Genomic DNA, 219,783 nt, shown 5'->3' on the forward strand with positions numbered 1-219,783 from the left:
GCATTATTTTCATTTTCTTCTGTCGTTTCGCTTTTTCTCTTGATCGTACTGCAGAAGTCTTCACTGTTTTCGTTGTGCTTTTCATCATCAGCAGCGAGTGTAACGTTTTGCTTGTGAGCAGCGACCATTACTGGTGATTGTTGTTTGCCATGGCTCTAACTCTCACTGCGTGACAAAACGATCTGTCAGCGATAGTCGGTTGATGCGAAGACGAGTGTCACGTGAGTGTCATGATATTTTGCATCACTGCGCACAGGTCGTTGCTATCACGATTGTATTTACGTGTTCGACTTTCGCACCAATAGTTGCTAAACTTATCGTCGAACTTCGAACTGAAATTGATCGCAGAATTTCGTGATTGTTTTTTCGGCAATATTGATATACTCGAGTATTTCCGCGAACCACGAAGACTGAACATTGAAGGTTAAGATCCAACTACAGACCCAGTTACTCAAGAAATGGTCCTCCGGAAGATCCCAATCGCCCAGCGATTTTCACTTGTTGTGATGCTACATGAATGAATTTGAATCTGGGACCAGCATGCGCACACTGTGTGGTCACGAAACTGTCCTCTGGGAGATCCGGAACATCTTATAAAAGTTGCGCACCAAAATGCATAAAGGCATTTTCGGATGCCCATCTGGATTACTAGATTACATCAAGCTCGGTTGGTCGAATTTAAAACGGTAGATCTATTTATATCAGAAAAAATTTGAAACCTTTAAGAAGTTCTGATTGATAGAAATGTGGGGAAGTTAAAAGATCTTTAAGGGTTAGTTTCGACAGCTCCAGGGCAATGTAATAGATTTCAGGAAAATTTACTTCAGCGAAGATCAAAAGCTTCAGAGCAGTTCCATCGAATTCAGGAGAGTGTGAGAACTTGAGGGACGTTCCTAAAACTTTAGGTTCGTTTTGAGAACTTTATTGCAGATCTATTTATTTAAGCAAAATAGAGTAAACCATCAAGAAGTTCCGATAGGATAGGATAGTAAAAAAAAACTTCAGGGAATGAACTAAAAAACATTAAAAGCTTACATGTAGCTTACACAGAAGATCCATGTTTAAAGGGAAATTTAAAGATCTTCTGGGCAGTTCCATTAATTTATGAACAATTCCAGGAACATCATCAGGAAAACATAAGGGAAGTTCCGTAAGCTTCAGGAAACAGTGGAGATCTTCATGAGAGTCTGAGGAATGAAATGAAGTACTGAGAATTTCAGGAAGTTTCATGGGCACACTGCGGGAACAAAAGAGAAATTTCCACAAAATTTCTGGAAATTATTGTGAACTTAAGGCAAACTTCAGGATTTTTAAAGTGGTTCCAAAAGCTTCAGGAAATTGCAGGAACTTTTAAGAAAATTTGAGAAATTCAGGGATATCCAGAGAACCTTAGGGAAGTCAAAATAATTTCAGAGATGTGGAGATAACTTGAGCAAAATTGTAATTTTAAAGAACTTCCAAGCTCCTCAAAGAAGTTAAACTAGAGAGCTTTGGGGAATTTCAGAGATATTAACGGCACTTCCAATAACTTCATAACTTTGAGAAATTCAAGAAACTCCAGACTTTCAGGGAAGTTCGAGATTTGTGTGCGTAAGCTCACAATTCAGCTGGTCAATTAAATTAAATTCAGAAAAACTTCGACAGTTAGCATGCATAAGGGCGTAAACTCGATGATCGATTCTCTTCGTCGATTTTTTCTTTTGTTAATAACCTGGAGGGGGGGATGGCTGTCAAATACGAACAATCGTTGCCTACCTCGCAAAACTAAAGCCCTACAGTAAAAGTATGGACGTCTGTCAAAAGTTGTTCCAATCGAACCGTCAAAATGCACCGCTTTGCTCGACTGGAACAGCTTTTTTCAGTTTTGTGGTGACAGTCGTCCATACTTTGACTAGAGGGCTTTACGCATAACTGGTTCCAAACGACAACAAAGCCATAGAGCTTTTTGACGTTTAATCGGCGCACACTAATGCACCATTTGAACTGAATGAGTGTGAGCAAGAGAGAAACAGATTAGTAGGAAAACAAACCATCCATGCGTCCCTGTGTGCTGGATAAAGACAGACGATTAAACGCCAAAAAGGTCTATAAGCAACGATGGTTTCTTGACGTTTGGAACCAAATTCACTTAAAGCTGGGTTTAGACAGGGCAAGTCAATTGATCAAGTCAGTTGAATTCAACTGACTTGAACGCGAATTCAACGTGTAAACCATGTCATTCAACTGACTTGATCAACTCACTTGAATTGAAAAAAGTTGAACCGTGGCTCAACTTTTCAAGCCAATTGAATTCAACTGAGTTGATCATTTGACGTGCCTAGTCTAAACCCAGCTTTAGGGAAAATCAATGAGCGTAAACAGGTGAGGCCGTTGTCGTCTCTTTCGTTCTCCGGCTGATAAAATGGATGACGAAGTTAAACGTCACACTCCTTCAACCGTTTAAACAGCGGGAGAACGAAAGAGATGACAAACTCATTTACATCTCATTGATGGATTTTCAGTAGGCAGATTTGACTGCACATCCCGCCTCTATTAATAACTCGCTCGAATTAACGTTTACTGTTGCTTTTGGTAGCGAATACAACCTGTTACAACTCTGCACTGAACAAATTTTAGAAAATTGTTTCGCTTAGCTGTAGTAATGCAAAGAGAAAGTCGATGAATCTCGTGTACGCCCTTATGCATGCTCACTGTCGATGTGAAGACGGAGTAAGCCGATGAGTAAACAGACTGTAAATCGATCAAAGTCGATTTAATTTTGAGGTACATTGAGTTACTCGCAGCAAAAACGGAACTCTGAGTAAAGCTGTCTCACCCCTTGGCCGCAAGTGTGCCGCAGGTATGCCGATTGTGCCGGACATAGAGCAAGTTGCGATTGTTAGGGCATCTTTAGCGGTGGTCTGATGTAGATTCAAATGTATGTCACATTTGAAACAGCTAAAATGAAATAGACCAAGCTAAAATAGATCAAACTGCGTGCGTACGCACCGGTTGGTCTAGTTTTGGCCGTTCTATTTCAAACGTCAAAACCCGAGCAAAAACTAACTCACTCCCTGATTTCGTGGTCAACCATTTTTTACCGCGAAATTAACCTCTGATGGCCGTTTCCGGGTGAGATATGTGCCTTGAACTGTTCGTCATTTTTAAAATTGCTTCCCAGTAACATAATAATAAAAACCTGTATTTATCCACCTATGTTCGTATGTAATTTTTCTAGCATGATGTCGTATGTTGCGTTTTGGCCCATGTCAGAAACTGGCCACTTCCCTGGGGGTTCCTGAAAAATGCCCGAAAGTGGGTGAAGTAGTCCCGGGCACTATATTTGACTTCCATTGATCTTGTTTTTGAAATCAAGTGTGATTTACTATGTCGCATGATGGGTTTTGGGTCAATTCAGAAACTGGCCATTCCCCTGGAGGAACCCGGAAGATACCCGGAAGGGGCCAACATAGTCCTGGGCACTATTTTTAGCTATCATTGATTTTGTTTTTGAATTCATATGTGATTTGATGTGTCGCGTGATGGGTTGTGGACTATGTCAGAAACTGGCCACTTCCCTGGAGGTTCCCGGAATATTCCCTGAAGTAGCCAAGGTGGTCCTGGGTACTTTATTTGATAACCATTGATCTTGTTTTTGAATTCTCATGTGATTTGATGTGTCGCGCGAAGGGTTTTAGACTAATTCAAAAACTGGCCACTTCCCTGGGGGCTCCCAGAACATGCCCTGAAGTAAACAAGGTGATCCGGGGTACTTTGTTTCATTACCATTGATCTTATTTTTTTGAATTCTCATGTGATTTGATGTGTCGCATGATAGGTTTGCAATCCCCAGAACCGGTGGACCGAATCCAAAAGAATTAAATAGCGTCAAATGGGGCCACAAGAAGAAGGGTAAAACAACAAAACAAATCCTGCAGAACAGAAGTGTCCGTTGAAATTTCCATCAGAAAATCCGGATGTTCCCTACCTGATCCTTCACTCATAAAATTCGACACATTTTTATTGGCGATTTTCCATATATAATTCCACATGATTTTCATGTGGCCACACATAAACAGAATCCACTCAGAAGTACACATGAAATTTATGAGTCAAATGAATAGTATGTGTGGTTACATATGAATTTTATGTGTACACATAAGAACTATGTGTCCGACACATACATATCATTTGTTTATCATATTGCAAAAATTCAAGTGTGGGACACATACAAATAATCATTGAATTTTTCTTAGTGTTCCCTTGCCATGCTGTTGCATTTGCGACGATGACGGTGCCGATAGCAACAGCAGCATCGGTAGTGCGATAGAGATGGAACTCCGCCAGTGTCAACAGCAGTCAATTGTTTATCGCTAGATATGACCACTTTGATGGAACCGCCTTCGTTTCGGAGAAAATCTTTGAAAACATCGGTTTGTTTTGCAGAAAAAATCCCAGTACCGAAAGAAAACAAAACATATTCTCGAGTAGAACAGCTGTCAAACTGGTTTGGCACAGTGCTTGCCTTGATCCAAATTCAGTTCAAAATAGATCAAGAATTATACTGGTTTAAAAAATTTACATTTCAAGACCAACAATTGAAATGGCCTTAACTCCATTTTGTAAACAAACCTTGTAAGGCCATTTTCTCGCGAGCCGAAACCTTCATTCGCAAGCCACAATCGGGTAAAGGAGAATTTATCCTACCTGTTCATTATGTTGGTTTGCCTTTGCGGACTTCGGTTCAAGGGCTCGGTCTGGATCTGTTCCAAAATTTTAGACCAAATCAGCCAATTGGACCACCGCTAAAGAAGCCCTAAAATACCCATCCCGGAAACCCGGTATTTCTGACACCTTGAATGTTTTGGTTTGAAATCACAAGGATTAATCGGATTGAGGATGACGCGGGAAGTGGCGGGCGTGCGAAATTTTGGTGTTTTGTGTTCATGGGATAATGAAAGTCCTGTGTTTTAGGGTTTTATAATTCCCGCAAAGGTATAGACCAGAAATCTAGCCTTTCGTGATGTGACAGCAACGGTCTATCAGCGGCCGAAAAGAGTTGGAACCGGTGGGGAACTGATTATAGCGGATGATGAATAGACTTTTGTAGTTTAGTTTTGTGTGAGTTACAGCATTATTTGAAATATAATTTGATCTGATTAACTGCCTCTTTCTCTTGAATCCACTGGTTTTATTTAGATCTATAAGTGAATTGCTGGTTCTTTTGTTAAGTTCCTCTGGTATATTCAATAAGAGGATATTCCTGAATATACAGTCAAACAGCACATAATGTTGTAAACAACTTCAATGGCAGTTGTCCAGCAGGGCTTCCATTTTCTTTACAACAATCCAATGTCTACGAGATTGTGCCGAAGGTATTCCGATGGATGTGCCCAAGTTGTGCCGAATCTAATTTAGGCAAAATGTGCCGCGTTCTCTAAAAATTTACCCAACACACCATCCTTAAAAAGTTAGTAACAGCACCGCCCCAGGGGCAGAATTTCGAATCAGTTACCAAATGAAGGCCAAGATGCTAAGGATCAACTTAAATTGAAATCTCACCAATGTCCAAGATCACGCTTGATTTTCGTAGACAAAAATTAACAAGCAAACAACTGCGGTTGATTTTACAAGCTGTGATATCAAATCTCAACAAACTGTGGTGAGATTGGCGAATCAAAGCAAAGCTAAAACTGGTCATGTGACACCAAGTTTTAAGATCTGCAATTACAAAAATGATGATATACTTTTAAAAAAATCATGTGATTTGACAGATATCAAAACGTCATTAGCTTTTTCACCTACTCGCCATCGGTGAGTCGATCGTCACTTTGATTCTTCAATTGAGCTTCATGATTTTTGCTTTACACCCGAACGCAACCGAAACTTCCATAACGGCTGGCAGCAGTCACTTTGTGTGTGCCATCGGTGAAGAGTAAAAAGAGATAGCAAACTATACTTTCTCTTTCTAAGAAACCGATGTGCAACGGAATCATTTTTGTGTCGAGTCAACTCTCAGCTTGATTTTTGCACGTTGTGAATAGTCTCGCAATATCAAAGGAGCCTGTAAACGAGGGGGGCGACTCTATCTACGATGCAGGAAAAATTGTGTTTTGCTGTGGTTAGCTGCGCGCACGCTGAGTAGATGTGAAGAAGATTGATGACGATTTTGAAGATTTCCTGCAAAAAGATGATGCGCTATGCAAGTAGATACGAGAAATCAAAGAAGATTTTTCGAAGTTTGATTCGCTAGTGTGAGATTTGTTGAGCATCTAGAATTGAGATTTAGATGTGTCACCCCCCTCGCCTGTAAAATCAATATCAAGCATGATATTTTGTTCCAATATAACCCGTGATATTGACAGCGTATGAGAGTGGAAAAATATCATTTGATTGATGATTTTGCCAACACTGTTTGCTGAAGACACAAAGCACCACGTTGGATTCCTACACGGTGAAAAAAAACATCATGTTCATGTAAAGTGATTAGCTGTTGAATTTGCACTACTTGCCAAGCATTGTGCAAATCCCTTGGAATAGTTCATATCGAAACACGATGAAATCAACAGCAAATCACTTCATTTTAGATTGTATTGCACATCGTTGTTGATGTGCCGTGCTTTGAACTCGAAATGTCAAGCATACTGATATTAAAAATCTATGACTATAAATTTAACTAATTTATCCTTGGATTTCATTGTTGCTGAATATGAATTTAAATAAATATAGGGGGAGGAGGGGCATAGTGAGCATCGCGCAGTTTGGCTCTGGATCTCCAGCTGCAAGAAACAAATCAACTGGTAGTAGCACAAACGAAGTGACAGACGGAGCGGCTCGAAATTTGATTTGACGCACTTACATTTAAAATTTTCGAGTGTACCTCACGGCAACACTATCTACTCATATGTACTAGATTAAAGTAGGGGGTACCACCTGTTATCTCTTTTTCTCTAACGAAAATTGAAAGGGAGAGCCTGTTGTCAAACAGCATGTCATTATGTCGTCTGCACTTCTTTTGTATAATGAAAGACCATAGGCCAAAATGATTAAGGGTGAACACATAGTGTTAACATTTGCTTACAAGTACACGATGTTGAGCAGTCAATGACTCGCACTTGTTGCACCCAAGCTGCCTGTTGCGATATCAGTTTTGTCTGCTTCAGTTTCTTCTTTTCTTCTGCAGAACCAGACATTGCGAGTACTGGTTGTGTTTTATCATGCCAAACCCTCGGCCAAACCAACCGGTGAAATACTATTCCGAGAGACGATTTCTTAGGCACGTTGCATTTGTCGCAGTAGACCGTCACTTGCCGGTGCATTTTCATGGTTACAATCACCGTGGCAGTAGTGTCGTACAGATCGACCACTGGATCGATATCAACCCGATAGGTAAGGCCGGCATGCTTCGCGTAGTGGTGCTCTCTCATGTCGCGGGACTCCGTTCCAAACAGGCGGCGCATTGAAACGAATTGCGAATCGATCGGCTTCCAATTACTGCTGTGTGCGGCGTTTTCGTTTGGCAACTCGAACCGGTTCTGGAGAGGTAAAACATTTTCCGGTACGGGTGCGGGTAGTGGAGTTACATTCGTATCGGAGTGGATGTCCCTGTCAAATTGGTTAATTGGACGAGATCATTCAAACTATCCAGTGATCACGCAGATGAAGTTTTCGATGGAGTAATCTTTTCCACCTACACACTTAGAAATTATCGCCGACTTCGGTAATTTTTACCGAAATCTGAACAGCTGAATTATTCGGTAAAATTTAGGCAATTCAATTCAATTGCTTTTCAGCTGCTTTGAAACTAAATCTCCACTAAAATGACAAGATTTGATCATTTAAACAAGGTTGAACATGTTTTGAAATTATTTTCAAGTTCAATAGCCTGTAAAATGAAGTTCAAAGTTTTACCGAACGTTCAGCTGTTCTTATTTCGGTAAAATTTACCGAACACGAAAACAAAATCTTAGTGTGTATGCAGTACAAGCTCGGTTAACAAGCTAAGGTTCAACTCGTGCCGTATGACTCAAAATTTCTAATTTGAAGAGTTTTCCTAGACTCGGATCTTAATTATTTTGTAAGCATGAAATCTTAACAGCTATTCGAAGTCTCAGAATTTTGAAAGCTATTTCTTCTTCTTCTTCTTCGTCGCATTTCAAGCTTATTGCTTATGGCATATTAGCTTATTGCGTGCTCTCAACTTATAGCGAATTCGTTTATTATTCAGTTCCAACCTGGATCGGGTATCAAGATTGGGTCTGCTTGTTTTCTGACAAACATCAGTTTGCTCGTTTATTTTTAAAACCTAGCTCAGGTTGAAGTTCGCACTGACAAAAAGTTCGGTTTCGCACTGGGTTGGAACTGGTTCCAACCCCGATAATAAACGAATTCGCTATTAGTGTTCTGGATGCACTTCCACAGTTATTAATTGAGAGCTTTCGATGCCTGCTACCATTTTTGCATTTGTATAATTGTGTGGCAAGTACAATCTTACTATATGCCCAGGGAGTCGAAAAATTTTCCAACCCGAAAAATTGCTAGACCGGACTGGGAATCGAACCCAGTCACCTCGTTCCAGAATAATGATAATTTTTCTTGGACTACGATCTAGAACAGTTATCTAGGTTCCAGAGATATGAACATTTGTCTATGTTCGAAGTTTTACAGAAGTTTCTATATTCGAGATCTTTAAAATTGCTTGTCTTAAAATTGACAAATTTGTCCTAGACTTTGAGCTTTTCTCTCTGCACCTCAATTTTTCTCAATTTCAAGATTTCCTAATTAATGACTATGTTCAATCGTTCACATCCCGAGATTCATTCATAACCAATTCACGTTCGGAAATTAAAAAATGGGATTTGAATGGACACCCTGGTGAGCGACGGGTGACGCTGATAATCACTGGACCACGAAGCCCACAAATGTTATCGAAAGAAGGAATATTTACGGAAGAATAGGACAACTCAAACATTCCAGAAATTCTATATGTAACTGCAAAACTGGTTTAAACACCAAAAGTATTGCAGAGCTTAATCATTCCGAGCAATCGGGACACACCAGGGTCGCTGGAAGGATAACAGTAACATGTTTGCTTACCAACAAAGAATGCCGGGCAGCATGATGCCAATAAATGGCCCGCACAGCAATGTCCAAAAGCATGGCCGGAATACGTATCAACGTTCCCTTTCGGATCGTCACAGCAGCGAAATATTCTGCAACCGCTACACTCAACCAAATATACGCCTTAACCATATGTGTTAAACATCATAGATTGTTTCAATCGACGTTCACAATTAAGATTTATGAAGCTTCACACATAGGAAAGTTCAGTTCAATTCCATATTGGTTCTATGCGTGATCATTATAGATTCTTTATGCTGTTGGACTAAAATGTATTAGATGTAACTTACGTATCCTAGTGTTTATTACAATAGAATTTAATCTATGAGACACATGATGATCATATTTTATGTTTATTACATTATATAAGAAGTATTTTATTATTTAAAGATGAATTGCAGGTACACATTTTCATTTTTTTTCTCTTCAACAAAGCGAGGATTATCCTTCTTGGTCCATATTGATAATGTCGTTGACTATCTTGCTATATCGGTTAAAACTCCCACAAACACTTAACATTCTGCATCATATTCGTAAGTTCATAAATTGAATCACCATCGGAAATGCGTTTCTCGATTGCTGCTCGATTATCATGCATACGCCTTATGGCAATATTTTCCAACAGGGACACACTTAATGATCCATCGAGCATGGCTGTATATGATTGCTTCGAATCTTCTACACAGTTGACGATCATCCAAACTTTCGGTAGGACCTCCTTCGCCAGATAACTGCAGTTGAGTGACGTCAAAATCGTAAAAAAATGACATCTTTCCTAGTCTACAGTAAACTTTTTTGGTCCTTGTCTGGATTACAGTTCCGTGTTTCTAAAAATGAACATGAAATCAAATTCCTAAATTAACAAACTAATGCAACATTTACCTGCTTCACTGCAAATGCTCGAAAAATTGTTCTAATGGGCCGGTTATCTGTTTTCCCAGTTCAAGTATGAGAACGTTCCACTCGTCCGCAGAAAAAAAAACAGCATGTTATGAATATAAATAGGTATAAGCCGTTTCTGTTCGTACATTTGTTTTTATTTTCGAAAATCTTCCTCGAAATCTCCAATTTATCGTGCAATTGCCAACGCGCAACCGTAATTCAACAAACCACACAGAGTTTTTCCGAGTGCATCTGGTTCCGGTGGTTTCTACAGGTAGGCAAATCTTCGAGAAAAAAAACCTATCATGATCACCACAAATAACATGAGAAAAGCAAATCTTACCACAATCAAGTGCAATTGTTCTGCTAAGTATCTCCCAACTTCCAGACCAGTTTCACATGAGCCAGAAATCGGCAGTCGAAATTCCTCCTCTTTCTTTGGGTGCCTGACGTAGCTCGGCCAAATGTTTGTGCATCCGTATGTACGTTCAACGGGTCGTAGTCAACGTTTATTTTTTATTTCACAAAGTTGTGATTTAAACTGAATTATAGTTTAATTTCAACTAAAGCATACACTATTTCACAATATTGCAACCTGAATGAACAGAACAAAATGCAAGAACAATGTGATTGGTGAGGCAGAAGGAAACAAGTCAGCTCTTTTATTATCACGACGTTCTTATGCATAATCTAGTGTGACGTTGGATCATGCGTAAGAACACCGTGAGAACGAAAGAGTTGTCTACATCCCTTCTGCCACACCTATAGTAACGCGCACGGTTCCCACGCTGACTGTTCCTTACTTTCTCACTCTAATCAAAATGTCCTTCGATGAGTGAGAAAACAGCACCTCATCAACGCGAGCGAGAACGCGGGTTGCCAGATCATTGCATACAAAACCAACTTGAATTAATTCAAAGCAAAAATACTAGCGAACCTGGCGGTGAGGGGCGAAAGGTGGACTAAAATTCTATTACAGAGAACCACATTATTTTAATTAATTTCTTCGGAGAAAGTCGTCTGTCACTTCGTTTGTGGTAGTAGGTTCAATATCATTATCATTATCAGTGTTTGGATGAAAACAGTGGTGCCAATTCAAATGATAATCATTTTGGTTTGAAGGTGTTATACAGTACATATTTTTCAACGACAAATCACTTTGTCTCAAAACGCAAATCATTTGAAAATCAATGATAAATCACTTCGATTCGTAGTGCCGCATGGCAGACTGAGTAAAGTGCAAGAGTATTTGGATTAGATGTGACAACTTTTTACCGTGTAAGGAGCTATAGAGCTTTTTGACGTTTAATCGGCGCACACTATTGATGAATCTACGTTACCGTCGACCAGCAGATGGAAATGATGAGAAAATGAAAATGACGTTTTGCTACTTGTCAAATCGTATGGAATATATTTTAGTACATCATCACTTTTGTGGTTTTGGATTTCAAACCTAGGTGTCGCATGCACTGCTGCAGTTTCGCGTAGATTCATCAATACTGCAACATTTAAATCGAACGAGTTCGAGCAAGAGGAAAACAGATTAGTGGGAAAACAAACCGTCCATTCATCCAGGTGAGCTAGATAGAGAAAGACGATTAAACGTCAAAAAGGTCTATGAATTGATGCCACGATTTGCTACTTCTCTGACCACTGTGCGGCGAAGACGACTGGTGGTAATGTGGGTGGTTGACGTATGTGAAGGGAAGTTTAGGCATGTCGTCAGCAAGCAGCAAACATCACCGCAGGACGATGACGATGGTGTTTAGCAGCTGTTGTTTGCATCTTTTGGTTATTTGTCACGTTCAAATTACGACTGACGATGTCGCTCGTCGTGTACAGTAATGGCAAGTCACGGTGGAATCCCGTCACTTGTCGGGTGTCATTGATCCTTTTGCAACACGTGGAAAGGGAATCAAACGTGATTCGTGGATGTGTGAAGAATGATTTCTGTTGGGGAATATGCTGACAGTTTAAAGATGTTCGTTTAAATTTGGCTCACACTTGATTAGCCTATCGGTTCCAAGTAAATCGATTAACGTACCTCATTCTAGTCGAAGTTCTAGTACTACACTATGTTTGTTTTGATTCGTTATGAAAGTTTGACAGACAAAATTAGGGGTTCGTGGATTTTCCTATGTTACGAGGGGTGCATCGATTAGCTTGGGACCGAAGAGAGTACCAGAGCTGAGCCAAAAAGTTGAGCACGTTTCTTCAGGACCTTCTGGTCTTAGAGTTACCTCTATGGTTAAATATAACATGTTATTACGGTTGTCAAATAATTGCAACACAGAAACCACCATCAATATAGCACTAGGGTACGTTAATCGATTTGCTTGGGACCAATAGGCTAGTCAAGTAGTGAAGCAATTTTAAATCGTTAGTTTTCACCGGTTGGTCGTACTTCGCGCGAAAAGCGCTTAACAAGTTGTTTATCAAAGTTCATATGCCCTTTTCTAAAGTTACGTGAGCATTACGTCATGTGTTCATTTTTAGAAAAGACGGCGCCGCTCAAACGTCAATTGTTTCCGGGAGTTCATTCCGTGCAGTGGTCAATCGTTAGATCGCCAATAGTCCATTCTATATGCGCGAGTATTGATGGTCCGAAAGTGAGGATAACAATAAAAAAGCATCATTTTTGGCTGGAGCGAAAGTGAGGATAACAATCATCGCACTTGAAAGGTCAATTGAGAGATTTGCAACTGACAAGAGAGTGAGAAAGCTTTTGCACTCCCTTTCTCTGTTACTCTGTTTCACCTAAGGGGTTGGTCACTCCGCACAGTGTGCCAAAAACACAGTTGGGTACACTCATTGGCACTGTTTGGCACCCATGGTTATAATTTTTCAGGATCTCTAAAGTTACTGGCAACACTGCACTGCCTCTGTGCATAAGTGTCAGTCAACCCATTGTTTACATCTTTCGCATCATCAAATTTCCTGAAAGTTAGCTCAACTGCAGCAGACCTCAAAGCTTTGCATATTATTTCTGCTTGCTGGTTCAAGAAAATGCCGAAGGACAAGTACCGAATGCTAACGGATACAATATGTAAACGGATGCATGTCGGAGCAGACCTGCGAACCGTGTAGTAGCGAGATGAGTAACCAGACCTTCGCAGTGAAATATTTCACGCACACCCAAAATAAGTAATCTTTGGCAGGTGCAAGCATATTAGACCAGCATATCCGGGAGATAAGCGAGCATCTGGAAGCAGGCTGTATAATTCAGAGCAGGCTTGGGAATTGTCAACCTAATGACGATAAATTATGTAACAACGACAACAAAAAAAAGTCAACGCTCATCTGACAAGCACGATGCAACAAAATTCTGCTTGAAAGACTGATCTACCGATCTACTGGGTTGTCTCTCGACGAAACATTTTCTATTCTTGTCTTTCTCTCATTTGGTCACGAAACATCTGTTGCGTGACGTTTTCCAGAATGACTTATGTCGTTTTCGTTTTTGCGGTGTAGCTACACCGGTGCTACACTGCCGTACACCGAAATATTTTAGGGTGTAGATATAGAATGCACCTTTGTTTACAAACAAATGATGTTGAGCTGTCAAAGACTCGCGCTTATTCCTGCTTACACTACACCAGTGCTACACCGCAAAAACGAAAACGACATTAGTTGTTTCACGTACGTCGGACGACAAGATTGACGGAAACTGTCGACATGGTTATTGACGAAAAAAGTCTGTCATGTCATTCTTCCATTCTGTCGCGACAAAACTGCCGCTGGTCGTTTTCTAATAAATGGATGTCGCTTTGGATGCGAGACATAACAAGATAGAAAAATAACTGGAATTGTGTTGTTTTGACGTGATTTCACCTCTGACTCGAAGTAGGTAGCTTGAATCTTGGCGCTGAGCTTCGTGTTTGCAGTGATGGGTATTTTTGGAACGGACAGAACTGAAAGCTGCCGAAAATCGATGTTTGGAATCCAAGATGGCGGCGTCCGGTTTTAAAAAAAAGTGGGAAATACTGCCAAATACCCTTCAATATGTGTATTTTTGGAATCGGGATGACCTCTAGAGACCAAATATCGATATCCAGCGCCATTTTGAAATCCAAGATGGCGGCTTCCAATTTCAGAAAAAGTGGGAAATGCTGCCAATAAATATGTATATTTTTGGAATTGGGATCACGTCTCGAGACCGAAAATCGATATCCAGCGCCATCTTGAAATCCAAGATGGCAGCTTCCAATTTCAGAAAAAGTGGGAAATGCTGCCAAATACACTTCAATATGTATATTTTTGGAATCGGGATGACGTCTCGAGACCAAAAATCGATATCCAGCGCCATCTTGAAATCCAATATGGCGGCTTCCAATTTAAGAAAAAGTGGGAAATACTGCCAAATACACTTCAATATGTATATTTTTGGAATCGGGATGATCAAATATCGATATCCAGCGCCATCTTGAAATCCAAGATGGCGGCTTTTAATTTCAGAAAAAGTGGAAATACTGCCAAATACCCATCAATATGTATATTTTTGGAATCGGGATGACCTCTTGAGACCGAAAATCGATATCAAGCGCCATCTTAAAATCCAAGATGGTGGCTTCCAATTTCAGAAAAAGTGGGAAATACTGCCAAATACACTTCAATATGTATATTTTTGGAATCGGGATGACCTCTAGAGACCAAATATCGATATCCAGCGCCATCTTGAAATCCAAGATGGCGGCTTCCAATTTCAGAAAAAGTGGGAAATATTTCGGAATCGGGATGACGTCTAGAGACCGAAAATCGATGTGACATCGATTTTCGGCCATCTTGAAATAAAAGATGGCGGCTTCCGATATCAGAAAAAGTGGAGAAAAAAACTTCCAAATACCCTTCGGCATTCAATAGGAGTATTTTTGTAATAGGTCTAAAACCTGTTAATCGATTTGCGACGCCATTTTGAAATCCAAGATGGCGGCTTCCAATTTCAGAAAAAGTGGGAAATACTGCTAAATACCCTTCAATATATATATTTTCGGAATCGTGATGACGTCCTGGGACCGAAAATCAATTTCCAACGCCATCTTGAAATCAAAGATGGTGGCTGCCTATTTCAGAAAAAGTGGGAAAAACTGTAAAATACTTTACAATATGGATATTTTCGGCTCAAAGACGACGTGCAGATGCCGAAAATTGGAATGCCAAAATGGCGTCAGCCATCAATTTTCCGTCTAGTGAAGGGTATTTGACAGTCGGACATCGATTTTGAGCCTCTACATATCGTCCCCATTCAAAATATACCCATGTTGTGGGGGTATTTCACATTACTATCCAGTTTATCTGCAACCAGAAGCTGCCATCTTGAAATTCAATATGACATCGGACAGTAATTGCTAATCCGTAGTTACCACCGCGAATCCCAAAATACCCACATTCACGTGTATTTAACAGTATTTCCAACTTTTCCTGCATCCTGTAGCTGCCATTTTGGATTTCAGGTCACTCATCTTCTATTTCTAGATGTAATTATCTAGACGTCATTCCTTTTCCAAAAATACTCATATTGTAGGTTATTTGACTGTATTTATATTTTTTTCTGAAACCGGAAGCCGTCATCCTGGATTTCAAAATGGTATCGGACATTGATATTCGGCATCTACATGTCATTTCAAAAATCTACATTATTGGGTATTTCACAGTTTTTCTAAAGTCAATGGCAGCCATCTTGCATTACAAAATGGTGTTGGACATAAATTGTAGTTTTGTTCCAAAAATACCCATGATGTAGGGTATTTGGCAGTTTTTCCGAATCTGAGAGCCACCATCTTGGATTTCAAAAATGGTATTGGACATCGATTTTCGGCATCATACACGCGTCCTGTACCGAAAATATCCATATCGTAGAATTTGACAGCTTTTCAGAAAACAACGGCCGCCATCTTGGATTCCAAAATGGCGTCAGACATCAATTTTAGGGATGTACACGTCGACCCAGTTCCGAAAATATCCATATTATAGGGTATTTGACAGTTTTTTTTCTGAAGTCACTTGCCACCATCTTGGATTTAAAACTGGCGTCAGACCTCGATTTTCGGGATGTACGCGTAGTACTTGTTCCGAAAATACCCAAATTTGATAGTTTTTCTTAATCTGAGAGCCGCCATATTGGATTACAAAATAGTGTCAGACATATATTTTCGTCGAACCCGTTCCGTAAATACCCATACATATTGTAGAGTATATGATAGTTTTTCAGAATCTGAGAGCCACCATGTTGGATTAAACAATGGCGTCGGACATCGATTTTCGGTCTCAAGACGTCATCCCGATTCCGGAAATACCCATATTGAAGGGTATTTAGCAGTATTTCCAACTTTTTCTGAAATTGGAAGCCGCCATCTTGGATTTCAACATGGCGCTGGATATCGATTTTCGGTCTCGAGACGTCATCTCGATTCCAAAAATATACATATTGAAGTGTATTTGGCAGTATTTCCCACTTTTTCTGATATTGGATGCCGCCATCTTGGATTTCAAGATGGCACTGGATATCGATATTTGGTCTCGAGACGTCATCCCGATTCCGAAAATATACATATTGAAGTGTATTTGGCAGTATTTCCCACTTTTTCTGAAATTGGAAGCCGCCATATTGGATTTCAAGATGGCGCTGGATATCGATTTTCGGTTTCGAGACGTCATCCCGATTTCGAAAATATACATTTGGCAGTATTTTCCACTTTTTCTGATATTGGAAGCCGCCATCTTGGATTTCAAGATGGCGCTGGATATCGATTGTTGATCTCGAGACGTCATCCCGATTCCGAAAATATACATATTGAAGTGTATTTGGCAGTATTTACCACTTTTTCTGATATTGGAAGCCGCCATCTTCGATTTCAAGATGGCACTGGATATCGATATTTGGTCTCGAGACGTCATCCCGATTTCGAAAATATACATATTGAAGGGTATTTGGCAGTATTTCCCACTTTTTTTCTGAAATAGGAAATACCAACATTGAAGGAAATTAACATTATGTCCGGCCTTGTTTTAAATCTAACCTCCGTTTTAGAATGGATGGTTTCTTGTCGTGATCCTCCTTTTTAAACAACCTATATAGACTTTGTCTCAGAGAACAGAATGAGTGACATATGATAAGAATAGATAGTCGTGACTGGATGGATTCTTGATTTTGTCGTGGTGATCTTGTCGTGCGACAAGAAATTGTTGTTTGACGTGAATTTTCCAGGATGACCATTTTTTAATGTATCTTGTCGTGCGTCAATGTCAATGACAAACGCGACAATTCCCATATCTGATTCAGAGTGTCTTGAATCATCAGAAGGAGGGTCTGCGGATGAAGACACAAAATGGGTTCCAGGAAGCGTTGGATATATCGACTGTGGATTTGAGATATACTACCAGACTGTCAGGGTGTTTTGAATGGAATGTTTCGAGATAATTGGATTGCATAACTCGAGCTTTGGTTTAGGGTTTTCTTTTATTTAAGAGATCAAGTAGGGCTCGATCTTATATGATTCTTAATTTATTAGGGAGTGCAGATTGGACAATTCGAATACTGTTCACCACAACTGCGGCTTTCATGTTCGATTCCTGCCGTCACACAGCTTCGCTGCCAGGATGAAAACACCAAACTGATCGACAAATCAGGGAACGCATTATTGTCCCTGGAAACACCGCCGCTGTTGAGAACTTACAGTAAGCGCGCAAGCAAAGACCACCAGTCTGCGTTGGGTAGTAAAGCGTCACATTCCTAGGTTATTCTCGCTTTCCGACTAATTCAACTGATTAAAAAAGGAAAACGGCTCAAACGTAGTCGTTAAGTCATTCGGCCCCCACAGTTGCTGCCGGAATGGAAAGAGAGCGATGGAACCGTCGAAATTAAACGTTTCACGCTACAATTTGCTACCATATGAGGAGGAATACTTGAAAACCTTTTACGGTTCATGCAAAACCATCACGATGTCATGGCACTGTTCGCACAGCTGCGGCACAGTTGAGGCACACTGAGATGAAGTTGGTCTTGATAAGAGAAGAACTGAGAAGAACTTGGCTGAGAAGAAGGCAGCCAAGATAGCTAGCTGCTTGCGGGGAGCCTTTCGTTGTGAACTGGAGAACACCACCACTCACCATGGAATTCAACTTTGAAATCTGTGTTAGGGAAATCGCTTTTCGCAGGCGATCGGTGATAATTTAAATTATCATAGCAACAGTTGCACATTCGTGCAATTTTCAATTGTGACGTTTTGAAAAATTATAAGGTCTTAATTTTAGCATTTGTGTAGAAATATTTCTGATCGATTGGTGATAAAATTATTGAAATTGGTCCAGGGGCAGATGCGTTATTGACGCTCAAAATCTTTCAAAATTTCGTTACATGTTCTATTTTCGGTTTTCACAAAGTTAATAAAACACTTTTTAAACTTGGGTCGAATATTTTAACACATACAAGTAGCATATTAAAAAAGAGTCGAAAATTAGCACAATCAGATCAGATATAGCATCGAAACGTGAATATGAGAAAGAAGACAGGCATTATACGCTTGTTTCCTTTTAAAAATAAGTTAAATAAACATCTGCGTGTAATATCTAGGCATTTCGTTTAAACACTATTGCTGTTTTGGTGATATCTAAGCGTTTTGTTAGTCATGATCTGATTTGCTAGGTAAAAACAATAGTGCCTTTACCCTATATTCCATTAAGTAACATGTAGCTCTGCCAAAAACAAATACGCATGGATAGCACGGTTATTGGATAACTTTCCATCTATCACTTGTAAACTAAGCCGGCACAGCTTCAGTGTAGTGCATACCGAGGGGAAGGCCAATCAGGACTGTCTGATACTCGCAATTTCATTCTACTCTACAGTCAGATAAATATATGGAAGCGAGCGCACCAACAATGCTTTTCCGCAGCGAAATGCAAATATTCCACAGACACATATTAGATCCACAGCATTCTACCATCCACGTGTCCCCGTCCCCATCACCACTACGCGTTGATACAATGTGAAACCGTGACAGGAAATAAAGTCAATTTGCACAACAAATGAGAGAATCCAACAAATCGCATCTCTATAAACTAAACTATAAGCATCGATGCCGCACGACACCCATCTCGAATCAAATCTAATCCGACCGTAAATCCAATGGCAGCCGGTGTTTGCATCAGGATTCGATCTTCCCGGTCGTCACACATTGGTGTAGAAGCGGGTGTCCCATCCCATTTCTTGTTTCCATCTTCATTACGTTCGCCGTGCCACCATGGTAGTGGAATTGGTAGCCGACCGACGGGATCGAACCGGAAGCGAAAACCGCAAACGCTAAGCTCCACCACCGCAGCCGCCACAAAACGCTTCGTTAAATCCCGCTTCATGTGCACATATAGCAGGACGAAATTTAAATTAATAGACAGTCATTTCTCATTAGGCACCATTGGCACACTGACTGACTGGGAGTCCGACCGAACTGTCGGGGCTGCCAGTTTCAGTTTATTTAAAATTTGTTGGAGGTTTTGGGCTTGGGTTCCCGATTGTACCGATTTCCGCTTCGATCCGAGCATAACCTAGCAACAACCGGATGTGGGTCACGCTTTGTCAACTTCATTATCGCAGAGTGCCTCGACTCCACATGTGGACAGGACAGCAGCAGTAGGCTGCGACTGAATGGATTTAGTTTAATGAGGTTAGGTTCTCTCTTGCTCCCTAGTGAGGGGTGTTATGGTTTCCTATGGTATTGTTTGCATTCCTTTTAGCGTAAGTACTTTTCCTTTTTCCAGGAGAAAAATCTATTTTCCACACAATAAAGAGCAGCCAGCGCACCCGGGATCAACGATACAATTTACTGTCATGTTATTTCCTTCGAGGAAGTCCATGTTTTCGCTCCCTCAGTGCCTAAGCAAATTCCTTGCTGGGATGGGACCTTTGGTATATCATTTTCCTATCGTTGGACACACATCTCGCATCTTTATGACGGTATCTTTCTCCCCACTGGTCGTGCCATTTACATGACACGCACATGCCAAATTCCAAGGAACTGTGTTTAACACGCACTGTTTTTCAAATTGAAATATGGCAGTTGTTAATCCTAGACGCGAAAGTAATACCAGAGGCAGAAGAAGCACGAAGAAGACGGCCGGATGTGGCGTCATTTCTCTACTCGCTCAGTAAAAGTCCTTCGGAAAAGTCGCTATTTTATTGCCCCTGAAAAGGCCTCGCTCTTCTGGGCACGGACGATCGTCAGATCAGAATGAGCCACCCGAGTGGAAGTAATAACTGTAATAAAAACAACCGCATGCAATTTATTGTCATCCTTTGGCAACTTTTCGCCATTAACTCAAGGAAGCAGTGCTGCGGGCCGGGAGATTGCTACTTTGGTACGCGGAGCGCTGAACATCGATAAAATATCCCTGGCTAGGGTTACCAGCGGGTGGGTCGGCGGGTGTTTAAACTCATTAGAGCGGGGCCAGCTGGTGTTTGGCTGCCACTTCCGGGTTGCCTTGGGTGGTTCCGCATTGCTGGGTTCATTAGTGTGCTTGTTGCAGCCAGTGCTGACACACCAGTTGGTGCAGTTTATAGCTTGGTGCAACCAAATGGCTACCCTAAATTTATTATGATAATCTACCGAACTTGTGCTGTTGCTTTCGAATTGAATTACCTACTGTACAGATTTTTGGTTGTTACGGTTTTCATTGTGTTCCTATCAATCCTCAATATGCGGTAATGAAGTATTGCCGTCTTGTTAAGTAGGGTAAGGTGGGGTAAGGCGGGTTAGGTAGGACTAGAAACACTGGAATAAGAAACCAGCGGAGACACTGTTATGATTCCAATCGAACTGTGAAAAGCAGTTCCAATCTGCAATGTTTAAAAATGGTTTGCTTCAATTAGGGAGGAGCATTAAAATCGTTTAACAATCACTCATGAACTCGCTCGTCGGTGCATTGGCGAAGTCACTCGTAAGCAGCTACAAATGCAAGTTATGCCTGGATTGTTTTGATGTTTATCTTGTTGCCAAATTTATGTTTTTTTTTCTCCGCTGGTCTCTTATTCCAGTGTTTCAAGATAGGACATTTATTAATATGTTTGCCTGGCAACATCAACTGGCTTGAACTCGAAATAATCCGGACACATTAAAAACGCTGCCATTAAGACAATTTTTGAGTATTTGTTTTTCAAAATTTCACTGAATCAAGCTAAGAGTGTATAGAATCACAGTACACGGAGTTGAAAAACTACCCAAAATTAAGCACTTTTCCCTCAATTCCGGGGTTCAGCCCAATAACCCAAATTTGAGTAAATCGCATATAGCAGTTTTCATTAAACACCAGCAAAAAAATAACCTACTCCTAAGTATATTCTACCCAAAATTAAGTTTAATTCACGTAAATTTGAGAATATGCAATTTACTCAAAAGTAACTTATTGAGCTGAACTATATCGTTGGGTTGAATCTCTCGTTCATTTTTTGAAAACAATAAAGAGTGCAAGTGAGAGGCTGAACTCAATATTAAGTTAATAGAATTCAAATTTTGAGTAGTATTTTTTCTCCGTGTAGGCATTGGTTGTCAGCAGCGTTGCCAGTATTCCAGATTTATCTGGATTTTCCAGATTTTCAGTCGTCTCGCCAGATACACAGACAGGTCACGTTTATTTCCAGATTGTTTAAATATGTTCCAGATTTCCCAGATTTTTAAAATGGGTTGCTTTAAAAATATCACTGCAATTGATGGACCCTCTAATAAATAAATAAAAAGCCAAATTACTTTAATTATTAAAGGCCATAAACGTTGGACATTATTGCAACATCAAACATGGAATTCTTACAACATGTTTGCAATGGGTTGCAGAATCATGAAAATTGAGACATTTTCTAAAGATTATTGGGTGAAAAAAATCTTGTAATTTCAAAAATATCGAGCTAGGATTTTTTTTTATTTGGAGTTTTTGTTTAGATTTCGGCTATAATATTTTTTTTTGGAATCCTAGATTTATAAAAAAAAAAAACAAAATTTCAATATGGAGGAATTTTCCTAATTTTGGAATTTAGAAAAATCGAAAACTGTTCAGGATTGAAAACAATAAATTGAGCTTTGGAAAATTAGCAAGGCTTTTGAATCTAGATAATCACCAGGACTTTGAAGTATGTTCGTGAGGTTTTTGAGGATAATTAAGTAGATTTTTAAGGGGAATTTCAAAGGAATCTGATAATTTTTAGCATTTTATATTAAAGTACCTGTGAATATTGAGTTATCTTAGCAGTCTGAAATACTTTAGAATTCTGAATTGGCCTAGATTTCAGAAGTGTAAGGTAATTCTGAAAATAGTTTACAGTGAAGTGTGAGTATGCACCTCTGGTTGAAGACGGTGCCAATTGTCTTTTACAAACTCAGATGACAATTGCATGGAGATTTTGTGAAGAAAGGAAATAGTTAGAATTCGGAAGAGAAATCATAGAAAATTCTTAAGATGCAACTTAAGGAGAATGCTGATACGAATTAGGAGAATAATTTCAATGGAGTTCTGTCCAATGTTTATATAGAGATTCATTTTTATCAAATTTTAAGAAATTTGGCAATTTCTGGGAGACTTTCTAGGCCATTTTGGCAAAGTACTTGAGTACTTAGGTAATACTGAAGAGGATTTCAAAACAATTCTGATCTTACCTACAAAGCCCTAGTAGCACGCTTGTCACAAATCAATTGTAGAAACATATATACGACTTATTTCAGTCGTAAACAAGTTGCTGTAACTTATTGTGATGAAACTGTGCTACTCGGGAGCAGTTCAAAGAATAAGTCTGAGAAGAATGTTTCGGTCATTCTGAAGAGCGTACCAAGGAAATTATTAAGAATATTCCAAGGGAATTTCATAGAGAAAAATTGAGACAAAATTATGCCGATTCTTGGAAATTATTACCAGTTTGAGGGAATTGTGGGATGAGAGAGCGATTTATAAGAGATTACAAGAGATAATGCACTCTTAGAATGTTACTGAAAAAGTTTGGATATTATCAAGATTAGTTTAGGGGAATCTAGAAATGAAGCATGATGAAATTCTAAGATGATTCAAACTGAACTCTGAAAAAAGAACGAAGATATTCTGTGAAGAGTTCCAAGTAAATTCAGACTAACAAAAAATTTAATGACCTGGGACCCACGAAAAATATAAATTCCACAATTTAGAATCATTTCAAGATCCTGAGACTTCAAAAATGACGCTTTCAGAATTTCATTTTAGTTATATGGTAAAATTATTCTTTGGCATAAAATTATTTGTAATGATAATGTGGAGTTACCAGTAGTTTAGGTAAACTGTGTGTGAGTACCACGATGTTGGACTTTGATTCTCACTTCAGCCAGGAAAATTTTAGTTTAAAATAAAATTGCCTACTGGTCTACCTGGTGTTTTGAGTTGTATGATGTCAAGAATTAGATTGTAAGTCTGATCAACCTCAGCATAATATTAGAATTATTTAGAACGATTTCGTGAGCTGTTTCAGCAAAACAATTTGAAGCTTCGAAAGATTTTCAAGATGTTTTCTTGCTCACTTCAAAAATTAAATCGACAGAGTTCGCAATACCCAGGTTTTTACTGGTATTCGACCATTTTGACTAACGCCTAATTTGTAATAAGGGCGTATCCCATATTTTTCAATAAATCATACCGGGGGATTTTTTAATGTAGGACTACGTCTTTGTGGACTTTACTGGGGGTGCAAACCAAAAAAATGGGTGACGAAATAGTGTCAGGTTTAAAACGCTTATAACTTGGCTATTTGTTGATGGATTTCAATTATTTTTACACCAGTTGATTCAGATTGGATGAATGATTTATCATTAGTAAACTATTGAAAATTGATCAAACTTTTTGTTCGCAATCAACCAATCACGTGCTTGCATACTAAGACTATCGAAAGAACAGATAGACCACACGCTATGTCTGAAGGCACTTTTTTTGCAACTTTCATGTACCTCAGTTTTTTCTTCACAGGATGTTAAAATTGATCCTACAAGAGTTAGTGCTCTGGTCCCAACCGCTAGAAGAAAATGGTAGCGAGCAAGGGCGCTATAACCTAGGCGAATACAGCATTCCCTCCGTATAGGTTACGTCCGCACACCGCTCTCTGTTGTCCTTCGACTGAGGTCGGCTGGATCGATTGAGGGATGGCAGTGGGTTGGCGGTGCCGTCCACGCTTGTACGGAGGGAGGACTGTTCGCTCGAACACAAGGGGTAAATACCTGTATTCCATCCCAGGAGATCGGAAAACCAAGGAGTGTACATTAACTTTCTTAGCTCTGTCACTCCCAACGATTTATATAGCCTATTTTCAAATCCTGCATACGGAGCGGTTGGTACGGTATGTCCCCGCTCTTTGATTACCTGTGGATTAAATGTTAACCACTGTCTATACTTATTAAGTAGACATGGTAAACATTCACTTCCACAAAAATTAACTAAACGCTACACAGTAGGCCTGGCCGCTTTATTGTTTGTTTCACATCCTTGATGTGCAGCAGGCATTAATAATGACAAGAAAAATGATAGATGTATCATTTTCCAGGATTCTTTCAAGTACTGGCTGTGTATGTGTAGACTAGACTAGACTAGACAGGATGTTAAAATTGATCCTAAGAATCATATCTGTGATAGTTTTAAAATATTTCACCTTGGGTTTTTTGAGAAAAAGTGTTTTGAAGTTTACAAAGCCGATTATGAAGGAGTATATGGCCCTATTGACTATACAAAACTATTACAAATTGAACTTAGGAGTTTAATAAGGTTTAAAAGATGATTGAATTAATCCAAATGGCTCTCTAAGATTCGTATTGATCCTAAGATTCGTATTGATCCGTTTACGCAAAATCAATTAATATTTGTAGCTAGAACAACATCTTGTTTAATTTCTCTTCCCTCATAAGAGTAAAATATAAAGGACGAGCAGGACAGTGTAGGACAGCCACGTAATGATAGTAGGCATTGATTTTCGTCCTGTTCCGAGTGTTTTTCATAGATGTATCGTGTAGCAAATCTGGAAAATTAAAAAAAATCACGAAGCAAATAGAGCGTTTGCTTGTTGTGCTTCGAAAAAGCCACTATGTCAAGAAAAAAATTCACTCCACTTTAGTAGCATTTTTATCGGAGTTCAATAAAGGAGATAGTAGGTATCCGACATTTTTGTGTCCCGTACTCAGCAGGTGGCGAAGGTGGCATTTGCAATCCTGTGCGGCAAAACATTTGCTAGTATTTTTTAAAAACAAATAGACATGTTTGACTCAACGGTTAAATTGAAAATGAACTCTAGAAACTACGACGAATTTGTTTGAAAATCGTTTAACCGATAACTCCGACAATACAGGAAATAAACTCACATGAGGTTAGCTACTTTTTCCCAGTGAGTTTAGGTAGCCCTCACCTTGAATTACTACAGAACTGCTGGAGCTTCATTGCAGTTCACATATTTTGTCTAAGGGAACTTTCAGAAAGGCTCAGCGACTTTCTAAAAAATTCTGCGAATTATATGGAACTGTAGTGAACTTTAGTAACTTTCAGAGAAGTTTATTGAACTTCAGGGAAGCTCTACAAACTTCAGGAAAATTCTTTAAACTTTAAAGATATGCTTCGATCTTCAGAGAAGTTCTATGAGCTTTTGGAAAATTCTGCCAACTTCAGGGACGTTTTGTGAGCTTCAGTGGAGTGCAATGTCCTCCTGGTAAATTCTACGCAATTCAAGAGAGTTCTGTGAATTATAGCAACATTATATGAATTTCAATGATGCTCCGCAAAAAGTTCTTTAAACGTCAGGAAATGTTTGTAAACTTTAGGGTGGCCTGTGAACCACAGGGAAAATTTAATAACATTAGGGAAATACTGTGAACTTCAAGAAATATCTGAGAATTCCAGGAAATGCTAAACTCAGAGACGTTCTGTGAAGTTCAAAGAAGTTCTAAGAACATCAGGAAAGTTTGAAGAATTTCACCGAAGTTCAAGGAAATCACATGAACATGGAGTTGAATTTGAATGTTACTTCCATAAGCTGTCTCATTGGATCGCTGGTGGAACAACTTACCCTCCATTTCTTAGAAAACAGGTATGATAGAGAGAATTTGTTGTGTTATCGCTTTCTCTTTTACGCTTCTCTTATGAAATGTGATCGACGATAACGCTTCAAATTGGGTGGTTGCTGAATATGCGACTTAGCATGAGCAATTTGGATTCGCTGGTCGCCATTGTAGGTGCTTGATAAACGTGTAGTTTTGGAAGGATGCTATTTTGATCATCAGCTAAAGGTTTTGAACAGTATGGATGCTACAATCCGACTGACGTTTTTTCTTACAACATTTGTGGATTCAGCACACGATTTTACATGGGAAATGACCATCAGCGACAAAGTTCAAATATGCTGTAAACTAGTGGAATAATAGTAAATTTAGAGACTAAACCATTGTTATTAACTTATTTTATTTATTTAAACATGACAAAGTTACGATATCTTACAGTACCAAAGAGTGAATCATACTGTTCCAGTGAAACTTAGTATTTTGACAACTTTAAACTCTTTTTAAATCATTTTCAGCTGAATTTGTTTCGATCCTTAACAGTTTTATATCGTCAATAGTCCATATACGCCCTCATAAACGCCTAAGTATACTTCAAAACACTTTTTCTCAAAAAACCCAAGATGAAATATTTTAAAATCTTCACAGATTTGATTGTTAGGATCAATATTAACTTCATGTAATGAAAAAACTGAGGTACATGAAAGTTTGCAAAAAAGTACCTTCAGACATAGCGTGGACCAGCCGATTGCGAGGTGATAAAAGAGCTTACCGTTTTGTATCAGTGAATTTACTCGTTGAGTTCCTGCACTTTTTGCGATCTATGGGTTAACTAAACAATTTTATTTATTTTATTTATTTTATTTATTTTATTTATTTTATTTATTTTATTTATTTTATTTATTTTATTTATTTTATTTATTTTATTTATTTTATTTATTTTATTTATTTTATTTATTTTATTTATTTTATTTATTTTATTTATTTTATTTATTTTATTTATTTTATTTATTTTATTTATTTTATTTATTTTATTTATTTTATATATTTTATTTATTTTATTTATTTTATTTATTTTATTTATTTTATTTATTTTATTTATTTTATTTATTTTATTTATTTTATTTATTTTATTTATTTTATTTATTTTATTTATTTTATTTATTTTATTTATTTTATTTATTTTATTTATTTTATTTATTTTATTTATTTTATTTATTTTATTTATCTTTTTTATTTTATTTATTTTATTTATTTTATTTATTTTATTTATTTTATTTATTTTATTTATTTTATTTATTTTATTTATTTTATTTATTTTATTTATTTTATTTATTTTATTTATTTTATTTATTTTATTTATTTTATTTATTTTATTTATTTTAGTTATTTTATTTATTTTATTTATTTTATTTATTTTATTTATTTTATTTATTTTATTTACTTAATTTATTTTATTTATTTTATTTATTTTATTTATTTTATTTATTTTATTTATTTTATTTATTTTATTTATTTTATTTATTTTATTTATTTTATTTATTTTATTTATTTTATTTATTTTATTTATCTTTTTTATTTTATTTATTTTATTTATTTTATTTATTTTATTTATTTTATTTATTTTATTTATTTTATTTATTTTATTTATTTTATTTATTTTATTTATTTTATTTATTTTATTTATTTTATTTATTTTATTTATTTTATTTATTTTATTTATTTTATTTATTTTATTTATTTTATTTATTTTATTTATTTTATTTATTTTATTTATTTTATTTATTTTATTTATTTTATTTATTTTATTTATTTTATTTATTTTATTTATTTTATTTATTTTATTTATTTTATTTATTTTATTTATTTTATTTATTGTTTTTATTTTATTTATTTTATTTATTTTATTTATTTTATTTATTTTATTTATTTTATTTATTTTATTTATTTTATTTATTTTATTTATTTTATTTATTTTATTTATTTTATTTATTTTATTTATTTTATTTATTTTATTTATTTTATTTATTTTATTTATTTTATTTATTTTATTTATTTTATTTATTTTATTTATTTTATTTATTTTATTTATTTTATTTATTTTATTTATTTTATTTATTTTATTTATCAGTGAGTAACCCTACTTTCTACTATTTGAGAGAAATCCTTCTTTATTTTGATTCAGTCTTATCGGCCATGTACGACGTCTAACGATGTGATTCCGGTAGCCATGCTATTCAAAACTTTGGGCACTAGAGTGGTTCAAAATAACAATTTTGCTCCACCAGGATCAATTGATGTTAAATCAGGTCCTGATCATTCTCCCAAAATTTGAGTTTATTTGGATGCGAACTCATACCGCACTGGCCCTTTGAAGTTTATATGGGAATTACTATGGGTAATGGTAAACTTTATGTTCTTAACGTCCTTGTACCTCTATGCAAGTACCACCGACGAACCGACGGCTCATAGAAGCTGCGTTCAAATTCTTGCCAAAGACGCCATATTTAAAATATGTTATACATTACCGCCATCTAAGCGGCGCCGGTGGTGTAGTGGTAAGCGTGATTGCCTCTCACCCCAAAAGGCCTGGGTTCAATCCCAGTCGGCATCGCCGGGATGTTCTGAGGCAAAACACGCCTTCCTTTGGAAGGAAAGTAAATCCGTTGGTCCCCGGTTCATGAGCTGATGGGTCGATAGGTAGGGTCCAGGTGTGGGAGCTGCCTCCCTGGCGTCGGTAGCATTGGTGCTCAGCACGGAAAACAAGATCGACGGGAAACAAATCAAATAAAAAAAAAAAATTACCGCCATCTACTCATCCGGTTGCGTCATATCGTAAGCAAGGACACGAACACACGTGAAATTTATATTGGTTTGCGTCTCATCTCGTTTGACAGATCTGATCGCCCGTTTGACAGATCGAATTACGACACAAACGAAATGCTCCAGTGGCATGTGGATTGGTGCTAGTATTGCGCCATAATGATTAAAGCTTTTTATCTTCTCTTGTGTGAAATTTTATCAGCTACAACTTTGATCCAGACCACTTTTTGATTGGCCTTCAAGGTAATTAGTTATTAATTAATTTCGAAGCCGATAACTTTCTGTTATGATTTATCGACTGCTTTCAAGGCAACACTGCATCTTGCAATTACATATGATATTTTACCCTATTCACCGCACCAACCACACCATTGTTACCTACTGAGCTGTTTATCTCGCCTGCTTAATTAATTAATAACTTGTTATCCTGACGTTCAAATGACATCCGGTCTTCAGCAAAGTTGCAGCTGGGAAAATTGCACATTAGTACAGATAGCCAACTTTTCCGTAGATTACTACCCGGTGGAAACTAACGATTTTAAATTGGCTCACTACTTGACTAGCCTATTGGTCCCAAGCAAATCGATTAACTTATCCCATTCTAGTCGAAATTCTAGTACTACACAATGTTTGTTTTGATTCGCTATGAAAGTTTGACAGATAAAATGAGGGGTTAGTGGATTTTCCTATGTTTCGAGGGGTGAATCGATTAGCTTGGGACCGAAGATAGTACCAGAGCTGAGCTAAAAGTTGAACACGTTTCTTCGGGACCTACTAGTCTTAGAGTTACCTCTATGTTACTACTGTGAAGGGCTAGAACGATGAGAACAAAAAGTTCACTTTTCCCATAGTAATTCCTATATAAACTTCAAAGTGCCAGTGCAGTATGAGTTCGCATCCAAATAAGCTCAAATTTTGGGAGAATTACCAGTACCTGATTTGAAATCGATTGAGTGTAAAATTGATATTTTGCACCACTCTAATGGGTACTGATTCGAATAAGGAGATTAGGCAAGCGCTAAGCATCGATACGGATATGCTGAAATGGTATGCTGCTTCGATGCTGGCAGCGGTCAAGCAAGGTCTATACGCAACAGCGATCTCTGGAGTACATGGGATTGAAGCTACTTGTGATGTGGTTTTCGACGGCACCAAAGACAACAGCTGAGAGAAGGCTTTGGAGATCTCTGATCACCTGATGATCCTGGGTTCATGAGAGAATATCTAAGAGACGTGATTTGAATTGTTGGGCAGTTGAAAATCTTTAGAATAATACTTGATCGTCCTGATCACCTGAAGGTGTTTGGTATGTGGGACGTAATTGTAATTGTTGGATACCATCAGAATGGTACCTATTTAACCTGAAGGCTTGAAGAAATAACTTGATGATTTAATGAAGATCTCTGATCACCGGATGGCCTTTGGAATAATTTCTGAGCAACTTGGTATCATAAGAGAATATCAGAGACGTACTTTGAATTAAATGGATAGTAGAAGATCTTCAGAAAAATTTATCAAAGTATTGAAAACATATCCAGAGAAGTTCAGCTGAAGATCTTTGGAAAACTTAGGAGAATATCTGACAGACATTATTTGAATTGTTGATCAGCTTGGGATCTTCAGAATAGTACCTGATCATCCAGATGTCTTCAAAATAGTACCTGAGCAACCGAAAGATTTGAAACAATATCCTAAGTACTATCTCCGAAGAAGGGTTATGCAATAATTTCTGAGTCGCTTGGTATCGTATGAGAAAATATCTTAGGGCTGCGATTTGGATTGTTGATTATTTATGGAGATTATTTTATAGAGATCGCTTGTCACCTGTTGGTCTTTGGAGCAATTTATGAGTGACCTGGTATCGGGGGTGAATATCTGAGAGACGTGTTTTAAATTGTAGGACAGTTGAAGGATCTTTAGAATGATACTTGCTCACCATGAGTTACGTGGTACCATGAGATAATATCTGAAAAATGTGATTTTGAATTGTGGGACAGTTTGAGATCTTCAGAATAAAGGGTGTATTCGATAAAAATGGCACACCGAAAATCTTCTGTAACTTTTCTAGGTAATTATGAAGACGGAACTTCGCAAACATCCCAAAACTATTAAAACAGAGCTGGAGTTGAAGAAAATTTGGGTAAAAACAAAAAAAAAAAACTGAGAAAATCAGTGCTACGAAATTTGATGGGTGGAGTGAAAAGGGAGGTGCGGGCATTCGGAATGGGAGACGAGATTGAATAAAACTAATTTTGTACATCATAGCTCATTAGTAGTTTTTCATCCCCTGAAAATTTCAAGAAAATCCTATAATCGGTTTAATTTTGGTGAGTAAATATGTGTGTCCCATTTTTATCGAATACACCCTTTAATACCTGATCATCCTGTAGTCTTGAAAAAATATCCAGAGGACTCTATGGAAATCTTAAAACACATGAAGGTCTTTGGAATAATTTCTGAGCTGTCTGGTATCATGTAAGAGAATATCTGAAACATGTGATTTGGATAGTTGGATAGGTGGATATTTTCCCAAGCGGCACACTTCGATCGAAATAAGTTGCTGATACTTGATTGTGACCGGAATCAGTTGTACACAAGTGTCCACAATTGTTCAGTGACAAGTGTGCTGCTAGGGTTCAGAATGATACCTGATCAACCTCAAGTCTAGAAAAAGCCTGAGGTTATGATGGGGATCTCTGATCAGCTGATGGTCTTCGGATGCAGAAGAGTAGCCTAGTCTCATGAGAGAATATCTAATAAACGTGATTTCAATTGTTGGATAGTTGAAGATATTTAGAATAATACCTGATCAACCTGAAGTATTGAAAAAAAAAACATCAAGAGGACTTCATGGACATCTTAGAACACCTAAAGATCATTGGAATAATTTCTGAGCAGCTTGGTATCATATGACAGAATATCTGTTTGACGTAAAAGACGCAACCGCTTTCATGATATTATGTGAAGATTTACATGAAGTTCTATAATCTACTATGAATTTCCCAGAACTTCTATGATGTTCCCCGATCTTTTATGAAATACTCCTAACTTATATGAAATTGCCTGAACTTTAATGGAATTCTCTGGCACTATTCTAAGATACAAGTTTCACTAGTGTAAATATTCCTATTCAACTTAAGCCCCACCAACACCGATTTCCCCACTTAAAAATCCTCTTTGGCAACATAATGGCGCTGGCGTTGCACAACTCACACTAGACTTAGTTCCGGTAGTGCCGAGTGGTAATTTTCAACGGAAAATGTATCGATACTACCGTCAAATTGGTCGAAAGTGGAAAATTTATAGAGGAAATCAGGAAATGCTAGTGCCACATAACGGCGACGTTCCCACTTATCTTTATACAAGTTTCTGGAGGAAATTGGACGTCTGTTCTCTGTGGTAAAAGTGACTCACTGTCTGAGTTAGATTCGTTTCCAGTGTAGCTTGCCATCTTGGCTAGAAAAAAAAAGTGATTCAGATTAAATTTTAATTTTAGGATTTTACTGAAGACATCAAATCAAGAAAACTGGCAACAAACCTATCTTCTGAGGTTGTAATCTTTGCTACCAAATTCGTTCGAAGCATTTACCTTTGCGCGGGAGATGACGCGCTTGTGTCGGTCTCATAGCAGTCGTATGAGAAAATCGAAGAGTTGCCAGTCTTCTTGATATGTTGTCTTCGATTTTACTCAACAACCGCCCATTTTCGAAAATTTGAATTATAACTTGATCATTTTGGAGTTAATCCATTCATATGAATATCATTTATGGTGGTAAGCTCCAACCGGTATTGATGAATTTACGCAAAGGTAAAACTGGCCATGCGACACCTAGTTTTCAGATTTGCAATTACAAAACTGATGATGTACTAAAAAATATTCCATACGATTTGACGGGTAGCAAAACGTCATTATCATTTTCCATCTGCTGGTCGACCGTAACGTAAATTCATCAATTATCCTCGGATTAAATCCCGATTAAGAATGTCCGGCTACTTTGTCGACATAAGAGTTTATCAACACGACTCTTAACCACCATTTAGCAGATCATCCAAACAGGGTCGGTATTGAAAGTTAATCCCTAAGAGAAGAGGTGACAATACGGGGGCGAAAATGAACCACTTTTCTGTCAAACGTGAACCAGCTCCTGATCGGCCGATTTCATGTGCGTAAGATAGAGATAGAGATAGATAAAGATAGAGATAGAGATAGAAATAAAAGAGGAAGAAGCCAATTGTCACCTCTTCCTCTTAGGTTAATCCGAGTTGGAGCTTACGGCCATTATTAAATCTGATCTGGGAATACTATTCATAAATGGCGAATCAAAGTAATGCCAAAACTGGTCATGCTACACCTAGTTTTAATATCCACCATTACAAAAATGATGATGTACTAAAAAAAATGTCATGCAATTTGACAGATATCAAAACGTCATTGCCATTTTAACCCACTCGCCTCCTGTGAGTCAATCGTCACTTTGATTCTTCAAATGAGCCCTTCAAATTGATGTGTTTTTAAACAAGGAAAGATGCATTTCTCAAAATCTGGGGAACTACCAACCAAGAAATCAGTTCAGATCATGATTTAACCGCAACTAGTTTACAGCAATTGATTGAAAATGTGACTGAATCAACCGAGAAGAAAGTGTGAAAAAGTGAGAAGAACAAAACCATCTGCAAAAGTGCAAGTGCAGTGGAAATGTCCGATGGACTGAAACCCCTTCCAGCACCCGGTTACTTCAAGCTGGAACCATCATGAACGCGTTACTGCGCCAACAGTAGTAATCCAGCGGGGGGTGAAAACGGCGGCCACGGCCCTCAGCCAGTGTTGCCAGTTGATTGACCACCCATCGGAAGCACCGCCGCCGCTGCCGCCGCCACAGCTAGCAATCTGTGTCTGTATAAACTGTCCGTGTTTTGGTTGCTGAAAACCATCAACATAGGTTGCCCACAGTCGGTGTTGTGGTGCCCACGTGGGGAACCGGCGACCCCGCGACCGCCGAAGCCACCGATATGGCCACCGGAACCGGAACTGCCACTCGAATCGCAGTGGGCCGACGCCGGCGAAGGCTACTGGGCTGACCAGCAGGGGAACAACCCGTGGGTGAGTACCGAATTTGAGTTCCATGTGTGTGTGTGTGTGTGTGTCTGCTATTTGATCTTAATGTTATGGTCCCAGGCACCAAATTGCTTTCCTCTCTCCGGCTGAATGTGATCATTATCTCCTATGGCAGATGGAGAGCGGGGAGGACATTTGTTCGATGGGCTCGTTCCTTTTTCCACCAAATAGTAATCTATTTTACGACCGAAACCGATGTCATCATATTCTGGTCACGTGCACCCATCTTTCCTGGTCCTGGCGGACCTGGTCACGCCTCAAATGATGATAGCCCAACGGACTTTGGTATGGTTGGTTGTAGGTAATGGTCAGTTGGAGCTGGCCGTTCTTTAGCTTCCAGCCGGCTGTTTCTTGTCTTTTCAATGGCCGTCCAGTAAATTATGCGATGGGAAATACTGCTACTCTGGCTGATGATGTTGGCAGAATGGGGAGGCCATTTCAAAGCGAAGGTGATTTACGGGAATGATGTTCAGTGAATAGGATGAAGAAAATTAATAACCGCTTTGATCCTGGGATTAGAGGAGCTAAAAATTAATTCGATGCTATAAATTTGCGTCGAAATAGTGGCTAATAGATTGAAGATTACTCTGCGACGGTGGGCCAAAAAAAAATCAATGTAGACAGAGCTCGTCCTACACTAACAATTGAAGAACTGAATTAGTTCAACAAATCTTCTCCGTATCGTTCTTAATTTCTTTAATGTTCCGTTCCGATTCCCATTGGTGAAGAGCTCATTCTACTAAAGGCGCAATCTAATTGATTGATGGTTTTCATTTTCCACGGACCTGTGCACCGCAAACACCGGAGAAGTAGAAGCCCCGCAGAACAAATAACTCCGGCTACGACTGCGGTGGGTGGTTAGTCGGTATGTGGCACAGTTTTCAGGGTTTCCCAACAAACCCACCCGTCAAAGGCACTCCGGTCCCTCCTTTTCTGTTGCATGGAAGAGTAAACGAACCTAGATAAGCAGATGGAAAATGCCATTGAAGAGATACAGCGGCGACATCTGCTGGCAATTTTGAAGTAAACGCCTAAAGTTATGCAAAAGCTAACCATTTTCTAGCTCACTTCGATTCGTTTTTGGAAAGCAATTGGGTTGTTTAGGGGTATTGAGGTAAATACATATTCGTTATCTACATTAAAAATGGAACTGAAATCCAAAATTTCATCAATTTTGGTACACTGGAACTATTTTAAATAAGTACGATTACATTAGCAAAAATCACCATTTTAGCGCCCCTTGGTGGGACTTTGTATGGGAGTGAGCTGTCAACGAATAGATTTATTGTCAACGATCAAAAATTTAAATCTTGATTTAAAAATCGAAATGAATGTCTACAGGATCGATAAAAATATGCTTGTGCTCAGAAAGCGAAGCTCTATCATATGATGTATAAAAATTGGTATATTTTTCGAAGTTAAACAACCCAATTGGGTTGTTTAACTTCGAAAAATATACCAATTTTTATACATCATATGATAGAGCTTCGCTTTCTGAGCACAAGCATATTTTTATCGATCCTGTAGACATTCATTTCGATTTTTAAATCAAGATTTAAATTTTTGATCGTTGACAATAAATCTATTCGTTGACAGCTCACTCCCATACAAAGTCCCACCAAGGGGCGCTAAAATGGTGATTTTTGCTAATGTAATCGTACTTATTTAAAATAGTTCCAGTGTACCAAAATTGATGAAATTTTGGATTTCAGTTCCATTTTTAATGTAGATAACGAATATGTATTTACCTCAATACCCCTAAACAACCCAATTCCGTTTCATTTTCTGTTTCAATATTAAAAGAAAGTCAGCTCTGTTTGTCTGTGCGTGGTAAACCGAATGCAGTGGAAAGTGCACAACTGTGTTATCGTGCAAATATTTTTTCCCTCCCATTTCTTCTTCCGGGGTTTTTCAACCCTTCTTCCTATAAAATTCTCTTGACAACACGCTTAATAGTTATGTTAAATAAAATCATAAAACTGTGTGCTTTCCAGTTCCACTTTCGATGGGACGCGACATCAACTCAGTACATGGGAACGGGGGTGGGGGGTCGGTTAGATGACAACGCCCGATTCCTCTCCTACGACTTCTTGGAAACAGTTTGTGAAGTTTTTCCTTCTTGTGTTCTACTCCTCCATTTAAACAGTGTTGTTTCTTCCGGGCGGAGTCCCCGATTCGATCTCATGCTCGGCACGGACGATGAGATCGACTCAAAAGTGAGTTGGATCGGACTAAATTTTTCAAAAGGTGGATTTTCCTCGATTTTCCCGAAACAACTTCTCGAGCGTGAAGAAAATGAATCCAAACTCAAATTTGAGTCGGTCTCATTGTCCGTGTGCTTTTGGCATCCTTTTGCGAGACTTGGAAACTCAAAACAACATCATCAACAGCAAGGAAAAACGAGAAATGCACCCTTCTCGTGCATGCAGGACCACTCTACTAGGTACTACTGTAGTGTTTTGGTTTTTGCCGGCGTGGCGTGGCGATAAGAATGCTAGAAGCTGGCTAAGCTTGGTTTGGTTTGCGAGTCAACAATTTATTTTCTAGTGCGTTTTCCAAGCCATTGCCGACTTCGTCATCGTCATCACTGGCAGCAGAAGCTACCCACCGACATCATCATCGTATTGCTTCTTTTGCCTTTGATTGTAGGTGGATACACAAGAGAACAGTGTTGGAACAAGAAAATTGTCGGAGTTCTCCGTTTCCAGCGAGTGAGAAATCAGATCGTCTAATGGACTAGACATGATACTACCGCCGACCGCGACGACAACAAATGGAGGCATGGCTGGAAAACACAGCAGGTACAGGTTCCATTAACCTATTTTCCACTACATTGACAATGCAGTGTAGCGGTTTAAGATGCCCGTGCTTTGCCTGGATTTTAAAGAGTGTATTGAGCAGATCTACGCCAAATGATTAATCGGAAAAACTAGACCTTCTCCGAATTGCATGAAACTTGGCACAATTGTTTGTTAAAATATGGCCATTTCTAATCTTGTAATATTTTCAAAATGGCGTCTTTGGAATTTTTCATAAAATTGTACTACGGAAACGGCACTTCTGATCGAAATTGTTGTAAGCAAAGCTGCAAAATTGTTATCAAACTGCTAGATAGCATTTCCAACCAACTCTGGGGAAACATGTCAGAAGGGTATAACTCGAAACGTAAACAATGACTTTGAACGTTTTTTTTTTTTTTTTTTTTTAACTATTTGTTCCAAATTCAAAATAAATTACATTTCATTTTTAACCTAGGTGCTCCAGTTACTACAGTAACTTACCAGCCTTAATTGTTATGATATATATCTAAGTATTTTTACATTGTTCCTGTCTTGGCAATTCAGTATTTTAAACAGGTTTTTTAAACCTGCATGTCAGTATAACAATTGATAGCTTAAAACTAAATAACTAAAACTAAATCTTATCTAAGTATAAAGGGAATTAATCGTTGCAATTGAGGATTGTAACGATTTTTGCCGGAAATTATTAATTATTTTGTTGGACATTTGTGCTAAAGTCTCAACATTCGAAATTCTATGTACTTCGGTTGTACTGTACCAGGGAGGCAACTTCAAAATCATTTTCAGAATTTTGTTCTGAATCCTTTGAAGTGCTTTTTTCCTGGTAGTGCAACAACTAGACCATATTGGCACAGCGTAAAGCATGGCCGGTCTAAAAACTTGTTTAAATATTAGAAGTTTATTCGTCAGGCAAAGTTTGGATTTCCTGTTTATAAGAGGATACAAACATTTTATATATTTGTTACATTTGGCTTGAATGCCCTCAATGTGATCTTTAAAAGTTAATTTATGGTCAAGTATTAATCCAAGATATTTCACTTGGGTTGACCAGGAAATTGGAACTCCGTTCATAGTGACTATGTGACTACTACTAGGTTTCAAAAAGGAAGCCCTGGGCTTATGTGGAAATATTATAAGTTGAGTTTTGGAAGCGTTGGGAGAAATCTTCCATTTTTGTAAATAAGAAGAGAAAATATCTAAACTTTTCTGAAGTCTGCTGCAAATAACACGGAGACTTCTTCCTTTAGCGGAAATGCCTGTGTCATCAGCGAACAAAGATTTGTGGCAACCCTGAGGCAAATCAGGGAGGTCCGAAGTGAAAATGTTATACAATATAGGCCCAAGAATGCTACCCTGAGGAACTCCTGCTTTAACAGGTAGTCGATTAGATTTGGAATTTTGATAATTTACCTGCAGAGTTCTGTCAGTTAAATAATTTTGAACTAATTTCATAATGTAAAGTGGAAAATTAAACTTTTTCAATTTAGCAATCAAACCTTCATGCCAAACACTGTCGAATGCTTTTTCTATGTCTAGAAGAGCAACTCCAGTTGAGTGGCCTTCAGATTTGTTTGAACGAATTAAATTGGTAACTCTTAAGAGTTGATGAGTAGTTGAATGCCCATGGCGAAATCCAAACTGCTCATCTGCAAAAATTGAGTTCGTATTGATGTGAAGCATCATTCTATTCAAAATTATTTTTTCAAAAAGTTTACTTATTGAAGAAAGCAAACTTATTGGACGGTAGCTAGAAGCTTCAGCTGGATTTTTATCCGGCTTCAAAATTGGAACAACTTTTGCATTTTTCCATTTATCAGGAAAGTATGCCAAATGGAAACATCTGTTAAATAATTTTACCAAGAAAGACAAGGTACTCTCTGGGAGTTTTTTGATGAGGATATAGAAAATTCCATCATCACCTGGAGCTTTCATATTTTGAAACTTTTTAGTTATAGACCTTACTTCGTCCAAATCAGTCCCCCAGGAATCATCAAAAATATTTTCCCGAGAGAAAATATTCAGAAAATCCCGAGCAACCTGATTCTCAATAGGACTAGTAAGACCCAAACTGAAATTATGGGAACTCTCGAATTGCTTAGCAAGTTTCTGAGCTTTTTCCAAATTTGTGATCAAAATTTTACCACCTACTTTAAGCGCTGGAATTGGCTTTTGAGGTTTTTTCAAAATTTTTGTGAGTTTCCAAAAGGGTTTGGAACTCGGGTCTAATTTAGAAACATTATTTTCAAAAGTTTTGTTCCTCAGGGCAGAGAATCGCTTTTTAATTTGTTTTTGCAAATCCCGCCAGATAACTTTCATGGCAGGATCGCGTGTTCTTTGAAATTGTCTCCTACGGACATTTTTAAGACGGATCAAGAGCTGAAGATCATCGTCTATTATAATTGAATCGAATTTAACCTCGCATTTTGGTACTGAGGCAGCTCTTGCTTCAACTATAGAAGTAGTCAGAGATTCAAGAGCATAATTAATTTCATCTTTGGTTTGCAAAGGAATGTTTGGATCGAAGTTATATTCCATAAATGTTCGATATTGCTCCCAATCAGCCCTATGGTAATTGAAAGTAAAGCTGTTGGGATTGGAAATTATTTCTTGGGATATTTCAAAAGTTACTGGAAGGTGATCAGAACCGAAGTCAGCATGGGTAACCAATTGGCTACAAAGATGACATGAATCAGTTAAGACCAAATCAATAGTTGAGGGATTTCTTGCAGAAGAAAAGCATGTTGGGCTGTTTGGATATTGAATAGTGTAATAACCTGCAGAACAATCATCAAACAGAATATTACCATTGGAATTGCTTTGAGCATTATTCCATGAGCGGTGTTTTGCATTAAAATCACCAATAATGAAGAATTTAGACCTATGCCGGGTAAGTTTCTGAAGGTCACCCTTGAGAAAATTCTTTTGCTGGCCTACGCATTGGAATGGCAAATAGGCAGCTATAAACGTAAGTTGTCCAAATTTTGTTTCAACAGAAACTCCCAAAGTTTCAAAAACTTTGGTTTCAAATGAAGAAAGAATTTTATGCTTGATTCGTCTATGAATAATGATGGCAACGCCACCACAGGGTCCATCAAGACGATCATTTCTATAAATCAAGTAATTTGCGTCCTTCTTAACCTTATGGTCAGGTTTAAGGAACGTTTCAGTTATAACGGCAATATGCACGTTATGAACTCTCAAAAAATTAAATAGCTCGTCTTCATTATCTTTAAGAGATCGAGCGTTCCAATTTAAAATGTTTAAAGCTTTAAAATCCATTACTGAATTTTAAAGTCATGACAATATTATTAGCAAATTTTACTCCAGTTTGAATAGCATCAAACATGGAGTTAGATTTAAGCATATCAGAAATCATGTCAATTAATGAATTCTGTAAAAATTCCATTTTAGGGGCAGTAATGCTTCCTAAGTCAAAATTGTCAAAATTTCCGTTAGAACGTTGGTTAGTATTTTGATTTCTACCCGCTGCAATAGCAGCATAGGTAGCTCCATTAACTCGCTGAACATTGTTAGCAGCGAGGGAAGTAGGTTCAGATGAAACATTTGAAGCAGGGGAGATATTTGTACCTACGGGTACGAATGTAGAATTTGTTCCTCGCTGACCGTTGTTAACAGCAGAGGAATTTATACCTGGTCGGAAACGTGGAGCGTTTCCTACCTGACGGTTAGAACGAGATTGTAGGATCGCTTTGCGAGTCTTACATTCCCAAAAATTGGATTTGTGGTTTTCACCACAATTTGAACATTTAAATTTCTTAGGATCTTCCTTCACAGGACAGTCGTCCTTTGCGTGAGAGGAATCACCACAATTCATGCATTTAGGTGGCATGTAGCAATTTTTAGTTCCGTGACCCCATCCCTGGCACTTACGGCACTGGGTGAGGTTTTGGAAATTTCCTCCAGTCTTCCTGAAGTGTTCCCACTTCACTCGGACATGGAGCATAAGGCTAGCTTTTTCTAAGGCCTTAAGGTTGTTTAGTTCACTAGACTTGAAGTGAACTAAATAAAAATCATTAGAAATCCCGTTGCGCGAATCGCCAGGACGGGATTTCATTTTCATTTTGATTACTTGGAGTGGCACAACTCCAAGTAATTTTGCCAGTTCATCTTTGATCTGATCCAGGGATTCACCACTGGGCAGTCCTTTCATGACAACCTTGAACACACGTTCAGTTTTGGTGTCGTAAGTAAAAAATTTGTGCTTCTTCTCAGTAAGATACTTGAGAAGACATTTAAATCCGTCCAAGGTTTCAGCCAATACACGGCATTCACCCCGACGTCCAATTTGTAGTGAAAACTTAACTTTCACGAAATTCAAAAGTTCCATGCGAAGAGCATGGAAATCGGTAGTGGTTATCACAATAGGGGGAATCTTTTCTTTCTTGGCATTAAGCCGGGAAAGTTTACTAGAAATTTTCTTGGATGATGGATCATTCTCATCATCCGTGAGCAAATCAAATTGATTACTCAAATTAATTTCATCAGAAGGGGGGTCAAGAGTTTGCCCCTTTCTTTTGCGTTTAGGCGCCATGGCGGCAGTAAATTTTTATCCAAATCGACTTCCAAGCAGATTACTATAAGAATCTGAAGGATCGAAGAGGAATTTTCCAAATCGATATCCAAGAAGGATTACCTCGGGTAGGGTCCAAACAAGGATCGAAGAGGAATAAGAGGAGTTGAACAAGGTAGAAAATTTTTACAGGTTGAGCACTGAAAAGTGCTGTTTAAATTTGTTGTAGCTTTAGGTAGTAGTAACACTTCCTTAAGCAAAAAGCAAATAGATCCGCACGGCAAGAGAGCACGATGCGGACTGATGACTTTGAACGTTGATTTCTCTTGAATAACCACGTACCTACGGAATCTGACTACACCAGCTCATAGAACAAACATTGCTCTGTCAGATGATTTACTTATAGCGAATTTGTTTATTATTCAGTTCCAACCTGGATCGGATATCAAGATCGGCTCTGCTTGTTTTCTGACAAACGTCAGTTTGATCGTTTGTTTTTAAAACCTACCTCAGGTTCAGGTTCGCACTGACAAAAAGTTCGGTTTCACACTGCTATATTTGTGTAAAATGAAAATAATCATTTTGCATTTGATCCTCAAAATCATCCCCACCAAGATGAAGACGAATATTAACAACGGAGGCAATAATGAACATCCAACCAGCGTTGCCAGGTCATTTTCAGGAAAATCTGGACCAGTTAAAATATAAAATCTGGAAAAATCTGGAATGCTCTAAAAAGTCCTGTTTTTAACATAATGCTATTGAAATGAAACGGATGTGCATTTATCCCGTAAAAATCGGTCAGATTAAACATCTGGAATTTATTTAAAGTACCAGAATGTTTATGAATTACATGTCTAAATAAATTATATAAAGCAAATAACTTGTTAGCATCAAAAAGTTAGGAAAAGTATTGGCACTATGTTTAAAAAAGTTTAAATATCCTTTACACATAATTTCAAATTTGAGTTAAATTTTGGGTAAAATACTGCAGAAAATTTGTTCAAACTGTAACTTTTTTTTAAAGTATGAGAAGCAAAGAATCAAGCAACTTTTATGAAATGGATTTTTTTAATAATAGTCGATGCAGTCCTTACTATTTGATGCAGTACCAGAATATGTAAAATAATCTTGATTATCTTCAAAAATTTTCAACAACATTCAAGGAGTTCTCAGAAAAACTCTCTTGGTACGCATTATCTCTTGTTATCTTTTAGATATCATTCTAATATTCCATAATTTCCTCAAACTGGTTATAATTCCCAAAAATTCGAATTATTTTGTCTCCATTTTCTCCCTTAGAATATTGTTAAAATTTCACTCTTCAGAATGACCGCCACACTCTTTCTTAAAATTTAATTAAAATGAATCTCCCTAGAAACCTTGGAAAGAATTCCATTAGAATTATTCTCACGATTCACATCAGCATACTCATTGTATTCCTCCCAGATTTCCTTACATATGCTCCCAGCAATTCTTTGAATTTGCCATCAACGTTCCTTAAGTATCATCTTAAGAATTTTCTATGATTTCTCTTCCGGGTTATATTTAATTTCTTCACAAAATCGCCAAGCAATTGTCATCAGAGCTATGGAACTCGACTCAGAATAAACTTGAAATCCTCCTATGATTTCACAAGGAATTCACTTCACACTATACTTAAAGTTATGAAATTCTAGGACAATTCAGAATTCGAAAATAATTCATACTGCTAACTCAATATTCACAAGTACTTCAAAAATGCCTTTAATTTTAAATTTAATTCTTAAATTAATTCCTCCAAAATCTCAAAAACATACTTAAAGTCCTGGTAGTTGTCTAGATGCAAAAGCCTTGCTTATTTTTCAAAAGCTCAATTTATTGTAATCCTGGACAGTTTTCGATTTCTCTAAAATAATGAAAATTCCTCCATATTGAAATTTTGATTTTCTTCAACCCATTAACATGCAAACATGTTGTAACAATTCCATGTACGATGTTGCAATAATTTCCAACGTTGATGACCTTTAATAATTAAAGTAGCAATTTTGACTTATTATTTTTGACGTAGGACTACGTCTTTCGGGAAGATGGGGATACAATTTATGAAAAGCGAAAAATGAAATTATGAAAGATTTTGAACGTTAATAACTTAGCTGCCCCTGGACCAATTTCAATTATTTTATCACCAATCGATCAGAAACATTTCTACGCATCGATAACAATGCTCTTGCCTGTTGATTTTCAAATTGAAACGGTTGAAAAAGTGGTAAATGTCAAGCATTGTCCAAAAGCTTCTAAACAACTAACAAATCCACCAATTACGTACATGCATGTGCTGCTTCCCCAACACAGTCATTAGGGAATGGTTCCTAGATGAAACAAGTCGAAGTGACATTCGCCTCCGATCTTCGGGCGTGTACGAATATGGAGGATACAATTTCGGAACATTTGGTTGCCAATTCAGCACCACACGTCTGCTGTTTTTCCTTGGATTTTTTTTTTCATGCACCAATGCTACCCATGCTTGGCATACACAGTTTTGGTCACGAACTGCTCATTTGCTAATAACTTTGCACACAGTTAACGGAACATAGTTCTTTTTGAAGCAGTAGATAGAATAGAGTGTAAGCTTGTTATAGATATGTAAAACTTTAACTGTTTTTGCGTTGTAAAAATGAGGTGAGAAATGCTCACTACACATCTCGGAATTCATATCTATAGCTATAGCCTAATCTATCAATTACTTAAAAGAAAAATAAATTTCAATATCTGAGTGAAGTTATTACCAAATGAGCAGTTGGTGTGTACAACTGTGCATGCCCACTCCTGGACCCTACCTATCGACCCATCAACTCATGAACCGGGAGCCCCGAAGGAAGGTGTGATCAGAGATCTTATGCCTCAGAACTTCCCGGCAGCGTTGACTGGGATTGAACCCAGGTCTGCTGGGACGCTTACCACTACACCACGGGCGCCGCTGCTCTCTGGAGTTGTAATCTTGTAACCAAACTTGGAAGCAGGGGATACTCTATATAAATTTTATTCTAACTCTTTTCTGAAATGAACTTGGTGGCCCTGAAAAGGGCCGTTTTGTTACATTGGTGATAAGTTTTAACCTCCGAAACCGTCCAGAATGCGTCCCTGTCGCTTCAGAGCGTAGACGACATACATGGCCGTGACGGTTTTGCGCTTGGCGTGGAGACAACCAGCTCTGCCGGTACCATATTTTCTCGCTTCCCATTGGCTATATTATATAGCCAATGGGAAGCGAGAAAATATGGTACCGGCAGAGCTGGTTGTCTATATAAGAGGTTGCTATCTACGCTTTAGGCTTAGTTTCGATTCACCCGTTCAACGACAAACAAGCATCAAGTAAGCAAAGGGAAGCAAAGGCTTGGAAAAGGAGGCGCCAAGCGTCATCGGAAGGTTCTGCGTGAAAACATCCAGGGTGTTCCCAAGCCTGCCATCCGTCGTCTGGCTCGACGTGGTTGTGTCAAGCGTCTCCAGTCTGATCTTCGAGGAAACCCGAGATGTGCAGAAGGTATGCGTGATGCCGTCACCTACACTGAACACGCTAAGCGCAAAACCATCACGGCCATGGATGTCGTCTACGCTCTGAAGCGACAAGGACGCACTCTGTACAGTTTCGGAGGTTACAACTTATCACCAACGTAACAAAACTGCCCTTTTCAGGGCTACCAAGTTCATTTCAGTGAAGAGTTAGAATAGAATTTATATAGAGTAACCCATGATTCACCTATTCAATTTGTCACTAAATACATCAAAATGATTAAAAAATCAAATAATTTGTTAGGGAAATAAATTATGTTCTATCTTATCGGTGGGTTAAATTTTTTCCGTTTCACTTTCATTAACTGAGAAACCCTCATCGTATGCATTCTCCTGCTGCGCGACAACTTCGAAAACGTCCGAACCGTAAAAAAATTCGTAGTTCTACGTCAACAATGCGGTTGTGTCTTGTACACCACCCTCCAACTTTTTTTTTTATTAGAGAGTAAATCAATTGCAGTGATGTTTTTAAAGCAATTTGTTTAAAAAATCTGGGAAAATCTGGAAAATATTTAAAAAATCTGGAAATATACGTGGTCTGTCTGTGTATCCAGCAAGACGACTGAAAATCTGGAAAATCCAGATAAATCTGGAATACTGGCAACGCTGAATCCAACCATGAATGAAAAAAAAATGTTGAACTTGATTATACGATACTCAGAGGTTGCCTTGATCAAGAGAATGTTGTGTGTGTGTGTGTGTACAATTTAACCCTCACTGTCCGACAGTGTTATTATGGAAGAAAACTGCTTTTTATTACCCTTAAATTAAAGCAGGTTTAGTCCGGGAGTTAGAAGGTGTTAGCACTATTGCAGCTCCAGTGACCCATTTCAGAATGCCTGGTAATTCACGACCACTTCGAGGTCACTTTTACTTACAATAAGCCCCGCATGTTCACTCTACCTTTATCAAATGGATAATGGTATCATAAAGACACTTCCAGATTCAAAAAATATTATTTCCAAATCTGGCACGTATATAGTTTTGAAATTTGTTCAACTGTATTAAATCGATTTGAATGGACATTTCTTATCAATTTTGTTTCGAATACGTCTTGATTCATCCTGTCGCAAAAAAGCCATACAGGAGACGGATTCTTCATCGCCTTTAACTGGTTTAGCGCATTGGTCACAGGCGGAAGTCATGCTGACTCAGTTTCCAAAAGTGTTTTAGAAACAGCGGTGGAGATGCTCTAATACGCAAGGAGGAATTGGATTCTCAAGATCGCCCAATGCTAGATAGTATATACACTACAATATGTCTGATTGGATAACTTTTTCACTGTTTTCACAACACAAAATATGCTCTAATTAGACGATTATCGCAACGAACTGCACTTTCCACTAACAACCAGTACAATATTACAGGTATACCGAACGGAAAAAAAAAACGAATAACGATAGCCCGTGTGATAAAAAATCGACAAATTTAGTAGCGCACAATCACGACGATGTGAATAACAACAACTCTGATACCGAACTCTTGATCAACACTGTAACTGGAAAGTACCCATTAATGGGTGAAAAAGTGCCCATTTCGCGGTAAAGTAGGTAAACTCATAAAATGGGTAAAACGTATTTACCCACTAATGGGTAAAGAGCTTATACGTCAAATCATGGGGTACTTTTTACCCATTTCCAGAATGCATTGTTTTCCGTAACTGGGTAAAAAGTACCCAATTTTTTATATATATTGATGGGACTTAATCTGAAATTTGAGAATTAGCAATAATTTTAAAATCAATCAATAAAATGGAAACTACAGATTACTGAACTTGGTTTTTATTGAACATCATTGCAATAATTTATGAAAACAACGATGAAACCAAACGATTGACTATCTGACGGGTGCTGGTCGTTGTGATTCCATAACATATGGGGGCTTATTACGGATGTCACTTCACGGTGAAAACTTGTCACTTGTCGTCACGGTGAAGTGATTACCATTTGATTTGTACGGCAATCACGGCTCTTATTATGAGTATCACTTCCTTATCACCGTGTAGTGACACCCGTAATAAGGCCCATGATCTCGATGAAATCAATAATTTTCTGCACTTCTGCTGGCGGACGATGTTGAAAACAGTGAACACTTTAAATAGAGTGTCCAGCGCGCGGATGGAGTCAATTCCACCGTGGATGAGTTGAGCGTCAACGTAAATGAAGTAATTGTTGCCGTTGAAAATCAGATGGGGCGCCACATCAACGTTAGCATCGGCAACATACTTCATTAATTCCAGGCAACATACTTCATTAATTGTTCTTGTAAAGGTGTTTCAGCATCCTGCAAAAAAAAAATGAACGTCTTTGTTAACAAAAGCAAAATCTAGTGTAATGGATTTATTACCGTGATACATCGAATTATCGGAGCCGCTAGTTTTGCTTCGAAGTCTGTAGACTCCTCCAAGGAAGATTTCCACATATTTATCACTTTTTGTACTAAAACGGAACAAAGGCACTCGACAAGGCACACCAAGTATGCCAGCAACGTTACGGAGCAACAAAGATATTTTTCACCCAATATAGGGTAAAAATGTACTTATTTTTGATGCCTGACAGGTTTCGGAAATGGGTGAAAAAGTACCCATTATTTGAAATTTTCATTTACGCATTTTTTGACAGCTCCATACACTACCACAAATTGGGTACTTTTTCACCCATTTATGGGTACTCACCAGTTACAGTGAAGAGAATGTTGTTATGTCAAAATTCAGATTCATGGAAGTAGTTGGTCTATCTGTTAAGGTTGTCTTTATTTTCAGCTATGTTGGGTGTAGAATAAATGATTTTTATCAGCACTGCCCGCATAAACGCGAACCATAAATTGACCTTACGTAAAATGGTTAAAAATTGTTTATAATCCCTGCTAAACTTTAACTGAAATGGTTATGGAACTTTACATGAACGTTTAATGATAAAGTTTCAACCTTATGTATTATGGTTTTTTGGAACTGGACCTTACAAATAATGGGTTGTTAAGAACCATTATCATTCCAAATTCTTGTTTTCTCCATACATTTTCAGAAAGAGAACTATATAAGAACGTTTTTACTTATGATTTGAGAACATTAATGGTAAAGGTTATGGTAGTCAGTAAGGTCCATTAATGGTTTTGTATTATCGCTCATCTTTACGTGGAATATATCGTGAATTGGTAATCAGTAATTTACAGGCAACCAATTCGCGATATATTCCACATAAAGTTGATCGATGTTACAAAACCATTCGTGGACCTTATTGACTACCATAACCATTACCGTTAAAGTTCTCAAACCATAAGTGAAAACGTTCTAATATAGTTCTCTTTCCGAAAATGTATGGAGAAAACAAGAATTTGGAACGGTAATGGTTCTTAACAACCCATTATTTGTAAGGTCCAGTTCCAAAAAACCATAATACATAAGGTTGAAACTTTATCATTAAACGTTCATGTAAAGTTCCATAACTATTTCAGTTAAAGTTTAGCAGGGATTATAAACAATTTTTAACCATTTTAGGTAAGGTCAATTTATGGTTCGCGTTCATGCGGGTGGGTTTACATCCATCGAAGGCAGACTTGCATCAAATGCATAAAGAATCAGGATCCACCGACGGCTGTATGGCACGGTTGTTTTTCGGTTGTTCGTAGCTGCATTTCTGTCGAGTAGAACATGGCATTCATTTGTCACCGTAGCTCGATTGCTTCGGCGACTGTTCCTGCTTCCGAAAAGAAGTCATCGACATAAAAATCCTCACCTAATTTCACGCGGAATCGCTCCGAAGGATATTCTCGAGAACGACTCATGGTGGCATGGGCCCACCTGGCTAGAGGATCCTCCTGAAGAATGGCCGAAAGGAGCTGGAAACCAACCAAGGAAGATTTAGAACGACGACGAAATATGTTGGTTTGCGTTTCGTTGATGGAAAGAGCATTCGTTTCGGATTACTTAGTGAAGTTCTCATCGTTTACTAGGCTAATTCGCACAACAGCTTACAGGTTTTCTATCCGCTACCGAGCTTAACCTAGCCGAATGTGCGATCATCCGGAAGGTGCAAGCGGAATCATTCTTGGAGGAGATCAAGCATCTATCATCAGGCTCTCCCGTTCGTCGTAATTCTCCCTTGCGATGGTTTAACCCTCGAATCGATGAAAACGGTATCAGTCAGTCAGTCAGTCAGTCAGTCAGTCAGTCAGTCAGTCAGTCAGTCAGTCAGTCAGTCAGTCAGTCAGTCAGTCAGTCAGTCAGTCAGTCAGTCAGTCAGTCAGTCAGTCAGTCAGTCAGTCAGTCAGTCAGTCAGTCAGTCAGTCAGTCAGTCAGTCAGTCAGTCAGTCAGTCAGTCAGTCAGTCAGTCAGTCAGTCAGTCAGTCAGTCAGTCAGTCAGTCAGTCAGTCAGTCAGTCAGTCAGTCAGTCAGTCAGTCAGTCAGTCAGTCAGTCAGTCAGTCAGTCAGTCAGTCAGTCAGTCAGTCAGTCAGTCAGTCAGTCAGTCAGTCAGTCAGTCAGTCAGTCAGTCAGTCAGTCAGTCAGTCAGTCAGTCAGTCAGTCAGTCAGTCAGTCAGTCAGTCAGTCAGTCAGTCAGTCAGTCAGTCAGTCAGTCAGTCAGTCAGTCAGTCAGTCAGTCAGTCAGTCAGTCAGTCAGTCAGTCAGTCAGTCAGTCAGTCAGTCAGTCAGTCAGTCAGTCAGTCAGTCAGTCAGTCAGTCAGTCAGTCAGTCAGTCAGTCAGTCAGTCAGTCAGTCAGTCAGTCAGTCAGTCAGTCAGTCAGTCAGTCAGTCAGTCAGTCAGTCAGTCAGTCAGTCAGTCAGTCAGTCAGTCAGTCAGTCAGTCAGTCAGTCAGTCAGTCAGTCAGTCAGTCAGTCAGTCAGTCAGTCAGTCAGTCAGTCAGTCAGTCAGTCAGTCAGTCAGTCAGTCAGTCAGTCAGTCAGTCAGTCAGTCAGTCAGTCAGTCAGTCAGTCAGTCAGTCAGTCAGTCAGTCAGTCAGTCAGTCAGTCAGTCAGTCAGTCAGTCAGTCAGTCAGTCAGTCAGTCAGTCAGTCAGTCAGTCAGTCAGTCAGTCAGTCAGTCAGTCAGTCAGTCAGTCAGTCAGTCAGTCAGTCAGTCAGTCAGTCAGTCAGTCAGTCAGTCAGTCAGTCAGTCAGTCAGTCAGTCAGTCAGTCAGTCAGTCAGTCAGTCAGTCAGTCAGTCAGTCAGTCAGTCAGTCAGTCAGTCAGTCAGTCAGTCAGTCAGTCAGTCAGTCAGTCAGTCAGTCAGTCAGTCAGTCAGTCAGTCAGTCAGTCAGTCAGTCAGTCAGTCAGTCAGTCAGTCAGTCAGTCAGTCAGTCAGTCAGTCAGTCAGTCAGTCAGTCAGTCAGTCAGTCAGTCAGTCAGTCAGTCAGTCAGTCAGTCAGTCAGTCAGTCAGTCAGTCAGTCAGTCAGTCAGTCAGTCAGTCAGTCAGTCAGTCAGTCAGTCAGTCAGTCAGTCAGTCAGTCAGTCAGTCAGTCAGTCAGTCAGTCAGTCAGTCAGTCAGTCAGTCAGTCAGTCAGTCAGTCAGTCAGTCAGTCAGTCAGTCAGTCAGTCAGTCAGTCAGTCAGTCAGTCAGTCAGTCAGTCAGTCAGTCAGTCAGTCAGTCAGTCAGTCAGTCAGTCAGTCAGTCAGTCAGTCAGTCAGTCAGTCAGTCAGTCAGTCAGTCAGTCAGTCAGTCAGTCAGTCAGTCAGTCAGTCAGTCAGTCAGTCAGTCAGTCAGTCAGTCAGTCAGTCAGTCAGTCAGTCAGTCAGTCAGTCAGTCAGTCAGTCAGTCAGTCAGTCAGTCAGTCAGTCAGTCAGTCAGTCAGTCAGTCAGTCAGTCAGTCAGTCAGTCAGTCAGTCAGTCAGTCAGTCAGTCAGTCAGTCAGTCAGTCAGTCAGTCAGTCAGTCAGTCAGTCAGTCAGTCAGTCAGTCAGTCAGTCAGTCAGTCAGTCAGTCAGTCAGTCAGTCAGTCAGTCAGTCAGTCAGTCAGTCAGTCAGTCAGTCAGTCAGTCAGTCAGTCAGTCAGTCAGTCAGTCAGTCAGTCAGTCAGTCAGTCAGTCAGTCAGTCAGTCAGTCAGTCAGTCAGTCAGTCAGTCAGTCAGTCAGTCAGTCAGTCAGTCAGTCAGTCAGTCAGTCAGTCAGTCAGTCAGTCAGTCAGTCAGTCAGTCAGTCAGTCAGTCAGTCAGTCAGTCAGTCAGTCAGTCAGTCAGTCAGTCAGTCAGTCAGTCAGTCAGTCAGTCAGTCAGTCAGTCAGTCAGTCAGTCAGTCAGTCAGTCAGTCAGTCAGTCAGTCAGTCAGTCAGTCAGTCAGTCAGTCAGTCAGTCAGTCAGTCAGTCAGTCAGTCAGTCAGTCAGTCAGTCAGTCAGTCAGTCAGTCAGTCAGTCAGTCAGCAAGGCGAGCGAACGTTCAATGAAAATTAACTCTTAAGGTTCAATTTACTTTGATGCATTTTCGAAATATTCAAAAGCAGTTTTTTTCGACGCATTCTTTCAGATTGCTAAAAGCTCGCGTCATTTTGTGTAGAATAGCAAAAGGAATCGAATAGTGCGAGCATTTTGCAATCTGCACTAATGCGTCGAAAAAAACTGCTCTTGAAGTTTTCGAAAAAGCATCAAAGTAAATTGAACCTTTTAAACAACAATAATTTTTGGTGATCCTGAAAAGAACCGTTTTGTCGTGATGGTTGAGCTAGTAGGGTGTTCAACACTGATGAACGAGCTACTGAATCCGATCAGTAGCCGTGCGGCTTCTTCCTCCTTCTTCGGTGAATGGACGCTCATGTAGGCTGCAGCTCGCTGCTGCTGATGACGACCGACCGGACATCACCACACACGGTCATTGAATAAGCACCATTCGGCGAGACCGAATGGAATTCGATTTTGAAATCTGTGTTAGGGAAAGCCCCTTTTGCAGGCAATCGGCGATAATTTTGGTCACCTCTGCAACAGTTCGACATTTGTGTAATTTTCAATAGTGACCTATTGAAAATTGATAGAGTGTTCATTTTAGCAGATTCGTTGAAAAATTTCCAATCGATTGGCTTGTTTAGAACTAAAATCCATCCGCTATTGACAGAGTTATAAGTGGTCAAAACCTGACCACTTTTCGTAGCGCGGTTGATGTTGGATTTTTTAAATTGCACCCCGAATTTATTGAATGTTGCCCAAAGACGTAGTCCTTGTAAAAAATAAATGTGTAAAATATTACGTTACACTCAATCACTCAAGTAATATTCGCACCGATTCGAGAAAAACATGGTTCCGTTTCGATTAAATCGATTTAAATTAAGCACATATAATTTCACAGTGATAGGAATTATAAGGTGATTTGAGGTATGTCCACAGGCAAAAGAGTGCGCGTTTGACTAAGTATAGGTATAGCTGGAATTAGGGCGTAACAGCTTTTGTAAACAATGACTTCTCTCGATGATTTCTAGGAATTCAAGGCATGCTGACGCAAACCAACATTACCGTCGGGTAGGGGAAGTCTTGATTTGCGTGGGCGAGCCTTGACTTTCAAGACATCATCGAGAGAAGTCATTGTTTACAAAAGCTGTTACGCCCTAATTCCAGCTCTATCTTGAAGTCTCATTTGACATTACTGCATACATTTTCAAAGTAAGCATTGAAATTCTTGATACACCTCCTATACTGCGTCTGCCAGAAAATAAATGCAATTTAAACGGTCGAAAAACGGCAAGTGAAATAAATGCCAACCCCGTCTCGGACCAGCCAAAGCGAGTTATAAAGCCATTCTCAAAGTTGAAAATTTTTCCTGACATTGCGTGCGAGCAAAGAGCAACGTGATGGCAAACTGCCTTTTTCCGCCTAAGAAGCAAAGAAAAACGGAAAACTTTCCCCAACATCGGCCGGGACAGAAGCACACACGAATTCAATGAAAATCAATACCCCAGATTCCGATTGTTTCCAAATACGCAAAGTTGCCTGAACATCCCTCGGAGCTATGCGATTTTTTTTAGTCACTGAGAACTTTCCTCCCATCCAGCGATTACTGTTGGAAAACCCCCGCAAGGCCTGTATCTCCGAATCCAACGTGAAAACTTCCTTCACATGATAATACATAAACTTCTCCTACTGTGGTACTGACTATATTTACATGCGAATGCGACGTACGTCAACAAAACATGGGAAAGAGTCGTATATGCTCTGAGCAAGGGAAGATTAGTGAGTTTAGAAAGTTTTGTTAATTTAGATCTCCATCATCGGGCCGGGACAGCGGATGCTGGGAATTTGCGGAAAGCAGCGTTTACTTCCCGGGAAAGGAAATTGGATCGTTGTCATTCCGCTGCTGTTGTGGGGCCAGTATAAATTATTTTCCGTCTGACAGGTACAAAGCGTGGAAGCTCCTCCTCCTCCAATTACAATTGAATAACTGAATTAGTTCAACAAATCTTCTCCCCTCCGCATCGTTCCTCATTTCTATGATTTTTCTGGCCCACTGCGCCCGGATGGTGGAAAAGTAGCGTGTAGCGTTCGCTCAACTCAAGACTTAATCTAATTGATTGATGGTTTTCATTCCGCTAGGAGAAGTAGAAGCTCCGCAGAACAAATTACTCCGGCTACGACTGCGGTGGGTGGTTAGTCGGCATGTAGCACAGTTTGCAGTTTTTTTCCCAATCAAACCCGTAACTATTTAGTTGAGTTTAGTTGATATACTTACAGAGCGTCATCTGTTGGCGATTTAGGAAGAATCACCTGAAGGTATGCAATTAATTTAGAATTATGAATTTGACATTAGAGTTATTATTTTATATAGAAATTGCCCGAAGATTACAACCTTCTATCCAATTGGGATCTCAAGTTAAAGTCAAGAATAATTGGCACACTAGAGAGGTATATGGTGAGAAAATCCCGAGCTGAAAGGGCCATTTTTTCAGAAGCGTCCTAATACCGGTAAAATATTTTAAGGTTTTCCCCCCCAATTACGACGAACTCGACCGGATCGCTCAGTCATTGAAAAAAAAAACGTATTCCCTTCTCTATGATGGAGCATATTCCATTCAAAGCTATAAATCCTCTCTGTGCCTTTCCCATCATCTTCCATCTGGGAAAATATCACCTACTCGGGGATAAAATCCAAACGAGCTCATATTCCAGCTCACCTTAATAACCCCAAAAAGCCAACAGATAAGACTGCTAGCCTTGCTCCTTTTGAAAGCACGGGCCACCCAATTGGTCCTTCTCCTGTGCCCAAGGAAAATAACCATACATCACACTGTACCATTACTTATTATGGTACGCATCCTTTGCCTCTTCCTTCTCCTTCTCCGCCGAAAGGGGGACCGTTTTTCATATTCCACATGCATACTGCGAAACTGGGCAGATTTTCATATATTTATCATCCTGTGCAATGCCATCATCGGTCCTTCCTGAGTCAACCAACGCCAACGTGGTAGCAGGTCACGTCAAAGCCGGATCCCTCCCACCACCCTGCTTCTTCCCGGAGTCCTCTCGTCAGGCTCATATCCGGAAGCATCGAGAAGTGGCAATTCCACAGAAGGTTTTTCGACTTTTCTTCAACGAACACACACGATTGCGGTGGAACCGGAGCTTAGATGCCGGAAGTGAGTCGATAGTCTGTTTTGCTTGCAGTAGGGCAGTAGTGAGTTCTAAGCTCCCGGAGACCGCCTCCGTTGGAATGCTAGTTGGTTTGAAACTCCTAATGAGGTTATACAAAGTTCAGAAGTCACTTACGAGTCGGCAGGAGGCCCGACGAGCGAAGAAAGTATCTTCATTTCAGGAAGTGTCTCTCTCGGTCGCCGTTGGCCCGTTGCTAAACATAGAGTAGGTACAAGGTTGTATGGAAATTCTTGCATCTCTTACCACGGCAGCACAGGGCAATGAGGCACGTAGGTCACATTGCTCTTCTGTTTCCCTTCTTTTTTTTCCCCGGAAGCAGGGTTAGAACTTTCGTTCTACCGGAAAGTGGAAAGCTCTTAAGGCGACACCAATGTGATGACGACAACGACGACGACGACGTGCAGGATTAACTACATCAAAGGGGCCCGTAATGGGTAGTTTAAAGTTTTACCGTACTGCAACAGGCTCGGACATAATTATGGCACAACAATTTACATCATTATATGTAACATTCAATTCCTATATTAACATCAACATGTTAACATTGCCTCAGATAGCCTAGTCGGTAAAGGTACGGTATTACCAACAATCAATACGAAACTAACGATTTTAAATTGGCTCACCACTTTAGTAGCCTATTGGTCCCAAGCAAACGATTAACGTACCCTATTCTAATTGAAATTCTATTACTACACTATGTTTGTTTTGATTCGCTATGAAAGTTTGACAGATAACATCAGGGGTGTGTGGATTCATGCAGAACATGCAGGGGTGAGTGAAATAGCTTGGGACTGCTTGGGACCGTTGTTCTGGTACTGAGTGAGCCAAAAATAATAATGATTTTCTTCGGGACCCAGTGGTCTTAGAGTTACCTCTATGGTATTACCAAAGAGGTAACTCTAAGACCAGAAGGTCCCGAAGAAACGAGCTCAACTTTTTGGCTTAGCTCTGGTACTATCTTCGGTCCCAAGCTAGTCGATTCACCCCTCGAAACATAGGAAAATCCACCAACCCTTCATTTTATCTGTCAAACTTTCATAGCGAATCAAAACAAACATAGTGTAGTACTAGAATTTCGACGGCTACTGTTCTCTTCAGCGCTGCAGAGTTATCTCCAGCCTTGAACCTGCTCTTTATCCGACTCTCGATTTTTGGTGGAGGCATGCGCCAACTTTTGTCTCCGTACCAGTGGACCTTGGCCACTGGGGGAGCTCCGAATTGGCAGTCATGCGGAGGAGTCTGTTCTCCTCATCGAGGAGAAAGATCCTGTCATTTCCGGAGGTCATTGCTGTAAAGACAGCGGCTTTCGTTGCAATTGCTGCGGTTGTACAACGGAGGAAGGGCGGGCGTTGACGGGAGAAGACCGGAGACAATCCGAACGTAGGTGTTGAAAGTTGGTGCTTGTATCTGCACGAGCTTTTCGGTGGCGATGCACGTCATCTCAAGACCGTACAGTAGGCGACTATCGAGTGTCGCGATTGTTAGACCGGTGGGGGCGAGAGATGGTGCGGATCAAGTTGATCCTACTGCGGCAGTCGTTCTTGATCGCCTTAAAGTGCTGCTCGAAGGGACCGGTCAACAAGTACCTCCAGAATACGGAACGTTCTCTTCAGTGGTGTGGGCTGACTTTGAACTTTAATAACCAGTCTACGAACTATTCACTCAACGAAGCCCTACTCACTGGACCTACGATTCAGGATGAACTTTTGAATTTGATACTCCGGTTCCGGAAACATGGCATTGCATTGGTCGCAGATGTCGCAAAAATGTACCGCCAGATACGGGTCCACGAAGACGACACACCGCTTCAACGAATTCTCTAGCGATTCGATCCGTCGAAACCAATCCAGGTGTACGAACTACAGACTGTCACCTACGGTTTGTCTCCATCGTCATTTCTCGCCACTCGGGTGGTGTTGAAGCAACTGGTTTTGGATTTGGGACATAAATAAAGACTTGCAGACAGCGCCGTGCAAGACGACTTCTACATGGACGACTTACTATCGGGAGCGGACTCGATGGAAGCAGCCGTACTGCTTCAAAGGGAGGCTTCGAACTTCGGAAATGGTGCTCAAATAGTTCGGAAATCCTGCAAAACTTACCCACTGAAGCACTTGGACACAACGCTGCACTTCGAAACATACCAGAGAATCAAAACACTAGGTGTGGGCTGGGAAATAGGACCAGACCAGTTGTGCATCGAGGTTCAACCATCTACGAGCGATGACAGCTGGACAAAACGCAAGATCTTCTCAGCAATTGCGAAGCTCTACGACCCACTCGGATTGGTCTCTCCAGTCGTAGCATGGGCCAAAATCCAAATGCAACACCTTTGGTTAGTCACTGTCGACTGGGACGATCCAGTACCGGAAGAGGTAGCTAGCAAATTGGATGGTTTTGCGGCACAATTGCCACTCCTGGAAGACTACAAGGTTTCTCGACTCATCTTTCTACCAAATTCGGTCTCCATACAGTTCCACGTCTTTACTGATGCATTCGAAGTTGGGTATGGTGCTTGCATCTACGCACGTTCGACCGACAAGGAGGGAGAAATCAAAATCGAGCTCATTGCAGCAAAATCACGGGTTGCGCCACTCAAACGACTTAGTTTGCCGCGGCTTGAGCTCTGTGCTGCACTTCTGGGGGCGAAACTCTAGGTCAAGGTTTCAGTAGCACTACGGATGGAAGGCACTCCTTGCTGGTTCTGGTCAGACTCAACAGTCACACTCCACTGGATCAAGGCACCACCCAATACTTGGCAGACTTTCATCGGAAATAGAACGCCTGAAATTCAACAACTAACACACGGCCATCACTGGAATCATGTGAAAGGAATCGACAAACCAGCGGACCTCGTTTCACGCGGGATGCTACCTCAAGAATTTGTCGTTAACCCTATCTGGCGCTATGGCCCACCATGGCTTTCGAAAGAGGATGAAAATTGGCCTAAACATCTGACAGGTACTCCACCAGAAGATCTACTGGAACGGCGAAAAACAGCACTTGTGGTACAGCAGTCACCGGAGCATCACTTCCTGTTTCATCGGTACTCATCCTTCTGGCGTTTAGTTCGGATCACCGCTTTGGTACTTCGTTTTGTGAATCGTTGTCGTCGCAAACCTAACCCCTATCCTCACCTATTCGCCGCAGTAGGGGAACTAGAGCACGCCAAGGAAATGCTTACGAAGATTGCACAGCAGGAGACGTTCGTCGAAGAGCTGAAGGAACTGGCAAAAACTCGATCCGTTTCAAACAAATCATCACTGAGACTACTTGGTCCCTTCCTCGACAAAAAGGGTATCATTCAACTCAACGGCCGGCTCAAACACTCATCTGAGAACTACCAAACCAAGCACCCTATGATCCTTCCTAAAATTCACCCTCATCACAAAGCATTATCACGAGCTTTGCATGCACTCGGGTCCTCGCATGACTTTAGCCACGATGCATCAAGAATTCTGGCCGGTGATCGGAAAAACCATCGCTAATCTTGTGTGTCGCAAGTGTCCGCAATGCTTTCGCCAAAACCCTGTCGGTCAACTACCAAAGCCTCGCACCGTAACCAGCAGAGCTTTCACCGTAGTTGGAGTGGACTACTGCGGACCGGTCTACATGAAACCCGCACACCGACGAGCAGCACCACGTAAAGCATACATCGCCGTATTCGTTTGTTTTGCATCCAAGGCTGTTCACCTAGAATTGGTTTGCGACGTCATTATCAAGCGATCCTACTGAGCTAGATGTCCTCACTCCCGGGCATTTCCTCATCGGAACGTCGCTTCTCAGCCTTCCGGAGCCGAACTATACAAATATTCCCACCAATCGGCTGAATCACTATCAGCAGCTGCAGAAACTGATCCAGCAACACTGGGACCGGTGGAGGAAGGAATACCTTGCGGAACTGAATCATCAGCGTGAAAAATCCTCATGTCCGATGGAAATCCAGATCGGGCAAATTGAAAGCCATCTGTCTCTTGGCCTCTCGCACGCATCGAACAAATTCATCCCGGAGCAGACGGAGTAGTAAGGGTCGTGACATTACGAACTGCCAGTGGAGTATACAAACGTCCTGTGTCCCGAATTTTTCCTCTTCCTTTCGACCAGCATTCAACCATCGAACTGAACGACACTCCAGGAACCTGAGCAGCTGAAAAAGTAGAAGATTTAATATTAAATAATTGAAAATTCTGTTCCTTTTTTGCGACTGTTGTTTTGTGCACAATGTTTATGTAAATTTGAGCTGTCAAATTCAGGTGGCCGGCTATGTTGATTCACGGTATAAACACACTATAGCCAGCGTAGCATTAGGTTTTGCACCGTCGGGGTTAACCTCAATCTGATGACAGTTCAGTGGTACTGTTTACGTGGACTTAGTCGATTTTTTCTTGGGTGGATTTTCTCGATAATTTTTCAGACTGCAGTGAGATGTACACAGCATTTCTGCAATGTTCACGAGCAACATCCTTGCAACGCGCTGTTCCTCGACAATTTTCAAGTTAAAATTCAGAAACCTTAGAAATTTTTTTTCGAAAAAACGGCTAAGTGCTTGTAAACAGTACCACTGAACTGTCAAAAAGGTTCAGCCGTTTAACACTGAGTTCATTTGTGACGTCACGCTGCAGAACCTAATAAAAGCTGTAGTGTAACTTGCGCTGAACAACTGCAGTATTAGGTACTGCAGCGTGACGTCACAAATGAACTCAGTGTTAATCGGCTGAACCTTTTTGACAGTTCAGTGGTACTGTTTACAAGCACTTAGTCGTTTTTTCGAAAAAAAAATTTCTAAAATTTCTGAATTTTAACTTGAGGAATTTCGAGGAACAGCGCGTTGCAAGGATGTTGCTCGTGAACATTGCAGAAATGCTGTTTACATCTCACTGCAGTCTGAAAAATTATCGAGAAAATCCACCCAAGAAAAAATCGACTAAGTCCACGTAAACAGTACCACTGAACTGTCATCAGATTGAGGTTAACCCCGACGGTGCAAAACCTAATTGTACGAAAGTTCACGAAACCTACCGACTGTACCGAACTTATACGAAGTGGCCGTTTCAACTCGATATTGTCGACTGTTATAATATAAGATATCTCACCCATGATTTAGGATTAGTTATCAAATAGTACTTTGGCCCGGCTGGTCACCGAATAAATAATTAGAAGTAGTTAGTGTAATAAATGTAGTATTAATCGTTCAATAAAGTGTTTGTCCAAACGTAATAAGTGTGTTAAGCGAATAAAGTGGCTGTAAAATTGTACGCAAGACTATGTGTAATTGTGTGCAATAAGAAGAAATTTCCCTTGAAAGAGCTTTTATATCGAAGAACACAACCTGCTCATCTGATAAAGGAAGAGCTCAATTCTATCACCTGAAAAGTGTACTGCGCGTCGGATTTTGTGTAAGAACGTTATTTCCGGAGGCCACAACACGTGGCACGCTTTTGGTGGCCGAAAGTTGGAAACCTACCGAGCTGGCCCACCTACCTACAGCGGAGACTGCTGCCTGGGCCTTGATCCTGTTACGTGCTGCTGTTGGGCCGGTAGTTACGATAAGTACATCGTCAGCATTTTTCGGCAGTCATCCGAAAACTCCGTTCATGGCCACAAGGAAGAGGGTAACGACGATAACTCAGCCTTGTGGGACGCCCGTCTCTTCTCTGAAAAGCTGGGACCTCGTGTTGCCAACTGCGGCTCTGAAAGAACGATCGGTCAGGAAATTTTTGATGAAGTGGACCATGGGTTCACACAGCCCCCAGTTGACAAGCTGCTCTAAGGCGAGGTGCGTCCACGTCCTGTTGAAGGCCTTTGATACATCCAGCGAGACGATCTCGGTGTGGAGATCGCTATCGTTGGCACTCTTGAGGACCTCCCCTAATGTTGCGAAATAAGTTGACGTTCCGTACCCTTGACGGAAGGCATGCTGTCGATGGTCTAGCAGGTTTTCGGCTTCAAGGAAATGCTTTAGCCTCCTGTTGACCATTCGCTCCCGGACCTTGGCCATACAGCATGTCAAGGCTATTGGCTGAAACTTGCTAACTTCACAGGTTGTTTCATTGACTTTTGGGATGGGAATGACTGAGCTCTCCTTCCACGACGCTGGATACGAGTTGGTGAGTCAGAGCTTTCTTGAAAAGCTCCAGCATCCGTAGCTGGCCTGGCGTTGGTACCCTCTTGAGTAAAGGGTACCCGGTTTCGTCGGGACCCGCCGATTTTTCGTTGCTGCAGCGGAGGGCATGCTGCAATTCCTGCCAGGAGAATGCCTGGTTGATGTCCGAGTTCCCAGCGTCAGAAGAAACAGAGAAACTTGCAATGGATGACGTCGAAGGCTTAGCTTTCCGCTTGAATTCGTCTTCGTACTTCTCGATGGCTGCAAGATCGGCAAAGTACGAGCCGGGTTCGTCCGTTACAATTGCAGAGTCAGAAACCGCTTCACCGTTGAGGGCGTTGACTTGCCTCCATAAGTCGGCCGAAGACTGTGACGAATTCATTCCTTCCGGAAAGTCCATCCAGCTGGTTCGTTTGGTGACACGGATTTCTTGCCGGCATTGATTGTGCGACTCATTGTAGTGACGGAGAGCGTCCTCGCGGTCGGGATGTCCGATAGGAAGGCGTTTTACACGGCGAAGTGCTTTACGCCGGGCTTTAACGGCTTTCCTCGTATCTTCATTCCACCAGCGTAGCGCTTTTCGCCCCGGAACGCTGGATGGTTGCTGTTGCCGCTTCGTATACCACTTCTGAAAAGTCTTCAATGCTGTTCGGATTACGCTGTAGTAACAAGGACTGGCAGGCTTCACCATAGCTATCCCTGTCCGCTAGTTCATAGCGCCATCGGGGCCTCCGTTGAACTTTGATGGGGTAGTGGTCACTACCATAGAGATCCGTGTTCGCGCTCCACTGAGTTTTTCCGGCAAAGCAGCGGCTGACAGCAGAGACGTCGATGGCAGAAGTGTGCCGCCCGTTAAAGTACGTGGGCACACCGTCATTCAGAATCACCATGTCTTCCTTCTCGAAAATGTCGACCAGGGTAACACCCCGAAGGTCGGAGCGGCGGCGACCCTAGCTTGGGTGGTGCCCGTTCAGATCCCCAACCAGGATGCGCGGTTCCGGTAGTTTAGCTATGGCTTCGCTGAGTTGATCGTCAGGGTTTGGCAGCCGTCCGCATGGCAGGTATGCACATGCAACGGAGATGTTCGCCGGTGCCGCCAGCTGGACGCCAAGTATGGGAAGCTCGGAGTCCATATCGACAACCTGGAAAGGTATCGTCTTCAAAACCCCGATGGCCACGGAGTGCCGGAAGTTGTTTCCCCGTTTTGCTGTCCACGTATACTTACCGCCTAGAGAGCGGTTCATTTGGTCTGTTGTCGTTTTGTTAGTTTCCTGGAGTGCGATGACCCAGGGGGAATCGTCGTGGCAAAGGAGCTCTAGATCACCAATGTGGTTCAGGAACCCGTTAATGTTCCACTGCAGGATAAAGTTTACTAGCTTGGGCAGTGCAGGAGTGGGGTATGAGCGTGCCGTGATTGTGGAGCTAGTGTCATCGCGACGGTGACTGCCACGACGGGCAGATCTACATCGTAGGTGTCCGATCCATCGTGACGAATTTTGGATACTGGATATTAAGAGAAATTCCTCAAGTCCATGAAATTATCCCTAAGTTCTCGTAAGTCCTCTAGAGAATCCGTATTTTTTTAGATGCTTTTCAATAGCAGCTTGCCGTCATAAAGATCATGCAACTTTCATAAAGAACTCCAAACTTTCGTAAATTTCTCTAGACTATGGAAGTTCTTGACGTTGTTTGGACTTGCAATACTCAAATTCAAAAGTTTCAAGATTCTTCCTTTAAACTCTTCCAACTGCTCTTAACATCCTTGATGTTTCCTCTTTTTTTCTAATGTTCATAGATCTTTCCTGATGCTCCAGCTATTTTCTGAAATTCCAGGAACTTCGTGAAGTATTCAGAACTTCCCTGAAGTTCTCGACACTACTGTAAACTATCTGAACTTTCCATGAAATTAATAGAATTGCTCTGAGGTTCATTGATCTTCCCCGATGTTCTCGGAACTTCTCTCTAGTGCTTGTCATTCTCCTAAAGTTTCTGATATTGTACTTCCTTGGAGTTCTCTGAACTTTTGTGAAATTCTTTAAATTTTCCTTGAAAAACTAGGAACATTTCAAAATTTATTTCTATTGATGATGATGATGATGATGGTGATAATGATTTTTTTTCCATGATTTGTTTTCCGTGCTGAGCACCAATGCTACCGGCGCCAGGGAGGCAGCTCCCACACCTGGACCCTACCTATCGACCCATCAACTCATGAACCGGGAACCAACGGCAAGATCAGAGATGTTATGCCTCAGAAAATCCCGGTGGCGCCGACTGGGATTGAACCCAGGCCTGCTGGGGTGAGAGGTAATCACACTTACTACTACACCATCGGCGCCGCTAGCGCGGGTTAGCTAAAATGTGATTATTCGGAATTATGAAACTATGAGATATTAGGGGAAATGGATGTAATGTCGGCCTAAATGCTCCTAAATACAGCAATCGACTAAATTTTCTGTAGCGACCAAAAATATCCATTCGTACCGTTCCAATGATGCGTTCATCTAGATAAAATTGATAAATAGCAGATTTTTAGCGATGGGCCCAATCTTAGATCCATAGGCCAACATTAAAGCCGTTTCCCCTATAACGATAGTTTTTATTTGTAAGACGCAGGAAGAGAAGGTAGAGTTTGTGTATGACCCATAAAATCTGTTGATTTCGCTTCCAGAGAGTCACAATTAGCGATTAGCTATAACGATGAGCACTCACTTAGCTCGATTGCTCATTACAGCTAAAATCGCTCATTGTCACCATCTGAAAGCATAATGGACAGGTGTTATGTGTCATACAAAAACTTTACCTCCTATTCTTGCATCTTACACATACAAATTATTATTATAATATCTCACAGCTTCATAATGTCAAATAATAGCATTTTAGCTGTAATGAGCATTTGCAAGCTTGCTTCAAAACAAAAGAATAATTATACTTTTTACGCCAAACAGAAACAGTTTTTTCTTGCGCAACATTAAAGATTCATAATCCGTTAATAAATTGAACATGGAATGGTAGAAAATAAATAAAAATTAGTTTAAAAGTTAGTAACCATATTGGATTTTGTTCTGCCATCTTGGATTCCAAAATGGCGGCGGATGTCAATTTTGCACTTTCACTTATCGAGCCTATTTCGCAGATACCCATATTGCATGGGTTTAGATGGAATATTCCCTGTCCGGGGGCCGCCATATTGGATTTTTATCCGCCATATTTGATTCCAAAATGGCGGCGGATGTCAATTTTCCACTTCCCCTAATCGAGCTCATTCCGTAGATACCCATATTGCATAGGTTTAAATGCATATTCCTAGACCGGGGATAAGATCGCTAATTGTGACGCTCTGAAAGCAAAATTGACAGGTTTCATGAGTCAAACACATTCTTTAAACCCTCTTCTCGTTACTTACAAGTACAACATATCATTTTATCATCTAATGTTTGCATCATTCCGAAAAATATGTTTTTATAGCAAGTGAGTGGAAGCAACCCTGGAAGCAAGCCTGATTTTGAGAATCGAAAATACCAGCTGATATTGGTCGAAAATCACGTGTGATTTTCGTGGTGATGATGGCTTATGATATTGGTGCTTGTGATTTTAGGTGATCTTGATCTTTAGAGATTGCTGATTTTGATTTTCTGATCTTGATTTTAGCCAACACTGAAAGTTACAGCTGTTTCTGTGCGTGCTTTTTTGATCGAATACACTCTTTAAAGATAGCTATTTTGATTCATCCGAAGAAAGTTAAATTACACTCACATAAAGAGAAACGAAGCGACAGCTTTCAAGGTAGTTGCTGCTAAAATTGTGCCATATACTGTATTCCCTCTCACCTCACACACTATGAGCTTTGCGGTGCACTGCATGTTTAGGCTACAACAGTACAGCAGCCAATGGAAGAACTTCTAATGGCCCCTTGGGTGAGAAAAGTACAACCACTTCCGGAATGGAGCGTTAGTTAGGTCCGTTCGGGTGTAAGCTCCGTTGGGCTTAAACTCAAACAAAAGTCAACGCTCTGCTAAGAGAAGGTTTCCGGGCGTCTCCCTCTGGGGGAAAATTTCCAACTGCCAACTACTGCCAATTAATCATTTCACCGGAATCCAAAAATAGGAGGGGGTAGGGGAGGGGCTTTCCATGTCGGTTGGTAGTCGGTTACTGCTAATAGGCGGAACACCAGGTGAACAAATAAATCATAAGCAGGCAGGTACCATCGTACACCTTCGTCATCATCAGGCTAATTCGAACATGGCACACTGCGTGTTTAGCAGAGCTATTTCGAGTACTTGACAACGACAAAGACATCGCCATGGGAACATACAATTCTTTGTGAGATCCTGATCTAGCTAGGGAAGCTAGAATCACTGCAAAAAGAAATTCGAATCTGCTGAAAAACTAGCTCTCGTCTGTAGTGGATGGACGGCGGCGGCGGCGGCCTGGTGGAAACCTATCGACCGAGTCTGGTGCCAAGTCGGTGCGGGATATGAGAAAAAGTGTTCCACGACTTTTCGGGATACATAAACACGCTCTTCGCTCCCTCCCCCTCCTGTGAGTGCGATACGCCATTTATTATAGTCAAGCCGTTTTATTGTGGTTCCACACTGCCGCTAAGGCTGTCAAGTCGTACAGATAAGGCGTTCGCACAATAATAAGTTTTTTTTTTGTGTTTGAATACATGGCGTTGTACACGAGTTGTTTTTTTTCTTTTCGAGAACAAGATACGAGTTTTCGTGTTTGCCTGCTGCTGCAAGTGATGACATTGGAAAATTTCTTTGAGGATTCTTTGATGATTGTTGAATTTGCAAGATTCTTTAAACGGACGGAAGCAGAACTGACGATTAACTGAACGTACGAAGCTGAAAATGCTACTCAGTGTTTGCTGCAGTAAAGCACCCAAGTATTTAACCAAATTAAACTCATTTACAAGTGTCATAAAGTTCAAATAAAGTTCCGACAGAACTTTCAAGCCACATGAAGCAATCCGCACAAGTAACAAAATTTAATGTACGGTAAATATGAAATGATCAGTGGCCCGAATAAATCATAATTCTTATATTTATGAAGTGCATCAACATTCTATCCAAACATAAAAAAAATAAAGAGTAATTTCCTGGATTCGGCGTGCGATTCTACTACTAATGCTGATAAATCAATACACATTAATACCTGCCGTTAGGAAAAAAAAAAAGTTTCTTAAATACCTGACTTTAGAATTAACTTTCATAAAAGTGCGAAGTAAATATGGATTTGTTGTACAGGGCAAAAACCTTTTTGACGTAGAGCTACATCTTTGTCGACTATGCTGTGGTGCCAATCAAAAAATATGTGTGACGCAATAGTGTTAGATTTTGAACGGTTATAACTTTGTCATTTATAGATGAAATAAAAATCCAAATACGCCAATCGATAGGATAATACTTCACGCATCTTTTGAAATAAATACTGATTCAATTTTCAATAAAAAAAAACGTTTGAAAAATGTGAACCCAGTCGTCATAATCGAGTACCACTTGGTTGCACATCGTTCTGCTTGAACCTGGAAAGATATAAAACAGCGCTGCTGTCGTGCCTCTGCTCGTTCGCTGCCAGACTGTTGAGCAGTACAGTCGACGTTTTTTTTCTCTCGCTATCTTCGTTCGTTCGATTGCGTTGTTCCGTTTTTTCTCGCGTTGAATAGAGACGCTCTCGGTGACCCAGCCATGGGTAAAAAATCGCGCGGTGGCGCGAGTGCCGGCAATCCCGGGAAACGGTTTAGGCCGGAAGACAACAGTGCGACAGCTGCGAAGAAGCTGCTGGACAACAATCGGTTCTCCGTTCTGAAGGACGGTGCAGAACCGGTGACGGAAACAACAGGACCGCCGAAGAAGGACAGAATGCCGCCCTTCTATGTGAAGGGCTTCCCTCCCGGACTGCGTAAAAAAATAAACTTCTTCATCACGCAGGGTGTCCGGTGCACCATCCAGTTGTGCACGGGAGGATACAAACTGATGGTTCCGGCGTTGAAATATTACAAGGCGGTACAGACCATACTGGACCAAGCACAGGTGGAGTACTTCTCCCACGACATCGAGGCTGTTAAGCCGTTCAAGGTGGTCCTGCGAGGACTATACGTTATGGACACGGGCGTCCTCTTGGAAGAGCTGGTGGCTAATGGACTGAAGCCGGTCCAAATTCACAAGATGGCCCGCCACAACAAGGCCGTCAAGTACCGCGACCAGCTATACCTGGTTCACCTTTTGAAGAACTCAACATTGAGAACTTAACTTTGATGGACCTTCAGGGCATCCGCGTCCTGTTCAACATAGTGGTGAAGTGGGAGCGGTATAAGCCGGTCAGTCGTGGAGTCACCCAAAGCTCGAACTGCCTGCTGTTCGGGCATGGAACGAAGAATTGCCATATGGTCAGCCGCTGCATCAAGTGTGGCAAACAACACAAAACCGACGCCTGCGACAGACTAGATGAAGCCGATCCCATTTGTGCCAACTGCGGTGCTTCTCAGCAAGGCCTGTCCGAAGCGCACCGAGTACATCGAGATCCGGAAGAAAGCATCGACGAGAAACCAGCCCGGCCGCAGAGAGAAACCAGCCCGGCCGGAAATGAGTAATCAGAACTTCCCACCAGTTCCACGACGACCGATTCCAGTGTTACCACCGCTGCCACTCAATCAACGATTGGCTGCTGCTCGTGCGACTACTACTGCTACTCAAGTTCAAACTGTCGGAGCCTCTGCAATCTCAGCTCAACAGACGCCCCTGGGCTAAACTGGCGTCCGGATGGACCATCCCTATCGCAGCCCGAAATCAACGATGGTTCTTGGTTCACCGCAGCGGAACTAATGATCATCTTCTTCAAGAAGCACGACATTGCCAACACCATCAAGAACAAATCCAGCAAGCTGTGGCTACCTTCATGCTCAGTTATGGACCGTGAGCTCATCAAAATCGCAAACTGGAACGCTTGCTCGCTCAAGAGCAAAATTATCGAGTTCGTTGACTTCCTCAACGAACATAGCATCGACATCGAAACTTACCTGAAACCGGAGATGAACGTATTTATTCCTGGATTCCGGCTCGTGAGGCTGGATCGGACAAGCTCTGGGGGTGGTGAAGTTGCCATCGCTACCAGGAACAACATCTGCTGCCGGCTACTAAAGAGTTTCCAGCTGAAAATGGTTGAAGTATTGGGAGTGGAAGTCTTCACACCCGTCGGCCCCGTCACCATCATTGCGGCCTACTACTCGAAACAAGCAAACGCCAGGGATGGATCCGCGGCAGACCTGCGGAGGGATATTGTCAAGATAACACGACGCAGTAGTTAATTCAAGCTTGAGGCAACCAAAGGCGGAATCAAAACGGCTTTCGGCGCGTGGCGTTGAACATCGTTCAGTACACAACGAAAGGCTGCCCGCAGACAGCGATCTGCAGCCCACATGAGCGTCCATTCACCAAAGAAGGAGGAAGAAGCTAGTGATTGGATTCAGCAGCTCTTCGTGAGTCGCTGTGGGTCATCTATGTCAAGCGCTTCACCCTCGTTTGAAACAACATACAGCTCGCCAGTTTCATCTGTGTTGAACACCCTAAAGCGAACCCCACACCTATCAATATATTGACGCGAAGAGGAACTATTGGCAATTATATTGATGATGTGAGTGCAGAAATAGTGTCAATATCGATGTATTGACGTCAATATTGAATGTATTGATAATACGATTATTGTCAATAAAAGCAATCGTGTAGGGTCCACTTATTAGCTCAGCATTACTCAACCATCACGACAAAACGGGACATTTGTCAAGGTCATCAATCGGATGTCAGTTCGCATACACGGTAAGAAAAAAGTACCCAACGGCCAGTTCACTTTTACCTACTTTTGACTAGCCTGTCTCATTTTCTCCTTCTAATGTTGCCAAAAAAGAAGGAGCAAAACCACCCAACAGGGTTAGTAAAAAGTGGGAACCCAACGTTGGGTATAATAATATTTACCTACTGTTGGGTACAAATAACTTACTTTTGGTTAAAAAGCTAGTGGAAAATTCCATACGAACTGCACACAAGTAAATGAAAATTACTTTGACCCGCTTTACCTACTTTTGGGTTCCTGCACTCTAGTGCCGAGATGAGTGAAAAGAACTTTTTTTTCTAACCGTGTAAGTTTAAATCTAACATACCATCACAGACAAACAGACATAGCTCTTAGATAAAAATTCTTCAAAAAATATCGTCAAGCGTATTTTGCATGCACACTAGCATCCTCTATCATGCTCATTCTGAAGCATTGTTTTGCAACCGGAGCATCCCCCGTTCATGCAATTGTTACACTAGTTGCTTTTCCCTCGTTCTGTCAACGCGTCAGCTGTGTTGAATAAAAACAAAACAGATGGAAGTCAGTGATGTCGGTTATACTAAATTCTCCGATTGAATTTTGCAAAAAAAGGGATCCGTAGAAAACATTCAAAGAAGCTCAGTCTTTTTTAGGGATTTGTTTTTATTGTTAAGGGTGATTTTTTTTTGTGGTACAGTAATGACCCGATTTTGTCAACCCCACCGCTCATTAGACTTTTATCATTAAATAATTTCATAAAATCGTAATTCCAAATCAGTAGCCCAGCGGATTAAGATCGGGGCTGGATGACGGCCACATATCCTTCGCCCAGAACGGAAGATGTTCCTGCAACCACTTCTGAGTGCGGTTCGAGGTGTGGCACGGAGCCCCATCTTGTTGAAATACAACATTTGGCCCGTACTGTTCTTTGATCCACGGAAGAACATACTTACTTAAAATCCCGATATAGACCTCCGTGTTGACCTTGTCGCCATCTGGAATGAACATCGGGTCCATTTTTTTGCCATCGGAAGCCACCAATCCAAACACCATAACGCTAGCAGGATGCTTGGTCAGATACACGTTCTTGTGCTCGTCGGCCACGTCTTTTACCGGAAGAGAACTAATATACCGGTCGGTTCTGGAATTTGATACGGGATCGATGGTAAACATGCTCTCGTCGGTGAACAGGATTACCGGATTTTTTCGCATAAGGAAATTCAAGATTCTCTTGCATCGTTCGACTCGTAGCTCCCGGATGCGGTTGGTAATCATGTGAGTTTTTTTCCGTGCCCTCGACTTCGCCCCGCAATCTTCCTTTACGATTTTCCGTGCCGTAAAGTCACTGATCCCGTGTTCCTTTGCCATTTTCCTTATTGAACGCACTGGATTCACTCGAATATTCCTCTTGATAGCAGCGATAACCATTAGAACCCGAGCTGACCTGGGACGACCTGTGGCCACCTTCGCGGATAGTTGTCCTTTCTTTTCTCGGTCTAAAACCCTTTTGACGGGCGATTAAAATGTCATTTTGCGACATTTGCGCGTCGGACAAATCACGAATACGCTGCCACTTCGCCATGGTGCAACTGTCCAACTAGGTAAATCATTTTCTTTTATACACAGCCTACTACGGTATGTGTTTAGTACTTAACTTTTTACAGAACGAGCGACCTCGAAAGCGAACAACCCAACAAATAGAAAATGACCGATCGAAAATGGAAGACCTTCTTTCAACTACGTCGATGCACACTGGTGTAGAGTTGTAATACTAAAAAGCATTTTATTGTACCCCTTTGGGCTATTTATACGAATTGCAATACTGATAAAAAGAGGATATAACATGCGATATAATTCTAGGGCTTCAAGCCAGTATCGATTTCAGTTTAATGAATAAATTTTATAGCAAATCTTCATGTTTGAAACTAATTCACGTTTAAATAAACTTACTCACTACAATACAACACACAGGGCCCCGTTGAAACCCCTGGTTTCAACTAATTTGATTCTAGAGTTCATTTTCTTCCTTATTCGAGGAGCAGTCAAATTTATTCCTGGTGTTACCTTTTAACTCATTATTTTGTTCCTTGCTTGATCCTCGTTTGTTCCTAGCATCTGCGGGACATCTATTGGAAGCGTGCACACCTCGGTAATGGCCCGTTTGAACGTTCCTCTTGCGGTTCGAACTAGAACCACTCTTACGCGACCGTCGCTCCCTGGGAACGTTTGCACGACGCGTCCCAAATTCCATTGCAGGGGTGGAAGGTTCTCCTGACGCAGCAAAACCAATGCGCCTACGACCGGATGGAACGAGTGTCGGTTTGCCATTTCGGCCGTTGATGAAGCTGACTCACGTAATCGCGGGACCACCGGCGCCAAAAATCTTGAACGGATCGTGTCAACTCCGGGAATCGATTTAATCGATTTAGATTCAAATTGGTAACGTCTGGTTCGGGAAGAGAGAACATTGGTTCTGCAATAATAAAATGACCAGGCGTTAAGGCATTCAGATCTTCAGCGTTGTCAGATAACTGAGTTGATGGTCTAGAATTAAGTATACTCTCAATTTGAGTGACTGCGGTTATCATTTCGTCGAGCCGAAGAGACTTATTACCCAAAATTCGCCGAAAGTGGTATTTAAATGATTTTATACCAGCTTCCCATAACCCACCAAAGTGTGGGGAACGAGCTGGGATGAAATTAAACCGTATTCCTTGTTCCAAGCAGAAACTGTTCCACGATTCAGCTTTAAATTGCTCGAGGAATTGCATTCGAAGCTCTTTCAGTTGACGGTTTGCTCCTACAAATGCTGTTGCGTTATCGCAATACAAGTAGTTAGTTATCATATACGTGTCAGGCAAATCAGGTATTTTAAATGAAAATTGATCACTATGAGGATTCCAGAGTAATCCTAATGTTTTTACCGATGATGACCGATCTATTTCAATTTCATTTGGCATCTCAATTAGTTCTTGTGGAATTTCCCGTAAAATTCTTGAATCATTAGCACACCACTTGCGAAGGTTAAATCCGCCTGAAGCTAAGAGTGATCTTAATTGCACTGTAGCTTTAACAACTTCGTTCAAATCATCTTCACCAGCCAAAGTATCATCCACGTAAGTATTTTTTCTAATAATCTTTGCACCCAACGGAAACCGTGATTCTTCATCGTCAGCTAACTGAATCAACACTCGTGCAGCTTGAAAAGGAGCACACGTAGTCCCGTAAGTAACAGTTGTCAATTGAAATATGGATATTGGATCAGTCGGATTTTTCCTCCATAAAATTTGAAGCCAACGCCGATCCTCGGGGTGGACCCAAATTTGTCGCAACATTTTTTTCACTGTCAGCTACAAACACATACTTTGGTATTCGAAAGTTCAAAACAATAGATACTAAAGTTGGTTGAACCGTAGGTCCAGCGTATAATGCTTCATTTAATGATAATTGATTAGTTTCACCACATGAACCATCAAAAACTACACGAATTTTAGTGGTGGTACTATCAGGGCGAAAAATAGGATGGTGGGGTAAAAATGATAGCGGTTTACCTGTATGCATGGTCGGTTCCATGTGCCCTAATCTTGCGTATTCGTCCATGAATTGATGATAACTCTCACGCAGGGTCGAATCGTTCCTCAAACGCCGCTCAGTCGACAGAAATCGACGCTGTGCCAGCTGATACGCGTCTCCTACGTAAGGCAGCCGGTCCTCACGTAATGGCAGTCGAACTACGTAGCGTCCATCATGTTCTCGCGACACCGTTCTTCTAAAATGTTCTTCACACCGTTGCTCGTCCAAAGTCATCGCCCTACCGCTGTCGAAATTTTCGAGTTCCCAAAATCGTTGAAGCATTGCGTCGAGACTACTGGCGGTACTTATTATGCAAATCGGCGGTTGATTTGCTGCGGACGAGTACATTCCCGACATCACGTATCCGAATACGGTGCTCTGTAATAGAGGGTAGCCTTGAGCGAACGAAAATCTTCTAGGCTCTAATAACGAGAAAAATAATTCCGCGCCAATCAAAACATCGACTCCCGCACTGATGTTAAGCCGAGGATCAGCAAGAACAATATTTGCCGGAATCTTCCAATCAGAAATGTTAATGTTCTTGCTGGGCAATATGGCAGGAATTTTTGGTATAACTAGACACGACACGGAAGATGCAAATTTACTCACACGAGAAAAGATATTAATTACGACCGTTTCTGTTATGTGCACTTTTCCCGTACCGACACCGATTACATCTACATTCGTCTTACATCTTTTGAGTCCGAGTTTCATAGCCAGTGACTCAGAAATAAAATTACATTGCGAACAGCTATCGAGAACAATACGCGTGAAGTGACTGCGATCGTATGAGTCCTTTACCTTGATCAAGGCTGTGGCAAGAAACACTTCACAACCGACGTTGCGTGAAGGATAAATCTCTGTAGATGTTGACTCGCTCATAGTCTTGTTCGATTGTATTGAAGATGACTCCGTTGTGATAGATGGAGTAGACGAGAGAGCCGCGAGGGTGAGAACGACCGGGGTATGGGTAGTGTTAACAGCCGACGGTAAAGCTTGATACGATTGTGTATTGTATCTATTTGCATGAGATTGTTCATCGTTTGGAATCGATTGTTCATTAGCAATAAACGAATGTGATACTAATGTGTTAGTTTGCGTGATTTCCGAATTATCAATGTTAGGTAGATGTAAAAGTGTATGATGCCGATTGCCACACACTCCACAATTTGACGAATTGCAGCTCTTCGCCATGTGATATCCACTAAGACAATTGATACACAATTTGTAACGTTTGGCGAGGTTGAAGCGTTGCTTTGGTGGTAGCTTTTTAAATTGTACACAATGGTACAAATAATGACCCTGCTTACACTGGGGGCATTTAATAGAAGGTTCAGTAATCACCAAAGTCGAGGTAGTTTTCGATGGACGCTTGGCGTCGTTGTTCAATACACATGCATTTTGGGATAACCTTACTGATTGTAACATGCGAGCTTGTTTCCTGACAAAGTTCACCAACTGCTCGTAAGTTGGACGTTCGTTTTCTTTACATTGTTTCTCCCATTCTTTTAGAGTTACCGAATCTAATCGCCGGCTTAAACTATCTACAAGTACCGAATTCCAGTGTCTATCTGGACCTTCTAATTGGTTCAGCACACTAACGTGGCGATCAAACTGATCGAGCAACTCAGATAAACCTGAGGCAGATTCACGTTTTAATGTGGGAATGGAGAACAATGCAGATATATGACGCTTGATTAATAGATTGGGATTATCATATCTTTCTTCGATAGCCTTCAAGGCTATTAGGTAATTTTCAGTGGATACAGAAATTGAAGAAATGACATGGTGTGCTTCACCCTTCAATGCTGCCTTCAATTAATGCAGTTTTTGAACGGAGGTGACCTGCCCGTTGGCATGCACAAGTGACTTGAAGAGATCTCGAAATTCAATCCATTCTTCCGGATTCCCATCAAACTCTGGGATTCTAATCTCCGGAAGACGGACTGCTTGTGTAATCTGAGGCTGTACCTGACTTACAGACACTCGAGAAGTTGCTGGAATGTTCTCACGTGGCATTTTAGTGACAAGAGAAGATTTTAAATCAATGTACATGTTCTGAAATGAAACAAGCTCTTCTGAGAGCTCTGCGGAATCGTCAGATTCTTCATAAGTTTCGATCTCGTCTTGGACCTCAGCAAACTTTTTCCACAAATCATCAAGTAGATCGATTCTGATCTGTACTTGATGAACCATGCTTTCATTGTATCCATCATTGAAAGATTTAATAAGCCCTGCAGAGCCGAGAATATTCGATCTGCGTATGTATAAAATTTTCAACCGACTTGCTACACTAGTGCGGGTTTTTTTCTTAGGAGATATTGGCATGATCGCGGACAAGCAACACGAAACCAGTGACGTACCTATTAGTAAGGATAACCTGTGTTCTGCTTTCGGTGGCTCTGCGACGCGCGATGGCCGCTGAGTTGATCTCACGCTTTCTGAGGTGACAATAGGTGGCCACACGTGCTTAAGCTGCCAAATTCTTCGACCAATGCGATTGTGTCGACCAAAGGGTGTATCCCTGACACAACAAATCACTGCTGCAGCACACACTTTTTGACCCGATAGTTATCCGGCGAGACGAAATCCCGGGTTTCGGCACCACTGTTTAGTACTTAACTTTTTACAGAACGAGCGACCTCGAAAGCGAACAACCCAACAAATAGAAAATGACCGATCGAAAATGGAAGACCTTCTTTCAACTACGTCGATGCACACTGGTGTAGAGTTGTAATACTAAAAAGCATTTTATTGTACCCCTTTGGGCTATTTATACGAATTGCAATACTGATAAAAAGAGGATATAACATGCGATATAATTCTAGGGCTTCAAGCCAGTATCGATTTCAGTTCAATGAATAAATTTTATAGCAAATCTTCATGTTTGAAACTAATTCACGTTTAAATAAACTTACTCACTACAATACAACACAGTATGAGCTATAGATTACGTACATGCAAAGAAAATCAAGGCATTGTATGCACAGGTAAAACGGGAACCTTTTTTTTACGCAATGGAACGATCTTGATATCGTTAATAATCCACCATCAACTAAACCTCTCAGCAGCCGGTAGAATTATCTTCTCGGACTGGTCACAGTATCAAAACGCATCGCTTGTTTTGAAACACATACTCACAATCACTTACATTCGACTTGTACATGAATCTTCTGCGGTTACCGCGAAGATATGAAAATGACCGGTAGTCTGTTCGATGACCTGTTCGTGACTATCTTCCCCTTTCGATGGAGAGCAACGCAACAGATCCAAAGAAGCTGATCTGTTGCGAGAGAAGTGACGTCATGGATACCGATGGTCTGGCAAGCCAGGTTGCTACTTTAATCGGTCGTGAACGTCATCTCTTTGATTCTCTCTAATATTGAATGCTATCTAAGAATGCTACAAGAAGAAACAAATAAACATAAACTGGCCTTCCGAACGATATCCCTTATTCTATTCGATGGATGCTATTCAGTGGATGGTATATAACAATAGCCCAGACGTAAACAACTCTGTCTAGTAGTTGCGCCGGCAGACTATTGAATTTGTCAGCTGTTAACGATGGCAGGGTTGTAGCTAACCGGGAATCTCGCTTTCAAACTTGTTTTATCCGGCAGCGCAACATGTAGCGTATCGTTTAGTGAAATACCTGTAGACGTCTTACAGGATGCGTCGAAGACAACGCGAACCTTGGTGGTGGTGCTAGCCTCCTTGACCATAGGATGATGCGGTAAGTAACAACGTTTTACCGTCTCTTGTGATTCGTCTACCTTCCGCATATGACCTAATGCGAGGTATTCATCCATGAACGCTGTATACTGTTGCCGTAGACTGGCATCCCTAGTTAGCCTTCGTTCCGTGCCTTTGAAGACGTCAAAAGGCGATGTCCCTTGACTCGCCCAGCCGTTGAAATTCGTCTCCATCCTTCAATATTGGAACAGTATATCGTCCTTCTGCGGCACGTTGTACTGTTCGGGTGAACCGTGTTTCACAGCGAGTTTGTTCTGGTGAATAGGCCCGTGATGACTCGACCTCCTCACAGGACCAAAACCGAGCCACCATCTCTTCTAAATCCTTTGAAGCCCACACGTTACAAGTGATCGGCTGTCCCTCCGCAGACTACCCAGCCGAATACCGATTCTGTTAGCATTGGCAACTGTTTGCCCAGTGATAACTGACGACCCGTTTCGAAAAATTCAAAGAACGCCTCAATGCCAAGCACTAAGTCCACATTCCTCGATATCAAGATCGTTCCATTGCATCAGCAATTCGGTGTTGGAGCTCTGTTCAAACCAATCCACTACGTCATCGAAGGTGAGTCGGGCACAACATTTGGTATATTAACGATTATTTTCGTTAGTAAATAGTGCGTAACTTTGACACAGTTATCTGGGAGTCCCATACTGGGACCTTAACCTAGTGGTTATGATTGTGTGTAGCTCCTCCTTTGCCTTTTCGATCAACAAGGATCAACCTTACCACGTTTTTTTGAAGAAATTTTCAATTGACGGCAATTGAGAAACATAGGGAGTGTTGAAATCTTGGATATTGCAGGTATTAATAAGTGCTCGATATCATTTTTGTCCTGCTTGCAAAATTCTTACGAATGGAACGATGCAAAGCCAGCTCAAAACACTGCATATTCTTCAAATGGGACTTCTGACTCTTGTTCCAAATTTTGCTGCTTCTCTCTGGACTTCAAAATGTAAGCACTTAATGTCAAATTTACGTGGTCGTGTTTTTCCCTCTATGCACACTAATCCAGGCCTGCGTAGTTCGGTAGGTAAATTTTGAACTCCAGAACTGTTCGGTAAAAGTTTAAAAATCAGTGAAAAACCCAATTATTAGAAAATTTATTCTGAACTTGTACAGAATTTGTTAAGTTCACCCCATTTATTGATGAAAAATAAAATTTAGAAATTTCCTTCATTTGAAAATTTTACCGACTTGTTCTGCTGTTCAAAAACCCGGTAATATCCTACCGACTTCGGTGATCTGAATTAAGTGTGCGAAACCTAAGGAAATCAAAGTTTAATGGAATTGGTTCCAAAAAATTGGAAAATGTCCAAGGAAGGAAATGTTACATACATGTGTCTTCTAAGCTTACCACAGTTTTGCTGTGTGAATCAAGGTGATGAATTTGTTAAAGTTAGCTATATAATTATAAATAAAGCACATAAATGGTTAAGAAAATAGTAAAGGGTGTCCACGATGAAATTGCCACACTATGAAATTGCTCTAACTTTTTAACCGTTGGGTAGAATTTAATGAAAATTTGGGTGGATTTAGTTCATAGTGCATTATTTACATCCTGCAAGTTTTAAAGTCCTGTGATCAAAACTCGCGGAAATGGAGTCGAAAGAACAGCGCGTGCGTGATAAAATCTTGCGCATTCATCACGAGAACAAGGATCTCTCGCATCGTTCCATCGCTAAAACGTTGGGAATCGCGAATTCCACGGTGTCGCGAGTGATTAAGCGGTTCGAGGAACGGTTGACCACCGATCGGAAGCCCAGAAGTGAAGGAAAAAGTATTCCGTACAACACCAAAAATCACAACCGCGTAGTTGGGGCCTTCAACCGAAATCCGAACGCCTCCGTTAGGGATGTGGCTAAGAAGCTGCACCTAAGCCGAAGTTTTGTCCAGAAGGCCAAAGCTAAGGCTGGGCTTCGAACGTTCAAGGTACAAAAGGCCCCTAATCGCGACGAGAAGCAGAACAAGTCCGCCAAAACCCGTGCCAGGAAGTTGTACCTCAACATGCTGACGAAAGTTGAATGCTGAATCATGGACGACGAAACATATGTGAAGGCCGACTTCAAACAGATCCCCGGCAACCTGTTTTTCACGGCCAAGGATAAGTTCAGCGTTCCGGAGCATGTCCGCACTCAGAAGATGTCCAAATTTGCGAAGAAATTCCTGGTTTGGCAAGCCATCTGCACGTGCGGGAAGCGGAGTGCACCTTTCGTGACCCAGGACACGATGAACGGACAGGTGTACATAAAAGAGTGCCTCCAGAAGCGGCTGCTTCCTCTCCTGAAGGCCCACAATGTCCCAACAATCTTCTGGCCGGATTTGGCCTCAAGCCACTACTCCAAGGACGTGCTGAAGTGGTATGCGGACAATAAGGTCAATTTCGTGCCGAAAATGTTCAAACCTCCCAACACTCCGGAGCTCCGCCCCATCGAGAAGTACTGGGCGATTATGAAGCAGCACCTTCTTAAACGACCTAAGGTAGTGAAGACAGTCGAGGAACTGAAGAAAGTATGGGTTTACATGCAAAAAACGGTTGATTCACAGGTTGAGCAGAATCTTATGGCCGGGGTTAAGGCCAAGGTGCGGGCATTTGCGTATGGACTGTAAATAAAATACGAGTAAAATGGTAAAATGAAGTTTAATAGTTATTTCTCAATCCCTGAAAATTTGATGGCAATCGGATGAAAACTCGAATTTTGCGAATCAATTTTGTGTGTGGCAATTTCATCGTGGACACCCTTTAACACATGATTTCAGGAGTGCTAGGAACACATAGAATTATAAACCACGGTAGAATTATTTTAAAAAAATGACAAGCCCCTTGATCCCCTTTCTCATGGTATAATCAATTTAAAATATCGATGTCCTTCTATACCACTTGAAATCACTGAAATGCGGTCGTTGATGATCGAGTTCCACATATGTTATGTGACTAAATTGACCTGAAAAAGAACTAGAATCACTCATAAGCTCGATATGTAGTGGCTTGCTTAACGCTTCAGTGGCGCCATCATGACAAATGCAAGCACATTCCCAACTAAAACCTTATTTGCGAAGAATATGATGGTGAGTGTTGTCTGTGAAACCATGTATTTTTAAGGCAACAAAGTCGGTCGCGGCATGAAAGTGGTCTGATTTTGATCCAGAGTTAACAGAGAGAATCTGTTAAAATTAAGACTTCATTCAATCAGTATTGAAAATTGCACGATTGGACAACTGTTGCTATGATAAACAAAATTATCACCGATTGCCTGTGAAAATCGCTTTCCCTAACACAGATTTCAAAATCCAATTCCATCCGGTCTCACCGAACGGTGTTTTTTTCAATGACCACGTGTGATGAGTGGTGGTGTCCGGTGGACGTCAGCTATCAATTCACTCAAATAAATACCCTCATATTTGATTTGCTTGTAACCCAATCTTTCAAGTTAATAATGCCAACGAGTTACTCGAAATAGTCGATGAAAGAGCCGTACAACGAGCAACCCAAACCCCAAGACTCAACCGAAGTGAAACAGCTTTTGGCGTCAAATGATGTTTTAAAATTTTCACCATCAGAGCAGAGAACAGCGAAAAACGAACATCAAAATAGTTTCCACTGAGAGTAACATTATTCACTCCTTTTCTCCGGTCCATGTACATATAGTTTTCAACGCTTCAAGCGTTATAAACATTTGCATATTTCACTCGCTTCCCGTTCCAGAGTTCCCCGTTCAGATCTTGCGTGTCCTATGTGTGTGTGTGTGTGTACGTGAATGAAAGTATGTATGTGCATAACCACACCGACAAACATCCATCACAGATGGTTCGGGATGGGAAGTGGAACTGCTACTAACGAGGGAACATTTACTTTCCACAGCTGAAAAATAAAAAGCGTCAGAAGTTCTGCGTTTCTGCACAACAAACTTTCAAGCCAAACGGGAAAAGGCGGATGCGACTCGGAATTTCAAACATGTTTGCTACATTTCCGACGATGCGAGAAATATCCCAGCATATTGTACGCGTACAATACAACAAATGTGCACACGGCGTGGGAAAACGAAAAGCTGAAGCTGAAAGCTTTCCCATATTTAAAACCCATCTCATTAATTGCATTAATTCGCTGCAATGGGAGGAAAACATTGAAATCGGTGAAATTAGCGAGAACCCTCTCCTGCCACATGTGAGCATCTCCTTTCCCAACCGAGAATGCATACTAATGAGCCCACTTCTCTTCTAGAGTGTGCCCAAAATTCATGAGATATTCAAATTCAGAAAGCCCTCCTCTCTCTCTCGCTAGAGAGTCCTTCTAGAGCTCGCTTCCTACTTTGCAATGAATATGTTTAAAAGAAGAAACAGAAAAAAAAGAAAGTGCAGCCATGCATGCATTTCACATAACCTACATGTCACCATCAGCCCCCGGCGACGAACCGGCGAAAAACTTACATCAAAGTCCTTTCAAAATTAAAAAAGTTTACTCCGGATGTGTCGGAGGAACGCGAATGGCAAAAAAAAAATGGCTCTCCAACGCAGCGAAAAGAATGTGAGATAACTCGAGGATCGCTCTCTGCGGGCGGAAATGAACTTCTTCGGGGCTCAGTTCCCTTTTTGATCAATGCGCCATGGGCGGAATGCTGTTTCGATGCACAAAGTTCACGAACCATGGGAAACTTATTTACTGGACGGAAAATGGTACATCCGCAAGTGGTGATGATGTTGATGATGATGATGGTCCCACCTCTTACCCCTTCAACGTATGACATCTCAACCAGATTAGCAAACAAAGACGAACTGGTAACAGAGTTACAGATATGTATTCCCGAAAACAATTTTCAGTTGCTTCACAACGATATAAATTTGAAAAAGCTTAGGCATAGCTTCTCCCTTTTTTCCACCTCACATATTCACAAGTATTTCCAGCGATCAAGAGACCATTCTACACACTTATTTTGAGCCTGCTTTTTTCTCAGTGTGCCGGTAGTGCGGACAGCAGCGCTGTCACTGACTTTGGCTTTGTTTGTTTGTGAATAATGGCATGTTTGGCAACACGGTTAATTGGACAGTTTGAATGTTTTGTGTGTGGTATATATACACGGTAAGAAAAAATACTCAAAATTAAGTTAAAAAAAAACTCAACGTTGGGTTCTATCATTTGAGGTCCGCCGTTGAGTGAAGCAGAAAAGCGGCGTTGGTTAAAATTTACTCAACTATTGAGTAATAATAAATGAACTCAAATATAAGTTTATTTTCATTGAGGTTGCTTTTATGCGCCTTTAACCATTATATTTTCACAAGCGTTGGTAGACGAGTGGTCAACATACGGGCCCCGTAATCTCAACGTCCATGGTTCGGTTCCAGTCTGCTCCGTTTTATTATTTTTTTGTCAACTTGGTCAACGCCAGGATTACTCAAAATTGAGTTTTCTTCTTTAACTTAATTTTACCTAGCCCCACGGAAGCCACGTGATGAGTGAAAGGAACTCAATTTTGGGTACTTTTTTCTTACCGTGTAGGTATATATTAGGTTTTGCACCGACGGGGTTAACCTCAATCTGATGACAGTTCAGTGGTACTGTTTACGTGGACTTAGTCGATTTTTTCTTGGGTAGATTTTCTCGATAATTTTTCAGACTGCAGTGAGATGTAAACCACACTTCTGCATTGTCCACGAGCAACATCCTTTCACCACGCTGTTCCTCGACAATTTTCAAGTTAAAATTCGGAAATTTTAGAATTTGTTTTTTCGAAAAAACGACTAAGTGCTTGTAAACAGTACCACTGAACTGTCAAAAAGGTTCAGCCTGAGCCACACTGAGTTCATTTGTGACGTCACGCTGCAGAACCTAATTAGCGCTAGTGTAAGCAGGCCTTAACTTGACGCTTAACAAGTCAGCAATCCGTGTGTGCGGTCCCTCGCTGTAAGCGCAACAGTTCAATTAGGTTCTGCAGCGTGACGTCACGAATGAACTCAGTGTTAATCGGCTGAACCTTTTTGACAGTTCAGTGGTACTGTTTACAAGCACTTAGTCGTTTTTTCGAAAAAAAAATTCTAAAATTTCCGAATTTTAACTTGAAAATTGTCGAGGAACAGCGCGATGAAAGGATGTTGCTCATGGACATTGCAGAAGTGTGGTTTGCATCTCACTGCAGTCTGAAAAATTATCGAGAAAATCCACCCAAGAAAAAATCGACTAAGTCCACGTAAACAGTACCACTGAACTGTCATCAGATTGAGGTTAACCCCGACGGTGCAAAACCTAATTCTTTGATGCAAGCAATGGAAATATTTACCTTATTTGACAAAACCCAGGTAATCATGACATTTCAATATTAAAAACAATATGACCTACTGCTGTCATAATTACCTGAGATTTGTCAAATAATGTAAATATTTACACCGATTGCATCGAAGAATAAGTTGATCCAAGAGACGTTTCTCAGTGGAACTGACAGCTAGAAATCTAGAGTGTGTGAGTGATCTGGTGTTAATGGTGCTGAATGTAAAGATAAACAAAGCAGAAATCCATATGAGAATAAACTGCCAGTTCTACTCTGATCTGTCAAAAGTTCTTGGTAAACAAAAAAGTCAGCTAATTGCAACTATCTCGTGGACAGCCTTATGCCGCTAAACGGAGCAATGCTGCATAAACACATACCGGCGACTCTGCATCCACTTTCGGACCAGCTCTTCACAAGGTAAGTCGCGCATTTTGTTTTGAAGGAACAGTACAACAAGCAATCGAATCCGAACCAATGTGACGATCCAGAGGCTGGACAATAGACTGATGCAAAATTTGACTTTTTTGCTCCACAGTGCTTAAATGCTTTCAAATCGGGTCGTGATTAGCCTCCAAAAGTTACAACTCATTTGGTTAGAAACAGACTTCGCACAAACCATTTGAAGTTTACATGTAAATTCAGTGCTAACATTTGAAAACGGCGCAAAAGCCATTTGTAAACAAATGGTTTGTGGGCCCTTTACTCGCTACCCGAAGAACGCCCACGCAAACCAACAGCATCGTCAGGAAGGGGAAAATTTCCCCTACCCGATGTTGCTGTTGTGTCGCGTGGGTGTACTTCAAGTAGTGAGTAAAGGGCCCACAAACCATTTGTTTACAAATGGCTTTTGTGCCGTTTTCAAATGTTAGCACTGAATTACTATGGGAAATCTCAACTTTTTGTTCATTGCCTTCTAGTCTTTTTCCATATTGAGCTGCAAAACAGTTCGATAGCCATTCTTATAGAAAATTTCCTCAGCTACAACTTTGCTGAAGATCATTTCTATGTAAAACGAGACAAGAAAAAGTTATTAATTATTTAAGAGATTGGTAAACTTATGACATGATCAAGCAGCTGCTCTGTAGGCAACACTGTATTTTGCAGTGTGACATAGTAGCCATAATTTTTGTGGTCTATTCAACGCCCCAGAAACACCAATGTTGCCTGCTGAGCAGTTGATTGAGAATGATCATAAGACATCAGTGCATTGAACCATTAATAACTTTCGATCCTTGCATTTAATCAAAAAGTGGTCTTGAGCAAAGTTGTAGCTGGGAAAATTTCCTACAAGTAAAGTTGAAAGCTTTTGAAGCAGACCGATATGGTGAATTATAAGATAGACAGGAACAAAAATCTTGGTTTTACCATAGTAATTCCCATACAAACTTCAAATGGTTTGTGCCATCTCAGTTTCTCACCAAATGGGTTCAAATTTTGAGAGATTAGTCAGGATCCGATTTGGAATCGTTTAAGTATTGTGGAGCGAAAATTTCAAATTTTGCATCACTCTACTGGACAAGTTGATATCGGATATCGAAACGCATCTGAAGTCTACAGCCGCTATGACAAACTGCTGCTTTGAAATCCCTGGAGCTTTACCGGGGATCGAAATCGGCTGCGAGGATCAACGATGGCTACCTGCAGAGAATCGCAACAACATGAGTGCACGGTTTATGGGGTGTTTACATCTGTGTGGATTTACTCGCGCTAATGTACTCGCCAACTAGCACGAATTTCAGTTGCTCCTGAAATTTCATGCTGGTAGACGCTGATGCCTTGTTTACATTATGCTAGTGAGCTTTTTTGCTAGCAGCTAGCTCATTAGCGCTAGTAAAATAGTATAAGTGTAAATACCCCATTATGGTGCCCAACTGGATGTGAAGAAACGGAAGGAAGCGACTATAGTTCTCTCCATGCGGGTTCGTATTGGTGCGATTTACGTGTGCTAGTGAGATGAAATTTTTTGTTAGCTGTGAGAATTTTTTGTTTGCTGTAAGAACTGTCATTCTAAAGTAAAAATAAACAACAGAACGAAAATAAACCCTATGCTTGCACGGTAACAGTCAAATACCCTTTTATGAGTAAAAGTCAACCCATTTTTAATAAAAGTGGCTTTACTCATTAATGAGTAAATTATTTTAACAACAACGAGTTTCTGCTATCAGTAGCTAACAGTTACTACTTAATTGGTATAATAAGTTACTCATTAATTAGTAGTGCCACTTTTATTGACAATGGGTTCACTTTTACTCACAAATGGATGTTTGATTCTTACCGTGCACATGACAGTATACGCTAGTGTGTGTAAATAATATTATTAGTGTAGTGTTCGTGAGATCCTGCTTGGAGAACTCAATATTGCTCGGCGAATTTGAAGACGGTTGCATTGCACTGAAGAATGCCACGTAAGCGTTCCGCTACTAAAGACTGGCTTCTTCAGTGGTTTCACTGAGGAGCAGGTGGATGCACTCATAAAGTGCTCTGCAAAAAATGATTCCTGCTCGCAATTGATTTCGCCGATGTTGCCTTTTACCACCACCTAGTCTGCATCCAGAATCTAGAGATGGGCGAACACTCACGAATCGCTTATTTCTAGACCAACAATAAGGCTGTCCACGAGACAGTTGCGATCAGCTGACTTTTTTGTTTACCAAGAACTTTTGACAGATCACAGTAGAACTGACACTTCACTCTCATATGAATTTATTCTTTGTTTATGTTTACATTCAGCACCATTAACACCAGATCACTCACACACTCTTGATTTGTAGCTCCACTGCGAAACGTCTCTTGGATCACCTTATTGAATTAGGCGGAACAACCAAACGTAAACAATGGCTTTAAACGCAAATTTCTCAACATTCAAAATACACCCACGCAAATATTAACAAAGCCATTCGATAAAAGAAGTGTCCGCTTTCAGAAGCTGGTGTTAGATTGCGTGGATGTGTTTTGACTATCGATAATTTGCATTTAAATCTATTGTTTACGTTTGCTTGTTCCGCCTATTTCAATTGTTGGTCTAGATTTAATCCGGTTCGAACAAAAGAGCGAACGAACCACGGTTCTACAAAATTGAACCGCGGCTCTCAAACGAACCACAGCTCAAAATTGAACGGCGGCTCACTTTGAGTATGACGCACGAACCACGATTCAAGAACCAAGTCGTTTGATCGGCGCACACTTCTGCACCATCCATCAATTCCAAAGTTGCAGTTCTCGTAACTGATAATGCGTCAAATATGAAATCAACCGCCACACTTCTCGATGTACCTCATTTGGGGTGTTTTGCACATTCGCTCAACCTTGTCGTCCAAACTGCCATTTTCACATCTATGAAAGCTGTTGTTGACAAAAGCAAAGCAATCGTGCAATACTTCAAACAAAGTAGCCATGCTCTTAGGCTGTGTTCCATTTGGTGTATTTTCACTTAAATTTGACACTTCGAAAATAAATTAAGATGTTCGAAAATCCCTCTGTTGTTGATCTTCTTATTTTCGAGAAGGTGTTTGTCAAAATTGATTCCTGGTCTGCCAGAAATAAGTCTGGTACAATAGCAGGTTCATTTGAAAATTTTCTATCTGTCAAATTTAAGTGAAAATTCACCAAATGGACCACAGCTTTAGCAAGCTCCATGAAAGGCAGCAGAAACTAAACAACGTTTCAACGGTTTCAACTCGTTGGAATACCACTTACGATATGTTGGATCGAATACTACTAAATAGGGAGGCTTTCGTGTCTGCTTTGGCACTTTTGGAGTCTAATTTGTCCTTGGAATTCCACGATTGAATAGCGATCGAACATTCAGTTAACATTCTCAAAGCATTCTACGATGTAGCGGTTGAAATATCCGGGGAGAAAACTGTATCGTTGTCTAAAACTGATGTGCTTTCGCGATTAATGACCCGACATGTTCGACAGTATCTGGAGATCATTGAAAAGCTCTGTAATCAACTGACTGCGGGACTGGAGAAGCGTTTTCCGGTCTAGAGTCAAACGAGCTGGTAGCGCAATCGATACTACTAGCATAGAGGTAACTCTAAGACTAGAAGGTCCCGATGAAACGTGCTCAACTTTTTGGCTCAGCTCTGGTACGCTCTTCGGTCCTAGGCTAATCGATTCACCCCTCGAAACATAGGAAAATCCACTAACCCCTCATTTTATCTGTCAAACTTTCATAGCGAATCAAAACAAACATTGTGTAGTACTAGAATTTCGACTAGAATGGGGTACGTTAATCGTTTGCTTGGGACCAATAGGCTAGTCAAGTAGTGAGCCAATTTAAAATCGTTAGTTTCGTATTGATTGTTGCTACTAGATCCTCGCTTTAAAAAGCAGTGATAGACGCAGCAGACTTACATCGGGAACCATGGAGAAAATTATGTTCATAAATCAAAACTTGCATTGAAAAACTATGTAATAGACATGTATTAGAGAAATCACATCAATAAATACACATGTGTATTATTCTTTTCATTAAATACTGACTAAAACTGTATCTTAAATCTCTTCCTTTATTACGCGATCCCAATTTACCATTTATTTAAAAAGAGCCGGTGAGCCATTCAAATGAGCGGGTGCCATACAGTGCCAATGAGTGTGCCATAGTGTGATCTACTGTATTTTTGGCACACTGTGCCAACCCCTTGATTGCCAGCTTCAAAAATCGGAATGAATCTGAAGATTTTTAACAAAAAAATCTGTAATCTGTAATACAGATTTCTGTATCGAAAATTGTCTAAAAATCTGCACCATGCCAGAAAAATCTGTAGATGTGGCATCACTGGAAATGACTCGCTGCTAAACACCAGATTGTTCCAGAACACTAAACATTGAATTTCCAACACAAAATCAAACCAATTTCAGGATCCTAGACATTCTAGGGATTACTTATTTACTGAATCCATACACATTGAAATGTTAGTTGCCAATACAAAACTACGAAGCTTGACTAATTATCCTTCTCTTCCTTCTCTTTCTCCCTCTCCGCAGTGCTATCCCACCAAGACGAACCCACAACAACAACAACAACAACAGCAGCAGCACCCCCACCACCACCAGATCACAACACCAACCTCGTACCGGACCGAGTACGAACTGTCCGGATCGTACGTATCGCTCGAGTGTCCATCGCCACCCGGTCCGCCGGCATGTCTGACCGACAACAACCGGCGGGACCCGCAGGCCCGCCTGGCCCGATGCCTCCGGAATCTCTACACCGAGCTAGCCCTCAAGGAGCCGGTCCTGCCGACGTGGGTCCAACCGGTCGCGCCGGGGCTCCTCTGTCCAGCCCGGCTGGAGCCAGAACTAAGACTGCACATCCATTCGCACGGTCTGAACGAGTGCATCTCGGTCGATCAGATCCTGGCCGCCGTTCAGACCAAGGATGGACCCTTCCTGGAAGCGCCCCGGCGGGTACTGATCGAGTGCCCTCCGTGGGTTACGCGTAGCGCACTGGCCCTCCGGATACTGCACGGCTGGAGCCGGGAACCGCCATGGCCTCCGCGAGGTCAACCCGTAGCGTTAGCACTTTTTATACCGTTAAACGAAATCAAGGGATCGTTAGCCAGTTATGTAGCGAAAGAACTATTACCTCGGGGTACGCAAAATCCGTTTGCATCCGGATTTGGGGGTTTCAATGCCGCGTGGAACTCGCTGGAGTCGTTGAAGAGCAAATTGCTGGTCGTACTGGACGGCTACGATGTGCAGAGTAAATCCAGGAAGAACAAATCCGTCCAGAAGGACGTGACGGATTTGCTAGAGGGAAGACTGTTCCCCGAGGCTAGGGTCATACTGATCAGCGTGACGTCGTCCTGCGCAGAGCTGTTGCCATTGATGCAGCGTCACGTCACCTTCGAAGGAATCACCTGGGGTCGATCGGTTTCCTTGCTAGGCGGCGGTCAATGGGGTGCTCCTACGAGACTAATCGATTGTGTTCAAGACTGTAGACATCTACGGAACATAGCGAGGACTTCGTTGGGCTGTCTAGCCATCTCGGCGATCTACGCGGCCAATGCAGGCGATCTACCTACGGACGAAATTGACGTTATCGCTTCCGTATTCAACTGCGTAGCTACCAACTCTTCGCACACGCAAGTCACCGAGCTCGGCAGGTTGGCTCTTTTCTGCCTCAAGACCAAGCGATCGACGGTCAGTTCAGCGGAGCTTAAAATGTACTGTTCGTCTCCGGAAACCAACATCATCGGATGCTTGGACAAGGCACCGGTCTTCGGTCGAACAGCGCGGAGAAAATCCGAATTCAATTATACCACCATTTGTCCAGGGATTGCTGAATTCCTTGCGGCCAACTACATCGTATCGCTAGCTAGTCGACCGGGCCTGCTCGCCGCTGAAGTTGCCGGTCTAGCCATCGGCGACGAAGTCGAACCGGAAATCCTCAAAGTGCTAACCTATGCCATGTCTCTCCTCGGCTCGCGAGCTCACCTATTGCTCTCCAAACTTACTCCGCTCTGGTTAAGCCCACAAACCATATTCTCCCTAGCCGTGGCCGGCGGTGAAACCGAGTCCAACCTCACTGCCCTTTGCGAAATCCTTGGAATATCCAAGTCCCCTCCGATACCTCCACTAGAGGCGAAACCCATCTGGGTGCAAATCAAATCCACAGCCTCTGAACTGCAAGGTTGGGGTCTGGCACTCAAGAGTCCAACCTGCACGCTCAAAAACCTGGAACTAGTCTACCAGATCGAGAAGAACATGCTCCTCGAGTCACGGAACGTCATGGACATCTTCCTCGATGCGCTGTCCAAGAACGAAAGTGTCACAACACTTCGAATAACTTCGCTGATCGAAAACGAAGTTCGAGACTCGGACATCAACTACCTAGCGACATGCATATCCAAAACCGTACTGAAACCAAGACTGGAGAGCTTCGAAGTAATTCTGACACTGCTGGAAGAAGATCCTCCCATACTGAAGCTGCAGTCCGTAGTGACGGGTCTTTGCAGAGCGATCCCTCGACAACCAAAACTCAGTAACTTGATCCTCGATCTAGGTCTTTGCACTTCGCAACTGGTTCAAATCTGCTCAATGCTCGAGAAATGCCCTCACGTCACAAGACTGTCCTTCCCGCATCTCCGTTGCGAACGTGGAGCCGTAGGCGCTCTGGCCAGTCTCCTGAATGCACGGCCTCTGTCCTATCTAGCACTAGCCTCCAGTTGGGGAGCTCGCGACGATCCACCGTCCTCTAGTGGCGTCAGCATGGGTTCCGGTTCCGGTAGCAGCTCCGGAAACTCCGGCCTTATCAAACAATCTTCTCTAACCGGAGCGCCATCGCCTCGATCCTATCCAACCGGAATCTTCTCATCACTGCCCCGAGGAGTACTGAACTCCACCTCAAACATGGGCCGCTCAGCCACACTACCACGTCAACCCATGGAAGGACCACCGGATAAACGAAGCACGGACTCGGTCATCTCCCGAACTTGGTATCCTACTCCAGCTTGCGACGGCGGTCCTCACAACTCCGGTACACTTCACGAACTGCTCCTGGCGGCACGGGACTCCTACTCCCGACTCCATGGGCTGGACCTCAGCAAAGCTCAACTTTCGCTCGAGGACTCCATGTGCCTGGGGGAAACGGTTCGTGTCTCCACTAACCTCCATTCGATCAAACTGGAAGGCGCCTCTCGCCTCAGCGAAATCCTTCCCACGGTGCTGGGTGCCAGCGAGTCACCCAGTCTGCAGATGCTCAGCCTTGGATCGCCCCGAATCGCCCTGGAGGATGCCGCCGTCGGAATGTCAGCACGTGCCTTGGGTAGTTGCATCACGCTACGACTGCTTAGCTTAGATGGCTGGAGTTTCAGGATAGAGAACGTCAGTACGCTTGCATCGGTACGGGGCTTCCTGTCGCTGACCTCGATCCGCGAACTCGGCCTCAACAACTGTCGGCTCAATATATCGATGTTTAAGAGCGACGTCCAGATGCCGAGCAGTGCGTACGAGTGCCGCTCGGTCGTGAACCTCAAGATGGCGGGGGCTCAGGTAATTGCTATGGCATAGTCTGATTGTGAGGAGTTTGCAATGGTTTTGTTTTTCGCAGATTATCTTCTCCGATCACGTCTCGCTGAAGGGACCCCACATGTTACCCTATCTGACCGGTTTCGTGAATCTACGGGAGCTGGATCTGTCGGGGCCTGCGCGCACCGGTCTCGGCAGCAACACGTCCAACCCGTCGATTCTGTCCGATAAGGATATTATCGGTTTCTTCTCCACGCTCAACGCTCACTTTAGGTCTGTAAAAATACCTTTTCTTCAATCGCTAAGATCCCATTTGAACATGATTTACCCACAGTTCGCTCAACACCCTGAAAATCTGCAACTGGATCGTGCACCTGGACGATGTCAATCGGACGCTGAAGGCCGTTTCCAAACTGTTCAAATCGAGCCCGATGAGCCACGTCAAGGTCGACGGGATCATCGTGCTGGACCGGCCGAAGAAGCAACGGATCGAGTCGCAGTTTATGCATGCCCTGCTCGCTTCGCTACCGCAGCTGCGGTGGCTGGGCCTTACCATGGCCGGCATGAACGAGGAACAGATTGCGGCGCTCGGGACGTACTGCGCCGACATCCGGGGAATGGAGATCGACATCAGGTGAGTGGGCGGTGATATTGGGCGTTTATGAGGGATCCGTTGAACAGCACTCAAGGCCCGAACGGAATGATAGCGGAAGCGGAACGGCAGCGGTAGCGGAAAAGCGCGATAGGAAACTAGTTTAAACTAAATTGACTTCGGTTAGACATCTTGGCGACATTTGTGACAACAGTCAAACCTTGCCGCTGCGGTTACGCTTCCGTCTACATTGCGTGTGGGGCTTCTCTGCAAATATCCGTCCACGAAGCTACCATTGCTTGAGCAGTTCAATCGATCATTCACATTTGAGCTAAAACTCGACCATTTTGAATCACGAAAAAAATCATAACTCGAAAACGACACTTCCAATCGAAATGACGTCTGAGGCAAAGTTGTAGTTTCAGGGAAAATTTCATGTAATTTTGAGAAAAATTCAAACATAAATTTAAAGCAATACCCGCTGCAATATGATATGAATATTCAAAAGTTTAATAAATGGTTCTCTGTGCAAAATATTACAAAACATTATTTGAACAAAAAGTTCAAAGATAGTCCAAAAGTTGTTGTTCTACGATTTTTGTTCATTTTCATGTGTTCAACTAGCAATTCACTTCTCTGTTCACATTTAAATTCAAAATGTAGGCTTCCGAGGGCTGTCGATTGCTATCGATGCCGGTCACAAGTCTTTCAGCTACTACGCAAATGAAGTATACTACGAACCGGAGTGCAAGAACAATTTGGATGGATTGGATCATGCAGTGGCGGCGGTTGGATACGGAAAACTTAAAGGAGAAGATTACTGGCTAATCAAGAACTTCTGGTTCAACTACTGGGGCAACGATGGACATGCTTTGATGGCGGTGAAGGGTAACAACTGTGGCCTTACCCCCGATGCGACGTATGTAAATTTGAAGTGAGGTTTCGGTTTAAGTTTGAATTAAGTAAAAGAGTATTTTTTGAAAAATCGCGGCTTGCTCTATGCCCAGCACTGCCGGCACAATCAGCACACCAGCGGTGCACTTGCGGCACACTGAGAAAAATGTTGTCCCAAGATTGATGTGCGGAGTGAACTACCCCTTGCGGCAACCAGATTTTTTGCGTTAGCATCGGATGACTTTCATTCAGAATTGAAAAATTTCATGTCGATAACGGAGCTTCTGGTTGACAAAAACAATATAGAAGCTGAAAAATGTTCAAACAAGTGCTTGGTATAACTTATAAATAACACAATGTACTAAATAAGGCGAAGAAATGTTGTCAGTAATTGCATTACTTGTAGTTCACTGGCTGTGGGAACAATAATGTTTATTTACTTTGCTCTTTTGGTACCCAGCATGACAGTTCGATCGGTACTTCTGGCTTCACTCTTGGTGGGACTCTTATTATAACATTGACTCTGAGATTTATAAAAAAATCGAATACGCCATGATTTTTTTTGCAAATTTGAGCTAAAATGTGAACGAGCTCGATTTTTTTTTCTATCTGGCCTGGAAATACACACAAGACAGTCGATAAGCTCCCTCCGTTACTCGCGCTGTTGTAGTTTTTTTTTTTAGTACAACACACGGTCAATGTGATCGGCCCAAATTTGAGTTCAGTTTAGTCATAAATCGCAAGAAGTGCAGGAACTCAGCAATGAGTAAATTTGAATCACGTGTTTCCAGGTTTTTCCAGGAGAACATTCCCGAATATGAGAAAAGTAAAGATTGGATTCTCTCAGTCTATTGGTACCACTTCTAGACTGAGTAAAATGTTCTTCAAACACCATGCAAATTTACTCATCGCTGAGTTCCTGTACTTTTTGCGATTATGAATAAACTAAACTCAATTTTGGATTGATCTCATTACCCGTGCACATATGAGTTTTCCATTGCCATTTTGTTGCTGAGCTACCCATCGATCTGAACAAACGGGTATTCTTCAAAAAGCTTGTTTTGAACTACACAAGCTAAACTTTGATTACCGTAAACCCCAAAAAATGCGGATAATAGCGAAAATGCAAATGGAAACCGCGTAAACGGTGTGGGATTTGACTAAATTGGTTACACCATGGAATATCTCGAGATCTTGACTAGATAGAAAGTTACTGACTTGAGCAACGTTGTTCAGAAAATCATAACCTTTTCGGTGGATAGTAGTTCAGAATTTCTCACTGCGTAGCGCTAGTATACATGTGAAATTCTCGCTTGTGGTATATCTCGAAATCCTGGCCAGATAGAAAATTACTGTCATCGGCAAAGTTGTTCAGTAGGTCAAGGCCTTCTGGCTGGTGAGACTACGGAGGTATTGCAATCGATGAGGAGTGTGCCAATGTACATTTATATATGAAAGTGTGCTCATTGTCACTTCACACTCCTTCTCAATGAGATACAACTTCATTCACTGTTCATCAGTCCGAGCATTTGACAAAAACGCTCGTGCTACTGCGGACCATATGGTTTAATAAGTTGCACCTGTTTCTCTCCGAAATTGCTGAGCAACTGCCTCAGCCAGATGACCTCTTGGCAGGTTTCGCTAAGAGCGACGAACTCAACCTCCATAGACGACAACGTTACACAGGACTGACGGCGACTCGCCCATGAGATGGCTCGTCCTCCTGGGTCTCCCGCCTAATCGACATCCGAATACCCAATCAGCGGTTGATCTGCTTCACCTCCCAATGGCAAACGCAAGTCTTTCGTCGATTTTAGGTATCGGAGCATACGTTTCGTAGCAGTTCAATCGCCTTGCCTTGGAACATTGAACTGTCATCCCAGTATTGCCGTACATGCTTCGATAATTGGTAGGATCATCGAAGACTTCTTCCGTACCAACAGTTTTAAAGTACTTTGGATCCATTGGAGACTTCGACGTTTTCGCCTGATCCATTGCCTGATCCAGGAGCTTGTTGATGCAATTGCGTAGACGAATCTTGAAAGATCGCAATTCACCCAACGACGTCCATTCTGTAATCCTTCACTGATCTTCATCTCTGCCCTCCGTTGCCGCGATGAGGAAATCAGCGACATATAACAGTAGGAATTATTAGTATTCCCCACATCCTCTAACAAACATACATGGATCTGCAGCCGATGCTGTAAATCCTAGCTTCGTTAACATCTGCTTCAGCTTTCGATTCTAGTCGCGTGCTGACTTACGTAGTCCGTAAATACTACGCTTTAGTCTGTAGGCTCCTCCTTTCCGGGTACTTCGAAAGCGGGTGTAGTACGTCAAGTATGTCGTATATAGGCTGTAGGCTGTCTTGACGTCGAAGTGGTATACTGGCATATTCCGGTTAGCAACCACTACGAGAAACGTTCGTAGCATTGCACCACTCGTGCCTTGTATTTGACCACCTCGTCCTTTTCGTTTTGCTTGATCTTCAGTACCCATTTCGATCCGACAACTTTCCGTTCACGGGGTAACTCCATGAATTCCCACGTCCCGTTGCTCCCATGAAACTCAAGCTCATCATCCATGGCTTTGTGCCATTTTGGTACCTTCATGGCTTCAATGTAGTTGTTTGGTTCCTCGTAAGCACCGGCAGCAAATCCGACGACTTTTGGGATCTCCGATTTTTAAGCGGCAACATCATTAGTGCCAAAATTTTAAAGGTTGTCCAAAGAATTTCAATGAAGTTTAGTAAACTAAAGAAAAACATCGAAAACTTCATAGAAGATCGTGGAAATTCACGGAAATGCAGAGAACTTCAAGGAAGCTTAGATATCTTTTGGGCAGTTTTATTAATTTCAGGTAAAATTCCAAGAACATGCTCAGGAGAGTTATGAGAACTTCAGGGAAGATCCATTAATATCCCGAATGATTAGAGATCTTTAGGGAAATACCATTAGCTTCTCAAAAATTGTAGGAACTTTAGTGAAGTCCTGAGGACTGAAAGGAAATGCCAAGAATTTTAGCAAAGTTTCATAAACAAATTTTTGGAACATTCTGGGCAAATTCAGAGAAGCTTCATGAACTTCAAGGCGGTTCTATAACCTTCAGAAAAACTGCAGGAGCTTTGAAGAAGTTTTCATTCGCTTCAGGGATATCCAGATAATTTTCGGGGAGTCATGAGAACTTCAGAGAAGACGAGAGAACTTGAGGAAAATTGTTGAATCTTAAAATAATTTCCAAGTAGTTCAGAGAACCTAAGTCTAGATATCATATGGGATTTTCAGAGATTTTAAGCTGATTCCCTGTAGCGTCCTTTCTCGTGTTACACTTCGCAATTTCACATGTAAAAATAATAAGGTTTCTGTGAATGCACGTAGCTGAAACTACTACTTGTTGTTTGCTGCGGAGAAGCAAGCAATGTCTGAAATTTGCAGATGTATAAACGTCGTAGATTCTGAGTTGTGTGCTCTTGAAATTGCGAGGTGTAAAGGAAAAATGGACTCTACAAGGAAACACCTTAAGGGTGGTTCCAATGATTTCAGGGACTTCATGAAATACCACATCAGCAAGGGTAAGCTGTAATAACTTCAAGAGAATTCCATTAATTTCTGGAAAATTCCGACTACTTTTAACAAGTTTCGGGAATTTTAGAGAGAACTCCAGAGAACTTATGAAAACATCAGTAATATTTTGGAAACATTCTCAGAAGTTCAAAGAACTTCAGGGAAGTTTAAAGGTTTTCAGGACAGTTCCATTCTTTTCAGGACCGTCTGAAGAAGAATTGAGATAACTTCAGTAAGCTCTGAGGACAGATCAGAGAACCTAAGTGCAGTTCAATTAATTTCAAGGATATTGCTGGAACTTTGAAGTTGTGTTCCAGAATTTTAAAAACTTCCATAAAGTTCCGAGGGCTTCTGGAAAATTTCGGTAAATGAACTTCAGGATGATTTGAGAACATTTTAAGGGAAGCTTTATGATTTCCATGGCACTTTCGAGAAGTTTCAATAAATTGCAGGAACTTTTAAGATGTTCCTAAATCTTCACGAAAGTTTAAAGAACTTCAAAATATATTATAGATTTTATATTATTTTCATTATATTCAGGGAACGGAAGAACTTCAGAGCAGTCCCATTAACTTCAGAAAAAAATGCAGCAACTTTCAAGGAGTTCTGAGGAAATATGAGATATGAGGAATGTTCCAAAAACTTCAGGACCATTGTAGGGTCTTCATGGGAGGTCTATGAATTTCAGAAAAATTGCCAGAACATTAGAAAAAATAGGCAACATCAAAGAAGTACAAAACACTTCAGGGAAGTTCAGAAAAGTTAAGGTAAAATAATAGATTTCAGAGCAAGCTCCGAGAGTTTCAAAACTTTAGAAAAGAAAAATTAAGAGAAATTCAGGGAAGTCTGGAAACTTAGCGAAGGTCGAGGATCTTTTGTTCAGATCTAATAACATCAGGACAGTCTAGAATTTTGGGGTAGATTTAAGTTGTTGAAGATAATTTAAGGGCAGTTCCATTAACTTAAAAAAAAATCGATGACTTGATTGAAAAACTAAGAAATAATAATGATGGTGACGACTGGCACTTGAGGGTTGCTTGGTTTAACGACTTTCTCAGTCATAAACACTCTAACGGCTACGATAAAATCTGGCCTTTCTCTAGGAAAATTATTATCGGTCGTCATCGTCAATAATTTAGTCGTTGTAGTGTTCGATTTTACATATTGCGCATTTTGCACCTTACTGGACTACGCACTTTGAAAGTGCGGTGATGAAATAAGTGCGGGCCATGCGTATTAAAGCCCTACAGTAAAAGTATGGACGACTGTCACCACAAAACTGAAAAAAGCTGATCCAATCGAGCACCACTTTGCATTTTGACGGTTCGATTGGAACAACTTTTGACATACGTCCATACTTTTACTGTAGGGCTTTAATGCGTATGACAGATAGAGTTGTCAAAGTGACTGATTTTTGTTCGGAATCAAAACAACAACAAAGTGTCTGTTTTGGTTTTTGTTGTTGTTTTGATTTCAAGATCTTACACTCTCATTGCATTCTACTCGAAACACGTGTAAAAATAATTTTGCAAAATATTCGCAATTTTGCAAACAATTCTAAATTACTTATTTGTGAATAATTATATGGTTTTACAAGTATGAATTAGATTGAAAATGATTATGAGACGTGTTTGAATTCAAATGGTACACCTTTTTTGTTTCCAAATGTATTAAACTCAATAGCGTTCTAGGCGTGAAATAACCAAAAAGTTCGTTGTTTTTCGTCAGCGTACCATCAAAGTGCGACTCAAAATATTCCCAAAAATCCAGTCACCACTGCAACAGACAATATTTTGGTTTCAGTTTTATTAAGGGAAGGAACTACTTGGTCACAATTTTGATTACCAAATTAGTAGCACCTCCTTCGCAAAATATGTTAAATCGACCACAGCAACGACTAAATTATTGACGATAACGACAGACAGTATTTTCCTTTGAAAAAGGCCACAACCCATGGCCGAAACGTCGATGCCGAGTGAGAAAGCCGTTAAACCAAGCGAATCTACATTTAATATTCCGTTCTTATTTCAGGAAAATAGTGGGAACCTTCTGAAAGTTCCAGAAATATTAGGGTAGTCCAAATGAGGGAAAGTTATGAAATTTCAGCAAAACTAGAGAACTTACCAAAAGTTCAGAAACTTTAAGAAAATTCCGGAAACTTCAAGGAAGTCCGGAAAACGTTAGGGAATCTCCGAGAACTTCTGGAAAGTATCACAAACATTAGAAAAATGCTGGAGCATTTTATGTGAAGTGCCGCAAGCTTCAGGGTAGTTTCAAAATTTGGGGCAACCTCATCATTGCTATTCCACGGTTTCAGGAAAACTACGGATAATTTTGAGAGGTTCTGAAAATTTCAAGAAGTCTAGAGAACTTAAAAGATGTTTAGAAAAGTTTAGGGATTCTCTGGATAGTTCTATTGAATTTAGGGCAGTACCAAGAGCTTCAGGAGAATCGGAAGAATTTTAGAGAAGTTCCAAGTACTTCAGAGAAGATAAAAAAACCCCAGGGTAGTTCCAGGAGCTTCAGGGAAATTACAAAAAAATTGAAGAAGTTTCGAGAAATGTTTAAAGCTTCGGGAACTTCTTAGAATTCCAGAAAAATTTCGGGGACTATAGAGAAGATCCATGATTATTAGGAAAATTGAGGAAACTTTAAGGAAGTTCAGAGAAGTTCAGGGAGCTTTTAAAGAAAGTTCTGTGAGCATTAGGGAAATTTATGAAAACTTCGAAAAAACTTTAAGGCAGTTCTATTAACTTCAAGAAAATTGGGGGAACTTTGAGAAGAATTTCAGGAAAATCCAGAGAAAAGCTCGAAAGTTTATTGATTTTTTATATAATCAACGCGAATTTCCGAGTAGTTCCGAGAACTTCAGGGCTGTTCTATGAACAGCTGGAAAATTGCAGGAACTCTATGGCCTTTCAAAACTTCAATTTAAAAATTAAAATTAAAAGAACAGTGGTGAGTATGTTACATGAGTGTTTGACCAAAACAAAACATATCATGGCAGACAAGACACACGCTCATGGCAAACACTTTAAAAGGATGGTTAACAGTTGTCACCCTTGACGAAGGTTACACCAATAATTTCATGAAGTTGGCGCTTCTGATTGATACTCACAATGATCACGATTTGTACACCTACCCACACCACGACTTGAAAGAGAATGAAGAATACCAATTAACCAACCGCAACGAATAACGACATGCCTACAAGACTCTACAAAACGACAACAATTTGGACTAAAACTCTGACAGCAGTTTCGACAGAAACTGCGACCGCAATAAAATTATGAAACACTGCATTTTGGAGCCTCCCCTAACTCAGCGACAAACATGAACCAACCATGAGCTGAAAGTCTGCTTAATAAAGAAAATTTAACTAACCTTACACACCAAATTTAAATTTTGAGTTTCAGCAAAACAGTTTGCTGAAATAGGTTCAGCATATTAATATTTTACTGGAATTCAGAATTAGCATTTTTGGCATTGCCGACATCCAGCAAACACGAATGTCAGAGTATTTGCTGATAATCAGTAAACCGAACTTCCTATCTACTTAAATGACAGTCGGGAAAAGCTTGCCTACACTATCTACTTCAAATTTAATTTTTCATTGACGTTTTTTCGTTGACGTGCTTCCAGGCACGGTACGTATTTGTTTTTTTAACTGTAAGATATTATAAAGTTTCGTGTATACATGGAGCCAGTAATGAAAATTTAAGCGATAAACAACTGGGATGCCGAGAATTGTTTTGTAAGTTGATTTATAGGTAAAAAATTATGTTTTTGCAGGCGCTCCAGTGTTTTTTTTTGCAAGCATATAATTGGAGGATAGCAGGAAAGTTGATTTTCTTGCATATGTAAAATTGCCCCCACGGGTCCCGCGGATAAAAAAAAGTACTCTGAAATTTACTAATTGCCAATGAATAAAATTATGATTTGCTGCATCGTACTTTAAAACGTGTTTTTTGTGTGATTGTGAGTAAAAAAAATACAATAATTTGACAGCTGGTTCCGAACTATGAAGCTGAAACTTGCTGAAGAATCAGTAGAAACGGATATAAATAAATTTACTGTTGTTTCAGTAATATTTCGTTGAAATTTGCTGGAAAATCACCTAAACGCTGTCATTTACATTTGTGCTGCAGCTTCAGCAATACATAACAGATTTACTGAAAATTCAGTAAAACGTTGTCATTTTGACAGAAGTTCGGATTGCTGGAAGTTTCAGCAACATTATTTTGCTGGAAGGTTTGCTGATCTTTCGTCAAGTCCAAAATCAGTAAAATTTTGCTGATTTCCAGTGATTTAAATTTGGTGTGTAAGTTTGCCGGATTATGCAGCATCGATTCTTCTGGCTTGAACTTTGTGAAAAGTGCTTTCTCCTCTGCAATCCGGTAAGTTGTTTCCATCTTATTTGGGATTGGCATCCAGTGTTCTCACGAAATTGGCAATTCCGCTCATGGTGGGTTTCGCACTTCTATTGGCGAAGCTGAATTTGATAGTATGCTTTCCAGTTGTTTGCTTTCAATCGCAACGACAAACTGTCTGAGCTGCAGGCAATGAACAAAGTGCACCGAAACAATAGCTGCTATCGAATATACAGACGATTGGGAGGTTCACACCGAGTGGGAGTTCCAGATTTAGCTGCAATAATACAGAATTGTTGAAAAATTTAGATGCAGAAATCTGTAAATACAGAAACAATATTTCGAAAAAGTATACAGATTTACACAGATCTTTGTAAAAAAAAATATATACAGGGGAAATGGCTCTAATGTTGGCCTATGGATCAAAGATTGGGTCCATCGTTAAAAATCTCCTATTTATCAATTTTATCTAGATGAACGCGTCATTGGGGTGGTACTAATGAATATTTTTGGTCGCTATTGAAAATTTTGTCGATTGCTGAATTTATGTATGGGCCCAAATTAGGGGCATTTAGGCCGACATTACATCCATTTCCCTCGCCATTTCCCATATAAAGATTTTACAGAATTTTTAGCATTTACAGATGAAAAAGATTCATGGAACTCAAAGTACAGCTGAATACTCGGAAACATGTGACATTACAGTGTAACAACTGTTGCTGTCGGTGTTCACTATAGTGCAGGAGCCCAAAAGTATGTATAGCGGGTCAAAGTAGTTGCAAAGTGGTAGCTAGCTTTCATGCTCAAAATTACTGGTTTTTGAGTCAAAAGTTATTGTACGTCGTTTGGTGGCCCCATGATGTTACTTAAGTCAAAGTGTATTTACCAGGATTAAAGAGGCTGAATTTATAAAGAGACGACATATCAAAATTGGAACGACTATCGGTCAAAGTCATGGGAAAAGTTATTCCAATCGACCAGAAGACCTGTTGAATAAATAAGATGTCTCTTTGCCCAATTCAGTCTCTTTAACCAGGATACTCGGGAGAATTGGCGTTGACGGCGACTCTGTAGCTATTTACTCCTATGGTAAAATCCATAAGCAAACGTCAGAATGTGCGTGAAACATGGCGGACTTCGTACTATCCTTTCACTCCACCGAGAAATCCCATAAGAAACTGTCAATCTTTTCTAGAAGAGACGATTTGTCGACGGTGCCGTCAACGCCAATTATCAATCACCTCACCTTACGTGCAGCCCATTCAGGGGAAACATGTAAGAAGGGTCTAACTCGAAACGTAAACAATGACTTGGATCGTCGGTTTCTTAAGAATGACAACACTCTCACTCAAACTAATTGAATCATCTGACAGAGAAATGTTTGTTCTATGAGCTGGTGTAGCCAGATTCCGTAGGTGTGTGGTCATTGAAGAGAAATCGACGTTCAAAATCATTGTTTACGTTTCGAGTTATACCCTTCTGATATGTTTCCCCTGCATTCATTCTTTTAGGACCACCGAAATCATCTTAGCAACAAACAGTTTGATTTACTCACTTTAATAATGAGAAAGCGAAACGACGGGTTTATCTCCTTTGTTCCTTAAGACAAACGGCATCTCCATTGAACATCGAAAAAATATTTTGATCGAAAGGTAATTACGTCAAAAAGCAATTTGGCTGGAAAATAAATTTAAAAATGGGATGTGATCCTATATTCGGACCTAAGAGAAGAATAGACAATACGGGGGTGAAAACGAACCACTTTTCTGTCGAACGAGAACCAGCTCGTGATTGGCCGATTTGAAGTGCGCAAGATAGAGATAGATATAGATAGAGATAGATATGGGTCATTCCGCGCCAAGTGTACACAGCACATGAAATTGACCTCTTCCGATTTGGACCAAATTTGTAGGGAATGTTCATCTAAGTTTAAATTTTCAAAATCCAAAGTTTTATGCTAATCGGAGCACCCTTCGGTCAAGGGGCGCATTTTCCATTTTTCGTGATTCTTTGGAAAGCACTACTTTCTTTCGTTCATATCTCCTGAACAAATAAAGCTACAAATTGCATTAGGTTTTGTTATAATAAGGAAATTAGCCAAGAAATCTAAATTTGTAACTTTTGTTTCTGTACAGTGTTGCCAAATATTTTTTATTTTTGTTTGAAAACTTTAAATGCAGTTTTCTCATAATACATGTCGTTTAATTTTCATTTTAAGGACACCATCGTGTTTTTCATCCTTTTTTACATAAGAAACACTCAACGACAAAAAGTAATTTGCGTAGTTCCTGAGATATTGCATTTTGAATGAATGAAAGTCATAAATTATGAGGGTAAAACTTTTTTTTTAAATTTTTTTTTTCATTTCCTCTTCATAAGTGGATTCATTCTCATGACTTATTGTGTAAAATAATATTTAAAGAAAAAAATCTATTACATTACTAAAAACAGTGTTGCCAAATTTAAATATTATTTAGCGACTAAAAACTTTAAACGTGATTTTTTTAAGTTGATGCATCTAAATATTTGGTTTGAATGCACCATCGTGTCCCACAGCATTTTTACATAAGATAGACCATCTAAAACAAAGTTCAATGCAATGTAACATTTTCGGAAAACAAATTAAAGAAAAGTGTTTTTTTATTTTTCTGGTGCATTTTCTAAAGCAATGGAATTAATATCCAAACCTATTATTTTAAAAGTTTTCAGAAGGTAAGTGCACAACGGACCTAAATCGTTATTTTTTGGTACAAGAACGCCAAAATAAGTATTTATTAAGATATTTTAATTTTTTTTTATATATTAGGCGTCTATGTTTTAAGCATCTCTGGCGCATCTGTCTAGTTTATTAGAAGTTTGCAGATACCGAGTGGAAAATGGTGTGTTCTATTCAGGGGGTAAGCCACTTTGCCACCTTGTGTTAAACACATCAAAAACACTCTTCGACACACTCAAACACATGAGAACCAATTTTTCAATCTTTTCTGGCAGCACCGCCATTCATTTGATGCCCTTTTTGTTTTTGTTGATTTTTTTTTCTGAAGGAGGGACCTCCAAAAATCGGTAGGATTCCACAAAAAAACTGATCGGGACACCGAAGTAGCCCTCACCCCCGCAATTAGGAAAGAAGATTCAACATCAAGCTCAACATTGAAAAACAGACAATTTCAACCTCTAACAAGCTAGAATATCTGTAACTGTATATGAATGAAGCGGATAATAATTATCATATCAATTATTGATCGATAGCTGAAGACAGATATTTCTTTCTAATGTGTTTGATACCCTTTCGTCGTGGATTTCATATACACAATACCAAATCAGAGAGATCCATCCTACTAGCTGCCGCTTACAAATAGGTTCGTTTTTTTTTTGCGAAATTTAGATCCAGAGATTGCTTAGAAAGGGGCGTGCTCGGTTTGGTTATCTGGGCTTGATGGCGACTGGAATTCGGTTGGGATGGATTCGAGAGGACTTGACTGGTTTGAGCCAGGATGTCAAGCATCATGACATAAGAATGCGACGACTGAGGGAGGAGCATTAATTTTCAATAAACGTTTTAACAGCTAGGTCTACATGCAGAAACACCCATAAACACCTTCCGACACCCTAAAACACACAAGAAACACAATTAAGAGGGGTAGATCACCTTTTCGCGGTACGTTAAGGGATGTAAGATCGACCACCGATTCCTAGTCCTGACTACTTCAAACTAGGGGACAAGACTTGGCTTTGTCCACCGAGGATGAACTTGAAACAAGGAAAAAATGAGTTAGTTAGTCTTCATCTATGTGATTCCTAATCTTCTATTCGTTGTTTCCTAGTTTGAAGTGGTTAAGACTAGGGTTCTGATGCATGGTCAATATCGGTGTCATTCCTTAATTTTGTTGCTAAGGAATCCAATTTTGACTGACAAAGGGGCGTGCCTTTGGAGGGTGTTTCAATACTCCGAAAGGTATAAATAGCGGGACCTTTCAATTAGAGACGGATCCTTGAGATAAATGCAAGAATGACAGCTGTAAAAAAATCGAATACTTCATCATTTCTCAATACTGATGGAGTAATGCGACATGCACTAAACTAAGGACACGGGAAATACTACAATAGATCAAATTACTGGTCGCAGTGGTGTTAGGTCCCGAACAGTGGAACACAATTACAAGCTTCGTTCTGGTGTTACGGAACTGAAAAGTGTTTGTGATGGCCATGCTAAGCAATATGGAGACATGTATGCGACAATGCAACAACAGTGCTGCAACCCATTGAATCTGCATACAGTTATTCGTCGCAAGAGTTTGAAACCAATTTCTGCACGGTTTCATGACGTGTACAATAAAAACTTTGCCGAAAATTATCAAAGGTCGGAAAGTATGCGTGCAATGTCATCTGGCGGTTAAAAAAACATGTATAATGACCAGCCACCTGCAGGTAAAATTCATCTTGAATTATTCATTTCAATCCCAGCCGTACGAAAGCACGTCTATATTGTAGCGAAACTAGAACTTTTCGAGTTTTTCAAATTCACTCGTCATAGCTTACGTGAAGGTGAAGTCGTTGTTGTGGCAGATTTCTCTGAAAACTATTCTTTCGTTTTTTTTAAGTGTACAGGAAATTCATTATAATGATTTGCTGGCAACCGTTCACACTTTTGATGCCTACACTGTACACCAGAATAAAGTTGTACCATTGAACTGCGTCATAATGTCCGATACTCTAGAGCACAGCACAACAACATTTCATGCTTTCCAGCGCCATTTCATAGAGTATCTCAAATCCTAGGTATCACAGTTGTCCAAAATCTCGTACTTCTCCGATGGTGCGGTACCCTGGTTTTCCACGAAAGAAAATTTGGGGTGCCCACTGAGTGGCACTACTTTGTTACGGTACATGGCAAAGGACCAAGCGACGGATTGGGATGAACTTTGAAGAGATTGGCAACGCGAGCTAGTTTACAAGGAGCCACTATTCACACGCCAAAGGAGCTCTATGACTGGGCAATGAAGAATTGCAATACAAACGTTAGATTTGTGTCATGTGAGATCTGTTCCGAAGAAAAACAAATAATGTTCCACCGTTTTGCATCAGCTGCAACAATTCCCGGTATTCGTTCAATTCATGCAGCAGCTCCTTCTGGTATTGATACCATTATTATGAAAACTGTTTCTGGTGCCACAACTGGTTCAGCTTTTAGAGTTGTGGCAACGAAACGTGCAAAGCAAGTGGATTCGAATAATAATGGGAAGAAATCATCACGAAGTGCTAGCCTTGAGAAGAAAAATAAGTAAATTGTAATTTATGTTTTACATTGTTATAATAAAATATAAGAAACAAATCGATCAGTGTTTGATACAATATTGTATGTATTGGAATGTCTTAATTTATAATGCAATTCGTTTAGATTATTACTAGTGTAAAGTTTTCAGCCACTAAATAATATTTAAATTTGTCAACACTGCATAAAAACTATTATTGGTTTTATCATACCTATTTTGTTTCCATCAAGTATTATTTAACAAAGTAAGTCATGAGAATTAATCTTATTACGAGGAAACGTTAAAAAAATAACCCTCATAATTTATGACTTTCATTCATTCAAAATGCAATATCTCAGGAACTACGCAAATTACTTTTTGTCGTTGAGTGTTCCTTATGTAAAAAAGGATGAAGAACACGATGGGGTCCTTAAAATGAAAATTAAACGACATGTATTATGAGAAAACTGCATTTAAAGTTTTCAAACAAAAATAAAAAATATTTGGCAACACTGTACAGAAACAAAAGTTACAAATTTAGATTTCTTGGCTAATTTCATTATTTAAACAATACCTAATGCAATTTGTAGCTTTATTTGTTCCGGAGATATGAACAAAAGAAAGTAGTGGTTTCTAAAAAATAATGAAAAATGAAAAATGTACCCCTTGATCGAGGGGTGCTACGATCAGCATACAACTTTGGAATTTTAGAATTCGAACTTAAATGAACAGTCCCCCCAAATTTGGTTCAAATCGGAAGAGGTCAATTTCACTTTTGCAATTTTTTGTGACCACTTGGCGCGGAATGACCCATATAGAGATTAAAGCGTAAGAAGCCAGTGGTCTCCACTTAGATTCGGACAGTATATACAGTCAGGAATCCTTATTGCCGGATTCCTTATTGCCGGTATCTCTTATTGCCGGATCCTTATTGCCGGGCTATCCGCGAATAAGGATACCCACAGCTTATGGGATTTTCACTAATGGGGGCTGTAGTGGATTATCTCATTTGTTTCAATACATAAAGCTATACTGTCTTCGACAAAGTTGCTGTACTGGGTTAGACCAACAAGCCTGTGCCATTGGATTCAGGTTAAATTGGGAACTACGCCGCTAGAGGCGCTTCACTTTTATGTTACTTATGACGGGTGCTATAATATATAGATCATATTTCCAACATAGAATATTTCGTGATCCTGACCATATAGAAAGTTACTGTCTTTAGCAAAGTTGTTCAGGTGACCAAGTCCTTTCGGATGGTGGCCATATTAGTTCAGAACTCTCTCACTACGCAGCGCTAGTGTGCATGTGCAATTCCTATATAAACTGTATCTCGAGAGTCTGGCCATATAGAAAGTTGCTGTTTTCAGCAAAGTTGTGCAGGTGACCAAATCCTTTCGGATGGTGGCCATATTAGTTCAGAACTCTCTCACTACGCAGCGCTAGTGTGCATGTGCAATTCCTATATAAACTGTATCTCGAGAGCCTGACCAATTAGAAAGTTGCTGTTTTCATCAAATTTGGGCAGGTGATCAAGTCCTTTTGGATGGTGGCCATATTAGTTTAGAACTCTCTCACTACGCAGCGCTAGTGTGCATGTGCAATTCCTGTATAAACTGTATCTCGAGAGCCTGGCCATATAGAAAGTTGCTGTTTTCAGCAGAGTTGTGCAGGTGAGCAAGTCCTTTCGGATGATGTTCATATTAGTTCAGAACACGCTCACTACGCGGCGCTAGTGTGCAAGTAAATTTCCTGTATAAGCTGTATCTCGAGAACCTGGCCATATAGAAGGTTACTGTCTTCAGCAAAGTTGTTCAGGTGACTAAGTCCTTTCGGATGATTGTCATATTATTTCAGAACTCTCACACTACGCGGCGCTAGTGTACACATGAACTTCCTTAATATGTTATGTCTCCAAAGCTTGTCCATATAAGATGTTGCTGTGCAATGTGAGAACAGGAACCGGAAAAGGGATGACGTGTAGAGGCCGGAAATCGATGTCAGATGCCATTTTGGAATCCAATATGGCGGCCATCGGTTCGAGAAAAACTGTCAAATATCCTACAATATGGATATTTTTGGAAAGGGGACGACGTGTAGAGGCCGGAAATCGATGCCAGACGTCATTTTGGAATCCAAGATGGCGACCATCGTGTCAAGAAAAACTGTCAAATACCCTACCATATGGGTATTTCCGGATAGGGAACGACGTGTAGAGGCCGAAAATCGATGTCAGAAGCCATTTTGGAATCCAAGATGGTTGCCATCGTTTCAAGAAAAACTGTCAAATACCCAACAACATGGGTATTTTCTGATAGGAGATGATGTGTAGAGAAATCGATGTCAGATGCCATTTTGTAATCCAAGATGGCGACCATTGGTTCAAGAAAAACTGTAAAATACCCTACAATATGGATATTTTTGGAAGGAGACGACGTGTAGAGGCCGGAAATAGATGACAGACGACAATGGCCGCCATCTTGAATTTCAAAATGGCATCTGGCATAGATTTTCGGCCTCTACACGTCGTTTCCTTTCCGGAAATACTCATATTGTAGGGTATTTGACAGTTTTTCTTGACCCGATGGCCACCATCTTGGATTACAAAATGGCATCTGACATCGATTTCCGGTCTCTACATGTCATCTCCTATGCGAAAATACCCATGTTGTAGGGTAATTGACAGTTTTTCTTGAACTGATGGCAACCATCTTGGATTCCAAAATGGCATCTGACATCGATTTCCGGCCTCTACACGTCGTTCCCTATCCGGAAATACCCATATGGTAGGGTATTTGACAGTTTTTCTTGACCCGATGGCCGCCATCTTGGATTCCAAAATGACGTCTGGCATCGATTTCCGGCCTCTACACGTCATCCCTTTTCCGGTTCCTGTTCTCACATTGCACAGCAACATCTTATATGGACAAGCTTTGGAGACATAACATATTAAGGAAGTTCATGTGTACACTAGCGCCGCGTAGTGTGAGAGTTCTGAAATAATATGACGATCATCCGAAAGGACTTAGTCACCTGAACAACTTTGCTCAAGACAGTAACCTTCTATATAACCAGGTTCTCGAGATACAGCTTATACAGGAAATTTACTTGCACACTAGCACCGCGTAGTGAGCGTGTTCTGAACTAATATGAACATCATCCGAAAGGACTTGCTCACCTGCACAACTCTGCTGAAAACAGCAACTTTCTATATGGCCAGGCTCTCGAGATACAGTTTATATAGGAATTGCACATGCACACTAGCGCTGCGTAGTGAGAGAGTTCTAAACTAATATGGCCACCATCTAAAAGGACTTGATCACCTGCCCAACTTTGCTGAAAACAGCAACTTTCTATATGGCCAGGCTCTCGAGATACAGTTTATATAGGAATTGCACATGCACACTAGCGCTGCGTAGTGAGAGAGTTCTGAACTAATATGGTCACCATCCGAAAGGACTTGGTCACCTGAACAACTTTGCTGAAAACAGCAACTTTCTATATGGCCAGGCTCTCGAGATACAGTTTGTATAGGGATTGCACATGCACACTAGCGCTGCGTAGTGAGAGAGTTCTGAACTAATATGGCCACCATCCAAAAGGACTTGATCACCTGCCCAACTTTGATGGAAACAGCAACTTTCTATATGGCCAGGCTCTCGAGATACAGTTTATATAGGAATTGCACATGCACACTAGCGCTGCGTAGTGAGAGAGTTCTGAACTAATATGGCCACCATCCGAAAGGACTTGGTCACCAAAACAACTTTGCTGAAGACAGTAACTTTCTATATGGTCAGGATCACGAAATATTCTATGTTGGAAATATGATCCATATATTATAGCACCCGTCATAAGTAACATAAAAGTGAAGCGCCTCTAGCGGCGTAGTTCCCAATTTAACCTGAATCCAATAGCACAGGCTTGTTGGTCTAACCCAGTACAGCAACTTTGTCGAAGACAGTATAGCTTTATGTATTGAAACAAATGAGATAATCCACTACAGCCCCCATTAGTGAAAATCCCATAAGCTGTGGGTATCCTTATTCGCGGTTCCTTATTCACGCCCCCGTTACCCCGGCAATAAGGATTCCTGACTGTAGTGTAATAGCAGGAGCATCAATTGACACTGATAGCTCGATTTTGTTTACCTTTGTTACTTCCGACGTAATGAAAATTTGCTCTTGATTTGACAGCCACATCCCACCCCTGCTTTCACTACTATATACCCCGTACAGACTATTACCCCGACAGACTATGGCTTATATCATGTAATATAGGCTGTCTTGCAATGAGCACTCATACATAGGATTTCCAGTGAAAACTAGATGTATGACTGCTCATTACAAGACAGCCTATATTACATGATATAAGCCATAGTCTATACGGGGTATTACATGCAAAACTTCGGTACTAACATTTTTAAAAGGGGCGCATCTGCTTTTGTAAACAATTACTTCAACCATCGATTTTTCGCAAATAGAAGCTTACGCCTGCAAATTAACGATGCCTAGATGCTGGTAGAGGAAACGTTGCTCGGATGGTGTCGTTACTTTGCATGCGTGAGCTTATATTATCAAGAAACCGACGGCTAAAGCCAATCAATTTCACCCTTTTGAAATGTTAGCACCGATTTTTGCGTGTAAAGTACACGGTAAAAGTTGTTACATCTATTCCAAATGCTCTTGCACTTGACTCAGTCTGTCATCCGGCACTACGAATCGAAGTGATTTATCATTGATTTTCAAGTGATTTGCGTTTTGAAACAAAGTGATTTGTCGTTGAAAAAATGTACTGTATAACACCTTTAAATCAAAATGATTATCATTTGAATTGGCACCACTGTTTTCATCCATTGAATTTGATTAGTTTTGCTTTTGGAAGCAAATGTTAAAAACGCACATGCCAAACATTTTTCGCGAAGATGACAAGTCAACCACAAATGAATTAAGAGCAAGAAAGCGATAATTCTCCATTTGCACCCGAAATAATTTGCATTCTAGAGCGAGAGTATTACGAAATTGTTGTTGCATTCAATAATAGTGTATTATTCAGAAAAGTTCTATTGCAAAACATTGTCAGACTTATCAAATTGATTGCTCAATGTTACCTCTACTACAAGCCTTGTAATGTTGCTCAATATCACTTGGAAACATGTGATCTGGGTAGTAATATATGATATACAAACTGAACATTGCAATAGGTCCTAAGTAACATTGATCGATTCTCTTCGTCGATTTTCTCTTTCGTTAATAACTTGAGCACATAACCGTTTCTTGCTGTGTTTGTCGTATTAGATGCTAAATAAAAGCTTCTTTTATCGATCTGTGTGCTGGAAATACCAGGGAATGTATTTACATGGCCGTGGGGATACAAAGAGAAAGTCGACGAACAGAATCTGTCAATGTTACTTAGGACCTAATGCAATGTTCAGCTTGATATGTTCTATGGTTATATTCTGAATAACATAACAATAACAAGGCTTGCAGTATGAACAAGGCAATTAATTGTTTAAATCCATATTTAGCAAACATGAAATCCACGGATAAATTAGTTAAATAATATAAATAAATAAGTGATAGATTTTTAATTTCAGTATGCTCGACATTTCGTGTTCAAAGCACAGCACATTAACAACGATCTGCAATACAATCTAAAATGAAGTGATTTGCTGTTGATTTCATCGTGCTTCGATGTGATATCTTCCAAGGGATTTGCACATCGATTTGCAATGTTTGGCAAGTAGTTCAACAGCAAATCACTTTACATTAACATGATGTTTTTTTACCGTGTAGTGAAAGCTGTACAATTAATATACGCTCTCCGGATAAAAAGGAATTTCAATGCTCGACAAATTTATACAGCGAGGGGCTATATGCCACAAATCTCTCCAAACCTGTCCAAATATTTGAAGTTCTCAGTTCGCTGACTTGTCATGTGATCCGATAGTTTTTTTCTTATATCTGAAAGTGAAGCTACATCCCAAAAGAGAAACCATTAGTTGTGGATTTAGATCACCGAACCGGGAAGCTTGATTATGAAGAGAAAAAAAACCTCCAATCCCTGCTCAAATCACTGATTTCCCTCGAATCAGTCCCAACCACCACCGCTCGACTGTGTCCGGCACGAATTCATCCTTTGCTGGGAATTCATTTTTCATTTCTGACGAATTTTCATCATCTCTCTCTCTCTTCCTTTTCTCGTTTTGCAGACTGTGCGAGTCGACGATCGAAAGTGCAAGATTAATGACACACCCGCTCGGACTGGACGGGAAGTTTGACATACGGGTGTCCACGTTCGGTACCTCCAACAGCATCCTGGTCCACATCGAGAAGACGTCGACCAAGAGCCTATCCCGCAAGTAGGCCAGCCGGCAGGTAGGCGAAAGGCAGTCTCGGTAAAGTGTAGAAAGAATTTTTTGAAAATGCTATTGATGTCTTTTCTCGCGTCTCTTATAAATCATCTCCCCGTCACTAACCTTCGGGGGTTGGCCTGCGTTTCGCCGCGTCTGAAGAACTGGAAGCCTAGGTGGGAGTTGTTTCATCGGATGCTTGATCGGTAGCTGGTAAATGAAGTTTCAAACACTCTCCCCAAGTAACAAAATTAGCTGCAGTCTAGCTTATACAGCAAAAAGAATTGGCTTATACAGCTAATTTGTGCCTGTATCAGCTAGTCTGCAGGTAATTTTTTTCGTTGGGTCTTTTATAGAACCACACTCGCTATAATTTCAATCAATCACCCCTCGGTTTGACATTGGACGCTTACCGTGTTTAATGCAGTATCCTAGGTGGCTATGATTTCGAAAGAAAAGAAGCATGACAACAATCAGGACAGTTGTTTAAATTTAGCGATTCCATTAACAAGATGTTACCATGTTACGTTAGGATAGACTGCTGTGAAATTTTGGGGCCGTTCATAATTCACGTTGAACACAATGTTATACTTTATAACCCCTCGTAGACTATATTTGAATTTCTTGAACCCCTCCTCCACCCTCTTAAAGTATACGTAGACTTTAATAATTATGATACTTAAACTATACATGGGAAAAAACTACAACATTATGGTTAGGTTTCTACAACATTGCATTATTGGATCTCCCCTTCATAACCGAATGCCCGCACCTATCCCTTGAAACCTTTGGTTTTGGGCAATGGCGGGGCCGACTTCTTTTGATACTTTTACCCACTGTTGCTTCAAAGCCAGCTCGTTCTCCAACACCTTAGGTGTTTAAGGAAGTCTGGCCTTCACGATGACCCAAAACCAGAGCTTAAAATTATTGACTGCCTAGGCTGAGTGCGAAAGCACTGCACTATTCAATCAATAGCTATGTGCAGACCATTTGTACCAAACGGTAAAGGACGAGGCAATGAAAGAGCCAACCAAAACATTCAGTCACTCACGAGCAGGTGACGCACACCGCTTGCCTTCACTCACACAGCATGTAATTGAGTCATTTTTTCATAGAAAATGCACTCTCAGTCATTCAAAACAAATATTGGGTACCATCACAGAAGAATAAACGTGTTGACTGAGTTACTGACTGAGTGCTCGGCTGTCAGTGACTCGTTTACCTCTGAATCATTCAGACTCTCACGAGGCAGTGAATAATGAGGCCGATGACAGTTCATATGCATATCACCTGACTGTTTTGCGCACTGCCCAAAACTTCTCAATAGGGCGAAATTTCGGCGAGTTCGATGGGTTGACGTCTTTTAGTACAAAAGCAACATTGCTGTTTCTGTACCAGTCTAACACAGGCCGCGCGGATGCCAAATCCGGCCAAAACAGCGTCTCGCCTGGAGGCACTCGTCCCGGTAGATTTGTCCGTTGATGGTCCCCGTCGTGATGTACGGCTGGCTCATCTTGACACACCCACAGATGGCCAATTTGTCAACCTTCTTCTTCCTTACCTCTTCAGGAACGGCCGACCGTGGCAACGTAAAACTCCTGCCCCGGCAACTGCTGTGTGCTGCCTTGATGTAAGTCTCGTCGTCCATCAGGACGGACCTCGGTTTCGTCAGCCACTCCCGGTACAGTTCTGTTTGTCGTTCCGGTTCGGTGCCTTCCGGACCTTGTAGACGTGGATGCCGGTACATTTCATCGTGGATGTCGCCTTCTTCGTCGCATCGTGGATCGAAAAATTCGGCCGACGCTTGAACAGGCTCAACACCTTCCTGGCCTTCACCGGGTCAGCTGTCTTCGGGAAATCGTCGAATGATGGATTCCCACGAGTTTTCCGATCCATCTGTGGGACGCAGTCGGATTTTCCACGACGGTGCACAAGATTTTTTGGCGGATCTGCTCTTGCTCCGATGCCATCTCGATAACCACTTGACAGATTGTGATCAAATCTCGCCAGCGTAAACATTACACTCTTAGCTAGTTTCAGTCAAAATTTCATCAATGTTTACCCACAAGTTGAAAGTTATAATCTAATCAATCTGTCTCACTTTTTTTCGAGTACAGTCAAGAACATTAGAGAACATTCAAAATATATAGAGAAGTTTACAAAATTTCAGGGAAGTTCCAAGGACTACAAGAAGTCCAGAACTTTGGGGAAGTTTAAACATCTTTTAGAGTAAGCTCTGAGTACGTCATGACAGCTCCAGTAACTTCGAGAACATTTCCGGATCTTTAACACTCCGAACTAGATGCCTCCGGTAAAATGTGTAAAGGCAAATTGGGAATGTTTGAAAAATCATTTGCTCAGCAATTTATCAATAGATTTTAAATCTTTAGATAGCGAATAAATCTTTAGGGTATGTAGTTTCAAAATGCGCTAATAGATTTGAGATTTGTCAATAAATGGCTGAGCTATGATTTTTCAAACATTGCAAGTTTGCCGTTACACATTTTACCGGAGGCATCTGGAAAGTTTAAATATCTTTGAAAAAGGTCAGCAAGTTTCGAGAGAGTTCAGATAATTTCAGTATAGTGCCACGAGCATCCGAAAAATTTTGTAAACTCAAGGGAATTTCCCAAAAATTTTAAAATTTAAAAAATAGCTTGGCAGAATCTTTAATGAAGTTCAAGAAAAAATGTTAACTTGGTGCTAGGTCCATACCATGGCCTTTCTTTTTTTAATTGCGGGAGCCTTCAAGAAGTTTTGAGAGTTTCAGCTAAATTCCTAAAATCCGAAGAACTTTGAGATTTGGGCGTAATTGCTTTTGTAAACAAACCCGTCTATCGCCGATTGTTCGCGAACAAAAGCTCAATCTCGTAAACAAACTAGACCAAATGATAGAGGGGTCATTCCTCTACCTGTTTGTGTTGGTAGATTTCAAGATTGAGCTTTAATTCGCGAGAAATCGGTGATTGACGTGCTTGTTTACAAAAGCAATTACGCCCTAATCTCGAAGTTCTTCGGAAATGTCAAGGAAGTCCCAAAAAACTACAGGGTAGCTCTGAGAATTTAAAGAGCGTTCAGGATTTGTTTTAAGATCTGATTTCAAGAAGCAATCCAATAAATTATGGAATATTTCTGGACCTTTACAGAGGTTTCCAAGACTTCAAATGATATTTGAAGATTTTAAGGGAAGTGAAGTTTGGGGCAGTTCTGAAAATCTCAAAGTCGTTCCATGAATATCAGAAAAATTGGGGGAACTTTTGAGACGTTCTAAGGAATTATTGGTAGTCATGAAAACTTCAGAGAAGTCCACAGAACTTGAGAAAACTGTGAATACTTCATAGAAATTCCTAGAATCCTTCAGACAAGTTAGGACCAGAGCTCTTCAGACAAGCTCAGAGATCTTAAGGGCAGTCCCAACAGCTTCAGGACAGCATTTCGGGAAATTTTAAGATCTGTAAGGGTTAGTTTTGATTAATTTTGGTCAGCTCCATGAATTCCGGGAAAACTTCGAGAAACTTTGAGAGTCCTGGGAATTTCAGGAAAGTCCAGACAACTGCTGAAAAGTTTAGAAAACTTCATCCATATTTTGGGAACTTTACAGAAGTCCGGAAATTTGCAGGGAAAATGTTAAGGTGAAGAACTTCATGATAATTGCGCAAACTTCGGGGTAGCTTTGAGAACATCAGAGATGGTCAATGTACCACTGTTCAGTTCAATTAACTTAACTGGAAACTCAGATAATTTGAGATCCTCAGTGAAGTCTAGAGGAGTTTTGAGATGTTTAGGCAATTTCATAATTTTCAAGGTTGCTTGAAGGTTTATCAGAGAACTTCAGAGCAGTTCCGTTGATTATTTGCAGGAGCTTCCAAGAATTTCCGTGGAATTATGGAAAATTCCAAGAATTTCAGGAATATTCCAAAAACATCAGAAATATTGCGTGCTCTAGTTTTGTATAGAGAGGGTCTAGTATAAGAGAGGATCGGATTCAAAACAAACTGCCTTGGCAACCTATGTCTAGGGTATTTCTAGCAACACTGCCAATGCAATCAAGATAGGCGCTGCTCGATTGGCTCTAGCCTTGACTGGCTCAAAACCAGCCAGTCCGCTCCTCTCTTATAATGGACGCTCTCTAACATTTACGTTCCACATTACAGGTGAAAACCCAATATTTTACAAACAGTAGCTTGCTCTGATGAAATTGCTCACTAGCTTCAAGTTGAACAATGCATTAGGTCTTAAGTAACATTGATCGATTCTCTTCATCAACTTTCTCTTGTATTAATAACTTGGGTTCTATTGTTTGTCATATTAGAAGGTAGTTAAAGACTGACTAAAAGTAAATTGGTACGCACAAAAAGACCTGCAATTCGTGATTTAAAGTAACAGCATTAGATGGTTACATTTCTCTAGTTCGAACGAAATATCGAACCTTTCTCTTGATGGAGCCCATCAGCGCCCGCACAGTGGAAACGGACACGGAATCAGCGCATTTCTTCCATTTTGCCCGCATTTGCTGGATGTCCTTGACTGCCCCGCCGTTTCGTCGAAGTCGCTGCTTCGATTGGTCAAAATTCCGAAATAGCTTGGGGACAAAATCGATCTTGTTGGCAGCATACCCCTCCAGAACCACCTTAGAGTAGTGGCAGCTGGCCAAATCGAGCCAAAAGATGACTTTGCCCCTATGCTTGCGGATGAACGGCAGTACACGCTTTTTCAGGCATTCTTCGATGTAAACTTGGAATGTCATCGTCGAGGATGTGACGAATGGTTCCGTTTTCAGGCCACAATTGAAAATCGCTTGCCAAATCATGGCCTTCTTCGCGAACTTGAATCTTCCCGGCACATCACCACGTCCAATCGCGATGTAAGATTTTTGACCGGGAAGCTGCTTAAAATCGAGTTTGACGTGTGTTTCGTCATCGATCAACGTGCAGCCCTTATGTTTCGTCAAAACACGGTCGTCCAAGAATTCTACTTCATCCGGTTCGGATGTTTACTGGCTTTGTACGACTTGTTTCCTTCCCTGGAAAGGATGTTCCGCATCGTTTGAAAGCTGGCGTTGTACCTTCTGGCCACATCTCGGATCGAAAGACTGGGGTTGGCTTAAACGCACCTCAACACCTTGCTGCACAGCTTACGATCCCTGATTCCAGTTTTTTTTGTAGGTCCGCTGATGCCTTTCCACACTTTTTCGGCATATTCAGCACTTTAGCCAGCTTGGAACCGGACCACTCCGGATTTTACAGGTGTTTGTGCACAATATTTTATCTCGTTTCGAGTTCCACTTGACGTTATTTCTGAACGCGATCGACTACTTTGATCAAACTTGCACCAGTTGTTCTCTATAGAAGTGTAAACAAACCACTGTCAACTGATTTTCGATTCCCAATACTAGAGGCGTGCGAGGGGCTTACCAATTTACTTTTAGTCAGCCTTTAATAGCTTCTTCCATCGATCTGTGTGCTGAAAGTAGCTGGGAATTTCTTAACCTGACCATGAGGATGCAACGAGAAAGTCGACAAAGATAATCTGTCAATGTTACTTAGGACCTAATGCAGTGTTCAGCTTGACTTGTCAAAATTTTCACTCTTAACTGGTTTAACTGATTCTTTGAGTTGAGCTATTATTACTTTTGTATCACCTTGTTTACATTGATCTTGCTTTCCCCGGATTTATGACAACCTTGTTCCCAGAGAGTAAACAAACCGACAGTCCAATAAAACACATGGAACTAACTAGACGTGCGTTTCCTTGTTCTCTGATACGAAAGTAAAACATGGTGTCAGAAGTTCTCGGGGATTAAATTCGTAAAAAGTTTCGGATCGCGAAATCGTTTAAGTTGACCGGGGAACAAGTCGAGTTACGCGGAGGCTGACCGGAGAAGACCGAAAGCGAATAGAACTTTCTCTCTCGCGGCGCGTTACGAGTGTACGCGGAAGCCCCACGACGCCATTTTGTTTTTTGTCAGTTCACCCGTTCACAGAAAAATGAGGTTATCCAAGCAAAATGGATCAAATAGCAAATACTGTTGGAAAACCAGAACAAGCTATTCGGCGAGCTTGTGAAGCAGATGAGGAAGTGGCCGCAGTAGCACTATCACCCAACGTTCCGCTCCCTCTTGCCATTGACGGGGACATGGAAGAGATTTTGTGCAACTGGCGAAATTATGTGACAGCGATTGGGATGAACAACTGGCCCCCGCCGACAATCCCAAGAAAGTGAGTTTCCTATTATAAATCATTGAAACTCCTGCGCTAAATAAGTATTTCAACTTTGTGAACTCACTGCGGAGGATAAACGAACTTCGGACACCGTTCTCGAAGCCATCAAGAGAAAAGTGATTTGTACCCGAAACGTTATCGTTGGTCGGTTAGAATTTTTCACCTCCGCACAGCTGTCGACGGAGAGCATCGACGACTTTGTGTCAACGCAAAACCATGGCGGTTCGGTGTGTTGGAGACAGAAATGCTAACCTTCAAGATCGTGACATTGAACAGGTGGCCGCACCTCAAGACGAAGCTCACGAAGGATCAAGAAAGTAAAGATCGCTGAGTGGAGTACGGATGAAGACAGTTCGAACGATAGATGCAGTGAGCGGTCAGATGAGTCGGAGATCGAAGGTGAAATTGGAAAAATTTTCGACAACTCCAAACAAGGCGGAAATGTGCTAGCGGAGATTCAGCTGAAGGTCGACGATAAGTGGATGAAGATCAAGAGCTAATACCAGTCTCATTGGTTACGACTGGTTGTGCAAGCTTTCAGGCAACCCCAACCCCAAGCTTCTTGCATCGCCTTCCAAACTCCATGCTTTTGGTGGAAGTACCATTCCCGTACTAGGACAGGTGCAAATACTCTACAAGCACAAGGAGAAAAAGTATCTGCTGGTTCTACAGGTAGTCGGAGTAGATCACAGACCACTTTTGTCGTTGAAGGTATGCCCTACGCTGGTCGGAAACCGAACAAGACATGCTGAAAGTGTACAGTATCAGGGCCGAGGAGATCGTCGAAGGAAACAGCGACATTTTCAACGGCTACGGGAAAATGCCTGGCACGGTCAGCCTGGAAATCGATACCAACGTTTCACCCGTTAGCCCCCTTGAAGGTGGAGCTGGACAACCTCGAGAAAGATAACATCATAACCAGGGAGTACAACCACACCGAATGGGTGAGTAATTTACTACTTGTTAAACGTGGACCAAAAGGCTCTGAGTCTCTTCGAATTTGCTTGGATCCAATTCCACTGAATAAGGCTTTGAAGCGCCCGAAGCTTCAGTTTGTGACGCTGGACGAGATTTTGCCGGAGTTGGACCAGGCGCACGTATTTTCTACTGTCGACGCTCGGAAGGGATTTTGGCACGTGGATTTGGACGAACGCAGTAGTAAATTGACGTCATTCTGGACCCCATTCGGACAATATCGGTGGCTGAGATGACCCTTTGGCATCTCTTCGGCTCCCGACATTTTTCAAACCAAGCTGCAGGAGATCATCTAGGGCCTAGACGGTTTGGAGTGCTTGACTGACGACTTGTTGATTTATGATCGAGGTAGGACGTTTCGAGAGGCACTAGAAAATCACAACCGTAATCTCGAGAGTCTACTTTTTCGATTGAGGGAGAATAATGTAAAATTAAATTGTTCGAAACTAACCCTTTGCGAGACCTCCGTAAGATTTTATGGTTATGTCCCGTCAAATCAGGGCTTACAAGCAGATGAGTCAAAAATTGCTTCAATCAAGCACTATCCTGTCCCCTCGAATCGAGCCGAGTTTCACCGCTTCATTGGCATGACCACTTATTTGAGTCAGTTCATTCCAAATTTGAGCGTAAGTTGTACTAATCTGAGGAAACTGATAACCGAGAAGGAACCGTGGGTGTGGAGTGACGTTCATGACAAGGAGTTCGAAAGATTTAAATCTCTCGTTTCGGACATTAAAACGCTTCGATACTATGATGTTCGTCAGCCGTTGATGATCGAATGCGACGCGAGTCTCTTTGGTTTGGGTGTAGCAGTGTTTCAGCAGGATGGCATAATCGGATACGCTTCGCGAACGCTTACCAAAACTGAGCGGAACTACGCTCAAATTGAAAAAGAGCTCCTGGCAATTCTGTTCGCCTGCACTAGGTTCGATCAGCTGGTGGTCGGAAATCCTAAAACCACAGACAAACAGACATAACACATTGAATATTTCTCACTGTAAAACATCGTCGCTAAAACATTACCGCCATCTGTTGAGTACACTGTGGTGGGTAGTACGCTGAACAGGTGGCGGTAGTGTGTAAACGTCAAACTCAAGGGAAATGACTATGCGCGCCAAGGGTGGCGGTACTACCAACTACGATACGTTTAAATTGACCGTTAAATGCTTGTTCGATGAACATCTTGCGAGTGTTATGTCTGTTTGTCTGTGCTAAAACGATCATCAGAACGGATCACAAACCGTTGATTAACATCTTCAAAAAGCCTCTACTTACCACACCTAAAAGACTGCAGCACATGTTGTTGAACTTACAACGTTACAGTTTGGAAATTCAATTCGTCATTCGAGCACCATACGACGATGCAAGCGCCTTGGTGGAGTTTCGGAAGGTGAATTGGAAGATTGGAATCCAAGGGACAACTGTTAAGACACCATCATCGAAGCGACTGCTGAAGACCTCGTGAAGGTCATCGATTATATTTGTAACGGCTGGCCAAACTAAGTCCAACTTGTTCCAGCAGTGGCGAAAACGGTACAGAAGCGAGCTTTCAACCCAAGATGGTCTAGTGTTCAAGAACGATAGGATTGTTATTGCTAGTTCTCTCCAGCGATCCATGGTAGACAAGGTGCACACTAGTCACAACGAGATTGAATCGACATTGAGACTAGCGAGGAAGAATTTATTTTGGCCGAGTATGAGCTCACAGATAGTGGATGTGGTTAAAGAATGCGCCTAAGTTCGCCAGCAGCCAAGCAACGACTCCTATGCAGAGTACTGCAGTTCCCGTGTATCCATTCCAGATCGTGTCGATGGACGTATTTTTCGCGGAGTACGCGGGCAAACGCAGAAACTTTCGTGTTACGGTCGATCATTTTTCCGACTAAATCGAGGTTGACATACTGCAGGACTTGTCAGTCCGCTGCCTTGTGAAGACCTGTCAGATTAACTTCGCACGCCATGGAGTTCCAGCTAGTCATATCAGACAGCGGGAGTAATTTTGTTGATCAGGAAATGAAGGCAATGGCCAAATCGTGGAACTTCCAGTACTCTACATCGGCTCCGAATCACCAGTAAGCCAACGGCAAGGCTAAGGCCGCCGTGAAGATAGTAAAGCGTCTGATCCAGAAAGCAGATGAAGCAGGTCAAAGCTTTTGCTATGTTCTTCTACATTGGAGAAATATACCGAACAAAATCGGCAGCAGTCCTGCAAGCAGACTTTTCTCTCGGAGCACCAGATGCGGTGTCCCACCTGCAGCATAAAAATACTGCCCCAATGTGGTAAGAAACGTCCCGGAGGATATCCTGGAAAATAAAAAGAGGATGAAGTACACGCTAACTTCAGCTTACTCACCGGGTAAGTCGATCGTACTCACTTTCGTCCGATGTATCGAGTTGTCAAAAACTGAGTAAACGAGAAATGTCAAGCTGAGTAAAAGCCACTCAGTCAGCAAAATCCTGGACTTAGAAAAAATGTCAACCATGCTGGAGGAAACTTCCTAGGAAAAGTTACTCAAAACCGGCTGAAATGCCTTCAGGTAAGAAGGAATTGCTTAGGGAAACGGTGTTGAAGCATTTTCTGCTCCGTTAGAATGAATCCGGAGCAGGAAATTTCCATTTCCTTAAATAAAAATCAAAATCAAAAACACTCCCCGCAACTGAAAATATCGCTGAGTGGATTTGACTCAGTCTACGTTAGAACGTAGTTTACTCAAAAGTAAGTCAACATAAGGCTACTCAATTTTGAGTAGCCCTACTTGCCGCTGAGATGAGTACATTCGACTCAATTTTGAGTTGACCAGAATAAGCGTGTACTACTACGATCGGAAATCACGAGCTCTGCCTGCTGTGGAAACGGGTTCGCCAGTCTCTGTGCAGCTCCAGCCGGATACAAGTAAAGTTTGGACTCCAGCAACCGTAAATCGGAAGCTAAATGATCGCTCGTACATTGTGGATGTTGGTGGATCCTGCTATCGCCGTGACTTGGTACATACCAAGCCGTGTAATAAACCAATTTCTCACACAACTTCTTCGAACAAAAGTTTGCATCCTGGAACCGAAACAACAGCAAACAACAACAAACCGACAACGATGTCATCCAGGTAGCCGCTCACTCCTTTCAGGCCAACCAGCATCGTGTCGATCAACTGCTGGAACGCTCCCGGCGCTGCCTTCAACCCTGGCGGGAGACGATTGTAGCGGTACAGTCCTCGATGCGTGTTTATGGTCAGGAGGTCACGAGAACTTTCGTCCACCTCCACTTGCAAAAACGCATCCGTCAAATCTATTTGGCTGAAGACGGTGCAGTTTGCTAGGTTAGCGAAAATGTCCTGCGGAAGAGGCAAAGGGTACTGGTGGGGCTGTAGAGCGTCATTCAGTCCCGTTGAATAATTCCCACAGATACGGATCGTACCATTCGCCTTACGAACCACCACAATCGGAGCTGCCCACTCCGAGAAGTCTATCGGTTCGATAATTTTCTTTCGCTCCAATCGGTCCAGTTCATCGTCCACCGTCTGGTACATGGCATACGCTACCGGACGCTTTGGACGAAACACAGGGGTAATTCCGGCCTTCAACTGGAACTTCACCTTCGTTTTCTTACATAGCCCAAGATCGCCAGAAAACACATTCGGGTACTCTGCCTTTAACCCGCTTACACTGGCCGGAGTGCTGCTGATCTGGTTGCAAATTGAATCGAAAGGAACCGACCACAATCCGAAAGCATCGATCGTGTCAGAACCCAACAGGTGTAACTGTTCCTTGGTGACCCGAATCAAGCCACGCAACACTCGCCGGTCAATGGAAAGATACCAAGAAAACTCACCTTCAATCTGCAATGGCCTACCACTGGCTGTCTTTGCGATAATCGTCGACGCAGACGTTGAAGGGCTGCCAATCTTGCACCAGGTATCCGACGAAATTATCGTGATGTCAGACCCCGTATCGATTTGCATACGCACCGGTAATCCATTGATTCCAACCGGCACGTACTTTCGACGCTCCTGCACACTGCACGAATTCACAGTCACTACCTTGGCCGCTGCAACGTTGGGCTTCCGTCGCCTAAATTTTACCTTCGCTGCACTCCGACAGTAGCCATCCTTATGGCCTACCTGGCTGCAATCGCTGCACTTATGGCTTTTGTACGTGCACTCCCTGGCGTAATGCATGCCACCGCATAGCCAACAAGCTGTTTCCGGACTAGTCTTCCCGCTGCTCGCTCTCCAACTACCCTTCTCACTACCGGACTGGTTGAGCTTCGACGGCGAGGTTCCCTTGAAACGGTACTGCTTCGTCTTCAAGGCTTTCACAGACATTGAGTTCTCCTCAATCATCGCAGTATCGTGCCGCAAGTTCAACAAACGTTGACACTCTTCCGACAGCTGTTCCAGCGTAACATCATTCCGCTCCTCAATCTTCGACAACAGCCGCATCCGCACATCTGCATCTTTGTCCGACTTCAAGCCACACACGAATACGAGGCACTTGAACTGCTCCTCCGATAGCTTGGACAGCTCGAACTCGACGCACGATTTGTTAATGCGGCATGCATACGTCACATAATCCTCCTGTGGCTGCTTGACGATTTGCAGGCAACGATTCCTCCGGCTAATCACAGATTCGGCAGCACCGAACAAGCTGGTCAACTTTTTTACCGTCACCGCAAAGTCAAAATCTTTCGGTGCCTTTGGCAGAATAAAGCAGATATATCTTTCGTGCTCCGACATCCCCAGCTTTCGCATCAGCAAGCGCACTTTTGCTTCTCCGTCGAGTCGGCTGGCATCCTTCGCGAACAAGTCCTCATATCGACTATACCACGCAGCGAACGTAACATTGCTGTCGGGATCGTATCTGAACTCCTTGATATTGTTCGCCAAGGAATCTGAAACAGCTTCCGGATTTGCTGGGACCTGCACCTGGATCGATGTCATTATACTGCGAATCAGCTGCTGGGCCATAAACGCTTGCTGTTGTTGCTGCATAATCTCCTGCTGCTGCCGAAAAAGGTCCGTGACATAATTCTGCTGCTGCTGCTGAAACCATAGCAGGTACGGGTCCACTTGTCCGGCTGGAGGCGGATTTCTGAACTGTTGCTGCTGCGGAATCGGTCGCACATTCCCGGTAGGCAACTGCTGTCCATTTCCCGGCTGAATAGGACCCGGATTCCCGTCGAACGAGTTGTCATCCATTCTTCTTCGTTTCACTGTGGGTAACGTTGTGATGGGATATTTTCACCACTTTTCACAACTTTTGCACTCCCGAAGTCGCCACTTTTGTATCCCGCGCCCGTACGTGGTGGCCGAACTCACTATACGCGAATACAAATTAAAACTAATTAAAAACTCGGAATGAAAATAAAACACGTTGTTACGATGACGAACTAAAAACACTTCTATTTACATACATGATGAAAACATATCTCATTCACTCTTTATGCGCTTTGTTGACATCTGAAGGATGACGGATAAAACAGTCACCCGCGAGTCCAGCGGCGGCGGAGTGGATAGGGGTACTCCGTTTTCCAGTTGTCCCCAACAACGTGAAAACGTAGTTTACTCAAAAGTGAGTCAACATAAGGCTACTCAATTTTGAGTAGCCCTACTTGCCGCTGAGATGAGTACATTCGACTCAATTTTGAGTTGACCAGAATAAGCGTGTACTACTACGATCGGAAATCACGAGCTCTGCCTGCTGTGGAAACGGGTTCGCCAGTCTCTGTGCAGCTCCAGCCGGATACAAGTAAAGTTTGGACTCCAGCAACCGTAAATCGGAAGCTAAATGATCGCTCGTACATTGTGGATGTTGGTGGATCCTGCTATCGCCGTGACTTGGTACATACCAAGCCGTGTAATAAACCAATTTCTCACACAACTTCTTCGAACAAAAGTTTGCATCCTGGAACCGAAACAACAGCAAACAACAACAAACCGACAACGGCAGCAGCAGTGCAAAATTGTTTGCGAGAGACACGCCAGGGAGGTCGTCACCTGCTTCGTCGAAAGATCCTGAGGTCGAAATGCGTGAGGTTCAAGATGAACCATATCAAGGTGAGCAGCAGTTGGCAATTTCATCAGCAACAGAGGTGGTTCGTATGGACAAGTCGACGACTCCAACACAAAATTGCCGACCGAAGCGTGAAAGAAAACTACCGAGGAAATTCGATGACTTTGTTGTAGAGAAATAGTTTTTGTTTTCTTTTATTTGTTACAATGAAAAGAGGATCAAGAAGATTCTTTGAGCTGAGTTATTATTACTTTTGTATCACCTTGTTTACATTGATCTTGCTTTCCCCGAATTTATAACAACCTTTTACCCAGAGAGTAAAAGAACCGACAGTCCAATTAAGGCTGTGAACCATTTGCCGAGTTAAATAACTCGTGGTTAAAAGTGACATTTCGAAAGTTATTCTCTATGTTCGAAAACCCCTGTGCTGTCGATCGACCGGTTTTCGAGAAAAACTCAGCCACGAATGTCAAAATTTAACTTATTGTCTGGCAGAAATAACCACCCTCGGATAGTAGGGTTAATCGATAACTTTCCATCTGTCAAATTTTAACCAAAAGTTAAAAATAGCCATTAAATGTTTCAGAGCCTAAGCACATGGAACTAACTAGACTTGCGTTTCCTTGTTCTCTGATACGAAAGTAAAACATTAACTAAACATTACCCTGCATTGAAAATTACCAAATTACCGATCGATCCGGAAAAGCAAATCCCGCTACGTCTACCAACCAGTACTCCACCACCCATTCTAATGCAAAAACTCATTCACGTCACTGTCATAATCTATCCAGCACGTGTCGCTGAATTCGCACTCACGTTCACGCAAAACTTACTCTATCTCTCTCTCTGTCTCGCTCGAACAACAACCAACTTTTCAGCTCCCTAAAATCTGCAGCAAAATGTCCACTGCTACTAGCTCACGAAGAACTAAGAAAAAAAAAACTACATAATATGGAGAAAGAAGACAATATTAAAATTTTACAAAACCAACCAAGCGGTAGAAAAAGAATACATTCTAAAGTTGGAAATCGCATACACACACACAGATATGAGTGTAGAGAAACAAACAAACAATGTACAGCCAAACGCAGAAACCTGTGTATGCAATTAGACGCATTTTTCACTCAAGTTCGCTTTTTGCGTGCAACATTTGACGTTTTGAACACGTGCACTGAAATAAACAAAAGAAAAAAAAACACAAACAAGTTATCCGGAAGAGAGATAGAACCAATATTTAAAAATATCAAATCTGATTATAGGAATTTTTTAAAAGCATCCAGAAAACTCCTGTAAATGTGTTACGTTATTATACGTTTTATTGGAATTTTAAAACCGCAGAGGGAAACTAATATTTTAACGTTGGAAACAAAAGGCATATATTTTCTAGATTTTTGAACTGGTTCCAAAGCGGTAGAAATTCACCAAACCGTTATTCTTAAAAGCCACGTAATCAAAATGTGAGTGCAAATAGACGGAATAATTATTTTAAAGAATAAAAAAAACAAATAAGGATTGAGAATCCGTTCGTTGAGTAGGAAAACAAACAAAAAAACAAAACACAAAGTAGGCTATGATTGGTTGCTACGGCGCTTGCGATTGATTTCAACGCCTCTTGGCTTACTTCGATTACGGTCGGTGGCAGAGCACACAGTATAGAAACAGTAAAATCGTTCGTAGAAAACGTGGCGTTGTTGTTGTTGTTATTGTTTTAAAAGCCTGTCGCCCCTGTTTTGATCGAGATCATCTATGCTTCTCAGCGCAAGAAGTTCGCATTTTGTGTTGGCAACGGCTCAATAGCGCTTTATCACTGGAAAAGCCAATCGTGCTCAAGTTTGTTACAAAAGTGTATTTATTGGAAGTAAACGTAGGAAAAAACAAAAGAAAACACTGTTAAACCAAATCTATATTAAATGTAGTGGTGTTTAAAAAAGCAACTAAAACCTAATGTTGAACACGTACACACTTTCACACTTTCATTTTACTTCCAAATCGATGGATAAAAAAAAACGTATATTAAAGTCACTACACTACACATTTAATAACAAAGTAAAGAACCCAGTTTACTGTAAAATGATTATTCGCCTAAAGCAGAGAACGATGGTGTCATTCAGAATAAATTTTAGCATTAAGAGTTGATAAAAGAAAAGATATTGAACTAAATTTAAAATTTAGAATCGAGGAGAATTTCCGAAAACAAACACTAATATACACGTCTTTTAGCGGAATTTGATAAGAATATTTGATGGTGCGATGGCGGAAGAAGAAGAATAGAACTAATTCATGAATACCTAGAGTTGCTCTTGTCACAAACGGTGTGAAACCAATTCGGCTTCAAGGGATAAAAGGCGTTTGAAAATATCAAAAAGTGATTCTAAAAAAAAAACAGCAGCAAAATTCACAAACCTGTCGACAAGAGTCTTTTTTCCGTTCTATGTGTTGATTAATCGAAATAAGGAAGCACATATGATGAATTAGAAGGAGAAAAAAAACAACAGAAAACTAAATGTGAAACTTACTAAAAAAAAACATTGCATACATATAAGGTTAAGAGACTAACAAAAAACATCAGAAACACCGAGAAGCGTGGTTTTCGCGAATGAAAGCATCACACACAGAGGAAATTAGTAGAAAAAAACTGGGGCCACATTATGTTCGCAAGTTGAAAAACGCTTCGTATCGACTGCCATAATGAGGCCCCAGCTATGCCCCAACATGTTTATGGCGGCGATGGCGGCAGCAGCAGGAGCAAAACGCGTCTAAGCCTCTTCCGGGAGGATTTCAAACTTTGAAATACAAGTTGAGTCGAGTTGATGAGTATTGAAAGTTGATTAGCTGTTGATTTTACTGGAAATGGGAAGGAAAGAACAAAGGCCTTATAATGCTTGCGACTTCATCTTCTGCTCCTTTGCATTGGCGTTGATGAGAGCTCTGAAACTCTTCGCTCCTATGTAACTGTCAAGCTATGTGAGAAACATGGCGGACATTTTCTTATTCTCTCACTCCGTCACAAAAGCTTATAAGGAACTGTCACTTCGGCACTATCGTCAAGGCAAATCTATTGTATTTCAAAAAAACTTTCTTAATAAATTTCGTTCTTGCTAGAGTCTTCGATACAAATTTGAAATGACAGACAATTTTCAAACATTTCTCCAGAATCGTTTTTAACCAAACTTGGTCTGATATTTACGAATAAAACTGGTACCACAAACGAAGTGACAGACGACTAACTGGCGAAGAAATCAAATAAAATAATGTGGTTCGCTGTAATAGAATTTTCTTAGAAGCTTGTGCCATCATCCACCAGATGGGATAGTATTTTTGTTTTGGTTTTGCACAAAGTTGATTTTGTGTACAATGATTCTTTGACAGTGTGCAAAGAGTGTATCATTTTGTCATTTTTTTATGCATTTCAGTTTTGAGTAGAGTGAAAGAGATAGAACCAAAACATTCTAGTACATTTGGTGAAAATGCTAGTTCAATCCAGTAGTAGCATAGAGGTAACTCTAAGACCAACAATCAATACGAAACTAACGATTTTAAATTGGCTCACCACTTTAGTAGCCTATTGGTCCCAAGCAAACGATTAACGTACCCTATTCTAGTTGAAATTCTATTACTACACTATGTTTGTTTTGATTCGCTATGAAAGTTTGACAGATAACATCAGGGGTGTGTGGATTCATGCAGAACATGCAGGGGTGAGTGAAATAGCTTGGGACTGCTTGGGACCGTTGTTCTGGTACTGAGTGAGCCAAAAATAATAATGATTTTCTTCGGGACCCAGTGGTCTTAGAGTTACCTCTATGGTACAATCCAGTAGTAGTGGCATAGAGGTAACTCTAAGACAAGTAGGTCCCGAAGAAACGAGCTCAACTTTTTGGCTCACCTCTGGTACTATCTTCGGTCCCAAGCTTGTCGAATCACCCCTCGAAACATAGGAAAAACCAATAACCCCTCATTTTATCTGTCAAACTTTCATAGCCAATCAAAACAAACATTGCGTAGTACTAGAATTTCGACTAGAATAGGGTACGTTAATCGTTTGCTTGGGACCAATAGGCTACTAAAGTGGTGAGCCAATTTAAAATCGTTAGTTTCGTATTGATTGTTGGTAGTGGTGTTGCCATGTGGAACACTGAAAAATTGAAATTGCAGGTTAGTCACCAAAGTTTTCAAGCCGCTCCGTCGGTCACTTCGTTTGTGCTTTGCACATTGTCAAAGATGGTGGAGATCAACTGTCTTCTCTATGTATCCCGATCCGATGTGCGGTATAAGAGGTGAGGAGAAAGGAAACTAGTGGACTCTTTCGTTCTCGCGTCTTCTTACGCAGTAACAGACGTGACGTCACGTCTGCTGTTGCATAAGAACACCGTCAGAATGAAAGAGTCCACTAGTTTCCTTTGTCCTCACCTCTTATACCGCACATCGGATCTCGGCTACTACCGTCTGCTTTTCTCTAGATTACTGCCTACTATCCAGAGAACCAGAGAAGCTGGTGTTGGTCTGCTATCACCGATAGGCTATTGTGATATCCCGGGTCAGTGAGAGTATATGAGGCTACAAGTTTTACAGGTAATAGGGCGGTGCGAAAAGGATTTTTAATATAAATACTTTTAAGGGCATGTATCTAGTGGTAAGTTTACTTTTAAGCAATGGTATTTATACAAATTTAGAATTAAGAAATTGACCTAAACGAACTAACTAACACACCGGCCACCTTGAATTACATTTCAACATTTATTCTTCGTCTTCACTTGAGACTGCGTCAATGGTTGTACCAGCTGCACCTGTGGTGACCAGGATCGCCTGTTGGTCCTGTGGAGTTTGCCGGTGTGACTGAGGGACCTGCGCATGGACCTGGAAGGAGCGCTGGATCAACCTCGATTGGAAGGATACACAGCTTGGAAATGGCGCGTTTCGTCACGGTTCCGGATGGCAACCTGACAGAGGCTACGCGAACCATTCCATCTGCGCCCGGATGAATGTCTACCACTCGCCCCAGGGACCATTTCAGGACTGGGAGGGACTCTTCCTGAATCATGACCATCGACCCGACAGCCAGGTTGAGGGTTACGGATGACCACTTGTACCGTTGTTGTAGGGTTGTTAGGTACTCAGAAGTGCTGCGTGTGGCGTTGAGCTCGTTCCCACAAGCGTAGACGATTCTCAGGAAGGCTGGTGTAATCGGGGTCCGGCAAGGCATCCAGAGGCCGACCAATTAAGAAATGCCCTGGTGTTAGGGCTTGCAGATCATTTGGGTCACTGGAAAGCGGTGTGATGGGTCTGGAGTTGAGGCAGCTTTCGACTTGCGCTAGGATGGTGCTAAAGATTTCGCGTGGCAAGAAAGCGTTTCCAATGACTCGTCGTAGATGATGTTTCATCGACTTGACACAGGCTTCCCATAACCCGCCAAAATTGGGTGATTTGGCTGGGATGTAATGGAACTGGATCGATTGGGAGGTGGTATCGTTGGCCCTTGAGAGCGAAACAGATCGCGAAGTTCCCGTCCAGCGCCCACAAAATTAGTCGCATTGTCGCAATATATGTGCTGTGGCCGACCCCTCCTGGCTATGAAACGACGAAGGCTGCCGATGAATGCTGCTGTCGTTAGCTCCAGATCAGCGTTGCCAGATTGTTTTAAAGCTTATCGGTATCAAAGGTATTAAAAAATCAGTATTTATCGGTATTTACAATTTAATTAACTATATATTTTTGCCGTTTTTGAAAGCGAAAATTTTAACGATGGTGACGACTGGGACTTGAGGGGAATGGCTATGTTTAACAGCTTTCTCAGTCTTAAAACAGTCTTAATTTTTTTTTATTTAATTTTTAAAATTATCGTTGTCCTCAAAATTGAGAGAAAATAGTTTTTTTTTTCAATAAAATATCATTAAATGAAACCAAAATATGGAAAATCAGCCACAATAACGACTAAACTATTGACAACTACGACAAACAATATTTTCACTTGAAAAAGGCCACAACCCTTGGCCGAAATGTCCAGCAGATTACATCGTAGTTGTTGCAGTTTTTAAGACTGAGAGAGCCGTTAATCAAAGCAAAATTTTAGCTTTTGTACAATGATCGGAAAATTCCGGAAGAAAACTCCGGGAATGTTTGAATTAGCTTTTGAACGAAGCCAAACAAACATCCAAAGAAAGACAAAATAAGCTCTCCTGAATGAAGGTCGATGAAAGTTCTAAGACAAGTTAGAAAAACATCCGGGAAACTGCCAAGACACGAATTGAGAAACTTGTGGCAAATAATTAATTTCCAGGGAAAGCCAGAAGAAGCTCGGTAAAATCTTGCAGTAGAAGTCGAACAAACCTTTGGCTTTATGGTCAAACTTCCACAAGAAGGCGAAAGAAATTCCTGGGAGAATTAATTGAACTTCCTGGAGAAGACAAAAGAAACTTCCTACGGTAGATTGGAAGAAACATCTGAAGAAAGTCGGAAGCAACTCACGGAACAGTCGAAAGAAACAAGGACATAATTCCGGAAGAAATAGATTCCTGGGGGATGTTCTAATGATCCAGAAAATTTTCCTGATATTCATAAAACATCCCTGAAGACTCCGCAATTTCGCTGAAGTTTTCGGTACATTCCTAAAATGTACTTGGGAATATTCCATAATTCATCGAAAATCCTTAAAGTTCTTTTATTTTTCCTGAAATTAGGGCTGTTTTGGAGTTCTTTGGTCATCCTCGAAGCGCTCGGAATTTCCGATTATAATAAAACTACAGGAATATCTTTAATCATCTTTGAAGGTCTCTGGACTTTCTTGAAGATTACGAATTTTTTTAAGTGCTCTCACAATTTTCTTGAATTTATTGTAACATCAGCATTGAAGTTCTCTGATCTTCCCGAATTTTTTCAATTTTTTAAAATTATCGACACTGCCATATAAAGCAAAGAACTTCCCAAACAATGTTCTCACAATGTTCTAATGTTCACGTAACTTCCATTACGTTTCCTAAATTTGCATGAGCCCCTCAGGACATTGCTGAAGTTTTCGGAAATTGCCCGAGGTTCTCGGAACTCCTTTATAATTTCAGCAATTTAATTAATTAATTGATCTGTCCTGATGTTGTATGAGCTTCACTAATGTTCCTGAAAACCATTGATTTTCCCTGAAGTTCTTTGGCCTTGTGAAGTTATATGATGTTTCCTTAAGTTCACTGGAGTTAGCTGGACTTCTCTGAAATTCCCGGGTTTTCGAATTTTAACAGAAGTGAAACTGTCTTTAATTTATCGAAACTTACACAAAAATATGAACTTATCTGAAGTTACAGAACTTCTTAACTGTGCCTACAGCTAGTGTAGATCCGCAATAAAAATCTGATAGCATCCTTGAAGTTCCGGGAAAGTTGAAAAAACTAGCGGGAGAAGACGAAAGAATGATTCGAGCGAAGGGTGAAGAAGCTTCCAGGGTAAGGTGGAAGAAAACTACTGGGAAAGTTGGATGAAATCAATGTTTAAAATCTCGACTCCCTAGGAATTACCAGAAAGAGCTATCGACTATTTCTCGATTGATGAGTAGCCTAAAACAATGAGGAAATGCAAACATTAGTCGAAAGAGTTTCAATCATAAGGCATCTTTAGAGATGATTATTAAGAATTTTGAAAGCTTAAAAAATATGAGGTATTCGAAAGATACAAGTCTCTCACAAAAAAATTCTCCGAGCGCAAACAGGCAATAATAATTTTGATGATTAAAAAAACGGTATAAATCGGTATAAAATCTTAAAAATCGGTATTCTGAGGAACCTTATCTGTATATCGGTATCTAGTTTGGAAATCGGTATAAATACCGATAAATCGGTATATCTGGCAACGCTGCTCCAGATGCGATGCTTTTGTGGCCATGCAGACGAAAATAGCCACGTAGCTTTTAGTCGGTGCAGATCGAGGGCTTGGTCGTTGGAGATAGAATGCGCCAGCAAAGTCGACTCCAACGTTTTCAAAGGCGAAGGACTGGGTGACACGAACCGCTGGCAGCGCACAGTGGTTTGAATGCTCAATATCACGAACTTTTTTATTTGCGCCTTCAATGTCGGTTTTTTCACTATGATGTCTTTAAGAGAGTTTTTGTATAAAATAAGGCGCAAAGACTAGTGATAAGTTTTAGTTCGGAACTCCACCACAGGCGGCGCTGCAAAATCTAACTTTTTAGATTTACAAGATAGGTATGTGGTGTCTTCAGCAAAGTTGTAGATAATTTTACTTCAAAAATCTTTGCTCAACACACTAATCCTCTACATTCCTTAGTTTTTGAGATACGTAGCGTTTTATATGACTGTTCAACAAAATTTAGTTTTTTTCAGTTTTTATAATATATTTCAAAAACTATAGGTTTTAGAAGACTATAATGTTCCACAAATATTTGTATTTTATTAAAATACAAAACTTTGTTCAAAACGTCCAAAAGGTATTGATTACACAGGCTGAGTTATTCACAAATTTAGTAAAAAAAATTACATACTTTGTGCTCTCACAGACAAAAATCCGGCAAAATCCGGCAGGTGAATCTTGAATAGGATGAAAGCTTGTTCAAAAGTGATCTCAATTTCCATTGAAACATTTGTTCCTTTTAGTATCCTCGTTGATTATTTTGCATTTCAAAAAGGTCTTGACATCAGAGTAATTGCCATAATACTCATCACAGTAGTCTACTTGAAAGTTTTATATGATTTTGAGTTAGCTATTATTATAGTATAATTAAATGATTTATCGTATTACGTATTTATCGTATATACGTTATACATTACATACATATATAAATATTTCAAAAATATAAACAAAGTTTACACAATATTGTTATCAAAAACATTTTCATCTTTCTTTTCCACATCAAGCATGTATTTCGCATCGCTACAGAGGTCTTTAATCGGCTTGTCTCTAGATGCTCTAAGGATGCTGATGAGTGGATCAGACGATTCCAGGAGACGGTGCAGTAGATCTGTGTTTACTGCTGTTCTTGAAATTTTTCTAGTGTGGTCCGATCTATATCTATGAAAATAATAATTATTAACACTGATATTCTTTATCAAATTCATCGTACCGTTTGAGGTCCTTGTTACGGCTTTCTTGTGCTTCCTTAGATAGCTGTCCAATAGGTACAAGAAAATGTTGTATAACCCTCGATCCATGAATAAGCACCTTGTGGACCGTTACTGGCATGTAGTACCACGGATATTTTGATGTGAGCAGTCTAGCCGTCTCTAAACAGTACTTCTCAAACTTATGTACATGCACCTGCATCCCCGATGACATGACTGACAGTATTGCCCCACATCGTTTTATTAAAACTTCGTCGGGTCCAGTAATTTTAGGTGCTTTTTCAGAGTTTTGGAAAAATCTTCTAGCCGTGTTGCCATCGTTCGAGTTACCTGTCAAAAATGAATGCCGTATAAGACGTTATAAAGAAATAATTTTAATAATTTCATGATTTACCTGCTCCTCCAGAACGTGGTTTATCAACCAGTAGTCCCATTTCGACTTTAAATTTCTGCTGAATGAGTTTCTTTCTTTGTTTTACCGATTCTACTGCATCTCCACGAACTTGCCATTTTTAAACTTCAAGTTTGTACGATAGATGTAAGAAGTATTCGAAAAATCGTATCCAAACATGGAGTGTGCATAAACCATATTGGCACCGGTTATTGTCCACAGCTCTTGTTCTTACACGGCCAATCTCGTTCATTTGCTTGGGAGTTGCACCGCACAGATAGCAAGTTTGTGAGGATTTTGTTTCCGTTAGAGAATTTATAGCTTTGCCGTCGAGCATAGTTAATAGCATGTTGCAGGAAATTTTCAGCGTCCGCTCTTTTTTTTAATGACGATGGGTTGCATCTTGTCGATTTGGTTATCGATGTACTTCTTTTCGAGCAACGTAACTTCAGTCGTTTCAGAAACATACTGTATTCGCAGCGGTCGACAGTACCGAGTTGAGGAGGGACGTGTGTTCTGGAAAAAAATGTTCCCATTTGATTCCAGTTTGATCGGCACAATGGATGTAACAAACATATTTGCATCGGATTTAGTTCCGTCATCATCGCCAAATGCTTGCTTGTGTTCGCTTAATCCAGTTGTGCCATCAAATCCCCACTTAATCGTTAAAGACATTTTGTCCAATTCGTCATCACTAAACTTTTCCAGCATACACTCATTCGCATCAACAATCCTCATTGCCGTGTGCTCCAAGAGATCCTTTAGTTTCACTTCTGCAGATGTTTCCTAAACTACTAACCCTGTATTGGGATAACAGCACTTTTTAGCTTGCAGCACTTTGTAGTAGGACGGACACAAAGGCACATTCCGATCCAGAGCTCCATTACGAAGCTTTTCGTATTGGTCTTTTGATAAATTAAGATCCAATATTAACGCAAGAGCTTCCGACTCCGAATAGGGTACAAAGCCATTTTTGGATGATTGCATAGCTGAAGCCATTTTCACGGCTCTTGTCGGAGTTGTTTGCGTTGCCTGTTTAACAATGAACGCTGCATCTTCTTTACCATCCTCACGTAATTTCATTTGGGTTGCAAATGCAAGTTCATCTGTTGGGTAGTTAGACCGCATTGCAGATGTCTTGCGTCTCTTAACAACCTCGCTACTTTCTTCGAACACCAAAGATTTTCTTCCACGACGGGAAGATCCAGAAGTACAAGGGAAACGATCAACAACTTTCTGTGGTAGTTTGAAGGGGCTATCGAAATAACCACGACTGCTTTCAAGCATGGTCCGGTTGTGGTTTTCCCACAGTTTTCTTAAATATTTGCATGTCACCTTCACAAAATTATTGACTTCAGCTGCCACTTCTGGCATTGAAACATAATCAATGCCGTAACAATCAAAAACTTCTCTGGACACAACGTTTGATTTATCAATGTCGTTTCCCTTAAATTCTTTCCACAGTTTAAAAAGCTTTCGCCTGTCGATTTCAACTGAAATTTTATTTGATAACTTATAATTTAAACTATTTTTGAAATTGTCACAAACAAATGACTTCCATAGATAACTCATTTATAACATGAATTGGAAATTAACACTGAATACCTTATTAACTACATGGTTGCACTTACCTTCATTGTTGAAAGACATGCTTTTCTCACTTTTCGGATCTGCTACGGAAATGTTGAAAAATAACCTTCACTTCACTATAAAAGGATTATTTTCTAAGTAATATGCGTTTAATGCAGCAAAACCGCTCAATGAGTGATCAAACTTTGCTATATTATCACTGAGCCTACTTTGATTCAGTCTTTGACTGTATATAATAAGATTTGCGCGCTGTCACTGAACTACGGAACGGCCTTTTAAAAATACAAAACAATCAACGAGGATACTAAAAGGGACAAATGTTTCAATGGAAATTGAGATCACTTTTGAACAAGCTTTCATCCTATTCAAGATTCACCTGCCGGATTTTGCCGGATTTTTGTCTGTGAGGGCACAAAGTATGTAATTTTTTTTATTAAATTTGTGAATAACTCAGCCTGTATAATCAATACCTTTTGGACGTTTTGAACAAAGTTTTGTATTTTTATAAAATACAAATATTTGTGCAACATTATAGTCTTCTAAAACCTATAGTTTTTGAAATATATTATAAAAACTGAAAAAAACTAAATTTTGTTGAACAGTCATATAAAACGCTACGTATCTCAAAAACTAAGGAATGTAGAGGATTAGTGTGTTGAGCAAAGATTTTTGAAGTAAAATTATCTACAACTTTGCTGAAGACACCACATACCTATCTTGTAAATCTAAAAAGTTAGATTTTGCAGCGCCGCCTGTGGTGGAGTTCCGAACTAAAACTTATCACTAGTCTTTGCGCCTTATTTTATACAAAAACTCTCTTAAAAACATCATAGTAAAAAAACCGACATTGAAGGCGCAAATAAAAAAGTTCGTGATATTGAGCATTCAAACCACTGTGCAGCGATCCCATCAGCTGCACGAGATTGCGGGGCCGTGCCTTCACGCATGTGACACACGCATGTACTATACATCTCAAACGAGGTTCCTGCCGCTCAACGGCCAGAATTGTTGACGAATGACTGCCAGCAAGAGTTGTGGGCCACAATGTAGCTGCTGCCGGTGGAAAGAATCAGCAATCAACCAGGTAAGCGGATGCTTGTAACGGTAGTGCGAAAGGGTTTTTTCCATCACTAGCGACTCCGGCGTGTTCGAGCCGGCCACCAACTCGAATAAGACCAGCACGGATCTCCGGATTGAGGTAGCGTAGCTTTGACGAGTGCGAGACGGTTCTTTCGGCCTGAAGAGCGGCAATTTCGGACGGAAAGTTTTCCTGTTGGATCACACGAAGCACTCCGAGCAGAGTTTGATTTTGCTCTTCTACGGTGATCGGACCGTACTGATAGGTTTTCGCAGGAGGTATGGTTGGCTGATTGCGCCGGTCTGCAAGGCTGCGACAGTTATTAGCAAAGCGCATGCATAGTGCACCAATCCGTAGAAAAACGGGAAATGACGAAAAACGAGTTATGATATGGCTTACTTGCGATTCCGTGATAGGAAGCGCTATTCCTCTTTTTGCTTCAAGGTCCTTTTCCTTCAGTCGGCCGAGATCTTCTGGTGGTTGCGGCCAAGGGAGGTTAGGAGCACCGAGCCACAGTAGTCCATTCCACCAAAGTGAATCGTCCAAAAGTTTACTCACATCCATGCCCCTTAAGATGATATCAGCGGGATTTTCTTCGCCGGGCACATGGTTCCAGGTGCAGTTGATTGTCAACTCCTGAATTTCAGCGACACGGTTCTACCCGACTACCCGACAACCAGTGAAGCACAATTGTGGAATCGGTCCACAGAAATATGCCTTCTTTGATTCCAATGCTGGTGCAGACGGAAAGAAGCAACCGGGATAAGAGCAGCGCTGCACATAGTTCCAATCGTGCTATGGATTTGTTGTTTAGTGGAGCGACTCGTGATTTAGCTGCCAAAAGCCGAATGGTGACGTATCCATCCACTGCGATCGTTCGTAGATACAGGCATGCTCCATAGGCGTGCTCCAATGCATCGCTGAACCCGTGAATTTCAAAAACGGAAGGGCGACGCAGCGACTGAACATGCCGAGGAAATCGAAAAGCTTGCAATCGGCTGAAGTGATTCTGATACCCTTCCCATTCGGTTGCGAATGCCTTAGGCAGCGGATGATCCCAGTTGTAGTCCAGCTTCCATAGCGTTTGGAGGATGATTTTGGCCTTCACGACGGCTGGACCAAGCAGTCCTAAAGGATCGAAGCAACTGGATGTCTGTGACAGAATGATTCGCTTCGTGTATTGCTCACACTTGGAGAATTTCGGCATCTTGTAGAGGAGCGAATCAGTTGCCGGCTCCCACAGAAGCCCAAGGGCCTTGATAGGAGCTTCGGAGTCAAACTCAATGAGCGATTTTGTCTCTCGACACTCTTCTGGAATTTCGTTAATTTGCGGAGTTGCATCCCAGCACTCTCGAATATTCCGAGAAGTTGGGAGCAGAGTTGCTTGAGCTTCTCTAGATCGTCGCATCCCGTGAGTAGATCATCCATATACATATCCTTGCGGATAACCACCGCCGCCAAAGGAAATCGATGCTGTTCATCCTCCGCGAGCTGCTGCAGGACACGTGTAGCGAGAAATGGAGCAGAACTGGTACCGTATGTAACGGTCAGGAGTTGAAACACCTTCACCGGCTCCGCGCTGTTCTTTCGCCAGTAAATCCGTAAAAGTCGTTGGTCGAGAGGATGCTTGAGGATCTGGCGATACATTTGCAGAGATCACCCATGATGACAAAAGCTGGCATCCGAAAACGGAGAACGATTGCGTTGATCGTGTCCTGGATAGTTGGACCAGTCAGAAGGACGTCATTCAACGATAATCCAGAGCAGCTCTTGCAGGAAGCATCAAAAACAATGCGGAGCTTCGTGGTCGTGCTGTCAGGGCGAAGAATGGCGTGATGCGGTAGGTAGAACTGCGGAACATCGTCGTTTTCTGCTGCCAATTCTTCCTGTGGTATCTCCCGCATATGGCCCAAACGCAAATATTCGTTGATGAACTCTTCGTATTGAGCACGTAGTGTGGGGTTCGCGTTCAGTTTCCGCTCGAGAGCGAGAAACCGACGCATTGCGTCGTGTTTGTTGTTCTGAAGACGAAGCAGGAGTTCTTCTTTCACCGGAAGACGAACTTGATATCGACCCTCTTCGTTGCGAAATACGTTGGCTACGAAGTGACGCTCACATTCCTTCTCTGTTGGAGACCAGCAATTAGTCGGCGAACACTGTTCCAAGTCCCAAAAGCGTGCCACCAACTGTTCAAGTTTTTGGTTTTGGGTGAGAAAACAGCTTTGGATTGGCGAAGCAGATTGATTAGAGCATTCACCGGAGACAATCCTGCCGAGGATAGTGCTTTGAAGGAGGGGTAAGCGTTCACCGAGAGTTATCCTACCGTAACGCAATAGCTCAAAGAAATTTCCGGCACCCAGGAGCGCATCCACCGGTCCTGGAGTAGAGAATGTAGGATCGGCCAACGTTATCCAATTGGGAATCTCCCAATCTACCGTCGTAATCGTGTGTACCGGTTGGTTACAAGAAATAGTCTTCAATACGAGAAATTTCAGCTTCTTTTCGAACGCTGAAATCCGAGACGAGATTGTAGTTTCAACTGCCTTCGTAATCGGAGTAACAAGCTGCCCCACGCCACCAAGGTTGACGTGTTCTGGAGAAACTTGTAAATTTAGACGTTGATGAAGGGACTCTGTCATCAAATTGAATTGCGAACAGCAATCCAAGAGAACCCTAGCAACGACCCGAGCTCCACAGTTGTCCTCAAAGTTGACCAGCGCCGTGCACAGTAGAACTGTTTCGATGGGAAGCTTCGCCGAGTGTGCCACCAGCGCCGCAGGTAGGTTCGATTGTGGCTGAGACGAAGTGGACAGGGGTGTTTGACTGGTACTAATGCAGACTGATGGACGGATACAAGAGTTGAGGTAGAGTTTGATTCACTAGGGCCAGGTGTAGGATGGTTCAAAGCGGAATCAGGTGGACAGGTGGAGGCAGGCGAAGATTGTTGACTGCTGTTGGTGTTGGACGACAATGCTGAACAATTCGACTCCAACGGTTGCAGATGGATGAGCGTATGATGACGTTTCTTGCATTTTCTGCAGCCATCCGAAGAGCAATCTTTGCAACCATGCGAAGTGGTTTTCATGCAATTCAAGCACAGGTGATGCTGTTTCACAAAATCGAATCGTTGTCTTGGAGATAGTTTGCGAAACTTGAAGCACTGGTACAGAAAATGATCGCTTCCGCACTGCAAACACTTGCGACCGCCTGTTGTTTCCCCAGACGACGATTGAGCAACATGCAACGTTGAATGCTTCGGTAAAGACTTTACCTTGACTTCGCGGGAACGACCAAGATTGGGGGCGAGAGCTTGAAGAACGCGAGCATGACCTTGCAGAAACATTACCATATCCGAATATTTTGGCATCTGGTTGTTCTGCGGCTCTTCCTTCGCAATCACATTGCGAACAATATGGTTTTCCCATTTACGGAGTGTGTTTTGGTCTAAGCGGAGGCTGAGCTGATAGACGAGAATCGTACTCCAGGTGTCCGTTGGTTCCCCAAGCTTTTTGAGGATGGCGATGTTCCGATCGAAGCGGTTGACAAGGTTCAGCAGTCCCTCTGCCGATTCTTGTTTCATCGGAGGAGTGTCGAAGAGCTCCGCGAGATGACATTTTACCAGTATCCGCTTGTTGTCGTACCGGTTGACTAAACGCTTCCAGGCTTCAGCGTAATTTTCGTCACTGATGGGAATTTCCGCAATTAGACCCGCTGCTTCACCTCATAGTATACTCTTCAGGTACTGGAATTTCTCCGAAGAACTCAATTCGCCAGACGAATGAACAGCAGCGTTGTACAAATCGTGAAATGAACGCCATCCGAGAGGATTTCCTGAAAATTCTGGAAGCTTCAATTCGGGGTACTTGATATGGTTGGTGAGGGGAGTATTTCTCCGAGACGTCGACGGAACATTAAGCGGCTTCCGTTCCAACAAACGAGCCAACTGCGCCTTCAGCTCGTAGTACTGAGCTTCAAACCTGAACAGCTGCGTCTCGTACTCGACTGCTGGTTCCGAGGACGGCAGTAACTGGAGCTGAATGATCACCTCAACGTACTGATTGTAGAAGCACTCCAATTTTTCCAACCTGACCTGTACCTGACCCGCATGCAAATTAGCATCGTACGATTCGAGAAAAGTTTCGATCGCAGCCACCGAAGAGATGAGGTAGTTTCCTCGGACATCGTACTCCAACCTCTTGGCCTCCATTGCTTCTTTCGACATGGCCATACCTCAAGTGACCACCAATCGACACCGACACACCACAAAATATCAACGGAATACAAAAGGAACGAACCCACCATGGTATTTGAGAGCGATGAAAATATTATCGAAATGCCGACGGCACTACTCGGGGGTTTCCTTGCGACGATGTGCAGAGTTTTCGCCGGTTTACACCAACTGATGACTCTCCCTAATAAAAAATAACCATAAACGAACGATAACCCAAATCATTGAACTATTCCACAAATGGTTTGGATGATACCCAGAACACGTCGTTAAGCAAATTAACCATACAATTTTTATTAGGGCTGCTATCGCTGGCTCGATCAACAGCTATTATCTTCGGCTCGTTAGCCCTTTTCACCGCAGTTAGGTCTTCGCCAATAGTTGGCCACGTGATCAATCACCAGGATTAAATATTCTTCGCCACGCGGTGGTAATTAATCACGGCACTTATTGCACATAGCAAGAAAAAATCGCTCTCCAGATAGTTCGGAGAATTTTCACAATGCCACAATCGAACTTTCAATTTTTTCGCGATTGTTCACAATCAGTACACAATCGCCCAAGGCGAACAAATTCACTGGTGCGTTCTTGGCGCTTTAACAACCGTTTTACAGCGCTCAATTTTCTGAACCACAAAGCCCGTTTGGCTTCTTTGTGCTTCACTATTACCGGCGAACTATTGTTCCATTTACTGGTCACAGGCCAGCCGCAAAATGGCTTTTCTCAGCGTCACTTTGGCACTAGCACTTTGGTCCAGTATCCGGCTCGAAGGACCATGTTCGATACGAGAAATGAAGAAACTCGCGGACACTCGCGGGAAACTCGCGACTGCGCCGACACGGCAATCTTGTGGGCACCAAGAGAATGCAAACGGACCGAGTCTTTCTTCCACCGAATAAAAGCCTTCTATACTTCGTAACGATATTGTACGACCTATATTGTACGACCGATAGCAACGTGTGTACGTCCAGATCGGTGACCGGGTGGAGATCAACTGTCTTCTCTATGTATCCCGATCCGATGTGCGGTATAAGAGGTGAGGAGAAAGGAAACTAGTGGACTCTTTCGTTCTCGCGTCTTCTTACGCAGTAACAGACGTGACGTCACGTCTGCTGTTGCATAAGAACACCGTCAGAATGAAAGAGTCCACTAGTTTCCTTTGTCCTCACCTCTTATACCGCACATCGGATCTCGGCTACTACCGTCTGCTTTTCTCTAGATTACTGCCTACTATCCAGAGAACCAGAGAAGCTGGTGTTGGTCTGCTATCACCGATAGGCTATTGTGATATCCCGGGTCAGTGAGAGTATATGAGGCTACAAGTTTTACAGGTAATAGGGCGGTGCGAAAAGGATTTTTAATATAAATACTTTTAAGGGCATGTATCTAGTGATGAGTTTACTTTTAAGCAATGGTATTTATACAAATTTAGAATTAAGAAATTGACCTAAACGAACTAACTAACAGCAGGTTAGTCACCAAAGTTTTCAAGCCGCTCCGCCTGTCACTTCGTTTGTGCTTTGCACACTGTCAAAGATCATATTGCACACAAAATGAACTATGTTCAAATCAAAACAAAAATACTAGTCCTTCTGGTGGCTGATGGCACAAGCTTCTAAGAAAATTCTATTATGTAATAGCACAAACGAAGTGACAGACGGAGCGGCTCGAAAACTTTGGTGACTAACCTTCTATTGCAATTTTTCAGTGTACCACATGGCAACACCACTACTACTGGATTGTACCACATGGCAACACTACTACTGGATTGAACTAGCATTTTCACCAAATGTACTAGAATGTTTTGGTTCTATCTCTTTCACTCTACTCAAAACTGAAATGCATAAAAAAATGACAAAATGAAACGCACTCTTTGCACACTGTCAAAGAATCATTGTACACAAAATCAACTTTGTTCAAATCAAAACAAAAAAAACTAACCCATCTGGTGGATGATGGCACAAGCTTCCAAGAAAATTCTATTACAGTGAACCACATTATTTAAATGGATTTCTTCACCAGTAAGTCGTCTGTCACTTCGTTTGTGGTAATAGCAGGTTCGTCACCAAATTTTTCGAGCCGCTCCGTCTGCAACTTTGTTTGTGCTTGTGTGGCATACACGAAACGAAAATCAATTATGTTATTCATGTGTTTTACTTATACCACAGTCAAACAGACATAACACTCGAAAGTTGTTCATCGAATAAGCATTTAACGGACAATTTAAAAGTATCGTAGTTGGTAGTACCGCTACCTGTGGCGCGCATAGTCAATTCCCTTGCGTTTGACGTTTACACACTACCGCCATCTGTTCAGCGTAGTGGCCACCACAGTTTGCTCAACAGGGCGGTAATGTTTTAGCGACGACGTTTTACAGTGAGAAATATTCAATGCGGTATGTCTGTTAGTCTGTGCTTATACATTTTTGCCAAAACATCAGCCTTATAGCTTATACATTCCATAAGACACACCACATAGGTCCTATAAGAATGCATAAAAGGTATGTGTGACCGCTTATACATTTCATTTGACACATGATCTTCATTAAGGGGGTATTCCCAATCTTTTGCCTTTTTTCGGCCTGTTTTTCAATTAATTTTTTTTCAAGGAAAATGAATAGTAATGCGCCTAACTCTTTGGGATTCTTGTTTATTGAACATTAAAGTTTACAAATAAATTTTTTTCGACATAAAAAAAGACATTATTGACGTCACAAAATGGTGGCAAACAGACCCCTGTTCGCCGCAAACGCCTGGACGGGCGAAGACTTTTCTCTGGAACGGCTTCATCTGAAACAGATTTCGTGATGAAATTATAATCTGCATAAGATTCTCTGGAGCTTCTCCCGTTGGCAGCAAAAAATCTTGCAAATTAACAAAATGGCGGCCATATGAAAAAACAGGCGATTTTTAGCCCGCTTTTTTGCAGCTTTAATGTGCTTCAAACAATGTTAAATGTTAATATTTTTGGCTGAAAGTGGGAGAAGCTCCAAAAAATTTAATAAGGAACAAAATGCGCAAAGATTCAAGTCAATATCTCTTAATTAATTAAGAGATTAGATGTTTAAAGCTTTGACTTTAGTTAAAACCATTTGGGGGTTCTTACCATTAGTCAGCTATGCCTGGACACCGAATTCGCTGATCGGAAAACGGCTTGGGGGGATGAAAGTATATAGTCTAAAGTACAAAAAAACGTGAAAAACAAAAATTTGATTTTTTGAAAAAAAAGATCGGGAATACCCCCTTAACTTTTTGCAAGGCGTCTGCTTGACTTATACATTTTATGAATAATCAGCAATAGAAATTTACCAAAAGGTTTAAGGCGATTTCTATCCGTGTAGGAATAATCGATTAGCTGTGAATTGACATAACCCAGATATGTTTGTGGCAACATGCCGTGTTATAAATATCGATAGGCGCATCCAACTTTTGAGAATGTTCAAAGAATTTGGTAACGTTGGTTTCAAGTGGGTAGTAAATTTCATTAGAAATCATTATGATCACTGATATATGATCTTGGTAAAATCTGTTACTACGAAAGCTTTGAGTGTATTCGCAGATCCGGCAGTTATTGAAAATCCAAACATTCAAAGACTGCTATAAAACCCAAAACACGTTATTTCCCTAATGTGATGTGATGTGATTAGAAGCCACCACGTACGGTTCCTCTTAATGGCAAGGTCAAACTATGCAACCCTGCAATCTTTACTGTTCCGTTGTGTGAAGGGCCAAAAACGGAGGTGTGGACCTGTAAGCTGATGCACTTACACGATATCCACTGTAGGAATAGAGAATCTCCTTCCAACGGAACGCTCTTATAAGACGGAAATCTTAATGTGTATTGCATTCTATGTATGTCCAAAGCACGTTATTTCCCTTATACACAAATACCATAAACGAACGATAAGCCAAATTGTCGAACTTTTCCTCAAATTGTTTGGATGATACCCCAAAACACGTCGTGAAACAAAATAACACTACAAATTTTATTAGGGTTGGCATGTGGAAAACTCGACAGTGAGCATGCATAAGGGCGTATACGCGATGATCGATTCTCTTCATCGATTTTCTCTTTGCATTGCTACAGCTAAGCAAAACAATTTTCTAGAATTTGATCAATGCAGAGTTGTAACAGGTTGTATTGGCTATCAAAAGCAACAGCAAACGCCCCGAGAAACGTTAAATCTAGCGAGTTATTAGCAAAAGAGAAAATCGACGAAGAGAATCGATCATCGCGTGTACGCCCTTATGAATGCTCATTGTAGAACTGCTTTTTTTATTATTATTTCGAGAAACTTCAGAAAGTGAGAACAAAACTTGCTAAAACAGTTTCTCTCGTGTTAAAGAAAACGGAAAACTGCCAACCCTTCATCCGGTAAGTGGTACAGTAAAGGCCGAAAACTTGAGACTCCTCCCATATAGCTAAATTGACACAGGACGAGACAGCTGTCATCAACTATCAGTGTCATTTCGTAAACAAAACATAAAAGTCTCGCAAAAAACAGCTAAAAATATTCTGCCGTTTTGTTCTTTGTAAAAAATTGTCGTTCATCAACAAAACCTGTAGTGCCCGACCGAAAACGAGTCTCGCCCAATGGCTCTGTCCAATGTGCTCATCCTTAGCCAGGTGGCCGGCCATGTCATCGGCCTGATCCTGTCGCTGTGTATGTTCATCCCCCTGTCGGTCCATGTCCATTCGTTCAAGTAAGTCGCAATAAAAATGTTAATTTGAGCCGCCTGAAACGGGACTTTTCCACAGTGGCCACTGTTTGCTCTTTGCCACCGGAACGTGGCAGGAGAAGGATGGACTGTTCGACGTGAGGTGGGCCTCGGAGGCTTACTGCAACTACCCGATCCTGGTGGGAGTGGCCCTGTTCATCATCTCCGGATTGCAGATCTATCGGTGAGTTTGTTGCTGTAAGCGAAAGTTTCTGGATTAACTGGAACCGTTTCAGCTTGGCCATTCTGGTGTACCGTGAGCTGGAGAGTTCCTTCCTGGCGCTGTTCTTCGATGTGGTTTTCAGTGTTAGTCTGTGTGCAATGACGGTCATTGCTGCGATTATCATCACGCTTGGGTTCATGACCTGGTGCGGAGATATGACCGAACGTTTCCCCTCGTAAGTGGAGCTTGCGGTTGTTGTGGAAGTTGATGCTTAATTCTTAAATTTTTTTACAGTTGCGAGGTGGCCGACGGCCAGAACATCACCACCGTCGAGCTGAATATTCAAACGTCCGGGTTTTACATTGAAATGGGCACGGCCCAGTTCGGGGCCTGGGCATCGTTTGCCACTTGGGTGGGTCTGTCGGTGTTTGCCCTGCTGAAGCTTATCAACAATCACCAGTTGCGCAACATGAAGGTCTCGATGTACATCGAGCGGCAGCGGCTAGTCAACGAGGATGTGTACAGGGGAACGACCTCGGAGCTACCGAGCGGAGCAGGGGCGGCGGACTTGATGGCTGGTTCTCCCGGAGAGAACCAGCTGGATTGAGCGTGTGCTACAATTAAGTATTCGAATCAATTATTAACATTATCACTTTACCAGATAACAATGCAGTTGTGCTTGATTGTGGGAAAACTATAGTGGAGATTCCAAAAATGTGATTTGTCAGACAAGTGATTGGATAATCGTCATTCGATTCCATATTTTAGTAACTTAATGTAGTGTTTCACAGGGGGAAAATGCCGAACAAAATTTATACTTTCTGATTGTTTATTTTGCATTGCTGTAATGAGTTGACCTATTCATTCTACACCATAATATTATTCTACAAAATATTTAGTAATCCTTGCGTAAAGCATCCATTCAATTATGATAAAGGAACGGAAATATATGAAAAAAAAAGGAACTTACTCATCAAATTCTATTGTTGAAATTGAAAGCCTTAGACAAATGACAGACTGACTGACTGAGCCGGCAAGGAGCAATTCGGATATCAATAGAAACATCTAAACATCTTCCTCATGGCAAACAAAACTCGCCCTTTATTCCTTCCTCATCCAACTCAAACGATCTTCCGCAGCACGTCCGGATTCTCCTGATCCAGAAACAGCACATTGAACACATCGTTGTAAAAGTCCGGATAGTACTCACAGGCCCGCTTGCAGTCCGGAGTAAAGTTCACCTCCAGCACCTTCGGTTGGATAGTTGCTCCTCCGTCCGCCCATTCCAGCATCAAATCCACGGCATACAACGCCCGGGACTGAGCACTGGCTCCGATTCCGCACGGTGGACCCACTTTGGTCGCCCCCTGCAGCACCTCCTTCAGCATGTCGCAAATGTCCGCCTCGACCGAATCCCACGGATGTTTGGGATATTGCACCTTCCACCGTTCCAGGAATTCCTCGCACTTCATGTGCCTCAGCTGGAACTGCGAGTAGTTCATCACGGTGAAATGCTTCTCGTAGTCGTCGAAACCGCTCAACTCGAACGGTTTGTTCGCAAAACGAAGGAAGAAGTTGGTGTAGACGTAGGCCGACAGCTCATCGACGCTTTTCAGCAGGATCACGTACCGAATATCGAACTTGACGCGACCCTCCACTTCCGGACGCTCGAACAGGACCGGATTTTCGATGTACTTTTGCACAATCTTCGGTCCGGTTTGCTGAAGCCGCATAATCTGAGTCAAGCTCTTAGTAATATACATATCCAAGCCACGGGCCAGATTCCAAGGTTTCACGATGTAGTGATTGTCCAGCCCCTTGTGGGCACGGTTCTGATAGTAACTGACAAATTCAACCAATTCGGTTTTCAAATTGTACGTCACTGGCAGCCATTGGGGATTGGCTTCCAACGAATCCTGGTCACCCTTTCTGGCCATCCGTCTGCACACAATGCTGAGAAGGTCCTTGATGGTGATCACATTCTCGAACGGGAACTGATTGACGTACTTATTCGGCGTGGACTCGCTGAATTCTTTGTACTGCTTGAAATGGGACGTCAACCAAAGAATGTCCGCCTCTTCCGGGCTCTGCACAATCTCAAATCCCGGGTCCGTTAGATATTGATTGACCATATCGTACTCGGAATAGACCTTCAGCGGACTGTTACCATCGAACAGCGGTGGGGCAACATCCGGATCGGGAAGCGATTCCTCGATATGTCCCGCCAGGAAGTACTCCTTGGCAGCCTCCTTCTGGGTGTAACTTTCCTCCGCCAGAGAAGTATAATGCCACGGAAGCAACAGGGCATCACGTTCCTTGCAATCACTGGGAACTCCTTCCACGAAATCCCGGTACAGCTGATCTCCTTCTTCCAAATCTTCTATGGGAAACAGCAAACTGTAGGTCATCTGTTCCGTGACGTGAATGAAAGGCACCACTCGGCAGTTCGGACTGTTGCTATGCAAAATTCCACTGCCCAGCTCGTCCATAACGTACCAGATAGGCATCCGGTTCTCCACGGTCAGCCCTTCCCCATTCAGCGAGTACATGTTGCACCACTTCCAAACGTCGTTCAGAATCTTGGAAACGATCACCGAGCTTGGCAGAGCCTCCTGATCGATTCCCATCATGATGGCCAGTCGGTTGACCAGCGGTGGATGTTCGTTCAGCAATTGCCGGGCATTGTCCGCCCTGAAGGTCCACGCATGGTCGACCAGATAGATCTCCGTTGGATCGTTGGCCTGAATTCCACCCTCCTTGACCACGGCCACCGTCCAGATGGGTTCCTCCTCGGAACGCTGTTCCTCGCCGTAGTCCACCAGGAGTAGGGAGAAGCTGCTGCCGGCGTCGAATTCCTGGTGCTTCAGCTTGCGGAACAACTGCGGCCAAAAGTGTTCCGGTACGCCCGATGCCTGCAGCTGCGGCTTGTGGACGGATATGAATGCATCGTACTGGTTTAGGCCGTCCATCGTGGCTTGAATGCACTCGTTTCGAACTTAACTTTGAGAATACTTTTTTCCGGTGTTTTTGAAGTAAATTAATATAAATTTAATGAGAAGCATGCTTTTCCCATCGGAATTTGACAGTATGATGATGGTTGTTGATACGATGATGACGTGATGATGATAAGGAAGCTTACAGCTACACGCTCGTTTATTTTTACTCAAGATAATGTAAATTCTACCCAGTTTCATATTTTCATGCAAAATGTAAAAAAACCGTCGACCGTTTAACTCGATGGTTGTTTGATAATTGCAAGGATAATTGATCCTTTGATCTGGGTCTGGGTCTGGGTCACTGGCCATTCGTTTTCCATCGCCCGTCCCCGTGCCCGTTATGCCGTTCATATAATGGCCTTTTAGTCACCACCTCTCATGGCCGCCTAACATCAATGAGCTGGATTACCGAGGTGAAGCAATCGGTTAAGTTGTGTGAGTAAAACCCCTGTACGATACAAGCAATTAGTGACGTCACTACTTGCGTTTCCGTTGATTTTTTGGTTTACTAATACAACAATATTTCACGATCTGCTTCACCTCTCTCTGTACTCATTGGCAACATGCTGTTTTTACTCCATCTGGTGGTGGACAACTGGCAAATATGGAAGTCTGGGTCACTGGCCATTCGTTTTCCATCGCCCGTCCCCGTGCCCGTTATGCCGTTCATATAATGGCCTTTTAGTCACCACCTCTCATGGCCGCCTAACATCAATGAGCTGGATTACCGAGGTGAAGCAATCGGTTAAGTTGTGTGAGTAAAACCCCTGTACGATACAAGCAATTAGTGACGTCACTACTTGCGTTTCCGTTGATTTTTTGGTTTACTAATACAACAATATTTCACGATCTGCTTCACCTCTCTCTGTACTCATTGGCAACATGCTGTTTTTACTCCATCTGGTGGTGGACAACTGGCAAATATGGAAGTCTGGGTCACTGGCCATTCGTTTTCCATCGCCCGTCCCCGTGCCCGTTATGCCGTTCATATAATGGCCTTTTAGTCACCACCTCTCATGGCCGCCTAACATCAATGAGCTGGATTACCGAGGTGAAGCAATCGGTTAAGTTGTGTGAGTAAAACCCCTGTACGATACAAGCAATTAGTGACGTCACTACTTGCGTTTCCGTTGATTTTTTGGTTTACTAATACAACAATATTTCACGATCTGCTTCACCTCTCTCTGTACTCATTGGCAACATGCTGTTTTTACTCCATCTGGTGGTGGACAACTGGCAAATATGGAAGTTCCGTATGGAGATGCTCTATGTGATTCTCTAATGGCGGTAAGCTCCAACTCGGATTAACTTTTAATACCGTCCCTGTTTGTATGATCTGAAAAATGTTTGCTCAGAATTATGTTGATTAACTCTGATGTCGACATCAAACCAGCCGGACATTCTTGATCGGGATTTAATCCGAGGATAATACCGGTTGGAGCTTACCACCATAAAAGTCGCAATCATATTGCGCATTCTGGATTCGTAACTGCACTCGAGGGTAGACTCGATGCGGATTTAACGGTTGCGCTTGACAGTCAAAGCTGCTGGACGAATTCGAGCGTCGAAAGGAACCTTTGTTACCCGGTTCCAGTGGACAATCAGAAGAAGGAAAAGCGCTGAAAAGTTTCATCAAGCGAAATGTCTCCGTTTCAGAACGTTTGTGATTTGTTTTGTAAGCAGATTGCCCAGCGTTATCAGAACAGCAGAACCCATGTTATACCGTGACAGCGAGCCGAGCACAGCAAAATAAACGATTTGAGTCCGGGACATGCTGCCTACTGTCAAACGCTGCTGTAAGTATAGATCTTGTCACTGGCCTGGTAGAAACAGACTGGCGATAAGAACAAGAAGAGTGATTCACCGGCATGCTGCAGCGAAGCAAGTTGTGGCAAAGGACAGAAGAGTGCTGTTTTGTTCCTGAGCGATGGGATACAACGGAGTAGCTGGATTATCGATAGTGGAGCAAGCGTTCATATGTCCAATCGATCGATGAGAAGGATGTACAAGAAGTTTTTTTTTTGGCTGATGGATCTTCTGTTGAATCGGCTGGATGTGGTAATTGAAGGTGTGTTCTATTAATGGCTCTGGTGGAGTGGTCGAGAATGCGCTATACGTTCCGTCGCCTAATAGTTGGCTGCTGTATGTGAGAATGTGTTCACCGACCCGTTTTTCCCGTACAATGTCACCGGCAGTACCTTGAACAGCTTCGAAGAAACGGGCTGACGGTGGATGGTTACAGTGGCATCGATGACTGGCTGTTTCTTAGTGGGTTCCGAGTGAAGAAGACGATGATGGCATTTCTCACAGTTATTGATACCGCAAACCTCGCCTTCACATGGCCAACGAGTGTGCGATACGAGACAACGGCGGCAGAGTTTGTTGTCCTTGACGAGATTCCACCGACCGTCGATCGAACGCTTCTTGAAAGTTACACAGCTAGCAGCTGTGTGGCCGTGCGCGCCGCACGCTGGACAAATTTTGGTTTCTTCTCCTTTGCCTTTAGCGCTCTTGTTCTGGCCTCGCCGATCCCCAGATAGATTGTCAGTTGCTCCTGGATCCTTCTGTTCTTGGGCTACATGAGCGTTCACGAACGCCTTTTCCTTGATTCTGGGTTTCTCTTCTTTCACCAGCTTCGATGCGATGGAGAAGGTCGTAACACCACTAGTAGCGGTTGTCACCTTCCTCATGTACTCGCTGAACGCTTTCAAATTGACCACAGGCAGGTTCTCTTGATGCAGCGCCCAGTTGAACTTGATGTTAGCCGGCAGTTTATCCACGAGCTCTTGTAGAAGGATGGGGTTGGATACACGAAACGAAAATCAATTATTTTATTCATCTGTTTCCCTTATACATTTTTGCCAAAGCATCAGCCTTATACATTCGATAAGACAAACCACATAGGTCCTACAAGAATGCATAAAAGGTATGTGTGACCGCTTATACATTTCATTTGACACATGGTCTTCATTAACTTTTTGCAAGGCGTCTGCTCATTAGTTGACTTATACATTTTATGAATAATCAGCAATAGAAATTTGCCAAAAGGTATAAGGAGATTTCTATCCGTGTAGGTGGTTGTCCATTCCAACAGCTTGCAGGTGGCGACACAAGTTTTGGACCGCCAAACCAAAATGGATCAACGTCTCCAACCTTTCTGCTTTGGGAGCGGGTATACCTTGAACTTTGGCGACTAGGTTGTGCACGATCTGCTCTGGTCTTTCGTACAGCGTGTGCAGGGTTAACAGAACTTGCGGCATGGTGGATGGATGGAGAAGAAAACTGCTGATGGCTTCCTTAGCGGGTCCTTTAAGCCAGAGACGTTGATAGAGACGCGCAATGAAAATTTCTGTCGAAACAGCAGCACGGTTTTTGAGGGATCTTTTGGCAATGTCACTGGCAACCATGTTTCTTCAAGCGGCTTCAAATGACTTTCATACAGTGCCGCAATGCTGTTAAGAAAATTTGAACGTTCGACCGAAACTGCCGCGCTCATGGCAACATTTTGCAAAAATAAAGCGAAGACGAGAGATGTTTTGCTTGATTCGTTCCGATTAGATTTTTTTTATCGCTAATAAATGTTGTATTTAATTGCATAAATAAATAAATAACAGATATCAAATATTTCGTAAAAAATAATTAAACGCTTTTATCATCATTGAGAACAATACTCCTTTCTGGTTAATTGAGCGAACAGTAATGTTTATTTACTTTGCTCGTTTGGTTCAGTGTTTGACGGTTCGTTTGGTTCTTCTTGCTTCAGTCTATGCGTGTCTCTATTTAACGTCTCTGCTTTAAGCGACCGTTGTAAACGAAGCAGATTTTCTGAGTCGGTGTAGCCGCACGCCATGGTGAAATGGTTGTAGCTACTAATAAAAAGTGGCCATTCGATGGGATCGCCACTGAACACCGGAAGCTCTCAGGAGATAACTTGTCTCGCTGCCAACTGTTGAGGCGTCGGTCCCTGCATTACCGACTGGTGTTGAACGGGTGCGAATCGGTTTAAATACACGGAATTCGGTACGAATTGTGACTGCCCTAACGGATTTACTAAAGGAGGCCCTATAAAAGATGGTACAAACGTTCTAGGCGGTGTTCCTAATATCCTATCCTGGCTAGTGACACTTGGACTAGGTGTCGATCTATTTCGATCGTTATCGAGCAGGTTTCGGTTAGATTTATTTTGATCATAATGGGAACCACTATCTGAAGCCGTTGGAGGGTTTGTACTCACGACTACGCCTTCCTGGGTTGGCCATCGGGAGCTCCTAAGTTGTTCCGCTGAAGCGCACATGTTCACCACCGAGTGATGATTGTCCGCCGCAGAATGCTATTGCGTCGCCTGACGCTCTTCTACGCTTGCCCGCTGTTTCGCTGCTGAGCGCTGTTCCACTGCAGATATGCTGTAATTCAGGCGTAGAGCTTCCAACCGCTCGATCAACTGCTGCTCCTTTACCAGGAATGACTGCTTCTCTTCTGTTCGCCTGGCTTGCTCTTGGGCGTACTGTTGCTCGAAAAGCTTCAGTCGGTTCACCAGATCCAGTTCTCTCTTCCTCCGGACATCATTCTCCTTTTGATATTTCGCTTCGACGTCGTGCTGTTTCTCCAGCATGGCTTCGATTTGTTGCCTACGTTGCCTGTCCCGCTCCCGCTGTTCCTCGGATTGCCTCAGTAAATGAATTAACTTCTGCTCGCGCTGCTGTTGACACTGGGATTCGTCCATCTCATCACGGCGCGGCTGATCTTGAACATGCTGCCTCCGCGTCTCGTTTGTCTTGCGTTGCGACACTCGGAAGTTTGTCCACAATTATCGGGTTTGGAAGTCGGGCGTTCTGCGAACTCTGAACCAGAAAGCGAACATACGGCTGGATGTTAACTAACGGTAGAAGAGGGACATTCGCTTGATTATCGGCATGCCGTTGTTGCTGTCCGAATGGTTCCTTCGCGAAATCGTCTTCGATCCCCGGACTGTACCCAATGGAAATACTGTCCGTGGTGCGAGGGATCAATTCCGTAATTCCAGCTGGGACCCGCTGGTTACTACGTTCGGGAAATTCGTTGATGGGCGTTGACGATCCAACAGGCCCACTACTATGGTCTGATGGAATCTGTCGTTGTTCTTGTGGTGTTGATCGGGTAGCGTGTGAGTCGATAGCGGGGTCACCGTGGGTGGATATTTGTTGTTCGAACCACGCTTCCACCTTCTGTCGGCTGCTTGTCTGGCTCCGACTGCTTCGTCCACTTCGCACGCTTGCCAAATCATCATCGTGTTGGCGCAGCAGCTCGTGCTTCCGTACCAAATATTCTTTTTCTCGTTGCAGCTTCTCGTTCATCGTCCTCTCGATCAGCAGTTTTTCCTTTTGCAGCCACTCTTCCTCGTGCTCTTCTTCCAGCTGTAAACGTCCTTCGCTTCTTCAGTTCCCATGCCATCTAGGCACGCCGAGAACTTGAAATGCTAGACCGGCCAGTTCTCGAACTAGCGGGGGGTGGAGGGACCTTCGGTACACACTTCACACAGATTAAATCACGGGATCGTACTGTAGCAATATCCACCTTTCCGCACGATACCAGTGCTTGCATTTCCCGCACTGTACCATGTATAACTCGGCATTGTTGGGCCGCTTACATTCCACACAATCGTATTCCTCACCGTGTTCTACGTCAATCACCGAAGGTTGGAATTCCCCGGTAGATTCGTCATCGCGAGACCGTGTCCGTGCACCGTCACTGGAAGGTGGCTGAGAACCCCTGGTAGCTGCATCGTGGGTTGCTCGAGTTTTCGACCGAGTTTGGCGAACAAACGATACTTGCTGCATATTGATGCCAAATAGCCTCAAATCTTTGAGAATGTTGCGGTCGGGGTAACCTTTCGGAGTTCTCTGTAGCAAATTCACCCTAGTCAAATATGTCAGGTATGTCGAAACCATGTTTAATCGGAAGTCTATAGAAGTCTATAGAATAGTGAAATCAGATGGTGGTGGAGAATATACTAATGAGCGACTTCAGAATTTCTTCGTAAGTGAAGGGATTGAGTTCATATCCTATACACGACCGCTTTCACTCCGCTGCAGAATGGTGTTGCCGAAAGGCGGAACCGATTCTGGTTCTGGGGAGAAGCAGTTGTGACTGATGCGTACCTCCAGAATCTATTGTCGGTTGAAGTTACATCTTTCGAGAAGTAGTTTGGTAGAAAGCCGAATTTGGGACAATTGCGACTGCATTGGTGCAAGACGTGGGTGCACATACCCGATGTGCGACGGGGTAAGTTCTATAGTAAGGCCCGAAAATTAACCTTCGTAGGATACTCAGAACAACACAAAGCGTATCGTTTTGTTGATCTAGCGACGGAGAAAGTAACGATTAGCAGGGATGCCAAGTTTTTGGAGGTGGACGATGCTCAATGACAGGAGGAGCTTGCTGTACTCTCGGTCCGAGAAGAAAGTGACCCGGAATTGAACCTATTGGAAGAGCCGTCAACGGACAAGCAGCTGGATAAGCAGCCACCTGCTGAAGCGCCAGTAAATGGACCTGTGAATCCAGATTCAAGTGAACAATTGGAAGATACTGAAGTGAATCCCAACAAACATTGGAAGCAGAATAAGAGCCTATTCAGGCAAAAATATGCTTTTTTAGCTGTAAAATTGCTTATTCAGCCTTTAATCAACACAAATTGTTTGTTGGGATGACAGTGACCATAATGAACAAGAGGATTTTTTGAAAGATCCGCTAGCAGTGAAAGATGAGCCGGTACTCGCCAGTTACAGTGTAGGTAGCTGGTTTGACAGTTCGATAGGTAGACTTGGCTTCACTCTTGGCGTGACTCATTATACACCGACTCTAGAATTAATGAGTATTTCAAGCGTAACTTTGTAACGAGCACCATATTTCTGAATTCAATTTTCATCAATATTTGTTAGGAACATGAATTTAAAATAAATCTCATAAATAATCACCGCAGTCGTTGAGTGAATTCTATTAGTAGGTAATGAATTTGAGAGTGAAGTAGATATCCACCACTTGGCATAATTAAATTGTGCTAACTTGCTAACTTCGTTAGATTTACGTGATTTCCGGTGCCGAAGAGTACGATAATGCGTTTAATCTGAGGATCCCCAAGAATTTGTCGATCACTTTGGACTGATCAGTGGAAGAGGCAGGAGTAGTCCACCCGTAATCTCGCGCCGTGGCGAGGGGTGCGACACATCTAAATCTCGATTTTAAATGGTCCAAAAATCTCACACTAGCGAATCAATCTACGGAAAATCTTTTTTCATCTCTCGCATCTAAACCCATCTACTCGCATCGCTCTCCACCTTTTTGCAGGAAATCTTCAAAATCACAATCAATCGTTTTTCTATCTATTAAGGGCGAGTGCATCTCACTACAGCAAAGAAATAAATTTCCTGCATCTTAGATAGAGTGGCCCCCCTCGCGCCGTGGTGTGTTTAGTAAGGTAGACGTGACATGAGGTTCTTTCGAGGGGGACGACACATCTAAATCTCAATTGTAGGTGCTCAACAAATCTCACACTAGCTAATCAATCTTCGAAAAATCTTCTTTAATTTCTCGCATCTACTTGCATCGTGCATCATCTTTTTGCAAGAAATCTTCAGAATCGTCGTAAATCTTCTTACTATCTACTCAGCGTGCGCGCAGCTAACCACAGCAAAAAACTATTTTTCCTTCATCGTAGATAGAGTCAGTAGCATCGGGAGTTTCTAAACCGACCAACGCGTTCATCTGCAGCATTTTCCACCTGTACCTGAAGAAAAGACACCGGATGATTCACCGCCAACCCCTTCCGTTCATCCACCGCATCGCCGTCATCTGTATTGCAGCATAAATGGTCCGTGAATACTGAATGAATCCCTTGTGAAATGTTTCGTCCATGCGCATGTTGACTTGAAACTTGAGAGCCCGCAACCTGTAGCACTTTTCCGGTCTTGCGAGGCGTACACATTCTAACCGTTTGCACTTGAACCCAAATGAGAGCCGTTTGAACATGCACAGGAGGATGAAACATACCAGAACATAACCCAACACACACACGCTCGATAGACAGGTAAGGCAGAGGCAATTAGGCAGTAGGTAGACAAAGCAAACAAAATGAACAGAACATGAACTTTCGCGCCTGTAAGTAGACTAGACAACAAACATTATGGAATAAAGCTCTCTTTGGTTTTGGATAGGCAAATATAAAATAAAGTCCTGTAATTTCGTTATGCCAAAAAAGGTTTTTTTTTTTCTTTGGTTTGTTTTTTCCGTCGATCTTGTTTTCCGTGCTGAGCACCAATGCTACCAACGTGCCAGGAAGGCAGCTCCCACACCTGGACCCTACCTATCGACCCATCAACTCATGAACCGGGGACCAACGGCTTTGCTTCCCATCCGAAGGAAGGCGTGATCAGAGATGTTATGCCTCAGAACATCCCAGCGGCGCCGACTGGGATTGAACCCAGGCCTGCTGGGGTGAGAGGTAATCACGCTTACCACTACACCACCGGCGCCGTTGCCAAAAAAGGTTGTTATATATCTGCCTTGATGAGATAGAAGTGAATCTGTTTGGAAGATTTTCATGTCACCGGTATTTTTTTCCCGCTGTAGTTGTTTCTCTTTTGAGGTTTTTACTGGAGAGGTTGGCTCCGAAACCAACTGGAAAACTTTCAAATCTAACACGGGTTGTCTCAGGGTGAAAGTAGAGTCTTGGCCTGTGATGATAACCACTCACATTGGTTAATCTTGGCCCGGGCGTTTTATTGGCAGCATTTTCTCCTCAGTTGCATTTGCTTCACTATTTGTGACATACTTTTTCTAATCGACTAGCTCTAGTCAGCCAACTCGCTTTGCGCCCAAAATTTGGGAAAAATAGGAACCTAATCCTGCAAGGTCTCATACGGTCGGGCAATCTCACAATTGGTAAATGGTCTCCCTCGGGAGTGGCGCTTAAGCCATTTTACTTTCAACGGAAAGCTCGTCAGGCTGACGGGTTACAACTTTTCAAATCAACGTATCTGATTTTGTAAATAATCACTGAAATCGGAAATTTGTCTTAACTGCTCACTCACCCACACAAACAAACACCATCATCAAGTAGAAGATTCTTTACCCTACTAGCTGGTGTTATTAGTTTCTGTAAGTGAGCTAGCAGTTACCACAAATCGTCGATTGAAGTGATTGTTTACAAAATCAAATGTGTCGATTTGAATAGTTACGCTTGATTTGATGCAACAATAGAAAATAAAATACGGATAGGATCAATTTGACACTCTGACAGATAATGTATATTTATACTGATTTAATTTTTAATTTATGGATGAATATGAGACTGCTTTGATCACTTTTGATTAATTATGTGTTACTCAAATTTACTCGCTGTGGAAATATTAACTCTGAGTACAGCCGTCTTGCCCCTAGGTTGAGGCGCAGTCATGACCCAACTAAAGGCTGGCTCACAATAGATACGTTTTCGGGTTTTTTGACAGTTAGCCCATGCATTATCTGTCAAAAAACCCGAAAACGTATCTATTGTGCGCCGGCCTTAACGAGTTCAGGCTATACAATTATTCCACTAAAACGCTCAACAATCAATCTAGACTCGATAGTCCGGTAATGATTTTGTTGTTTTAGTGGGAGGATACTGTACAATAAATTCTATTGTATGTTTACAATACATTTCATTGCGCTTCTATGTTTTTTTACGGGCCCTTTTGAAAAAGAATAACAAATTTTGTTCCTGATTTGAGTCTCCCGATGTTTCTTTTTTCAGTGCAAATAAAAAAAGAAACTCTCTCCGATCAAGACCGGCAACACTGCTCCCGCGGTTTTGACGTTCCGCTTTGTTCGGCGTCTGTCTCGCACCTGTGCGCAAAGTAGACGTGCAAAAGACGAGAAGAAAAGTAGTGGAAAAAAAAAGTCAAGAAAAAATGAAAACCTAAACAAAAAAGTGTAGTCGAAGAAAGTTTTTCCTCCCGAATTTTGCACAAATTATTGCCATAAAGTGAAAACCATTCCAAAAAATTCCACCTCCAACGGCGTCATGAGCCGCTAGGGCACGCGGGGAAACTACTGTTTTTGCCATAGGAGGTTCCTTCCGGTGAAAATCCATCCCCCCTCCCCCAGTTGAAAGTGTCGGAAGGAAGGAGCGGAATCCCAATCGAAAGAAACAACACAATGATGGACATCTGCCGTCTAGCGTCGGACGATCAGCCGGACAGTATCAAGATGGTTGAGATAGACTTCCAGGCGCTGTGCCGGATATGTGGCGCCCTGGGGGAAAATTTAACTTCGGTGTTCGGAAAGCGAGCTGCCGACCGGCTGCGGGAACGCATCGGCAAGTATCTGCAGATCGACATCCTGGCGGAGGATTGTCTGCCGACGAAGGTTTGCGACGGGTGCCGCGAGACGTTGGATCGGTTTCATGAGCTGTACGAAAAGTGTCACCGGACGGACGAGAAGTTCCGGACGATGATGAGCTCGGCTGAGGAGCTGAAGGATGCTGTGGCGGTGGTGGCCGAGGAGGAAGAAGCGGATGAGGAAGAGGAGGAGGAGGAGGAAAAGGAAACTAAGCTGGTGACGGAGGAAGAGGTGCTGGAGAAGGAGGTGGAGGTTGAGGTGGAAGAGGAAGCGCCAGTTTGCAAGAAGGCGAAGGAGAGCAAGCGAGATTTGAAGCAGGAAGAAGCGCAGGGGGATTCACCGGAGAAGCATGGGTGAGTAAGCTTTTCGAGATTTTTGTAGTTAAGTGTAGATTTGGGTTGAGCCACAGCCGTGTGATGGAGTGCCGAGTATCTCTACATGTAAGATAAGTACTAACTGGGTGCTGTATTCGTTGCAGGGAGCTTCTTCGGCACTCCATCCAAGTTGTGAGCTTTCAACGGTTGAATCACGAGGATGATCTCTGCGGGGAATATCAGTTTCTGGATGAACAATCTGAAGAAGACGAAGTCGAACTGCCGCAATCGTCGGCCCTGGGTCGGGCTCAAACCGTTCCTCTTTCGAGGGAAATCGTTGAGCAGGGCAAAGTCCTCGTAGATGGGAAGGCTACTTACAAGTGCGCCGAATGTGGGAAGAAAATGGCTTCTCCGTATACCTATCAAGCTCATCTGAGGATTCACAGTGGTGAACGCCCATTCCAGTGTCCTCATTGTTCGCAGTCATTTCGAATATCGCAAGGACTGGCACGGCACGTGCGCGAAGTGCACGAAAAGGTGCGCAACTATTCCTGCGATATCTGCGGCAAATGCTTCGGGAACGGTAGGAATCTGAAGGAACATCGCTTCCTGCACACGAATGAGAAGCCGTACAGTTGCGACATTTGCGGAAATTCCTACAACCAGAAGGCTTCGCTGCATATCCACAAGCGGACTCACGAAACCAATCGCAGCTACAAATGTTCGGTCTGTTCGAGGAGTTTCTACACCCGTTCGAAGCTGCAGCTTCACCAAACGACCCACTCGGATGAGAGGGCCTATGCGTGCGACGAGTGTGGACAGAGCTTCCGGTCGTCGCACAACCTGGCTCGGCATAGGAAATGTCACGCATCCGATGTGGCGTTCCAGTGTACGGTGTGCGAGGCGATTTTCAAGCAAAAGCGGTACCTGCTGAAGCACCATAAGAGGCAGCACCAGCAGGAACAGCGCATGGAAGGGGATGGGAATTAGATGAAGTCGGTTGAACTTGAACGGAGTGGAAATTTTTTGGTTTTGCAAGATATTGTATAGATCCACATAAATTATACGATTCAAAGCAAAAATGGTGTAATTTTGGATGACATCAGGGTGGTCACTGAACCGGGAAATAACTGGGAATTTGATTGGAACCTTAAAATATATATTTTTATTTGAATTCTGTTAAAATATTCTAATTCTGATTTCTTGATTATTTTGCTTAGAATCTTGAATATTTTCTTAGCCTTAAATGTCTAGATATCATCTAGAGAAGTAATTGTTCACCAAAGCTGTCCGCGATGAGCAGGGTCCTTGAAGTATTTCTTCTAGGAGATGCTCCAGATCAATCAACTGGCAGCGACTTTCATAGCTAGGCCAGTGAAACCGGTCTCTCAAAGGCAGCTTCCTCAAAGTGAATTGAAGAAAACGTCGCTGAATTGTTGTAGTATGGACTCCAGACCACAGAACAGTATTCCAGAATGGATCGCCCCAAGGAACAGTACAGTGACTTGAGGCAATAGATGTGACAATCCTGACGATAAAGCCCAATGTCCTTGACGCCTTGTCAACAATGTACGAAATGTGTTGCTTGTGCGTAAGTCGAGAAACTAAATGACTCCCAGATCATAGTCAAATATGACCGGTTCCTTCTTTCGGGTAAAAGTGATCACTGAACACTTCGTTGGGTTAACCGTCATTCGGCTCAAATTGCGCCAACTGGCAAAGGCTTCAAACTGACGTTGAAGGAAGTGACAATCATCAAGCGAGCAGATCCGCAAGTAGATTTTAAGATCATCTCCATACGATAGTCGTGGACCTTCGATAACCAAAATTCACGTCATTGAAGTAGAGTTAGACGATCATTTGTCCCAGATGACTTCCTTGAGGTATTCCTGACTTGGCTAGAACATTATTAGACCCGCAGTCAACAATGGCCACCACCAACTGCTGGACAGCGGCTTCCAGGTGAATTTCGTGACCGAAGACATGGCCAATCGCCTGGGCCTGCCGCAGAAGCCAGCCAACGTTCCGATCACCGGTATCAACGCGTTGCGCACCCTCGCCCGTGGCAAAGTGACGCTGAAATTAGAGTCCCGAGGATCCAGCTTCGAATGCCTAGTGACGTCGAAAGTAACGGGCACAATTCCAATCGTCGGAGATCAACATCAACAGTTGGGACATTCCCTATGGAGTGGTTCTGGCCGATCCCGAGTTCCACACGCCGGACAAGGTGGACCTGTTGATCGGTGCAGAGCTGTTTTTTGATATCCTGAAGCCAAGCCAACTCAACCTGGCGGACAACCTGCCACACACTCACCTTGGGTGGATCGTATCTGGTGTCATCGTCGAGCCACATATTTCCAACTTATCCATTCAGCAGACCATCCACGCTTCTCTTAAAGACATCGAGCGAATAATGCACAAGTTCTGGCATATCGAGGAACTGCCGGACGTATCCAAGCTATCAACCGAGTAGATGGTATGCGAAGCACCCTTTCTGTCCACATACCAACGTGACGCGTCCGGACCGGAAGATTTATCGTGAGCTTGCCGTCTAACGAGAATTCTTCGCAGTTGGACGATTGCCGTGCTTTAGATCTGAAGAGGTTCCTGATGCTGGAGAAACGACTGGTGAATAATCCCGAATTACACGCGCAGTAAATGTCGTGTCGTGTTCGATGCTAGTGCCAAGTCGTCGTCTGAAAAGCTGTCCCTGAACGAAGTCCTGCAAGTTGGTCCTGTGGTGCAGAATGATCTGCATTTCATCGTCCTACGCTTCCGTAAGGTCAAGATCGCCTTTTCCGGAGACGTTGCCAAGATGTACCGGCAGGTACTGCAAGCGCTTCATTTTCTGAAGACCACATCCGTCGCAAAAGCTACGGGTACTAGAACTAGAACTGTGTACCGTTACCTACGGTACAGCATCTGCTTCATACCTCGCAACGAGGGGCCTGGTACAGCTCGTCGAGGAAGAAGGTGAGTTTTTTCCCCATCGCCACTCGCATCGTAAAGGAGAAGACGGACATGGACGATTTGCTGTCCGGCGCAGACTAGTTGGAAGACGCAATCGAAGCCTAACAACAATTGAATCAGCTCTTACGAAGTGGTGGTTTTCCGATACATAAATGGTGCTCGAACTCCCAAGAATTTCTCGAACGCATTTCCGTGGGAAGACCAGTAGAAAAGGGTACCGTTCGACGAAAGCGGGGGTGGCTTACTCTGGGATCCGATTGCCGATACGCTGTACATCGCAAACCATCCGAAGCAACCGTCGCCATCACAACAACGTGTTCCTAAGAGGGTAATGTATTCGGAAATTTTTCAACCCCCGACGATTCGGTCGACGAAGACACGGCGCAAGGGTGGCAAGGGTTGAGTATATACAACGCAGTATGCCTTGCGTTGCATAACTTCATTTTCTGCAGTTCAAATTATACTACTGACAAATAAAGACGTTCCTTTCAATTGTAGTTCGAATAGTATTTCGAGTCCAGTCCGATTGTTCCCACTTCTGCCGATAGGTTATGGGCCCAGGCAGTGCAATCGGAACTGGTGAAGATAGAATTTGAATTCGTAACGAGATGGCGGACAAGCTGATGTCGTTTTCAAGGCTCAATGGATCCAATTACGATAACTGGAGTTTCCGGATGAAGCTGTTGCTGACCAAGGAAGGAAATTGGACGACCATAGCGGACGCAAGGCCAGAAGCGGTTACAAGTGCGTGGAAGACCAAGGATGATCAAGCGCTGGCATCGATTGGATTGGCCGTGGAGGATAACCAATTAATCCACATAAGGAAGGCCAAATCGGCGGCGGAGGCGTGGAAAGCTCTAGAAAACGTTAACGACGAAGGTCTCTGTGATGCGGAAAATTTGTAGTCAACGCCTTGAAAAACATGGAGATATGGAAGCGCACGTATCGAAGTTGTCGGAAATGTTCGAGAAGCTCAACAATTTACAGCCGGAATAGATCCTTGACGACCAATGGTTGGTCGCGATTTTGTTCAGCAGTCTGCCGGAGGAGTACGAGACGTTGGTAACCGCCCTTGAAGCTCGACCAGAGAATGATTTGACCCTGGATATGGTGAAGCGCAAGCTCATCGATGAATGGCAGAAAAGGAAGCAGCGCAACGAGGATAGCGATAATCCTGAAGCTGTTCTCTATGCAAGTTCAAAGGCCGAAAAAGACAGGTGCTTCTTCTGCAAAAAGTTAGGTCAGCAGAAGGTAAATTGCGAAAAGTTCAGAGTATGGAAGGCGAAGAAAGGAAACGGAGCTGTATCCAAGCACCGAAAGGCAGTATCCAAGCAACAGAAAGCCAACCACGTATCGCAGTAAGATGATGATGATAGCTACGCGTTTCTCACTGGATGCAATAGTCAAGTGGAAGACCAATGGATTTTGGATTCCGGTGCAACCTGCCACATTGCAAATTACCGGAACTTCTTCGAGGATTTGGATGATGCAGCTACTGAGGACGTTTGGGTCGCCAACGGGACGAAGGTACGTTCGAAAGGTCGAAGTGCTGGGTGAATAAATGTGCTAGATGGTTCTGGTCGACTACGTGAAGTTCCAATAGAAAGCGCTTTGTATGTTCCTGAAGTGAAGTCAAGTTTGCTATCCGTGAAGCGGCTGGTGCAGAAAGGATTCGTCGTCACATTAGACGCAACTGGAGCGAGAATCATGAAAGGTGAAAAGATATGTGCTATGGCGGAGTCCGTTGGTAACTTGTTCATAATTCGTCAATCAACCGAAAACGTATCCATGGTGATGACGAACGATGACTGCGTGCATACGTGGCACAGACGATTGGGACACAGGGACTGCGAAGCGGTGTTGAAATTGCAGACCTTGGTCATCGGCGTGAGGGTGGACCAATGAGGACGGCGACTCTGGGCGGAAGACGATATTTCATCACATTCATCGACGACTACAGTAAGTACACGGTCGTTTATTTGCTACCGAAGAAGTCTGAAGCGCTCTAGAAACTGAAGGAATATGTTGAGCTAGTCAAGACGCAGTTTGGAAGGAAGCTCAAAATTCTCCGCTCGGACAGGGGTGGTGAGTTTACTGGCAAGGCGTTCAATGCATTCCTGAAGCAAAACGGTATCATCGGCCAGCTCATGGCACCATACACCCCACAGCAAAATGGGGTAGCAGAACGAAATGGTCAGGTGCATGCTCATTGACGGACATCTGGACAAGCGTTTCTGGGGAGAAGCAGTGGTAACTGCAAACTACATGCAGAACAGGCTGCCATCACGGTCGATCAGTGGCACACCATATGAGCGGTGGTTCGGGAAGAAGCCCAATCTCGGACACATTCAGCGGTTTAGTGTACCAAATGAAAAGCGAGGTAAGCTGGATCGGAAGGCTGTCAAGCTCAGGTTCGTCGGATACAGTGAAGTATCGAAGGCATACCGCCTTACTTCTTGCGGGCCCATGCCATGTTCGGTGGGAGAAAGTCTGGTTGTACCTTCCATCTGTTTCGAACGAGTGGCCCTAATGAGTGAGCCAGGATCAACTGAATCGGATGACGACGATGTCTGGGATGATCCAGATGAACAACCGGACGAAGCAACTCTCCGTGAAATCGAAGTGCAGTCCGATGCCGTTCGTGTGGACGGGAGCATGTCCAGTGTAGATGTCGATCTACCTCGAAGATCAACAAGAGCTAATCTCGGAGCTATTGCAGAGCGGTATGCTTGTACAGCAGAAACTTCGGTTCAGGAGGAGCCAACATCGTTGAAGCAAGCGTTATCCAGTCCCAACAGCGCCAAGTGGTGCACGGCCATGAAGGAAGAGCTAGCATCCATCGAAGAAAACGACGTCTGGGATATAGTCGAGCTGCTGGCGGGTAGCCGCGCCATTGGATGCAAGTGGGTGTATAAACAGAAGCGAGACGAAAATGGCAATGTAGTTCGGTACATTAGGACGGACTACGATGAAGATTTTGCGCCAGTCGTTCGACACGTTACGTTCCGCACCATGATGTCTGTGGCAACCAAGAAGAAGATGATCGTCAAGCAATTCGACGTAAAAACGGCGTTCCTCAACGGCAACCTTGAGGAGGAGATCTACATGAAGCAGCCTCCCGGGTATGTCGTCAGTGGTATGGAAAACAAGGTATGCCATTTAAAGAAAAGTTTGTACGGGCTTAAGCAAGCGGTTCGTTCTTAGAACGAGCGACTGCATGAGGTGATGGAAGCGGATGGTTTTGAGCGATGTGACGCAGATCCCTGCCTGTACAGAAAGCGAACTGGTAGCAAGTGGTGCTATGTTCTCGTGTATGTGGATGATCTCATCGTAGCGAGCGATGATGAACGCATGATCGACGCATTGAAGCGAACGCTTGCAAGAAATTTCCAGATCAGCTGCCTCGGTGATGTCAAGTTTTACCTCGGGATCGAAGTCGATCGAGACCATGCTGGAGATTTTCTTATCAACCAGCGGAAATACATTGAAGACGTCATCTGTTCTGTTGGCCTACAGGATGCGAAAGTGTCAACCGTGCCAATTGATCCTGGGTACATCAAGACGGAATCCCAAATAATCAAGAATATCAAAAGGTAGTTGGGCAGCTGTTGTACATCGCAGTCAACAGCAGACCTGACATCGCAACGGCAATCTCAATCTTGTGTCGTAAGATGAGTTACCCAACCCAACGTGACTGGAACGAGTTGAAGCGAATGGTTCGCTACCTGAAGGGGACGATTGATCTGAAGCTTCGACTGAGTAGCAGTGGTGATTCATCTGGTCTGGTGGGTTACGCTGATGCCGATTGGGCAGAATGTCACGACGACAGGAAGTCCAATAGTGGATATGTATTCAAATACTGCGGAGGAACCATTGCATGGGCATGCCGAAAGCAATCCTGCGATTCACTATCTACAGCAGAGGCGGAATTCGTGACTCTTTCCGAAGCATCCCAAGAAGCGGTTTGGCTGCAGGGGAGAAAACAGAAGCAATATTATTCGAAAACAACCAAAGCTGTTTGAAGATGCTGGACTCCGAAAAGTTCAGTAACCGTACCAAACACATTTCAACAAAATTTCACTACTCCAAGGACCTGAAGACGAAAGGTGTTATCAAGTATGAGTACCAGTCCGATAGTTCCCACTTCCGCCGATAGCAAGAACTTCAAGATTCGTTGTAGCATTTGCACAACCCAAGATGTGTGACATTTCAAGAATTGCCTTAACAGTGGCGTACAGGGCCTGCATCTACCTACGAAGCCTGTTCAACTTCCCAGCAAATCCAAGTTGGTCCCTCTTCACGATCTTTCCATCCCACGAAAAGAGCTTTGCACCGCTCTCCTGCTGACCCGGCTAGTTTTGAAGGTTTTAACCGGCCTGGATATGGAGTTCCGGGAAATTGTACTTTGGTGTGAAACCGCTCAACCAACTCCAATTATTCGTCCACCGGTGGATACCGGTGGGAGTCTCTGGTGGTCTCCAAGCTGGAGCCTTGGAGAATAACAGCCTTTGGTGGAATGGCCCTGTGTTCCTCCAGAGTGTGAAATACGACACAGATCCACCCGGAGAAGTTCCAGATCCATTGTTGAAACCAGTCATCGTCACCGTCGCTGTCCAGATACAACAGCTTCCGCAAAATCCAACGCCTTATGGGCTACGTCTTGCGATTCGTTGGTAACTGCCGAATGAAGAACCCTGCCGAGCGGAAGACAAGCCAACACCTGGCGATCCCGGAACTGCGTAGGTCAACTCGTTCATTCGGCGGACGGGATTCAACGAGTTGTTGCCAAAGTCGACTCGATCGCTCAGAACTACCGTTCAAGAGCCGTCATCCCACATCTTACGAGACAAGGATCCGGTGGTACGCCTATTGGTTCGGCAAATGCACGTAGAACATCTTCACGTGAGGCCCTCTGGTTTGATGAACGCCATGAGACAACGATATTGGCTTCTGAACGCTCGCTCCACCATCCGACAGATTACACGTAAGTGTGTGAGATGCTTCCGAATTAAGCCTACCAATAGCTGATGGAAAATCTGCCAGCATCGAGAGTGGTACGGGCGCCCCCATTTGCCGTGACCGGAGTGGACTACGTCGGGCCTTTCCTGATTAGGTTAGGTGTGCGCCATCCTGCCCTGGTGAAATCCTATGTGACCGCCTTTGTTTGTATGACCACCAAAGCCGTTTATTTAGCAGCGGTATCCGACTTAAGCACCGATGCCTTCCTGGCGTACCTGAAGCGATTCCTTGAACGACGAGGAACTTCCAACTGCCGAGGTGTCAACATTTCCGAGATCAGCAAGCCGTTGACACCATCGAAAAATTCTGCCGCAACCGTGAGATCGGGTGGCACTTTATCCCACCGGATGCACCCGAATTCGGTTGCCTTTGGGAGGCTGCAGTCAAGTCCGCCAAGAGCCATCTGAAGCGTATCGTCGGCAATGTAAAGCTCACGTTCGAGGAGCTACCCACCGTTCTGGTTGAAATCGAAGTGGTGCTCAATTCTCGACCACTATTCACCATCTCCAACAGCAGACCCGCTGGTGATCACGACAGCCCACTATCTAGTCGGACGCCATATCACTGCCATACCCGCGACATCTTTGGAAGAGGCGTCAAGACAACGCGTCTATCTGGCGCGCTTTGAGCTGCGACTACCTGAACACCCTGCAACCCGGGAAGATGAATCTACGAACTACGCCGATTATTCTGCTCCACGACCGAAACCAATCCCCACTCAACTGGAAGTTGGGTCGCATCAAAACCGTATATCCGGGCGATGACGGTTTGTTTCGAACTGTCGAGCACTCTAGTAAAAGTATGGACGACTCTCAACACAAAACTGAAAAAAGTTGTTCCAATCGAGCAAAGCAGTGCATTTTGACGGTTCGATTGGAACAACTTTTGGAGACAGTCACCTTGAGGGTAGAAAAAATCGTGCACAGTCACCGGTAAAATCCATCGCGGTCCGCATTAAAGCTGGCTAAAGTGTTGATTTTTCCTAGAAACACCGTATGGCGCGTGCTCAAAATGTACAGGGAAACCTTGACGACGAATCGAAAGCCCCAAAGTAAACATCGGAGTGGAACCAGCCGGTGAAAACTAACGATTTTCAATTGGCTTACACTGGACTAGCCTATCGGTCCCAAGCACATCGATTAACGTACCCCATTCTAGTCGAAATTCTAGTACTACACTATGTTTGTTTTGAATCGCTATGAAAGTTTATGGTGGACCTGCCAACTGTCAGCTGCATGGAAAGGTCGTGAGGTCCAGCAGAAGCAACCCAGGTATGTCCGATCGCAATTTGAGTAAAAAGTATGATGCCGTTCGACTGTACTGTAAGTCATAGAGGTAGCTGTACTATCTTCAGTCCCAAGCTAATCGATGCACCCCTCGAAACATAAGAAGATCCACGAACCCCTCATTTCATCTGTCAAACTTTCATAGCAATTCAAAACAAACATTCTGTAGTATTAGAATTTCGACTAGAATGGGGTACGTTAATCGAATTGCTTGGGACCAATAGGCTAGTCTAGTAGTGAGCCAATTTTAAATCGTTAGTTTCCAACCGGTGGTACAGTGCAGCAAATTTGCTAACGCGAAGGCTTACAGGCCAGTAGTCAACCAAATCGATCACTCAAGCAGAATACCGTAGATAGAACCCGTGCTCGAAAGCTGTATGACAACTTGCTGACCAAGTCCGGTGGGTGCTTACTTATGGATGAAGAAACCTATGTAAAGGCCGACTTCGGACAGCTTCCAGGACCAGGAGAAGACAAAGGTTTTCACCACTGAGAAAATGATGAACTCGGAGGTTTACAAAACCGAATACCTCCAGAAGCAAATTTTGCCCTTCATCCAATCACATGATGGTCCGGTGACGTTTTGGCCGGATTTGCGAGTTGTTACTACAGCCGGGAAGTACAACAATGGTACAATGACAACGGAGTCCAGTTTGTTCCGAAAAACCTCAATCCGCCCAATTGTCCCCAGTTCAGGCCCATTGACAACTACTGGACAATTACTAAGAGGAAACTGAAGGTCAAAGTTACAGTCATCAAAACGACAGTTCAGATATAAAATTGGTGGGATAAAATCGCCAAAATACTGCCCGTTGTGCGTTGCTTGATGGGTCGCATTAAGGGAAATGTTCGAGAAGTTCGCTTCGTATTTTTTTTTCTTAAAATAATTGTTCACTGATTCCGCGCAATCAGAATGTTAACACAGAGCTCCTAAAAGAAATGCCCCTTTCCCTTTCGTTCCAGCAAACGCTTCACCCGGAGCTCCAAGGCTTTCACGTGCAACTTCTGCAAGTCGAACGGCACCATCAAGGCGAACACCTTCGCCAGCAAAACCGCGCTGGTGGATCACCTGAAAGACCAGCACTCGGAGCAGATATTCCACTGCGAGCAGTGCGACAACTATCTGGATCGGAACATCCTGATCCAACACATGACCATGCACGCCCTGAGCATGTTCAGCCAAACAGGCCCAAACGAGTCCCAGCCGGAGGACGAAGACGACCACGAACAGCAAACGTCCGGTGTCGATCTGGAGGAAGGCGAAGGCAGCCAACAGACGATGGAAGGTAAGTCCGGCGAAGGAATCGAACTGGCCAACAAAGAGAACGATGCAAAATCTCCTCCTGATCCGCTGGCTGATCCGGCTGAAGCGGCCACGGTTCCAGCTGCCGCCGACACGAAACCGGGTGACGTCCGGAAGCTGTACTGTTACATTTGCGAAAAGACCCTAGCCAATCGAAGCGCGTACTCGTATCACATTAACCAGGTTCACTTGAACATCAAAAATTTCTCCTGTACGTACTGTAGTAAAAAATTCGGAAACCAAAGACTGTTGAACAACCACGTGGCGGGGGTGCACTCGCGCGATCGGAACTTCACCTGCGAGACGTGCTCGAAGCGGTTCAAAACCAACGTCGCCCTGTACAACCACCAGCGCATCCACGACGATGCGGCCGTCAAGTTTTCCTGCACGTTCTGCGACAAAAAGTTCCGCTACCGGAACCACCTCACTAGTCATCAGCTGGTCCACATGAACGAGCGGAACTTCCCGTGCAACCAGTGCGACAAGAAGTTCAACAATCCGGAGTGCCTGCAGAAGCACAAACTGACGCACGTGGAAACCCTGCCGTACCAGTGTCCGCTGTGCGGATTCAGCACCAAGCAGAAGCGCTACCTGGTGATGCACGCCAAGCGGATCCACATGGTGAGGTAAGCGGTTGGGGGTGACGGCGGCAGCAGCGGCGGCGGCGGCGATGACGATAAGATTTCATTCCTTTCCCGGAGGAGGAGGAGGAGAAGAAGAAGACATGGGTGCGCAGTGTCGGACAAAATGAGTGGGAATGGGACTTGTCTTGACAAGGATTCAGGGAAGTTAGGAGGACTTGTTGGGGGCCTCAAGTAGCCTGGTAAGTTAAGGCACGGTACTGACGAACCGGAAACGGCGGGTTCGATTTCCGGTTCGGTCTAGAAAATCTTTAGATTTGGGCATTTTTTGCCACACAACAAATGCATGCGTTGGTTGGAATAGAAAGTTGCCAACCGGGAAATGATTTAAAAGATCACCACTGAAGTAAGAGGGAGTTTTTCAATGCACTACACGGCAATGATAACGACCCCAAATTGAGTTAAGTTTACTCATAATCGCCGAAAGTGCAGGAACTCAGCGATGAGTAAATTTGCCTCATGTTTTCCTGTGGAAAATCTCAAAAATCTGCCGGAAAATGAAGAAAATTGATGAAATTTTCACTTAGTCTCGGAGTAGTACCAACAGACTGAGTGAATCCAATCTTTACTTTTCTCATATTCGGGATTTTTTTCCTGGACAAACCTGGAAAAACATGAGTTAAATTTATTCATCGCTGAGTTTCTGCACTTTAAATGATGTATGAGGAAACTAAACTCAAATTTGGGCGTTCTCATTGGTCGTGTAGGAAACCGAAGGTGTTTGGAGAACTTTCAGACAGTAGAGTTCTGGAACTTGTTCATTGATTTTCCAGGGTAAATCTGGAGAGCATCCAGGGGTGGATTTCTAAAGAAGATAAAAGGATTTTCAGAGATAATCACCCCTATTCTGTATTTCGTTTCGAACGAAATTCTCATACAAAAAAATATTTTTTTGTATGAGAATTTCGTTCGAAACGAAATACAGAATAGGGGTGTTATGACGACTTCAAGCGATCCTTCAAGAGGTTTCTTGCCAAAGTCATCGATTATTCAGTGGAGATTGAAAATATATCCAACAAACTGGAGATTCCGAGGCTTTCCAAGGAAAACTCAAATGGTACTCAACAGAAGAGTTTGGGAATTCTTCCAGTAGAAATTTGCTGAACTTCAAAGTTCGGAAACACCCAAAAAAGCTCGAAAGCGATCGCAGTTCAAAAGACTACAAAACCAACAGAGCACTTGTCGGAGAAGGAAAAGCTTGAAGAAATTTCTAGCTTTTGAAATGATGACTCTACAGCGAAGATATGAGAAAATCCAGCGAACCTTTATGAGACTACTCGATGAGGATCGAAGGTCTTTTGGAGGATGTTTAGACCCCCGGTAATCTGACAGTTTTTAATTTGATCGTTTGAACCCCGCTAGTCTGCACGTCAAGCAAGGAGTATAGAAAAATGGACCATTGTGAACATGGGGATGCCACGGTATTTCAGAGGAGAACTCTAATCTAGATTAACTTGGAATACCCCATTCGGTAAGCACCAAAAGAGGATACAAATTAAGAAGCACGCAGCCATTCCCTCTCGCATAGTAGAGAATGTCAAGGTGTGAGTGAATTCAGCTGCCGATGTTGGAAGAAGTCTACTTCTATTTTGTTCAGCGAAGACAGTTCAATTTGAATAAAAGATACCCAATGCCTTTCAGAAAACATAAAACTATGGAGTGATTAGTGACGATCCGGCAGGCGTCATTAACTTTGATCATGCCGACGTGTTTTAGGTTGCTGGATGAAGTATGTGACAAGCAATCTCTTAGGCAGCTGGATATTGGCCCTTATTACGAGTGTTGCTTCACGGTGAAAATGAAGTGAAGTGACCAGTTGTCACGCACGGTGAAGTGATTGCCGTGTAAATCAAATGGCATCGATAATAAGGGCCATTTTAACGTCGTGTAAGAAGATTATTTCAAAGATGCAGTACTGCGGATTGACCAAGGATCACGCTGCTCATCGTCAGCATAATACGAGGAATCCCGAATGTGATATCGGACTTGTTAGTATTTTTCCGTGGACTTGAGGGGGTAAGTATTTTGGACTGGTCGGCAAATCGCTGCGTTTCGTTGAAGAGTAAATAAGAGATTTGACACCGTCTTCAACCAGAGATTGCACACACTGAGCACTTAACACTAGAAAACGGACAACGCACAAAACCCAGTAGACCAGTAGGAAAATTGTCAGGTAGCGAAAAGTTTCACCGGCTGTAGCGGGACAGGTGAGACCACTTGATCTAACAGGCTTGCATTGTCAGGTGGCGCTTCTCTTGCGTACTGTTCAACTAGTTCCAGCCATTTGCCAACCAGCCCATAACTCTCACCCTTAAGTCACCAACAAGTCCTCACCCGTAAGTCAAACACTAACAAGTCCGATATCACCCAACGACTCCCCACCGTCTCCAAGCTCCAACCAACGGTGCATCGTATTTTCTCGTACCATCGTCACATTCACCCTTGTACTTTCCAAGCTTCCCCAACTATACACTAAATTTTCGCTGAATACCGAGTAGGAAAACCTACTTCCTTTAAAAGTTCAATCGTTCAATCTATTTCCTATCAAGTCCGTCATATTCTCTAGCTTCTCATTATTCACCAATCTGCAATGAGCAGACAAATTTGAAACTCAGATGAGCTCGACAAACTTCAAATAGCTTCAGTAGAGTTCTCTAAATTACACTAAGCATCTCAAATCTGTTCTGCATACATCATAGAAGTTCAGATAACTTCATAGAAGTTCTGCAAATTTCAGCTAAGCTCTGCTGCCCTAAGAAACGTCCAATGCGTTCTGATGAAGTCTGTCCTGCTTCAGAGTGGATTTACAAACTTTCAAATACTTTTACCAATTTCCTGTAAACTTCAGAGAGGCTATACATAGTGCAGAGATTTTGATTTCTGCCCTATTCTGTGTGGTGTGAGATGTGAGGTGTCTCACTGTCCTGGTGAATCAACATGTCAGTCACTTCAACCTTAGACATGATATTTGAAGATCACTTCTTTAAAAATGAAGTTTGCAAAAATTCGGATATGTTCTCAGAAATTTTGGACGTTCGAATAATTTCTCTGAAGTACACAAAACAACTTTGAAGTACGCTTAACTTCTTTAGAGTTTAAAATAGTTCCTTGAAGAACTACTCCGAAGGAGTTTTAAAGAGTTCCTATGCAATTTCTGAATGATCTGATAACTTCTCAGATCTTAAAAGGAAGTTCTCTGAACTTCAGGCGAAATTCTCTGAACTTAAAGGGAAGTTCACAAAAGGTCACAGTTCAACGAAAAGTGCACGAGTAATTTACGGAACAAAATGTTCACAGAACGTCCTTAGAAAATTTTACAGATCTGCCCTTAAGTTTAGAGTACTTAAAAATAAAACCCCGTAAGGTTCACAGAACTTTCCTGAAGTTCACAATCAAAGTTCCCTGAAGTATGAAGAAAAGTTCAGAGAACGTCCGAATATAATTTAAGGGAATTTCCGACGAGTGGTTCAGAGAACTTCTTACGAGAAGTTTAGAGATCTTTTAGAGCAGGTTAAAGAACTTCCGACGAGTAATTCAGAGATTTTCCGAAGATATATTACGAGAAGTTATTTAAGTCTGAAGGTCCGACGAGAAGTTCACAAGAGCATCCGACTAGAAGTTTAGAGAACTTCCGAAAAGACGTTCAGATATTCTGAAGATGTTCATAGTACGTCCGACGAGAAGTTCAGAGCACTTCCGAGAAGCCGTTCAGAGAACTTCAGAAAAGAAGTTCAGAGAACTTCAGAAAAGAATTTCAAAGAACTTCATAAAAGAATTTCTGTGGAGAAGTTCAGAGAACTTCCAAGATGAAGTTCAGAGAACTTCGGAGAAAAAGTACATAGAACTTCAGGAAAGAAGTTCAGAGAACTTCCGAGATGAAGTTCAGAGAACTTCTGAGAAGAAGCTAAGGGAACTTCCGAGGAGAAGTTTAAACAAATTCCGAGGAGAAGTTCACAAAACTTCCGAAGATAAATTAACGGAACTTCCGGCAAGAAGTTCAGAGGACTTCCAAACAGAAGTTCAGAAAACTTCCGAGATGAAGTTCAGAGAACTTCCGAGATGAAGTTCAGAGAACTTCAGAAAAGAAGTTCAGAGAACTTCAGAAAAGAAGTTCAGAGAACTTCAGAAAAAAGTTCAGGGAACTTCAGAAAAGAAGTTTAGAGAACTTCAGAAAAGAAGTTTAGAGAACTTCAGAAAAGAAGTTTAGAGAACTTCAGAAAAGAAGTTCAAAAAACTTCAGAAAAGAAGTTCAAAGAACTTCCGAGGATGAGTTCACAAAACTTCCGAGGAAAAATTAACAGAACTTCCGGCAAGAAGTCCAGAAAGCTTCCAAGATAAAGTTCAGAGAGCTTCCGAGAAGAAGTTCAGAGAACTTCAGAAAAGAAGTTCGGAGAACTTCATAAAAGAAGTTCAGAGAACTTCCGAGGAGAAGCTCACAAAACTTCCGAAGATAAATTAACAAAACTTCCGGCAAGAAGTCCAGAGGACTTCCAAAGAGAAGTTCAGAAAACTTCCAAGATGAAGTTCAGAGAACTTCTGAGAAGAAGTTCAGAGAACTTCAGAAAAGGAGTTCAGAGAACTTCCAAGATGAAGTTCAGATAGCTTCCGAAAAGAAGTTCAGAAAACTTCGGAAGAAAAGTTCAGAGAGCATCAGAGAAGAAGTTCAGGGAACTTCAAAGGAGAAGTTCACAAAACTTCCGAGGAGAAATTAACAGAACTTCGGCAAGAAATCCAGAGGACTATCAAAGAGAAGTTCAGAAAACTGCTGAGATGAAGTTCAGAGAACTTCAGAAAAAAAAGTTCAAAGAACTTCAGAGAAGAAATTCAGGGAACTTCCAAGGATAAGTTTACAAAACTTTCGAAGAGAAATTAACAGAACTTCCGGCAAGAAGTCCAGAGAGAAGTTCAGAAAACTTCCAAGATGAAGTTCAGAGAACTTCCGAGAAGAAGTTCAGAGAAGTTCAGAAAAGAAATTCAGAGAACTTCAGAGAAGTTCCGAGGATAAGTTCACAAAGCTTCCGAGGAGAAGTTCACAAAACTTCCTAAGAGAAATTAACAGAACTACCGGCAAGAAGTCCAGAGGACTACCAAAGAGGAGTTTAGAAAACTTCTGAGATGAAGTTCAGAGAACTTCGGAGAAGAAGTTCAGAGAACTTCAGAAAAGAAGTTCAGAGACCTTCAGAAAAGAAGTTCAGAGAACTTCCGAGGAGAAGTTCATAAAACTTTCGGCAAGAAGTCCAGAGGATTACCAAAGAGAAGTTTAGAAAACTTTTGAGATGAAGTTCAGAGAACTTCAGAAAAGAAGTTCAAAGAACTTCCGAGGATAAGTTCGCAAAACTTCCGAGGAAAAATTAACAGAACTTCCGGCAAGAAGTCCAGAAAACTTCCAAGATGAAGTTCAGAGAACTTCCGAGAAGAAGTTCAGAGAACTTCAGAAAAGAAGTTCGGAGAACTTCCAAGATGAAGTTCAGATAGCTTCCGAGAAGAAATTCAAAGAACTTCCGAAAAAAAAAGTTCAGAGAACTTCCGAGAAGAAGTTCACAAAACTTCCGAGGAGAAGTTCACAAAACTTCCGAGGAGAAATTAACAGAACTTGCGGCAAGAAGTACAGAGGACTATCAAAGAGAAGTTCAGAAAACTTCCGAGATAAAGTTCAGAGAACATCAGAAAAAATTTTCAGAGAACTAGAAAAGAAGTTAAGAGAACTTTAGAAAAAAATTTCAGAGAGCTTCAGAAAAGAAGTTCAGAGAACTTCCAAGGTTAAATTCACAAAACTTCTGAGGAGAAGTTCACAAAACTTCTCAAGAGAAATTAACAGAACTTCCGGCAAGAAGTCCGGATGACTTCCAAAGAGAAGTTCAGAAAACTTTCAAGATGAAACTCAGAGAACTTCCGAGAAGAAGTACAGAGAACTTCTGAAAAGAAGTTCAGAGAACATCAGAAAAGAAGTTCAGAGAACTTCAGAAAATAAGTTCAGAGAACTTCCGAGGAGAAGTTCACAAAACTTCCGAGGAAAAGTTCACAAAACTTACGAGGCGAAGTTCACAAAACTTCCGAGGAGAAATCAACAGAACTTCCGAGGAGAAATCAACAGAACTTCCGGCAAGAAGTCCAGAGGACTTCCAAAGAGAAGTTCAGAAAACTTCCAAGATGAAGTTCAGAGAACTTCCGAGAAGAAGTTCAGAGAACTTCAGAAAAGAACTTCCGAGAACTTCAGAGAACTCCAGAAAATAAGTTCAGAGAAGTTCAGAGAACTTCCGAGGAGAAATTAACAAAACTTCCGGCAAGAAGTCCAGAGGACTTCCGAGGAGAAATTCAGCGAACATCCGAGGAGAAGTTCGTAGAACATCCGACGAAAAATTCAGAGAACGTCACAAAATTTCCGACGAGAAGTTCAGAGAAATTTCGAAAAGAAATCCAGAGAACATCTGTTGGATTCGCAAATCATATCTGGCTGCCAATGCGAAAAGATATCGCAGCGAACTGTGACGAACGGGGGAGTACGTTTCTTCAAAATCCACGCCCTTTCGCTGCGAGAATTCTTTAATCACCAACCTCGCCTTGTGTCGGTCCACATTTCCGCTCGAATCGAGCTTTGTCTTGTAATCCACCTGCATTTTATCGCCTTTCTGTCTTTAGGGAGTTCCGCCAGAGTCCAGGTACCATTGCTGATCAACGCATCGTACTCCTCATGCATGGCTACCTTCCATTTTTCGGCATCGGGACGCGTCATCGCTTCTTGTGGCGTAACAGGATCGTTTGAAATGTCGATATTTTGTTTGTTTATTAGTTTATTTGATAAGGCTCATTCGAATTAACTTTACACTGCCGAGGATTCTTATTCACTATACAAAACATCGTACAACTAAAAAAGGTACAACACAATCAACACTTTATCTTCCGCTGTTCAATAACCCTCCTCCATCAGAACGGGATCCGCTTCAGGTGGTTTCATTGTATAGCAGTATCGCCAACGAGGGGCAGAGCGCTTCAATTGACAATGCAATAGACGCAAAACGTGGTCATCACTCACACACTCATCACGAAACGGTTGCTTTCCAAAGTCGACGTCGCATCGACAGAAAGAACTGCTGATGAAGAACAATGAGGAGGACCGCACACAATGGTTGCGGCCAAGTAAGCAGACGATCGCGCGACACGCACATCGAGAGTGGCCTGCCTCTGCCGACAGCCGAGTGAACACTGAAAATGTCGATATTGACATTGTCGATCTGCTGCTGAGTCGCCAATCCACTAAATTGGCCCATCTCGTCTGGCTCCACATATTGGCACCTTGCGCAGTGGAAGCGTGCTGGGCCCATAATCTATCGTAATCTTCTTTTGTAAACAATCACTTCAATCGACTATTTGTCTTAACTGCTAACTCACCCACGCAAACAAACGTCATCATCAGGTAGGGGAATCTTTCCCCTACTAACTGGTGTTGTTAGTTTCTGTGAGTGAGCTATCAGTTGCCACAAATCGTCGATTGAAGTGATTGTTTACAAAACCAGATACGTCGATTTGAATAGTTACGCTTGTAATGATTTATTGAGAATACGACTTGTTCGTTTGACGTTCAATAACAGAATAAAGAAATTTATTTCGTTGATAGGAGTCATGGCTTACTATTCTAATAGATTGTAAAGAGCTGAGGGAGAGTAGCGAAGAGAGAAAAATGGAACGTCAAATGCAGCCAGACGGCTGCTGTCACGAACTGTCATTTGGAGCCAAGCAATTTTATGATGCATTTCTTACAGTTGAACAAGAATGGACAAGGCGGTATTGAAATCTTGCGTAAAGTAATTTGTGACAAACTGTCGTTTCCAGCTATTTTATTCGATGGGACACCGTTTCTTTTTAATTCATTCAAAATACACACAAATCAATATTGAAAGATACCATTAGCTAACGTTTTGTCAAAACATCTAGTGGCATAGTAAAATACCAAACAGAAAAGTACAGTTTCTCACTGCACACTGAACAATCTCAAACAATCCCTACACGCTCAAAGCAAAACACGCTATTTTGCTACGCCTGTTTTGATTTGATTTCAACGGGACAAATTTTTATAACAAGAAGAACAAGTATACAATCAACCCGGGGGCAACTTGACAACTCCAGTATATTGCCAGTGTACCCCGACAATTTGGTGCTGGTGGTTCTGTCAAACTTACAAGTATCAGAAGGGTTATCTGAATAGGGCGAATGCGGAAATGATATACAATAAATAAAATCCAAGCTTATAATTCATCTCATACGACGTCAACATTAACATTAGTGACATAGGAAGTCCAGTGATGCCAGCGAGAAATTTCGTTTTGATTTTCAGTCGTATGCACAATTCGTAATCAGTTTTTATTTTTTTTGTAGTCTCGTGTGTCTTTGAGCAGAACAGAACCAATAGTTCAAACATATGATTTGTAATACGAAAATATGTTATTTTCATCGAATTAATCGAAACAATTGATTGATTGATTTATCTTTATTAGGGAGGCTTTCAGCCTGGGGCTGGTTCGCCTCCATTGTCGAAACAAATTAAAATTGAGCGAGGATACTAGTGGTGATTTTGACGCTATTGCTATTATCGTTGATGATGCACAAAAAAAAAGAATGGTTTTGCAGTGAGTAAGAGCGTACTTATCACAGTAAGGCTCAGTATAACAGCTATAATTTACAAGATCATTTACTTAGTTACTTGGATAACTGTGGAAAATCTAGAGCTAATACATGACAAATTTGATAATCTGACTGTCAAGTCCATACAAATCAATGTTACCAATGTAAAAAAAGCTCCATAAGAGACCGTTATGTCGGATTAAGGAAATCCGGAGTGGAGAGATACTGTATACACAGCTAGTACTGCAAAATGTACAATTTGAGGTACTAGCTTAAAAGAGTACAGTGGTGAACTTTGTACGTCTTTCGAAGGCCTTAAATGCATTTAAGCTAAATATGTAATATGTAATATATCATGCAATTTGCAATTTCAGCAGTTTACGTTACTTAACCCGTAAGAGAAACACGGGAAAGTGAACCTTTTTTTATTTAAGCGGCCCAGGACAAGCCTTCATTGCATAACTATGCTCAAAGTAATAATCAGACGGATAATCAAATTCAAGAGCAAAAAATAACTGAAGAAACCAAAGTATTTTGATTGCCATTCGATGATATAAGAAGATGAAACTCGGTTCAATTCGTATGGATTTATTTCATTTCACCACGAAAATCATAAATTAGCTCTTTTCATATGGCATTCTTGGTTGTTGTTTGGCATCCACACGTGGTGAAACAAAAAGTTGGTTTTCCATAGAGAAATACCATTGCGGCGGTGAAGGACAATCCCTTTCTTTACGTCGTGTGGCGACATCTAGTCTTTGCAAGTGGGTACGTGAAACCAAGGTGACTACATATAGGTGTTCTAATGTGTCAAATTCATGATTCAGCCATGTTGGATTTTTGTATGGGACAGCGACCGAGTTTGTTTACAATTTGCACTAAAACCGCACTTCCCCCCCCCCCTCGCGACCTCCTCGCCAATATAGTGACAAAGCTGTATCACCATTTATATACCCACCATGCGTGAAACTAAGGTTATCTGTCACCTTGCCGGGGACTTGTATACAATGAATTCCATGTGTGCTATCTGCTTCTCCCTCCCAGTTAAAGAGGATTCCAGGATCTGTAAGAAATGCTCAGAGAATCGAATTTTGAGGTCCATGGGTGCACATCGCCAGCCCCGCAGTCAGCGAAGGTTCCGCGTGCCTCTTCTTCTCGTTCCAGTTTTGCGGTGTGGTTCATTCGCTTCCTCCACGTTCCGTCTTCCATGTGTACTTCACCGTAGATGGTTAATGACCCTACTGGGGAAATTGATAGACATTTGGAGAAAGTTCGGCGATGAGTATTTTTGTGCCCCTCCAGGGAAGATTCGAAGAACCGTCAAATGTAAAATAAAGCTGTGGAGCTCCCAGTAAAACTCAGGGGACTTCTTACATAAGCTAGCTTTGGAGGAAAATCTGGAGAGCATCCAGAAGTTCGTTGAGAAATTTGTGAAGTATTTCTGAGATCTACCATGACGAGAACAGGTATTTTCTGATCTCTTTCGAGCGACACTCCGACACTGAATTGTTGAAGATCAGCGATGTTTCGAAAAATTTACAACTAACACTTCAGAAAGTCTTTCTGATAATCCAAAAGAAACATCAAATGACATTCATGGAGATCTTCCAGGAGAAGTTCGGAGGACTTGTATAGCTTCAGATTTTCCAGTTGAGTTCAAGTTAAGAATTATTCGAAATTTTCAAAGGGTTTTCAAAGAAATGATAGCTAAGCTAGAATATAGAAAGTTCTAAAAAAAAGTAACCTCGAGGATTGCATAAAGGTTCTTTAGATGTTTCTACAAAACTCTAAAAAATTTCGAATGACTTCTTTAATGCATTTTGGAGATCTTCCAGAACAAACATCCATGATATTTCTGGAAAATTTTAAATAATTTCGAAGGAAACAAAAGACAACCTCCAAGTAATAAGGTCTTCCGAAGATCTTAGCAGAGGCTACTTTGAGAAGATCGGTGGACCTCAAGGGACGACGATTTTTCAAAGAACCTTTCGAGGTATTTCAAAGTGGAGCCTGTCCTATTTTGCGTCAAATCATTTGACAGAAGGTCGTATGATATAAATTTATTAGAAATACAAAAAAAAAAATACCAAATAGCAGTTTGACATAAGAGCCTTAGTTGGGCAACCTACACTCAAAACTGATTTTGATCAGATTAGGTATAAAAGTTACCCTGGCACACTTTTTTGTTATTAAAAATTGTAAGAATCCAACACTTTGTCCGATACTGTGCACCACCGCAAAACGGGTCATTTCACCGAAAGTCATTTTTTCTTTCTAAATGACCCAACCATTCAAACGGCGAAGCAACGCGCTTCTGTCAACTTCCCTCTTATTAAAGCAAAAAAAGAAAATCGATGTTCTATCCAATTACATACTATTTAATACAAGAAAAAAGAACTTAGTGGCTATTAGTAGAATGTAGGCAACGATTACGTACTCAAACAAACCCGAATGCACAAACACAACTACAAAAATACACACACACACAACCACACAATTTACAGACATACACACATTCATATAAATTTTAATTCGATTTTTAGCTGAGAAAAAAAAACTAACAGAAACAGTATAATAATCGCGCTACGTTCGATGGCTACCAGTGTACCTGAAAAGTATTAGCGATTAGGAAAAAACACACACAACATATGGTAATCAACAACAATATGCAGAAAGTAACACTTGAAAAAAAAACCTAAGTAAATCTTATAATAATAATGATAAATAGTAACTGGAGATCAAAGTTTAAAAAAAAAACGTAGCAAAATCAACAAAAACTATAAACGGTTTTCTATTCTAAGGATAAACCCTTCCGCCGTACTGAAAGTCCCCTTTCCACACTTCCCCCTCCCTGGAACGAACTATACATAGACATTGATTGTTTGTCATATTCGTCGCAACACTCGTTATATTAGTGGTTAGTTGGTTAGTATTGTACGGTAATATATTGTTCTCTTATTTATTGTCAGTATTATGGATTAGAAGAAATTCTGTTTTTAAAAAGAACACACACACACACACACACTCTTATTCCCATGTGCCGCGTCGTAATTTATTTGGATTAGTATTAGGACAACGGATCAACAAACGGCTATCCACGCTTGATATTATATCGCTTTAATGTCGTATTTATTGAAATAAACGCAAACACACACAAACACATACACATACACATACACACAAACAAATACAGCCAACATAAACGGACATACACACAGAACACATTGATTGATTCGATCTATTAAAAAACGCTATATTAGCTGAAATGGACAATGTGTACATTGTGGCTTTTCTCTATTTAATTGAAATCCGAAATTCCCTGTTGATCAAGAAATCGTAAGAGAAAGGCATTTATCAACATCACAGATTGGGCCGCGATGGGTCTTTTGTGATTATTATTCAACCTGCTACCGGACCGATCTTCGCAGCTCTCCTCATTCTGCTTTCGTTCTTCGTCCTGTTCTTCCGAGCCCTGCGCTTGGGACAGGAAGTCATTCAGCTTACACACAAAACATATGTTGTTGTTCCCTTGATAGAATATATTCCCCTTCCGATTGAGGAAATGCCCTTTACTATTATGTGATAAAACTACGAACTTTAATCATGCAAAATGTGAAAACAACATCAAGTCAGTTTGTCCCATCAAGCCAAATAATCGCATATCAGTCCCATCCTGAAATTCAATTTAGTTTCGATTTGCAATATTGTTCACTGATATAACCAAACAGGCAAGCTTCATTGCAACTGATTTTAGCAAAACGATTCATGTCAAAACTAACTCGTAGAGGCTATATGCATCATTACGATCCTTTTCCATGAGTTCAGATGAAATGATCTACTAAATAATAACGACGAAGGAACAAAAATCAACATTCAAAGAGCCTATGTGCATCATTTAGGATCTATTTCTATTAATATTAGATGTTATATCGTTCTGAAGTTTAGATTAGATGATCACCCAAGACATTTTCTAGGTTTTTCAAATCGTTCTGGAGATTTCAGATCATCGTATCAACAGTTTCCATTGCAATGAAGCATATCTAAACTAACTCAGAGAGTCAATGTACATCACTTGCCATCTATTTCCATGTGCATATATTAGATGCTCTAGATTCTTCAAATCGTCCTACACAGAAAAAAAAATATGAATTTTAACTATCGCGTAAAATCTCCCTTCGTTTAATGTTGAGCTTTACTTGACATAAACAGCGAAATCGCTTGCAATCTTCCATACAATATTGCTAATTTATGCGATATTGTGCTTAAATTTACACGCTATATCTCGCAGAAATTTACATGAATTTTTCGAAAGTTTGGCGAAATTCTTATACTTAAGGGTCCAAATTGATCCCTCTACTAGTTTACATCCTCTTAAAGACCTGAAGATAAGTGTAATGAACTTCCACTCGAAGTCCTTTGAGCATCCTGCGCATTTGCGCATTTATCCTAGACATGTTGAGACTTCCTCTAGATATCTAGATTTTGCTTGCATAAATTGGTGTGCGTCCACGTCCGAGAATCCCTTTCTGATTTTTCAGATACCTTGATTACTTCTCTTCATCGTCGTCATAGCTAAAAAAGAAGAATAGGCTGTGAGTTACAGTTTGCTGAACCCTACCTTTGTAACCTTCGATAATTATCAGTTCCAGGAAATATTCCACTTCGAAGAGATAGTGGTCCTTCTGATGCAGTCAATTTCTATCGTCTAGTAGCTTCGTTTTTTTTTTTTTTTTTTTAACTCTTTATTTGTTCCAAATTCAAAATAAATTACATTTCATTTTAACCTAGGTGCTCCAGTTACTGCAGTAACTTACCAGCCTTAATTGTTATGATATATATCTAAGTGTTTTTACATTGTTCATGTCTTGGCAATTCAGTATTTTAAACAGGTTTTTTAACCTGCATGTCAGTATAACAATTGATATCTTAAAACTAAAAACTAAAACTAAATCTTATCTAAGTATAAAGGGCATTAATCGTTGCAATTGAGGATTGCAACGATTTTTGCCTGAAATTATTAATTATTTTGTTGGACATTTGTTCTAAAGTCTCAACATTCGAAATTCTACAGGGTGTTTGGTTCCGGGTTTTACATATTTTTAGGGTAGATAGGGCTCTTAAAGTTATGAAAAAATCCCCATGAAACATAGGGTCGGAAATGACTGCTAAGTGAGTTATTCAACATTTTATATTTTTTTGTATTGCCAACTTTGGTTAGCTATATTTTTTTAATCTTAATGTGGTTTTCTGATTTCAACATACCAAATGAAAGATTAAAGTCTTAGCTATCAATGTTCTTTGAAAAAGAACTCGATTAAAGTTAATTATCATACATTAAAATTGAAAAGTATGTTGAAAGTACCGAAAAAATTGGTGAAATTTCATACATTTTAGTGTTTTTAAGTTGAATATTTTCATTTCTGTTTAATTAGTTGTTCTACAAAACATTTTCCATGCAGTTCTCTAGATTTGTGCCTTTGGTAGTAACCTTGTAGGCTTTATGGTTTCTTCGTAATTATTGATTTAAAACAGCCATAAAAACTTGTGACGTTTTCATAAAATGCGCTATAGTCACCCTATTCGTTCGTACGTTCGACTGTTGCAGTGGACTACGCACATGACAATTTGGTAGAATGTTATTGTAAATGTTTAGCTACATTCTTAACTTTTGATTACCGCACATCTCCTGCGCCGAAAGAAAACATAACTGCGGAGATGTTTCGCGGTATCGAATATTGCTCAGTCTCAGCAGAAAACACAACGAGAGACACCGAATCGGCGAATTCTGAGAGCGGAAGGAAGAGAAGAAGTAGGTAGTGGTAATAAGTCGATGTCCCTTTTATTTCATAGCACTCTCAGCTCAGCTGCGGTGCTGTTTTGATGGAGGAGTGTGGAGCTCCGCTGCTTCTGTATACACACTTAGATTTTTTTACAGGAGTTAGTATTTTTACTGGTTTTTGGATTACTGACTCGGTTAAAATTCAAATGACTGTTATTCGTAAAGATTGGATAAAATCAAAAAAAAAAAAAATATTTTTCATAATTACACGGGGTTAACAGAAGTTAGTCTCTAAATTTTCGTAACACATTTTCTCAACTTTGAATTTTTTACAGATTTTTTTAAATTTTACCGAAGAGTTCCGGAATTCAAAAATCCTGTAAAAATTATTGACTCGATAAGTGTGTGCTGATGTATGGTTGGTGAAGAGGCTAGCATGTGGAGGGTATTCTCGGGCTAGTGAATGCCACCCATCCCCACTTATAATTCAGTAATACACTATTTATTCATTTCTGTTTGATATGTTTACAAAGTTTGCAAACAGAAATGAGCATTGCAGTGTAGTTACCAATTTTCCAAGTCATAGACTTCAGATAACTGTTCAAAGTCTCAGATTTTTTATAACGGAATCATGAACAAAAAACCAATGACCACTATGAAAACGTGATCGGTCTGAAGGGATCTTTACATAGAAATTGTTTTAAGGTGATACGATCCAGAACCTCGGGCTCTGATTCCACTTCGCTTTTTCCAGGAGGCCATTATCTGCTACCGGAAAACATACAATAACAAAACAGTGATGACAATTTAGTGCCTCAAATCACAATAGTGCCCGAGATTAACTCCCTAGAAAACTCTAAGTGGCAGTGAAAGTGCCTATTATTTGTGGATACTTAACCATACCACCTTAAGAACTCAGTATGCCTTAAGAACTCAGTCACAGTAATTAATTGAAAGCTTTCTTTGCCAACCAATGTATAAATCTGTATTATTACAAGCACAGTGATACTCTATGCCCAGGGAAGTTGAGAAAATTTCCAACCTGGGAATGGAACATACTGAGTTCTTAAGGTGATACGATCCAGCGTCCACAGGCACTTTCACTGCCACTTCGAGTTTTCTAGGGAGTTAATCTCGGGCACTATTGCAATTTGAGGCACTAAATTATCATCACAGTTTTGTTATTGTATGTTTTCCGGTAGCAGATAATGGCCTCCTGGAAAAAGCGAAGTGGAATCAGAGCCCGAGGTTCTGGATCGTATCACCTTAAAACAATTTCTATGTAAAGATCCCTTCAGACCGATCGCGTTTGTCATAGTGGTATTTGGTTTTTTGTTCATGATTCCGTTATAAAAAATCTGGGACTTTGAACAGTTATCTGAAGTCTATGACTTGGAAAATTGGTAACTACACTGCAATGCTCATTTCTGTTTGCAAACTTTGTAAACATATCAAACAGAAATGAATAAATAGTGTATTACTGAATTATAAGTGGGGATGGGTGGCATTCATGGGGCCTCCCTTAGCCCGGTGGTTAAAGGCGCAGCTGCAAAGCAAGACCATGCTAGAGGTGGCTGGGTTCAATTCCCGGTCCGGTCTAGGAATTTTTCGGTTTGTAAAATTTCTCGACTTCTCTGGGCATAGAAGTATGCTTGGACTTGCCACACAATTATACCAATGCAAAAATGGTACAGGCATCGAAAGCTCTCAATTAATAACTGTGGAAGTGCATCTAGAACACTAAGTTGAGAGCACGCTATAAGCCAATATGCGATATGCAATAAGCTTGAAATGCGAAGAAGAAGAAAGAAAGAAGGGTGGCATTCACTAGCCCGAGAATACCCTCCACATGCTAGCCACTTCACCAACCATACATCAGTACACACTTATCGAGTCAGTAATTTTTACCGAGTTTTTAATTGCGGAACTCTTCGGTAAAATTTAAAAAATTCAAAGTTGAGAAAATGTGTTACGAAAATTTACAGATTAACTTCTGTTAACCCCGTGTAATGATGAAAAATAAAAAAAAATCGATTTTATCCAATCTTTACGAATAACAGTCATTTGAATTTTAACCGAGTCAGTAATCCAAAAATCCAGTAAAAATACTAACTCCTGTAAAAAAAGTCTAAGTGTGCATTCAGAAGCAGCGGAGCTCCACACTCCTCCATCAAAACAGCACCGCAGCTGGGCTGCGAGTGCTATGAAATAAAAAGGACACCGACTTATTACCACTACCTACTTCTCTCCCTTCTGCTCAAAGAATTCGCTGATTCGGTGTCTCTCGTTGTGTTTTCTGCTGAGACTGAGCAATATTCGATACCGCGAAACATCTCCGCAGTTATGTTTTCTTTCGGCGCAGGAGATGTGCGGTAATCAAAAGTTAAGAATGTAGCTAAACATTTACAATAACATTCTACCAAATTTTCATGTGCGTAGTCCACTGCAACAGCCGAACGTACGAACGAATAGGGTGACTATAGCGCATTTTAAGAAAACGTCACAAGTTTTTATGGCTGTTTTAAATCAATAATTACGAAGAAACCATAAAGCCTACAAGGTTACTACCAAAGGCACAAATCTGCATGAAAAATGTTTTGTAGAACAACTAAATAAACAGAAATGAAAATTTTCAACTTAAAAACACTAAAATGTATGAAATTTCACCAGTTTTTTTGGTACTTTCAACATACTTTTCAATTTTAATGTATGATAATTAACTTTGATCAAGTTCTTTTTCAAAGAGCACTGATAGCTTAGACTTTAATCTTTCATTTGGTATGTTGAAATCAGAAAACCACATTAAGATTAAAAAAATATAGCTAACCAAAGTTGGCAATACAAAAAAACATTAAATGTTGAATAACTCACTTAGCAGTCATTTCCGACCCTATGTTTCATGGGGATTTTTTCATAACTTTAGGAGCCCTATCTACCCTGAAAATATGTAAAACCCGGAACCAAACACCCTGTATGTACCTCGGTAGTACTGTACCAGGGAGGCAACTTCAAAATCATTTTCAGAACTCTGTTCTGAATCCTTTGAAGTGCTTTTTTCCTGGTAGTGCAGCAACTAGACCATATTGGCACAGCGTAAAGCATGGCTGGTCTAAAAACTTGTTTAAATATTAGAAGTTTATTCGTCAGGCAAAGTTTGGATTTCCTGTTTATAAGAGGATACAAACATTTTATATATTTGTTACATTTGGCTTGAATGCCCTCAATGTGATCTTTAAAAGTTAATTTTTGGTCAAGTATTAATCCAAGATATTTCACTTGGTTTGACCAGGAAATTGGAACTCCGTTCATAGTGACTATGTGACTACTACTAGGTTTCAAAAACGAAGCTCTAGGCTTATGTGGAAATATTATAAGTTGAGTTTTGGAAGCGTTGGGAGAAATCTTCCATTTTTGTAAATAAGAAGAGAAAATATCTAAACTTTTCTGCAGTCTGCTGCAAATAACACGAAGACTTCTTCCTTAAGCGGAAATGCCTGTGTCATCAGCGAACAAAGATTTGTGGCAACCCTGAGGCAAATCAGGGAGGTCCGAAGTGAAAATGTTATACAATATAGGCCCAAGAATGCTACCCTGAGGAACTCCTGCTCTAACAGGTAGTCGATTAGATTTGGAATTTTGATAATTTACCTGCAGAGTTCTGTCAGTTAAATAATTTTGAACTAATTTCATAATGTAAAGTGGAAAATTAAACTTTTTCAATTAAGCAATCAAACCTTCATGCCAAACACTGTCGAATGCTTTTTCTATGTCTAGAAGAGCAACTCCAGTTGAGTGGCCTTCAGATTTGTTTGAACGAATTAAATTGGTAACTCTTAAGAGTTGATGAGTAGTTGAATGCCCATGGCGAAATCCAAACTGCTCATCTGCAAAAAATGAGTTCGTATTGATGTGAAGCATCATTCTATTCAAAATTATCTTTTCAAAAAGTTTACTTATTGAAGAAAGCAAACTTATTGGGCGGTAGCTAGAAGCTTCAGCTGGATTTTTATCCGGCTTCAAAATTGGAACAACTTTTGCATTTTTCCATTTATCAGGAAAGTATGCCAAATGGAAACATCTGTTAAATAATTTTACCAAGAAAGACAAGGTACTCTCTGGGAGTTTTTTGATGAGGATATAGAAAATTCCATCATCACCTGGAGCTTTCATATTTTGAAAATTTTTAGTTATAGACCTTACTTCGTCCAAATCAGTCCCCCAGGAATCATCAAAAATATTTCCCCGAGAGAAAATATTCCGAAAATCCCGAGCAACCTGATTCTCAATAGGACTAGTAAGACCCAAACTGAAATTATGGGAACTCTCGAATTGCTTAGCAAGTTTCTGAGCTTTTTCCAAATTTGTGATCAAAATTTTACCACCTTCTTTAAGCGCTGGAATAGGCTTTTGAGGTTTTTTCAAAATTTTCGTGAGTTTCCAAAAGGGTTTGGAACTCGGGTCTAATTTAGAAATATTATTTTCAAAAGTTTTGTTCCTCAGGGTAGAGAATCGCTTTTTAATTTGTTTTTGCAAATCCCGCCAGATAACTTTCATGGCAGGATCGCGTGTTCTTTGATATTGTCTCCTACGGACATTTTTAAGACGGATCAAGAGCTGAAGATCATCGTCTATTATAATTGAATCGAATTTAACCTCGCATTTTGGTACTGAGGCAGCTCTTGCTTCAACTATAGAAGTAGTCAGAGATTCAAGAGCATAATTAATTTCATCTTTGGTTTGCAAAGGAATGTTTGGATCGAAGTTATATTCCATAAATGTTCGATATTGCTCCCAATCAGCCCTATGGTAATTGAAAGTAGAGCTGTTGGGATTACAAATTATTTCTTGGGATATTTCAAAAGTTACTGGAAGGTGATCAGAACCGAAGTCAGCATGGGTAACCAGTTGGCTACAAAGTTGACATGAATCAGTTAAGACCAAATCAATAGTGGAGGGATTTCTTGCAGAAGAAAAGCATGTTGGGCTGTTTGGATATTGAATAGTGTAATAACCTGCAGAACAATCATCAAACAGAATATTACCATTGGAATTGCTTTGAGCATTATTCCATGAGCGGTGTTTTGCATTAAAATCACCAATAATGAAGAATTTAGACCTATGACGGGTAAGTTTCTGGAGGTCACCCTTGAGAAAATTCTTTTGCTGGCCTACGCATTGGAATGGCAAATAGGCAGCTATAAACGTAAGTTGTCCAAATTTTGTTTCAACAGAAACTCCCAAAGTTTGAAAAACTTTGGTTTCAAATGAAGAAAGAATTTTATGTTTGATTCGTCTATGAATAATGATGGCAACGCCACCACAGGGTCCATCAAGACGATCATTTCTATAAATCAAGTAATTTGCGTCCTTCTTAACCTTATGGGCAGGTTTAAGGAACTTTTCAGCTATAACGGCAATATGCACGTTATGAACTCTCAAAAAGTTAAATAGCTCGTCTTCATTATCTTTAAGAGATCGAGCATTCCAATTTACAATGTTTAATGCTTTAAAATCCATTACTGAATTTTAAAGTCATGATAATATTATTAGCAAATTTTACTCCAGTTTGAATAGCATCAAACATGGAGTTAGATTTAAGCATATCAGAAATCATGTCAATTAATGAATTCTGTAAAAATTCCATTTTGGGGGCAGTAATGCTTCCTAAGTCAAAATTGTCAAAATTTCCGTTAGAACGTTGGTTAGTATTTTGATTTCTACCCGCTGCAATAGCAGCATAGGTAGCTCCATTAACTCGCTGAACATTGTTAGCAGCGAGGGGAGTAGGTACAGATGAAACATTTGAAGCAGGGGTGATATTTGTACCTACGGGTACGAATGTAGAATTTGTTCCTCGCTGACCGTTGTTAACAGCAGAGGAATTTGTACCTGGTCGGAAACGTGGAGCGTTTCCTACCTGACGGTTAGAACGAGATTGTATGATCGCTTTGCGAGTCTTACATTCCCAAAAATTGGATTTGTGGTTTTCACCACAATTTGAACATTTAAATTTCTTAGGATCTTCCTTCACAGGACAGTCGTCCTTTGCGTGAGAGGAATCACCACAATTCATGCATTTAGCTGGCATGTAGCAATTTTTAGTTCCGTGACCCCATCCCTGGCACTTACGGCACTGGGTGAGGTTTTGGAAATTTCCTCCAGTCTTCCTGAAGTGTTCCCACTTCACTCGGACATGGAGCATAAGGCTAGCTTTTTCTAAGGCCTTAAGGTTGTTTAGTTCACTAGACTTGAAGTGAACTAAATAAAAATCATTAGAAATCCCGTTGCTCGAATCGCCAGGACGGGATTTCATTTTCATTTTGATTACTTGGAGTGGCACAACTCCAAGTAATTTTGCCAGTTCATCTTTGATCTGATCCAGGGATTCACCACTGGGCAGTCCTTTCATGACAACCTTGAACACACGTTCAGTTTTGGTGTCGTAAGTAAAAAAATTGTGCTTCTTCTCAGTAAGATACTTGAGAAGACATTTAAATCCGTCCAAGGTTTCAGCCAATACACGGCATTCACCCCGACGTCCAATTTGTAGTGAAAACTTAACTTTCACGAAATTCAAAAGTTCCATGCGAAGAGCATGGAAATCGGTAGTGGTTATCACAATAGGGGGAATCTTTTCCTTCTTGGCATTAAGCCGGGAAAGTTTACTAGAATTTTTCTTGGATGATGGATCATTCTCATCATCCGTGAGCAAATCAAATTGATTACTCAAATTAATTTCTTCAGAAGGGGGGTCAAGAGTTTGCCCCTTTCTTTTGCGTTTAGGCGCCATGGCGGCAGTAAATTTTTATCCAAATTGACTTCCAAGCAGATTACTATAAGAATCTGAAGGATCGAAGAGGAATTTTCCAAATCAATATCCAAGAAGGATTACCTCGGGTAGGGTCCAAACAAGGATCGAAGAGGAATAAGAGTTGAACAAGGTAGAAAATTTTTACAGGTTGAGCACTGAAAAGTGCTGTTTAAATGTGTTGTAGCTTTAGGTAGTAGTAACACTTCCTTCAGCAAAAAGCAAATAGATCCGCACGGCAAGAGAGCACGATGCGGACTCAATCAGCTTCGTTGCTTCTATCTGGAGCATTTTGACCATTAAATCATCGCTGTTACTTTTGCGCACTTCGTCCAGTAAACGATACAATTCATCTAACCCCGTGAACAGTTCTTGAGTGAGTCAAGATCAACCGCACCTTAAAAAAGAATTGGTGAATGTCTTCAATGAGTTTTTGTAGCGAATACATTCAATTTTCTTTTAGACATAATGTACACTCTATAAAATCCTCACGTCCGATTTACGTGAAATATCACGTAACTGATCTGCGGTCTCTGTTCCGCAATCTAGTGCCAATCACCGACAGACATCGATTGCCATCTATTGACGGCAATCGAATTTGCAGGAAGGCAGCTTCCACACCTGCGTAGGATATCAACACACATGGGCCGGGACCAACGGCTTTACTTCCCTTCCGAAGGAAGACGATTTTTATGCCTCAGAAAAATCCCACCGACCTCGGCTGGGATTGAACCCAGACCCATCGGGGTGTTAGAAAGCAGTCACGCTTACCACTACCCCACCGGCGCCGGCTAATTTCAAATGTTACGTGACGTTAGTAACTTTGACCTGCATTACACGTCATGTCCACTAAAAATGTTGGTGAAATCGACCGTATATTCAGGTGAATAGGTTTACTGTATTTGTGTTTGTGTGTTTGGGGATTCGATATTTCCGTGAAACGAAATTTACGTGATTTTCAGGTACGCAAAAAAGTCAATATGGCGTCACCAAACGTGGTGCAAGAACAACTCAAAAATTTAAAATTTTGCAGCAGCTTGCTACAAATATTGGACGGTAATTTAATTCATTTACATTAATTTATTTATGCTTATATGTAGCCTTTTTCTAGTTTTATAATTTCAGACGGTGGCATCAGTATTTTGAGTCTGCAACAGCTATTAATATTTTGACAGAAATAAAAAATCTCATTAACATTTCTAACTATACTATTTATTTTTAGTAGTCAATAATTTGCAAATAAACACGTGGAATTTATATCTGTTCGATGGAAGTGCATAATATTGACTGCTTTTACATATAAGTTCCACTATCCTCATTCAAAATTCACGTAAAAACGACGTGAAAAGCATTTTAAACAAAACGGAAAATCACGTAAAAGTTACCAGTTTTCCAGTAGTTTTCACCTCGATTTCACGTAAGCAGTACGTGGAAATCAGGTCTTATTTACCTGAATAATTACGTAGATAGCTGAGTTTTGGTCGGCTACGGGCGATTCCGGTAAAAGTTACGTGAAAAATATGGTGGACGAAAACCACCTAAGTTTTCATGTAAATCGGACGTGACGAATTTTTAAGAGTGTAGGTTTTTTTCCTCCGTTCGGGACATAAAAACACTACGACCAGTAATTTCATCTATTGTAGTAGGTATATCCCGTGTCCTTAGTGTAGTATATGTCGTATTACTCCATCACTATTGAGAAATGATAAAGTACAGTAATGACCCGATTTTGTCAGCCAATTTTTTGAAAATCTTTTCAAATGCTCTTCAAAACCCATGCGCTTTTTCAGTGGCCTTATTGCTCCCAAGTATACCTTAAACATCCATCTTGAAGATGAGTGAGACAGATTTGGAATTACGGTTATGTGAAATTATTAAAATATAAAAGTCTGATGCTTTTCATGTCAGTCCCTCGACAAAATCGAGGCATTACCGTATTGATTTTGATACAGTTGTCATTCTTGCTTTCATCGCAAGGAATCGATTCTAATTGAAAGGTCCCGCTATTTACAGCTATTTACTAGGTGGGGTGAAAAGTAACCTCCTTGACCGCCAGAATGCGCTGCTACTGCAAAAAAGGCTATGGTGCCTTGTAGTCCGTTCATATTTAGGCAGACATGCCAAATTTCAGTGCGATACTGTATTTAGTTTTGTGTTGACAGCTGATTGGTGTTGACGTAAGTATGGATAAAAACGATTTTCGTTCTCTCATAAAACATTATTTTTTGAAAGGCAAAACGGCGAAGGAAACAAAAGAAAAGTTGGATAAATATTATGGGGCTAATGCTCCGTCAGATTGCATTGTCAAATCTAGGTTTCGAGAGTTTCAAGGTGGCCGCAACTCCACTACCGATCAAGTCCGCAGCGGCAGGCCCTCCGATGCGGTTACAGAGGACAATGTCAAAAAAAAAAAAAAATGGTGTTGGCTGACCGGAAAGTAAAGGTGCGCGAGCTAGCAGATACCGCAAAGATTAGTACTGAGCGCACACGCCATATTTTGGGCGAGATTCTGCATATAAAAAAGTTATACTGCACTTCGAAAGAGTGTTTGGACTTGTAACGAGGTTACAGACTTCCATCTAATAAAATATAAAGATCCCTTAAGTGGTTGACACCCTTCCAATCCTATTCAAAAAGAAAAAAAAAATAATTAATTAAAAATTATTTCTTTTTTAAATTTGAACAGTTATCAAAACTAGCCTTCGCTATTATCAAAAAAACGTTCTCTATCTCTGATCCCTATTCGCAATGAAACACCAGATGGGTCTAAGTTGGCGGTTTTCGAACTATGACAGAACGGATGTAGGCCACGTTCACTAACACAACGACTTCGGGAAACGTTCGCACATAAGGGGGATAATAGATCCCAATCTTTTGTAAGTTAAAGTCTCTTAAAGTTTGACCACGATAGAGACAAGTTCGATAGTGCTCATCGGAAAGTAGACGAAAACGTACATTGTGCGAGAATTATAACTCGAGTAAAACTTAAGTAAAAGTAAAAGTTAAGTCGTGAAAAAGTTGTTAACGAATATTAGTGAAAGCTAGAGAAGATATTTACGGAAAAAAAGTGGTCATAGAAGCCGCTGACAAGGAGACTGAGTGTCCCATAGGACGCAGCGTTGCTGCCCGAATGAACGTAAGTGAAGTGTAAAACCGTATAAATTATAAAAAAAAAATAGGGTTATAAATCAGCTCTTGCTAGGTGGAACCACTTGCACGAAATCCTAAACGCACGGGACCACCAGCACGTTAAACCTACGGTTCTGTAGTGACAGGTAAAGATAATAGATATGATTCGAGGTTAGGTTTTAATGCTTTTTGTAAAACCGTTTGAAGATTTCCCTTCAAACGAAGGTGTACCCCCCAGGACCAGTCTAGCGGAACCGTGCACAGTGACACCCCGTGGAAACCTTCACTGTATGTCAGTTGTTTTGGGCCGATAAGGCACACGGCGTGGTGAAATTCGTGACTGACACGTGGAACGGTATTAGCTGACGTGACAGCAAACGTTTGGAAGCTTTTTCCACTGACATCGTAAACTCACCACCATCGTCCCCGGTGTTCTCGGCCACAAGCTCACCACCATCGTCCCCGGTGTTCTCGGCCACAAGCTCACCACCATCATTACCGTTACGTCGCACGGTCGTCGAGGACACGAACCGTCACGTATGTACGCTACCGCCGGAGAGCGAGTGAGTGGCGAGTAGCTGAACTACCCAGCAAGTGCACTTGTCCTGCGTCGTGTGACCACGTAGGAATGCGCGCGCGCGAAGAGAATTGGCAAGTAATTCTGAGCAAATGAAAATTGTTAAAACTTACTAACCCTAGTCGTTAAGCTATAGCAATGAATAGATAGAAGAGCTAGGAAAGGAAGTTGGGTTTCGTTAATGTCTCGACAGAATAAAATGGAAGTAGCATGACAAGATTGTAGATTCTTTTCTAGAAAGCTGAAAGCGTGGTCTTCAAAGAGGTAGTTTTACAGGGTACATTCGGTTCGGGTCGCAGTAGTATAGGCTCTGGATTGGCAAACCTACAAAGGACACCAATCTACCCTGAAGTTGTTCCGTTTTTGTTCTATAAGTTGTTGCTTAGCACCGCGGTGTTCAGAAGTTCGGTTTTGGGTTGGAAGTCAAAGACAAGGACTCGCCCTGAGGTCTCAGCCGGGTACGGGATTTTGAGATTTAGCACGCTCCTTCGCGGCAGGTTTCGACTTGTCTGGCGCTTAAGCGGAGGCTGTTTTGTTCCTTCCTTTTGCCACCCTCCTATATCCCGTTACAGACTTGCTGATGCGGAATCGGGCGGACTTTTGGCGTCGTTTGGTAACTGTTGATGAAACCTGAATCCACTATTACACCCCAGAGAACAGATTGAGTGCCCGGCAATGGACTGAAGCCGAAGACACGAAGGAAGACGTGAACAGAGATTTTTATGCCTCAGAAAAATCCTACCGACCTCGGCTGGGATTGAACCCAGACCCATTGGGGTGAGAAAGCAGTCACGCTTACCACTACACCATCGGCGCCGGCTGAAAATAAAATAGTTGTAATGGAACATTCACACCGAGTTCTCCATCATCTCCGCTTATCGTAATCGTGATGCTTTATAAATATCGCTCATTAAGTGGAACTTGATGTCAGCATATGTCACAGCACGCATGAGATGATAACATCGCCGTCGCGCCAGCTAACTATCTGTCACTCTTTCAGATTTGTCCGGTAGCACTTACTCACTAATAACTATTTTTTATACAATCACACCAATCAGACCGTTGCTTTGTTTTGCAACACAAACGCACACAGCAAGTAAGAAAAAACCGATTGTAGGGTAGAGAACTACTTCAGCCTAATCACCCATTTTGGGCCTATCGAGCAAAAAACTTCAAATAAATCCATGATTCCAGAGTTAACAAGTCAATTATGCGTTTGCTACGATACTTTAGTTAATAAGCTACGGAACGAAGTCAATGAGAACACGTGATATGAACGTTTGCACCCATAATTCCCAAAAACAAAAGAAGCGGAGCGACCGAATCAATTTTCATCTTCATCAAATAGGCCGAAGTGAATTCTTTGGCGTTTCAATGCGTTAAGGCGAGTTTAGAATCCTTAGGCCGAGTTTGGCGTCAAGAAGCAGTATTAGACTTTTGACAATATCTCAACGATTGGTTTCTCTTTATCAAATCTTACGGTACGTACGGAAAGGTAAATAAATTTGAAAGCCATCAGTAATAATAACATAACACCAAACGCTAAACTGCGCTAGATTAAGAAAGACTAAGTGCGGGTTACGCTTAATAGCCCGGAAATGGGGTAGTTAACCCTACTACGTTCATATTAAAAAGACTGTGTCCTAGGTATTTTTTTATTAATAAAAACGCATGATAGTTCAGTCACCTCGAACCAACGGAGACGCATTGTACTGTTGAGGCAAAAAGAGAGGGTCGGAGATCTACTGAGAAATTTTTTGAGCTTCAAGGTAGTTCGTAGATCTTGAGAACAGAACTACAAACAAATTAAAAGTAATTAACAGAAATTCATAAAAACAAAATCACAAGAGATCTGATAAATGTTCAAAGAAATTTTCAAAACTTCAAGCAAGCAAAAATAATTTCAAATCGATTTGTACAACTATAAGCGAAATTTTGCAAATCTTCAGGGAAATTCGCATAAGTTCAGACAAGTCCAAGAATCTACAGTGAAATATAAAGTATTTCACAGAAGTTTGGAGGTCCTCGAAACATTATTCAACATCAGAAAAGTTCGTAGATCTTCAGAACAAAGCTACAGAACTTTGAAAAAAAATACAGGACTTCTGAAAAAATCACAAGAATCTCAGAAATGTTAATGGATCTTCAGTAAACATTGCAGAACGTGCGAAGGGAAGTTCGACGAATAAAAAAAAAATTTTACACGATTTCAGGAAAATTTGTAGATCTTGAGAGAGACATTTAAAACTTCAAAGAAGCTCAAATATTTTCAGATAAATTTTGACAACTTTAGGTAATCTTCAAGGAAATTTTCAAATCTTTAGGGTAACCCGAGAGGAATTTACAAAACATCAGAGAAGTTTGCAGATCTACTGAGAAATTTTTTGAGCCTCAAGTTTTTTTTTTGTAGATTTTGGGAATAGAGCTACGGAGCTTAAGACAACTTTACAGAGCTTTAAAGATATTTGCAGGAATTTGACAGAAAGTTTCACACAAATGTGAGATCTTCAGAAAAATCAGAAAGTGTCAGAAAAGCACCTCAATTCCAAAAACAAATCGCAGCGAAGTACAAAAGTACAATATTTTGCAGAACTCCATGAAAGTCGGAAATAGATAGATCTTAAGAACTTCAGAGAAGTCCGCAGACCTTAAGAGAAATCCGCAGACCTTAAGAGAAGTCTGTAGAACGTCAGAAAGTTCGTACGTTTTTAGAAAAACTTCAGCAAAGCTCACAGATCTTCGGGAAAGTTCGCCGATCTTTAGATCAAGAATCCACAAAGAAATTTAAAGAACTTCAGAAAAGTTCGGAGATCTACGGGGAGGAGGTAGCTCATCGATTCTTCCGGTTCGCCTCCTAGCATCGTGCTATAAGGTACCAGGCGATAACCAGGGTAGTTGATCGATAGCTCGATGACGTCATTTCGTTGGCGCTGCAATGGGAAATTCTCATAGCAGGCGTTGACGATGGGACGTTGTCGAGTTGTTGAATAGCAACTATCGTGGTAACTCACCGATTACCTGTCGATCTGCCAAATTTGGAAAGACGTCTGCATTGAATTGTCTCATATAATAATATTCCGCCCACTATATCACAAGAAATTGCGAGTAGCTGAGTGGAAAGGAGATAAGTTAAGCATTGGGTACAGAACCAAGTCTCCCCTGGGTGGTGCCAGAAGATGAGCGCAATAGATCATCAAGTTGCCATAAGGCACGGAATGAGACTATTGTATGGCTGGGTAGTCAAAGTCTTCAATTCGTTAGTCATTTCAGGTGGATTAGAACAGGGTGGGCGTTGGCCAGATTTGGATTTTTCAGATATAATCCTAAATAGGACCTAGATTTAATACACTAGTAACCTCAACTTCTGTCACAATGTTTCATTGTGACTAATCAACACTCAATGGGTAAAATATCAAATTTGCGGTAAATTTGTAAAAAAGGGAACTTGGAGTGTAGAGCGCACTGCCCACTGGACGATTCTGAAGCCTGACCAAGTGGGTTACGGGTTTATTTGATTGTACGTCATTTCCAAGTTATATATAGATACATTGGCATTTTGTATTTGAGATAAGACAGAGATAGGATGCGGAGGGCCCGCTTAGGGGGAGCGTAACCCATGTTATGGCTTCCATTTATTAAATAGTTCAAATAGGCTGGAAATGATAGGTTCATGGTGAGAAAATGTACCATATGGTGCCCGTTCACTGATCACTGGAATAAGAAGATTGACCGAGGGGGGCGAATCTATCTACGATGCATGAAAATTTGTGTTTTGAAGTGGTTAGTGGTTCAAAAAGATTATGTGCGATGCAAGTATATTCGAGAAATGAAAGAAGAAGATTTTTCGAATATGTATTGATTCGCTAATGTGAGATTTATTGAGTATCTAGCATTGAGATGTAGATGTGTCGCCCCCATCGGGATTGACGATGATTTGTCAAGTTTCATTTTGCATTTGCATATAATTGTAAGTTTAGGTTTGCTTTTGTAATTGTAAGATAGATAGTTTGCCTCAATTGAAACATTGAGTTGTATAAACTTGACGAATCATACCTCTAAAATAGTAGTAGTTACAGTGCCGCATGATCTAACAACCACTGCCTGCAACTAATGTTGGAGGGGCCGGCAGGGCTGATTACGGATCAAAACTAACATAACTCTAACACTGAAATGATCCCGAAACTAACGCTCATTCATTGCACTTTGAGTCATAATGTAGTTTTATTTATTTTCCTACTAATCTATCTACACACTTAGTTTTTTTCTACCGAGCTCGGCTGTGTGGGTCTCGGCGGGGAGGGGGTTTCGCTGAGATCTCGGCGGGAGTGACATTTGATTGCTGAGTCTCGGATAATGCCTTTTCTAATAATCTGCCTTCGTTTCTTTTCTTTGTTATCTACATTATCCCCTTTTTATTTAGATCTTTTGTTTTGTTTGTTTACATATAACTAATACTAATACCTCCTTGTTTTCTCTCTAATTTGTCTACTATGTCCCACCATCACGATGAGAGATGAGCTACCGTACATGGTACACGCTCATATACACTCCCAAAATAGTATGCCGCAAGTAAGTATATCACAGAGGCAACTAAAGATCCAGAAAGCCGTTCGACGACGACGGGTGTGCTTTCGCGAGAGTGACGTTTATTTGATCCGTTTCTTTGCACGGGTGTGTTTTTTTTTAAACTAGCGTAAGTGTGCCTGCGATTTGCATTGAGTGTCGGAGATTGTAAGTAATCTGAAGGATGCCTCGCTGGATACGCCCAAGACTGGACGGGTAGTAGCTGGTGACCGTGAACGGTTCCTGGGGAAAGCACTACATGCGACCCTCCTCCCAGATGACCATGGCAATACAGGAAGTATTGGTATTGGAAGGTAATTGCTATTAGATATTTTGCAAACAGTAACAGATAGCGGACACGAAGAACCAGCGGAGGTGCCGGGCAAAGGTGTTTATCCTAGACAAATGGTAAGTTACAAATTCGCTGTTGTCGTTGTCGTAGGCGCCGTCGTAGTCGTAGGCAGTACCGTTAGTATATTTAAAATCAACCACCAACCGCTGAAAATTTCAATTATCGCGTATTTCTGTTGTTCATTACATGCCAAGTGTAATTCGAGAACGTAATTTCTCGCTTGTTATGATTGCCTGAACCATGCGTAAAGAGAAAATCGAAACATTTAACGTCGCGTGAAAATGGATCTTAATGAAGGCCTCTTTCGTAGCTTTTAGTTCAAGGATTTCAAAGATCGTCGGTTGCAGTGGCTTGCTTACTGAGCAGAAAAACGCGGTCCCAGGTCCTTCCATATTAAAAATGTATGGTAAGATCGCTTGTTTATCGTGTATTTTGTAAAACTTTTCGTTGTCGTCGGTGTAACGCTATAATGTGATATGAGGGGCTCGGTGGCCTTAGAACAACCGGTTTTGCTTACTGAGCAGAACATCATTAGTCTAATGTCAAGTCCATCCACATTCAAGATTCGTCAATCGTTTTATTTGTTAACATGACTACATGGTAATAACAGCAACTCGATGATTAAAAAGGAGCTCGTCTGCCTAGTGGCAAACGTTTTCGCTTACTGAGCAGAAGACCGTGGGTTCAATCCCAAGTTCCTTCGCGTTATATGATTGTTAGGACATCAATTCAGCTTATCGTTTACCAAAACGAACCCTGCTGCAAACCCAACCCTATTACCCAATATCCCAGTGATTCCTCGTGGAAGTGCAGAGGTGTTCTCGGCTTCCATCAAAGCGAGTGTCATGTCAACACATTCCTACCCCTTCCTTTCTTGACCTGTGTTCGAGCGCGGCCGGCGCTGGTATTGCCTAGTTTGAGATGACCAGTTTTTACACATTGAGGATGATTGCTAGTCCCAAGCATCGTCTATTGGTTCTCTGTGTAATTACAGCTGGTCTGGCAAAAACAGAGTAGCAACCGTGGGCGGTCAATCAAGCTCAAGCTCAAGCTCAAGCTAGCTGTTTATATGTTTAGCTAAGAAGATTATCAAAGGTTGAAGTAGCATGATACTCAAGCAATGTGGCTGGGGGACCTCTTTCTAAGGCTTCCCACCCTTTACGGAGATGATCTAGCCTACGGCTAAAATCTCCAAAATAAAGGACGAAAAAAAAATCCAACCAACTCTGAAAATCGCAAACTTCGCGTATGAAGTAACATAAAAACACTTTGAACATATAAATTAGTTTTTTTCGAAAGTTACTTTGCGTTTTTATTGCATACTTTGATCGGAAATGCTTGATTTGCATTTAATAAAGTAGAATTCCAGGACTAAGAATTTGTTATAATGGGCACATATTTAAATAGATATTGAAATACTGATGCTGATCGATCTTAATAAATATTATTGATATATTTGTGAATCAAAGTAGTCATAATTTACTTTTTAAGCAGTTTTTGAACGCTTTCTGGATACAGGCTCAATTTTGGATTTTCCTGATGTTCACAAGATCTTTCCTGAATTTCTCAAGAACTTTCCTGAAGTTTGAAGAACTTTCCTGATATTCGCAGAATTTTAATAAAGCTTGGAGAGTTTTTCTAAAATTTGCAGATTTTTTCTGAAGTTTGCATAACTGTCCTGAGGTTCGTTGACCTTTCTGAAGTTCGGTGAGGTTTTTTGAAGTTCACATGATTTTCCTGAAGTTAACAGAGATTCGTAGAAATTTCCTGTAGATTGAAAAAAAAATGGATTTCGCAGAATTTTTCTTAAGTTTTCAGAACTTTTTAAAGTTTTCAATATTATTCTGAAGTTCATACAGTTTTTCTGATGTTCACATAACTTTCCTGAAGTTCACAGGATATTTCTTGAAGTTCATAAGAACTTTCCTGATTTTCGCAGAGTTCGTGTGATGTTCGCAAAACTTTCCTGAGGATCGTAGAATTTGCCAGACTTTTTCTGAGGCTTGTAGAAATTTCCTGAAGTTCACAAGATTTTCCTGTTATTCACAGAATTTTCCTTAAGTTAACAGAGATTTCCTGATGTTTGATAAATTTTCCTGAAGTTCGAAAAAAATTCTTGAATTTCATATACTATTCCTGAAGATTGCAGAACATTTTTTTAAGTTTACAGAATTATTCGGAAGTTTTCAGAATTAGTCTGAAGCTCGCAGAGTTTTCCTAAAGTTCGCATAATTTTCCTAAAATTCTCAAAATCTTTCCTGATTTCTTAAAGTTCGGAGAATTTTTCTGATGTTCACAGAATATTATTGAGTTTTGCATAATTTTCTAAAAGTTCGCAAATATTTCGATCGCAAAATTTTCCTGAGATTCGCAGACTGTTTCAGAAATTTGTAGAATTTTCCAGAAGTTCAATATCAAGTTGGTGTATTGAGCAAAGTTTACGGAAATGATGAGTTCTACAACTTTGTAGAATATTTTATTCTCGTAAATTATCATACAAAAAGTTAGAATTTTTAAGCAGCGTTCTATGGAGCTTAATTAAGGGACAACTCATTCACCAGATGCGTTTTAGTCTAACTAAAAAGTTGTCTGAAAACACCAACTTGATTTGACTTCATCATTATGTACTTTTTTAATTTATTCAAAACAAATTGCCCTTCTAGACCACTGTGCAACCTCTTTATGAAAGTGTTTTTTTTTTAACTAGTTCGTTTATTTACTAGGCTCCGTCGTGTGTGACACTTTGCTGAGCCAAAATCAGTAATGTTTGAATTTACATTTTACACATTTACACAATAGCAGTAGTTCTAGGTTAGTATTGGGTACCAATTACTCGTGGCGGGCTCGAGGTTAATGGGTAACAATTTCGATTGGAAGGAGCTAGGTAGGAAACTGGTTTCTGAAGCCTCCTTCAGATACTACTCTCGGATGGTTGACCAAATCCTGGCTGGGTAGGGGCAAGTAGCACAGGAACAGGAGGATAATAAGACTGGGACACAATGGCTGGAAATTGTTTGGAAAGGAAGGGATGGTCACATCAAACTCTAACATCAGACAAACAAAGAAATTCGTAGATCGCTTGCATGTAGGGAAGATCACGTGTTCCCAATACATCTCTTACTTCACGGAAGGGTTGTCTACCTCGGGCCACTAGGGTATCCAATAGTCGTGCTTTGGAGGCGTCATTACCCGGGCAATACCAAACTGCGTGATCGATGTCATCATAACCGGTTCTACACCTACATATATTGATGTCAATGATGTTTATCCTGTAGAGATGTGCGTTTAGCGAGTAGTGGTTGGAGCCCTTACATCCAGACCTTTGAACCACGCTCACATTTGGAATAATGGAATGTAACCACCGACCAAGAGAATTACTTGTCCAACCGTGTTGCCAACTTAGAAGAGAACTCTGACGTACTAAAGGGTGATACGGTCAAAATTTGGTCAAGGGAAAACGCGTGTAAATCGGTGAAATCGTTTATTTAAAAAATCAAATTAAATTTCTTTTTCAAGTTCAATTAGTATAAAATTCAGGAAAAATATTCAGTTAGGCTTCCGCTTTTCCAAATCCGAATTGCCGGGCCTTACGCTTGACCCCTGCCATCAGATTTTGTACAGCCACCTTGTCCACCTTCTTCGCCGCAGAAAGCCAGTTTGCCTTGAACTGCTGCTCGCCCTTAGCAGTTTTTTTTTTGGTCTTCTTTAGGTTCCGCTTGACAATAGACCAGTATTTCTCAATTGGGTGGAGCTCTGGCGTGTTGGGAGGGTTCTTGTCCTTGGGAACCACCTGCACGTTGTTGGCGGCGTACCACTCCATGGCCTTTTTACCGTAATGGCAAGATGCCAAATCCGGCCAAAACAGTACAGAACAACCGTGTTTCTTCATGAAAGGCAGCAGACGTTTATTCAAACACTCTTTCACGTAAATTTCTTGGTTGACAGTCCCGGAAGCTATGAAAATGCTGCTTTTCAAGCCACAGGTACAGATGGCTTGCCAAACCAGATATTTCTTTGCGAACTTTGACAGTTTCATGTGCTTGAAAACATCTGCTACCTTTCCCCTTCCTTTTGCCGTATAAAACTCCTGTCCCGGAAGCTGCTTGTAGTCGGCTTTGACGTAGGTTTCGTCGTCCATTACCACGCAGTCAAACTTCGTCAGCATCGTCGTGTACAGCCTCCGGGATCGCGCTTTGGCCGTCGTATTTTGTTTATCATCGCGATTTGGAGTCACTACCTTCTTGTAAGTCGATAGTCCGGCTCGTTTTTTGGCTCGATGCACGGTTGTAGACGATACACCCAGCTTATTTGCGGCATCTCGGAGAGAGAGGTTAGGGTTTTGCTTGAAACTACCGGCAACTCTCTTTGTCGTCTCAGCGGCTTCCGGTTTTCGATTTCCCCCCGATCCAGACTTCCTGGCTGTCGACAAACGTTCCCCAAACACTTTAATTACATTTGTAACGGTTGATTTGGCAACTTTTAGCGATTTTGCCAACTTTGCGTGCGAGTAGCTCGGATTTTCGCGATGCGCGAGCAAAATTTTGATACGCTGCTCTTCTTGCTTGGACGGCATTTTGACAACTGAAGAGTGAATTCCAAAATCAAAATAGGAGCAACATTCTACACACACACACCTTCAAAATGAGGGGTGTTCAGGTTTTTTAAACGCAAAATTGAAAGAAATACGTCAAGTTGATATTGACCGAATTTTGACCGTATCACCCTTTAATGGGAAAAATTCATCATGTGAAATTCTTCTATCATAAATCTCGCCTTGTTGTGCGCCCACCTTTGCGCGAGAGTCTGCTTTCTCATTGCCTTGAGCATTGTGAGGGGACCCATACAAAGGTAATCATATATCGACAGTGAGCATGCATAAGGGCGTAAACGGGATTATCGATTCTCTTCGTCGATTTTCTCTTTTGTTAATAACTCGCTTGGATTAAAATTTCTCGGTGCGTTTGTTGTCGCATTTTATGGCCACTACAACCTGTTACAGTATTGGACAAATTTCAGAAAATAGCTTCCCTTATCTGTAGCAATTTAGAGGGAAAATCGACGAAGAGAATCGATCATCGCGTTTACGCCCCTATGCACGCTCACTGTCGATATGATCTTTCGACCAGCAAACTCATCTGCTCCCTTACCTTTGAAAGGAAATAAGATGGGTGGCTACCTTGTTTCATCGACCGAATAGCCTCAATCGAACTGAGACTATCCGAGAAGATGAAGTAATGGTCTATGGGCATATCGGAAATCATCCCCAAGTTGCTTCCTGTTGGCAAGCACCCTCCATGTGGTCTTGGCTACATTTGCCACAACGGGGCTTGTTGTCACAAAAAGCAGCTGTGTGTCCCAACTTTTTGCAGTTGGTACAATTATATACCCTTGGTAGAAAAAGTCGCACCGGGAAAAACATATAATATAACAATTCAATAAAATATACTGTTACTCCTTAATGCTTATTAACGTTCTTATAAAAAGTACCGTAAAACGGGGTAATATTGATAGTTTTTAAGAGTATATTCTAAATATTTTTTACAGCAATGAATGTTTTTCAAATTTTAAATTTTTAAAACAAGTACTGAGAGTTGATTCGTTAGTAATATGTTAAACGAAAATTAAAGCATTTGCACTATTTTTTTTAGTTTTGTAACGGAATTTTAGTATTTTGATTTTGGGTTATTTTGATAATGCTCGATGCATGTAGAAAAAAAAATGAGTGAAACTCAAACAATTTAGTTCTTTAAATATGAAACTTTGACTGAGTATATAATCAGAAAACATCTCAAGCAATAAGAATACAACATTAAATTTGTGATAGCTGTATCGGAAATACATTTCATAAGTGATGTTTTGAGTGACGCGAAAAACACGAAAAACAATATACGATATCAACGGAAAAACCCTAAGCTTCAATATGGAACCAATGTTTTCTTATTTGAAAAAAGCACAGCGAGTAAATTTATTATTTATATTATAATATCAAAGTTACCCGCATTATCAAAGATACCCCGTTTTACGGTAAAGTGAAAGAAAAGACAACTTGCATCTTTATGACGAATTGATTTTAACTTTGGACTGCAATCTGATTGCCTGCAAAAAAACTCTTATTGGAACCAAATATCTTCTCCAACAGATTGTAGGAATAGCCGGCGCCGGTGGTGTAGTGGTAAGCGTGACTGCTTTCTAACACCCCAATGGGTCTGGGTTCAATCCCAGCCGAGGTCGGTAGGATTTTTCTGAGGCATAAAAATCTCTGGTCACGTCTTCCTTTCGGAAGGGAAGTAAAGCCGTTGGTCCCGGCCCATGTGTGTTGAATGGGTGCGATATCCTACGCAGGGGTGGAAGCTGCCTTCCTTTCAATGGATGGCAAAAGATGTCCGTCGGTGATTGGCACTAGATTGCGGAACAGAGACCGACGTTAAATAAAGGAAAGAAGAAGAAGATTGTAGGAATAGTAATCATGTTGAGACAAACGGTTTCTCAGCTTTGATATTGTCTGACCTGCTTTAGAGAATAGACATTCGGAACATTAAGTTGGGATGGAACATAGTTTAATTGTTGTTCTGTTTGGCTCGGTGGTAAGTTCTATATACACTAAAATAAATTCAACTCCTACTTTCAATGAAAATTTAAATAATCGTGTCAATCGAAGCCAATTAATCGAGTAGCAGATAATCAAGGAATTGAATAATCTATTAAAAAATAATCGATTTTTTTTTACAGATAATCGATTAGCCCGATTAATCGAGTAGTAATCGGACATCACTACCGACAGTCGACTCGGGTGACGTGAGAGGTTCATTATTCACGGTAACCACAAAATACCCAATAATAACTTTAAAAGACTCGATATACGCCTTATTAATAGAAACTAATCGATCGATTCAACCTCTGGTGGTGAATATGAGAACGTCAAAAAGAGTGTTGTGAGCAGACATTTTTGACGTAAGACATTGGAATTTCTTGATAAATTGATTCATCTGAGATGCTCGAATACTTGATGTATAGTTGAAAAATTTAATTCTGTATCATTTTTGCAAGGATTCTGCTAGTGTTCAGGAATATTTTTGTTGAGAAAAATGCAGTGCACCAACTCTCAAAACAAAAAAAAATATCAAAATATTTCTTGCAATGAATAGATATCGAGTTAACTAGAAGATTAAGTGTATTTTTCAACCGATTCGAGTATGAATATGGCATTAAATCTGTTTTTGAAAGTTGGTGCACAGGTAAAAAGTGAGGTTACGCGACGCCACTGGAAAAATGCAAAATTCCAATACCCCCCGGTAATATGACCGGTTTTAATCTGAACACTTTTTAATTTGAACCCTGCACGGCGTGCAAACTAAAAATTGCTTAAACGTCATTTTGCACATGTTACGGAGTAAAGCGAAATGGAACATTGCAAAACGGAACGCAGAATCAAAACAAAACAGCAAATAAGGCAACCAGAAACACGCTGATAGAGTTACTAGAAGTTCAAATTAAAAATGAACCCCGTGAATATGAATGAGGTGTCGTTCAGATTAGCGGGGGTCCACGGTAGTGCCTTAGTGGTTATGATTTTCCGGATTTCTTGTGTGTGAATAGTTTAGGTGCCAATCAGTTCAGATGTGTGGAAAATCGTAAAATAAGACAATTACCGACGGTAACTGGCAAGATGTTCAATGATAAATGCTTCAATTTGCGTTATGAAAAATCCTTCTTCTGATGTAAACAAACGGTTTGGTTGACGTTTCCTTTCGAACTCGCGTGGTGCCCTCTACGTTGGTGGTGCATTAAAAAGTAAGAATTTATTATAAACAGAGTTCAGTTTCGAACCCCTTCAGATACGGTTTTGTTTTAAGTTTGCTCTCTGTTTTGTGCGTGCGTTCGCTTTCGTACTTTTCGGCTGCTTTTGCCTGAAGTTTTAGAATCGAGAAAGAAAACGTGATTCATCATGTTTGCAAGCATCGGAAGAGATGTCGCTATCTGCGTTTTGTTTGTTTTTTTTTTTCGCTTGTGCTGAATTTGAGACATCGCGAGTGATGGTTTTTAATTTCAGTTTTGAATAGTTTTGAGAAAATCTTAATTTTTTTTTTCTTTCAATGTATTTTTTTTTTCTCAAAAAACATTTAATTGCCTACAACTTCTTCTCAGATGTCATTTTGATCAGATCAATCATCCATAGTTAAATTAAGTTATTTTTTGATAAAATATAATCAATTTTTTAATACGCCCTTCTAAAAAGTTACTATTGAGAATTAAATTTGAACATGAATAAGGGCGTAAACGCGATGATCGATTCTCTTCGCCAATGTTTTCTTTTGTTAAAAACTCGCTAGAATTAAGGTTCCCCGTTCGTTTGCTGTTGCTTTTGATAGCCAATACAACCTGTTACAACTCTGTATTGAACAAATTCTAGAAAATTGTTTCGCTTAGCTGTAGCAATGCGAAGAGAAAAACGACGAAGAGAATCGATCATGCTCACTGTCGAATTATATTTAGATGAGGAGGTTAGAAGGAAAGGGGTGTAAGTGACATTGATCGATTCTCTTCGTCGACTTTCTCTTTTGATAGCCACAGCCACAGCACGAAAAGAAAAACGCCTTCCTGGATTTTAGATAGGGGAAATGGCTCTAATGCTAGCCTATGGATCTAAGATTGGGCCCATCGCTAAAGGTCTGCTATTTATCTATTTGATCTAAATGAACGCGTCATTGGGACGGTACTAATGGATGTTTTTGATCGCTATTGAAAATTTAGTAGATTGCTGAATTTATGTATGGGCCCAAATAAGGGGCATTTAGGCGATTTTTTAGACCACCCTAACTCAGGAAGGTGCACCTTAAGGGAAAAGTAAAACTATACGGGTTTGACATTTTTCAGTAAGTAACAAATATACAAGGTTTGAGCGAAATTTCGGAGCAAATTTCTTTTTTGGTGGTACTTTTTTTTTCATGGGATTGCTGTTACCTCAATTTCAGAATCAGTTTCACGAATTAATCACTTTTACGGATGTTGGGTCAAACGCCATTAGGCTGAAATTCATTTGACCGTGTGATTGATTAGGTAGAGTTTTGGAAAATTAAAGCTTGAATTTGAAAAATGTTTTAATAATTACTTGGAATAATGAGATTTAAAAAGAAAAGCCATAAGAAAAATAATACTTTCAATACTCTATAGTCTCTAGAAAAGTTGTTAAGGTCACCGATATACAGTGCTGTTCGATATTATAACAGCACATTATATTGAATTAAAATAAAATAAAATGCAGAATGGTCAACTTTGACAATGTTGTAACTTTGTTCTCCAATAATCATTGGAGCTGAAATCTTCTTCAATTACTAGGTAAAGTTATTTAAAACTAACTGCATTCACTTACCTACACTCACAGTCTCATTCTCGCACTTTCCTTTTACCATTCCATTATCAGTCGATCCAAAAGAAAAAGAAGAAAATCTATTGTAAAATGTAGCAGTTTGTTACATTCAAAATACTAGTCTATTTTTCAAAGTGTTTTTTGTTACTTTATACGTGAAGTTTACAATTTTTGATATTAGTACACTCCCGATCACAAGTTTAAGGACAGCCCCAAAAAAACATGACAAATTTGTTATGTTCATATCTCTGTCATGTAACGTCCAATTTTCGTTCTCTTTAGATCATTTGAAAGGTATTGAATGGAACTTTCCTCGTAGGCAAATTGTTCTATATTTTGTGTGCTAACATTTCACCCAAAGTTACAATATTTTTCAAAATTTACTCTGAAGAATCGTGACTGATTTTCTCAGAATTGGGTTGGCCAAATTTTGAAATAAAAGTAGTAGTAGAACACTTATGCTATACCATTCATACCATTCAAATAACCTTTGGAGATCGAAAATTGAACGTAAAATGAGAGATCATTGAACAAAACATATTTGCATGGTTTTTTGGGGGTGTCCTTAAACTTATGATCGGTAGTGTAGGTATAACATTTCCGACCAACTCGAAAAAAAAAATGAGTACCTAGTCTACTTTTTGCACCAAAGGGGCAATAACATTTGAAAACTCCAAATTGAGCTGTGTTTCAAATTATTAAAAAACTGCTATAATTTGGAACAACTTAACCAGTATCTCATTTTCCGACAGGAGCTAATTCGCGAAAATGTGGTGGCCGCAATGGTCCATTGCACAGTGAAAAACCTTCACCGGCTCATTTAAATGCTCCATTTTGGTAGCAATTCCCCCACATTGAATCGTGACCTCACTTTCCCTCGTTCAAGCTATGCTACCAACGATTGCTTCAAAAGAGAACACGACCGACAGACGGACCATGCTCCTCCATCGGATTTTCTCACCCACTTTTGCGCTCTCTCCCATTTTCCACCTTGACTCTCCGAGTTTTTCCTTCCAAACGCGCGTGAGTTCCCACCACCATCTGCGACCTCTCTCTCTCACACACACACACCCATAAACTCAACATAATGCTCGCTCTGCTTTCCTTTTGGATAGGGTAATCCTCAGAATCTCTTCTGTTGGAGGCTAGCTGCGCCGTGGAGCTCGCCACCGTCGTTCGTCAGTTTCCATCGTTCTCTCGCGCGCTGCTGGTTTGTCGGTTGTTAAACACAGCTCCTCCAATAGCAGGGGCAAGGGGAAACTAACCGTACACACACGAATCGGCTGCCGACGTGCACCGCGCGCACCCCTGGCCAGCATCCCATCAGCCAGTATCGGATCGGAATCTGTAGTAGCCAAAATCCGCCGTCGCCGTCGGGGGTGGATCGAATGTTGAGTGTGCCCTGCGAGTGCAAAGAAGAAAGGAAAATGGTGACAAACTGTCAACCGTGGAAGAAGCAGCGAAAATTCCCTCTAGCATCCGCAGTCACCGGAGGGTTCTGCTGGCCTCTGGCTTAGGCGCGGAACACGGAACACAGGTTCGACTTCAAACGTCGCGGAACGGCAGCAAGATCAGAGGAGATTTCGCTTGATCTGGCTGTGTTTCTGGCATTTGTGAAGGGGAAAAAAAAAACCGTACGGGAAGTGGTGCAGGAGGTGCACGGTGAGGGGAAGAGAATCGAAGATCTGGATTTCATCTTGGATGAAAAGTTGGAAAAAAGTTGTTGCTACTGTTGGTGTGGTGTTGTTGTTGTTGGTGGAGTTGCCGAGTACGTTTGCTGCTGCTGCTGCTGCTGCTGTGGGGTTGCCATTGCGGAGAGAGAAAGTGAGAGAGTGGGCAGAGCGTGAGTGTGTTGTGTCAGTGGTGAGGTGAGAGAGAATGAATAAGAGCGGGAGGTGGGAGGGAGAGCGAGTATGTTGCGAGCGGAAAATGAGTGCTCTGTGGGCTGGTTGTCAGTTTGAGCGTCTGGTGTGTAAAGGATGCAGGTTGGTTGGGAGCGGACGGTGCCGTAGCGAGGGGTCTCTTGAAGGGGGGCTTATTTTTTAATATTAACGGTGCTAGCCCAATTTTATTCATCATTATGAAGTTTATCCCAGAATGAATCGGAAATAAATAAAGTGCAGCCGAAAACATGTTCATCGAACATACACTGCCGTTCTACGCATATCTGTCCCATGTTCTAAAGGTTGCATCTGAGAAAATTGCGAATGATGTTCCAAATCATTGCTGCTCATTGGAAAAATAAGTTAGTACATTGATCACATTTCAACAGCATCTTAGTGTAGTGTTCGTTTTAGTGAACACTACAGAAATTTCCTTTAAGGAAATCAGTCAAGCCTATTGTTATACGAAAGATATTCAGTGTGCTGTTATGCCGAGAAATTTGCTATGAAGTAGGAAATTCTACGCATGTCAGACCCACTCGTCCCACTAGAAACTATTATTTTCCGTGTTGCTTTGATGGCCACGTTGGGTTTGACGTCTTTACTCTGAGGTTTGCCTGAACGTGCCTGCGTTCTCCACGAAGTTTCTGGATAGTTTCTGGATAGTTTACATAGCAACAATAAGTGCGTTGACATTGTTGCAATTGTCGTTTGCTAATTCTGTAAAGCCATTAGAAGTATGGGCATCTCCAAAAACTAATGAAACTAACACCTGAAATTACAGAAAGTGCCATTATTGTTAACTGCGTTACGTCGAGTTTATTTTTAGAATATAAGACGTACTTTTTTTCAAACATACCAATATTGGAAGACGTTAGTATATCGTTGCTACTTTGAATTTTAAAATCATGTCATTTGATCTTTGGCTTATTTCAAAATTATTACAATGTTTCTTATCATTGGATCATTATTACTTTAATAACGTATTGTTCGAAATTAGATCTCTGACTGGCAGCTTAATTCCGGGTATAAAATTCATCGAAGAGAAATACATTTCTATCACAAGCTTTACGCAGTGCTTAATGACTATGTTCCTCAGAAAAGACGACCGTTCAATTCAGTATCCAGTAAGCCATGGTGGACCTTAAATTATATTAAATCGTATAGAATGCAAATTTCCGACTTATATGCGATGAATTATTTTTCCATCGTACTGTATCACAAATTACATCGGATTACATCGTAAGGTTTTTCAAATTGAATTTGTTATTACAGATTAAATCGTTTATAATGTCAAATCAACTCGTTTAAAAAGAAATTAAAATGTACACGTATGTATATGGCCTCCACTTTTGTAGGTATAGGCCCTTTTTTGCATTCTTTACGATTTGTTTGTCTGTATATATGTTTGTATATCACATAAACAACTTTGAATATACGTGCATTCTGGTTGTCTAAGCTGCCTTCGACACATTCACAACACAACTTGAAAGTGGGTTTTATCGTGGAATGCGGAATTGTTGGTTGCTTGGGTATAGCCATAATTAGTACATCTACCATGAGCATGAGCATGCGCATGATTGACCGCCCACGGTTGCTACTCTGTTATTGCCAGATCAGCTGTAATTACACAGAGAACCAATAGACGATGCTTGGGACCAGCAATCATCCTCAATGTGTGTTATATCCGTAACCAAGGCCAACAAGTAAAACAAGCTGTTGTTAAGAGCTACTATTTATTACGTATATCTTGGTTGATGGTCGGATAAAGAATCAATCTCTAACATATGACAGTCAGGCAAGGCCTACTACATCATGGGCCTTCTACATCTCCCCCTTTTAGGAAATGTCATAGGAAGAGAGCCATCTTGGAATTCTTGATTCTCGTACAGAACGTCCAATAAAGTCTCCAACTGCCTCAGATGACACGGGCTTTTGTGCGGACTGAAGTTCTCCATCTTGAGCAGCAGGTTCATGATCGATTGTCGAAAAAGGATTTTCGCCAGACGTACTTGCCACTTGACCTATCAGCTTCGAGTGATACGGAACCAACAGGAATAGGGACATCGTGATTGAATGGCACTTCTGGATCCAACGGTACAGCTTAATCTTGAATTTCATCAAGAAGGATTTCCCATGGTAGTTGCTGCGTCGCTTGCTCTGGATCACCAGAAGTGTGACGAGGGCTCATTTGGTTTACATGCGACCTCACCAGCTTCGGTTTTCCGTTCATGTCCAGTGCAACGATATAGTTGACGGAACCTTTCCGTTCGATGACTCGACCAGGAATCCAGGACTTGGCGTTTCTGCGATGCTGTTCAACGTAGACCAGGTCATCTTTTTCAAACTCGCGCTTGACTGCTCCATGCCGCCAATTGAACTGTTCGTTTTGTTTGTGGTTCTTGACAGCTTCAGTTACAGGAACAGGTTTCTTCAGTAGGTCCAAAGTGGTGTGCACTGGTCTTCCGAGGAATGCTTCTGCTGGAGACGTCGACTGCGGTGTGTTTCGGTTTGGGATTGAACGATACACCGAAAGGAATGTCTGCAGGTGCTCCAGTGTGGGTGATCCTTCCCCCGTGGCTAGCTTCTTGAGGCCACGCTTGAGTGAATCAACGAATCGCTCCGCTTGGCCGTTGGACTGCGAGTGGTAGGGAGCAGTGTGGAGATGGGTGATACCATTTGCACGGCAATACTGTTGAAACTGCTCGCTGGTGAATTGCGTTCCGTTGTTTGAGACCAATGTGTCTGGGTTGCCGTAACGAGAAAACGTTTCACGCAGCATATTCAGGGTTGCAGTTGTGGTAATGGATTGAGTGCGAAAAATTTCGGGCCACTTAAAGAAAGGATCTACCATGACGAAATAGTAGTATCCATGGATCGGACCAGCAAAATCGATATGGACACGTTGCCATGGCTTGTCCGGGAGAGGCCATGACTCCAAGGTTGCTTTTGTCGAGGACTTCGCTGCTTCAGCACATGCAGTGCACTGACGGACAAATTGCTCCATATCGTCGTCAACGTTACGCCAGTAGATGTAACTTCGGGCCAGAGACTTCATTCGGTCCATTCCTGGGTGTCGCCAATTGTTATATCCGTAACCAAGGCCAACAAGTAAAACAAGCTGTTGTTAAGAGCTACTATTTATTACGTCTATCTTGTTTGGTGGTCGGATAAAGAATCAATCTCTAACTTATGACAGTCAGTCAAGGCCTACTACATCTAGGCCTACTACAATGTGTAAAAACAGGTGATCTTAAACTAGGTAATACCAGCGCACGCCGCGCCCAAACACAGGTCATGAAAGGAATGGGTAGGAATGGGTAGGAATGTGTTGTCGTGACACTCGCTTTGATGGAAGCCAAGAACACCTCTGCACTTCCACGAGGAATCACTGGGATGTTGGGTTTGCAGCAGGGTTCATTTTGGTAAACAATGAGCTGAATTGATGTCCGAACGATCATATAACGCGAACAAACTTGGGATTGAAGCCAGTAAGCAAAAACGTTTGCCACTAGGCAAACGAGATCCGTTTTTATCATCGAATTGCTGTTATTACATACCATGTAGTCATATTAATAAATAAAACGATTGACGGGTTTGAGATTAGACTCACGATGTTCTGCTCAGTAATCAAAAACGGTCGCTCTAAGGCCACCGAGCCCTTCATTTCACATCATACCGCTATTCGAGTTGTTGTAACCATTCAAACCCGGCACCGACGACGACGACAAGTTTCGCAAAATGCACGATAAACAAGCGATTTTACCATACATTTCTTTAATATGAATATTCCTGGGACCGTGTTTTTTGCTCATTAAGCAAGTCACTGCAAGCAACGATCTTTAAAATGCGAAAACCAAAAGCTACGAAAAAGCACTTAGGCCTTCATTAGGTGCAAATTTGATTCAATTTGAACTGTTAAAAAAAATAATCATAAATTTTATATTCCCTTCCAAAGTGGTCAATTACAACTCAAATTAATTAACGTACAGATATAACATATTTTTACGATCTCAGAAATTGTTTCGAGTTACGTTATATCGAGAAGACTGGCAACTTTTTCAGAATCCAAGCGACAGATACAATAGCGCTGCACTTGAGAGAAGGTGGAAGCAACGCATAGAAAAATGAGCATATCCGGAGAACTTTGAGATTTGGGCGTAATTGCCTTTGTAAACAAACACGTCAATCGCCGATTTCTCGTGAATAAAAGAACAATCTCGCGAACAAACTATACCAAATGATAGAGGAACCATTGCTCTACCTGTTTGTGTTGTTAGTTTTTTAGATTGAGCTTTAATTCGTGAAAAATCGGCAAATGACGTGTTTGTTTACAAAAGCAATTACGTCCTAATCTCGAAGTTCTCCGGATATACAGAAACCTTTCATCTGTGGATGTAATCTTTGCTATCAAATTCGTTCAAAGCATTTACCTTAGAGCGGCAGATGACGCGATTGTACCTGTCTCATAGCGTTCGTATGAGAAAATGTAAGAGTTGCCAGTCTTCTTGATTTGTTGTCTTTCGTTATATCGAGGTTTATACTTATTTATTATATTTCCATCTGGCTTTAAGTGTAAATGAAATGTGGGATGGGGAAAAGCCTTATGGAGTTAGCATAATTATTTCAAAAATGATGTTAAAAGCACATATCTTTTCACAACATATTCCAATTAAAAGATTGCACGGGAAACGCAAAATAAATTAAACATAAATAGCTAATAAAGCTAAATAAATAAATGAAAAATGCAAGGCAACAATTGCATTTTTGTACAATTTATTGTCATTGAGTAGAGTAAAACCAATTCTGAATGTCTGGTACTATTTTCAACAATTTTTCGATTTCCCGAAAAATCTGGATATCCGTAGGACAGTTCACTAGCTAAATTAATGTATTGATATCAGTTTTCCACTTAACTAAAGGTACTACACATTTTGAGGAGACTTCAAGGGGTTGGCCACTCCGCACAGTGTGCCAAAAATAAGCTTGGGCACATCTGGGCACAGTCATTGGCACTGTTTGGCACCCATGGTTACAATTTGTCTGATCTTTAAAGTTACTGGCAACACTGAACTTTTTCTGCGCAGTGTGCATGTGTCAAAATTTATTATTTATGTTGCCACATTATAATATATACGTGAATATCCGGCAAGTCTCGTCTTTGCTTTTGCTTTCCTTCTAAGGACATGGACTTCATCGCCCGTCACCGAAATGGGCGTCACACCACCGGACGTCGCTGCCACGGTGGAGACTGTCGTGGCCGCTGCCGACATTGAGTTGCCACGTGCCGGTGCCATGCCCATGTTTTCGATGTTCTCGATGCTCCACGCACCATTCATCGTCTTGGACGAGGAGAAGCACAGCTTCATAATTAACGGGACGTTATTGTCTTTGTGATCGATCGCGCTGTGGTTGCTCCGCTCCGGAACTCAACCAATCCGGAGGAGGAACTTTCCGATTTCAGTGGGAACATTCGCACTTGCGACGGGTGGCAGTCCTTGGTGGTGAATGCAGTCAGCAGCATATCCTCGGACATACCGGGTGGGGTATTGAAGAAGTGGAGAATCTTGCTCGGGAAAGGAAGCGATTGTCCAGCGTAGGGATTTTCGGACTCTGACAAGTAGTTCTGCTTGAAAAATGCAATATGAATTTTGCTACCATCATTTCCGCTTGGAATGTTGTTCAACTGCTGGATGCTCTTTGGTCTTCAGGAACTTTATCCTGACAACATTTTCGTACAGGCAGAACAAATTGAACAGCTTATCGGTGATGTCTGTGTTGTTCTAGAGTCCGTAGACCATCATCACTGCGCCCTGTTGAATGAAGTTGGCTGGTCCGTTTCCGGTCAGCGATGCTTCCTTCATCAGTTCGACGTGTGTTCCGAACGGTGTTGGTTTCCATTTTTTCGACGGATGAAACACAGGTGGTGAAAAATTCGGTGCAAATCCGTTTCCTCCACCGGCTCCCAGAAGGGCTGGTTTAGGACCATGATTGACGGTCGTTGTCGGTCGGTGTGCCTTCTGCTGAAGATATTAGGATCGTGTAGCAACGGGGCTCGTCCGTTGCAGGCATCCTTGGAGACGGCTACTTCCAGTGTGTAGTTTTTCTGGCTTGGCATAGTCGATCTTCAATGTTAAGCAACCGGAGTAGATGATACAGCTGTTCAATACATCCCGGGCTCTGGTGGCGGATTAAATGCTGTCAAACTCAACCATAGCTTGGACTCCATTCGTCTTGAATACCTGTAGTGTAGAACGTCCACTGTAATATGATAGACTGGATTAATGATGGTGAACAGCAGGATATGGTTGGGCCCGGTTGCTACCTCGCGCTTTCGCCGAGACTCATCTGTTACGTTGATGTTGTTGTTGTTCCGGTTATTGAGCGGAACCGTCTCGATCATCTTCCGGCCGGGACAGAGGCGTTTGTTGTGTGGCCTGTCCTAGCAACCGCTGGCACCGTTTCCGTTGAACACCATGATCATTGAAATTGAGCTTTGTTTACTAGCACACACGGGCAAGCAAAGAGGAGGGAAGGGTTGAGAAAATGTCGCGACACCTCACGATAATAACCGCTGTTGAAAAACCTGAAACTTTTCCTCACTTAACGTAGACTCGTACTAGATGAAACTCCACCCGCAAGGTCCGTATTTCGGAACGGAAATGTCCTTCCTACTTCCGGGTTAACTCAGGTTTCGAAAAACAAAACCAAAAGCAAGCGCTGTTATAATACCGGGGTACCAAACAAGGCATTATTCACAAGCAAACAAAAGTCAGTTCAATGACTGCTCGGCACTGCCGGCACAGCTGCGGCACACTGAGACACACTGAAAAAAAAGTTGGCGCAAAATAAGTGTGTAGAGTGACCACCCCTTGGGAGAAGTGCTGGTTTCCAATCAGGCTAAGGCCTTTTTGTCCTCTGCTGTCCGAAGAAGTCGTCTCCACTCTACTCGATCCATGGCCTCACTTTGCCAGCCTCGTAGTCTGCGAAGGGTCCCCAGGTCGCCTTCTACTTGGTCGATCCACCTTGCCCGCCGCGCGCCTCTTCTTCTTATTTCTGTTGGGTCACTTTCTAGAACCATTTTCACTGGGTCGTCGTGCGGCATTCTTACGACGTGCCCAGCCCACCGTAGTCGGCCAATTTTTGCAATGTGGACGATGGATGGTTCTCCCAGCAGCTGGTGCAATTCGTGGTTCATTCGGCTCCTCCACGTTCCGTCATCCATCTGCACTCCACCGTAGATGGTACGCAACACCTTCCGTTCGAAAACACCAAGGGCGCGTTGGTCCTCCACGAGCATAGTCCAGGTCTCGTGGCCGTAGAGGACAGCGTCTTGTAGCCAGTCAACTTCGTGCGGTGGCGAATTTTATTCGAGCGGAGCGTCCTCCGGAGTCCAAAGTAGGCACGATTCCCTGCCATAATGCGTCTTTGAATTTCTCTGCTGGTATCATTTTCGGCGGTCACCAGTGAGCCCAAATATATGAACTCATAGATTGCGTCACTGTCAATCTGAACTTGGGGTGGGAGGCTAACATTGTCTTCCCTAGAACTTCTTCCTTTTATGTATTTTGTCTTCGATGCGTTGATGGCAAGTCCAATCCGCGTAGCTTCAGCCTTTTCCCGTAATTTTGAATATTTGGATGACTGTTTTATAGCCAATCGATAGCAGAATTGGCTTGTTGATGGCATCCTTTCTCTATGCTTGCAGTAAAAAGAAATCGAGGATCTTTATGACCGCTTAAATTTCCCGGTGAAACTGACTATCTACTTTCAGGAATTGACAATTTTCGCGGTGATTTCGGATATCCAGAGGTCTATTTTCTGGCCACCCGGTAGCCTATTTCCTCTATGCTCATGATTGTATGCAATTTAGAAAAAAAAAGTGGATCTCTAGGTCTACTTTCAGGAATTGACCATTTTGTCGGTGATTCTGGATATCTTGAAGACTGTTTCCTGATCATCCGGTAGTAGAATCGGTAATGGAATATTTCCACAATGCTCAGGATTGTATGTAATTTAGAGAAAATTGCGGATCTCTAGGTCTTCTTTCAGGAATTGACCATTTTCCCTGTGAGTCTGAATTTCCGCAGAGCCACCTCTTCCATTCCAATTAGCCAACCACAAGTCCAATCGGTTCCTTGTCTGTTCCGTTGGAAAGTAGATAGTCATAGCTTTCAAAAAGTGGCTCAATCTTAAAATTTATCAACCTAATTGCCGAGAACCAGTCAACATGAATCGACACGCATTTTGCTCGGAACTCTTTCGGGTTTTTCCGTTCCGGTTGGCCAGCCACAGTTCCAATTGGGTTTCTAACTAATACATATGAAAGTAGATAGCCATACCTTTCGAATCGTGGCTCAATCATTATCGCTGCCAGTTAATGCTGCTCTTGAAAAAAAAACCGCAATGGAGTTCAACAGATTTTGAACAAGGTGTCCAGAACTGGGGGCAAGACAGCTATCGATCATGAGTAAAACCGAAGTTAATTTTGAGTAGCTCT

General features: G+C 41.5%; 6 protein-coding genes across 6 annotated transcripts; 3 read left to right on the plus strand and 3 right to left on the minus strand.

The window, feature by feature from the left end:
* Positions 1-33,672: 33,672 nt before the first annotated feature.
* Positions 33,673-111,905, plus strand: LOC135698583 (uncharacterized; the record flags this gene model as incomplete). The annotated part of the gene is made up of 5 exons (XM_065218630.1): positions 33,673-33,933; positions 86,888-89,896; positions 89,955-90,145; positions 90,207-90,506; positions 110,755-111,905. Coding segments are annotated over 5 exons (3,915 nt in total), but the record flags the coding sequence as incomplete, so codon positions are not given.
* Positions 111,906-112,294: 389 nt separating this feature from the next.
* On the minus strand, positions 112,295-123,283 carry LOC135698584 (uncharacterized protein K02A2.6-like). Its single transcript, XM_065218631.1, has 2 exons — positions 121,174-123,283; positions 112,295-112,725 (listed from the first exon to the last, which is right to left on the minus strand). The coding sequence occupies exons 1-2, from the start codon at positions 123,281-123,283 to the stop codon at positions 112,295-112,297; spliced, it is 2,541 nt and encodes an 846-aa protein (XP_065074703.1).
* A 21,666-nt stretch (positions 123,284-144,949) lies between these two features.
* Positions 144,950-145,962, plus strand: LOC135698621 (transmembrane protein 179). Its single transcript, XM_065218680.1, has 4 exons — positions 144,950-145,146; positions 145,202-145,345; positions 145,398-145,559; positions 145,619-145,962. The coding sequence occupies exons 1-4, from the start codon at positions 145,037-145,039 to the stop codon at positions 145,929-145,931; spliced, it is 729 nt and encodes a 242-aa protein (XP_065074752.1). The 5' UTR covers positions 144,950-145,036; the 3' UTR covers positions 145,932-145,962.
* A 455-nt stretch (positions 145,963-146,417) lies between these two features.
* On the minus strand, positions 146,418-148,355 carry LOC135698612 (tubulin--tyrosine ligase-like protein 12). Its single transcript, XM_065218666.1, has one exon. It carries the CDS (start codon positions 148,291-148,293, stop codon positions 146,446-146,448), a length of 1,848 nt encoding a protein of 615 aa, XP_065074738.1. The 5' UTR covers positions 148,294-148,355; the 3' UTR covers positions 146,418-146,445.
* A 2,091-nt stretch (positions 148,356-150,446) lies between these two features.
* Positions 150,447-151,727, minus strand: LOC135698585 (uncharacterized). The gene is made up of 2 exons (XM_065218632.1): positions 151,499-151,727; positions 150,447-151,105 (listed from the first exon to the last, which is right to left on the minus strand). The coding sequence occupies exons 1-2, from the start codon at positions 151,725-151,727 to the stop codon at positions 150,447-150,449; spliced, it is 888 nt and encodes a 295-aa protein (XP_065074704.1).
* A 6,458-nt stretch (positions 151,728-158,185) lies between these two features.
* Positions 158,186-170,529, plus strand: LOC135698574 (zinc finger protein 624-like). Its single transcript, XM_065218620.1, has 2 exons — positions 158,186-159,026; positions 169,226-170,529. Exons 1-2 carry the CDS (start codon positions 158,491-158,493, stop codon positions 170,193-170,195), a joined length of 1,506 nt encoding a protein of 501 aa, XP_065074692.1. The 5' UTR covers positions 158,186-158,490; the 3' UTR covers positions 170,196-170,529.
* Positions 170,530-219,783: the final 49,254 nt, after the last annotated feature.

Source organism: Ochlerotatus camptorhynchus, unplaced genomic scaffold (assembly GCF_037179485.1).
Source record: "Ochlerotatus camptorhynchus isolate MF236.1 unplaced genomic scaffold, CSIRO-AGI_Acam_v1.1 ptg000091l, whole genome shotgun sequence".
In the NCBI taxonomy this organism is placed as follows: domain Eukaryota; kingdom Metazoa; phylum Arthropoda; class Insecta; order Diptera; family Culicidae; genus Ochlerotatus; species Ochlerotatus camptorhynchus.

Excerpts from the sequence above, each read along its gene's own strand:
- LOC135698612 (XM_065218666.1), bottom strand. The coding sequence starts at position 148,293 with ATGGACGGCCTAAACCAGTACGATGCATTCATATCCGTCCACAAGCCG.
- LOC135698585 (XM_065218632.1), bottom strand. The coding sequence starts at position 151,727 with ATGGTTGCCAGTGACATTGCCAAAAGATCCCTCAAAAACCGTGCTGCT. Across the intron at positions 151,106-151,498 it reads CCTAGTCGCCAAAGTTCAAG|AGCTCGTGGATAAACTGCCG; the intron begins GTATACCCGCTC and ends TCCTTCTACAAG.
- LOC135698621 (XM_065218680.1), top strand. The coding sequence starts at position 145,037 with ATGGCTCTGTCCAATGTGCTCATCCTTAGCCAGGTGGCCGGCCATGTC. Across the intron at positions 145,147-145,201 it reads GTCCATGTCCATTCGTTCAA|TGGCCACTGTTTGCTCTTTG; the intron begins GTAAGTCGCAAT and ends ACTTTTCCACAG. Across the intron at positions 145,346-145,397 it reads TCCGGATTGCAGATCTATCG|CTTGGCCATTCTGGTGTACC; the intron begins GTGAGTTTGTTG and ends GAACCGTTTCAG.
- LOC135698584 (XM_065218631.1), bottom strand. The coding sequence starts at position 123,283 with ATGGATGACAACTCGTTCGACGGGAATCCGGGTCCTATTCAGCCGGGA. Across the intron at positions 112,726-121,173 it reads CCTGGATGACATCGTTGTCG|GCCAGGAAGGTGTTGAGCCT; the intron begins GTTTGTTGTTGT and ends GACCCGGTGAAG.
- LOC135698574 (XM_065218620.1), top strand. The coding sequence starts at position 158,491 with ATGATGGACATCTGCCGTCTAGCGTCGGACGATCAGCCGGACAGTATC. Across the intron at positions 159,027-169,225 it reads GATTCACCGGAGAAGCATGG|CAAACGCTTCACCCGGAGCT; the intron begins GTGAGTAAGCTT and ends CTTTCGTTCCAG.